Below are 222,913 nucleotides of genomic sequence, written 5' to 3'. Positions count from 1 at the left end.
TCCTGATCCTTTCTCTCCAGGGCAAGGAAAGGGGGCTTTACAACGATTTAGCTCCTTTTCTGCCTGCCCCAACCTTCAGAGCGATGTTTTCCAACATTGTATTGTGGGCCAGTTTACGTGGAGTACTAGATACACCTCCTCGTTGTTGTATTTGCTCCCCACCCCCAACCTTCTGCTCTCAGACTCTCCTCCTGGGTCCATATTCCTGCTCTTGAAGAAAATGTCTTACAGCTTCCTTTATAGGATGGAATCGTCTGCAGGTGACACCCTCATTTTTGTTCCTGTTTTTTTAAATGTTGCCCAATTCTTTATTCTTAATAATCTTGAGATATAATTTATATCCCCAAAACTTCACCCCTTCGAGTGTGCAATTCACTGACTTCTAGTGAATCTATAGAGTTGTGCCAACAGCACCACTAATTCCAGAACATCTTCATCCTCTCCAGAAGAATCCGCATTTGCAGTATCAGTCACTCCCTACCTCCCCTCCCCCAGCCCAGGCCACCGCTCATCTGCTCTCCGTCTCTATGGATTTGCCCGTTTCGGACGTTTCATATAAATAGAACCACACAGTATGTGGGCTATTGGGTCTGGCTTCTCTCATTCAGCACGTGTTCAAGGTTCATCCACCTTGTAGCCTGTGTCAGTGCTTCCTTCCTTTTACGGCTGAGTTACAAGGCTGCTGTGTTGGTGGACCCCATTTTGTTGGCTGTTCCCAGTCTCCGGCTACCGTGAAAAGTGCCGCTATGAATGTTCGTGTGCACATTTACGTGTGGACATACGGTTTCAATTCTCCTGGGTGTACACCTCAGAGCAGAGCTCTGGGACAGATGCCAACTGTCACCGGCGTTCTTGAGCAGCTGCTCTACTAAAGACCCGATTCCGTGCAGAGCATTTTTCCCTCAACACCTCTGCTTCTGATGCCCCCCCCCCATGAGGGTGGTCCGTCCTTCCCTCTGGCTGCTTCTGGATTATGCTTGCCTTCGACGTTCTGCGTGTGTCCAGGCATGGCTTCCTCCGTATTTCTACGTGAGCTCTGTTCTGCTTCCCCAGTCCTTTACGTGTCATCTTCCTTCTATTCTCTCCTTCTGGGATTCCAGACACACGTTAATTAGACCGTCAATATGGCATGCTCCTTCGGACACGACTTTCTCTAAGGAGCCCCCAGAGCTGGGACTTTCTGGGGCTGGAAGAGGCCATGCCATTCAACAGCGCAGCTTACTTGTGGGAGCGCCCCAATTCTGAAGGCTCACGCTGCCTCGAGGGACACGGCGCCTGGAGACACTCCATCGTGCAGCCCCCTGCACCCCAGGCCCCATCACGGGACTGCCAGGACAGCCACGCCCCTTCCTCTGGAAGGGCCCACACAGCTACATCAGGGCCGCCACAGGCCCAGGGGCCATCTCCTAAGAGGAAACAACGTGACAGCTGCTGTGGTCATAAATACATTTTATTCCATTAGAAATGCACAATCACAGTGCTGACAACATCCCCCTAGAAAAGTAGGTAAGCAACGTTTCCATCAAAATTGTTAGTCTTCTTTTGCAAATACCTATTCTCATTACGCTGAACAGAGCACACAGCAAAAGGCTTCTGCTACTCCACTTTTTTTTCAATTTTGTTTTTTGTTATAAACACCATAGCAAATTAAAAAAGCTGTTTGAACAGAGAAAAATATCGTAGTTCTTGATTTCCCGCGTGTACTTAACGCAACCGCGCTGTGCTTCCTGCTCCTTCCCCGGACACGGCGGGGTGATCAAAAGAAACAGGGTCTTCGGGCGGGGGCGGCAGGGGCTACCGTCGTCTTTATTTACCGGCGCGCTCTCCCCGAGGATGAGGCACTCGGCTGCACTCGAGCAGAACGTGTGCGGCCCCCTCCCGTGCGAAGCCGAGGGACGGGTGCGGGTGACGGCAACCAGCGCTGAGCGGTGGCTCTGGCTCGGGCCCTGTCTGGTCGGCGGCCGTCCCCTCACTGGATCTGGATGGCCCCATGCTCCAGCTGCATCTCGGACTGCAGGGTGGGCTGCAGGGCGTCAGCCGCCTGCAAGAGGGGAGAGGGGGCTTTCTATCAGAGGGCCCAGTGTGCGCGTCCAGGCCACTCCCTGCTCACGGACACCAGCGGTTTTCAGGCACAGAGTAAACACACACCCGAGCTGGAGGGTGGGGCTGGGGGCCCGAGCGTCGCCCCTGCTCTGGGAGACGATGCTCCCGGCAGCTGTGACAGATCCGGGGCCACGGTCCGTCTCTGCGGGGCCCTGTCTTGGCCCCTGCTCCCCCCCACCTACCCACCGCCTCCCACACGTGCCCCTCAGCTCCCGCCACCAGCACTGCGTTCCCATTCCCACTGGGCGTGCACTCCAAGCGGTCAGCATATTCACGGTTTCAAAGTAGTTTAAAGGAAAAAAACGCAGTCTTGGAATAAGTCCCTGACCACCCACCTCAGCCACCAAGCATGGGCTCCCAGGTGGCGACCACTGGGGGGTTTCAGACTCCCCTAAGCCGCTGGGCAAAGGCACATCAGACTCTCGGAGGTGGGCTCCGCGGCTCCCCGGAGGACCTGTAGCTGGAGGGGCCCGGGGCGGTGCGGGGGGGCGCGGTGCGTGGAGGAGGAGGTGGAGAAAGCCACACAGCGGAGGCAGAGTCCCGGGCGGGGCCGGCGCTCCGCCTGCGACTGCGGCTCAAGGGGCCGTGTGCGGAGGCAACACGGCATTTTCGTAGCGGGGGGGGGGGTGGGGGGGGTGGGAGCGGCTCCCCACCCATCTGAGGACTCAGCACGGCCTCCTCCGCGCCGTCCCGAGGCCACGAGAGGGGCTGGGCTGGAGGGACGACACAGACATGGACCTTCTGGAAAAGGGAATGGACTGGCGCGCGCCGGCAGCTGCAGAGGGGGGCGCTCCAGCCCTGCCACAGGCTGCGGGGGCCCCTCCCCTTGAAGATCTGGAAGAGGCGGCTCTGAGCCCAGGCACCCGGGATGGTGGGGCAAGGGCGGGGGGTGGGGCTGGGCTGGGCACTCGGGAGGCCCACACTCTGATGGGAAGCCCTGCCCTTCCCCCTCGTCCTCAAAACGCGGCAGGAGACCGGGGCCCCAGGCAGGAGCGGAACACAGCGCAGCGGCGCCAGCACAGACGGGGCGCCCTCTCCCCTGCCCATGGCTGCTCCGGGGAACGGGCCCACCCCTCACGCAGCCTCTGGGGCTCGGGGGGCTCGGGGGCCTCGGGAGCCAGACCCGTCCTTCCCCAGGCACCAGGTGAGGAGTACAACCCCGTTCTGAGCAGCAAACTCTGGAAGGAAACCCACAGGAGGGCGGGAGGCCTCCTGCTAATGAAGAGACCATCGGGAGACCCGTCCCCGTGCATGAGGCGGGCGGGGGCCCAGGGAGGAGGCTGGGCCCCGGGGACCGAGCCCTTCTGCGGGGAAGACACCCCGGGAAGTGCACATGTCCCCCTCCGATCTACTGCTCTGTGTCCTACGTGGTCCCCAAGACCTGCCGGGTGTGACTGGAGACCGAGACACTGGCGGAAAGTCAGGCGCCAGGAGCTCAGTGGACATGGCTCCCCTCGACAGTGACACCCACACAAAGACCACAGACCTGGGCCAGGAAGACCCGCCACACGACACGCACCCCAGATTCAAGGCACACATTCTGAGTACCCCCGTGCGTGTGAAGCAGCAATGACATGGGCGTCAGACCCGCCCAGCTCGGACGGAGCCCCGGGGTCCTTCTTTAGGACAGATGTCCCTCGCACCACATCAGTAAGCTCGTCCACCCCCCCACCCCAAGTTCTGTGGGCTCTCTGTCGGCCTCATGCCCTCTCGGTCACTCTCCAGAGTGGCACATGCCTCTCTGATCACCGCTGCACAAAAGCACAAGTGTCCAGGCCACGGCTGCTGCCCACGTGGCACAGTGGACAGGTGTGGGGAGAGCAGGGGGCTGCGCCTTCTCCAGGACACACGTTCCAAAACTCTGGGCCAGGTAGGGACTTGTTGTGAACCAGGGTTAAGTCCCCGCAGGACCGCTGATCACCCAGCCAGACACCTGGTCACCAGGGCCACCTTGGGCCACCTGCCTGGCCCTGCTGAGCCGCGTTCCTCAGCAACTACCAGCGGGGACAGGACACGACACCTAGCACGGCGACCAGTGGAGGCCGGGAGGGGAGGGGGACCGCGTGGAAACTCGGGGCTTTAATTCTAAGCGTCAAGGCCGACGGCATGATACGCGCACCTCATCAGTGCTAGGCAGAGGAGGGGGTCCAGAGAGGAGGCAGAGAGGGTCCAACAGGCTGAGGTCACAGCGATGAGAGCCCCCTGCCCAGAGGCGCTCAGCAGTGAGTCAGTGAGTCAAGCCCACAGCCTGAGGTTTGAGGGCACCGTGTCACCCTGGCCCCAGCAGCCTGAGCTGCTCCAAGGGCACCCTCTCCGGACCGCGCCCTGACAGACCTTGATCACACCGCCCCCAAACAGGCTCAAGCACGAGCACGGGAGCCCACGCCTGGCTCCCCCATACCCAGGGGAGGCCACAGTGGTCGCCTGACCAAGCACACTCACTAGGGCCGAAGGTGCGAACGCTTCGAACATCTCGAGCAGCAGCCCCCACGCCAACCTGACGGCTCAGAAACTGTCCAGATGGAGCCCAAGCGCTGCTTTTCTGGGGCTCCCGGGAGAGCGCCAACCACGAGCAGCGCGGGAAGAGGACCGCAGCCCAGCGCGGCACAGCTCGGCCCACCAGAGGCTGCCACGGGGGAAAAGGGCAGAGGCCACAGGCAAGGGTTGCAAACTGACCGCCCGTGGCCGGCAAGCGCGCAGACCCTGGGCCGGCCCTGCCCCAGCCCCGAGGAACGAAGAGGTCTCAGGTACACTTAATTTGGCCTCTAAATGTATAGGTAAACATTTGCATGAGACAAGAGTATCTCAAGAAATGGTTTAAGGCTGGTATCTGGGCCAAGAAGTAACCTCTCACCTTTACACTTTCAGGCACTTACGAGACACGGAGTCCCACGCGAGCGCCTACGTCCACACCACGCACCTCTCATGGATCACTTACCTTCCTCGCGGGAGAAGGCCCAAGGCAGAAATGCCCCAGCGTGTTCACTACCTGCGGGGGCCCGGGCCCCGCCCACGCCCCAAAGGGAGGACCCACCTGGGCTGCAGCGGTGTGGTCGCTCACCGGCGCCAGCTGCACGTACTGGACCTGGATGTCGCTGCCCTGGAGCGGCGAGCCGTCCACCCCCGTGGCAGCAGGGTCCGAAGAAGCCACGGCTATCAGCTGGGCCCCCTGCAGCACCTGCAGACACAGAGCAGAACCGCGTCAGCACAGCCGGCGCCGGGGGAGGCCGCCCCGTCCTACCTGGACCGCGGGGCGGGGCACCTGCTGACAAGGGTGCGGCGTGCGGGTGTGCCGTGTGGACGTGCACGGCAGGACCAGGCCGCTCCCCTGCATCTGCAAGTCGCCTCCCTCAAACATCCAAGTGCTGGACACAGAGAGGGGCGTTTAGGCCTTACAGGAAAAAATACCCAAAGAGCGAACTGCACGCAGGGACGTGGCCAAGCGCGGGTCTGAGATGGAACAGGAGCTAGAGCACCTGGAGACCTTCCCAGAGTCACCGCTTTCTCAGGTTCATGGAAAGGGGAGCCTGAGGGCAGCCAGGAGGCCAGGCAGACGGCGGCAGGGCCTCGACCCTGGGGCAAGCTAGACACATTCACTTGAGCGTCGGGGAGGAGCGGCCCCCAGACAGTGGGCCACTGATCGAGTCTGAGAAACAAGCAGAAATGTGCATGTCAGTCACAAGACCCCAGGCTCCAGAGGGAGTCGAGAAGGGCTCTGGGTGTGAAGAGGAGACACAAGCTGGAGGGTGAGGCCCAGATCCCAGGGGAGGATCCGACTTGCCTCCAAGGAGACAAATCACGGATCACGGACCCCCGTCCTGTGCACCAGGAACCCCACTTGGACTGTGCCTGGAGGGAGGGACAGATGAGGCCCCCGTGACGGGCTCTGGGTGACGCCATCACTCACGAGCGCCCACCCCAGGCCCACCGCGCCCTCCAATAGGCAGGCAGGCGGACTGGTGCCTCGAGGCCCCACAGGGAGGATGGCGAGCGGCCGGGGGGCTCCGAGGCTCTGCATTCACGGGGGTGAGCTGCCATGAGCTGTGGGGCTTTTGACTTGGGGCTGCACTCCCACCCCCTCAAATTACACGCCCATGGGACCACCTCCTGGGGGCGCTCGTCAGCTGCCCTCGGCGGGGCAGCTGTAGTCACGCTTCCTGACCAGCCCACGGCCTCCCACACGGGGTCAGAGCTGAGGATGCTGAAAATACAGTCTGCGGTTTCAAACACGATTCTAGTTTTTGATGAGCTAAAGTTCTATTTCTTTAATAATGAATCCATCAGTGGAAAAAAACAGGAAAATTCGATTTTCAGGATAAAAGACGGAAATCCTAACTGGTTTTCCTTTTGTGTCTTCAGAAGCCATCTGCAAACACAGTTTCACACCTCGCAGCGGCCAGCTCTGCTGGGCAGAGTGACGGCCAGAGACGGGTATGTCCCAATCCCGGACCCCGGGCCGTGTGCCCTGACAGCAAGGGCACTTTACAGATGGGACTGAGCCGGTGATCAAGGTGGGGACGGCGTCCTGAAGCATCTGGTGGCCCCGTGTCACACAGGCGGCTCAGAAAGCAGAGAATCTTCCCACATAACAAAGCGTGGACACCACGCTGATCTGGAAGATGGAGCAGGGGCCACCAGCCAAGGAATGCAGCACCTCTGTCTCCCCGGGATTCTCCACAGGGAACCAGCCCTGTGACCCCTAAACTTCAGCCAGCAAGGCCCGTGCTGGACTCATGGCCTCCAGACTGTGAGAGGACACACTTGTGCATACTCCACCACGCGTGGTCACGTGTCCCCGCAGCCACAGCCCACGCAGACGGCCACGCTCATCTCCTTGGCTTCCTCCTTCTGGGCGGGAACCGGCTTCTAGGTCCCCAAAGAGCTGACCTGACAACAACGGCTCTCTGTAAAACACCACTCTGTCCTGTATTAACTGTTTGTACTAATGAGTTCACGAGAGGTTTTTAAAAATTGGAGAAAACTGACGTCCCCTCTATTATTCATTTTCTCTTCCCCAGAACTTATCCACCACCAGATCATTCGTGGTCAGAAGTAAGACATGGGCCTGCCCAGTTCTGCAGCTCTGCCACCCCGTCGCCAGGGAGCAGCCATGCCCTGGACCCCGTGGGGACGAGCCGCCTCGGCAGCAGCCGGTGTGGCCCCAGCAGAGCAGAGGGCAGCGGGGCTCAGGGGCCACCCACACTCAAAGCCCAGCACCCCCTCCCCAGGAGGCCAGGAGCGCCTCCGCTGGGGTTCAGTCACCCTCGTGGCTTTTTACGGAAGCACAGCACGTCCCAGGAGGGCCTCCGGCCCACACACTCCCAGCAGGGACAGAAAGTCAAAGGGTCCAAGCTGGGAAGCCAGCGGGACCTGAAGACAGGGGGACGGGAAGCTGAGTCTAGCCATTTTCCCACAAAGAGCAAAAAGTCAAAAGCCCACCCAAATCACACAGCCACAACACGTTTCCTTATTCTGAGCAAACCGAACAGACGGGCCTGTTCCGACTCTCACAAGCTACGTGTCAGGACGAGGGCCCCCGGGGGTGACCTCCATGGGGGCGGCTCCACCAGCCGGGCCGGCAGTCCCCCACCCCCAGGCGCACCTGCTCCCCACTGGCCTGCGCCCCAGCCGCCTGCTCGGCCGTCCAGCCTGCTGGACCACCGCCCCCTCTCCACCGCTGGCCTCCCCTCCCCTGAGGACGGGGCCGGCAGCGGGGACCAGGGACTCCCACGCCCTTGGGCCCCTCTGAGCCCTGGCTGCCTCGGCCACCGTGCACCTGACTCCAGACTCAGCCATCCCATGCAACGGGAACATGAGCTCCATGATGACACGGGTGGGAGGGGTCTCTTCTGTTCACTGCCAGATCCCCAGCGTCCAGCAGTGTACCTGACGCTCAGTAACTATTTCTGAAATAAGTGAAGATCACGCTGATGTTGATGAGGAAAGAGGACGAGGAACAGGAGGGGAGTGGAGCGGAGCTGGTCCCGTAGCGCAACATTCAGAAGCGTGTCCGCACGCCCTTCGCCCTGGCTCTCTTGTGGTCCACTCCGCCCCGAGCCTGGCAGTTCTGGGGGAACTTAAGAGACTCAAATGAAAAGCTTTCAGAAGAAAACAGGAGGAAGGAGGGGTTAAGCGTTAAGGAGAGACCTTGTCAGCTGGAGGATACGGGCTGGTTAGGATGCCTTTCTCGCCAAGAGTGACAGCTCTGGAGCTGTGAGCGGGGGAGAGGCAGGAAGAAACACACAAGCCAGGCTCACGGCCCGCCTGCTCCGTCCACCCACCCGGGGCCTTGGGACCAGACGCAAGGCCAAGCCCCTGGCACCCTGTGAAGAGACGCATGCACATCCCCAGCCGGGCCCTGGAAAGGCAAGGTCAGGCTAGGGCATCTGGATCCCCAGGCTGGTCCTGCATCAAAGCCGGACACCGAGAACCCAAGGAGCGGGTACACACACGTGCTCTGCAACCTCAAAGCACCAGCCGAAGCCCGGCCCGGCACAGCACGGAGGGCTCAGGCAGTCATCCGCTCATGGTGGGGTGGGTTGGGGGGCGGGGCGGGGCAGGGTGCAGACACGTTACACTGCGAGACGTTGGCTTTTTCTCTGAGTCTGAATCTAGCCATGTAAATCATCTCGAGTTAACTAAAATGTCTCTAATGACCAAACCCCAGCGAGCGACTGGCCTTCGCCGGACACTCCCCAGCACCCGCTGCCCACACGCGCAGAGACCCCCACGCTGCTCCCTCAGTTAAGTACCCACTGCGTGCAAGGCACCGTGGGCAGGACGCGACCCCAAGGAGCCTAGATTCTGGAACAATCCCCGGGCTGTGAAGGGAAGTGACTGCTTCTCAGGACGAGCAGATGAGAACTGGCTGGCGTCCAGATGCTCAGCTGGGGGGACCTGGGCCCGTGAGAAGGGGGACAGGAATGCCCGGGGACGGCAAGGGAGAGAGCCGGGGGAGGTGCCAGAGGAGAGCGCCACTGAGGGCTGAGGCCGGGGACACAAGCTGCGAGGCTGTAACCAGTGCTCCCCCGTGCCAACCCCACCCCCGCCTGCAGGTCCTGGACTCGACTACAAATGTTAACTATTACAACGTCGTCACAGTTTTGTCACTGCTGTACACGGTGAATTTAAAGTCAAATCTAAGACTATCTTTTGATGAAACTTACGAAATCATGGAACTTCTTTCCGAGCTCTGCCTGCCCTCTGGTTTTGGGGATGAGCCACCCCTCCCTACAAATGGAAGGTGTGCTGTGGTACCTACGAGTGATCTTCTTCCTCTCCGCATTCTCAGTAAAGTGACTTTTCACGTGATCTGCACAGCTGATTAAATCTTAAGAATTACAGTGTCAGAAACCCCGGAATCTAAACGTGCAGCGTTTATAATAAGGAAGGTAGGCCCATTACCAGCCTGGCGGATAAAAGAAACATAGGAAAATATTCTCAACCGGGAATTCTTTCAAAATGCCATGCCCTTTAAACGTTTCCACCCTGGTTTGGTCTTGACAAGCGATTCAGGAATGAGTTGAACACCTAGCGCTGAGCGAGCACGAGCACGGACAGGAGGGAAAGACCTTCCGGGCCTTTCGATATCACCCCCGCCCTCCAGGCGCCGCCCTCCCCCGCTCCCCCCAGAAAAGTGCAGGGAGGGGGTCTGCTCTTCAGTTGGGGTGGCAAGGACAGCCAAGGGGGACAAGCGTCTCCATGGAAAACGGGGCTCTGACTCCAGTGGGCAGGAAGGGGCCCGCTTCTCACGTGGCACTCGCACGAGGGCACCGCCAGGCTGGGAGAGGCTGGCGGTGACACGGCCTCCAGGGCTGCTCCGCCCACCAAAGCCACCTCGCTCATCCGCGGTTTCAGTTACCCGCGGTCAACCGCGTCTGAAAATATTAAATGGGAAATTCCAGAAATAAACAAGTCCTAAGGTTTGGCTCGCGCGCTGTTCTGGGCACTGTGATGAAATCCCGTCCTGACCTTTGTCCTGCGTGTCCCGCCCGTTAGCCACTTAGCAGCATCTAGCTTATCGGCTCCACTGTCTTGGGATCACAGGGCTTGTGCTCAAGACACCCTTCTGTTACTTCGCAATGGCCCCGAAGCACAAGAACAGTGATTCTGGCCATCTGGATGTTCTCTTACTGTGCCTAATTTGTAGAATAAACTTCATCACAGATGTGTACGTACAGGAAAACCCTAGTACAGGTCTGGTGTCACCCGTGGTTTCAGGCGTCCTCTGGGGGTCCTGGAACACATCCCCCGCAGACAAGGAGGCACGACTGCGGCGCCTTCCTGCAGCCTTGGGAAGGCACCACCGGGGCCTCGCCTGGCTTCCCTCCACAGCGGCACACGGGCCCCGGGGGCCTCCGCACTCGGGTGGGAGGGTCACACGGGCCCCCGCTGTGGGCCCCTGCGCCAGGCGCCTGTCCCGAGTGACCGGCGGGTACCCGGATGGGACAAACAGCTTGCTCGGTGAAGCCGTCCTGGACACGGACTCAGAGCAAAGCCCTGTTGGGCTTTGGTGGACGGGGAGAACGGCCCCCACGACGAGGCCCGGCTGCCCCATCCGCCTCCAACTCCGGCTTAAGAATATGTCTTCTCAAAACCGGACGAAGCTTGGATGAGAGAACGGCCATGAGAAGGAGTCAGAAGGCCGGCTCTGCAGTGCCCCGCCCCGCCCCCCCACCGGCCCCCGCTGCTCCGGGCAGGAGCGACCCCCCCAGCACCCGGAGCTGGGACATCGCAGGGCAGCCAGCAGCACACCCGGCAGGGACAACCCCACAAAGGACAACCCAAAGGGCCTCTCCCGAAGTGGGGGCAGGAGCAGACGCTCTGGAGGCAGGACGCTTCTCCTGAGGGTAAAACGAGCGAGCGAAGCCAGGACAAATAAAAAGTGCTCCGCGGGCCAACCACACGGGCGCCCTCGGCGGGGCCACCGCGCAGCTCTTGACACACACAGTCAGGATGACCTGGATCTTAGCCGGTGACAAGGACTCCCGCTGCGCAGAGCAGCAGGACCCCTGCGGCACTCGAGGCCGCTGGACGCCCGCCGGGGGTCCTCGCTCTGGCGGGGGGACGGGGGCGGCCCCAGAACGAGCACAGAGTCAGCTTGCGGCCAGAGGTCCTGCCGGACAGCGAGGGCCTGGCTCACCTGGCTCCCCCTTCTCCCGACCACGAGCCGCGGCACCTTCCTGCTTCCTGCTCGTTTCTGTCTGCAGCCTTTTCCCAACAGGCGGTGGGGGGCAGAAACAACTATCTAACTGGAAAGCAGCGAGCTCCCAGGACAGTAGCCAGAAGCAGCGCCTCCGGGCTTCCCAGGGCAGCTGCCCGCGGCTGGACCGGGCGAGGGAGCCGGCGGGGCCACGCTGCCTCAGAGAGACACGCATGCGCGGACGCGGGTGCAGCTCGCGCCACCTGGCCAGCCTCGGTCACAGGCTTCCCTGGCGTGTTTCTGAAGCAGAGCCCATTATTTTCAGACCAAAGAAAAATGGCACAGTGTCCGAATCTGAAGCAGTCGACTAAGGGAATCCTGGATCTACAAGCGCTGTTTCTCTGGAGTGCACACATCTGGTTTTTCTCTGTATTCTGCCAGTTCTGAAACGCTGTCTGATACCCAACTGAGATAATGCAAAACTGGTGCAAAGCCTAAAATAAATGCAAGGAGCCCAAGGAGTTTCCAGTAATACTTAGAAACAAAACTCTCAATCCAACCAAGAATCCACCCAGACACACACACACACACACACACACACACACACACACACACACACACACACACACAAAACACCAAGCAAAAACCCTCATGCACCCACAAGACAGGCATTGAGCACAGCTTAATTAAGCGTGTGGCCAGGAGAAGGACGAGACCCTCACACCTGAGGCCTCCGGGAGAGGCCAAGGTCACTGACCTGTGTCTGCATTTCCGCTTGAACCCAGCTGGTTACGGTAATGCACTCAACCAGTGGACTTTTCCAAACCTGGATGTTAATTCAAAGAGCAGCTTCCCCCACGACAGAAAGATGAGGAGGTGAGAGGAAGATGCCGCAAACCGCCAACCGGCCAGGAGACCCCGCGGCACAAAATCTATTTTGTACATTTGTACAGCAAACGCCAGAAACAAACAACCATTCTTAAGCCTCTAAACCCAGGGACAGGAACGCTAATCTGCTTCCTTGGATCCCACTTGGAGTTCCTGCCCACGAGGGGGACGGCCAGACACAAGCACAACTGGCAAGGAACCCCAGAACACAACAGAACCGGACCGCACAGCGCTCCCCGGGTGTTCCTGGAGCCCTCAGCGCGCGGCCTGGCCTGGAGACTCCTCACAGGACTCAGGGCTCCAGCCAATGGAGGCAACGTTTTAGAAAAGCATGCTACGGCCAGGCCAGCAAGCTGGCGCTTCCAGAGCTGACAGGCCAGCAGTCAGGAGCCAGATTTACAGCTCGGGGCGGTGGCTCCCGGCAACACAAGCAGCTTCTGCCCTCTGCTCTGTTCCTCCTTCCAGCATCGGGCATGAGCCTCAATCACAATCCGGAAGAAAGGAAAACAAAGCCTAAAAATATGATAAAGCAAAAGCGGAAGTCTGGAGATGCGTGGTATTCAGCTCATCATTCCAGAGAGGGCGGCGCTCCTGGGAACAGATCTTAGCCATGTGTCTTTAAGACTTCCAGTCGAGTGAGGTGGGGGTGAGGGAGAGTGGAATAACTCAGCCAGAGTCAAATCCAGGGCCTCCACTTGCCCGTGGGCTCCAGGCCTCTGGCTTCTAGAAGGGTCAGGTGGGGGTGGGTAGGGAGCGGGTAAGACAGCACTGGAAGAACAAAAAAGGTGTTAATTATGCATGTAAGTGACCTGTCCTGTCCCGGGGAAGGAATAGGGTGCCCAGCCATCACCCTCACGGCGGCAAGGAGCTGAAACGCCAAAACGTGGACACAGACGCTGCAGCTGCCGCGACCAGGAAGCAGAGCGCAGGCCGGGGTCGGGCTCAGGCCGGCCTCCCTCCCTGCTCCCCACCCCCGACTGTGTGCTCGACTCCCACTGTTTCTTTATTTAATTTGGAAAACTCACCCCACAGAACCACAAAAATTATCGTCGTGTTCACTGTGATGGGATGAAAGAAAGAACTTCCAAAAAGAGATGACGCAATTTTCCTACTGAGCTCCAGTCAGCAGGGAGCATTTAACAAAGGACCCACCATGCAGATGGCCGCTGGGACCCAACTCCACCCCGGGGGCCGTGTCCTCCCCAGGAGCCTGCCCGCCTGAGGCCGCGTCTCAGGACAATCCATGCTGATGTGAGGCACATGAGAGTACTGTGTGGTCAAGAAGGTATATGGGGACCAAACAGCCCAAATCCCCTTTCTGCATCCACAGCAGAGCTGCCACAGGTCCCAAATCCTTCCTGGGAACAGACAGGGTGCTCTGGACTGAGTGTCGAAGCCCTGATTCCCTGAGTGATGGGGCGCGGGTGCGGAGGTGGGGCCTTCAGGAGGTATTAGGGTTGGATGAGGCCACGAGTGTGAGGCCCCTACGAGGGGTCAGTGCCCTTCTAGGAGGGGGAGAGACACAGGACCCCGCCCACAGGCACACCAAGGAAACCACGTGGGGACATAACCAGCAAGAGGGTCCTCGCCAGAACCCGACCGCAAGGCACCGTGGTGTCGGGCTTCCGGCCTCCAGAACCGTGGGGCACACATCTGCCATTTCTGCCCCGTCCATGGTACCCGATTACAGCCGCCCAACCCAGACAGGGGGAGACAGGAGACAAACATCCCGGCCCCTCCCTGCGCCCTGCACAGGGGAGCTTGGGGCTGCACTCTGAGGCAGGTGTGCCATCCGCAAACACGCCCGGGCTCACAAAGAGAAGCTCCGTTCGTGTGTGACAAGTGCTTGTCTACACCGCACGCCGTGCTCAAGGGTCAACTGACGGACACCAAGAGTCAGAAACGGTGCAAACGTTTAACTTCGGGTGTAAAGAATGCCTTCCAACTTCCTGTAAGTGAAAAGACACCTGAAAGCAACCCTCCACGCTCAGCCAATAGGAGCCTGCCTCGGGGGAGGGCACGTCCACACTTCACTTTACAGTGCATTCCGCAGCGTAGCCAGTAGCCAGTGCGGGGCTGTGTTGATGACACTGTCCCGCATGCACTGGAAACGAGACACCACCACCACGTGTGACCGCTAACGAGAGGGGGCTGGATGGCTGGACGGCGGGGAATCTCACAGATCCCGTCCCGCAGCTGCGGGCTCCAGCTGCACCCCCGGAGAGGAAGCATCCAGCCACTGGGCTCCCTCCGCCACGCTCCCTCACTGGGTAAGCCCATGGAAGCCAGTGGGCGAGGGGGCCTGGGGAGGACGGAGCCAGGAGAGCCCAGCTCCCACAAGAGAGCGGCCGACACCAGGGATATGTGTCTGCACCTGCCTGGCCGCACACGGGGGAAAGAGGGCATTGAGGGCTGCCGGCGTCAGGGTCACATGACCGCCAGGGCCAGTGGGTTTGCGTGGGAGCAGCAGGACAGGCCGGGGTCCTGGGGCCTCAGCCCAAGAGCTGCAGTGCTGGGCACTGGGCACAGATGGCCTCTTGTCTGTTATCGCGAGTGGCCAGGGAGGAAGCTGAGACTCAGAGACTAACTTACGTGCCCAGGACCGCGAGCCAGAAAGAAAACCACCAAACAGAAGAGGCTCTGGAGGCGGCTGTTCCGACTCCCTCCAGGCTGCCCCAGTGCAGCGCGAGGCCAGATCCGGTCACGTGGGACGGGGGCGCATTAGAAAGAGTCAAAGAAGGGCCACACAGCAAATCAGACAAGAAGAAACCTCAAAAGCGTCATTTGACTTTAGAAATCAATTCCCTCTAAAATATAAGGAAGAGCCGCACTCTCAACCTCTCCCCATCAGCCTCCGTGATGAAAAGGCTTTGAGCCCTTCATCCCATCTCCTTGCCAAACACCTGCCCATCTGGCATCATCCGCCTGGGGGGATCCATCTTCCGGCTCTGGGGGCTCCGGGGAGCTCAACTCAGGTGCTGGGGGGAGCGCCGCCCTAAATGGAAGATAATTCTCTCAAAAAGACCCACCTGGCAGTTACATCACAAAGACCTACTTTTAAGGAGCCCCGCTTTCCCTCCTGTTCGCCGTGCCCGGTTTACCCGAGTGCCCCCCGTCCCCTCAGAGCCTGGTCTAGACGGCTGACGGCCGCGGCCGCGCGTGTGGCCTGGGAGGCACCTGTCTCCCCCTCCGCGCCCACCCTCTCTAGGTAAAGCATCTACTAGCAGGCGGGGCGGCTGTTACTGGGCTGGTGGCCCATGCCGCCCCCTTTCTAAAGGGCTCCGCTCCAAAGTTGGCCGCCCACACCAATGTACATCTTTCGCCGCAGGAAGGCCACCGTCAGAGTCTGGGCCGACCTTCACCGGTCAGCACGGGGGGCGTGTCTATAGAGCAAGGGGACAACATGGGAACGTTACGTGGGCACGGGGCTGAAAGCAGCAGCTCAGCGGGCAGCTCTGAAGCCGGGTTGGGGCCACCTGAGGAGCTGTCTGCTCGTTTTACTTTGGCGTCAGCAAGAAACATTGCCCGGATTCTTGAAATCAGTGACTGTATTTGCCTACACACGAAAATAATTCTAGATTAGTTTTCTACCCTGAATGCCTGTCACGCTCAGCATGCCTATCGGTTCAAGGGTCCTTCAGTCCCTCCCTCCCTCTTCCTCTCTCACACACCTGACAGGGGTGCCAGGTGCTACCCTCTCTCTCCAGTCCAAGCCCAGTGGCATGTCACACGGATTTCATTTCATTAGGGGGTTGTAAGTCCTCAGAAGAGATGTAAAGAAAGACGGGAGTGGAGTTTGCCAGTACACCTGCAAATGTCCCCCTGAGTCCCTGTGTGAGAGGAAACTCAGCATGAGGGGAAGCCGTCCCGATTCCTCGGAATCTTCTTGACCACAAATCGACCTCTGCTCTGGAGCTGCATGGAGCCCGAACGTGAGCGTGGCGCCGGTCCTGCCTCGCGGGGGGTCAAATGTCTGAACACAACGCCCACGGGGCCCAGGCTGGGGGCCCGACCGCGTCCTCCAACTCTGCCAGGCATTCCAGCCCCGCCGGAGCAGCGGCCTGAGCCCACACCCGGGCGCCCTGATCAGACCGGGCCTGTGATTTCTAGACGAAAGATTCCTCACGAACACACAACGAAGCCAACGGTCACCCTGAAGTGCACCCTCACAGGCAGTAAAAGTGGGAGATGACATTGTGCTTGAAAGGTCTGTCTTCTGCAGTAACTCTGCTGAGTGGCTCAAGGGCTCACTCGTGTCCCAGCCCCGTGAGAGCTCTCACACCACAGGCCCGTCTGGTGGCCCCGGCCCCCCGGCTCAGCTTCCTGCAACTTCCACCACGTCCTCCTGAGACCTCCAAGCCCTGGAGACCCGTGGCGCCGGGAGAGCCCAGCGCCAACTCCGGCACCCCACCCGCCCAGATCCACTGTCTAAACTCAGACGCCTCACCCGGTGCAGCGACTCCCCTCTGGGCTGCAACCACCAGAGTCCACACATGACTCCACCTAGAGCACGCAGAGCGAGCCTCCAGTCTCTACAACATGGACGGCCAGAGCTCCTGGGGCTTGCTCGGGGAAAAGCCGGGGCTGGGCAGAACAGGAGGGAAACGTCCCCAAGGGTACTTTCCATCCCCTATTTCTCTGACTGTAAGGGAGTGAACCATCTGGAAAAATGGCCAGCACTTCACGGGGCAGCCCCATTACAGGGCTGGCCTTCCACCCACCCTCCTCCACAGCTAGAAATTCAGAAAGTAAATTCCTGGTGCAGGAGTGGTAACTCGGTTCCTTCCAACAGACAGCAGCTGCCCTGACGGCGTCTGGAGTACAGTTGCTGGGGTACTTAGCTGCTCTGCACCATCACCCAAACGGCAGGGACACTGGTCCAGCACCAGGCATGGGCTCCACTGCCTGCTGCACGCACGCCCTTCACGGAAAACACAGACAGTGACAGAAAAGCTTCAGGAGAGCCCAGAGCAATCACCAAACCTTCCTTATGCAGAAAAAGTTCTACAACTTAGGCCTCACTAAAAAGAAATTTGGAATTAGTCAGAGTCACAATTTTTCAGCCTACTGAGCTGTAAGGTTTAAGTAAGTACTCCTCTGGACATTTCCAAGTTATTACTCATGACTAAAATCATCAGTGAACATATGCTACATTTTAAAAGGCTTAAAAATAAAAGTGTATCAAAATGCTTTCAACTCACATGCATATCTTACAGTTAACTAATGCTAATCTGAAATAATTACTATTGTATTCATTCATCAACAAGGAATCACTGAGTACTGACAACTGATACTACACTGGGTACTGTGAAGAACGGAAATGAACAAAATTTGGATCTAATAGCATTAAAGCTATTTAACTTAACATTTTAAACATATATTTGAAAATGATGAAATTGATCAAAAACGATTCTCGAATTTTAAAGCCTGTCACTCCTCCCTTGACCGTCTGGAGTCAAAGCCTTTGAGGTGGGGCTTGACCAAAGGGGCTCAGGGCCGTGGGCGATGCATCCAAACAATCGTAAGGGCCTTTGGGGTTTTCTTGCAAAGCTACTCAGCCTCAACTGACATGAGCCTCCAAAGACATCGTGACTCCAATGACCTACAATACTGGAACCGTACACGTAAGTAACCACGTGGTGCAACTTCTTCTAAAAACACCATTACAATATCCTTCCCAGCCCAAACCTCTGTCAACCTCCTCCTGGCCTTGTCCGACAGGAAACCGTCTTGTTTGTCACCAGCTCCAGGGACAAATGACAGGCCTGGACTGCCATGCCAGCGTCACTAACTGGTCATCCTCAGCCACACCTCCCATGGGCCCAGGAGGTGGCAAACAGTGAGTCCTGGGAGTCGGGTGCCCCCCCGGCAGCCCCACCCCCGCTGGGGACCAGGATTCCCGAGGAACGGAGCCGGCAGCAGGAGACGCCGCCGGGTCCCGACGGGGCCAGCTGCCCCGGGCAGGGCGACAGCCTGCAGCGCCACACTCGGCTCCCACGGCCGGGCGGCAGGAGACGCGCCATTGTTTCTGAGACTCTTCTAGGGTATTTTGGGGAACCACTCAACACCAAACTCCCTCCACATCCGGCCTTTTCTCATTTAAACGATATTTTCCACCATTTCTGGTAGAGAAGGCTTTTCCATGAGGGGTTAATTCCCTGAGCTACCTAGGTTCTCCAAGATGTGCGTCTGTGTTTTGGAAGGAACGTATTTTCTTGAAGGGAACATTTTTATTAGAAGTGAAGTGACAGTGTGAGGGCTTCCCTGGTGGCGCAGTGGTTAAGAATCCGCCTGCCAATGCAGGGGACACGGGTTCGAGCCCTGGTCTGGGAAGATCCCACATGCTGCGGAGCAACTAAGCCTGTGCGCCACAACTACTGAGCCTGCGCTCTAGAACCCGCGAGCCACAACTACTGAGCCCACGTGCCACAACTACTGAAGCCTGCGTACTTAGAGCCCGTACTCTGCAACAAGAGAAGCCACCGCAATGAGAAGCCTGCGCACAGCAACGAAGAGTAGCCCCTGCTCGCCGCAACTAGAGAAAGCCCGCGCGCAGCAACGAAGACCCAACGCAGCCAAAAATAAAAATATAAATAAATAAATAAATAAATAAATATTAAAAAAAAAAAAAAAGAAGTGAAGTGACAGTGTGTACCATCTGCAAGGCTGAGACTGCTCTCCTGGCGTGCAGACCACTAAAAGTGGACTAGAGCCCCTGGGAATGGCAGACACTGTTTCACTGCTACAGATAAAGGCACCCTACACACACACCACACACACACACACACACACACACACACACACACACACACACACACACACACAGCCCTTCTTCTCATCCACCCCAAAAAAGGCCTACACTCCAAAAACGTCCTACACATAAAATGTTGGATACTTCCCATCTCTTCTAATCTTTTTCCCAGCTGGGTTTATAATGCCTCATTTTATGGAAAAAGTTCCGAGAGCTACTGAAATTTACTTTTAAGCAAAGTATCAGGATGGACACAAATGCCAAAGAACTCGAGAGAGGTTTAAGAGTCTCGAGAATGCCAGGGCTGTTTAGTTAGATACTGGTGAAGTTATCTCACAGATGCAGGATGAGAGTAACCTGGACACATCACCGTGTTGCCTTTTTTTAACACGTGACCCATGCATGTGTGTGTTTCTGTGTGTGTGTGTGCGGCATATTCATTATTGCAGAGACGGGCTTTGCCAGAACACACACAACTCCCAGGTTTCCAAGTGTCCTGATGTCGTTCAGCCTACAGACAGACAGACAACTTTTTTCATACACATCTTAGATGACGTTAACCACAACTGTAAAAAAATAAAAATAAAAATCTACCAAAATCTAATTGAAACAGTACTAAACCATTTTGTGATTCACAATGTAAGCAACATGACTAAAGCTCCAGTCTTTAAAGATTCCCCATATGGCTGAAAATCTCCCAACTATGGAGAAAAAACTGACCCAGATTCAGATGTTCCAACAGATACAATATTGCCTGGCAATGGCGCTGGGACCAAGTGAGCGTTCACATCTCACTAGATCTGAATCGCCTGGATCCACATGCCCTCCGGAAGCAGCTCTGTGAATCTTCACGGCTCTGCTCCACACCTGAGTGCCTACTGAATGAACGATGCGACAGGCAAGGAACAGCACGTGGATCTGCCCCTTACCTTTCTCACACACTCCTAGCTTAAGTTACCTCCCCCCAATAAAACTCCTAAGGGCCAGGCAGAGGGAGCTCTGTCACTTTGGTCTCCACAGAACGAGGCAGAGAAGACAGATCACAGCTCACAATCATCAAAACTCGTTTGATCCCTTGATGGTGGTGATGGTGGTGTAGGGGGAGGTGACGGTGGTGGAGGTGACAGTGGCTGTGCAGTCCTGGTGGTGGAGGTGACAACAGTAGTGATGACAGTGGAGGTGGAGGTGACAGTGGCTGTGCAGTCATGGTGGTGGCGGTGACAACAGTAGTGATGACAGTGGAGGGGGAGGTGACAGTGGCTGTGCAGTCCTGGTGGTGGAGGTGACAACAGTAGTGATGACAGTGGAGGTGGAGGTGACAGTGGCTGTGCAGTCCTGGTGGTGGCGGTGACAACAGTAGTGATGACAGTGGAGGTGGAGGTGACAGTGGCTGTGCAGTCCTGGTGGTGGAGGTGACAACAGCAGTGATGACAATGGAGGGGGAGGTGACAGTGGCTGTGCAGTCCTGGTGGTGGAGGTGACAACAGCAGTGATGACAGTGGAGGGGGAGGTGACAGTGGCTGTGCAGTCCTGGTGGTGGCGGTGACAACAGTAGTGATGACAATGGAGGTGGAGGTGACAGTGGCTGTGCAGTCCTGGTGGTGGCGGTGACAACAGTAGTGATGACAGTGGAGGGGGAGGTGACAGTGGCTGTGCAGTCCTGGTGGTGGCGGTGACAACAGTAGTGATGACAGTGGAGGGGGAGGTGACAGCGGCTGTGATGTCCTGGTGGTGGAGGCGACAACAGCAGTGATGACAGTGGAGGGGGAGGTGACAGTGGCTGTGCAGTCCTGGTGGTGGAGGTGACAACAGTAGTGAGGACAGTGGAGGTGGAGGTGACAGTGGCTGTGCAGTCCTGGTGGTGGAGGCGACAACAGTAGTGATGACAGTGGAGGTGGAGGTGACAGTGGCTGTGCAGTCCTGGTGGTGGAGGCGACAACAGTAGTGAGGACAATGGAGGGGGAGGTGACAGTGGCTGTGCAGTCCTGGTGGTGGAGGTGACAACAGTAGTGATGACAGTGGAGGGGGAGGTGACAGTGGCTGTGCAGTCCTGGTGGTGGAGGTGACAACAGTAGTGATGACAATGGAGGGGGAGGTGACAGTGGCTGTGCAGTCCTGGTGGTGGAGGTGACAACAGTAGTGAGGACAATGGAGGGGGAGGTGACAGTGGCTGTGCAGTCCTGGTGGTGGAGGCGACAACAGTATTGAGGACAGTGGAGGTGGAGGTGACAGTGGCTGTGCAGTCCTGGTGGTGGAGGTGACAACAGTAGTGATGACAATGGAGGGGGAGGTGACAGTGGCTGTGCAGTCCTGGTGGTGGAGGTGACAACAGTAGTGATGACAGTGGAGGTGGAGGTGACAGTGGCTGTGATGTCCTGGTGGTGGAGGTGACAACAGTAGTGATGACAATGGAGGGGGAGGTGACAGTGGCTGTGCAGTCCTGGTGGTGGAGGTGACAACAGTAGTGATGACAGTGCAGGTGGAGGTGACAGTGGCTGTGCAGTCCTGGTGGTGGAGGCGACAACAGTATTGAGGACAGTGGAGGTGGAGGTGACAGTGGCTGTGCAGTCCTGGTGGTGGAGGTGACAACAGTAGTGATGACAGTGGAGGGGGAGGTGACAGTGGCTGTGCAGTCCTGGTGGTGGCGGCGACAACAGTATTGATGACAGTGGAGGGGGAGGTGACAGTGGCTGTGATGTCCTGGTGGTGGCGGTGACAACAGTAGTGATGACAGTGGAGGTGGAGGTGACAGTGGCTGTGCAGTCCTGGTGGTGGAGGTGACAACAGTAGTGATGACAGTGGAGGTGGAGGTGACAGTGGCTGTGCAGTCCTGGTGGTGGCGGTGACAACAGTAGTGATGACAGTGGAGGTGGAGGTGACAGTGGCTGTGCAGTCCTGGTGGTGGCGGTGACAACAGTAGTGATGACAGTGGAGGGGGAGGTGACAGTGGCTGTGATGTCCTGGTGGTGGAGGTGACAACAGTAGTGATGACAGTGGAGGGGGAGGTGACAGTGGCTGTGCAGTCCTGGTGGTGGAGGTGACAACAGTAGTGATGACAATGGAGGGGGAGGTGACAGTGGCTGTGATGTCCTGGTGGTGGAGGTGACAACAGTAGTGATGACAGTGGAGGGGGAGGTGACAGTGGCTGTGCAGTCCTGGTGGTGGAGGTGACAACAGTAGTGAGGACAATGGAGGGGGAGGTGACAGTGGCTGTGCAGTCCTGGTGGTGGCGGTGACAACAGTAGTGATGACAGTGGAGGTGGAGGTGACAGTGGCTGTGCAGTCCTGGTGGTGGCGGTGACAACAGCAGTGATGACAATGGAGGGGGAGGTGACAGTGGCTGTGATGTCCTGGTGGTGGAGGCGACAACAGCAGTGATGACAGTGGAGGGGGAGGTGACAGTGGCTGTGCAGTCCTGGTGGTGGCGGTGACAACAGCAGTGATGACAGTGGAGGGGGAGGTGACAGTGGCTGTGCAGTCCTGGTGGTGGCGGTGACAACAGTAGTGATGACAGTGGAGGGGGAGGTGACAGTGGCTGTGATGTCCTGGTGGTGGAGGTGACAACAGTAGTGATGACAGTGGAGGTGGAGGTGACAGTGGCTGTGCAGTCCTGGTGGTGGAGGTGACAACAGTAGTGATGACAATGGAGGGGGAGGTGACAGTGGCTGTGATGTCCTGGTGGTGGAGGTGACAACAGTAGTGATGACAGTGGAGGGGGAGGTGACAGTGGCTGTGCAGTCCTGGTGGTGGAGGTGACAACAGTAGTGAGGACAATGGAGGGGGAGGTGACAGTGGCTGTGCAGTCCTGGTGGTGGCGGTGACAACAGTAGTGATGACAGTGGAGGTGGAGGTGACAGTGGCTGTGCAGTCCTGGTGGTGGCGGTGACAACAGCAGTGATGACAATGGAGGGGGAGGTGACAGTGGCTGTGATGTCCTGGTGGTGGAGGCGACAACAGCAGTGATGACAGTGGAGGGGGAGGTGACAGTGGCTGTGCAGTCCTGGTGGTGGCGGTGACAACAGCAGTGATGACAGTGGAGGTGGAGGTGACAGTGGCTGTGCAGTCCTGGTGGTGGCGGTGACAACAGTAGTGATGACAGTGGAGGGGGAGGTGACAGTGGCTGTGATGTCCTGGTGGTGGAGGTGACAACAGTAGTGATGACAGTGGAGGTGGAGGTGACAGTGGCTGTGCAGTCCTGGTGGTGGAGGTGACAACAGTAGTGATGACAATGGAGGGGGAGGTGACAGTGGCTGTGATGTCCTGGTGGTGGAGGTGACAACAGTAGTGATGACAGTGGAGGGGGAGGTGACAGTGGCTGTGCAGTCCTGGTGGTGGAGGTGACAACAGTAGTGAGGACAATGGAGGGGGAGGTGACAGTGGCTGTGCAGTCCTGGTGGTGGCGGTGACAACAGTAGTGATGACAGTGGAGGTGGAGGTGACAGTGGCTGTGCAGTCCTGGTGGTGGCGGTGACAACAGCAGTGATGACAATGGAGGGGGAGGTGACAGTGGCTGTGATGTCCTGGTGGTGGAGGCGACAACAGCAGTGATGACAGTGGAGGGGGAGGTGACAGTGGCTGTGCAGTCCTGGTGGTGGAGGTGACAACAGCAGTGATGACAGTGGAGGGGGAGGTGACAGTGGCTGTGCAGTCCTGGTGGTGGAGGTGACAACAGCAGTGATGACAATGGAGGGGGAGGTGACAGTGGCTGTGATGTCCTGGTGGTGGAGGCGACAACAGCAGTGATGACAATGGAGGGGGAGGTGACAGTGGCTGTGCAGTCCTGGTGGTGGCGGTGACAACAGCAGTGATGACAGTGGAGGGGGAGGTGACAGTGGCTGTGCAGTCCTGGTGGTGGAGGTGACAACAGCAGTGATGACAATGGAGGGGGAGGTGACAGTGGCTGTGATGTCCTGGTGGTGGAGGCGACAACAGCAGTGATGACAATGGAGGGGGAGGTGACAGTGGCTGTGCAGTCCTGGTGGTGGCGGTGACAACAGCAGTGATGACAGTGGAGGGGGAGGTAACAGTGGCTGTGATGTCCTGGTGGTGGAGGTGACAACAGTAGTGATGACAGTGGAGGGGGAGGTGACAGTGGCTGTGCAGTCCTGGTGGTGGAGGTGACAACAGTAGTGATGACAGTGGAGGGGGAGGTGACAGTGGCTGTGCAGTCCTGGTGGTGGCGGTGACAACAGTAGTGATGACAGTGGAGGTGGAGGTGACAGTGGCTGTGCAGTCCTGGTGGTGGAGGTGACAACAGTAGTGATGACAGTGGAGGGGGAGGTGACAGTGGCTGTGCAGTCCTGGTGGTGGAGGTGACAACAGTATTGATGACAGTGGAGGGGGAGGTGACAGTGGCTGTGATGTCCTGGTGGTGGAGGTGACAACAGTAGTGATGACAGTGGAGGGGGAGGTGACAGTGGCTGTGCAGTCCTGGTGGTGGCGGTGACAACAGTAGTGATGACAGTGGAGGTGGAGGTGACAGTGGCTGTGCAGTCCTGGTGGTGGCGGTGACAACAGCAGTGATGACAATGGAGGGGGAGGTGACAGTGGCTGTGATGTCCTGGTGGTGGAGGCGACAACAGCAGTGATGACAGTGGAGGGGGAGGTGACAGTGGCTGTGCAGTCCTGGTGGTGGAGGTGACAACAGCAGTGATGACAGTGGAGGGGGAGGTGACAGTGGCTGTGCAGTCCTGGTGGTGGAGGTGACAACAGCAGTGATGACAATGGAGGGGGAGGTGACAGTGGCTGTGATGTCCTGGTGGTGGAGGCGACAACAGCAGTGATGACAATGGAGGGGGAGGTGACAGTGGCTGTGCAGTCCTGGTGGTGGCGGTGACAACAGCAGTGATGACAGTGGAGGGGGAGGTGACAGTGGCTGTGCAGTCCTGGTGGTGGAGGTGACAACAGCAGTGATGACAATGGAGGGGGAGGTGACAGTGGCTGTGATGTCCTGGTGGTGGAGGCGACAACAGCAGTGATGACAATGGAGGGGGAGGTGACAGTGGCTGTGCAGTCCTGGTGGTGGCGGTGACAACAGCAGTGATGACAGTGGAGGGGGAGGTAACAGTGGCTGTGATGTCCTGGTGGTGGAGGTGACAACAGTAGTGATGACAGTGGAGGGGGAGGTGACAGTGGCTGTGCAGTCCTGGTGGTGGAGGTGACAACAGTAGTGATGACAGTGGAGGGGGAGGTGACAGTGGCTGTGCAGTCCTGGTGGTGGCGGTGACAACAGTAGTGATGACAGTGGAGGTGGAGGTGACAGTGGCTGTGCAGTCCTGGTGGTGGAGGTGACAACAGTAGTGATGACAGTGGAGGGGGAGGTGACAGTGGCTGTGCAGTCCTGGTGGTGGAGGTGACAACAGTATTGATGACAGTGGAGGGGGAGGTGACAGTGGCTGTGATGTCCTGGTGGTGGAGGTGACAACAGTAGTGATGACAGTGGAGGGGGAGGTGACAGTGGCTGTGCAGTCCTGGTGGTGGAGGTGACAACAGTAGTGATGACAATGGAGGGGGAGGTGACAGTGGCTGTGATGTCCTGGTGGTGGAGGTGACAACAGTAGTGAGGACAGTGGAGGTGGAGGTGACAGTGGCTGTGCAGTCCTGGTGGTGGAGGTGACAACAGTAGTGATGACAGTGGAGGTGGAGGTGACAGTGGCTGTGCAGTCCTGGTGGTGGCGGTGACAACAGCAGTGATGACAATGGAGGGGGAGGTGACAGTGGCTGTGATGTCCTGGTGGTGGCGGTGACAACAGCAGTGATGACAATGGAGGGGGAGGTGACAGTGGCTGTGATGTCCTGGTGGTGGAGGTGACAACAGTAGTGATGACAGTGGAGGGGGAGGTGACAGTGGCTGTGCAGTCCTGGTGGTGGCAGTGACAACAGCAGTGATGACAATGGAGGGGGAGGTGACAGTGGCTGTGATGTCCTGGTGGTGGAGGCGACAACAGCAGTGATGACAGTGGAGGGGGAGGTGACAGTGGCTGTGCAGTCCTGGTGGTGGCGGTGACAACAGCAGTGATGACAATGGAGGGGGAGGTGACAGTGGCTGTGATGTCCTGGTGGTGGAGGTGACAACAGTAGTGATGACAGTGGAGGGGGAGGTGACAGTGGCTGTGCAGTCCTGGTGGTGGAGGTGACAACAGTAGTGATGACAGTGGAGGTGGAGGTGACAGTGGCTGTGCAGTCCTGGTGGTGGAGGTGACAACAGTAGTGATGACAATGGAGGTGGAGGTGACAGTGGCTGTGCAGTCCTGGTGGTGGCAGTGACAACAGTATTGATGACAGTGGAGGTGGAGGTGACAGTGGCTGTGCAGTCCTGGTGGTGGAGGTGACAACAGTAGTGATGACAGTGGAGGGGGAGGTGACAGTGGCTGTGCAGTCCTGGTGGTGGCGGTGACAACAGTAGTGAGGACAATGGAGGTGGAGGTGACAGTGGCTGTGCAGTCCTGGTGGTGGAGGTGACAACAGCAGTGATGACAATGGAGGGGGAGGTGACAGTGGCTGTGCAGTCCTGGTGGTGGCGGTGACAACAGCAGTGATGACAATGGAGGGGGAGGTGACAGTGGCTGTGCAGTCCTGGTGGTGGCAGTGACAACAGTAGTGATGACAGTGGAGGGGGAGGTGACAGTGGCTGTGCAGTCCTGGTGGTGGCGGTGACAACAGCAGTGATGACCGTGTTCTAGAGACCTGGAGCCAAGGCGGGGGCTTGAGGACTCATATGAGAGTTGGGGGCTGCATCCATCCTGGACTTGACCTCCCCGCACAACCCTGGAAGAGTCACTGCCTACTGTCCCCACGTGTAACGGGGAATAACATCCCCTAGTTCACATCATCAACAGCAACACAAGAGGGGCTGGGATGTCGGAGGGGGCACACGTCCAGCTCCAGAAAGGGACACCGGCCCCGTGGACAGCGGGCTGGCTCCTCCCATGGCTGTGGCACCAGGGGTGGCCATGCCGCCCATGGGTCACCCGCACATGGTGGGGAGGCCGGAGCATGACACTGGAGGTGCAGGGGGGCCCAGCTTCCTCCTCCTGGGTTGTGTTCTGACCTTTAGTGACAACTCAGTATTAACTAAAACAAAGGTGCCAGCGCCCTCCCAGGAACGGGCCTGCCCTCGGGTGCTGACGAGCCCTGGAAACAGAGGCGCTGCAGACACGGTGGCCAGGGGACCTCGCGGTCAGCAAGCAGCAGCTGCTGCTTATCCCAAGACAGCCTGCTCGGGAGCACTGCTTCTTAGTCACACGAATAAATGTTGCGGTCTTTGCTTTGTTTTCTTAAACTCCCCCAAAACCAAGATGAACAGAATGCAAAACTTAGAAATCGTATAAATCTAGATTTTAAAAATCTCAATTCTTTAAATGCAGAAAAAGACATTTTAAGACTGCTCTAACAGTTCAACAAAAATTTAACAATACACAATAATCATAAAAAATGCACCCAACTTTTACCATCAGCCAAGCTGACCCAACAAAGCACACAGTTAATAAGTGTCAAGTTTCTCGATGCAGATTTTATGCCACTCGGGTGGGTGGGCTGAGATCTCGATGCCAGCACTGACAGACTAACCTCCAGCCCACCAGCCTGAGCGGGGAGGCTCATTTCCGGGGCTCGTGGTGCGTGATTCACCCAGTAACCGTCTCCATGGAAATCCACTGGGCTGCTCCAGGCACTCAGGCAGGCCCCTGCCTCCCCGTGAAGGACACGGGCCCTGCCCTTCAGGAGCTCACGGTCAAGCCACGCCGGGCTCAGAATGGATGCCGAGAGATGTCACATCCCTCTTCCCCAGCAACATCCTCTGGATTCAGACCAGGGCGTGGACATCCCACACCGCCCTCAGGAGCGTGGTCACCATGGGGCCTGCACGTCTGCACCCCAGCTCTCAAAAGCTGGTGACATCCGCCCCACGGACCCTGCCACCGTGCTGTGAGGCCCTGGGCCACCGGGGGAGCCTTCATGGAGAACCGAGGGGCTGGGGGGACAGCCCAGCTCCAGGCCCGGGAGGGATCCCCTGGACAGGGCAGCCCCGAGCCTCCAGACGACCCGGTGACATGACGTGGAGCAGAACTACCTCCCTCCCGCTGGGCCCAACGAACCCCGAATGGTGAAGGGTAATAATTTTTATTTATTTTTTATTTATTTGTTTTTGGCTGTGTTGGGTCTTCGTTGCTGTGCACAGGCTTTCTCTAGTTGTGGCGAGCAGGGGCTACTCTTCGTTGCGGTGCGCGGGCTTCTCATTGCGGTGTATTGTCTTGTTGTGGAGCACGGGCTCTAGGCGCGCAGGCTTCAGTAGTTGTGGCATGCGGGCTCAGTAGTTGTGGCTCGAGGGCTCTAGAGCACAGGTTCAGTAGTTGTGGCGTGCGGGATTCAGTAGTTGTGGCACACGGGCTCAGTAGTTGTGGCGCACGGGCTTAGTTGCTCCGCGGCATGTGGGATCTTCCCGGACCAGGGCTCGAACCCGTGTCCCCTGCATTGGCAGGTGGATTCTTAACCACTGCGCCACCAGGGAAGCCCCAAGGATAATAACTGATTGTCTTCTCTGGTCCCAAATTCGGCGGTGGGGGCGGGGGTCGTCCAGCAAGAGACGGCTGCAACCAGATGCCGATTAGCCCAGCAGCGCAGGGACGCGCCCCAGTGCTCACTGTCCCACAACAAAGCGCGTGGTTCCCGGCATGCGTTCGTCTACACAGCTGAAGGGTGACTGGTTCGGGACTGGCTCTAACCGGGGCAGATTCAGAGCCAGGTGCCTCTGTGCCACAAGGCCAGCGCCAACGCGGGTCCCCAATCCTACGGTCTCACTGCCGTCTGCTGCCCCCCGAACACGACCGAGCCGAGATGAGCCACTCACCCGGCTTCCCTTGAACTCACGCACGCTGAGCAGCTCAGACGCTCAAAGCAGAACAGTCAGGAGATGGAGCAGAGGCAGCGCCTCGTCTGTGTCACTGCATGTGTCCCCTCGGAATCTTCCTGAATTACCCAGATGAACCCAACGCGGGGATCACACTCGTGGATGTGACGGACACGCTCGGCCCCATACCCGCTCCCTCCTCAGCAGTGGTCTCCACTTGAGGGGCCAGACGTGAAGCTCTAAGTGAAACAACACACTTCGACGCCTCAGGCAACCCGACCCCCAAGAAAACAGTGACCTTTAGAGAAGTGAGAGGGAAAGAATAAAGCACACACACACGTCCCAGGAGACGTGTGGCTTTGACATGAAGCGCCTGTGACCCCACAGAGCCCCGCCACAGAGCAGGGCCTGCCCGGACCCACACCCGCCTCCTGCCAGGAGGATGCCCTCCGCTTCCCCACCACGATCTGCCTCCTGGAAGCCAATGTGACACGGAGAGCATTTCCAGAACAAACATCTTCTTTCAGCCACTTCTTTCCTCCAATTCTCAGAGCTCACCTCCCGTGTAACATCTATACTTCCAGATTTAGTTCTACAACTGCACTGCCACCTCCGAAACTGAGTAAGATTATTTTGCTTTTCCTCCAACTGATTAGAGAAATCAGAAAGATTATTTTGAGTTGGCTAAATCTTCAACCACATCAAATTCATCAGAACCAAAGCCTGTACCTCTTGCTGTCTAAACTGAATACCCAGATATTCCCTATAAAGCCATGGCCACGTTTTTACCCAAACTTCACCATGCAAATTCAGAGAGCCCACTGTTTGAGTCGCAGGTGATTTCTGAGAAGCCAGGAGGCGCTGTGGTTCCATGGGAGCCAGCCCCCGGTCTGAGACCATCACCCTCAGCCTTCCCCGCCCTTCCTAAGGGTCGGATCCCTGAAGGCCCAGCACCTGCTGCGGCCAGCACCCGGGGACCCCGCTGACTGGGGTCAAATTCAGACAGTTATCGACAGTACACAGTCCTGCGGTGTGAAGAGAAAGCACTCGAAACTGTCATGCATTACTGCAAAGTCACCCAGCCCCGGACGTGAGCGGCTGAAGCAGGGCAGAACCCGTCGCGGTGCTTTAAGGGCCTGGGAGTGAGCAGAAACCCTCTGTGGATAAGACAGCACAGCGGTGGGAAAGGCGGGTGTCTGGGACGGGCAGGGAGGCCCTGCCACGCGCCCAGGCACAACATCAGATGGGAACGCCCCCTGCACGTGGTGGGGCTGTCCCACACCCCACCCTGCTGCCCACGCACGGCCAGGAGGAGTCGGGAGGGAAACGGTGAGGCCGCCTCTCGAGGCCCGAAGGCAGACTCACACCCGCAGTGCACCTCCGAGCTCTAAGGAGGGCGGACAGACCTGGAGCCAGAGCCGGGTTTACCTGGCCCACCGGTGAGCTGGGACGAGTGAAAGCCGGCCGGGGAGCAGTGGCCCCAGCTCGGGGTGTCCCCTCTCTGCCCCAGACGGGAACCCCTCCTCACCTGGAAAAGCTCCTCCGGCAACCACAGTGTGGGGAGAGCAGCTCAGCAAGCCCCCACTGGGGTCCAAGGCCCAGTGTGTGCTGGCTGGACTCACAGAGGCCCCACTTTGGAGGCTCAAATTCAAGCCTTGATGGTTGAAAGCGGCCCCATGACCTGATTCCCCAGCGACGAGCCCGACTGAAGCGACCGCTCCGCCCACAAGCTCTGGGGCCTGCCTGCCAGCCAACAGCGCAGGAGGCTCACGGCACCGTGCCCGCAGCCAGGCCCCCGCTGCCCACACGCTCACGACGGCGGGCGGACGTGTCCGCTCCTCTCAAAGAGCAGCACCTTTCTGCTTGAACACAGACCCTCACTGTCCCCCCAAGACAGCCTGCATTTCGAGGGGCAGAACATCAGGCCAGCACAGCCCCGGAGGCAACCAGACTCCAGGCGAGAAAGGCAAACTGTTACGTGACTGAAGTCGAGGATTTACGGACAATGCGAGGAAAGGTCTCAGCAGAAGGACAGACGCTGTGCTAAAGGGACACAAGGCACAATTTACTGCTCCCTAAACATGTTTTTAATCACATCAATCTTAATTAATGCACCAAACCAGGTCAACTTCTAATCCCGTATAATTCATTTAAAAATTTTTAAATATCTTGCTAAGGTTAAAAATGTCCACATAACCTCACAAACATCTCTAACGTATAAAACGGCAAAGCCAAGAAAGCACGTGTTGCCAGAGTGAACCCGACATGAACCTCGCGTGCGGCCTTGCTGACCGATGGAACCCTCTGGGGACTGTTCTGTCTGCACTCGGCCAACTCGATGTCCGGGTCAGGGAGAGGCATCTCAGCATCCGACCATGACTGTCACCCCACTGGCAGGGACAGGGTGAGAAGTGCGACTGGGACATTTTTCCAGTGACCGGAACCCGTGCTCTCAGCCCAACTGGAGCTTCACCTCTAACCCCCATGCTCTCCTCTCCGCCACCCTCACCCCTCCACCCCGGGTTTGAGTGCCTAGCCTCACAGGGCCTACCTGGGGCTTGGGGGGCCCCTCAACCCTTAATCTGCTCCAACAGACGCCAAGCGGCAGATCGCGGTATGTGAGGCCCAACGTGGGCGGCGGGGCCCACGATGCAGTGTGGAGAAGGCCGCCCTCCCGCTGGCAGAGGCTGGCTCGACGCCCCTGCGCTGCTCCCCGCTGTAAGCGACCCTCCAGGACAGGGCTCCTCTCCCTACACCTTCCCCGAAAGCACAACGGAAAGGCAGGCAAACACAGCGGCCCGGAAGCGCCACCCCTCCCCAGGGTCACCTTGGGCCGCCTCAGCAGCAGCAGCAGCAGAGACAACCAGAAGCACAACTCTGGGAAGTCAGAGGTTTTGTTTCAATGCTCAGGTGACCAAGGGTCTCCAGCTTTCCTGACCTGGAGTAGAAGCCCTGAGAAGGATGCTAAAGAAGAGGTTTAACTGAGGTCAGAACTCAGTGCAGCTTTTAAAATTCTGCAATTCTTTGGCTTTATGGCTCTTTGCCAAGGCAGCTATTTTTATATATTAATACTGCCTTAGGACTTTGATTAAAACCTCATGACTGCGTTCAAGATGACACTTTAAACAAAGAAACTCCAACTTGGACGTCGCACTCGTCCCAAGGCGCTCCGAGGGCTCAACGGGAAACCCTCGGGGCGTGATGGCCTTTGGTTTCGAGTCCAGCAACGCACACCCTGCGTGACCGTTTGTGGCAGACACGAGGCCCGCGCCGAGGACGTGGGAAGTGCACACAGTGTGCCAGAGGGGAGCGTGCACTCGGCTCTGAGAATAACGTCTGTGATTATCTCGATAGTGACTGAGCTCCATGTTCATGATTCCTAAGTTACGTTTTATAAAAAGGGAAGATCCTCCAGACTCTCTTTCATAATTATTCAGGTTATAAACATCTCTTTAACAGAAACTCTTCATGAGGACATGAAAATGTCAATCCTCGAATTCACCAGCAATTTCACTCCATCTTAGAAGCAAATTGCCCCTAGAACGCCTCAGCCGGGCGCTTCACTCTGTAGACAGTTCACATCAGGTGAGCTCAATGAGGGTTTCAGGGTCTTTTTCTCAGGACCAGAAAAAAAGGCAGTGGTTGGAGTTTGACAGCAATGAACGGGAACGAAACCTGCCTTATTCTAACAGACAGCTGCTGCACAACAGCCCAGCGCCCCGCCGTCCACATGCCCCATCCCCGTGTGTCTCCGTGTGTCCCCGGGGCCAACGCTCCCGCTCCTGCCACGCTGGGATCCACCGCAGGTGAGCACTTACCTGCCCATCTTGTCCCACGTGGTGTATCTGTAGATTGCCCTGCAAAATGGATGAATAAGAGTGTGATCAAGGACAACAGCTTCAAGATGCACGAGACAGAGGCAGGAACATCCCCAGGCCATTAGTGAAAACCAGCAAAACCATTAACATCAATTCCAACATCGGTCCCTTGTAGCCATAAAAATCCCAAACTATCAATACTTAAGCTGAGTTTACAGGTGCTATTTTTTCTTAAAAAAACAAACAAAACAAACCAGTTAAAAAAACATTGTACCCATCCCCCAACCCTGACCCCCAAATGGAAATGTTTTTCTTCTAACTCTTCACTTTGAAACAATCTCAGACTCACAAGAAGAACCAAAAGTAGTACAGAGAGGTCCTGCGTCCCATCACCCAGCTTCCCCTCTGGGACACCTGACACATCATGGGGCATCATGGCAACCACGAAATCAATGGGATGTAATGCAATTAACCAGACTACAGGCCTACTGAGATCTCACCAGCGGGAAATTCATTTTCATTTGTTTAAAAAAAATAATAGTTGTTTTAAGTCTGGCAGGCGCTGCTAAATGTCTCTTTATAGATACCCTCATTTTGACAAAATAACTACCTAATTTTCAAGTGAACAAAGTAAGGTTTCATTGTGATGAGAAGACTAATTGCGTATTGTAACTTTTTACAAAGTAATCATTACACTATCAGCAATTTTTTCTAATTCAGTGCATTCAATTCCTAATGGAAGCAAAACAAAAAAAAAACCCACTGGATTATACAGAGGAGGGATTCAGTTAAGAAAACTAAAAAAAAAAAAAAAGGGCAAAATTGATACCAAAAATTGAAATTCAAGAAGTATTCTAATGAATTTTTAGCAGAAACAATATAAAAGCGGATGTGCATTGATTTCTCCTTTTCCAACCCTAACCATTTTCCTTCCTTGCAAGGGCCCCCAGCAAGGCAGGCAGCAAGGCAGGCGTGCTGGTTGACGGGCGGCCCTCTGTGGGCGTGGCCTCCCCCTCACCTGTGCCTGGAGAAGGGAAGCTCCCCGGCCCCCAAGGGGGCGTCTGCGCTTAGCTTGCTGCCCACTCCCCCCCGCCGACATGCTGCTCTGTGTGAGCTCACAGACACCCACCCCCGCCCGCTGGCCCCGCAGGAGGCAGGGGGAAGCCCCCTCCTTAGCTGCGGCCAGGCCTCCCGGGACCTGCCCCCCACCCCCGTGCGCTGCTCCCCTTCACCGCTCCCCCGCCCCCGCTAGCCTCCCCACCCCCGGGCACCCACCCGGCCGTGCGCCCCACCTTCCCATGGACACACCTGTCCCGTCATCTGACGACTCACAGGGATTTGTCCAGCTCGGAGCCGTCCCCTCAGAACCCGCCCGCCTCTTCCCTCCGACTGTGGGGCTGGGACTGAGAGGTCGGGGGCACTGACGTCACCCACTTAAGGAAAGCAGCCCGGTGCGCGGCCGGAACACGAGGAGCCAGCAGGCACCCCTAAACGAGTCCCAGGCTTCCGGGAGGACTCTCCTGAGACCCGGGGGCCAACAGCCCCTGGCGCTGGCAGATGCCCGAGGCTGGAAGCAAGCCCGGCCCTCAGCTCCGCCCACATGGCACACGGGGTGGGGGTGGGGGGCGTGGTATCCAGGGCGCACTGCTCCCAGGCGGGGCCAAGGTGCAGGAAGCCACGCCCCAATCTGCAGGCTGCAGCCCTGCGCCCCAGGCCCCGACCCGCCTTCGGAGGGTCAAGCTGACCTTCACACACCAAGCCCCCTGGGCAGGTACGAGTGCAGCCAGGAAGGCCTCCTGCCTCTGTCCTTACCGTGGAGTAACAGTAAAAGGACACCAGTGGGAAGAGGCCGGGATGGCGGGGCGGCAGGTGGTCGAGGCTGAGTCAGAAAAAGCTGCGCCGAAGGCTCACAGGACCTTCACGGGCTCTCTCACCAGAGTCCCACCTCCCTCAAGTCCCGCACTGGCCCCACGAGGACAAGTGAGGCCACAGTCTCAAGGGCGGCCCCCTCGTGCTCCTCCCACCCCTGGGGCTGCAGAGGGCACTTCAGCCAGGAGCAAAAGCCTCCATATAGCAAGTGTTCACCAAGAAACCCAGATGGGGCCACGGTGCAGCAAGGGCAGGAAGGTGTGGAGGGCAGGCAGGGCCTCGGGTTGATGCCCCAGGAAGCGGGAAGCAGGCGGTCTCTGCTGGACACCTGTGTCATCTGGGGATGCCCAGTTGTCCACCGCACTGGACAAAGGTCAGAGTGCAGAGGGCCCGTGGGCACAGAGCGGGCCCTGGGCTGGCAGCCAGACTCACCTCGCTGTCCTGCGTGATCTGCACCTGCTCCCCTTGAGGCACCTGGGCGATGTGGAGGTGGCCCTGTGGGATCCGCAGAAGAGAAGACACCAAGAAGCATCAGAGGAAACAAGAAACGCTCTCCGAAACGTTTGTTCCTGATTCTCCACTCGCCGTTCAAGGAAAGACAGCTAAGGCCTGAGTGGCCAGTATCACACAGGCATGGTGCGAGCTTACTAAACACCCTCTTGAAGTTCTACTTTAAGGACATAACGCAGAATACTTTGCAGTAATTCTTAAAGGGGCAATGAGGCCTAGGAAAAATCTGTTAAATCTTTAAATGTTACTAAACAGGCAAATTTAAGAATGTGAAGGTCATACAGGAAAAAGGAGAAACCACAATTTTCCAGAAAACTAAACTGACAAGTTTTTTGTTTTTTTTTTTAAAATTGTACTATCAACTCAGAGGGACCAGGAACCTCATGGATTTTCAGACAGGGTCCCCAGTGACCTGGGGGTGCTGGACGCTACACAGCAGCATGACTAGGAGGGTGGGGGGCAGCTGTACACGTGTCTACACGGAAAACACATCAGCCAACGCTTTTTAAAGCAAAGAAACACGTGACGATTTAAACAGCTGAAGTAAACAGTAAACGTGTTTCCAAAGTATCAGACTCCAACTAAAATGCATTTGTGTTTGTAGATACAGGCAGACAAATAATTCCTGTAAATCTTAACTTAGCTCAATGAAATGAATATCCATTATCTTATTTAAAATTCTACCTTAATCAAATGGACCTGAAAATAAACTACTGTTGAATTTTCTATTGCTTTCATTTGACTACATCTATGTAAACCCTGTATCACAGTTATCTATTCTGGAATTCTTTCAAAGAGCTTCCTTACTAACGAGATCAGAGTAACTGCTTTTGTGACTGTCAGCTAAACAAAGAATCACTGTTTATAACTGCTCCGTCTCCCCTGGAAGAAGAAGGACTCTTCACAATCCTCCTCAGTGCTCTCGGGAAGCCCTCCCTTTCCAGACGGCGTGCTGAGTGCAGCAGCAAACCAAGGCCGCCTGGGTCAGAACCAGGTCTCCAGGAGGCAGCCCTGCAACGAGGCCCACGGTGAGGAGGCTGGGTGACTAAAGCATCCCCAGGATCCCCTGAAAGTTCCTGCCCCGCTCTCCCACGAAGGGTCGGGAGGAACGTCCACCTGGGCCAGCAGCGCACAAGGGCGACTCGTCACACAATCGAAGGAAACTACACAATGACTAAGGCCACCAGCTCTCTCCGCTGGCCCCAGAACGAAGTTATTCTTCTCCCCTCAGTAAAGGGTGCCCATGCCTCTGAATGGAGAAAATATCTATGATACATCTCGATGTCTCCCAGGAGGACAGGCAGAGTGCACAGGCAGGGGAGCCGCGAGGGGCCGGCAGAGAGGTCTACGAGACGTAGGAGGCCTACCCTAACTATTTCTACTTGGACCCCATCCCAAGGTGTCAGCGGGATCCAGAAGTGCAGGGAAAGCTGGTCGTGGCGCCCCTCCCCCCGCTTCCCAGCCGTGCCCTCCCCTTCCACTCGCAAAGGCAAACTGGCGAGAAGTACATACTACTTGGACCTGTCCGTCCTCCCCGATCTGGTGGATCTGGACCTGCTGCGCGTTGGCCAGGGCGTAGTGCAGGGCCTGAGGCGGGGGCTGCTGCAGCTCACTGGCGGGCGGCGGCGTGCTCATCATGGTCTCTGCGGGGAGATGCACACGAGCCTGAGCTGCCAGCCTGGGGCCGAGCCCACCTATGCCTCCCTCTCCGCCCAGCCACACTGCCCCCGGAGATGAAGGGAGAGCCTTCGTTCCTGGACTTCCAGTGTGCAGCATCGTGAGCCACAGCTGTTAGACAGCGGGGCTTTCTCACCTGTAGTCAGTATCTAAAGACCCGATGACCCGCAGACACAGACGGTTCCCACCCACTACGTAACTGAAGCTCCTCAGATGTAGCGACAAAAATGGAGAACGAAAAACAGGAACAAAGTGCATACTAAACTCTGTGTCAGACCAGCGCAAGGTAAGTCCATGGATAATTAAACTAACTTGGGGGGGGGAGGGACTTCCCTGGTGGCGCAATGGTTAAGAATCCGCCTGCCAATGCAGGGGACACGGGTTCGAGCCCTGGCCCAGGAAGATCCCACATGCCGCGGAGCAACTAAGCCCTTGAGCCACAACTACTGAGCCTGTGCTCTAGAGCCCAGGAGCCATAGCTACGGAGCCCATGTGCCACCACTACTGAAGCCCACGTGCCTAGAGCCCGTGCTCCGCAACAAAGAGAAGCCACCACAATGAGAAGCCCGCGCATCGCAACGAAGAGTAGCCCCCACTAGTCACAACTAGAGAAAGCCTGCGCGCAGCAACGAAGACCCAACGCGGCCAAAAGTAAATAAACAGACAAACAAACAAAAAACTAACTTGGGAGAAAAGCTCCATCCACTCAATTAAAGGAACACTTCCAATAAAAGTTTACTTTCCATGTTTAACCCAGAATGAGATAGGTTTGTTTTCATGTGTTCTGTATTACTTTTAACTGTAATACTATCTCAATCAGAAGAATTTTCTTATACACTTAGAATGTTAGGACTCAGAAAAAAAAATTTTTTTTAATTTTCAATGTATATACATATTTTTGTTCTAAAGAATGGATTACTCAAAAAGACTTCTAAAGATAAAAACATATTACATTAGAATGAAATTCTGTGAGAAGTAGAATGCTGATATGAATGGAAAGAGGAAAAAGATATAAAATGTCTGATTCTTGAAGAAAAGAATTTTCATGCATTTTTTAATAGCTTAATGGTGGGTAACAAATTGACATGGTATAGATTCCACTGGCTGCCTTTTAAAAAGTTACAATAAAACAGTGTTAAGATGTTAATCCTTACAAAATTCAAGTTATTGAATTTACCACGTCATCAATAGCTCCCTCTAATTACGCAACGTGAAGACCAATTTAAATCTATGTTTTACAATCAATACCGATATCAAAGTGCAGTGCAAAAAAGTGCATCTGTTACTTGCTTGTGGTCAAGAATAATCCAAGAGATACGGCAAGTGACCCCAGGCAAGGACTCACGCCGAGGGAGGACCACGGCCCCCGGCAGTGACACGGAAAGGGCAGCCCCTCGAAGGCCTCGCCCCACTGGCCGCGCTCCCCCATGTCCAGAGAGACGCACAGTCAGGAGCTGGTTCTCTGCGACCCTAACGTTCTGGGCCCTACCCGGGTGCTTCCCAGTGAGAGCTGTGGGGAAAAGCGCTGGGGCGGAGGTTCACACAGTAAAACGCAGCCACCTTAAACTCAAGCACATATGAAAGTTCACGTGGTGTGGCCAGACAGCAGTGTGAGACACAAACGTTTTAATAAACTGATATTTTAAAAATCCCTTGAAAACCAGTGATGTTGTGGTCTGTGTTCAAATTGGCAGTACTAATTCAGCTTTAAATACACCAGCCTCGGCTCAGAATCTCCCTTGTAGCATTTGTCTGCTGATACCTCAAAAGAGAACACGACAACTCCAGCTGGAATTACTACCAATTCCAAATTAACGGAATCCTGGCTAAATTACATGTTCCTGGATTATGTCTGTCACCAGAATAGTCTTAAGGACCAGATTCGCTGGGTCAGGCCACGAGTCCGCAGGAAGAACAAGGACGACATCCCAGAGGCCCTTTAACCAAGCACCCTGTGCTGTATCGAGTTTGGGCCAAGTAGGCAATACGTTAAAGTAGAAGAATATCCAGTCAACAGAAAGTTACAGAACAACGTACTTCCAAAAGAGTTTGATAAAAGAAGAACATGGTCCGTGTTTCCCTCAAAACTCCCAGGGCTCCAGCGCCCGAGGAGGGGCCGCCCTCTGGCTTCCAGCAGACGGCCCGATAGCAGTCCAGACCGGTCCCAGAGCCCGGAACTCACCCCACGTGCTTCCCAGACACGCAGCACCTGAGGCAAAGCGGGTGCGACAGTGTCAGTCTCCCTCAAGTGCTCCTTAAAAAGGCGCACCTTGACCCCCGCCCCGACGCGGTGCCCCCTGCTGCACAACCCAGGCACAGAGACCGGATGGGCGGAGGCAGCAAGGTGCCGGGTGGCACCACGGCGTCCGTCCTCCGAGGCCCAGAAGGCAGCTGGCCCATCAGGACGACACAGAGGGCCCCCTGCTCCTGAGAAAGCACCCATCACTCTGGCCATGGACGGTGCTGCTGGAGCCTGCGGACCTTCCCAAGCCACTGGGGCCGGCCAGAGTCCATTCTGAGCCACACGTCCTGAGGCTCAGCACCTGCCCGCCCACGGCACTGAAGAGCCCCTCATGGTGGCCATTCGCCACCCGCAAGAGGCCACGGGACCAACAGCAGCACTGAGAGTTGCTCAGACCCACAGCCTGGGGACCTCCCTGGTGGTTCAGTGGTTAAGAATCCGCCTGCCAACTAAACCCGTGCGCCACAACTACTGAGCCCGTGTGCCACAACTACTGAAGCCCGCGCGCCTAGAGTCCGTGCTCTGCAGCAAGAGAAGCCACCGCAATGAGAAGCCCATGCACCGCAACGAAGAGTAGCCCCCGCTCGCCTCAACTAGAGAAAGCCCACGCACAGCAACGAAGACCCAACGCGGCCAAAAAGAAAAAGAAAACCAAAACCAAAACCAAACCCACAGCCTCTTAGAAGGAACCCTGATGTGTTTATGGACAGAAAAACAGAGGAACTGAAGACACATGACTACCATTAAACTGAATTACTGTCATTCAACTGAAAGAAACACTAATAACTGGAAGAAAAACAAACAACAAGTGAGCGAGGGTAAAGACAAAGCATGACATCACCAGCCCGTGATGGAGATCAGACCTGAGGGGCAAAGGCCACCTGAGTCCCCAACCACAAGGTCAGAAGCGGATGCAAGGTGGCCGGCCCAGCAGCCCAAGCACAGCTTCAGGACCCAGCACCCTCCTGCTCCAACGTGGTCCGGACAGGCTCGGGGCCTCACGCAGGTGCTGGCTGGCAACGCTGAGCCTCAGACCACCGCCCAGAGGCAGGATCTGAACTGAACACGATCCCGAGCGGCCCACCTGCAAGTCAGCTCGTCACGTGTCCCGGGCACCTCCAGAGGTGGGGACGCGGGTTCCACAGCCCACCTCATCTGATGGGGACCGGCACTGAGCACGGCCGTGCTGGCCAGGCGGCCCCGGGGTAAGACGGCAGATCCCCGGCCACGATGAAACCTGCATCCCTGGAGCCACAGCCCCCACGCCTACCCTCTTAGGACCACAGAGCCAGTCCGGTTCAGCAAGGAGCCACCCCCAGCGGGCCCCCAACTGCTACCTAAGTTCCCATGACAGAATCCTGGTGGTGACAGAAAGGCCAGACTCCTCACTGAGAGACTCTTCAATGCAGGCCCCGCACAGAAGCTCTGCTCGGGGCATGACCTGTCTGGCCCACGAGAGTCGGCCACCCCCAGCTTGCATGATTCACATGGCAAGTTAAGGCCAAGTGTCCGATAACCACCAAACCACCGAGGAAAACCGCTTCCTGCGGTCTGGCTCAGACAGATTCATAACCCTGCGAGGACTCCAGGTGACCTGGTTTGTCACCGCAGCGTTTCCAGAACGAGAGTTCCGCCCACCCTGCCCACTGTTGACCCTGAATCCCGGTCCCGACCCCGGTCAGGGCTCAGGTCCTGAGAGCCACTGGCAAGGGAGCGTCCGCAGGAGTTAAAAAACCATTTCCGTTACAACGTTTTGAGACATCTTCGGTGACAAGCGATGCTGGTCTCCTTGTCACTCCTGGCGAACTTTCCCAGCTGTCCTTTCAATGCCTGAAAAGAAAGCCTAAGAGCTTCCCGTGATCTTGAGGATGAGTATAACCGAGGCTGCGTCCTCCCCACGGCAGTAACGAGCACGACTTAGGCTTCACCCCAGCCTTCACCTGCAGGCGCCACGCAGATGGTGACAGTGACAGCGAGCCAGCGACGTGCTGACCCCCCAGGCAGAGGGAGCAGCGCGCAGGGCGGCGTCCGAGGTGGTCCTGGCCCGGCTCCTGCCGCTGCAGCTGAGCCCAGGATGCCCTCCACCTAGACAACTGCCACGCAAGCCTCTCGGGGTCCGGCCGAGGCTCCCCGCCTCTCACAGGGCACGTGCGGGCACAGAACCACGGTTCTCGCACTGACCGCCCCCGGGGCCACCTGCCTGGGCCGCCCCGCGTCGTACCTGAGGCGCCGTACGAGGACGAGGACGGGGTTCTCCTGGAGAAGCTCTTGACGGCCAGGCTCTGGCCTCGCTGTTTTCGCCGCCAGGCCGTCCGACACTTGGAGTCGATGCTCTGTTTGATTCGATACCAGTCGGATTCTGTGATCCCAAATTTATAGAAGAGGTGACCTGCAAGAACACACCCGAGGGGAGGCTCTGTGAGGCGCGGGCCTTCCGCGCGGCCGGCGGTCAGGGCGCAGCGCCAACAGGAAGCGTGACGGGCGAGAGCCGCCTCAGGCCTACCTGTCGGGTGCGATGATCGCTTTTCATTTATTCAGCTTTAACCTGTCTGATGTGATCCACCCCCACCAGATGGAGTCGGGCAACAAGCTGGAGGTGAGGGTTCCCACAAGCGTCCTGGAGGCCCTGCGCCCCAACTGTCCACCCTGGTTTCACGCGCGGCCGCTCAGGTCCTGAGGCCGAGACGGGACGCCAGCTCGTTCCTCCTTGCTCAGGCCTGCCTGGCTGCCTCCTTCCCGCCTCTCAAGTCTCGGCTCCAGCGTGAGCGCAGGAATCCTCCCCTCAACCGGCCCACTTCACCCCAGGGTCCTCCCACCGCCACCCCTGTCCCGGCGCTCTAACACTTCGGAGAACTTAGATACTGATGGCGTTTACTCCGCCTCCCCCACAAACACAGGGATCTTTGCTCTCCTCATCCACGCCTGCCGAGAGCCCAGAATGTCCAGGCGCATGACAGATGCTTACGCATTTGTTGCCTAAATGCTGGTTACAACTCTTCTGAAGACTTTCTTCCACTGCTACTTGAGTCTGAGGCTTGCGGAACTTCCCTTGCCTCTCCATCTGCCTCCCTCCATCAGAATGAAACTCCCTAAGGGCGGACATAATCCACTCCCTGGGGCCCCCACCGCATACCCAGTCCAGCCGAGTGGGCATCACCTCCACTGAACCGCTGGCCGCAGAGGGCGGCGCAGCCCTCTGGCACCCACGCTGTCCGCCCCTGCGTTACGGCGAGCTCTCAGTGCGTGATGTGGGCAGCTGAGACCCCTTACCAGCAAGGAGGAAACCGCGTGGCAAATGGAGACCCCTCCCTGCCAGCCCGCCCACCTCTCACTGGACCACTTCACCTCTTCCTTGTGCTGAATCAACAGGGAGTAATGGTCAGGAACACAGGAACCACAAAAAATGCTTTTCAACAGGGTGACCTCCTTTCTAGCTGGTCATGAAGCTTCGCAGATTAACGGGAAAATAAATGGATGAAATTCAAAAATTTAATAATAAAAAGATTCAGCTGGAAAACTTGCTGTTTTGGTTACGAAGAGCATCCAGTTTGGAGCGTCTGCTGAGAGATCATTTGAGACCCAATCCCTAAACTCTGCTCTGTGGAGAGCACAGACCCTAGGAATAATCAAAACAAAGGAAGTCTTTGTTTTCTTAACTACTGTATTAAGTTTCTTTTGTCTTGGAAAGACACTTAACTTTTTTGTGAACCTAAGCCTAAGGCATTTTTGACTCCAAACAGAATGACAACCAAAATGTCTGTCACCTTGATAAAAAGAAACTGAGTTAAGGAGGGGCAGGGTTTACAGGATCAGAGAGAAGATGAACTGCAAGGTGACGTCTCAGCCCCACTTTGTCCTCCTGCAGAAAAGGAAGCACATAAGGAGGTGGCACCTCTTTGCTGGTTTTCAGGTCATCTCTAAACTAACTGGAGTCATCGCAATATTTACTGAGACGGCTCCATGCCGGGTACGGCTCTAGATGCAGGCTGGGGCTCACAAAGTTCCGGCCAGTTACCCACTTGAGTGACAAGAGAACCCAACTACCAACTGTAGTTACCACAGAACTCAAATACTGACTGAGCCCAACTATGAGAACAAGAACCGTATAGTCACAAGGGGACCCGACCACTAAGTACAGCTGTACAGTCACAGGAGGAGCCAACTACCCACTACAGCTACAGAGGAGCCCAAATACAGGCAAAGAAGTGGTGACCACACGTATCCAACCACCTCATTAGGTACCTGCTCCAATAAAGAAGGGCGCCCTGCAGACCACCCTCAGATCCCCTCTTGCCTTCCCACACAAGAAAAACACCTTCCGAATGCCTCTAGGGATTAATGAGATCATGCAAAATTCCAAAGCTTGTTAGTAATAGAAGAGAATATATACAACACACACGTGGGCACACAAACATAAGAAATGAGCGAAAACATTAATACTTAAATTCAACTTTGTAAAAACCAATCTGCCAGTTCAAAACCTGGCTTACATCCTTCGAAGAAAAAACGTACATTCGTAGAGTTCTGCATTAGCCATTTTAAAATTCTTCTAAGACATCTTATTACATAGTTCCTTCCAACAGTGACTCAAGACTCCAGCTCGATGGCCAATGCCCCCGTGAAGGCTGCCAGGAAACACTAAGGAAGGCGCCAGCAGCACCAATGCCTCCCCCACCGAGAGCGTGGTGCAGGAGGGCACAGGGGGCTCGGCTCCGCCCCAGGAGCCTCATGGGTGGGCTTCCTCTGACTTTGCTAAAGGCGTTCAACTTTTCTGCCAGCCCTGAGCAACCTCAGCTGAGTGAAAGGAGGAGGAACCTCTTACAATGAGTGATAAAAAGATTACTTTGAATTAACTGGTATTTCACACTTGTTGAAGCATTTTATCTCCAGTCATTTGATGCTCCTAAGAAAACCTCATGAAGTAAGAAGTCAATCTCCTCACTTCAGCTCTAAGAAGTCAATCTCCTCACTTCAGCTCCAAACCGAGTTATCAGTGAGGAGTGAGAACCAGCCTTAAAATTCAGGCCTCCGGCGCCCACCCAAGTGGTGAAGAAACGGCCACAGAAAGCCCAGCAGCGCCTCCCTCTGCCCGGAGAGCAGCGGGCGCCCGGCCGGGACGCTCGGGAGCCGGGGAGGAGGTGGCGGCACCCCCCCGGCGGCCTGGACACAGTCTCCTCCGCAGACGAGCCACGTAGCCCCCCAGCAGCCCGGGGAGACGAAGCAGCGGGCAGGCCCTGTGCTGCTCCCAAGTGCTGCCTGGGCGCCCCCCGAAGATCTGAGCGGCGTCCCGTCCCTGCTGGCCACCTCCCCCTTTACAGAACGCCCATCGCTGACACTGGTGGTTCCCGGCTCTCATGTGAGCCCCACGAGGGGCTGAGATGCACCACAGGAAGGACAGACAAGATAAAAGGCACAGGGCTTGTAATCCTGTGTCCTTGGGGAGGGGCGTGGGGTGGGCTTATCGGTCACAAAGGAATGAAAACCAGGGCACTGCTAACATAGCCTCAAGTTCCAGGGAGAGGGAAGCAGAAACCTGAGCGCTGGCAACTGACTTCTTCAAGTGACGGTCTCAGCTCCCGTGTGGGTACCGCGGGGTCCAGCGTCCCGGCCACAGAGCCAGGCTGGCCCCCTCTCCCCACACAGGGGAGCCCCAGGCGCTGGGCACGGCACCGTGAGTGACGCCGCTCCTCGGTGCATGAGGAGAGCCCGGGGGCCGCGGTCGGCCGCTCCAAGGTGACTGTGAGCCGGGGCGCCCACTCGCCTCCGTTCTCACAGGCTCCGCCCCGCCACCAGCCCACAATGACCATGACTTCCTCCCAGCTCCCAGAGACACATGCTGGGCCCAGAGGACCCTGATCGCCCAGGTTCCAAAGAACCCAGGCCCTGCGTACTGTGCTGAAGTGTCCCCCAGAATTCATGTCCGTTCCAGGACCTGGGAGCGTGACCTCCCTTGGACACAGGGTCCCTGCAGACAGGATTAAGTAACTGCAGATGCAGTCACACTGGAGTGCAGTGCGCTCTAAGTGCAGGATGACTGCTGCCCTCAGGAGGAGAGGAGACACAGACGCACACAGGAGCAGATGGCCGCGTGACGACGGCCACAGAGACTGGAGCTACGCTGCTACAGCCCACGAAGGCCACAAGCTGTGGGCCTCCGCCAGAGGCAAGACACACTCCTCCGCAGCCCTCCGAGGCAGCGTGGCCCTGCCGGCGCCGTGGCCTCAGCCTCGTGGCCCCAGACCCGGACAGGGCACCGTGTTGTCGGCGGAGCTCGGTACGGCAGCCCCGGGCCACTCAGGCAGCCCGCCGCACGCGAGTGAAGCCCCGGCAGCAACACCGTCTGCCCCGGGGGACTGACCCGACGACACTCCTCCGTGGACACGTGACTCCTCCATCTGTGCCCAAGCTGCTGGGGGGCTCGTGGGATCTCACCACGTCGGCGCCCCGCTCACAGACGTCTTCAAGGACCTGTCGACGCTGGGGAGCGCGTCCACCTCACCTCTGGTCTCATCAGATCAGCCAGGCGTGTCCCGCAGCCTAAGCAGACGCCTATGTGACCCACCGGTAAAAACCCTAAGGACTAAGGCTATAACATTCTCAATTCGAGGGGGAAAAAGGCAACTGCTACATTCTTAGGTCATATGCCTTATGAAAGCATGGCCAATTTTTTTAAAGTTACAATAATGATCTACTTTTACACAGAGCACACAAGCTACACGGCTGCTTATCCAAATTTCTGGGAGGCCCGTCAACCCTTGGGAACCCTGAAGAAGGTGGCATACCGCACGACTTCTCTCTCCCTCAGTAACCTTGTTCCCTTGCTAGAAGAAGTGCCTATGTGTTTCAAAATGCTGATTTTTTTCCCTTAAAAAAGAAAGGGAGGAAAATACTTCTGACAATCAGAAAAGAGAAATGTTAAGTCCAGCCTTGTCCACAGCAAGGTGGGCGTGGCTGGTGGTGGCAAACGTACATTCTCTGGGTCAGGAATTCCTCTATTTTAAGGACACCCACAGGCTTCCCCTGCCTGAAAAAGAAACTGTAGGGACTTCCCTGGCGGTCCAGTGGTTAAGACTCCGCGCTTCCAATGCAGAAGGCACGGGTTCGATCACTGGCTGGGGACCTAAGGTCCCACATGCTGCATGGCGAGACCAAAAAATTAGAAGAAAAAAAAAAAAAAGAAAAAACTGTACGCTAAATGTACAGGGCGATTTGGGCTGCTTACACACAGCAGCTGTCCGCACGGCTCCCAGCCAGCCCCCAGACACCCCCCACCCTTCTCCCAGGCACAGGAGCCTCCGAGAGAACGCAGGCAGGCCGGCCTCGCACCAAAACACTCTCCAGCCCACCGCTGGCTCCACTGTAAGCACGACCACCCGGCTTGTAACTCAGAAGCTCGGGGCAGTAAACCTACCACCCGCTGCCTAGAGAACCGGTGACCCTGCAACACGCAGCAGCCATGGCGGCCCCCAGGTGACCCTCAGGCCAAGCCTGACATTCCGGCTCACGCTTCCAGAAGCCCTGGCATCAGCCAGCGCGCTGTGAGGGTCCCGGCTGGCACCGTGCCCTAGAGCGGGGACGCTGCCTGCCACGAAAGCAACATTCTTTTGGAACACGGTCACGCCCATCGGTCCGCGTTGTGAGAACGGCTGCTTTCAGAGCCAGGTAGGCACGACCCAGGCCTCACAAAGCCTAGAACACGGACGGCAAAGTCCTTACGCATCTGTCAGTTGGCCCGGGCTCTGCCCACCGTGCCCGGCTTTCTTCCCCTCCGAGGGCTGACCTCAGCGTGTCCCACGGGTGGGTTCTCAGGAGCCACCCCACATGATTCCCAGGCTCCGAGACACACACGGGGACTCGGAATGGCCGGGGCCATGAGCTGGGGACCAGGAGGATGAGCCCCCTGGGGTGAGGCAGGGACCAGACGCCCTGCTGAGTACCTGTCAGGAAAACCTGCAGCCAGACCACACCCCAGCTTCCACCAAGGTCGGCGTGCAGACGCAGGAAAGACCTCTCCGCCCTGTGCGTGAAGGCTCCTGGAGAGCTCCTCTCCCTGCTTCTCACCGCCCCTCACCCAAAGGCCCGGGGATCGCCGTCAGAGCTCTGTGTGAGGAACGAGCTCCCCCGGGCAGGATGGCACCCCTTCTCTATTGTGAGATGGTGAACTCTGGGTAATCTGTTTTCCATTCTGTCTTGCTAACTTAGATTTAAATTTCACGCCAGCCGCAGCGGCTCTCCAGCACCAGGTTTTTCAGACGTGGCCACCTAACCCTTCTGCTGGAAGCCTACTTGCTTCTTTTGTGTCTTTGTCGTAAGCCGTGTCGAACACCTTCTGGGTCGGGCGGGCTCTCAGGTGAGATCAGGCCAGCAGGTGCTGGCGAGAAGGAAGCGGGCAGGCCGCACCCCTTCCAGATGTCACCCAGACGATGCCGTCACGACAGACTCCAGCCTGCGCCACCCTCACAGCACGCGGGGGATCCAGCTCAGCATGACGAGGTCCCCGGCCACCACCAGCGAGGGCAGCCCAGAACCCCAGCCCTCTGGGACAGGGATGAGGCAGGTGGCCTGCCTGTGCCCCTGGGAAGCCCAGGAGAGGCCGCTGTCAACGGAGGGTAGGGAAGGCTCGGCTCTACCCCTCCTCCCTCCTCGAGGGCGGCCCCAGGTCAGGGGAGGCCAGGGTCTGAAAGGCCCCCACTCCCCGGTGTCTTTGCCGCAGGCCAGGCCCTGGGCAGCCCTTCCTAAAGGAAACGTTCAATCCACAAACTCCTCTCCTGGCTCCGTGACCAGATCCGACCCAGAGCCCCCTCCCCCTGACAGCATGGGTCCCGCCCCGATGCACCCACCGCCAGCGGAGCCTTCCCACGACCGGGACGGGGGTGGCGGCAGACACAGGCGGCCGCACTTACAGCGGATGCCGTAGATGGTCAGGGGGTCGAGCTGCTTCTTGCCGTGCTTGCCCTGGCCCGAGAGGTTGGAGACGGCCTGCACCTCGCGGTGGAAGAGGTAGTCCAGCAGCGTGAGCGCCATCTTCTCGGCGGTGCGGCAGTTGGTGCTGATGTGCAGCATGTCGGAGGGGATGATGGCACAGCGCACCCGCATCTCGGGGTTGTTCTCGTCCCCCAGCCACGTCCCGTTCGGGTAGTCCTCTGCAAGAGAGAGGGGTCTCGGTGAGCTCCAGCGACTCCCCCCGCTCTCTCTACCTCCAGCGAGGCAGCCCGGGGCGTTCACAGGACAGGCAGGGGGCCCACAGAGAGAAAGAGGGCAGCTGGCGCTCCTCCCGCCCAGGCGGAGAGGCGGGAGACCCCGTCTGCAAGCCCACCGGCACCCCGCCGGCTCCGTCTGGGATGAGGGACGATTTCGGAGGCACAGAGTGGGCACTGGGCTTCCCGGCTACACCCTGACCAAGTGGGCCAGCGCCCCCCACCCAGCCTCCCTCTCTGTCACAGCCTGCCAGGAGTTGCAGGATTGACCGTGTGTGTGAAAGGGCTTGACGGTTGTCAAACAAACATCAACTTTAAAAAGCCTTATCCTTTGGCAAAAGGAAACTCCACTTATGATCACAAATCAAGAGAACTCTTGACTCTGCTTGGACACCTGGCCGCTTTCCAAACGCTCCCTTCTGATCCTAACGTGGAGGCAAGTTAAGGTGTGAGAGGCGGCCCCTGAAAGCACCAGCGCTGGGGCAGGGGTGGGGGGTGGCGGCGATAAGGGGGAGAGTTAGAACCTCTAAGAGGGACCCAGCTTCCTGCAGAGGCCAGCGGGCCTTTAAGTCGTGCCCCAGCCAGGGTCATCACTGTTTTAAGATTTCTCAGGCGATTTGTTTTGAAATGTCCTGATATTTACATTCTGGCCTCTATGCGCAAAGAAGGCCCCACAGAGGGCAGCCAGCCCCGCCTGCCTTTGCCGCAGGCCTGGAGCAGAGCGCGAGGCCCAGAGGCCAGCCGGTCTGTGACTCGCACCCCCTGCCCTGCCACGCCACAGGCAGCCGCTCCCGGCCGGGCTCCTGAGTCACACGACGTCCTCCGATGCCAGGCGAGGCTCTGCAACCCCGTCAGGACGACCGCGTCACCACTGGGCCGGGGCGGCCGCTGGAAGGGCCGGGGAGGCTGAGCTCCTGACTTTAGCTAAGGACAGAGAACAAATCACAAACCTGATTTTTGGAACTCGGAATAAGAGATAGGTCAGAAGAATCATTTCTAAGGAACACGGATGGTTTAGAAGTGAAGAGGGAGAGCTACGAGCACAGGCTCGGATACGTGCAGTTTTCTCGCCGGCAGCCACCTGTTACGTTTACCTGCCTACAGGAAAGCTAGTGGGCACGTGATCTAAACGTGGATAGGAAGCGACTTCTAGAGGCGCTCTCAGTCATCCCTGGAATGCCAAGAAGGCTCCAACTCCTGGGGAGTTCATTAGTTTACCTACAGATACTGGGCAACTCTATGCCTGGCACTGGGTCTAGTGCTCAGGATCTAAACCCTCAGCGAGTGTAGAATCACAGGCTTAATTACACCAAACAGAGTGGAAGGACCACCCTCCCTCCACCTGCGGCCATCAAGCCACGAAGCCAGTAGAGGGAGGGACAGGGAGGGGAGTGGGAGGGGAGGGGAGGGGCAGGCCGCTGCGGGAGGGGCGCCGCATGGGGCACAAGGACAGTGGGCTGCGGGCTCCACCCCAACCGCCACGGGGCCAGAGAGCCTTGCGCTTTTCTCAGGAACAAGTATCATGAATTCTACAAGGCCGGCTCCCGCGTTTACATAATATCTTTAAAGCAAAGTAAACGCTGGGCAGGAGCTCAGCATCCTTTTCCAAACCGTGAGTCAACGTCTCATCAAAGTGACGCTGAGCGTGCGTGGAGGTGGCGGGATGGCCGTTCCGTCCAAGAGGGAGGCTGGCTCGGCTTCTCCACCACTGACTCCAACGGAGAGCCGGCTTCCCCAGGGGCTGCCTGCACACGCGCCCCCTCCTCGGCTCCCCAACCCCGGAAGCACCCTGTTCGCCAGAGCCCTCGCACATGCACCACGACAGAACCAGAGGCTGCGGGGCTGGGGGTTGGGGGGCAGGGACAGAGTCCTGCCAGCCCCCAGCAAGGGGCCTCGTCTCTCCGGCCGGGGCAAGGAGCGCCCCACCTGTCCAAGCCCCAGACCTGGCCCTACTGCTCCAACAGCGATGCACCAGAGAAAGGGCCACCCTCCTTGCAGACGCCACCCCGGACAGCCTCAGCCTCCCAGCTCCAGCGACAACCGAGAAAGGTGGGGCCACGCCACGCCATCCCACGCACACAGCGGGGGGCACACATGGGTAAAGGCAGACACTGTCAAACTGATCCAGGAGGAAGGAACGAAAAAGCGACCTCATCTATTAAACTTAATTCTTAGGAAGGCAAAACACCACGTTAAATGAATGAAAAAGTTCACAAAGGAAAGCCAAGCCTCATTTTTACGTAAAGAATAATCATCCTCAGACTGATCAGAAGCTCCCCAGTCTTCATGGATGATCTCTGCGAGCCGTGCTGCAGACGAGAACATGGAAAGGGCCCGACGGGCTCAGTGAGGAAGCGGCCGGCTGGCCACCGTGAGCGGGAGGGGGCGCGTAGCCACTGGGACAGGCTCCGCGGGCCCGCGAGGGCTGTTTCCTCGCCCAGCTCCCCGCTGACACGTGGCCACGAACGAACGCCCAGCCCCAGAGCTGGCAGACGGGCCTCCAGGAGTATTACCAGGACATTCTGGAGGAGGAAAGATGGCATTTTAAATTCCTACAGGAGTTATTATTTCAGGGAATACTGCTCCCCCCAAAAAATAAATTAGTCTAAAAATTAACTATTTTCCCTCCCTATCACTCCAGAAAATAATGGCTTAAACATCTCTGGTAACATAGGGAACTGTCCAGAAAGTTTCTTTCTCACCTCAAAATTTTGGAAGGCATTTTATAACCTGTCTACAACCTAACTTCCTTAATGCTGGAGTCTCAGGTGTGTGGTCATCTGACCAGCAAGAAGCCCGAGCTAGGCAGACAAGAAACACAGCCTGCAGCACGTCTGACCGACACAGCCACTGCCGTGGGAACAGGGGGCCCCTCCGGGGGCAGGGAGGACCAGGGCTGCACGGTCACCATCGAGGCACTCCCGGGAGACGGCAGCACCTCCGCGCTCCCTGGCCCAGACGCTCGGGCGCACAATGCTCACCCAGGTGCGCGGGCCACACCTGCTGACTCAGCCCCAAGGCACCTCTGACCGGACCGAGCCCAGCCTGGGCCCAGCTTCCCACCAGTGACAATGAATCATGTCTTTTAAATACAAAACAAGACGGAGCACCTGCCCACATAAATATTTGAGAAATTTGAGAAATTCACCTTTTGACAATTCAGAAAGGATATATTTATTTTACTGAAATAGCTTGGTCCAGTTTTGGCATCTGAAACAATAGATTCTAGTGGCTTTATTTAAAAACTACCAGTTGGGTTATAAGAAAAATAAACTTGCTTTCTATTCCAATCATTTAAATCTTTAATTAAATTAACTGACATTTCTAAAAAACCTATTCAAAGAAAAACCTTCAGCAGTAGCTTGAACTTTCGTACCAAACAGTTCAGAATACAAATATTTCTTTTGAGGGTCTATTTTAGTTCTAGGAAAATGAAACGAACAGGAGAAAGCCCCAAGATGAAAAGGACGACCACAGTCTCAGGGTCGCCAACTTGACAAAGAGAAAAAGCAGCTGCCTGTGTCATGCCTCCCCTGCTCCCCACCCGCTGACACGCAAGCATACATACCTGTGTATATACGGAATACACACGTGCGTACATGCACGCACACACACGCACAGGCACACGTCCCGAGGTAGCTGATGCACACACCAGCACGCCCACTGACACCAGGGAGCCTTGGTTCCGAGCCACTCGGCCGGGCCCGGGCCTAGGCGTGGGCGTCCCTCTCTCCCAAGTATGGAGCTAATCGCGTGGGGCAAAGACAAGACAGTATCTACTCCGCGCCTCCTACGTGCCAGGACTTCACATGCCTTACCGCAACTCAGGGACTCTGAGAAAACGCGACACAAGGCGTCACCACTCCTCCAAAGCAAAGGGCACACTGCGAGCCCTCCGACAGCAGCCTGCGTGCCCTGCACACGTCTCGTGCAGGCTGGGAGGTCACCAGGCACTCCAAATGCCACCCCGGAACCAAGCCCAACCCAGCGGCCGGGCTCTCTCCAAAGACGCCGCTGTTCCGTCCAGGGGGCCCCAGAAGCCTCTAAGTCCTATGCGGGCAGCTGTGATGGAGGGAAGGGCCCCCAGGATGGGCCACTCGGACACTTGCTGCCTCGGCTCCCAGACGCCCCGGGCGCCGGTCCCCCTCAGCGGTCACTCACAACAGGCTCGGTCTCTGCAGCCAGGAGAGGGGACCACCAGGGAGGCGTTTCAGTCTCCACCCAAGGGATGGTGATGACGCAGGCTCTGGGGTGAACGGGGTGTCCACACACAGCCCAGGGGTCACATGAGGTCAGGTCCTCGAGGCCGGCTCCAGCACCTCCGGGCCAGCCTCCGAGGACACCTCGTGCCCCCGAGCAGGGATCAGGCTGAGTTTCCATCGGGCTTTTCTAAAGGCTGCCCAAGCTGGTTACAAACTTCTCCACGTGTGAGGTGCGGGCTGGGGGCCGGGGGGACCAAGTGGCCCCGGGAAGGGGCTCGAGGAGGCCTTCCAGAGCAGGCCCTGTGGGCCGCCTCCCAGCACGGATTACACTCCGTCCTTAGAAGCTGTCGCCTGTCTCTGAGCCCTTCTGAATTAAGGTGTTTACACCCTGACTGGGAGCCTCGTTCAAGGGTGACACCTGCAGTGAATCGCTAACACTCCAACCAACCACAGAACCTGACAGCTTGCCTTCCTGGCTTTAGACACAGTAAACTGTGTGCCTGTAGCCCAAGCACCTCTGCTTCTTTGGGACTGACGTGACATCTTTAAGCTATGGACAGACTGACAATTTGGGGTTTTTAAACTGGGAATTCGGAAGGGTTAGGTTACATACAGGATAATGCTGCAGGGAAAGGGAAAACACAACGTCTCCGGCACTGCAGCCGATTCCGTCCCCCGAGGCTGGGCCCATCCCACAGAACCCCGTGGCCACACCTGGGACGGAGCCCAGCCTCTCCCGGGGAATCCCGCCCGCTAAGCACAGTCATCATGAGCTCAACTGCGACGACAGCGGGTGTCCAAGGAATTTGGCGGGAAGAGCGGGCACGCTGGGCAGAGACTGGGTGTCCCTATGCTGGGTCCCACGTGCCGACCCGAGGCTCGGCGAGGGACGCTGTGACGCCACCCCCCAGCCACTCTTCTCTGATCTGGGATCAGTGACCATTCACTACGGGGTCCTGCACAGAGACGACCCACTGACGCTGTTACACTAATCCTCTTCCGTAACCCTGCTCTTGTCAGCAGCCAACTTATGACGGCTGCTGAAATGCGTTTTAGTGTTGCCAAATACACAAAGAATTTATGCAGCGACTTCCCTGGCTGTCCAGTCGTTAAGACTTTGCCTTCCAATGCAGGGGGTGCAGGTACGATCTCTGGTCGGGGAGCTAAGATCCCACATGCCTCGCGGCCAAAAATCCAGAACATAAAACAAAACCAATATTGTAACAAATTCAATAAAGACTTTAAAAATGGTCCACATCAAAACAAAGCTTTAAAAAAAAAAAGGATTTGTGTTAAGAAAAGTTCATGTAAAATAAATTATGTGAACAAATTCTCAAGAAATGTTTCTGGCTAAATTTCCTCCTCAGCACACGTACAGCTGCAGTTTCGTGAACACAGCTATTTGTACTGATCTTGTTTCGTAGCCCACAGCCCAGCAACACCCCGGAGAAGATGCCCCGGGGTGCCCCCTGCTGTGCCTGACAACCCTCCCGAATCACCTGCTCCTCCCAGACTTTATCTCCCTGCCCTGCCGCCCCCCACCCCAGCACATCACAAATATGTGCGTATAAATCATTTCACTGACTCGGGGCTTTGCAACATACACAAGGCTGATTTCTGACAATAATTCAATTATAACAGAAGTACTTCCCTATTAAAGGCAAGTACCAAACATTTTACATGCAGGATTAGTCAAGTTCTGTAAGAATTATCAAATGCATAAACAGCAGGAATTTAAACTCTTTATTAAGAATCTAACTAAATCCCTTCATTAATGAACAGATCCCATTTTTGGTCCATTTTGGCTTATTTGTTTCTCTGACTCAGTTCACCAGCTTAATCTTTGAACGATGAACCCCCACACACTTTCAGTACTTACCAAAGGTCGGGGTAAACGAAGACCTTGTGCCAGGGAAGAGAAGGGCAAGAGCTAAGAAAGAAGCCTACGGCTCACTGCTTCCCACAGTCAGCGTTTCTCTGATCCAAATGGAGGTGGTGCCGTGACAGCCAGAACTGCCGATTAACGCACGGGTAAATCCCCTGGCACCTCTGCAGTATAATAAAGATCTGCTAGGGGACGGCATGCCAATTCGTGCAGACAATGCGGACTTCTTAAGAAATAGCCATTCTGAAACTCTGTGGTTCTCTGCAATCAGGCACAGAAATACTTTTATAAGAAGAGAAGAACATCTGTCTATGTGCAGCCCTGGGCTCTTATCAGGAAGTAAGACGACTCCACCTAAGGCCGAGCCTCCAGCCCTTCAGCGCCTATATCTTATCCCCATTTCTCTGATAGGAACTAGCTGACTGGACGCTCCCCAGTCGAGCAAGCTATTCTGGTCCCAGGAGGACGCAGGAGGGAAGCAGCGAATCCGACTCTCAGTGCTGCATAAATGTCACAGGATGTTGGCCACATGACGCCACTACAGGCCAGTGCGAGACGTTTGCAGATTAGCTCTTTTGCCCACATTTACGTGCACACACCGGCGGTCTCTGTTCCATCTTCCCAAACCCCGTGCCAACCGAGGTAGCTCAACCTGACATTCTCAGGACATAGAACTGCGGGGTGGGGGTGGGGGGTGGGGAGGGACACCTTCCCGAGGACAGTGGCAGCAAGCTTGCACTCAGACACACAGAAAACCTGTACTTTTTCCCTACAGATCTTAATACTAATAAGCTCAAATTCTGACCCCTTTTTGTAAGCTCACATTAGAGTCAGTCTGCAGTCCCCCCTGAAATATATTTCACATTAATCAGATCACATTAGGGAAGACAAACTTAAAAGATGACATTTTTTTGTTCTTATGATAACCCCAGACTCCCCCCAAATTATCCAATGTCATGTTTCAGAGCTGAGGCCGTTTAAACCAAACAAACTAGGCCTAAAGTACACAGCCAGACCTACAGGAGTATTCACCCAAAATCCACATGGAAAAAGAATAAGAACAATTAGCTTTCTCTGCAATTGTTGCAGATGTAATTTTCATTCGATATCCACTAAGATGAAGTCAGAAGCACCCCTCTTCTCCTCAAGTCTAATGAGTAAAGAGACGAGCTGCCCTGACCCGGCAATTCCACTCCCAGGTATCAGCCCAAGAAAAATGAAAACACACACAAAAACCCACCCATAAACGTTCAGAGCAGCGCTGTTTGTGACAGTCAGAAAGTGGGAACAACGCCAGCGTCCATCGATGGGTGACGGATAAACAAAGTGTGGCCTATCTACACACTTAGACGGGCCGCCATCTGGCCATAAAGAGGAATGAAGGACTGGTGCCCGTACAAAGGGAGGGCACCACGTGCTTCCACTCGTATGAAACGTCCACAACAGGCAACCCCACAGACAGGAAGCAGATCAGAGGTGGCAGGGCTGGAGGCTGGAGCATGGGGGTCCTGCTGTGGCGTCTCTTTGGGGTGGTAAAAATACCCTGCAATTAGATAGGGGTGACATGCACGCTCTGTGAATGGACTAAAGCCCACCGGCACGTCTGCTTTAAAATGGTCAGTTTTATGGAACGGAAATTAGACCTCAATTTTTTTTCTAAGTTGCCCAATTTGCTTTTTCTCTGTGCCCTGCTGTGCCATCTCAACCCTAGCAACTTTTGTTAGAGGTGAATGACGTTTTAAGGAAAATGTTTTCAATGCTTCAGATGTGGTAACAAGTCTAACGGGAAAATCTTCGTAGAAAAATCTATACTGTGCTCTTAGGAAAAATCAATGACTCAGACGGAGAAGCAGAAACACCTCTCCGCCCTTCCTAGTTAACAAATTATAGGCTTGAGGACTCGGTGACACGATGGTACATCTGCCCGAGTTCCCTCCTCTCTCTCCGCGCTGTTTTGGGAAACATCGACTCGGCCCTCGAGAGAAGGACAAAGCTGCCAGGCGGCAGGAACCCTCTGGAGGGCATGCCAGGCCGCCACCTGGACCCAGAGCCAGGTGAGAGTGGCCCCCAGACCCAGCAGGAGAGAGGACGCTCCCCCTATATCACAGTGGGCAGGGGCAGCGTGGACTCAACCTGGACGTGCAGCCCCTCTGAGTGTGCGTGAGGCCCTCGTCAGAGACAGAGGACAGAGCTGTGGTCAGACAGGTGAGCCGACCGATAGCTCTCAAGTTACAGCTGTCCATCATCACAAAGCCTCCAGAACCAGATTCAATAAGCAAAACTGACTGAAAACGATTATGTAAATCTGTATTAACGTGGAGAGATTTCTACTATGCAATGGGGAAAAGCGAGTTACAAAATCGTAAACCTAGCGTGTATGTTAACGTAGAAAAAGCCCAGAAGATTTCTAGAGATCGCTGGATGACGAATGTCTCCGGTTATTTGTACTGTCTTTGTCATTTTCATATCTTATCATCTTTCAAAAACAACATATATTACTTTTCTAAAAAGCAGGGAAAAAAATTACAGCTGACCCCAGAACAATGTGGGGGGTTTCGACCCTCCATGTGGTCAGGGATCCACACGTAACTGCTAGTGGGCCCCCCGTGAACGCAGCGCCCCCATATTCACGGCCCCCCGTGTGCAGACCGTACAACGCTGTCACATCCACTAGTGAACAGGCCACGTGTCACGGACCCGCGCAGTCTCAGCCCGAGTTGCTCAGGAGCCGCGGCACACCCGTTACCGTCCACGCGGAGGAGAGGAGCAGCGTCGAGGACGCACCTTCCGAGTTCAGGGTGATGAGGGTGACGTTGCTGCCGATGCTCTGACTTCCTGACTGCCCACAGTTGGAGACGGAGTCGCTGGCCTCGGACCCGCTCTCCCCGTCCTCATTGTGGCTGTCCTCCTGACCGGGCACCTTCACCACGATGGTGTTCTGCCGACGCCCGGGCACCGCGCTGCGCGGGAAACAGAGACACCAGCGGTGTGGTGAGAGCAGCACAGCAACACGCAGAGACGGTTCTGTACCCCGACGTTCTCCCCTTCGCGTCTCAGAGAAGCTACCTCTGCACGCGCGCTGGGCCACCAGCCTTCCCTCAGCTCTTTCTACTCAGATTAATAGCAGGAAACAGTCTGTGGCTCCAAGAAACTGTATGAAACTTGAAACGTTTAAAAAAATGTTTACATCACAAAAGAAGTGAAATCACAACTCGCTGTGACCCAAGGCCTAGAACGCTGCCTTCTCATCATGGAGGTGACCCTACAAAATGCTGACGTCTGAATCAGGGTGAGATTGAGGCCGTGTCAAAGGAAAGGCCGAGTGAGAGAAAGTACGCCTGCAGACCCAGACTGACTGCACCGATCTACTCCGTCCCGAGAGATGTCCTGGAAATGACCCGGCCTGTGAAGACGCAGCTCTCACTCCCAGCTAGCCCACCGACAGAAACCACTCGAGTGGGTGAAAAAAGCCAGTTGAGGATCTCCTGGGGGATAGTCTTACCACCACAGGGGACCCTGACACAGAACAGTAAGACGCTGCCAGGAAACCAGGACTCCCGCCAGCTCGAAAAAGTGCTCCATTACCTGGAGACACGCTACCGCCTTCTGAATGACCTTTTCGACTTCCTTCGAGACGCTGCCGCGCACGGGGAAGGGGAAGTAGCGCGAGGTCCCTGCTTGCCGAGGCAAACCCTGGGGGGCTCCATCCTGGGGGCTGGACCTGGCTAAACGCTCCAGACCTGGCCACGACTCCGCCCTCGTGGGCACGAGGCACACGGACCCTCTGCTGCTCTGCCGGCCCACGGCCTCGGCCCGGAGCGTCCACGGCCGGGCTCCTGGGGGTCTGGGGCCCTGGGGAACCCGGGCTACAGCCAGGAAGAAGCGGGACCGGCTGCAGGAGGGCCTGTGAGACTCGCCGGGAAGCAGCGCGGTGAGGCCGACGCCGGCGGGGCGCCAGCACATGAGAGGTGACGGTGCCCTCCACGCACTCCCGCCTCTGACCCAGGATACAGGCAAAGCGTCTCCAAAGAAAAAGGAGTGGAAAAGGCACCACCTCGAAACACCTCCACCACTTCGCCAACCAGAGGGGGCGTCGCCGACCCGACATGCTCGGACAGACAGACAGACAGACAGATGGGAGTGAGGTGAGAGGACGGGATCCGCGGACCGTGGTGAGCACACAGGGCACCTCCCGCCAGCACACGCGGCAGTGGACACAGGCCGGGCCGTCCTCCCCAGACCCTGGCCGCGGAGAACCCCGGGCCCAACGACACGGGCGCCCCAGGACGCCGCCCTGTCCCCGGGGCCCCGGCGGTGGCGGTGAGAGGTGGGGTGTCGTGCTACTGACTTGCTAATGATATTTTCCAGGGGATCCGGCGCCCTGCCGCTCAGGGGGTCTTCCATCTTGGCTACAACGGCGTTCTGCCGATCACTGTTGAGAATTACTGTAGTCTGGGGGACGACGCTAGGGAACAAAAGAATCACAGAAAAAAGAAGACCTTAACACGACAGCGTTCATTGTCAGAGCACAGAGTCATCAAAAGTCAGCGCCCACGCCCCGAGCTCCAGAGGGGAGGCCCCGGCAGGGCTGCGCAACGTGCACAAGGGACACCGGGCAAAGGCGAGCCGGGGGTGGGCTTCTTAATGGAGAGTGTCTAGCTCTGCTCCTTGCTGGCATTGTCAGGAGAGTCGGGTTAGGAATATTTACATCTTTACAGAGACGAGACGGAGGTGTCACAGCTGTCACTGTGCAAGGTTTCTGAAGGAGCAGGTCTGCATGAAAAACAGCTTGAGACTTACTCACTGCATCCGAGCGAATTCCTATCTGAAATCTAGGCTTTCGTGACCACTGTGCTTATCAGTTCCGTCCCAGGATGTGAGTGTCATGCACAGAAAGGGGCGAACACCCGCGGAGGGGCTGCGGGGCAACCGCCGGGCACTGACCTCTGGGTTCTGCTGGGCCAGTGCAGGAACCACAGCCAAGGGTCCAGGGACTTTGCTTCGAAGGAAAAGATGCTACAAAAGAATTGTGCCCCACCGGGGGCTCTTCCCGGAGGGAGACGTGTGTTTATTTATTTATTTATTTTTTGAGACACGTGTTTAAACACACAGGAGCCAACGGCTCGTCTCTAGGCACAACAGTCGTCGAGATTTTTTGCTCATTAACCTTCCAGCCCTCAGCGCTTCCCGCCGTGCTTTGTGCAGAAAGAACAGGCACTCGAGATGTACAGCAGTGTTACCTGAGAGCAGTGTCATGCCTGGATCTCACTCTCCAAAAACCAACTCGGGGAAACCCTGATTTTACAGGAGGAAAGCTCATGATCCCAAAAGCACCCATGAGAACCCAGCCCCCCGTCCCAGCCACACCCTGTTAAATGTCCCCAAAATCAGAGGCACAAATGGCACCGTTTCATGCTGAAGTGAATGGCAGGACCACAGGGTATTTTCCTAAAATAGAAGCATAATCACCTGCATTCCACTCAAAGGCATTATCATTTTCTCGGCCATGCTACTTAATCATCAGTGACACCTGAAATAACCCACCAAATCCTGACCACCTACCCACAGGTCAGGCACCACAAGTGACCAGGTGGCCTCTGACTTGGTACCGAGGTCACACACAGGGTACCCACACAAAGGCGTTCCCTCTCACCCCGACAGGACATCACGATGGACGTGAGCACATTCAAGGTCTGAGATGTCTGCCGGAAATAAACAGGTTAAAATGGATTCACGCCAACATCCGGCAAAGTCGTTAGACTGAACATACCCTCTGTTTCCTAAAGGACCTTAAGATCAAGGAAATGCTGGTCTGAGACAACCAGCTTCAAGCTGGAGCACAGGGAGCCTCGGGACGCCCGACCGTCGGGGGTCCCTGGGTGTACAGACCCCGCAGGGCCTCAATTCCCAGGTGCCCTCCTTCCAGAACGTTCTATGTCCTAAAGATGATGCCCCAGGAGAGCACCTCTGGCCAATGTGGTTGTTCCCTTTCACAAAGCCTCCCCGCAATCATATTCAGGCACGCCGTCCATCCAGACATAAGACAGCAGGCGCTCTGCTGGGGTCACTCCTTACCACTCGCCTCTAACGAAGCACACGGAGGACCTACTTAGTGTTTCAGCTCACAGATAATCAAAGTAATCTGTGATGACAGACCACTAAGATTGCTGGCACACACCTGCAAGAAATGAGGACCTCCTTCATCTCCCACATATTTATCTATGTAAACAAAGTTTCTCAGAACTTCAAACTATAAAAACTGAAAACAGAAATGGAACCAACATTGAACCCTGCATCATTTTAAGCGATAGATTACTCATAACCCTCCAGAGATTCAGGAATTAACTAACACTAAAGCCCCATCCATCTCAAGGGGAAATTCACAATACTGCATTGTTAAGAGTTAACTATAAACTGGTAATAATTTACCCTGTTTTGTTCAACTGTGTACTAAGAACCGTAATGAGACCTCAATCCAGAAGAGCTTTTTTTTTTAACCCTCCAGGCCTCACGGTTACAGGAAATACATTTTTCAGCTTCAATTTCTATCCGTATTTCTGTTGCAAAGGAGTGTACCAGCCTGGTTGACAGGATAAAATTTTGTGAAGGAAATGAAATGGGAATGAAAGTTCAAAAAGCAAAAGGGACAGTGTAAAATTGGGCTGTCCAAAGCTTATTCATCAGGGGATTTTTTTTAATGGATGACGGTATTTAGATTATAACGGAAACATTTAAGTGGGCAATGAATCTGTTTTTAAATACCAATATTAATATTACAGAAAATACACCTTTCCACTAATGCAATTACGTCAACCTCAAATTGTACAACTTAATGTTTCGTTTTTCAGAAATTATGGAACACCCACATCACATTAAGAAGACAGCAGTAGTCACCCTGAGCGTCCGTGCGGAGCAACTGTCACAGCACGTCAGGGTCCTGCCGAGGCCGAATCACAGCCCCAGGTACCCAGTCAGACGCGACTCTGAGTGCTGCTGGGAAGGGGCCCTGCAGATGTGATAGAAAGTCCCAGTTGGTTGATGTTAAATTACTCGAGAGGCAGATCACCCTGGGTGGGCCTGGCCTGATCGGGTGAGAGCTTTAAAAGGCAGTTTAGGGGCTTCCCTGGCGGTCCAGTGGTTAGGACTCTGCGCTTCCACTGCAGCGGGCACAGGATCGACCCCGGGTTGGGGAACTAAGATCTCACATGCTGTGTGACACGGCCAAACTAAATAAATAAATTAAATATTTAAAAAAGTAATAATAAAAGGCAGTTTAGGCTTCCCCTGATCCTGGAGACTCCAAACAGCTCTTGCCCATGGGGTGCCACCTGGTGACGATGCCCCCTGCCTGTCCACCTGCCACACAGCCTGCGCACGTGCTTGGCTGCCTCCATAGCCGTGTGAGCCAATTCCGCGTGGGAAGCCCCTTAGAGTAGGAACTGGCTGTCCCCACACACACCCCTCCCACCGGTTCTGCTCCCCTGGGAATCCCGTGTAAGCTGCAGCGTGACACCGAGGGCGGGAAAGCGACACTGGGACCCTGCTGGCACCGACCCCAGGCCTCGTTCAGATCGCACCAGTCTCCGCGTGTGCCTGTCGTGCTGCCCCCCAGACACGCCCACCCTCCCTCCCCGGCGCGTCCCCGCACCCACTAACCTGCTCCCCGTCTACTGCTCGGACGCTCGGAGGATGTCACAGAGATGGGAGCATAGGGCGTGTGACCTCGGAGACGCCTCTGCTGACACCTCCCAGGCGGCCAGGCCCGAGCATGTGCCTAGGGGCACACTCGCATGTTTAACCTTTCACCCAGACAGGGGCTTTCGGGGTGTTTGCAGGTTTGGTTATTACAAACAAAGCTGCCATGGACATTCGTGTGGAGGTTCTGTGTGAACATGAGTTTCCATTTCTCTGGGATAAGTGCCCAGGAATGTGCTTCCTGCGCCACATGGTGAGGACATTTTAACTTCGAGAAATCCTTCCGATCTGTTTCCAGAGCTGCTGCCCCGTCTTACACGCCTACCAGCAGCGGCGAGAGGCCCGGGGTCTCCGCGCCCTGCTGGCATCTGGAGGGGTCCCTGTTGTGTCTAGCTGTCTCCTAGCCTCGTTTCCCTTGCTGAGCGTCTTTTCACGTGCTTACTCACCATCCACGTCTCCTCTCTGGTAAAATAGCTGTTTCTGTTTTCTGCCAACTTTCGAATTGGATTGTTTGACTTTTCACTGTTGAGTTTTGAGAGGTCTTTATTCTAGACATTCCACTAGTCCTTTATCAGATATGGGGTTTGCAAACAGTTTCTCCTGGTCGGTAGCTTGTCTTTTCAGCTCCTAACAGGTCTTTAAAGGAAAGTAAGTTTTTAATCTTGATTGAGTCCACTTTCTCTTTTATTTTTCGTGGAGAGTGCTTTGGTGTGACTGTCTCAGAAGCCTCTGCGTAGCCCCAGGTCCCAAAGGTTTTCTCCTGTGTCTTCATCCCAAAGTTTTACAGTTTTACATTTTATGTTGCAATCTGTGATCCATTTTAAATCAATTGCTGTTCAAGGTGTGAGGTTTCCACCGAGGTTCATTTCTTTCATTTTGCCTGTGGAAACTGCTCCCGCACCATTTGTTCAAAAAGCTGTCCTTCCTCCATCAAACTGCTTTTGCACCTTTGTCAAAATCTAGCCGGCATATTTGTGTGGGTCTATTTCTGGGCTCTCTATTCAGTTCCACTCATCAATTTATCTATTCCTCGGTCATTCTGGTTTTTAAAACTTTATGTGCTCAGTTCATTCTTTCACAATCTTAAACCATTATCTATACCTTTACTTAGAACTGAATGTCAGTTTTCAAAGTTCCTGTTAAATAAAAACTTAACCAAAAGGGAAAAGGGCAATGCCTAGACCTACAGACCATCCTGACTGTTTTAATTCTAAGATGAGGCTAATGTGCGAGCTGAACACTCCTGCCTAATTCTAAGATTATGCTAGTTACACACAGCTGAACACTCCTGCCTAAGTCCATTATCATTCACAAGGAAAGCACGCCCTACAGCTTGTGACCTGTGACCCCGTGCCGAGGGCTGCCCGCCCCGGCAGACAGTGACCGCGAGCGCAGGGCCCCCACCACCTCCGCGGGGCAGTCACGCGGGGGCCGCCCCCCTCAGGCAGGACTGCCCCAGGGCCCCGCGTGCAACAAAGCCTCAAAGCTGGAGCGGGCACCGTGGTACCTTCCCCGCGCAGACAGCCAACAGCCCGTGCAAGATCACACAGCTACTCAGTGGCAAAGGCAGGTTTGAGCCCAAAGTTCTCAAGCGGCAGAGCCAAAGTTCTTTACCAAAGTCAGTGAAGCCGGACCTGCACCCCACGACTCCCTGAGCATCAGAATCTCCTGGGGAAGCGAGGGCCCGCCCGGAGAGCCTGGACTTCTCTTTTTTTAACAATTCCCCCAGGTGATCCTGATGGGTGCCCCTGGTTTAAAACAACACCAAGCACAAAATCCCCGCCCACTGCTCCCAGTAGCACCAGCTTCCCCCAGAGCCCACCCGGTCCAGCCCACTGTGCGATGTGACCTTCCGTCTGCTTTGTTCAGTGACGCATCCCGGCTGCCCAGATGACCGCCCAGGACACCGGCAAGCCTGTGTGTTCAAGGAGCAGCCTCAGATCTGAGGGGCAACCTCGGGCTCACTCGGCTGGTCCATACGGTGAAAAAAAAGAACAGAGCAGGCGCCCATAGGCGCGAGGCCCAGAGCACAGCCCAGGATGCCGTCTACACTCAGGGCAACCTGCGTCCTGAGGGCTGACTGGGTGCGCCCAGCAGGCACCACGAGGCTGGCTGATGTCGGACGCTCGGTGAATGATGAGGGTTAGTGTTAGTGATTTCTCACCCTCCCGGGGTCGCTGAAGATCAAGGAACACTAAGCACTCACACGCGTCATCCCCTCACAGCAACCCTCGCTTACGATTTTTATTCTCCTTTGACTGATGAAGAAACTGATGCTTAGAAAGGGTAGAATCTGCCCAAGGTCTCATCACGTACAGGTGACGCAGCCTGGATTCAAAACCAAGAATCTCTCATGCCCTTTGCCACTTGTTGGTGGAGAACAGGAATAATCCTATTTCAACTACTGCTACCACTTACCCTTTCAGTGCTGGGGATTTTAATGGTTTTATTTTGATGGATTTACAACCAAATATCTTCAGCTTTCAGAGCTGTCCTGGGAAACATTTTCCAAGTTCACTTACAAAGTGGCCTTCAACTTCCCCTCAGTTTCAGGAAACTGCTTTGTGAGTAGGTCAGAACGCCCTGTGCTGCTGTCCTAAAACACCGACTCTTCTGCCCCTTGCTCATCAGTCCCACCATGTGACCATGGTTTGAATGCACACCGAGGCTGCCATCAGTGAACCAGCGGCCACGGGCGTGGCTCAGGGCGGGCGGGGGCAGGTCAGGCATGGGGTCAAACCCCACCAGCACTCCTTAGGCTCCCCGGCGGAACGGGGTCCCCTGGGAAACATCAGGTCTGTCCAAGCAGCACGGTCACGCCTTATTTCCAGTTTCCAAGGAGCAAGAAGAACGTCCACAAGCGCTGACTGTGAGTTCTCTGAGCAAAAGCTCATCCGGGAGAGGAGACCCGCCGCCACCCACAGCAACGCGCCATGGACACCAAGATGCTCTAGGCCTGGGGCCGGGCTGGCGCGTCCCGAGCGTCCACAAGTGGGCGTCCACACAGGCTGGGGGCACTGCCGTCTTAGGAGAAACTTCTAACCTTCCCAAGACAAGCCTAGGCAACTTAAAATGCCCAAAGGCGAGGCTGCGCGGCGGGGGGGCGGGGCCACGGTGTCTGCACCAACTCCCAGCCGGCAAAGCCAGCCTCCAGTGTGACCTGCGACCGCAACTGCGCACAGCACCGCGGTTCACAAGGAGCTGCCGCCTGCAGCCTGTGGTGAAAGGGACGCTCACGTACTGAGGTGTGGGCATCACTCTGGCCCACACCTGCGTCAGCTTGACTTTGCGGCCTAGCGGACACTCACTGTACATCTGCTTTAACCACTAAAGAAAAGGCCACAGTGCTCAGAAGCAGAGAGTGTCCATGCGAAAATACCACGAAATGCCCCCTCCCCGGGAGGCCGGTGCTGCTCCTCCTTCCACGGTAAGCGCCCCTTCCCAGGGGCCAAGGCCACGCCGGCTCGCTGTGCGCAGGCTGGTCTGTCCCACGGGAACCCTGAAGGAGTGCGTGTGTCCCTGACCTGTCTGATGCTCCCTGTTCTGACAAGATATGAAACTGTGCTGAAAACCCTGCTTCTCTGGAGCAGTCTTCTGTGCTATAGTCCTTAGTTTCACTCACGTAAAACTCTTCTCTGTTCATATTATAGATTGTTTATTGATTATTTCCGTCAACACGTGAGTGAGGCAGTCAAGTCGGACATTATTTCTGCTCACACAGTGATGCCCAGTTTTGTTTTCTGTGGTGGGGGAGGAGTTCCAGCCGAATATTAAAAAGTGTGTGGGGCTTCCCTGGTGGCGCAGTGGTTGAGAATCTGCCTGCCAATGCAGGGGACACGGGTTTGAGCCCTGGTCCGGGAAGATCCCACATGCCGTGGAGCAACTACGCCCGTGTGCCACAACTACTGAGCCTGCGCTCTAGAGCCCGCGAGCCACAACTACTGAGCCTGCGCGCCACAACTACTGAGCCCGCGTGCCACAACTACTGAGCCTGCGAGCCACAACTACTGAGCCCACATGCCACAACTACTGAAGCCCACGCACCTACAGCCCGTGCTCCGCAACGAGAGAAGCCACCGCAGTGAGAAGCCTGCACACTGCAATGAAGAGGAGCCCCCGCTCGCCACAACTAGAGAAAGTCCACGTGCAGCAATGAAGACACAACGCAGCCAAAAATAAATAAATAAAATAAATCTTAAACAATAAATAAATACAAAAATAAAAATAAAAAGTGTGTGAAAGTGTTTGCCTTCCTCTCTCCTACCACTGAGCCTCACTACAGTATATCTGCTGACACTGATCCTTCTGCAATTCAAAATTGTCACTCATCCAGCTCAGTTTGGGAAGTGTATATAATATTAATTTTCTGAGTTTCATGTAACCCTCTACTGACAGAAGCAAGCTCGCAAGAATCTCAAGTAATCCTCTTTTCTGCTTATGAGAATATGCCAGCAGGAGGGTAAGGCACATATCCTTGGCTTTTCACTTATAGTCCTGCCTCACATACAAGAACCGGGGTCCTAGTAAAATACGAAATTGTGTCCCACGTATTGTACTTACAAAAAGAAAATTTTTTACTTTTTTACCAGGATCCTAGAGTTTCAATAAGAGCAAAAAAAGAGGGGTCGGGGGGACACTCCTCAGTTAAACAATAAAACCAGATGCCCCGAGGTCTTCACACCTGAGAGGCAGATAGGCTGGGGTCCACCATGACCCCCTGCCCCCTTTCATAGGTGCACCTGTTCTGGGAGACGCCGCACAGCCAGGCTCCATTTCCAGGTGCCTTCCACGCAAAGGTAGCCCCGGGACAAGTGCTCACGCACCCCAGAGGCCTTAGGGAGTAGGATGGAGGGCATGGGGCCTCAGATCCCTGCGGGCAGAGCAGTGGGAGGACCAGAAATGCGACTCGGCACCAAGAACATGAGCAGGAGGCACAAGTCTCAGGGGTCCTGGGTTGTGGCAGTTCACGTAATCCAGCCAACACCCGAGCATCTAAACAGTCACTAACACTTGTCTTAAAGGGTTTATTTCTCTAGCTTGCAGGTTAAAGATTAAAAAGTCATAAAAACCAGGATCCAAAAAAATACTCTTAGGGATAAGAATAAATTAGCATTAAAACTTTGTTTCCAATATCAAAGGGGATGAGCAAAATACAGTGTAAAACCAATTCCCCCAAAATAACCAACTGCACCAGAGAAATGGGGTAACCTGCTGCCACGAACGTCAAACCCCAGCTGCCTGGAGCCAACAGGGCCCAGAAGGCGTGGGATCCAACCCGCCCGCCCCCCACAGAAGCCACAGCGCCCAGGACAGGACTCTGCAGGTGCAAAGCCACAGCCCCGAGCCAGCAAAAGAGCCGTGCGTCCCTTCTTCTCCTTCCCGAGGAGCTGCAGAGACGCCTGCTCACAGAAATGCAGGCCTGGGACTGGCGGACACCCCGGGCAGCCAGACCCTGGCGCCCACAGCTCCGACCCCAACGAAAGGAGAGAGGGCGCCTCTAGGACTGGGCAAGGGACGTCTTGCACAGCCCGAAAGGAAGCACTCGAACCAAACAAAAGACCCACAAGGTGGGGGGGGTGTCAAAGGCCACGGGAGCCCCCGAAGAGCACTCCCGCCGGCCACAGCTGGAGCAGCGCGAGCCCCAGTGCCCGCCCTGAGCCCAGTGCCTGAGGGGCGGACGCTCCCGGGGAGGCAGAGCTCGACCGCGGCTCCCTGGGCGGGGCTGGCGCAGGCCCCGGGGAGGACAGCGCCTGCGCAGAGGCCAGGCCTGCCGCCGCTCCGCCCCGGGACCCGCCTCCACACCGCACAGGCCACGCCGCGCTGCACCCCAGCGGAGGCGGTGGGAGGCCTTCACCTCTGCGACCGCCCTCCCCAAGCCACCAGGGGCACCCCACGAGACACCTGACCAGCGCACCCCAAAAAGCCATACACACAAGGGGCTGAGTAAGTGCCACAGGCCAGGAGCCCGCGGAGACTCAGCAACTGAATGTCACGTGGACCTACAGTGAAGAGAGAATATTATACAAATAAACTCCAGAGTTTCAACAAACAGGAAATCTCCTGAGGGACACAAAGCAAACAACACCGCCTCAAGAAGTTCCACGTTTATTAAAGTTCTGTATTTATTAAGGAGACTGAATTCATAATTAAAACCTAGGCCAGATGTCTTCACTGGCAAACTCTACCAGATAGTTAAGGAAGAAATGAAACTAATCCTATAGAAACACTTTCAGAGAACAGACGATGGGGCTTCCCTGATGGCACAGTGGTTAAGAATCCACCTGCCAATGCAGGGGACACGGGTTTGAGCCCTGGTCCTGGAAGATCCCACATGCCTCAGAGCAACTAAGCCTGTGTGCCGAAACTACTGAGCCTGCGCTCTAGGGCCTGTGAGCCACAACTACTGAGCCCACGTGCCACAACTACTGAAGCCTGCGCGCCTAGAGCCCATGCTCCGCAACAGGAGAAGCCACCGCAATGAGAAGCCCGTGCACCACAACGAAGAGTAGCCCCCGCTCGCCACAACTAGAGAAAGCCCAGGCGCAGCAACGAAGACCCAACACAGCCAAAAATAAATAAATAAATAAATAAATAAATTACTTTTTTAAAAAAAGCGGACAATGAGCTCACCTTCTGAGGCGAGCATTATCCTGATAACAAAACAGATAAAGAAACGTCAAGAAAGAAAACTACAGACTAATACAGTCCATGAACAGAGATGCAAAAATCCTCAACCAGATATTAGCCATCACTCCAAAAACATAAAAAGGTACTACCCTATGATCAAGTCAGGTTTTATTACGACAGAAATGCAAGGCTGGGCTTCCCTGGTGGTGCAGTGGTTGAGAATCCGCCTGCCAATGCAGGGGACACGGGTTCGAGCCCTGGTCCGGGAAGATCCCACATGCCACAGAGCAACTAGGCCCGTGAGCCACAACTACTGAGCCTGCGCGTCTGGAGCCTGTGCTCCGCAACAAGAGAGGCCGCGATAGTGAGAGGTCCGCGCACCGCGATGAAGAGTGGCCCCCATTTGCCGCAACTAGAGAAAGCCCTCGCACAGAAACGAAGACCCAACACAGCCAAAAATAAATAAATAAATAATAAAAATAAAGGAATACCTTTAAAAAAAAAAAAAAGAAAAGAAATGCAAGGCTGCTTTAGTATCCAAAATCAATCAGTATAATTCACCGTAGCAACAGAATCAAGAAGAAAAACCAGGGCCTCCCTGGTGGCGCAGTGGTTGATAATCTGCCTGCCAATGCAGGGGACACGGGTTCGAGCCCTGGTCTGGGAAGATCCCACATGCCGCGGAGCAACTAGGCCTGTGAGCCACAACTACTGAGCCTGTGCGTCTGGAGCCTGTGCTCCGCAACAAGAGAGGCCGCGATAGTGAGAGGCCCGCGCACCGCAATGAAGAGTGGCCCCCGCTTGCCACAACTAGAGAAAGCCCTAGCACAGAAACGAAGACCCAACACAGCCATAAATTAATTAATTAATTAATTAAAAAAAAAAAAAAAGAAGAAAAACCAAATGGCATCTCAAGTAGGTACATAAAAAGCATGTAAAAATTCAATGCCTGCTCAGGACAAAAACTCTCACAAAATAAGGAATCTAAGGGAAATTCTTCAACCAGATAAAGAGCAGCTATGAAAAATTTACAGCTAACGTCACACTTAAGGGTGAAAGGTTGGATGCTTTCACTCAAAGACCAGAAATAAGGTAAAAATATTTTTTAAAAAGTATACACTGAAATGGAGATCCTAGCCAGTGCAGCAAAGTAAGAAAAGGTACAGAACTTTGAGAGGAAGTAAAACTTTTTTAAAACCCTACTGAAAAGCTACTAAAACAAGTGAATTTAGAAATAATTCAGGATAAAGGTCAGCAGAGAAAAGTCTACTGTATTTCTATATACTACCAATGAACACACAGAAGTTAAAATTTAAAACACAATACCATGTATCAGAGCATCTAAAAGTGTGAAGTACTTAGAGATAAATTTAACAAATGCATGTAAGAGATTTACAATGAAAACTGTAAGACACTGCTGAGAGGGACTGAAGACCTACGAATATGGAGAGCTGTACCTTGCGCACGGGTCAGAAGACTCAGAGGTGTCAGGATGGCAGTTCTCTCCAATAAGACACTGCTGAGAGGGACTGAAGACCTACGAATACGGAGAGCTGTACCTTGCGCACGGGTCAGAAGACTCAGAGGTGTTAGGATGGCAGTTCTCTCCAAGTGGGTCTTCAGAGTCAACACAACCCCAGTCATGAGGCATGAGTTCTCCTAAAACTAGAGCAGTACTCCAAATTATGAGCATGTGCATGATCTATTAAAACTTTTGACTACATCTGCTTCGGTGATTAGACTGTATCTCTAATCTGTAGTCATGAGGTTAACAATCCCCTAAATGGTATGTATGTAAACTGTATGTTTTCTTTGATCGGTAGCCCTGACATGTACAGGGTATCAGGATTAGGCCACCAGAAGTGTGCAGCTGTGAAAGGTAACCAACACCAGTCAGGAAAAGAAGTCATATGTACACAAAATTAAACGGAAATCGCAAAATTCAAAATTCGATAAGGAAAGGATGAAACAAATCCCTCATGGCTAAAACCAAACCATTTCTTCACAATTCAAACAACCCTATCCTGTCACAGTCCAAAGCCTATGAAATGCTGTACTTTTGACCTTAAACTCTGAACGATATGACCACCCGGAGACCCTGGGGCTGCACTGCCAGAACCGAGACGCCCAGGAGGAGGCCCCTCTCTACCCAGGAGCCATGAGGGCTCAAAAAAACCAGAACAGCCTTTCCACAAACATCCATCAACATTCTTTTTTTTTAAAGACCCTCTGGGAAATAAAACAAAGAATCAGCAATCAGCATATTAGAGGGAATTTAAATAATTTAATAACTTAAATAATTTTTTGATCAAATAGTTCAATTCTCTGTGGGTGAATAACCAGCTTAGAGGAAAAGAAAGAAGAAAACTTTCTCCTTACATGTAAACTTTCATCTTACATGACACATCTCTCTGAAAGAAAAACTTTAAAAGAAATCACTTTTTTTTTTTTTTTCAGTTTTAAGTATTAAAAGAAGCCTCTCGGGACTTTGCTGGTGGTCCAATGGGTAAGACTCCGCGCTCCCAATGCAGGGGGCCTGGGTTTGATCCCTGGTCGGGGAACTAGATCCCACGTGCATGCCACAACTAAGAGTCCACATGCCGCAACGAAGAAGCCCGCATGCCACGACTAAGAAGCCCACATGCTGCAACTAAGAGCCCTCGTGCCGCAACTAAAAGATCCCACATGCCTCAACGAAGACCCGTGTGCTGCAACTAAGACCCGGCGCAGCCAAAATAAATAAATAAATAAATAAATATTAAGGGGGGAAAAAAAGAAGCCTCTGATTCATTACAATTGTTTTAAAATTATAGGAACACACTGAAGCTTTAAAAGAAATGTTTAAGCTTTTAAATCTAAAAATTTGTTATATGTCAATAATATCTCAATAAATAAACCATTTGTACATTAAAAAATAAAGAAAAGAGGGACTTCCCTGGTGGTCCAGTGGTTAAGAATCTGCCTTCCAATGTAGGGGACGTGGGTTTGATCCCTGGTTGGGGAACTAAGATCCCACATGCTGCAGGGCAACTACTGAGCCCGCATGCTCTGGAGCCCATGCGCCACAATTAGAGAGCCCACGCACCACAACTACTGAGCCCACGCGCTCTGGAGCCTGTGTGCCACAACTAGAGAGAAGCCCCCGCATGCCGCAATGAAGAGCCTGCACGCCACAACTAAGACTAGAAAAATAAATAAATATTAAAAAAAAAAAAAAAAAATATATATATATATATATATATATAAAAAACAAAAAAAGAATAAAAATCAATTGATTTTAAAAGAAACACAGGGTTTCCCTGGTGGCGCAGTGCTTAAGAGTCTGCCTGCCAATGCAGGGGACACGGGTTCGAGCCCTGGTCTGGGAAGATCCCACATGCCGCGGAGCGACTAAGCCCGTGCGCCACAACTACTGAGCCTGCGCTCAAGAGCCCGCGAGCCACAACGACTGAAGCCCGCATGCCTAGAGCCGGTGCTCTGCAACGGGAGAGGCCGCCGCAATGAGAGGCCCGCGCACCGCAACAAAGAGTAGACCCTGCTCGCTGCAACCGGAGAAAGCCCGCGCCCTGCAACGAAGACCCAACTCAGCCAAAAATAAAAATAAATAAATAAAAGAAACACAAGCATTTTTCTAGTTAATCAGTATGTTCAGTTCATGAAAACGAACAAACCTGAACCAGCTGGCTTTGAATCACTCTCAGTAATCTGGCTCCACAGGACCCCGCTGGGCAGCAGGGACAGCTCCCTGGGTCCCCACCCTGCACATGGGCACTCGCACTGGCCTCCCAGAGGGCATCTACCAGGACAGCAACCCAGGTGGACCTGCACCCCAGGCTCAGCTTGGTCCTACCTACTGCCCGTCCTTCAAGTGGCTGTGCCTGGCCTCAAAGAAGCTCAGAAAACAGGGTTTTACATTAATCATATAAACGTCCCTGTCCACACACTTGATCCCGTCATGCCACACAATTCAATGGAGGCCGTTCCTGAAATGCTCACGAGGGCACGTAAAGGGTGAGCTGCCAGGTACTGAGTTGTGCAGCTCGTCACAGAAAGCTTCGGCGCCTGCCCCTTCCAATGCCAGCGCGACACAGCTTTAGGGTTGAAACCTCACGTCGCTACACCTAGGATCACAATGAGGCAAAATCCCAATTTACGGCACACTTACAAGGAGGAAAAAAAGCACCCACCTAAAAGAATTCAAGTCCATTTTTCTTTTTCCCAAGTAGAACACCATTGCTGAATGAAACCCCATCCAAGTAACCTTACAAACATGTTTATTACAATGATTAAGCTTTAGCATCAAAGAAAAAGGTTTTCTTTCTTTCTTTCTCTTCTTTTTTCTTGAATTTATTTAAAGGATCTCATTCAGGCGTAGAATCTGAAAAATCTGGATCCAAAATGCCAAATAGGGTTGGCAGCAGTCCACTGCCTCCTGTGCTCTGGGAATTCAAGAGAATAAATAAATAATTCTCAGAGCTGATAGCAAAGTCTAGTCCAGGCCAGTTTTAATTAGAAATAACCCACAGGCGAGTGGATTTTGGTGCGTCCCACAGCTGCAGGGCTGCTCTGGGCCAGGTGCGGCCTCTCCGAGTGGAGGGGTCAGGGACGCTGCAGTGGACGACAGCTCACCCACCATCCAGGGTCCTCGTCACAGCCGACAAGCCCCTCAGGGTCGTCCTCGTTTGTCCTGGGAGATGACAGACTTCCCAACAACACTCACAGCCAGTGCCAAGTGGCCTAAGGAATCTTAAGTTATTTTTTAAAGCACATGATCCGGATATAAAATAATCTGGGGTTTATATGCTTCTAACTGTTATTTTAAGTATCTGAGGTACAAAGTACTTGTAGAAGTACTTTATTACTCAGAATGTTAACCAATTTTTCATTGTTTTTTGGAGACTTCCTTTTCTGTGTTCTACAACCCACACTTAAGACACACATTTCTCATTTACTTATGTGTTTATAAATTAGTCATTTTCTAATTTAAATATACACTTTTTTCATTGATATACTAGGATTGAATTCTTGACCTTTACTTCTCCCCAAATTTTCTTGTTAACAGCTTACAATTACTGGCAATTTTTATTTCTCATTTTTAGAACATTCATGGAGGGAAATGCCAGATTTAGTATCCTCTTTGAAAATCATTCATAAACAACCTATTCTAAACTATATCTAAGAAAGCGAAGGAATGACCTTTCCTTCTATTAATCTAACATTAACTTGTATAAGTAATGGTTTTATTAACGATAGTAATAAATCTGCTGCCAACATACAATAAGTGTATTCTATAATGGGTTGATTTTATGTCACAATACGACCCTTTAAAACCAGAAAAGCTAACTGAGTTGGATTAACTAGATTATACATCTGAGTGTGTATTAGGAAACTTTACTCTGATCTCACCATTTGTCAATGCACACGGAGGTCTCTCCACGATGACAGCTTCTCCCCAGCGGAGGAAAGCACTCTGGGGTTCCTGACCGGGAGAGTCGCTAACACGCCCCCACGAGCCCCGCCCTCACCGGAATGCTGGAGAGAGAAGGGGCCTCCCTTCAGTCTGGAAGTGCCTTCCCCCAGGCGGCCAGCAGCGCCATCGTCAGGCGGGACATGGCCCGCGAGTCAGGCCGCGCTCAGCAGCAGGCCGGGCGTGGCCATGGCAGGTCCGTCACGGGCGTGCAGGAGAGGCCAGGGCTGGTGGCCCCTGCAGACCTGCCCTTCTCCCCCATCCTCCTTCTGAAGACGGGCAGACTGGAAACAGTACAACTCTGTGACTCAGCCCCATCACCCCATGGTGTCAAACGAGGGCAACCTGCCCGCCGAGGCCCTGACACCCAGGGAAGCCCCAAACGAGCGGCCTCGGGGTCCAAGCACAGCTGCAGAGCCACCTGCAGCCCCGAGGACTCGTCCTCGTCGCCCGACCTCATGGAACGGCCACAAACCACCGACGGTGGAGTTTGAGCGGCACGCCCCTGGGTCCTGGCCTCTTCCCGACAAAGTGACACACCTCCAGGAGAGCCGTCCTTACTCAGGGCAGGAAGCCTGTCTCACTCTCGCCTCACCTCTCAGAGCAACGGTCCTCGAGGGCGGGGGCCGGGGGCGCACTTGGTTATACCTGAGACCCCACGGGTTTAGCGGGCAGAGCCAAGGAGGCTGACAGCCTTCCAGGCATGAGACAGCCTCCCCGACAGAAACCTTTCCCACACAGATCTCAAAGGCCCCGTTCACGTGAGTGAACAACATGCTTCTCACTCTCTGAGCCCGGAATCTTACTCCATTCTACACTCATACACAAAGTATTTTTGGATAGTTTCAATATAAGGTGAATTTTCCCGGAATTTCACTATTGTTTGAGTCTAGAAAAAACTACACTTTGATTTATGTGAAACTTCATCAAGAACTGCTCATTTTGCAATATTCTACCACCAACTGGTATCTGAGTCCCAGGGTGACAGCCCTCCCAGTTGCCAGCTCTAACATGGGAGGTTGGGTCCTATTCACTAACTCCTTATGTAGTTCCCCCAGCCTTTTCCATATCAAAATATATGTTATTTTATTACACATGACCATCCTTTTATTTCTCCTTACATTAATTAAGACATTACATTAGGTTTTTAATTATATTTTCTAAACATTGCATTTTAGGGTATGAGGGCATTACAAAAAATTTATTCTTTAAAAAAAGCACTGGCTGGGACTTCCCTGGTGGCGCAGTGGTTAATACTCTGCGCTCCCAATGCAGGGGGCCAGGGCTCGATCCCTGGTCAGGGAACTAGATCCCACATGCATGCCGCAACTAAGAGTTTGCATGCCGCAACTAAGAGTTTGCATGCCACAACTAAGGAGCCCGCCTGCTGCAACTAAGACCCAGCACAACCAAATAAATAAATAAATAAATAAATGGACAACCAGCTTCTTTTTAAAAAAAAAAAAAAAGGTACTGGTCCTGGTAGGTCTGAGCCTCACTGCCTGCAGACAGGACACGCTCCACAAATGTTCCCTGGGAGAAAAGATACGGCTGACCCGTCAGGACAAGGTATAAACACAGGGTGAATCACCACGGACCAACAGGCCTTCCCTTTGGGGACAGAGACCCCTGGGGTCCCCCACCCCGGCTGGAGAGCAGCTTTCGGGGCCACGCAGGGTCTCCAACAGCCCAGGACACTTCTGAGAGTAACGGAGGCCCACGCTGCAGGCGTCATCCGCGGCTGTCCAGGCAGACCAGGACAGGCAGCCACCTTGACACGAGGCACGTACTCAAGCACCCTCCTCAAGCCCACGGGCCCCGGGGCACACGCGGGCGGACCTGCAGACGGGCAGCAGCCTGGCCGTGGCTCCCCTCCTCTGAGCCCCACCGCCCTCCTCCGCAGACACACGGGAGAGAGGCAGCAGTCGGCCCAGAGAGCCGCGACAAGACCCTCGGTAAAAGCCCCGCGCTCTCGTCAAGCGCAAAGACAAGTGTTGCCACCGTCACAGTGAGACTTCCTCGTAGCCCGCCGTGGGCAAGGATAAAAACCCCAACGGGGCTGATGGAAGGAGCCGCCCACGACCTGAGCTTCCGCTCATCTCAGCAGAGCCCCTGACGGTGCCCCGGACCAAGGACAGGCAAACAGGGCAGAGACAGACACACCCTTCCCATCGGCCCACACTCTCCAGAAGCTTCGATTCAAACGGCACCTGAACTACTACACGTCACTACAGCTAGGCTCTAGATAGAAAAACAAAATACAGGCACAATAAAAACTACAGACATGAATGCAAAGTTTGATATACTCAAGTGAAATGTATAAAAAGCTACCTATGAAGAAAAAAATCTCTCAAGACTAGCCAGATGGAACAGAAAAAAAAGAGAAGAAACGAACGTACAGCTTCAAAGCTCCAGTGGGCCAGTTCCAAAGAAGAGAGGCACCAGCCTGGCTTATGTCAAAAAGAAACGGTGAGGACGACCCCAGCCGCCCCGCAGAGGCCCCGTGTTTCTGTCCAGTCTGACTAGGCTCCCGCCCTGAAAGCGCCGAGGGGCCCGGGCCCGGGAAGGAGGTTCTTACCATCGCACTTTGTTGCAGGTCTGGGTGGCGCCGAGAGGAGAGCCCGCCACCATGGGCACCTGGATGGGGCTGTGCTGCTTGTTGGTGACCAGATCCAGTTTCTCTTCCAGTGATTTACATGTGGCCTCCAGAGCCTGCAGCTTCGCTTCAATGCTATCCAATCGCAAGCAGATTGTCTGGTTAATGGAATACAGGAATGACTGCAAGTGAAAAAAAAGAAAGCTTCAGGAAGGGCATCCTGAACTCCAAGGAGACAATTCCAAGGAACATCAAGCAGCTATTTCCCAGACTCAGCTGTATCTATTCCCACAGAACAATCCCCGCACTTCAGCTCTTTAGTTATAAGCCAGAAGCATTTCACTAAACAAGCTCGACCTTGTGCACTCACAATGTGACTACTTAATCGGGCCCTTACTTCTGTGTAGTTGCGATTCTTAGTTACACTTAAGTCCGTATGACACAAGATGTAAGTGGACGTTACGACGCAAGTTTCTATTAATCAGTAAACTTACACATAAAACTAGTCAAATTCTACAATGAAAACAGATTACATCCAACATCAAAGCGGCCCGGAAACCCGCCTGCTCATGTTACGCTCCCCCCGAGCCCCACCCCCTAGGTGAAATGTGGCAATGACGCTCCCGCGCGTGGGAGCAGCACGCCTGCCACCTAGTGGCCACAGAAAGAGCAGCCTCGCCTTCCACTGCTGCCACCCAAGTCCCGCCGACCACAGGGACGTGCGTGGCTCCAAAGGCAAGGAACGGCTCAGACAAACACCGGACAGGAAGCTCGCCCCCTCCCACGGCGGCCATTCCTGCCCTGAGTCGGCAGGGACACAGAGGGAAGCAGGCTGCTCCCCCCGCTGGCCTCGCCAGCTGATACTGGGACACGGGCGCCAGCCAGGAGCAAGCCCCTGGAGCATCCAGCCGCCCAGTTCAGCAGTGAGGGGGCAGGGGAGGCAGCAGCCGAAAAGAGTCAAGAGTTCGTATTTCACCTTTTCTCTCTCCTTTTCTGCCCTTGACTTCAAAGGGAAAAATGCCCAGAGTGCCAGTCACATCAGCAGGAAGGGGACAGACCGCGGAGAGCAGATGGGCACAGGGGCCATTCAGAGCAGACCGGGACCCCAGCGCACGGCGGCACGGAGGCCGGCCCCTCTGCCCACTAGCTGCGGCTGACCCACTCCGGCGGCCGCTCCCCTTCCTCATGGGAGGTGACCCCACAGCTAAAGCCACGTGGTCCATCACACCGTGCGGCTGGAATCAAGGCCCGGGAGGCGAGGAAAATGGATACTCTTATTCAGTGCTTTTAACAGACTGAGCTGATCTTTTGAAGAGTTTAAACACATCTAACTGCCTGGTCTGTACGGCAGTAAGGGCAGCAATGGGGTAAATAAAACCCACACACTGTCCCAACAACCTGCTGTGTCTCAAGCAATCACCCCCCTGACAAGTCCCATCGCGGGAGAGCTAACACATATGCAAGAGGGTGAAATCCCACATCCTCCGCTGACTCCCCGCAGGAGGACGGGCCGTGGAGGCACGGCAGACCGTGAGAGGGTCATGTGGGGACATAGCACTGACGGCCCATCCCCTGAGAGTGACATCGAGGCAGCGCCCGAGGCCCACCCTGACCTAAGACGTCGTGACAACCACTAGCCGCTGGCTGAAGTCTTGAGATACAATCACCGATGACCCCATTATTTTTTATAATTTGAACACATCAACCATGTGGCTCCCAAATTCCCTAAACACAGTGAAACCTCATTGTCTTAATTCTGAATTAGAAGTCATTCTGCCTGGAGTTTGGACGAACATCACTGTTATACACTAATAACACAACTTCACAAATTAATAAAACAAAGAAAGGCAGAGAATAGTACTGTTAAATAAGTCTTCTATATACAAGGGATATTAACCAAAAATCATCCAAATCTATTCCTTTTAAAGAGCTCTGAGCAACTTAAATGTCCATCGACAGATGAATGGATAAAGAAGATGTGGCACATATATACAATGGAATATTACTCAGCCATAAAAGGAAATGAAATTGAGTTATCTGTAGTGAGGTGGATGGACCTAGAGTCTGGCATACAGAGTGAAGTCAGTCAGAAAGAGAAAAACAAATACCGTATGCTAACACATATATATGGAATCTAAAAAAAAAAACTGGTTCTGATGAACCTAGTGGCAGGGCAGGAATAAAGACACAGACATAGAGAATGGACTTGAGGACACAGGGAGGGGGAAGCTGGGGCGAATTCCGAGAGTGGCATGGACATGTATACACTACCGAATGTAAAATGGATAGCTAGTGGGAAGCAGCTGCATAGCACAGGGAGATCAGCTCAGTGCTTTGTGACCACCTAGAGGGGTGGGGTAGGGAGGTGGGAGGGAGGGAGACGCAAGAGGGAAGAGATATGGGGATATATGTATATGTATAGCTGATTCACTTTGTTATAAAGCAGAAACTAACACAGCATTGTGAAGCAATTATACTCCAATAAAGATGTATTAAAAAATAAAATTAAGTTAAATTAACCAATTTAAAGTGAAAAAAAATAAAATAAAGAGCTCTGGTAATCTGGTGAGCACACAGGTGCCGGGTTCAAGCCGGGGCCCAAGGCCCTGCTCACCGACCAGGGGACGGGGCTGAGGCGGGGCCGCTTTCACTGCACCTTATCCACATCTGACTGCTGTGCTGTTTACCACACATGCCTCTTTTGTGATAAAATTATAACTGCATTTTATTTTAAGACATAATGTGGGGTTACTGAAGCAGCGGCCCTCTATCCATTAGTATGAGACAGAAATTTAACTGAATGTGTCTTTATACCACCCCACGTATCTTTACGCTCACGCTGCTTCTCCTTGTTAAAAAGGTGAGCCGGATGTTTCTAACCACAGCCCTATAGAAGCAGAGGGTACAGGAGAAGTTGCTTAGGTTCTCTGCACTGCTGTCCTAACTTCTCACAGGTGCTGGTGTTTATCTCTGTGGCTCTGCAAACTGCAGACCAAACAAGCAAACCCAAGAACCAGCCATCACCCACGACTGACTCAGTGGTTTCCCAGAACCCATACAGCAAACTTTAAAATTGAGGTGACATAAACGATAGGCACAAAAGTGCTTCATCACTAGTAGAAAATATTCGCCACAGGAATTGTGCACTTTCCCTCCGTGCACAATAGGTCCACGGGTCTAAGGAGGAAGGGCCTCATGTGGCAGCGATCCCAATTAAACAATGTGATTCTTCGAGGGAAAACGTCATGACTTTATGCATTTGTGGGGGGTTGAACAGTGACTCCCAGAAATGATACGTCTACATCCTCACCCCCAGAACTTACAAATGTGGCCTTTCTTGGAAACAGGATCTTTCCAAATGTAATCAAGTTAAGATGAGGTCATCCTAGGTTAGGGTGGCCCTAAATCCAATGAGACTGCCCTTATAAGAGACAGAAAAGGAGAGACACAGACACGGAGGAGAGGCCATGTGAAGACGGAGGCAGATACTAGAGGGACGCGGCCACAAGGCAAGGGACGCCTGGGGCCCCCAGGAACTGAAAGAGGCAGGAGGGACCCTCCCCCAGAGCCTCTGCAGGGAACATCCTGATTTCAGACTTCTGGCCTCCAGGACTGTGACACAGTAAATTTCTGTTTACGCTCCCCGCTCCACCCCGCATTGTGATAATTTGTTATGGCAGCCCCACATAAGATACAAACAAAAACATACATTAATATTTTTACCTTTATAGAAGGGTCCTGGCAATTGATCTCTAGTCGCTGGCGTTTCAAAGCTGGTTCATCTTCGTCTGTCACTACATGATTCTCCAGTACAACTGAAAATTAAAGGCAGAGACAAAAAAACTTTAAATCAAAAGGTTTTACAGAGCTGTTTAATATTAAGATAGTAAACAGTTCTGACACCTTAAGTATAAAGGTGTCACCTTAAGGTTAAATGAGAAATGGCACAACCTGCTTCATATTTTACATTTACAGATTTAACTTAAAATTCTCAGTCAGGCAGAAAATAGGATCTCTCCCTAATCTCAAGAAAAACTGAGATACCGGATAAATTTTTTCGCTAATGCGCCACTGAGTTGACCCCAACACCAAGACTGCAGGCTCCTCACTCAATGCTCTATCCAGCTACCCTTTTCTGATAGAATCCAATCGCTAATAATGATTTCTTCCCGACTTTAAAATAAAGTCTTGTCAGCCCGCCACCTCATTCCAAAATCAAAGCCACTCTCTGAATATTACATTTTCTGAGGTGCTGGTCATCAAACTCGTCTCAAACGTAACACGCTAAGTTACAGGGAAAGCTGTTCCCCCCGGCCAGTGTGGCTGAAATCAAGGCCTCCCACCAGCACCTTCCAAGGGGTCTTCAGGGCTTCTCCACGGATGAGCAACTCGGCCCAAGTTCAAGGCCGGCACAACATGGTCCCAAGCCCAGTGCCTTTACACCTGTATGTGCCAGGTGATTCGTCTCAAAACTCTAACATGTAAAGACGCTGAACAGACCTGCGACTCTAACGAGAACCTGTCAGGGGTCCCAGGCGAGACCAGTAAGCTGGTTTCCAGAGGTAAGTTGTCACCCAAAGCTCTACCTTGCAGAAACCAGCCACGGGCCAACGATGCCAGAAGCATCCTGCTTACCAGAGGGCTCTGCATCGTACACTGTGTCTCCACACCTCAAACACCTCCATAAAATGTGTGGGAATGAGTTCTCATTAAGGTAAAAAAGGAAAACTCCATGGCTACAAGTGCAAAACACAGGTTCTCAGAACCTTCATCGAAGCCTACCTACTCCCACTGGACGCTGGTAATTAAGAAAGGACTGGGAGAACGGGGGGACTCCGGCAACCGCTAGTCTAATCCCTTTAACTTGCTGAAATCCAGTCCAGAGAGGTTAAGCGACTTGACCAGGGTCACACAGCTGGCTTCCTGTAACTACAGAAGAAGACTCCAAGCCCTTGGCAGAGCGAAGCACCTCAAGGCTGTAAGCAAAGGGCAGTGGAGCAGATGAGGGAAAGGAGACACAGCCCGTGGCGGTGACAGGGGCACACACCTGGGTTCCGGCGCTCACTTTCTACGGGCCGCGGGGCTGCTAGTTTACTTTCTTCTTGGTCCTTTTTTACTTTGTTTTTTATCGCTCTGCACGCATTACTTTTAAAATTAGACAAAAGAACTCAATGTTCATTTTAAAGCCATCACGATCACCTGGAATGACAGGCCCGATGAAATTTACAATCGTATGTGTGTGCAGATGGGCAAAGAGACTGCAGCCGTGTGGTGAGTGCGTGCAAAGTCACAAGAACCTAAGCATTTTGATTTTAAATGGAAATCAGAAAAAAAATGGAAGGACATACATGCCAACAATTTAGAAGCAGTTCTATCACTAGGATTATGGGAAACTTTTATTTCTTCTACTTGCTTGACTATACGTTTAAGTTTTACAAAGTTCACGTTTTAGAAATGAGGAAAAAATCATCTCCATCTTAAACCCACTCAGGACAAATGTGTGGGACGCAGCACAGTGCTTGCCGGTGCTGGGGGAGTCCTCTGGGGCCAGGGATGGCAGGCCTCCTGTCTACGAAGGTCTCAGGGAGCCCCGCGCACAGTAGGTGTTCATTACACAGCCACAGCTATACTTCCCAGTTAGTTAAGGAACCCACACGGAACACCACCAGGATCAGAAGTGACTCCTCTAATCCTTCTTTGGACTGTAATCTACAGAGAGAGAATTTAATTGGGAAGTAAACTGTCAGAATTTTAATAGTTCTAAAAATGCTTAAAATTTATATAACTGGAACATTTTTCTTTTACAGCATTGCAGTGTGAGTGTTTTCTAAAGAAACTGTCATCCACCCACCAAAATATGAACAGTTGTTTTTAAAATTGTGATGTACAGTGACAGTGTTGCTTTTTTTTTTAGTTCACTGGTTTCTGAGGTGCGGTGCTAAATGAGGTCAAGCCTTCACATTCTCGCCCTAAACAAACTGGTTCACTTTTACAGAGAAAACTGGGGTTAAACAGCTACATTCAGATGCCCTGACTTGGCTCAAGGATCTGGCAGGTCTTGATCTTGCCAGTTACCAGGTGATAGTGCTTCTTATAAACAAATCAGAGGCAAAATGACAAAAACTGACTAAAGAATAGCATTCGTGAAAGGGCGCCCCAATCTCTTTGTGACTGCTTGTTCAATCCCAAAATCATGCGCTACCCACCCTTCCATACATAACTAATTTCCCAGTGAAGCTTTTTCAAGTAACACAGCAAAGAGATCATACAAGATAGACATCGTCACACTTTCTTATGAGATTTCTAAAAATTCTCTTTTCTGTGGGGAAAAAAGTTAGCATTTCAACTCTACTATTCCAGAAAGAATAACCAGACAACCAAAACACTATGTGATTTAATTGTGTACGCTTGTTATTTCAAACTTAACAGAAATATAAAACACATTAAACTTTATATAAAAAAAAAGGAGGACCCTTACTAAGAAATCCTTTTATAAAATAAAGTGCTAACAAAGTATTTCATAGGTGAAGTAGCTCAAGATGAAGTTCTTGAAATTTAGGGTTTCCCTTATAAAGTGTCTAATATCTAGTTAAAGTTCCAAAGTAGATGGGTGCCTTTAAAGTCACTAAGGAAAATTACCAGCCCTGGCAAAAGGGCAGGAAAGTCACCTCACAGAATAATCGGATAAAGCCTGTCTTACCAAAACTTGAACATACACAGCGGTTCTGCTTCTGGGAACTTACCCTACAAAACTATCTGCTGCAATACGCAGCAAGGACCTTTGTAGCAGGATGTACTTAAAAGAAAAACAGTGCAAACGATGTGAACAGCGTCCCCGGGGAAGAGGTGGATGAAGGAGGGAGCACCTCGCAGGTGTCCACGCACAGGGCAGCCTGTGCACAGCAGCGGAAGAGGCCCAGACGTGACCACAGGGGGCTTTAAGGGGGAGTCAGGGGAGCGGGGGGTGGGGCAGAAAGAGGGGCCAGGGCTGGACAGCCACGTGCGGTGCAGAGGTGGGCCGAGGGGAGGCGGAGGGACCACCGGGATGGGCACGGGGCTGACAGAGCTCACGCGCTCTGGTCCGGGTTTTTCATACAGGGCACGCACCGCTTTTTCTCTTGCTTTACTGAAGGGAGCGGAAACTTGTGGAAGCGCTTCGGGCTTTTCCAGACTCGGGGCAGCGCCGGCTCCCTACCGCCCGCGCTCTGTACCTGGGTGGTCGGGACTCAGCTCCTCCACGGCGATCTGCACCACGTCCGCCAGGTCCTGTTCTGACATCATCCAGGACGAGAGGAGAGGGGCCGGTCAACGGGCAGGAACCAGACTCACGAAGCACGGGGTTTCTGTCACCTAAAAACAAAAGCCAGGACAGCGGAGAGGGAGATGAGCGATCGTGACCTTGAAATGCTGGGAAGTGCTAGCCACGATCTGTATCCAAGAGGACACCAGAAGCCTGGGGGTTTTTTAAATATAGGGTTCCTCTTGCCCCAAACCACCAAAAGGTTAGTGCCCTTTGAGAACTGAGAAATGGCCCCCAAACATTTCTCACTGCCTCTGTCCTTCAGCACAAGACTAGTCCCCACCTCGTCAGTCCACTCCCACACCCCGTCCTAAGTCACCTTCCTAAGACAGCTAGGACACATCACCCCAAGCCAGATGTCCCGGGTCCCCTTCTTGCACACGGAACACGTCCTGTCCCTCGCCTGCCCCTGCCAGCTCTCAGATCCACTAGACACACCACACCCCGGAAACCATCGAAAACATACCTCCCGAATTTTACCCAAACGGACCCTTCCGCCAAGGCTGTCCCCCCGCCCCATTCCCACTCCTTGCAGCGCCCTCCCCTCAGGCAGGCAGAGAGCGGCGGCTCCTGGGAGGACTGAGCCCAGCACCAGCCCCCTGCCCCAGCCCGGGGCCTGCCCGCCACCACCCTGCCGCCGCCAAGATGGCACCACATCTGCAACGCAGTGCGTTCCTTTCTTCCTGATCCTCAAACACTCTGATTAGACCTAGACACGCCGTCTCCAAAACAGAAATGAGGCCACGTCTCTCCAAATACGACCTATCAACACAGTGGTCTAAATGCAGTACTTGCAAACAGGGTGCCTGGAGATCAGGAATCAATGCCACCGTAATACTTTTATCATTCTACACTTTATATTTTAATTACCTATAAACAAATATTTATGAAAGAAGTAATCTATCTTCCCCAACTGGACTGCACGTTCCCTGAGGGCAGACAGTGGGCACCCAACTCTACAGCACAGCGCCTGCCTCGTATGTGCCCACCATCCTGAGGCACACCCCACCCCCACTGTGCCCACGCAGGGCAGCTGAATTAAGAGGTTCAGATCACCTAGTCTCAACCAGGAGTCTACTGACTGCTCCTTTAAATGGCTAAGTTCCAAAGGCATAAAATTAAATTTGCAGGTTCCACACATGTTCTTAAATCCTATAAATCCAGATTTAAATTCTACAGCTTAAACGGTAGCAGCTCCAGAATTTCTTGGGGACAACCATTTGCAGGAGAAGAAGCCAAGCTCCTGCCTTAAATTTCCCTTCACCGAACGAATGCAACACTTTCATGTAGGTGCAATCCATCAAATGGCCAAGGTGTGTTACCGCCATTTAGACACCTCACGTGAGACTGAGGAAAGCACGAAAGCACCAAATGTCCCTTCCAGAGCAGACGCCGATGACAAACAACTGGGGGGTTGGGGGGGGGGGCAAGGGACCGCAGAGGTACTGCCGCCGAACCCTTTAGAAGTCCAACTAGGGAGGGATGGCAGGGACAGAGATTTTTAATCTCTCAAATGAGGACAGCGAGCCCAGGTCAAGGTCGGTAACAAGCTGAGAGATCGGGTGTTTCCTAAAGAACCCCAAAGCATGAGCAAGTGGGCAAACCGCTGACAGCACGAGGTCCTCAAGGGAGCAGCAAGGAGGAAGCAGCGGTCAGAGAGAAGGAAAAAACGGGTCTGCTTGGGAACAGTGGCTGAACCCAGGAGGTGAGCACCATTGGGGGCAGACAAACACCAGGGCAACATTCTGGACCACAGACTCACAAAGACTACTCATCCAAAGCTCCCTCCTGCGCTAAATACACTGGAAAGAAATGACTAGAATAGAATACGAAGCGTACAGGACAGGGAGAATGAGAGTCTAATTACAGGGGGGAGAGGAAAACAGCCAGGAGAGCGCAAGAAAACAGCTACCACATTTTTTACAACTTTCTAAAAAAAACAGAAAATAGAGCTCTAGGACACGGAAATTAGAAAAACTATTCTAAATCTAGCCTTCCTTCCATATATCCAGGAAAATCAATTCCATAGAAAATTAACAACAGAAAATATTGAGGTCAAATCTCATGCCAAGGTGATACCTATTAAAAGCGAATAGGAGCAAAGTAGCATCACTACAGACAGTGAAAGCATGCTAGAAAGACATGTCCCTAAGAGATGAAAACTCTCTCCTAATATTTCAAAACAAACTAATATTCATGAAGGAAATTATATAAGGTATCACTAACCATAAACCAGCATTAGAAAAACTCAGAAATGAGGGGGGGAAACTCAGAAAAGATTACAAATAAAAGGAAAATAATTTTGGAAATGAAGGCTAAACTAGAAGGAATCCAAGAGCAAGTAAATACAATAAATTACACCGTAAGAAAAACAAAATGGGGCTTCCCTGGTGGCACAGTGGTTAGGAATCCGCCTGCCAATTCAGGGGACGCGGGTTCGAGCTCTGGTCCGGGAAGATCCCACATGCCGCGGAGCAACTAAGCCCATGCACCATAACTACTGAGCTTGCGCTCTAGAGCCTGCGAGCCACAACTACTGAAGCCCGCATGCCTAGAGCCCGTGCTCCGCAACAAGAGAAGCCACCGCAATGAGAAGCCCGCGCACCGCAACAAAGAGCAGCCCCCACTCGCCGCAACTAGAGAAAGCCCACGTGCAGCAACGAAGGCCCAATGCAGCCAAAAATAAATAAAATAAAATAAATAAATTTATTTTTAAAAAAATGAAATGAAAGAAAAAAGTTGAAGAAAAAGTAGCAAAGAGGATACAACATATGTTTAATAGGGGATTCTACAAAGAAAACCAAAGGAAAGCAATGAAATGGAATACTACAAGCAAATCCGAAAAAACTATTCAGAAATGAGGAGAAAACATTTGAAACTACGTACGAAAAAGACACACCATAAACTTGGGGCAGGGCAGGCAGAACAACCAATACCAAGACACATTCTAGTAAAATTATTTGAAGAAAAAAAGAAAAATTATTTTAGACATCTAGACAAAAATACTGGACACCTTAAAATGGTGGGGGGCGGGGCAGATTATCAAACTACAGCAGAAGGACGGAGACTCACACACACAAGACACTGGAGGAAAGTAACGGGAGCCTTTACATCCAGACAAAGTGAGCTTCAGGTACACAGGTAGCCACTTGTGCCCACATACAGCACTCAGACAACAGCGCTCCCACAAACCCTTCCTGAAGAAACTGCTGGAAAACAAGATTCAGAAAACCAAGACCACTTGGAGACGCAACATGTGAACTGGTCAGTGGTGAGCAGTCTACATTTACGGGGAGGACGGAGACTAAAGGAGAAAGCACAGTATGCAGCGGCTCTGTGCTCTGACAACGGAGATACAATTTACCCGCTTAAAAATGGGGAGAGAACTTGGGAGAACACACACACAACAAATTTTAACAATTTTAACAATCACACTGAGTGGTGGTGTTGGAATTCCCTCTGAGAATTTTCCATGCGCAAATGAGGATCTACAGGATATTCCAATTCTGTCACTCCCGATGTCCTGACAAGCAGGTCCAGAGGTCGGGCAGAAGAGGTCTCGGGGCTGCGGATTTGACTCAGGGCACGTACTGGAATTGGAGGTATGAACTCAGGCGTGCGTGCAGAATCCAGTAGCTGAATCCAGTAGCAGCGTGCCTCCCTACAGCCTACACTGTGAAATACCGCCTCTCACCAAGAGATGAGGGCTTCTTGGAGAAATGGCTAATTCCACGTCTGAGGCAAGGAATATGCAAGATAACATCTTGTCATCCCAGATGTAGGGAAGCGATCAAAGACATCAGGGCTGTATCAAAAGGACTCAGAAACCAACTCAAAGATGCTCCTCCTAGCCGAAGGTGGGAAAAAATGACCCTCAACAAGGATAACGTCAATGGGCTGAAAGAGAAATATTTTTAAATTCATTAAACGGGGCCGGGGGGGGGGGCGTCAAAAAGGCCCCTATAAATTAAAGGAGACTTCAATGACAAAAACAAACAGGCAAAACTATGATTTTCTCTATTTGTATTATATTTAATGAAAAGGTTTTTCTTAAGGCAAAATTCAAACAAAGTGGAAAATACTTGTTACACATGCACCAAAGAGCTAATTTCCTTTCACAGCAACAGAAAAAAGACCAATAAACCTAATCAAAAGGAGCATAAGAATGAGGGTAAATTCTCAGGGAAAAAAAGTCACAAAGCTTTTAAACATGAGAAGACACAACCTCTCTCGTATTTTTTAAAATGCAAATTTCAACCAGACGCTCAGTGTGACAGGCGTGCTGGAGGCCTGTCAGGACGTGGGCGCTCTTTTGCACGTTTGATGGGAGCTTAGCTCTGAAGACCAATAGGGAACAGGCATCAAAGTGCTGCTGCCCGGCCCTGACCTTCCCACCAAGGAATCCGCCCAGCACAGGGAGTCACATGTGTGTGCAAATATCTACCCACCAGAGAAACAAAACAATCAAGGCGTTGCTTTTAGCAGCAAAAGAATGGATGATGCAACCTGAATGCTGTTTTAAAAAAACAAGTCTGGCACGGCTGAACAATGAGAGACCAGGCAACGGTCTAGAACAGGGGTCCCCAACCCCCGGGCCACGGACCGGTACCGGTCTGTGGCCTGTCAGGAACCGGGCCGCACAGCAGGAGGTGAGCGGCGGGCGAGCGAGTGAAGCTTCATCTGCTGCCCCCCATCGCTCCCCATCACTCACATCACCGCCTGAGCCATTCCCCCCACCATCTGTGGAAAAACTTGTCTTCCATGAAACCGGTCCCTGGTGCCAAAAAGGTTGGGGACTGCTGGTCTAGAAGAACCAGTCAGAGCCCTCTAAGGAACGACTCCCGAGATGCGGTATTACACGAACATAAATGGGGCAGAATGTGTACAGCACACTTTATTTTAAAAAAATATGCTAGGCATGCACAGACTATCCCTGGGGCACAAAGATGAAAGGAAATTATATTTGCCTTTTTTTAATCATGTACATTTATCAGCTTTTCAAAAGTAAAAATACTTTTTAAAAATGGTCAGACAACTAAATATTGAGGCGTCCACCGTGAGGAAATCCTCACTCCCGACCTCCCTCATATGCAGTACGACTCTCAGCCCTGGCAGCCGTTCAGCCTCACCCGCAGCCCCAGGACTCAGAGGCAGGCGGGACCTACAGCTGGGAGGGCCCACCAGGCCTACCGGGGTTTATTCTAAACCTGGGTCCTCTGAAGGTGACCTCTGAGCAGATTAACTGTGGTTGGTATAAACACCAAAGTCACTCATGCCATAACTCGGTCTTTTTTCCCAACTAAGAACCAAAGCAAGGATTATTAAAGGGGCACAGTGAACGCCTTCATGAAGGCAGTGGTCCTCAGTTAGATAATACCACCCTACCCACCTTTGAATTGATGGATTTAAAACGTTTTAGGGTCACACACTGCTTTCAGGATCTACTTTTTAAAAAATTACAGCTCCTTTTCCAGGAAAAAAGCACAGACACAGCCCTGCCAAGTTTCAGAGCCTCATAATTACCAGAGACTGCTGGCTGCCTACCCCAGTACCTGCTCTCCCTGATGCTCAGTGTTACAAGAATCCGAATTCACAGGGCACGGGGCCACCAGAGAGCACAGCCTCTCCTGCAGCGCGCTGTGGCCACGTGACCCACTCTGGCCAATGGGGTGTGAGCAGCGCGGGGCAGCTCCTGGACCCTTCCTCCTTCTTGCCCTCCTGCTGCTGGCCTCCCGGACTGCCTGCCTCGGACTTCCTTATACCAAAGGAAAATCACCAACCACCTGCTCTAAAAACAACACATTTTGGAATCTGCAGCATGCAGCCAGGCTTAACCTCCGTGACTCACCTTGAAGCCCATTCATGATGGCCCTGGGGCCACACGTCCCAGGTTAAATACCTGTCTCTCACAAATGGCTGGTGGAAAGTTCTCAGGTGCCCAACTCAAGCTTTTCCTGATTTCTAGAAGCTCCGTGAGTGACTTAAGAAAATACTCCGAGCTCACCATAAAACCCTGAATCCTACCCTCTTCCAAATGAGGACACCACACAATTATCCAAGCTGTTTACTCAAAATGATTCTACGGCCAGGAGAAAGAGTCATTTAAAATTCTGCTAACAGTGAACGTTTGAACAGAAAAAATTAGGGCAACAAGCCCAAGGAAACTGGAACAGAACGATGCATGCGGTTGCCAGTTTGGCAAATGAAATCTGCCATTTCTCAGAAGTCCTGGAGATAGTCCAGTCTTAATATCACAAAGCAGCGGGACTGCAATTACTGCTCAATAACGTCTCTGAACAGCAACGACTGCAAGCTTGTGAAGAGAGCATCTTCCAGGGTGCGGGGGGAAAAGAGCCCACCAACCAAAATCAACAACCCAAGTGCTCAGTCTCAGGGGACTGGTAAAGTAAATGACATGAGACACCACAGTCATTCACGTGAATGGAAAGGTCTCCAGAACACAATACTAACAGAAAGGAGTGTAAGAGGAAAACTGCATGTATGTGTAGTCACGTGTCCGTGTGTAGTCACGTGTCCGTGTATGCAAATGCACACGAGATGCTCTGGAATGATACACACTGAACCAAGGTGACACAGGAGGGAAAAGGTACAGATAAAACAAGCTGACCTTCATCCTTTATCCTTCTGGACTGTTGAGCTTTCTTTTTTTTTTTTTTTTATTTTCGGCGCCGTTGCGTCTTCATTGCTGTGCGCGGGCTTCCTCTAGTTGTGGCAAGCAGGGGCTACTCTTCGTTGTGGTGTGTGGGCTTCTCACTGCGATGGCTTCTCTTGTTGCGGAGCACAGGCTCTAGGCGCGCGGGCTTCAGTAGATGTGGCACACAGGCTCAGTAGTTGTGGCTCGCGGGCTCTAGAGCACAGGCTCAGTAGTTGTGGTGCATGGGCTTGGTTGCCCCGCGGCATGTGGGATCTTCCCGGACCAGGGCTCGAAACTGTGTCCCCTGTATTGGCAGGCAGATTCTTAACCATTGCACCACCAGGAAAGCCCCCGGACTGTTGAGCTTTCTATAAGTACATATTACTTACTGTGCTTATTATTATTGAGATTGTTTTTCTAAAACAGAGCAATAAGTACACAGATGAGGCCAAGCACGTCAAATCTGGATAAAAATTAGGGAGCCTTCTTCAACCCTGCCTTAAATCCACCTCCCAGCCTACGGCGTGTGGGCATCCACAGCCGTGACCACTCGCGCAGGTGCGCCCTGCCGAGCCCTGCCCTGCGATGCCCCTTCTGCTGGACCACGGGTCAGACTATCCCCTCGCCCTGCGGCTCAGCGCTGGACCTCTTCTCGTCCACACTGAAATACCATCTATCTGCTGAGGCTCTCAATCCACTTCACCTCTGACATCTCCCAGGAACTCCAGATCTACGCGACAACCGGCCTCCAGGCCACCTCCCCTGAGTGTCTAGTCTCAACGTGAAGGAACCCAAACTGGACCCGTCCCTCTCCACAACCAGCCGACACCTCCAGACTTCCCACCCCAGGTGCTCAGGCCAGAACCTTTGGGCCTTGGTTCTCCTCTCTCATCCGACCTGTAGGCAGAATCTCCCGCTGTCTTCACTCTGGCCTTGTCATCGCACATCTGGACCCACGCACTGGCCCCCACCTGGGTCTCCCTGCTCTGCCTTTGCCCCAGAATTACTGCCGATGTTTAAAAACGGGATCATGTTAAAGCCCATCTCAGCATCACTGTCTGCTCAAAGCCCACTGAAGGTCCCCCAGTCATTCAAGGTGCGTGCCTGGCGCCCAGCACCAGCCAGCCTCTCTCCGCGCCCCTCAGGCTCCCCTTGCGACTCCTCAGTCCGCCGTCTAAGGAGGCCGCCCCAGCTGGGCAGGCACACGCCAGCTCAGCCCTCACCCTCCGAAGTCCACCTGCCCCTCGGCCAGCCACTCTTCACCCGTCACACCCACCACCAGCACCCACGTCCCTGCTGCCCTTTCCTGCTTTATCACAGGCTAAATCCCCATCTTGTTCAGCATCTGTCTCCCCTGCTGGAAGACGAGCTCCACGGAGCCGGAACGCTCACCATCTTGCTCACTGCCCGGCTTGGGGCCTGGCACACCATGCACGTCCGTGCCGCGGGTCTAGTGCGAGAGCCCAAGGGAGAGTCACCCCCCAGCGCAGAACTATGAAGGGCCGCACATCTGCTGACAAACCGTGCAGGAAGGGCGGCAGAGTTCTCTACGTCTGTGTTTTGATTTCAATAAGGACTGTACCATAATTAAGTCACATATCTGTTTAGCTTACAACTGTGAACTTCATGCAAATGACATGTTAGGTTTAACAGTGAAAATACAAGCTGCTCAGGGGTTGTCAGCAACAGACACGAGCAGCTGTTCATCAGCAGAAACACAGAACTATGTAAATATGTTATTTTTCTGTATTAAAAAGAAGTGTTGAAATAAAAAAAAACACAGAACTGCACATTTAGTTTTAATTTTGCTAATTTTTAAATATTTCGGACACCCATAAAATAAAACCAAAAGGCCACTGAAACAGGAAAAAAAGAAAAGCTACTGTAATCGAGCACACGACTGAACTTCAGCAGACGTCACCAGGCAAAGCCCCCTGTGCCCACCCTGGGATTTTCTCAGTCACCACCAGAACGACATCACACAGATCATCTCATTGGGGATGTCACAACATATGGGGTTTTTAGGGCAGACACTCTGCACAGAGCTGTTTCTCCCATCAGCCCTTGAACAAGCGCCCCACTGAACCTGTCTGCAGGAGGCTGTCCCTGGGAGGCGCACACTACAGCCACTGTGTGACCTCCGACTCTGCTCTACCAGAACTACTTCCCAGCCGTCAGATCCCTGCAGGCGACCCGTGTGAAGAGACGCGGCCCAGGTGCCGTGACGTCATGGGTGGAAGCGGGGGCGCGCCTAGCTCACCGTGGAGGGGCCTCGGGAGTAGGCCATGCCAGGCTGACCTCCCTTTACAGATGCCAAATACACGGACTGAAGACAGTCCTCGGAGGGGCAGGGGCGGCCCCGATGAGTACAAGAGACAGAAGACCCTGAAGACAAGTCTCGGAGAGCAATCCCTCAGGAGACAGTGGGAACCGCCAGCACCCAGGCCCAACGGCAGCCCCGCCCCCCAGGCCCCGGTGCCCCAGCCACCGCCCCGCCTCTGGCACCGGCTTCACGTCCACCTGAGCAGCAAGGCCAAGTCCACACACCGTGAAGACCAGAGCGGTAACCTCCACCCCCAGCAGGAAGTGGCCCAGTGGTGCCCAGTTAAAAAGCTCAACTTCCAGAAACAGGGCACCTCCAAGAAAATAAAGATCATTCCATTCAGTCAGATCCATCTGGATATAGATGTAGTAATAAAATTAATTAAACGCCAGTATGAAGTAAGCAAAGAAATCAACTTTTATTAAACTGAGACATGGGAACAAGACTCAGCTTACTGATTTTCCCCAAGTCAGTGTGGGGTGGCAGGGGGATACTCAAAGGACAAATAGGGAAGAAAGAGAAAACGTGACTATAAATGACCAGCCAGGTACTAGATCATCGGGAAGCAGTGATTCTTAGGAAAATCCAGGCCACACTGTTTCTTCTTCAAAACAGCCCCCCTAAAAATGTTTAAGTTTGAAATTAGGAGAAGAAGGTCAAACTAGCCTCAGATGGCAGGTCCTTCCCCTCTATAGTTAACACGTTTGATTAAACTGGCCACTTTTATTCACCTTTTCCAAAATATATAAACCTCCTCAAATACAAACCACCAATGCAGGAAAGAGAACTGGCTGACTTTAAACTGATCCCACAGCACCACTGTCTTACTTCAAGACACACTGGTCTCAGGACCCCCTTCCCCATCTGAAAGTTAGTGAGCTTGTACTCGTGGACGTGTATCTATCAATGTCACCATCTCTGATATTAGAACAGAAAATGTGTGAATACTTTATTCATTTAAAAATCACAAAAACCCATACATTACAATATTAACATACAAAACTTTTTTTTACTAAAAATAACTACTAGAGGGGCTTCCCTGGTGGTGCAGTGGTTAAGAATCTGCCTGCCAGTGGAGGGGACACGGGTTCGATCCCTGGCCCGGGAAGATCCCACATGCCGTGGATTAACTAAGCCCGTGCGCCACAACTACTGAGCCTGTGCTCTAGAGCCCGTGAGCCACGACTACTGAAGCCCGCGCGCCTAGAGCTCACAAGCCACAACTATGGAGCCTCTGCTCTACAGCCCGCGAGCCACAGCTACTGAGCCCGCGTGCCGCAACTACTGAAGCCCGTGGCACGTGCTCCACAACAAGAGAAGCCACGATAATGAGAAGCCCGCACACCGCAAGGAAGAGTAGCCCCAGCTTGCCACAACTAGAGAAAGCCCGCGTGCAGCAACGAAGACCCAACACGGCCAAAAATAAAAACAAATTAATTAATTAGTTAATTAATTAAAAAAAAATAACTACTAGAGTTTCCAAAACAACAGCAGCAAAATCTTAGCAAGAAGAGAGACATCGTTTTGCATTTTTACAAATCTCTTTAATGTCAGACTTACTGGAAAACAACTGGGTTCTCATATCTATTACTGCATGAAAAAGAGGGCAGTGCATCTGAACAGCCCGTTCAGATAACTGTGGATATTCCTCTGTAATACAACACCAAACCTCAACAAGGGCTTTATTTCTCCCCAAAGGTGAGCTGCAATGTGGAATCTAAAACTGTACTGCTGAACTTTTTGTTACTTTATCACTTTAAAATCTGTCTTTAAATGGACATTTACCCGGGTCTGATTTGGTCATTTGGAAAATACTGGTTCAGTGAGTTATGCAGACCTTTCCGAATGTTGTTCATTACAGATTATCTAAAGCATCACATTCCTTAACATCAGCACTGATCTCATCAGAAAAGTCCTGGGGACTTCCCTGGCGGTACAGTAGTTAAGACTCAGTGCTTCCACTGCGGGGGCACGGGTTCGATCCCTGCTCAGGGAACTAGGATCCCGCATGCCGTGCGGCGCAGCCAAAAAAGTAAATTAATTAATTAATTTTAAAAAAAGAAAAAGAAAAGTCTTGAAGTATTAGGAAGCTGCCAGGTTCACAGTGGCAGATACAAGCTTTCTGAAATTCCAATTCCACTTGGAAGTACAAATTTTACCACTGGCAATAGTGTTAGCTGCTTTCCTTGCAGTGACAGGCTAACTCTGTCCGTTTAGTAAGAAATGCTGGTAACGTGTCAATTATTCCGTTATGGTGGTCCATGAGAAAAAGCGGCCAGTTCAGCTAGCAACCCAAGTAACTGCAGAGGGGCCCGTCTTCCAGGCAACCTCCCAACTCCAAAACGCAGAAGTGCTTTCCACACACTTCCTGTTTTGTTACACAGAGTATTAAAAAGGGGTGTACTCAGGGCTGAGATTTAACAAAATGAATGATTTTTACTGCTGCATCAAGGACATTCTTAGATGAGAATGGCTTTTCTGAATTGCACGGCAGTAAAGAATCCAGCAACAATGGTAGCTCGGGGACTCGGTCCAAATGTCAACAGGCAAAAAGAGGCAAATGACCTCTTGACAATCATGAGAACTATTCTGACCTCAAATACCCACTGGGAATGTCTCCAGGACATCCCTGGGGTCTGTGGACCACGATGGCAACCACTGCCTTCAGGAATTATATCTCTAGAAAGAAAGCATAAGAACCACATGCACATTAAAACGAATTTCAGGTAATGTCTGCTATAAAATAGAAACCATACAAGCAATTAAAAGCAACTTTTACTTGATTTACCAACTGCCAACGATAAATGTAAATACATTGCAGAGGCCTGCATATATCTCGCAATAAAAGTTCTAGTTTCTACATAGATAATGCCCATATTTTAATTCTTCTCTGGTAGCTCCTAAATTGCTTACACTGTGAAGTATTATTCTGATAACATAAAATACTAAATCTGCCAAAGATGCAGGACTATAATAATGTACGGGGACTGTGGGCTTGAACACCTTAACCTTATTTCCTAGTTCTGTGACAAGCCTTTATGAGTGTCTGTGGACTACTTATACAATTAATATCAATGATCTTATTGCATTTATTCATACATTCTTCAAAAAACAACCCCCGGGTTCTGTACTAGACACACGCTGAAGGGAGCAGAGTTAGCCCTGCCCACAAGACACTTACTAAGGCAGTAAGTCGGAGAAATGACACTGGGGGTATCCTGGGATCGACTGCCCGCCAGGGCCGAGGGTGGACACCGGTGGGGGGCTGCAGCAGCCGCCTGGCCAGGAGGATCAGGGCACGCTGCCCAGAACCGGCGGAGAGCTGAGCAGTCGGAGGAGGAAGGAAGGGGTCAGAGATGCTGGTCTCCCGGCCAGACTCTTGAAAAGTCCACGGCATGAAACAAACTGGCAGAGGCTGCGGAGACCAGCCGATGTAGGGAGGTCCAGGGGCGGCACAGGGTAGAGGCAGCCACAAAGAATCCCAGGGGAAACTTGAGTATGGACCGTACCTTCAGTGACACGGAATCACTGCTCCTGTTTGTAGGTGCAGTTATGTAAAACAATGCCCTTGCTCCCAGGACACGAGTGCTCAAGCACTTCGGGGTGAAATGAGGTGACCTCTGCAACTTACTATCAAATGCAGGAAAAAACAGAAACAACGCAATGTGCCAGAACGTCGCCCCGTCGCGCACCCAGATGCAGGGTGTATACCTGTGTGTCCATCGGGCCCCTCTAGGAAGTGCCCCCTAGATTCCAGCGAGGAGGCAGCCAGGATCACGGATTCAGTCAACAAGCTCAGGTGAGCTCGGAGAGCCAGCGCCCTGGAGGAGGACACCGTCCCGGGCACGGCCACGTACGACATAATGGTGGAAAAACAGCCTGTACCATCTCTGCTACGTACCTGCAAATCTCAGGCGATCGCAAAATAACTGTTTTAGAAAAAACAAAAATAATAAAACCCTCCAATCCACTCTGCCGCCCGCCAGCTGCCATCACGTCCCTCCAGAGCCAAACTCCTAGAGCACATTCTGGAACCCTCACCCACACCCGTCCGCAAACACCATCCCTTCCCACACCCTTCAGGACCCCAAACAAAACACTGGTTTCCAAACTCACCGTCGGACTGGACAAGAGCCCTGTGAACGATTCCCACCGGCCTCCCCGCTCAGCACTTCTCCTCGCTCAGAGCACCCTGGGGTCCTCCTCCTCCCCGGGGTTCACCCCTGGCCCCACCTACGCTGGGCCCTCCAGCGGCACCGGGTCTGAGCCTCACGCCGCGGCACCCGGAGCCCCTTCGGGGAACCAGAGCCCAGAAGCACGTGTCCCGGGGGCGCACGGCAGGCCCTTACAGGGAGTGACACCCACGCCCCCAAATCACCACTGCCGCCCGGACCCCTCACCAGTGCTTTCCCTGGTCCAGTATGTCAAACCACACTATGGCCATTTGACAATAAAATCCGCTCCCACACTTCCAAAGCCGAACTCTGCCCCCATCCCTACTCTTGCCCGAGAGCACCGCTCAAGGAGATCCCACCAACGCCCCCAGAAAGAACCCTGCAACTCCTCTTTTAACTCTCTCTGCTGTCACCCCCAGTATCCGACCATCACCAGGCCCGGGGGCCTGCTCCTTCCCACCCGACTCCTCTCTTCCTCCTCCCCCACTGCACCTGTGCCGCTGGGCTCTGCTTCCTTGAACCCGTGAACCGGCTTCCCTGTCCCTGCCTCCAGTCCCTGGCGATTAGGCGTCATCTCTCTGTAACCCACCCTAAGGTGGAATCCACGGATCTGTCCCTTCGTCCCTCCCAAAGCCACACATGGTGAGGCGGGAAGCCAATTCCCTCCCATCCATCCTGCAGATGAGTTCCAGGCTCATACCTCCCAAAGGGCTGTCGTCACAGCGCCCGGCTTGGCATCACATCTAAACTCTATCCGCATTTCAGGCCTCTCCCAATCCGGCTCCTGCCTACCTAGATACGACCTCATTTTACTCACTCACTCAACAAATGCCTTCTAGACCAAGGGTTGGCCCCGTGGACCATTTCCAACCCTCCACCTGTACAGCCCATGAACCAAATCAAAAGAAGAACAGTACTTCCTGACATGAAATTACATTAAACTCAAACGTCAGTGTTCACAAATAAAGTTTTATTGGAACACAGCCGCAACCAGCTGTCTGCACACTGGCTGGGGCTGCTCGGGGGCTGTCACGGCTTGTCCAGTGACTGACAGCCTCACTGTAATGTAAAAACCTCTGCTCTGTGCGCTGGATCATCACGCCGCAAACACCCTGCTGGGCACATGGGAGCGACCCGTAAATCCTGGGCGAGTGAATAAAGAAACGACCTTGAGGTTCACGTGCTCCGTAAGCACAGATTCTCCTGAACTAATCACTGGTCTGGCAGCTCCCTCAATCCTTCAGCTACAGGGACAGAAGAGATCTTGGTTCTAATCATCTTCCCGTTAAAAAAAAAAAAGGTAAAACATGAAACATTTGGAGACTACAGGCAATGCTCTCTCCTACACTTCACTTGTTGCTGTGTTTTTTACAGTTAACATGGAAAACACTCAGACGTGAGGACAAATTAGATGACAGGTCAATTTTTTTACCTCTACAGAAGAATGTTATGTCACAAAGAGCCACAACACATCATGCTGAATTCAGGGTGAAATTTAAAATTTTTAAAGTCATTTTCCCACTGACATGTGCCCATATAAGAAATACTGGCCCTAAAATTATAAGAATTCAAACTCAACATTGCAAACTGTCTAAAACCATCTGATAGAATTTAAAATTGTCAATAAAATATCACTGAATATCAAATAATCTGCCAAACTTACAACACTCTATAGCAACAGAATCTACCACAATTTACTTTCTGAGAAGCGCAGGAGAAAAGTCACCTCCCTGGAGAGAACAAGAGGCTGTCTGAAGCCTGATGACTGCCAAGGGCGGCTGCCGGGCCAGCTGTGTGGAGTTCACACTGGAGGATTCTTCACAGTAGAAACACACGTTTATCAAGGGTCCCTGCGTTTCTAACAAGTGTATACTTCACAACCATGCCCAAGCTGTTAACTAGCAAGTTGTACTATTTAAATCACCTCTAAGCTCCTGTCCAGTTCTCAAATTCTAAGAGTCTGTGACGTAAGTTTATCACAGACAAAACTCTGACTACATGCAAATTTCTATCAATTAAATCTGCCCCACATAAATTGGTAAGCATAAAAAGATACAGGGCCTGGTGGGTGAAGCTGATGATAATAACAGTAATTACAGGAGCTACCATTCATTGGGTCCTAAACACATACTAGCATTATTTCACTGAGTCTTCACAACCTTGGGTGTAGGCGCATCCCCGTTTTACAGAGATAGGCCCATCCCCTCACCATGAATATTTATTAAGGCAATATGAGACCGGAGAGCAGGTGGGCTGGCAGTGGTGGTGGGGGGGGGCTAGGCATGGGGAGCAGGGCCCGGTCACTCGGTAACTCACTTTGTGTGGGCTAACTAACCCCACTGTCATCCATCACCACATGTTCCCTTTGCCTCCCCTGAGAGCAGGGCTGTGCACCCACCCATCCTTCAGCTCCCTCCAGAAACTGAAATCCGTTTATCACTCACCTGCCCCTCCTGTTTATTCCCATGAACTGCAAAGCTTGGGGAGGAGGGTGGTCAGCCGTCTAGGGTAAGGACGCCAGTGTCCTAATCTTTTTCCACCTCGAAATTTCACAGAAACCAAATAATACTAACAACCATGTGCCAAAATGTTAAGGAAAGCTGTAATCCTAGCCAGGAACATAAAAAAAGACGATGAACACCCAGCTTGAGCAGTCATTAAAACAAGTAACAAGGACAGGTGACAGATGCAGGGACCACTCCAGAGGTTTCTGACGCACAACTGACATCAGGCAAACACAGCCCCTCAGAGGCAGGGCCCATAACCAAGGAGAACAAAGTAATCTGATCTACAACAGAAAATGGACAAAAGTGTAGGGAGCCCGTGAAGGACGAGTCGCAGATGCCGGCTGACCCACGCACGGTGCTGGCATGGCTCGGTGGTGGCAGACACAGCCCACGCCACTGTCACCTCGGGGGCCAAGGAGCCAGGTTCACAGTCTCCATTTTACTCAAGATCATAATTCTCAATGTGTAATTAAAACTTAGTCATGGGGACGTCCCTGGTGGCACAGTGGTTAAGAAACCACCTGCCAGTGCAGGGGACACAGGTTCAAGCCCTGGTCCGGGAAGATCCCACATGCCGTGGAGCAACTAAGCCCATGCGCCACAACTACTGAGCCTGCGCTCTAGAGCCCGTGAGCCACAACTACTGAGCCTGCACACCACAACTACTGAGCCCACGTGCCACAACTACTGAAGCCCGCGCTCCTAGAGCCCATGCTCCACAACAAGAGAAGCCACCGCAGTGAGAAGCCCGCACACCGCAACGAAGAGTAGCCCCCGCTCGCCACAGCTAGAGAAAGCCGGCGCGCAGCAACGAAGACCCAACGCAGCCAAAAATAAAGAAATTAATTAATTAATTAATTTTTTAAAAAACAAAAAAAAGTCATGGAAAACAACACCCTAAAGATTAGAAACTGCACTTAGAACCCCAAAATTACTGGGCCTGATCTAAGACTGATGAAAAGTTCATGCCATTAAAATGTCCATGTAAAGCATGTATTTATAAAGATACTTTAACCTTTTCAAAGCCGCATGCATAGTCAAATGCCTTAATCAGACCAGAATGCCTCCCTCGTACTGCTCCAGAAGCCCAGGAAGCCGGTCTGAAACGTGACAAGGACCCTGAACTTCAGGCTGCTGATGGGCGAGGAGGCCCAAGCACCAAGAGCGCCGTGTGCCAAGGGTCTCACACATGCTCAGATGTGCGCCCCACACCACCGCGGCAGGGAAGCCGTGCGTGGCTGCCCTGCACGCAGAGCAGACGCTGCCAAGCCTGCCCCAAAGCCAAGCAGCCACAACACTGGCTTGAGCTGCACAGGTCCACCGATATGCCGATTTTTTTTCAATAGTAAATATTTCGGTACTGCACGAGCTGCAGCTGGTTGAACCGAGGATGCAGAACCACGGATACAGAGGGCTGACTACAAGTTCTATTCAGATCTTCCACTATGTGCAGGGTTGGTGCCCCTACCCCCCACATTGTTTAAGGGTCAACTGTACTTTGGTAAATAAATGGGTCCAGCACTGAACAGTAGAAGCCCTTAGAAAATAACCCTTACCCAGCCCAACAGGACTATGTAGATTGGAGAGTGACCTTAAAGAACTTTTTATAAATTTAGCAAATGACACCATGTAAGGTCATACTCATTTCTGACCCACAGCTCTAGCACATCATAATCCCACCGCATCCACACGTGCAACCAATGATCTGGGCAGACTTTAAAAACAGCCCGGCATTCTGCCTCTTACCTCTACTGCCAATCTTTCCCTTCCCTCTCCCAAACAGAATAGCAGAAGGAAATGATTATGCAAAGTGATTGCTGTCAACAATAAATATGCAGACTTTTGATGTCACTAAACTTGTAATTTGTAAGGAGTATGGTGTCTAATTTATGATCATGTCGGTAAGGGCAAATGTTCTTAGGGAAAAATACATCCAAAGTTAATAAAGGAGTCCCTTTTTGTTTTGCTAAAAATGGACGTTATTTAGATAATTAATAAAATCTGAACTAGATCTGATGCTTAGATAACACAGCTGCATCAATGATAGATTTCTAATTTTGAAAACTGTACTGTGGTTATATAAGAGAAGGTCCTTGTTAATAGGAAACAGCCATTTAAGTGTTTAAGGTTAAAGGGACTTCAAACTGTTCAGGAAAAAATAATAGAAAAATATACACACACACAAACACAGAGAGTTGCAGAGAAGAGAAAGGATAAAGCAAATATAAAATATTAGCATCTGAGACTCTAGGACAAGCCTACACCATAATTCTTTGTACTATTCTTGCAACTTCAAAGCCTGAAAAAACCCAAATCCAATTCCTATGAAGAGATGTTGAGGCTATTCTTCCAAAGAACAGCAGTGAGGACGGACAGACGCATTCTCATCTGAAGGTGCTTCGCTGATGCCAATTATACTTCGTGCACATTTTCCCAAAATACACCCTGCAGGTCACCCCAGGCTCCCCAAGTCAGCAGTGAGGAGCACGGCTGCTGGAGGTGGCGCGGCCTGTGGGAAAGGGGCCCAGCGGGAGCGCTCCTCACCACCGGCTCACTCTCGCTGAATTCCCCTGCTTGACTTCTTTCCCCAGCTCGCATGAGCACTTGCAGTCTCAAGTCACACACTACAGTCTGAGGGGCAGGTCCAGCCAGCGGTTAGTTTTTGTAGATAAGTTTTATTGGAAAACAGCCACGTCTATTCTGGCTTCTCCAAGGGCAGAGTTGAGTGGTTGGGACAGACCCCCAAAGCCAAAAATGCCTACTCATATAGCCCTTGACACAAAGTTTGTTGACTTCCGCCCTACAGCCGAGCGTTTAACCACATCAGTGGCATCTCCAGACTCTAGAAACGGCCTGGAGACTGAGACAGGGGAAAAAGAAACAGGAACTTTTGTTGAAGGGCAGTGATCGTGGCCTCCTGAGAGGTGCTCCAGGATGGGCTGGCTCTGCCTGCTCCACCTCCTGTTGGCCGGAAAGAGTGATTTCTGCTTCAGATTATAGTGGATTCACAGAAATCCCAAAGAGGCAAAGCAGGCTTCCTGAGCTCTTGAATGATCCCTGGAGAACTCGTGAAGCAAGATGAATTGAGTGTTTTTTGTTTGTTTTGGCTGCACTGGGTATTCGTTGCTGCGCGTGGGCTTTCTCTAGTTGCGGCGAGCGGGGGCTACTCTTCATTGCGGTGCGCGGGCTTCTCATTGTGGTGGCTTCTCTTGTCGTGGAGCATGGGCTCTAGGTGCGTGGGCTTCAGTAGTTGTGGCATGCAGGCTCAGTTGTTGTGGCTCGCGGGCTTTAGCATGCAGGCTCAGTAGTTGTGTCACACAGGCTTAGTTGCTCCACGGCATGTGGGATCTTCCTGGACCAGGGCTTGAACCCGTGTCCCCTGCATTGGCAGGCAGATTCTTACCAGGGAAGCCCTGAGTGTTTTATTAACAGCTACGCACAGAGGGAACCCCAGGCAGTACACATCTGTTTTCATCTTACTGCACCCCTTCAGCTTTCTTTCTCCCAACACAGTAGGACTGCATTTTATACAAATCTGAATTATGCAAATTTGTTATACAAATGTAAAATAATGTAATAAATATTAAACTGTCACTTCACAAAAATCGTGAAATTAGTTGAATCCTGCAAATCTTAAAAATCCAAAAAATGTTTAATTTCAAAACTAGAAAGCCAGTTAACTGCAAACTATGTTTGCCCACTGACAGCTGCAGCAATTCTTCACTGGTAAACAGGATGCCCCGCGTTCTTTGTCAGATTCAGTCAAAATCATGGGTGGAGTGAATGACTTGGCGTCTCCAGGGAAGCTCCCAGCATAAAAGGCAGCTTAACGCAGCACCCTGCTCCTGAGGCCCACCCCTGGCTCCAGCCCACCAGTTCACAGGACAGGTCCCGTCCTGCCATCCACCTGCCCACGCAAGTGCAGGGCCACTCTTGGTGGTGACAGCTGGAACCGCAGCCTGAGTCATCCCGCCCCCCGACCCAGGAAGATCAAGGTGCCCGGGGGCTCTCACCACACTCAAGGGACACACAGTTCACACTAACAAGGAAATGCCAGCAGCACACGCACCAAGTTTTCACTGCCAGCTTTATCCAAACCCATTGCTACTTTAGAAAGGTTTAACTTTGCTTCAAGTCATTTGATGACTTTCCACCTTGAAGAAAAAGGAAAAATCACTAGAGACCAGAAGCAGCATTCTTTGCAGCACAGAACGTAAATCTTTATTACAAAAGGTTTGTCAGTACAGGGCTGTGCCCAAAGCCGCTCAGCGCAGTCCCGGCTTCCTGACACCACTCCGCCCGCCCCATCCCTACCTGGGCCCTCCCTGCCAACTCACTTTCTCCTTCAGAGCATTACCTGGGCTCATTTACTCTAAATGCTAACACAGAAGGACTTAGGGCAAGGAAAGGGTAGTCAGCTTCCACAGACACTCCATCCCACCTATCTACCTTTTCAGTGATGTAATAAAACTTATTCTCATCTCTTCACCTTCTCTGGACTTTTCTGGTGGATTTTATTCTTCCATCACTTGTGCATTGTCAGCAATCTGACCTTATGGGTCACCAGTCATCACCACCACCATCCCCCCTCCCCAGCATGAGGGTCCTTATAAAGACAAAGCAAATCTTACTGTCCACCCCACCACAGAGGCAGATGATCCAAAACATTTAATCAAATTGGACAGTTCTTGGCTATGGGTAGATGTGAAAGATGCAGAGAATTTAATTCAAAACAGGAATCAATTTCACGTGACTTCCACAATGCTTCGGGTGTACTCTCTGCTAGTGGCTTAGGAAGTTAAGGTTTCCATCACGTTTTAATTCAAGAATACCCACAGGCTTCAAGCAACGGCAGGCTCTGGGTGGTCATCCCAAGCTCAGCGTCCTCTTAGACTTAGTCTGTAGCATTACGATGAGGGCGTGCACTGGGGGGGTGGCAAGGGGTCAAGAGCGATCCCCCTGCTCCCTGCCCTCTAGAACTGAAGACAGCCCCCTCTCTTCCCAGGAGGCAGGCTGGGCACATCCCCGGGTAGTGGACAGACAGAGTCAAAGGCAAGGCAGATGGCATAAAATGAGATCATTAGCTAAAGCTCTCGTTTTTAACTGGTTTCACAACCTACACAAAAGTGAGAAACCTAATGGTTAAGTATTTTTAAAACTACTCAGAAAGGCAGGGATGATGCTAGGATTCTAAATCTTCTGTGATGAGTTAAATGAGCTCCAGGTACTATCCTGGAACAACAAAACAAGTGTAACTTTTTAAGAGCAAATTTCAACCATGTGATGCCGCCCCCCACCCCCCCAGCGGCTCTCAAATTTGCCAAAAATGAACATTTCAGAATGGTTCAGGGCAATTCCAGTGAACAATTCATTATGCGATTGTTTTTATGACCATCATATATGTGAAGTCAGGGAACACAATAACGACCTTTATTTCCCTCTCGTAAAGGGAGGACTTTTTACAGCTTTTTCTAAGACATTCTCGTTGAGAACTTTAATACATTATTTTCCCCCAGAAGTCTTTTCTTCAAAATGAGAAAATGCTTATTTTTTCCAGGTTTAAATAGCTTAAGTGGTAAAGTTACATGGACATTTTAAAGTCAGTCTGGCATTGTCATGCAATATGTATACTTAACTGCACAGCTAAAGTTTTCAGAATTTATAGCGTAGATGAAGGTCATAAGGAAAAACTAAGGCTAGTAAGCTGTAAGTGGTGTTATCAATAAGCCATTTATGCAAACTCACCTAGACCCTGTGCCAGGGATACCCATTTACCAATCCACCAAACAAGGCTTGTGGTTCTTTATCTCTTTTCGCCTTGTCAACCATCTAGCACAGGAAGTATTTCTTCAGCAAAGTGCGTATGCTACACCTGGCAGTCCTTTAAAGTGCAAATTCTGAATCTTCCCCTATCTTTCAACACCTGGGGTACTTCTGAGGCACACTAGTCAAGATTTTGGCACATGTGCCTCAACTTGGGTTTCGTCATGGTTAGACTTGGGGTATGCATTTCTGTCTCAGTGCTTATCAAGAAACATGATATCATTATGTCTTATTACTGGTGATGCTGAGATGCTATCTGCCAGGTTTTTCCACTGTGAAGTTACTATTTTTCCTTTGTAATTTATAAACATCTTGGGAGAGATACTTTGGGGCTGTGTAAATATCACAGATTGGAAGAGACTTAAGGAGACATGACAACTAAATGCAGAGAGGGATCCTGGATTAGCTCCTGAAACAGAAAAAAGACATTAGTGGAAAACTGATGAAGTTCAGCAAGGTCTGCAGTTCAATTAACAGTACTGTGACGATGTTAATTTTCTGATTTTTATAAGAATATTTGATAATCTAAGACGTCAGCATTAAAGGAACTGGGTGACGGGCAGAGGGAAGCTCTCTAAACTATTTTTGCAATTTTTCTTTAAGTCTAAAGTTCCTTCAAAAGGAAAAGTTTACTGGAACCTCCCTGGTGGCACAGTGGTTAAGAATCCACCTGCCAAAGCAGGGGACACAGGTTCGATCCCTGGTCCGGGAAAATCCCACATGCCACGGAGCAACTAAGCCCATGCACCACAACCACTGAGCCTGTGCACCACAACTACTGAGCCTGTGCGTCACAACTACTGAGCCCGTGCACCACAACTACTGAGCCCGTGCGCCTAGAGCCCGTGATCCGCCAAAAGAGAAGCCACCGCAATGAGAAGCCCACGCACTGCAACGAAGAGCAGCCCCCACTCGCCGCAACTAGAGAAAGCCCGCGCACAGCAATGAAGACCCAAAGCAGCCAAAAATAAACAAATAAAAAATAAATAAATTTTTTTAAAAAGGAAAAGTTTACAAAGCTCCAGATTCGGATTCCGTATGTTGGACAGGGCCTGAGAGTCTGCTTTTCTCTCAAAAGCCCAGTGATGGGGACGCTTGTGGTCCTTGCTGTGGACCACTCCACTAGCAAAGCCCTGGAAAACACAACTGATGTATTTCACTACTCACAACTTTCAAAGGACAATCAAGTAAAATGCATGAAGATTACACTTTGAGCACTGTAATCACTGCTTACCTAGAGGTGATCCTTAAACTTTGGCCCAGTGACACAGCGAGCAGCTCACTGCAGAGTCTAAAATCACACTCTTTGCTCTAACACTGTCTGTGCCTGGCCTTCCCCAGACGAGCCTGGCACCCTGCAAGGCTGCGGAGCCAGAACGGCCAGCAGGAACGCACACCACCCGCCCACAACTGCAACGCGGAGGCGGCCATGGGGGCCGTGATCTGGCCATCCATCCCACTGCTGGTGGGCAACCATCACCAAGGCCACTGGGAGGCAGGAGAGCAGAGCAATGAGAACAGACTCCGGACTACCTACTCACACAAAGCGACTGGCCCCACAGGTGAGCTCTGCTCATCCCATTAAAATGACTTTTAATATCGTATAATAAACCCACAAGAAAGAATATAAGACAATAGGCAAGAGATTTTGCAAATTTCTGGCAGACCAAGAGGATTTAACGGGGGGAAAAGGAAATAGCAATCTGGAGCACACAGGAGTGGATACAACCAAAGGAGGGCTCTAAGCCTGTGGAAGGCGAGGACCGCATACCCCGGCTCCTCAGTCGAGGGTGAGGGCTGTGGCCGCCCACAGAAGTCAGACCCCTACACAGAAGAGCTGCACTACGGCCCTCCCTACACCACGTGGAGCAGCCCCAAATCAAAGGGGTCTTCCTTACGCTGAAAGGCCCAGAGAAAATCTGCCTTCTGGCATTTGAGGTCCCAGCACAATAAAAAGTTCCCAAACACCCGAAGGGAAACCCGCACATTTGCAAAATCAGCCCCACAGGGGACTTCCCTGGCGTTCCAGTGGTTAGGACCCCACGCTTTTACTACAGTGGGCCCAGGGTTCAGTCCCTGGTTGGGGAACTAAGATCCCTCAGGCGGTGCGAATGTGGCCAAAAAAAAAAAAAAAAAAATCAGCCCCACAGACTCAGATTTCTCTGCCTGCTTCCTCTTGCCTTAGACGACAATTACCAATATTTGAAGAGTATTTGCCATACAAAGTAAGAAGCCAATCTTTTTAAAAAGAAGAAAACAACAAGTGGCACTTGAGGAAACAAGAAATCAGAGAACAAGGGAAGTGAAAAAAATCCTTAACAGTATCCCCAAAGTCAAGGAGATAATGCATTCATCAGACGATACGTTATGACGAAAAAAAGAACAAGTAAGCCCTTAGAACTTAAAACGTTGTAGAAATAAAAAATTTTAAATAGGACTGGAAGATAAATGGAAGCCTTATCCCAGCAACAAGAATAAAACGACACAGGAAGAGGATAAAGACAGGAGATTCAGAGAGTTAATCCAAGATGTCCATCATCAAACTAGCAGGAACTCCTAAAACAGAAGAGTAAAAGCAGAGCAGAAGAAATTCTCAAATGACACAAGAGAATTTCAAGTTCCAGAGCTGAAGGACACGTCCCCAAAGTCAAAGAGCATTCATGGTGGGACTCGACGTTGTTTTGGCGTTCTAGAAACGGCTGAACACCACAGAGGATCCTCACGAGTTACCCAAAAGGAACAAGGCTCCTTGGCGCAAAGTTTCCATTGAAATAAAGCAAGCCAAGGTTAAAACATGAGACCTGAACAAACGCAGATGTAGAGTAAAAGAAAACATCAGGATGATACCTGGGCTGGTCTAAAGAGTCATCAGTCCAGATGAGAAAAAGGACAGAGGGCTGGGGAAGGGGAAGGTCGGAGAGATCCAACACCATCCTTGAGAATTTAAAACGAGGTAAAGAATCAATGGGAACAGAAAGTGCAAAGAAAAAGAAAGGCCATCACAAACAATAGGAAAAAAAAAAAAAAGCTGTATAGAGGGGAAATGGATTAGCTGGCTGTGAAGCAATATTTGCTCAGCAGGGATAGAAGAGGTGAGATAAGATATGAAAAGCTAACTCATCCTATCATACCAGCAAGTCAAGAATGTATAAAACCAATACAATGCCAGCTTATTATTTAGAGCTACGGAGAACTTCCTCAAGAAACAACAAAAAGATATCAAAGAATTTGAGGAGTGGAACTGAGAAGTGGGGCAGGGGGCTGTTGCTTCTCACCTTAAGTTTTCCACTGACGTTTTACTGGGTACAATTCTTTATTAAAATATCAAGTATGTGTGCAGCTTTTTAAGAACACGGACTTCAGACAGATCGCGTTCAAACCTGGCTGTGTGTCCCGGGGAAGCCCCTTACCCTCCGTGAGCCTCGGTCACCTCCCTGTCCACCTGACTGGACCGCCGTGATGAGAAACGCTGCAAACGCTCGGCAGGCCCGGCCGCAGCACAGGACCCACACATGGCAGCCGTTTGCTAAAAATCAACGCCAGTGGTGACAGAATCCCACGTCCCACAAACACACACTTATTTTAATTGCCAGACAAAGGAGAACGGGAGCTGAATCCACGGAGTTAAGGTTACGGGCGGTTCAGGCGTTCCGAGCACCGAGTAGTGGTCCCCACGGCCGTCCCCCTCACTCGGGCCCGCCCCGCGTGAACCTGCCGCCTCCCGCACTTCCGCTCCGCAGCCGCTGTCCCCGCGCCCGCAGCCTCCGGCTTCCCGGGGCCTCTCGGCCCGGAGGGGCTGCACCGCAGCAACAGCAGCGCGACCCCGCCCCGCCCGCCCCGCGGCCGGACGCCGCTTGTGAGGGGCAGGTCCCGGAGGGGAGGCCCGCGCCGGCGGGGCGGGGGGAGGGGCGGCCGGAGCCGGGCGCTGAGGTGCGGCTGGCCGGCGGCTGACAGGGCTGACGCGGGAGCGCCCAGGGCGGCGGGCCGTCGGGGCCGGTCCCCGCGTCGGGGGGGCGGGGGCGGCGGCGCGGGCGCGGCGGCCGGAGGAGGGCGCAGGGAGGAGGGAGGAGGGGAGATCTCGCTCTCGCTCTCGCTCTCGCCCCGCGGGAAGGGGGAGGTGGAGACGCGACCGGCTGCGGGAGCTGCAATTACCGTGTGGGCTGCGGAATTCTCGTGGTGTTTGTCGAGGAGATGCGATAATGGCGTCCGTCCTCGCGAGAGAAGCCGCCGCTCTGCGCAGGCGCTGCGAATCCCTCCCCGCGGCCCTCCGCCTTGCACCGTCTGCGCAGGCTCCCTGGGCGGGCGCGCCGGCCGAGGGGCGGGGCACAGGGGAGGGGCCTGCCGCTCGGGGCCGCCCGCGCGCCCTTCGCTGGCGCTGGTGACCGCCGGGCATGCGCACGCGTCCTGCTCCCGCGCCACAGTTTAGGCCCCTAGGCTTCTTTCTTCCCGCGTCGCGCGCTCGGGCTCCTCGCTAGCCCCTGAGAAGTCGCATCGCTGGACCGTTGGAGGAATTTGCATTTTCTTTGAGGCCTAATGAATACGAATTAGCTCCCCGACGACTACATATCCCGGAGGGCCCTGCGCGAGCTTCGAGCAGTGCATTCTGGGACTCGTGGTTCCTGCGTCTGCACCAAGCCTGCCGGTACTTGTGGTCCCTCCGCCCTCCGGTCGCCCGACTGCGCCCTTGCATGGAATAGTGGGACTTGTAGTTCAGATGCCGCGGTCGGCTGCTCCCGGCGAGGCTCCAGCTACTGCTCTGGCCGTGTTCCCCCGAGTTAACAGCGGGTGCTCAGGGGTCCCTAGGGCCGTCACAGGCTCGGGGGCACAGTCCTGGAAAAATATATATTAATTACACGTGATGTATATTTTATATGTAATTGATGTTAGTTATGTATCGTGTATAATATAGGGACTATTATATATGAAAAACATAGTATGAATTTGGCTGTATTTATAGAGCATAAAAGTGCGTTTGTGGGTACTCGTAGGAAAAAAATTCCCAAACTATAGCCAGTTCCCAGAAATGTTATTCCTGCTTACTGGTATTGCTGGGATTACCACTGCTTTTTCATTTTTCTTCTTTATACTCGCCTCTGTTTTCTGAGTTGTTTACAACGAGCTAAAATTCATTTGATCCTCCAAACACGAAACGGTGGAGCTATTTTCATTCGGAAGGGAAAACGCTGTACCATTAGTTTCCTGCCCACTTCTCTTTCGCCAATAATAACACCGTACTCAGGGCAGTAACCAGCTGTGCGGCCTTGGGCAACCTTGTTGCGTTAGGGGCTCTTCAAGAAATAGCCCTCGGGGGTCACCTGAGACTGGTCACTGGATTCCTCTGCAGGAAAAGTGCCCTAAAGAAATTCCAAAGAACCACAAAAGGTCAGCGCTGGGAATATCCTGATAATGAAATGAGATCTGTCCTGTTCAGAGGTGAGGAAGAGTTCAAAGAGATGGAAACATTGCTCAGCAAGGTTACATAGCTGGGAAGAGATGAAAGCGGGGTCTGGAAGCCAAAGCACCTGGATCTGGAGTCCAGAGTCCGTTTGCAGTGGGAAAAGGGTTTCTGAAGCCAGCCACAAAAGTCCCGGGAGAGCCGTGCTTTCTAGCCCCACCTCTGTCTCAATTACAACCAGTCTGAACACATAACTCTACAATTCTTGACAAGGGTTCATGAATATCTGACTAGAAAGCAGATGAACGTAGGGTGATATTTTTCATACTATTTCAGAATATCACCAAGTCCTCATCTGCAGCTCCCTTCCAGGCATGGGTTTGCCTGCTCCTTCCTTTCCAGGCCACTGCTAAGTCATCCGAAGTCATTTTTAAGCTGATCAAAATGACAGTTGTGCTTAGGCTGGAGTGCTTGACTTCTCTTTTCTGTTTTTGATGTTTCAGGTTTATTTACTTTTCACTTTGCTGCCCAGGAAGCTCAAATAGACGAAGGTGTGCAGTATTGACAGCTGATTAACCATGGTTTAAAAAAAATTAAATAGCTAGAAATTAGCGAAGACAACTGCCTACCAATGAAAGTTGACTTCCCTACCACGGGGGACTCTTCTCCTTGCCATCAGTCCTTACAAGAATCCAATCCAGGGAATTCCCCGGTGGTCCAGTGGTTAGGACTCCACACTTTCACTGCTGAGGGCCAGGGTTCAATCCCTGGTCGGGGAACTAAGATCCCATGAGCCACACAGCGCAGCCAAAAATATATATATATAAAGAATCCAATCCAAGTTCCTGGAGTTAACTAGGCTGAAGTCACATCACTGGGGGCTTTATGGAAAGAGAGGGAGGTGCACCCTGGCCTGGATGGCACCAGACATGGGGGACCACGTGGACGTGCGTGCTCCAGGCGTTTGCAAAGATCTCCAAGGTCCCTTCTTCAAAATCGTGCAGAGCCCACTTCAGGCACACCCTGGAATCCTTAGAAGGTCCTGTTCCTGAAGATGCACCAACATGGAGAACAGTGAGTTATTTGTGAAGCCCTCAGTTGCCCAGGAAAAGCCTAGAAAACAGTATAACTCCATAGAGCAGGGCTGTGAGAGCAGGCCTGACGTGGGCTTGGAGTCCAAGCTCCCTGTGGCAAGTTGGCCATCTCCTCTGGGAACTGGCGTTTCAGACTCAGAGCTCATGAGGTTATTGGGAGAATTCGATGAAGCAGAGTTTGTAAAGGATTTAGCGGAGGGTCTAACTCAGGAAATGATCATATTACCGTGTGTTGAATTACCTTGCCTTGGCCAGGCACATCTTATAATCCCTTTTCATTGTGAAGAACATGAATTTCAGAGAGGTTAAGCAACGCAGCCAGGGTCACACAGCCATGGCAGTGCTAGAGCTTTGAGGAGGAAGGTCGTGAGCTATGGTGGGAAAGGTACTTAGGATGTGGGATATGCGGGTCCTTGTTGGCCAGGGGACAAGTTTTCTTTCCATCCTAAAATAACGGGAAGCTTTTACAAGGTGTGGGGCAAGGGTGGATATGATGAGATTTGCATTTTCAAAACTCACTCTGGCGGGAGTGTTGGAAAATGAGTTGGGGATGGGGAGGAGGGGTCCTGAGTGGACTGGGGGAGAGCAGTTGAGGCTGTGGTAGGGGTTCAGGCAAGAGACGGTGGAGACCTGAACCAGGGTGGTCACAGTGGAGATGGAGAGGCGGGGGGACCGAATCAGGAGATTCCAAGGGGTGACGTCAACGGCACAGGAGCACGAATCCGATCCTGGGACAGGGGTGAGGGAGGGGGACCTCCGGATGCCTCCTGGGCCTGCAGATGTGAGACTGGGTGGACGGATATGCTGTTCCCTGAGCCTGCACTGAACAGTGCCTCTTTGTGCCTGGTCCCCCCAGGGGACCTCTCATGTAGCTCCTCCCCCATCCCAGACACCTGGAAGAGACCTGGTTTGGGGGTGAACCGGAGTCCTGGGGACAGAGCTCAGAGGAGGATTCAGGGGGAGTGGGAAGGCGCAGGAGCCAGCACCCCCTGTAGCCCCACCGCTGCTGGCGGGGATTCCACCCAGGCCAGGACAGACCACTGCCACGCGTTTTGGGCCATCGAGAATTTTAAGGAAGTGCCATCAGTAAAAATTCACCTAGTGTAGAATTAACCATTAACCATTTTAAGGTGCACAATTCAGTGGCACCAGGTGCATTCACGATGTTGTGCAACCAGCACTACCTCGTTCCCAAACGTTTTCATCACCCTTTACCCGTCATTGCCCTTCCTTCCTCCCCCCTCCCCCCAGCTCCTGGCAACTGTCTGTCTGCATATGTGCCTGTTCTGAACATTTCATTTCGCATCCATGACCTCACACGATATGTGGCCTTTTGTGACTGGCTTCCTCCCCTTAGTGTGATGTGTTTTCAAGGTTTATCCATGTTGTAGCGTGTGTCAGCATTTTGCTCCTTTTTTTTTTTTTAATTACTAAATTTTATTTTTTAGACAAGTTTTCAGTTCACAGCAAAATTGAGCAAAAAAGTATAGATTTCCCACATACCCTCTGGCACCTCCCCAGCTTACCCTGCATCAACATCACCTCTCGACCCAGAGTGGTGCATTTGTTACAGCTGATGACCCTGCACTGACACGCCACCATCACCCCTGTCCAAAGTCTACATTAGGACTCACTCTTGGTGTTGAACATTCTGTGGGTTTGGACAAATGTGTAATGACGTGTATGCACCTTTATAGTCTCCTGCAGAGTAGTTTCATGCCCTAAAAATCCTGCGCTCCACCTGGCCACCCCTCCCTCCCCCCAACCTCTGGCCACCACTGATCCTTTCACTGTCTCCATAGTTTTGCCTTTTCCAGAATGTCACAGACTTGGAATCATACAGTCTGTAGCCTTTTCAGATTGGCTTCTGTCACTTAGCCATATGCATTTAAGATTCCTCCGTGTCTTTTCATGGCTCAATGGATCATTTCTTTTAAACACTGAATAATATTCCACTGCCTGGATGTTTATTTCACAGTTTATTCATCCCTTCACCTACTGAAGGGCATCTTGGTTGCTTCCAAGTTTCAGCAGTTATGAATAAAGCTGCTGTAAACACCCATGTGCAGGTTAGTATGTGGACATAAGTTTTCAACCCCTTTGAGTAAATACCAAGGGGCCCAAGTGCTAGCTCATATAAGAGGATGGTTAGTTTTGTAAGAAACTGCCCAACCGTCTTCCAACGTGGCTGCACCACTTTGCATTCTGACCAGCAATGAATGAGAGTTCCTGTTTCCTCACGCCCTCGCCAGCGTTTGGTGTCGTCAGTTTCTGGATTTGGGCCATTCTAATAGGTGTGTAGTGGTATCGCATTGTTGTTTTATCATTCCCTGATGACACAGGAAGTGGAGCATCTTTGCAGACGCTTGTTTGCCGTCTGTCTGTCTTCTTTGGTGAGGGGTCTGTTCAGGTCTTTGGCCCGTTTTTAAATCATGTTGTTTGTTTTCTTAGTGTTGAGTTTAAGGGTTGTTTGTATATTTTGGATAACAGTTATTTATCCAGTGCGTCTTTTGCAAATATTTTCTCCGTCTATGACTTGTCTTCTCCTTTTCTTGACAGTGTTTTTCACAGAGTAAAAGTTTTAAATTTTATTGAAGTCCTGTTTATCAATTATTTCTTTCATGGATCATGTCTTTGATGTTGTATCTAAAAAGTCATTGGCAAGCCAAAGGTCATCTAGGTTTTCTCCTATGTTGTCTTCTAGGAATTTTACGGTTTTGAATTTGCATTTAGGTCTGTGGTCCATTTTTAGTTAATTTTTTTTTTTTTTAAAGCTACTGTTACCTACTTTATTTATTTATTTATTTATGGCTGTGTTGGGTCTTCGTTTCTGTGCGAGGGCTTTCTCTAGTTGTGGCCAGCGGGGGCCACTCTTCATTGCGGTGCGCGGGCCTCTCACTGTCGCAGCCTCTCCCGTTGCGGAGCACAGGCTCCAGACGCGCAGGCTCAGTAGTTGTGGCTCACGGGCCTAGTTGCTCCGCGGCATGTGGGATCTTCCCAGACCAGGGCTCGAACCCAGGTCCCCTGCATTAGCAGGCAGATTCTCAACCACTGCGCCACCAGGGAAGCCCCTTGAGTTAATTTTTATGACAGGTATAAGGTCTGTGTCTAGACTGACATTTTTTTCATGTAGACATCCAGTTGTTCCATCACCATTTGAGCACTGCCTCTGCCACTTCCTAGCAAGGGGACTTAGTCATGTCACTGCTCTCAGCTTTGGTTACGTCATCTGTAAGATGGAAACTAAGGTAGGACCCTTTGGAATACAGAAAAAAAAAATTAAATGAACTTAATAAAAGGAACTTACTGATTCACATAAGTGAAAAGTTTGGAAGTGGACTTCAGGGTATAGGAACAGGAATTGCTTGGCTGAAGCAGTGTCACTTTCTCTGCATGTGTCTGTGTCTGTGTCTGTCTCTTTCTGTCTCTGTCTCTCCCTCCCCACCCTTCCCAGCTCTGGGCTCAATTTTCTCTCCATTCTTGGGCAGGATCTCAAAAAGTGTTCCCAGCAACTGCAAATAGTGCATATGTGAGCAGTTTCATAATCCCCAGGGAGAGTCAGTGCTTCTCTCCCCGTAACCGCAGCAATTCCCAGGGCTAACACTGGCCAGCTCAGGTTCCCTGTGAACCACTTTCCCTCCAATTGGCCAAGCCTCAGGTACATGGTGGGGGAGAGCGGGGGGGCGGTCGGCTGGTTGGGGAGAGGGAGTGTCCCAGGGAAAACTCAGGTGCCGTTACCAAAGGAGAGGGACCAGGCGTGGGGCAGACATCACAGCATTTGCCCCAACACAAGCCTCCCTGGGGTCTTGTGAGACCCAGAGGAGCATCAGAGCGTGAGCTGTGACGTTGACACTGGCGTCTGTCTAGCGGAGCAGAGGCTCTTTTCTCCCAGCAGCTGTTGAGTCACACTTCCCAGAAAAAGAGGCTGAGTGCGTCTCAGGGCAGGAGGAGGAACCGATTCCCTTGGGCTCCCAGGCAGCCCTGATTCATTGCTTTTCATTTGTCCCAGGACGCAGTGCAGTGAAGCCAGGCAGGTGATGACCGTCAGGACAGCACTGCTGGTTTGACGTCCATGTAAAGACAAAATTTCAGCTACAAAGCATCCCCTCAGGCTCTTCACATCGGGAATCAGCAGATCCATAAAATCAATAAAAGTGTATGCCGAAAATCATGGTATAAAAAATCCAGTGGAGGAGCCAAAGAAATTACTGTGAATAACACATGTAGAAACTTCCGTGCGTTTTCAAGATTTTTGCCCAATGTGAGTTTTTCTTTCTTTCTTTCTTTCCTTCTTTCCTCCTTTCTTTCTTTTTCTTTATTTTTTTTTTCTTACTAGAATAGAATTTTTTTATGAATAGCGTATGTATCTTTTGGGATCTTAAAGTACTTTGGAGAGCATTTGGTTGCATTTAGGAGTGAATTTGAATTTCTATCATATAAGAATAAAGCACTGGGAGTTCCCTGGTGGTCCAGTGGTTAAGACTCCGCACTCCCACTGCAGGGGGCATGGGTTCGATCGATCCCTGGTCTGGAGACTAAGATCCCACATGCTGTGTGGTGCAGCCAAAAAGAAAATAGAAAGAAAAAAAGAAGAAGAAAGCATTATTTGAAAAGAGTAATGCCAAGAAATTTGAAGGGTCTTATAGAAAGGTGGGCTCCAAACTTTTTTGATCACACACTCATTTCAGCAAAAAGATTTTGAGTCTGCCCGTCCGATGCATGTGTATTTATGTATGAATTAGATCCGTGTATCAGATACTAATGTACTGTGTACTCTATGAAACATGTGAAAAATAGAAATTATAAAAGGTGAGAGAGGAAATAAAAATAGAAATTCCAGTCTTTTCTTCCTGCCCTTTGACGGATGTGACTGGGGAGGCCTAGCAAGTCCAAAATCTGATGGGGTGGGTCAGCGAGCTGGGGACCCAGGAGAGTGGTTCGGGGCCCAAAGGCAGAATGCCTGCTTGCCCAGGGGGAATCAGTCTTTGTTCTGTTAAAGCTTTCAACTGATTGGACGAGGACCATGCATTACGGCAGGTAATCTACTTTACTCAAAGTCCACCGATTTCTGTGTTAATCACATCCAAAAAAAAGCACCTATCCTGAAACATCCAGAATAACGTTTGACCCAGTATCTGGGCACCACGGCGCAGCCAAGTTGACACAAAATTCACCTTCACAAATCCACATGAGGAACTTGCAATTCCCGAAGAGAATTGCAGGTCATGTGAAGCTCACTAATTACTGAGTGTTGTATGGGCAAAAGGAGACAGTCAAAAATTAGAAGATATTGAGTTGGATGAAATGAGGCTCTGTGGCTCACAATATAAGGTGAGTGGGTGAGAGCAGGACTTAGCACAATCTCTTGGGCAAGCAGCAACGCATGCATCGGCAGTGGCAGTGCATTTCTCCTTCGACCCACAGACATCCAGCCCAGGAATTCAATGCAGAGATGTTCAGTGCAGTGTTATTTATAAGACAAAAAAAAGTCCATCTGTAGGGGGAGTGATTTGATAAATTATGGTATATCTTTTAATGAAATACTGTGTTAAAAAAAAAAGCTATATACACTGATGGAGAAAATTATTCGTGACCATTATTGATAACCATATATATGTGTATTTTCTACAAGAAACTGCTATCAGCAGTTCACTCTAGGAAAGACAGAATTTTCACTTTTGAAGCCCTTGAAATGTTTTCCATAACACGCATGTATACGGCTTTTATATGTTTTTTTTGTTTGTTTGTTTTTTAATTTTATTTATTTATTTTTGGCTGCGTTGCGTCTTTGTTGCTGCGCATGGGCTTTCTCTAGTTGCTGCGAGCGGGGGCTACTCTTCCTTGTGGTGCGCGGGCTTCTCATTGCGGTGGCTTCTCTTGTTGCGGAGCACGGGCTCTAGGCACGTGGGCTTCAGTAGTTGTGGCACGTGGGCTCAGTAGTTGTGGCTCACGGGCTCTAGAGCGCAGGCTCAGTAGTTGTGGCGCACGGGCTTAGTTGCTCCGCGGCATGTGGGATCTTCCCGGACCAGGGCTCGAACCCGTGTACCCTGCGTTGGCAGGCAGATTTTTAACCACTGTGCCACCAGGGAAGCCCTTATATTTTTTTTAATGGCAGAGAGTTCAGCTCCTACTGTAACAGCAATTGAATTGATGTCTGAGCCAGCCATGAGGATGTCTGGGACGAGCTGGGTTGGTGGCACTTTCTAAGTGAAGCAGGGCCCTGCCATGTGGCTGCAGGGAGCAGGGAGACCCCAGACCCACAGAGACAGCCAGTGAGGTGGTCTACCTAAAGTAAGGAAGCTGAAGGCAGCAGGGCAGCCAGCCGACAGTGCTGAGGACACACCCCTAAGAGCCAAGGGGGTCCTTGGGGTGTCAGCTGATGGACTTGTGATGCCAGGACATTCTCCTTCAGGGCTCAGCCAGCACCTGCAACTTGGCGCTCTGCAGGGGTTAATGGAAGTGGTACCATCTAAGGGCTTTCTTTGCATCAGTTCATTAAAACTGATAATGAACACGACAACATAACAGAGTACGTGCTAGTAGTTCCCTACTTTACAGATGAGGAAACCGAGGCAAAAGTCAATGAATGAAAGAAAGAATGAATGAATGAATGAAGCCACCCAAGGGCTGGTACATTTCTAAAATGACTCCATGGGAAGAAAAGCGTATATATTCCAGAGTTGGTTTTTGTGGCTTGCAACCCAGGCAATCAAACTCACAGGCCCATCAGAGAATTGGAAGGAAGCTGCAGACCAAACTGTGCGTCCGACCAGCGGGATTCTCAGGCCCTCGAGAGCCCACAAGTAGGCTCAGTGTTCAGGACCCCTGTCCTGTGGGGTTTCCAGATCTAAGAATCCAGGATTCCAGGATCAATTATGCTACCCCTACTCCCTTGATGCTTATACTTCCAACCTCCCCGCCCCCAAATTTACACACCTTTCCATTTGAACACTGATGTCTCCATTTCACAGGTAGAAAGTCTCTGGGGGAATAAACTTCTGTATAGTCCAAAGTAGGGGTTTTGTTATCTGGCATCTGCAAATATTACAAGCTGTGTAGCTAAGGTGACCATCTAATTTAATGTCCAAATGTGGATATTTTGCACACGAAAGGGGCACATTCATATTTATGCTGAGGCAGGAGGCAAAGCCTAGGAGTATCCCGGGCCAACCAGGACACCCTACTTTGGGCAGAACAAATTCCTATCAGATGGTGTCTGTTTTGTGGAGAGGTGACGGCTGCTTCCCAGGAGCCCTTGGCAGAAGGGCCACTTGCTCCCCTGTAGGTACACACAGTGTGGCTCCGTGCCTGGTCTTGAGTGCCCCAAGGCTGGAGGGCTGCGCAGCCCTGAGCCAGGGTCACGCCCAAGATCAGGGACTTTGCTCTGGTCTGTTTGCTCCTGTCTGCTCCCTGGCCTGGCAGCAAGCTCTCTGCAAGCTCCCCTCACTCCCTGGTACCCTCCCTCACTCTGCTGTTTACCGGGTCAAAGCACAGTGACCCGAGGGACTGGCCACAGCGAGGGCCCTTGTCCCAGTGCACCCACCCCTAAGCCAAACCCCATGTCATCCAAGAAGCCGGGTTGAAATTTAACCATCAGGGCTTTGGATGAGTTTTTACAGAAGAGGTGTGTCCACCCCACTCCTCGGTTGTCTAGATTGAAGTGAGGGCAGATAGTGGGGAAAACCTCCCTCTGGTTATTGGGTCCCCGGGGAACAGAAGCAAATGCTCAGGCTCCTGGGGTCAGGCAGGAGTCATCCGAAATCCTCAGGTCTCTCCGTCCTGGTCAAGCAGATGTGGGGGACCCTCCGCAGTCACCCACTGAGGCTGGAGCGATGGTGCTCTCAGGGTCCCTGTGTACAGAGAAAGAGGAATGATGCTTGTAAGTAGAGCCTCCAGTTTCCCCAGATGCAATTTGATGTTTGTCTCATTTTATGGTGTCTTTCAAAATGGGAGACGGTCTGGAGCCAGACAGCTTGGCTTCAGATTTCCACATTGTCTTTCCCATGGGAGACGTGGGCCAGTCCTTAACCTCAGATTCACAGGGCCATCAGGAAGGCGAGATGCTTGGAGCAAGGCAGGTAGCAAGGGCCCCCCCAGGATGAGCTGTTATTACAGCCCCCATGGAACAAGCCATGCTGCCAGTCATTAGGGCTCCAAACACCAGCAGAGAGCATCTCAGCAAACATGGTAACTAGGTCGGCAGCCAGCTCCGTCCAGAGACTGCCCTGTGTCAGCCTTGTCCCGGTGGTGGTGTCCTTTGTGCTCTGTGCCCTTGGACTCATCTCGCCCTCTCTCTGGGCCTCAGATTCTTCCTCTGTCAGATACAGGGGCTGCATGGACAGCTAAGTTCACCTCTGACGTCAGTATTCCACACTTGCCAGGTTTCGGTGGTTGGAAGAGCCTGGGCTTCGGAGCCAGTCTCCGGGGGGGTGTACACTGGTGACTTTTGTCAGAGGTGAGAGCTGGTGGGTTGCTTCACCTCCCCAAGCCTCAGTCTCCTCGTCTGTAAAACGGGGTGATGAAATGCCACACAGGGGCACCTGAAGATGAAACGACGTGAGCACAAAGCCTGGCACACACCGGCCTCTCGGCAAACACTCTTATCTCTTCCCAATTAATCCGTTGGTCCACACCTGAGGCTGATGCCAAAATCTCCGTCTTTCCGCTGTTCTAAGCCTCTCGTTTCATGCTCCCACCAGCGCTGTGTGATAAGTACCATTGTGATCCGCCTTTTACAGGTGATGTAACTGAGGCTCAGAGAGGTTAAGAAACTTGCCGAGGGGCACACAGCCACAGAGTGGTGGGGCCAGGACTCCGGTCCACATGGCCTGATGCTCTTCATGGTCACGGAGTATAAGGGAGGGGACAGGTGCTGAGAGACAGTTGTGAAGACGTCCACAGTTAAGTGAAGAAAACCGAGGTGAAGACCCACTTTGTACTGAGCAGTACTTTTGCTTTTTTTGAAAACTCTGTGTATGTTTCTGTGAGCTTGGAGGAAAGCGCCAGAAGGCTGTGCTCTAAACCAGCCAGAGGCAGCTGCCTCTGGGAATCGGGGTGCGCGGGTCTTTCTACATGAGTGCAGACCCTTCTCTATGGTTTGAAACTTGCAAGGGGTCTGGGTGGGGCCTGAGGTTCTGCATTTCTAGCAGGCCCCCGGGGGGCTGCTGGTCCGTGGACCCCACCTTGAGTGCTGGGTAACTGAAAGATCGGGGGTTGGGAGTGACAAGGCTTCTATTCCAGACCCTTCCAGGCAGGGTCTGCTGTGGATCCTGGGACTTTGGTTTCCTCCTCTCTGAGACCTGTAGCAGCCCCCCAGTCCACAGTCCTCCACCGCCTGCCTCCCCGGGGCTGGGCTGGACCCCCAGGCATGACTCCCTGTGACCATGCTGTGACAATGACCACAGATCAGAACCAACTCGGCGCAGCGCAAGGCCAAAGCGAGCGGAGCTGCGTTCCAGGCGGGAAGGAATCGGTTCCTGGGCGTGGTCCGCGGAGGAGGTGGCGCGAGGGCCCCGCCCACCGGGGGCGGCGTTAAGAGGCCGAGGGTCTGGTGGCCCCAGGCTCCAGGTTGGGCCAGGCTCCCCAGTGCTGGCTCCTCTGGGACCGCGTTTGCAGGTTTCTGCCTCCCCCTCTGAGGCTGCAACGGCGCCCACGCACCATCAGGGTCTCCTCTTCCCTGTCTCTGCCCCCAGTGCACGCCTTCTGGAAGGGCCCGGCCTCCGTGCTAGGGGGCGCCCGGCAGTCCCCCATCAACATCCGCTGGAAGGACAGCGTCTACGACCCCCGGCTGAAGCCCCTCAGGGTCTCCTACGACTCGGCCGCCTGCCTCTACGTCTGGAACACCGGCTACCTCTTCCAGGTGGAATTCGACGACTCCGCCGAGGGGTCAGGTGAGCCTGAGCTGGGGTCGGGGCCCTTTCCTCCTGTCACTCCCGAGAGTGGGTCACGGGGTCAGCAGAGAAGCGGACGAGGCACGGGGAACGGCCGAGGCTGGCGGTGGGGACGGGCAGAGTGATGTTCACCTTAAAGCTGGTGATGCCGACCAGCTACGTCACACGTCACTGGGAACAAAACTCTGAACGGTGAGGGCCTCCCTGGGGGGTTACATTCCAGGGGCTGGAAGGCAGAAACAGTGAGCTAAGAAAACGTACACTGCACTCAGAGGGGAAAAGCAGAGTGGGGTAGAGGAGAGAGTCTCCGAGGTGAGGAGGCCTGGAAGGAACGGAGGAAGGATGGTGGCCGGGCGTCTGGAGCCCGGGAGCCTCGCTGGTCCTCGCTCAGAGTGAGACGGGGCAGTGACCTGGCTGATGTCCAGCTGCTACAGGAGGAGGAGGGGAGGGGAAAGTGGGGAGTAGGGACGAGCAGGAGGCTGTCTGGGGGTGTTGCCAGTGGTGGAGGGCTGCAGGGCAGGTGGGCAGGGAGGCGGGTCCCAGCGTCCTGCCAAGGGCTGTCCACATACCATCTCATTAAAGCCTCACTGGTGGGAACCCTCACCAGTGCTGGGTGGATACTCTACAGGTTTGGGAAGTTTCCTTCCACTTCTATTTTACTTGTGGGGGCTGGCTGCCGGATTCCATCTGGTGTTTTTTCAACTTTTTCTGTTCTGCCTCTGAGAGTCGGGAATTTGCAACGGGCGGAGGGTGCCTGCGTGACCAGCCCCCACTGAGAAGCTTGGGCACCGAGTCTCCTATGGGCAACCCTGGTGGGCTGCACTCCACGCGTGTTGTCACAGCTCGTTGCTGGGTTTCAGGGCGTCCCTTATGATGCCACCAGAGAGGACTCTGGAAACCTGGTCTCCTCCAGACACTACCTCTGCCTCTGCTGACGTTGCTTGCATCCTTTCGCCGTGATAGGTCTTAGCCGTGCATATGACTATATGCTGAGTCCTGGGAGTTGTCCTAGAGAACCACAGAACCTGGGGACGCCAGACACAGCCCCAAACCCAGGTCCTCTCCAGGCCGGCCCTCGGTCCACTTCCTCCCATACGCCCAGTCGTCTTGTTCACTAACCCATCCCCCCAGTGAGGATGTAAACTGCACGAGGGCGGGATCACTCCTACTGGACGCCGCAGGTGCTCGGTAAACTGGTGGATGAATAATGAATGTAAAGTTAAAGGTGTAAACGAGTCAGGCAGAGGGACTGGACAGCAACTGAGGCCCAGCCTGACCCGCCCCAACTCTGACGGACCAATGGCTGCAGCACGGCATGGAGAGCCCTTTTTCCCTGTGCCAGGCCCTGTGAGGTGCTTCACGCACACCGTGGCTCAGAGTTTCCAGGGGTCTCTTTCCTCATCTCACAGGTGGGAAGGAGCCCGTGTTTCCTGAGCACAGCCTACGTGCCTGGAATGGCTCTCACAGTATCCCTCAGGGTTGCTTCCCATGTAGGGCTTGCCAAAGGCAAGTGGACAGGAACCCCACCTCTGGCCGATGCAAACCAAAGCATCTTCTTGGAAGGATAAGATTACCTCAAAGAAGAGAAGGGAAAGTTGGGTGTTAACCAGACGTTTATTTTTTTTTTTAAGATTTATTATTTATTTATTTATTTGTTTTTTGGCTGCGTCGGGTCTAAGTTGTGGCACGTGGGATCGTTTGGCGCGCGGGCTTCTCTCTAGTTGTGGCGTGCGGGTTTTCCTCTCTGTAGTTGTGGCGCGCAGGCTCCAGGGTGCGTGGGCTCTGTAGTTTGCAGCACGTGGGCTGTAGCTGAGGCTCGTGAGCTCAGTAGTTGTGGCGAGTGGGCTTAGTTGCCCCTCAACATGTGGGATCTTAGTTCCCTGACCAGGGATCAAACCCACGTCCCCTGCATTGTAAGGTGGACTCTTTACCACTGGGCCACCAGGGAAGCCCCTAACCACATCTTTAAAAGCACAGGGACCAGGCCAGCTCAGGGATCTGGGGAGCAGAGGTTTATGCATTTATTTACTTAGCGTGCCAACTATTTTTCTGCCTTTGTTGGTCTGTTCCAAGCCCAAATTCCCAAGGAGCAACTAAAATTGTCCTTTCAGGTTTAATACGGTTTGTATTAATTTTTTTAAAATTTTACGCAGCAACTTTAAAAGATTGAATAAAGAATAATAGTTCCTGAACTTTTGATTGTTTGGCTAATAGTTGTGTGAATATACTAGTCATTTTGAGAAAAACAGATTTGGACGTAGATGAGTTCCTATCGAATCTATACTCTTCCTATATAATTTTTATGTGTAGTCATGGGTCTTACGGACATTGTTACCGAATGCAAGTTCATGTGCCCGACGGACAATGAGGCCAAACGGTACCAAAATGTCGGAGTTTGGAGCAGAAAAAGGTTTATTGCAGGGCCAGGCAAGGAGACAGGTGGCCCGTGCCCCTCAAAAAACCCCAAACTCCCTGAAGAGTTTCAGCACAGCATGTTTAAAGGTCAGGTAAGGGAGGGGCGTCCCAGGGGATGTGATCTGCTTGTGCGCAATTTTCTGATTGGTTGATGGCTCCGGGAGGTCCCTGGCCTATGTGCTCAGGATCATCAATTAGTTAATTTCTTCCTCATTTAGTGGTGGTTTTTAGCATCTGAAAAACTCAGGAAATATGCATGAGATACTATTATCTGGGTACTTCAGAGAGGAGGTATAGCAGAGGATCTAGGGGAGGGGTCTGTCCCGGTAAGGCCCCATAGGGTCCTTCTCGGTTACAGTATCTCTATAACAAGTTCGTTTTCCTTTAAGTCATAAAATGTGAAAAACTTCGAAGGTTACTTTGGACTTTTGTATGTGTATGGTTAAGATACGTTTGACAAACGAATTCAGAGTCCCAGGGGAAGAGGACTGGTGGCTGAGCTTGGAGTCACCCTGCCCCTCGTCGGCGGAACACCCAGCACCCTGACCAAGATCCTCACCAAGATCACACGCCCAGGGACGTGTTGGTCCAGGGGAAATCGTGGCGCTGTTTCTAGAAGGGGGAAGGTATGCTGGACAGACAGACATGCAAACACCCCCTTTCAAAAGAGCCCCCGGCTGGATGAACAACAGCACGGCACAGACAGATGCCGCTCTGGAGGGTATGAGCAGCCTCATTCTTTTCTTTTTTTTTAAAGATTTATTTTATTATTTATTTATTTATTTATTTTTTGCCTGCGTCGGGTCTTAGTTGTGGCACGTGGGATCTTTCGTTGCGGCGCGTGGGCTTCTCTCTAGTGGTGACGTGTGGGGTTTCTCTTCTCTAGTTGAGGTGCGCAGGCTCCAGGGCACGTGGGCTCTGTAGTTTGCGGCACACAGGCTCTCTAGTTGAGGCGCTCGGGCTCAGTAGTTGAGGCGAGTGGGCTTGGTTGCCCCAAGGCATGTGGGATCTTAGTTCCCTGACCAGGGATTGAACCCGCGTCCCCTGCATTGGAAGGCAGCTGCTTTACCACTGGACACCAGGGAAGTCCCCATCCTCATTCTATGTAAGGAGGAACGGAGGCTGCAGGTGGGGCAGGGGGAGTGACGGTGGGGGGTGGGCAGGGGGGTGTCTGGTTCAGGCCCAACTCCTGCTGATTCTAAAGCCCACGTCGCATCAGTGGGTCAACTGTGTACTGACACGTCCAGGCACAGCTGGGTCAGAATCCTCCCTCTTGCGGCTCTGCCTCCTTCTGGGGGGATTTGTTCCAGGCGGGGGATTCCCAAATGGGGCGACAAGGGCGGGCTGCAGCACGGGCCCGCTTCCCAGTAGGGCGGCACTAAGGGCAGCGCCTCTGTCCCCACGATCGCCGCATTGGCCCCAGGCTGATGGTCGTCGCCCAGCTTCAGTCACTCGTGTGGGGTGAGGCCATCACAGTGACTGTGAGGGATGAGCCCACCTGGAGCAGGAGAGGACCGAGAGGGGAGGACTCCAGGGGTACGGTCCCCAGAAGAGAAGCACACTCCCTGTGCTCTCCTGGGAGCTCCCACCTGGCGGTTGAACCTGAACTGACCCCGGCATCCCCCCATCCCGGTCGTTTTCAAATTCAAGGCCTTTGCGCCCTGTTGCAGCCAGGCCTCTGTGCTGACCAGGTCCTGACCCCCGCTTTTTGGCTCCTCCAGCACGTTCTCAATCGGGTTCCAAGGGCCCCTCTCCGCCCTGCCACAGATCCGACGAATTCTCTGGGTGTCTCTCCCTGGCCATATAAATTATTTGGATAATCCCCCTGCGGCTCACGTCCACACAGGCCAATCTGGTTTTACTTGTCATTTTCCGCAAAGCCCAGTTTCCTCTTTCTTTCTCTCCTGCTCAGTTTCACATGCTCCGCCCCCACCCACGCCCATCTCCAGCCTCTAGCCCCCTCTGTTCAGATTCTCTGTCTTCTTTGTTCACCTCCAATGGAAATTGGAAGGTGCCGGGAGCAAAGGAAATGGAAAATGCAGCTGAAAGATGGGAAGAACTAAGAAAAAGTTTTGCAGTAAGAAAATGAGACTCATGAGACACTCCCATAATTTTTTTTTTTTTAATTCTTCGACAGAAACGGAAAGCCTCGGCAGCAGGAGGGGAAGTGAGAGGAGAAGGTGCACGGTGCAGAAGTAACTTTGCACAGTATGTGATCACTTTGGTCAGGTCACACCAATAGGTGAGCGCAGGAACGCCGAGCAAACCAGATCAGGGGCTGAGGACATTAGGGTTCCAGCGGGTGAGGGATAGGAGAGCTCAGAGATCAAGGCCGGTCAGCAAGAACGACAGCGGCTCTTTCCAAGGAATGTGAGACTGAAGGCCAGGGAAGGAAGGGCTGGCAGAGGGGACGAAGCAAGAAGGAACATAGCGCCGGCTCCAAACGGACCCCGTGGTCACACCCCGCAAACCCCTCACAGGCGAGGCCCCCTTGTTCCAGCGCCCGAGCGATCCTTTTCCTAAGGAGTGACAATGCCGCTTCCACCCGATGGGCAGTGTAGGTGCAGAAAGTGGGGTGGAAGGTCAAGGGCCAAAGGCCACAGATAGATGCCGCTGCTCCTTTTCGCTGAACCAGGTCCTAGGTTACCACTAGCAGTGATATCATTACTGCTTCCAGGTGCTATTGAGTGCCCATTACGCGACAAACCAATGTGCAAATCAGGGTACACTTTTTTTTTTTTTAATTTTTATTTATTTGTTTATTTATGGCTGTGTTGGGTCTTCGTTTCTGTGCTAGGGCTTTCTCCAGTTGTGGCAAGCGGGGGCCACTCTTCATCGTGGTGCGTGGGCCTCTCACTATCGCGGCCTCTCTTGTTGCGGAGCACAGGCTCCAGACGCGCAGGCTCAGTAATTGTGGCTCACAGGCCCAGTCGCTCCGTGGCATGTGGGATCTTCCCAGACCAGGGCTCGAACCCGTGTGCCCTGCATTGGCAGGCAGATTCTCAACCACTGCGCCACCAGGGAAGCCCCCAGGGTACACTTTTGAAGGCATTTCATTCTCACAGTAACCCCAAGAGACGGGTAAATATGCCCATACATGGGAAGAGGACATCCGTGTCCAACATTCAAATCAGGGCTGTTTCCAAATCCCACTCCCTCCCCGCCATCCACAGAAAAGAAAAGAAGCCGGGAGTCCGTGTCTTGCTGGCACTTAGGGCCTGAGTCCCAGGAGCTCAGATGCCCAGCTGTTGCTCCTCCCGCCCACTTAGCCGCATGGCCTGAGTGAGCCGCCTTCCCTGCTAGACCCTCCTCCTCTGGGGGCAGCTCATCTTCCTCCTGAAGGGCTCAGGGGGCGGGGAGGACGGCATGCTGGTCAGGGCCCAGCTCTGCAGCAGAAGGAGCTTATCAGCCAGGTAGTATAAGCTCGTTCCCTAACCTCTCTGACCCTCAGTCTCCTCCTCTGTACACTGAGGTCGGACACCCGCCCGGAGGGAGGATTAGAAGAGGCCCGTGGGAAGCACTAACCTCCGAGCCAGGAGAAGTGAGCGTTTCACCCGCGATAGCTTAGCTTCACCTGCTGGGGCTCCGCCCAAATAAGACCAGAACAAGGCACAGCTGCGCCCCTCTCGGGCCTCCCACTGGAGGGAACAGAGCGCCGGCCGGGCCCGGCCCGGCTGCCTCTGACTACGGGGGACTCTGTGGTTGGTGACCCCATCCATCGGCCGAAGGAGGAAACATGGAAACTCCAAGCCTGGAGCTGTGAGCAGCCTTCCCGAAGGGTCACTCACTCTCAAGGACCAAGTGGGCACAGAGGTCACGGGCCTGCTAAGGCTCCTTCCAACACCAAAGTGGATTTTAAGCCGTTTGTAAAGGGGCGCCAATAATGGCCTTTCATCCTGTAAATGACAACTAATAAGGATGCCCAGCGCCACCGGGGCAGGGTCCTGAGCCTGAGCTTCACGGAGTCGGCAGCGGGTGTACACAGCAGGGCCCGGTGAGCGGCCTTTGCTTCTGGAGTGAATGCGTAACTGCAGGTCAGTACGATTTTAAAGTTCACAGACTTCACGTCCATCAGTTGGGGAATCTTCACCCAAGAAAACTGACTCCAGCACGAAAGCCAAAAGGGAGACGCCAGAAGAGTTTGGGGGTCCCTGCTGGAAAGGCGGGCTGGAGATGGGGCCGGGAGGTGGGTCGTGAATGTGGCAGCAGAACTGCTTTGCCATCTTCCAGGACCCTGCATCATCCCACGCAGGGCCCAGGGCCCAGGGTACTCTCCCCCCACGGGTCAGGCGGGGGGCCTGCAGTGGGCGTGAGCTGGTGCCTCCCAGACAATGCAAGGGGGTGGCAGGGGGGGATGCATTCCGGGAGGGAGTCCTGTGCTGTCAGGAAGGTGACTGTGGCCACTCGGTCCACACTTGTTTCCTGGGACAGTTATTTTTCACTGCAAATTCGTTCCTTGGCATTCTGGTTCCTAAAACCGTATACTTTCCATCTTCATTCCTTGTATATCCGCTGTTTCTTCCCTCAGGTTCTGGGCGTGGGTATCTTGGGGGACAAAGGTGTGATTGTGGAGGTTGGGTGGAGTGGTTCCCCTCACCCAATCTGTGGAAATGATAATCCCCACCCAGGAAAACACTCCTCCCCCGACGGCCCCTGAATCCATGTCAATCCCTCCCGACCGCACACACCAGCCAGGCCAAGGTCACCAGTGCATCCCGTCCGTCTCTTCCTCCTCCCCCACTGCTCTCCCCGCCCCCCATCTTTCCCTCTTCCCTTCTTTGTTCCCAGGGCCCCCAGCCCCACTCCCATCGCACCTTCCCTCCCCCGGCCTGGCCTCGATTGCTGCTACCTTAGGGACACAGGGTCCTCGTGACTAGCCCGGCAGCCTCCCTCTCCTCCTCCCTCTCTGCATCTCCCTAAACCACCAGCTCCTCTGCCTCGGAAAGGGGGCTCCCAGTCTTGCGGGGCAAGCCTGAGGCCCGTCTGGTGCCAACACACCCCTACCACTCCTGGGGGCTCATCAGCGTCGTGGGCAGCTGTCTGAAGAAACACCCCACTTACCGGCATCGGTTGGGAGGTGGAAGGTGGACACTTGTAGGACCGTGTGACATCCCTACCCGCTGTCACACCCAGTGTGGTGACCCCGTTCTCCCTCCGTCCATTGCCAGGAGTGCCCCTCACCACTGCTTCTGCAAAACCACCCAGGAATTAGCCGTTCCTGCTCCATGCAAGGAGCTAGGCTTGTAAATCTGCAATACAGCCGCGCAGTAAGCACTCGCTGTGCCTGGTGGCGCGTTAGGTCCCAGGACCTCCCCAGACACAGTCTCTGCTCGCAAGGAGATCTCAAGTCAGGAAATGCGGGAAAAGGTGCGTTGAAGGATAAACTACGTCAAGGACGGGGTTGCAAGTGTCGCCCCCAGACCCCACCTCTCTAGGCAGACATCCATTTCTAAAGACTGGAACATTCAAAGTCTGCTGACGAAGGCTCCCCTGCCTGGCCACTGCCGGCACCTACCCCTTTGCCCTCCGACCCGTCTCCCTGCCGACCTTACGCTCCCGCCACTGGGAGCCTTCGCAGGTCCGTCACAGTGGCCCGCTCTGTCCCTCCAGCCCTCTCTGCCTGTTGTCCCTTCCCGCCTACAGCCGGCCCTCCTCTTCGCTCTTACAGCTCAGCTGAACCCCGACTTCCTCAGGGAGGCCCTCTCTGATGCCCCGCACCTCTCAGATCCCCCTGGAGCACCCCGTCCTTGCCCACATGTCCACGACTCACTGCCTGCCTGCCCCTGGGCAGTCCATACTCCAGGAGGGGCAGGGCTGCTCTGTGTCACCCTCTCCACGCTCAACACTTAGCCGAGGCTGTGGCACATCGTAGGAACTCAGTGAATATTTGTTGAATGGGTGCATGATTTTTCCTTTTTACACTTTGTGGCTGGCCGAGCCCCTTCTAAAGGACACTCTCTTAAGGTACATTTATCCCTCAAAGTCTTTACGTGCAGGTCCTATCTTGGGAGTAATAGTGGCTATTTCCGGTGACTGCAGATCTCTGCTTGGATGATGAGATGGTGATCGTGATGTAATATCCACCAGAATACGGTCATAATAACAGAAGGTTTTACCACCGGTTGAGCTCCTCCAGGGTGCCAGGGGCCGTGCTAGGGAGCGTTTGGTAAGCGCTACTGTATCTGATGCTCGCCACGTTCTGACAGGGGTGGGGACATCATTATCATTTTACAGACGTCAGGTCTGAGGTCCAGAGAGATAGGACCACTGTGTGGGACCCGCTGCCTGAAACCAGGGGCTGTGCTCACGTTTGCTTGGCTTCAAACCCAGAGCCGATGTGTGGTGGTCCCAGAGGTTAGGTCCCCAAGAGCAATCTGACCTCCCTCATTTCTGGATTTTGGGGTACTGGGGGCGGGGTCGTGCCCCTCAGGCACCACCAGTGCGCTGGCCGCCAGCTGTGGCTCCCACTTTCCTGGAGAGAATGGCAAAGACCTCCCTAATCCAGAGAACGCACGGAGAGCCTTTGCCCTTGTGCGTAGAGTGTCGGAGGGAACGTTAGTTAAATCCTGGAGGGGCACCGAGAACAGGCTGCTCCTCCGCACCATCGAGTTATTTGCAGTTTTGATTAATTAGAACATGTCAAACTGCTCTTGGACTTATTTTAAGCCTTAAAACAACCATACCTGCCAACAACCTGCTTATCCTGGTCAAAGCACCAAACTACAAATTGACGGCTGTTATCAGCGGCTGTTGTGAGAACAGAGACGGTAGGATCTGGGCTTGGAGTAGCCTCCAACATCTTTGTCCTCAGGGATGCAATTCCCCAGTTACGTCTTGACACACCTGCTCCCGGAGACTGCCAGGGGGATGCATGGCCTCTGGTCTGTGAACAGCCCTGCAGACGGCAGAGTCTGGGGGCTGGCGAGCTAAAGGCCCCCTTGTCACAAATTGGGCTCGCCTGTTTGCTTTTTCTTTCTTTTTTTTAAACATTAATTAATTAATTAATATATTTTTTTCTTTTTGGCTGCATTGGGTCTTCGTTGCTGTGCATGGGCTTTCTCTAGTTGCAGTGAGCGGGGGCTACTCTTCGTTGTGGTGCGTGGGCTTCTCACTGCGGTGGCTTCTCTTGTTGGGGAGCACGGGCTCTAGGCGTGCAGGCTTCAGTAGTTGTGGCAGGCGGGCTCAGTAGTTGTGGCTCGCGGGCTATAGAGTGCGGGCCCAGTAGTTGTGGCGCACGGGCTTAGTTGCTCTGCGGCATGTGGGATCTTCCCGGACCAGGGCTTGAACCCGTGTCCCCTGCATTGGCAGGTGAATTCTTAACCACTGCACCACCAGGGAAGCCCCACGCCTGTTTTCTTGAAGGGAATTACTTGAAGGGAATTACTCTGATTATTTTATTACTGAATTACTGAGATTATTTTATCCAGGGCAGCTGCCTTCAACTGGGTTCCTAACTTTCCTGGCAGGAAAAGAGGAGCGTTTGGCTTGAACCCTGCCACGAAAGTCGAGGGGCTGGACCCAAGCAGGCCTGGGGTGGAGTCGCTGGGGGACCTGGGGCAGGTGATTGACTCCTCTGAGCCTCAGTTTCCTCATCTCAAGATTGGGCCAGTAGTAGCTGCTTGCAGGGTCACTGTGAGGAGAGGTCACTGGGGAAGGTAGGGTGCTTTGCACGATGCCCAGCGTGTAGTGGGAGCTGGGTGAATGCTGGCTTGTCAGTTAGTACACTCAGAGCTCATACTGACTGTCCACCAGGCGCTGGCGATCACGGGCGCTGACAGATGTGGGTGCACAGCGCCCAGGACGCAGGAGATGCTGACCCATGAGGACGGATGAGACCCTTTACTCATCCCATCGCAGAGATGTGCCATGGCTGCCGGCTTTCGTCCTTTGGGTGCTTCCAGAATACCGGGCATTCTGCTGAGAACTTTGCATTTAATCCTGGCAACGTCCCATGGAGTAGGTGCTAGGACCCTCCCCATTTTACAGGTGGGGAAACTGAGGCTGGGAACAGTTTAGTAACCGGACAGAGATCGCCGCGTTTGGAGGCAATGGCGCCAGCACCGACCCAGAGCGCACCCCCGACCACCTGCAGAAACGGGGCACTGTTCTCCGGTTTTCAGCAGAGACGCTGACACTCGGCTAGTGGCTGTCTTTGCCCATCCATCTAATTTTAGACACGTCATTCCAGAGAGTCTTCCATCCCTGACTTGAAAGATGCTCGAGATGTACAAGTCTGACACCCGAGCTTGTACTCAAGCAGCTCCTGTACAGTTGATGCTGTTTGTCTCCTGAAGTGCATTTGAAGGAGGGAGGCTGAGGGCATCACAGTGCCCGGTTCCAGGTGCACCGCCGACCGGCCGCAGGGCGCCCCTGCAGCCCAGCCCGTGGCACCAGGGCTCCTCTGGCCATGCCTCCCCTCCCTCTTCGCTTCCCTCCTGTGATGCTCGTGCCGTGCTTTCCTCCTTATCTGCATCTGCAGGTCACAGAGCTGGCGAGGGGCAGCAGCCTGCGGGGTTTGCTGTGAGTTTGCTTGGTCCCAGCTTGGGGTGGCCCCCGCCCGCTTACAGACGACCAGGTGTCAGCAGTCGGGAAGGAGAGGCCCCACCGAGAGGAACGTTCCTCCCGCCAGGCCCGATTCCAAAGCTGACCTCCGTCCACATTCTCTTCCTTAGACAGGCAGCCCTCTTTGGGAAGCAGGCAGGAGGGAGTCCCCCTGCGAGAGGCTGCTTCTTGGAGAATTCTGGGGGCAGCTGGATGCGGGGAGAGCGTGGGGCCCTGGTCCCTGGGCTCCAGGCCTGCCCTGAGGGTGACCCTGGGAAAGTCTTCACCTGCCGGAGGCGGGGTCGATGCTCGTGCCCGGCCCGCTCCCCTCCCCTGCTCTCTGTTGGTGGCCACAGTTGGGAGTGGTTTTTCTACGAGGTTATTTTTGGCGGGGTCTGCCCGACACCCAGCTCGTGGTGGGTTTTTGCCTCGTGCACTTGGTGTCGCTCTTTCTAGAGACCTTATGTGGTGTCTACACAGAGTCCTCAGATGCTTGAGCTGGGAGGGACCACCAGGACCACCTAGCTAGGAATCCTTTCTTCGTTATTACGTGAAGGAGCCGAGTCCCTGAAGGGTTACATGGCGTGTGGTCACCACCAGCATTGTCTTCACCGTCTGACTGCACTTTATGAGGCCCTCCTGCCAGCACTGCTCATTTCACAGGTGGGACAGCTGAGGCTCTGAGAGGCTGATCCACTTGCTCGAGGTCACACAGCAAACGCACTAGTCAGTGCATTTGGGCGGTTCCAGGTGTCTGCTGGCCAGGGCTCCCCACTCCCCTTCCACCATGATGCAAAGTGCCAGACAGAAGTGGCACAAAGATCACACTGCTGGTGCTTCAAGCTTTTGTAATTTCCTCAGATGATGTTTTGTACTCAAGGCACGGGTTTGGGCGTCAGACCTGGCTTCGAATCCTAGCTCCTGTGCCCGGGATTACCGACAACCTCTTTAACCTCTCTAATAAATTAAAAAACAGCACAAAACTACAGAGGTCAGTAGGCTCATGTATCCTCACCCCTCAAAGGAAAACAATCACCCCCTTGTATTTTCAGCCACAGAAAATCCAGTAAAGTCTTGTAATTTGAACCCAACAGGGAGGTTTTCTATCCACCTCAGCCTCTTCCCTGCAGAATGGCTCCTCCACACCCGTGGACTCAGGCTTCGTGATTCACTCTGTTTTTTTATACTTGCGGGGGGATGAGATACTTCTGTGTATGTTTTTAAAGTGAGACATAATTGGTGGGTGTTCAGGAGAATAAAGCCATAGAGCCTCATGACGAGATGCCCGTAACGACGTTCTAGACCAACGCTTTCAAGTGAAGACAGACAGCGAGAAGCTTCATGACTCGATCGAGGGCAGAATAATGGACTGAATCTGTTTTTCCAGTTTATAGGTCAGTACTTTCTGCTACCAGGACCTTCAATGGCAAAAACAAAGCAGAAGCACCCCTACCAGTCATATTTGACACTTTCAGCAGCATCCATCACGTCACTAAATGTTGTCCCCGCTTTTGCCGCATGGAGGAGCTGATGCAGGCAACGCCCGCCCCTCCCCCCACCCCGGGAACTCACGCCATCGCCGTGCCCGTGTCCTCCAGACCTGTCCGAGGATCCCAGCGTCACACTACGCTCACCTCAAGTACAGGCGGATGTCCAACCGTTACCATTACGTGTGTAGCACTTGGTGGTGGAAATCTGTTAGCAAAGTGCAGCTGAAGCCCGGAAGACCGGCTAAACCCTGTGCATCAGAGCCCCCCGGGAGCTCATTCAAATGCAGGCTCCCAGCCGTGGCCCTGGACCTCTTGGGACAGCACCCATGATCCCACAGTTCAGAGCAGATGCCGCCATGACAGATGCTCAGGGGTGATGAACTTGTGTGCATCACGCTAACAGCTCTTGGGGATGCCTCACCAGGAATTCAGGGTGACTTAGAAAGTGGTCATATAGTGAGGCTAGGCCGAGCAGGGGCTGCCTGCAGATCAGCCCTGGTGGAAAAGGTTACACCTTATTTTTTTTTTTAATATTTATATATATTTTTAATTTGGTTGCACCAGGTCTTTTCTGCAGCAGGCGGACTCCTTAGTTGCAGCACACGGGCTCCTTAGTTGCGGCATGTGAACTCTTAGTTGCAGCATGCGTGTGGGATCTAGTTCCCTGACCAGGGATTGAACCCGGGCCCCCTGCATTGGGAGTGCGAAGTCTTAACCACTGCGCCACCAGGGAAGTCCCCAAAATGTAGCACCTCATATCTCAGAATTTGTTTATTTAAACATCTTGCTCATTACATATTAGCTCATGAAATTATTTGGTGATAGAATTTTATCTGCTCTTCTTTCATTTGAAAGACATCTCTTTTTTCTTTTCTTTCTTTTTTTTTTTTTTAATTAAAGGAAAGTCTGGAAATCTTATAGGACTGGCATGGCACGCATCTCCAAAATGGTTTTTCTTCGCCTTTTTGCTGCCTGCGATTGGCTGAGGCCCCTACTGCCACCAGGTGGCAGCACTGGCATCTGCATCACTCAGGTGTTTCCTGTGAGCTGCTGGGGGCCCGCCGGGACCAGGTGATGGGGCCAGGTGACAGGACAGACAAGGTCCCATGTTTCAGTTTGTGGTTTCAGCAGAACATCAGTCTCTTGAGAGCAAAATCGAGTAACCCCAATGTAGTCAATGTCACAGCAACCCCACAGTCTAGCAACTAGACTAACATACCATTTCCACTGCTTCACCTTCCAGGAATTAGTGGTGGCCCCTTGGAAAACCACTACAGACTAAAGCAGTTCCACTTCCACTGGGGAGCAGTGAACGAGTGGGGCTCAGAGCACACGGTGGACGATCACGTGTACCCGGCGGAGGTTCGTAGCAGCCCATGTGTGGGGACTTCCCATGTGCCAGGTTCGATGTCGGGTGATCAAGCATCCTGGTTGCTCAGAATGGATTTCCTGGGACACGGGACTTCTGGTGCTCAAACCAGAACCGTTGGCCACCCCACGCCTTCAACCTCACGACTATCCTAAGGGGAGGGTACTGTTAGCCCTTTCAGTGAACGGGAGAAGAGACAGGTTCTGAGTGGTATTGTAACTTGCCGAAGTCCGACAGCTGGGGTTTAGGAGCACAGTCTGTGCCCTTAGCTCTCGCTCAGCCATGCGCTTGCTGCTGGTCGACGAGAGGCGAGAAGCTTCCTGCCCTTCGAGGCGTTCAAGACCTTATACTGAGAATGGAAAATCTTCACAATAGAAATTAGCTTCTTAAAACAAAGTGATATTTGCAACATTCCAAAACGGGAGTCAGTAAAGGAAGGGAGTAGAGATAAAGGTCAGGAATTGGGTGTTGGTGGTTATGGGGTGGTAAGTGGTGCCTTACTGGTGTCCCAATATTTTATTGTGAAACGTTTCCAACTTACCAAAAAAATGAAAGAACTGTATAGTGAGAACCCGTGAGGTTACCACCCAGATCCTGTGATTGACATGTGCCAAATTCACTCTATTGCACCTCTGTCCACCCACCAGCCACCTGGATTTTAGATGTATTTCAAGTTCTGGACTGTTCTCGTCACCGTTGTTACGGAAGTAATACTAAGGTTAAAATAGACCCGGAGTCCAGTCAAACCAGAAAGTGAAAATCACTGCGATCACACAGCCGGAGGTGGCCTCTGGGGACAGCTGATAATTAGGGAGTTCCACTGATTGTTATAATTACACACATTTTTACAAATATGACAAAAATTAAGGAACAGCGGCTTGCTTTCGGTAAACCTCACTCCTCTGAGTAACTGTACCTCGGTTTCTAGTGAGCAGCTCTTTCAGTAAAGGAGTCTGTTGCAGTTCGCTCGTTTAGCAGCGGGAGCAGAGCTTGGGACCCACCAGCGGCTGTCCGTGAGCCAGGTGGCCGGGGGCTGCCGGGCCGTCCCGGCCGTGCCTCCGGCCCATGTTGGGGCGGGCCTTTTCCTGTGGGGTTGGGGAGGCCGGGCCAGCCCCACAGGTGGGGTCCATGAAGGAGGAAGGCTGTGGGCGGGACCTCAGGCCCAGCTGTCCCTATTTCTGGAAGACCACGCGTGACAGTGGGTGGGGGGTTGAGGTGAGCTACGGGAGGGCAGGGGGAGGCCATGCCACCCTCACGGTCCCTGGTGTGCATGGCCAGGAACATTGGGACTTGTTGGCAGTGAGGTGCCACCTGGAGCCACGTGGACCCCGCACCCCTGGCAGGGCCGCCCGGGCCCTGGAGTCCAGCAGCCGTGTGGGGGAGGGTCTTGTTGACCACGAGAGGCTGCAGCACTTTCTGGGCCAAGTCCTTGTGGACTCAGGGCCTGGGCCACCGTTCAGAAAGGCCTCCACCGCCACGCATGCTGGAGCAGGAAATGCGGACAGACACCCAGGCCCCTTCCTGGTTCTGAGCCGCACGCAGCATCGGCCCACGTGCCCTCACACAGAACCCAGGGGTCCTGCTTCTGCCTCTTACTCACCGGGGCCCAGGAAAGCCCGTTCCCCCAGCCTGTTTCCCCGCCGTTGTGATGCTGACTTGGGACTTAGGAAAACCAACGGACGGTGTGCGAAGAAAGGACATAGGTGAAGTGCAGAGGAGGGTGACAGATGTAGAAAAATGCCATTTGGGGGGCGTACTTACATTCAAAATGATCCATTGTCTATCTGAAACTCAGATTTAACTGAGAGTCCTATATCTGATCTGGCAACCCTCATTCAAGGCTATCTGAGCAGTAGCGAACAATCCAACCACCCATTTCTGTTTGACAAAGTTAAAGCGAGCCTCCCTTCTCTCCCCCTGGCAATGCCGAGGCCCTGCTTTCTGGGCTTTGAGCGAGCTTTGGCTGGGGGAACCGGCCTGCAGCCGTGGATTCATTGAAAGCCTAAATCGGGCACATGTCAGCCGCACAGAGGGAGGAGGGGCGGGCTAACCTCTCTCGGCTACGCGGTGATGGAGGGAATTCTCTTCTTCTGGGTTCCAGCTGCATCTAGTTCACTGGAACGCTGTGAAATACCAAAACTACACAGAAGCCGTGATGGGAGAGGACGGCTTGGCGGTGGTGGGCGTGTTTTTAAAGGTAAGCTTGCTGGGGTGCAGCTCTCCTAGTCAGATCTCCTCTCTGAACAAGGTCCGCTTAGAGTGACCTGTGCTTGTCACCCTGTTCCCTGCCCTGTCACGTGACCGCTCGGCGTGCTGCGCTGTGCAGCTGGGGGCCCACCACGAGGCGCTGCAGAAGCTGGTGGCAGTCTTGCCGGACATAAAGCACAAGGTAAGCTACGTATTTTGAAATCAACATAATTAGAAAAGCGACATTGCTTAGAGTAATGACTACTTTGCCAAAAAAATAACCAAAAAAAGGAACCAGTTGGGTGGAGAGAGCGTTGCAGAGAGGGTCTGAGTCCAGTTCTGGAACTGGGACTCACTGGAGCTGATTCCAGCTGTGTCTCGAGTTGGCTCACCGACTTGGAGGTGTTCCTGCTATTCTCGGGCCCTCCCTCCTCAGTGTAATGGGGTTTCCCAACATTCAGCCATTCAGGCAGCATCTTGAAGGTTTTTGCCTGTCTACCCACCTGTGGTACTATTAGTTACTTAGTATTTTTTATGAAATTGATCCACTTTTTAAAAATCTTTAGCCTTGTCCCAGGCAACAACATCCATTAGCGATAATGTTTGTTTTAAAACCAATTGAAATGTGGACTTCCCTGGTGGCACAATGGTTAAGAATCCACCCGGCAATGCAGGGGACACGGGCTCGAGCCCCGGTCCGGGAAGATCCCACATGCCGCGGAGCAACTAAGCCCGTGTGCCACAACTACTGAGCCTGTGCTCTGGAGCCCGCGAGCCACAGCTACTGAGCCCGTGTGCTGCAACTACTGAAGCCCACGTGCCTACAGCCCGTGCTCCACAACAAGAGAAGCCACCGCAATGAGAAGCCCACGCACCGCAACGAAGAGTAGCCCCCACTCGCCACAACTAGAGAAAGCCCGCGTGCAGCAACGAAGACCCAATGCAGCCAAAAATAAATAAATTAAAAAAAAAAAAACCAATTGAAATAAATTCTCAACTATCGACATTTAAGAATGTCCACCTGCAAGCCACCTGGCATCCTTAGGGTCAGCCCCATCCTGGGAGAACAGGGAGGCGGGGCAAGGGGTCCTGCAGACGCACCCATCCTGCCCAGCTCCCCTGCACACCTGGCTGCACTCAGCATAGCTCCGAAAGACAGCGAGGCCAGCAAGGTAGCTTTTCTCCAGTATCAGCTGAGAGAGGGCTTTGATGGAGAAATGGAAATTCCTGAAAACTGCAGTTTATTTGTTCAGCACCAAACAAAAGAATTCCGAGGGAAGGAGTCACCCGTGGTCCTTGGACGTGGGGACGGGTGGGTCTCCGACCTGTGTTAACAATGGCGAGAGCGGCTCCAGATGGGAGATGGGGGCCAGCCCTTCCTCGGCATTTTCACAGGGGCTGTTTGATCTGTGTGGCGCCCTCCCCTTGATGGTGACCTCCTGGGACCAGACCAGATCACCCCCCGCTGCCCCGTCTGCCAGCTCAGGAACTCAGCAAGGTCGAGGCGCTGAGAGCATCCATCTCCTCCCTGGTCCGCAGCCAGAGTAAACCTGGACGTTTCCCCGGCGGCATCCACCCCCTCAGGGCATGGTCTCCACCGCTGGGTGGGAAGGAAAGAGCTGCTATGAGGTGCTGTGTGCTAAGGGGTCTGTTTGCTTCCCCGAAGGCTCTGGGCAGACGTGCAGGAGAAACGGTGTTGGCAGGGGTTGGAGGAAGCCGCTGGGCCCAGTTCTGGTCCTGGGCTCCTCCCTGGGCCTCAGTTTCCTCACCTGAAAGATAAGAGTTAGAATCTTAAGCGAGAAAGGCCCCGCCTCGGAGGGCAGGGGTCTGTGTCTCGTGTGTCGGGAGGGTGATTGGCTCAAGCCATTTGTCACAGTCTGTGCTCCTTCCTGGGTTCCCCCAATGTCTGGGTTGATTTTTTAAGTTTTCAGCCTTAGGAGGCACCTCTGTGGTGTCCAGCTCTGTGAGATGGGACAGACATCCCGTAGCATCTGGGTTTGCCGCCATCTATAATCACGTGGCTTTCGGAAGTTCTTATCTTTCTTTCTTTATCATGAAACAGACATAAAGGCTGGTTCTGAAAATCCAAGGTAAGAGCCTCAGAGGGCGTCTGGCACGTCAGTGCCTATGGGGCTGGGGTCTGGGGGGACGAGGGGGATTTATCTGTCACCGCACACCCGCAGGTACTTTCTGCATCTTGTCCCATGTGCATATGTGACCTGTGTCCTTCAAGAATTGACTAGACCACATGGTGGAATAGTACTCAGCTATATAAAGGAATGAAGCTCTGACACCTGCTACAACAGAGATGGCTTTTGAAGACATCATTCTGAGTGAAAGAAGCCAGATGCAAAATTCTCCGTATTACATGATTCCATTTCTAGGAAATGTCCAGAATGGGCAGATCAGTGGGGCCTGTGGCGGGGTGAGGGCAGGTGGGCAGGTTAGGGGGAATGACAGCTAAAGAGTGTTTGCTGGGGCTCTTTTCTTCTGGAGTTCTGTTTTGAGGTAACGAACATGTTCTAGAGTTGACTGTGCTGAGGGTTCGCGTGTCCGTCTGTGAATATACGAACAGCCATAGAATCGTGCGCTTTAGGTGGCTGGGCGCTACACTTTGGGAATCGTGTTTCAGTCATGCCGTCGTAAGCCGTCAACTAGACATCGGTTACAGGGTGGAGCCCGGCACAAGGTGCTTGGCGACCATCTGTCAGAGCGAGTCAGTTTACCCCTTCCAGCTGCCAGAAGCTTAAACACCACCTCCCCATGGCTGAGCGGTGAGTCGGCACCCGGGGACAAGCCGTCAGTGGCTCCTTGCTTTTGCCTTTGAGGGCCGGGGGGAGGGACACCCACCCGCAGGGAGCCTCGTTCCTCGGGGCCCCGAGGACAGGCGCCACGTGCTGGCTGTCCTCCCAGCCTGCCCAGCACGCGGCCGGGCCCCCGGTTCAGGCTCCGCTCCGGCTGGGCACTGGTTGCTGTCCCACTCTTCCCAGGGCCGCCCCCTCAGCCTTCCACCTCACTCACTTCACGGGGGGCGGGGGGCGGCCACCGTCCTGGGCCTGCCAACCCGAGGGACCCCGAGGAGCCTTTCCCCTCCGAGCAGAGGCTGCCCCGGAGCTTTGCTTCCGACGAGGCAGAGAGCAGCCAAGAGGCCCTGCTTTCTCTCCACAGCGTCCAGAGAGCAGCCCCCTAGCCCCTGCCTCTGCCGCTGGATTTCTTCAGGGGCCCCCAGCCCCGGGCACAAGCAGGGTGTCCCCGTCTCCCCCCTCCCATCTCTCTCTCTTTTTTTTTAATAAATTTATTTATTTATTATTTATTTTTTGGCTGTGTTGGGTCTTTGTTGCTGTGCCTGGGTTTTCTCTAGTTGTGGCGAGAGGGGGCTACTCTTCATTGCGGTGCGCGGGCTTCTCATTGCGGTGGCTTCTCTTGTTGTGGAGCACGGGCTCTAGGTGTGTGGGCTTCAGTAGCTGTGGCACGCAGGCTCAGTAGTTGTGGCTCACGGGCTCTAGAGCGCAGGCTCAGTAGTTGTGGCGCACGGGCTTAGTTGCTCCGCGGCATGTGGGATCTTCCCGGACCGGGGCTCGAACCCGTGTCCCCTGCATTGGCAGGCGGATTCTTAACCACTGCGCCACCAGGGAACCACCCCCTCCCATCTCTTTTAATCACTTCCGCGTCTCATGTGCTCATTCCAGCCCTGCAGCCTCTCTACTGATCCCCCAGCCCATCAGGCCAGACCCTGCCTCAGGGCCTTTGCACTGGCCACTGCTTCGGAGAAATCTCCTCCCCTTCACCCTCTCCATGTCTTTGTTCAGACGTCACCTTCTCAGGGAGGCCTTCAGGGCCACCCCTCCTAAAACACCAGCCTATACTCCCCACGTCTCTTATTTCACTGCCCTACCGTATTTTTCCCCATCACATTATCGCTACGTAAACTACTAGATATTTTACTTACTTGTTCTGTGTGCCGTCTGCTCTCCTCCGATAAAAGTGAGTTCCACGAAAGCGGGTAGTTTGTCTCTCCTGTAGCCCCAGCACCTAAGATAGAGTCGGGTTTGCTGTGGGTGCTCAAGAATAGCTCTGAGTGAGTGAGTGATGGTGGGACCCCATCAGGGTCATTAGGAACTCAGAGGCAGGTTTCTCCCTATGCTTTTCTAGAGCGTGGAAACCAAGCAAACATGGGTTCTGAACGTGGGGCTCCCAAGCAGGACACGTGCTGATGGAGCAGCCTGGAGAGCTGGGCTGACCCAGTCCATCGATCCCGCCCCTCGCTGATGAGAAGGAAAATTCTGGCACGAGTCAGGCACTTCGGCCAGTGCAGGGCGTCCCCCTGCGCGTTTGTAATTGCCATGGCTCTCACGTTGGGGAGGTCTGCCAAAGAGAGGATCAGCTGTCTTAAAAGTGTAACGTTTTCTGGTGCAGCCGCTATGGAAAACAGTCTGGTGGTCCCTCAAAAAATTAAACATAGAATTACCATGGGATCCAGCGTTTCTACTTCTGGGTATATCCCCCAAATCATTAAAAGCAGGGTCTCGAAGAGATGTTTGTACACCCATGTTCATAGCAGCTTTATTCACAACAGCCAAGAGGTGGAAGCCGCCCAAGTGTCCATCGATGGATGATGGATAAACTAAATGTGGTCCATCCACACAGTGGAATATTACTCAGTCTTAAAAAGGGGGGAAATTCTGACATAGGCTACAACATGGATGGACCTTGAGGTTATTGTGCTGAGTGAGATAAGCCAGTCACAAAAGGACAAATCCTGTATTATTCCATTTATACGAGGTCTCTAGAGGAGTTAGATTCATACAGACAGAAAGTAGAAGGGTGGGTGCTGGGGGCTGGTTGGGGAGGAGACGGGGAGCTGGTGTTTAATGGGGACAGAGTCTCAGTTTGGGAAGATGAGAAAATTCTGGAGACGGATGTGGTGATGGTTGCACAACAATGTGAAGGTACTTAACACCACTGAACTGTACATTTAAAAATGGTTAAAATGGTAAATTTTATGCTGTGTATGTTACTTGACGTCAGCTTTTAAAAGTGTGATATTTTCACAGCCAACGTATACAAAAATGAGTAGCCTTAAAAGAAAAACTACAAGCCTGTGGTGGGCATCTCTGCTCAGCGTGGAAGGGCCGCGTTCTCTTGTTACGGTTTCCAAATGTGACAACCGCGACCACAGCCTTTATCTCGGAGACATGCTCCCCTCCAGGCCACATCGCTGAGATAAAGCCGAGCGTGGTGCCCCCCTCCCCGGCCTCCTCCACCCACCTGAGAGCCTGCGGTCTCCTCCCCCAGGACGCGCGGGCGGCCCTGGGCCCCTTCCAGCCCTCCTGCCTGCTGCCCGCCTGCCGGGACTACTGGACGTACCCGGGCTCCCTGACCACGCCTCCGCTCTCCGAGTCGGTCACCTGGATCATCTACAAGAAGCCCACTGAGGTGGCTCAGGACCAGGTGAGTGGCGCCTGTATCCAACGCACAGAACTGCATGGGAATCCCTCCGGTTTGGTGGTTTCTCTAAGATAGTGTGAGCAAGCATCCTAGAGTTTCGTGCTTTGGTGCGTTTTAGATGTTCCTGCACAAGAAGAATCTTCCAGTTGAAACAGGAGCTCTTGGGGAGTGAACAGAAGTTCCCCATATCACAGGTCTTCTTCTGACCTTGAGATATTGGTGGTGAGAGGGAGACAGAGACAGAGAGAAACAGGGAGACAGACAGAGAGACAGAGAGAATCAGAGAGACAGAGATAGAAAGAGACAGAGACACAGAGAGACAGGGAGGGAAGGCGGGCTGAGGGGAGGGAACTGAGGGGGGACAGTTATATTTAGCACCTTCTAATCTTAGTGGTCAGCCTCAGGCCTGGAGAGTCTCCCCGATGAAAAATGCTTGGACGAGGCCAGTACTTGCTCTTTGGTCTTCGTTGGGGTAAAGCAACTTTAAAGAACAGAAGTGACATTATAATTGGGACGTGGGTCCTTGCCCATATTGGGACCTCCGTGGGTGTTTTAGATGAATAAATTAACTAAGAAAGGGATGTCATAGATGAATGCTGGAGAGCTGTGAAAGAAGTGGGGTCACTGAGGGAGAAGAAAAGCTTTTAGAGTCTGTTCCACTTCTTTGGCTGATAGAACAGTAGGAAATCAAGACCGTAGAGGGTTTTCTCTCATGCTGTGCTAAGAAGTTATGGAACTATAAGTGCCCAGAGAAAATTCCAGAAGGATTGTATTAGTCAGCTATTGCTACAAAATGCTACATAACAAACCACCCCAAAGCTCAATGACTAATAATAAGCATTTATTTTCCTGCTCAAGGGTCTCTGGGAGCTGGGAGAATCTGTTTTAGGCCATGGTTAGGGGTTGGGTTGGGTCCAGTGTCTCTCATGCTTCTTGGACCAGTGGCCACCCAGGGCTGGATCTCATGGCACGTGACAGAAATGCAAAAGACAAGCCAAACCACACATGCACATTTACAGCGTCTGCTTGCATCACGCCCGCTCATATCCTGTTGGCCAAAGTAAGTTATGATGGCCAGGCCAATGCCAGTGGGGCAGGGAGGAGATGAGTGTCTATTTGCTGAGCAATGCCCTAAGCTGTCACACAGATGGGCACCTAAAAGTTAACCCTGGTTGTCCCATGGTCACAGGTCTGCAGTGGTTCTTATTTTCTTTCTCATCCTTATTTAAATATTCTATTTTTTCTAAAATAAGTAGATATTACTTATATACTTTTTAAAAAGTTAAAGTATCTTTTTCTCTGGAAATCTCCAGAATCTGGAGAAAGTCTGTCTAGGGCACAGTTTGGGGATGACAGATATGCAGCAAGCATGCTCCACTCTCCCATCCTCTGCCCAGGACAGACATTTCTAATCGATCACAGCAGCATTCATCACCTCGCCTTCAGCTCTATGTTTTCTGAGGGCTCTTGATGAGTCCTTGGAAGTCCTTCCAGCCTTTCGATTCTGTGAAACAGCCTCTAATTTTATTTTATTTTATTTTTTTAAATAAATTTCTTTGTTTTATTTATTTATTTTTGGCTGCATTGGGTCCTTGTTGCTGCATGCGGGCTTTCTCTAGTTGCGGCGAGTGGGGCTACTCTTCGTTGCAGTGCACGGGCTTCTCATTACAGTGGCTTCTCTTGTTGCAGAGCATGGGCTGTAGGCGCGTGGGCCTCAGTAGTTATGGCACGCAGGCTCAGTAGTTGTGACGCACGGGCCTAGCTGCTCCACGGCATGTGGGATCCTCCCAGATCAGGGCTCAAACCTGTGTCCCCTGAATTGACAGGCGGATTTCCAACCACTGCGCCACCAGGGAAGTCCCCAGCCTCTAATTTTAAAGTCATGGGATGGGGCTTCCCTGGTGGCGCAGTGGTTAAGAATCCTCCTTCCAATTCAGGGGACATGGGTTAGAGCCCTGGTCTGGGACGATACCACATGCCGCGGAGCAGCTAGGCCCGTGCGCCACAGCTCCTGAGTCTGCACTCTAGAGCCTGCGAGCCACAACTACTGAAGCCCGTGTGCCTAGAGCCTGTGCTCCGCAACAAGAGAAGCCACCGCAATGAGACGCCCGCGCACCGCAACTAGAGAAAGCCCACCCACAGCAACGAAGACCCAATGCCGCCAAAAATAAATAAAATAAATAAATTTTAAAAATAAAGTCATGGGATGACGCTATTTGTTTTGGAAGGCTGAAGGTGGAACGTGGGTGCACGTCACCCACCCTTCCCCCAAACCAGAATTGTTACAGAAGTGGTTGAAAATAGCCCTTGCCGGGACTTCCCTGGTGGCGCAGTGGTTAAGAATCCGCCTGCCAATGCAGCGGACACGGGTTCGAGCCCTGCTCCGGGAAGATCCCACATGCCGTGGAGCAACTAAGCCCATGCACAACTACTGAGCCTGCGCTCTAAAGCCCGCAAGCCACAACTACTGAGCCCGTGTGCCACAACTACTGAAGCCCACACGCCTAGAGCCCGTGCTCCACCACAAGAGAAGCCACCGCCACGAGAAGCCTGCGCACCGCAAGGAAGAGTAGCCACCACGTACCGCAACTAGAGAAAGCCCGTGTGCAACAACGAAGACCCAATGCAGCCAAAAATGAAAATTAATTAATTTTTTTAAAAGACTTAAAAAAACCCATTAATTTAATTAAAAAAAAAGAAAAGAAAATGGCTCTTGTCACCAAGACCCCTCTGTCACTCAACAAACGCATAATAAACACTCATTAGATGTCAGATGTTGCAGCAGGAGAGGGTGGGCGAGCAGGAGGGATGGAGGGGTGACACAGAGCAGTGACCATAGTCTCTGCGCACTGCTACCCGGCAGGAAAATAGAAACGTAAGTCAATAGTTTTAAGGCAGAGTGGTGAGTGAGTATTACACAAAAATACAGAGCAGAGCCCCCACCCCTCCCAGGGGGCTGGGGAGGTAGTGTGTGCACCCCCTGGACGGCAGGGACAGGCTTGCCAAGCAGGCTTTTCTGGGAGTCAAGAAGTGGCGAAAACAGGTGCACACGAGTGGGCACACCATGCCTGAGTGCCTGGAAGAGCATGCACCACACCCTACACAACTCTGGGGGCTCTCCCTCAGCCATGCGGACCTGACTTGCTCAATAGGTGGTCACCATGCAGATATAATCCCAGTTCCGTGTTTAATTAAGTGTGGGAGCTCTTCTCACAGAGCACATAGTATATTCCGAGAACAGATGTGATGATACTGGTCTCTTAGTTCCTGGAGTGCAAAGTGAATCAAATGTTACATTAGCATTTATAGTGTATAAACTAGTTATCTATTGCTGTATAACAAATAGCTGCAAAATTTAGTGGCTTAATAAAACAATAATCATTTATTATCTCTCAGGGTTGCTGTGGGTCAGAATTCAGGTGGTTCTGGCTGAGGATCTATCTCTTGTGGAGCTGCAGTCAGATGTCAGCTGCAGTTATGTGAAAGCTGGGGCTGGAGGATTCATTCCCAATGTGGCTGACAAGTTGTGCTGGCTGTTGGCTGGGAACCTCAGTTGCTCTCCATGTGGGCCTTTCCAGAGGGCTGCTTGTGAGTCATTGCAGCATGGCAGCTGCCTTCCCCAGAGCAGGTGGTCCAGGAGGCCAAGGTGGAAGCTGCCATGCCTTTTCTGACCCAGATTGGGGTCACCTCCACCATGTTGCATTGGTCATACAGGGCCATCCCTGATTCAGGGATGGGAGGGCACCACACACGACACGAGGGACACGGGAGCTGGTTCGCGCCCTAGCTGCACCCAGATTACTCTGCTTGCTCTCCGTTCCAGCTGGCTGCGTTTCGCTCGCTCATGTTTTCTGCACTTGGTGAAGAAGAGAAGACGATGGTGAACAACTACCGCCCACTTCAGCCCCTGATGAAGCGGGAGGTCCGTTCATCCTTCCAGCCACTGAAGATGGTGCAGGATCCTAAATTCACTGCATCCAAGCTAACGGGTAGAACTGACTTTAACAAGAGAAAGTGTTGTTTCCCAGGCTTCGTGTTCTGATCGTATGTAACCTCTGAAATTAAAAATAGAGAAAGAGGTCACGATTTTAGTCAATGTACTTTGCAGTTGCAAGGAAAAGAATCACTTCAAAGAAGCTTAAGCAGGAATCCCCCTGTGGTCCAGTGGGTAAGACTCTGCGCTCCCAATACGGGGGGCCTGGGTTCGATCCCTGGTGGGGGAACTAGATCCCACATGCATGCTGCACTAAGAGTCTGTCTGCATGCCGCAACTAAAGATCCCACATGCCACAGCGAAGATCCTGAGTGCCGCAACTAAGACCTGGTGCAGCCAAAATAAATAAACAAATAAATAAATATTAAAAAGAAGAAGAAGAAGCTTAAGCACAATAGGGAATGGAAATCTGGGACACGGAATATCTCAAGGGACCCACAGCAGTGCACAGACCTTAGGGGCCGAGTGAACTCCACTGACCGGGGTCATCCACCCAGGCCTCTCTCAGGTCCCTGGTGTCCTCTCTCCAGACAGCCACGCCCTGGCAACACAGAGACTGGGACTAACGTCTTTTCTTCCCAATTACAAATTCCTGGTGTATCAGTGTCCTGGGGCTGCTGTAAAATGACCACAAACTGGGGGTGGGGGGGAAACAGCAGAATGTATCTTCCTTCCCACAGTTCTGAGACTGGAAGTCTGAGACCAGGTGCCAGCACGGCTGGGTTCTGGGAGGGTCTCTCTTGGCTCTTTGCTGTGTCCTCGAGTGGCCTTTTTTTGGTGCATGCACACAGAGAGAGTTCTCTCCCTTCCCCTTCTTATAAGGCCACCAATCCTATTGGATTAGGACCCCACCCTTATGACCTCACTTAACCTTAATTACTTCCTAAAAACCCCATCTCCAAAGACAGCCACAGTGGGGTCTTCGAGCTTCAACATGTGAATTGGGGAGGGGGACACAATTCAGCCCATAACAGCCACAAACTGGGGAGCTTAAAACAACAGAAATTTATTGAATCACAGTCTGGAGGCCAGAAATCCAAATTCGAGGTGTCAGCAGGGCTGTTTCCTTCCGGAGTCATTCTCCAGGGGAGAATCTGATTCCTTGCCTTTTCCAGCTTCCAGAGGCATCTGATTTCTTGGCTGGTGGGCCCTCCCTCCATCTTCAAGGCCAAGGAGTTTTCCAAAGTGGTTGCTCAGGACATGCTACCATTTAACTATGGTCATTCTAGGGGGTGTGTAATGGTTTCTCATTGCGGGCTCTTTTTAATTGTGGTAAAATACACATAACATAAAATTACCATCTTAACCACAGCTCAGTGGTATAAAGTGCATTCACACTGTGTTGATACCATCCCCACCATCCGCCTCCAGAACCTTCTCACCTTAAACTGTCCCCATTAAACACTAACACTCCATTTCCTCCCCCCTGCCCCCAGTCCTTGGCATCTGCCATCCTACTTTCTGTCTCTAAGATTTTGACTGCTCTAGGAAGCAAACATAAATGGAACCAGGCAGTACTTGCCTTTTTGTGACGGGCTTATTTCACTGAGCATAATGTCCTCAAGTTTCATCCATGTGGTAGCAGGTGTCAGAATTTCCTCCCCTTTTAAGGCTGAATAATATCCTAATTGATGATGGTATTTTTATTTTCATAGCATTAAACACATTCCCCTCTGGTAGAGATGCAGCTCTGCAAACAATCACGTCATCTTCCAACATTAACTGACTGTCAGATAAACACGGAAAAAACAGCCCAGAAAAGAAAGTAAATACTCATCTGCCTACCAAGGTACAGTGATAAACTCCATTTCTTTTGGGGAGATAAAGAATAAACAGACTTATTGTAGTCCACAAAAAACATCTAAGACCAAAGGGACCCTATATTACGGATGTGGTTTATTTTGACAGAGGTTTATAGGGTTTTTTTTTCCAATCACAGGACTTCCTGTGGTATCAACAATTTACTGTCCGGCTTTGGGCTTTTCAATGTTCTGGCACCTACTACAGAGAAAGCAATCCTAAACTTCCTTATACACGTTTTTCCTGAAAAAGTACAACTGCTCACCAGTGCCCATCAAATGATAATGCTGACCAAACTCAGCACAACAAGCTTTAATGTCGGCTTACACGGGACACAGAGTCAAACAGGAGCGTTTGGGAGCATTGGTGACTGGTTTGAGCACAGCTGCCCCAGCTGGAGCAGAGCACTGGGTGGGTGGGTGACTGCAGCCACTGCAGACCCGTGGGATCCAGGAGGGAAGGAGACACTTTAAAGTTTGGTTTGGAGCCCAAATTGTTTCTTGTCGTTTGGGAAAACGTAGCCAGTCTTGAGTCTCAAGTGAGGTGGGCTTTAGCCCATAGGGAGTTTCCTGCAGCCACCAGAACAAATGGCCACAAATTAGGGCCCTCTTGCCTCCCTCTCATAAGGACCCTGTGAGGATACTGGGCACCCCCCAGATCCCCGCAGGATCATTTCCCATCTCGAGATGCTTAACTTAATCATACCTGCAAAGTCCCTTTGCCGTGTGAGGCCACACATCCACAGGTCACGGGATCAGGATGTGGACACTCTCTCTGATGGTTCTAGAACTCCACCGTCCCCCAGGGCAGCCCTTGGACACACGTGGCCATCGCGCACTTGAACTGTGTTCAGTGCAATGGAGGGACTGAATTTTCTTTCTTTTTTCTTTTTCTTGAATTTTATTTTACTTATTTTATTTTTTTTATACAGCAGGTTCTTATTAGTCCTCTATTTTATACATATTAGTGTATACATGTCAAGCCCAATCTCCCAATTCATCACACCACCACCACCCTCCCCCACTTTCCCCACTTGGTGTCCATACATTTGTTCTCTACATCTGTGTCTCTATTTCTGCCTTGCAAACTGATTCATCTGTACCATTTTTGTAGATTCCACATATATGCGTTAATATACGATATTTGTTTTTCTCTTTCTTCACTCTGTATGACAGTCTCTAGGTCCATCCATGTCTCTACAAATGACCCAATTTCGTTCCTTTTTATGGCTGAGTAATATTCCATTGTATATATGTACCACATCTTCTTTATCCTTTCATCTGTCGATGGGCATTTAGGTTGCTTACATGACCTGGCTATTGTAAATAGTGCTGAAATGAACATTGGGGTGCATGTGTCTTTTTGAATTATGGTTTTCTCTAGGTATATGCCCAGTAGTGGGATTGCTGGGTAATATGGTAATTCTACTTTTCATTTTTTAAGGAACCTCCATACTGTTCTCCATAGTGGCTATATCAGTTTACATTCCCACCAACAGTGCAAGAGGGTTCCCTTTTCTCCACACCCTCTCCAGCATTTGTTGTTTGTAGATTTTCTGATGATGCCCATTCTAACCGGTGTGAGGTGATACCTCATTGTAGTTTTGATTTGCATTTATCTAATAATTAGTGATGTTGAGCAGCTTTTCATGTGCCTCTTGGCCATCCGTATGTTTCCTTTGGAGAAATGTCTATTTAGGTCTTCTGCCCATTTTTTAAAATTAATTAATTGATTGATGGATTGATGGATTGATTTTTGGCTGCATTGGGTCTTTGTTGCTGTGCACAGGCTTTTTCTAGTTGCGGCGAGTGGGGGCTACTCTTCGTTGCGGCGCGTGGGCTTCTCATTGCGGTGGCTTCTCTTGTTGCGGAGCATGGGCTCTAGGCACGTGGGCTCCAGTAGTTGTGGCTCGCGGGCTCTAGAGCGCAGGCTCGGTAGTTGTGGCACACGGGCTTACTTGCTCCGTGGCATGTGGGATCCTCCCGGACCAGAGCTCAAACCCGTGTCCCCTGCATTGGCAGGCAGACTCCCAACAACTGTGCCACCAGGGAAGTCCCTTCTGCCCATTTTTTGATGGGGTTGTTCGTTTTTTTAATTCTGAGCTGCGTAAGCTATTTATATATTTTGGAGATTAATCCTTTGTCCATTGATTTGTTTGCAAATATTTTCTCCCATTCTGAGGGTTGTCTTTTTGTCTTGTTTTTAATTTTCTTTGCTGTGCAAAAGCTTTTAAGTTTCATTAGGTCCCATTTGTTTATTTTTATTTCCATTACTCTAGGGGGTGGGTCAAAAAAGATCTTGCTGTGATTTATGTCAAAGGGTGTTCTTCCTATGTTTTATAGTGTCCAGTCTTACATTTAGGTCTTTAATCCATTTTGAGTTTATTTTTGTGTATGGTGCTAGGGAGTGATCTAATTTCATTCTTTTACATGTAGCTGTCCAGTTTTCCCAGCACCACTTATTGAAGTGACTGTCTTTTTTCCATTGTGTATCCTTGTCTCCCTTATGAAAGATAAGGTGACCATATGTGTGTGGGTTTATCTCTGGGCTTTCTATCCTGTTCCACTGATCTATATTTCTGTTTTTGTACCAGTACCATATTGTCTTGATTACTGTAGCTTTGTAGTATAGTCTGAAGTCAGGGAGTCTGATTTCTCCAGCTCCGTTTTTTCCCTCAAGATTGCTTTGGCTATTTGGGGTCTTTTGAGTCTCCATACAAATTTTAAGATTTTTTTGTTCTAGTTCTGTAAAAAATGCCATTGGTAATTTGATAGGGATTGCATTGAATCTGTAGATTGCTTTGGGTAGTATAGACATTTTCACAATATTGATTCTTCCAATCCAAGAACATGGTATATCTCTCCATCTGTTTGTGTCATCTTTGATTTCTTTCATCAGTGTCTTATAGTTTTCTGAGTACGGGTCTTTTACCGCCTTAAGTAGGTTTATTCCTAGGTATTTTATTCTTTTTTTTTTTGCAATGGTGAATGGGATTGTTTCCTTAATTTCTCTTTCTGATCTTCCATTGTTAGTATATAGGAATGCAAGAGATTTCTGTGCATTAATTTTGTATCCTGGAACTTTTCTGAATTCACTGATGAGCTCTAGTAGTTTTCTGGTGGCATCTTTAGGATTCTCTATGTATAGTATCATGTCATCTGCAAACAGTGACCGTTTTACTTCTTCTTTTCCAATTTGTATTCCTTTTATTTCTTTTTCTTCTCTGATTGCCGTGGCTAGGACTTCCAAAACTATGTTGAATAAGAGTGGCGAAAGGGGGCGTCCTTGTCTTGTTCCTGATCTTAGAGGAAATGGTTTCAGTTTTTCACCATTGAGAATGATGTTAGCTGTGGGTTTGTCATCTATGACCTATGGCCTTTATTATGTTTAGGTAGTTTCCCTCTATGCCCACTTTCTGGAGAGTTTTTATCATTAATGGGTGTTGAATTTTGTCAAAAGCTTTTTCTGCATCTATTGAGATGATCATATGGTTTTTATTCTTCAATTTGTTAATATGGTGTATCACATTGATTGATTTGCGTATATTGAAGAATCCTTGCATCCCTGGGATAATTTCCACTTGATCATGGTATATGATACATTTAATGTCTTGTTGGATTATGTTTGGTAGTATTTTGTTGAGGATTTTTGCATCTATATTCATCAGTGATATTGGTCGGTAATTTTCTTTTTTTGTGACATCTTTGTCTGGTTTTGGTATCAGGTGGCCTCACGGAATGAGTTTGGGAGTGTTCTTTCCTGTGCAATTTTTTGGAAGAGTTTGACAAGGATGGGTGTTAGCTCTTCTCTAAATGTTTGATAGAATTCAACTGTGAACCCATCTGGTCCTGGACTTTTGTTTGTTGGAAGATTTTTTTTTAAATTAATTAATTTATTTATTTATTTTTGGCTGTGTTGGGTCTTCGTTTCTGTGCGAGGGTTTTCTCCAGTTGCGGCAAGTGGGGGCCACTCTTCATCGCGGTGCGCGGGCCTCTCACTATCATGGCCTCCCTTGTTGCGGAGCACAGGCTCCAGACGCGCAGGCTCAGTAGTTGTGGCTCACGGGCCCAGTCACTCCGCGGCATGTGGGATCTTCCCAGACCAGGGCTCGAACCCGTGTCCCCTGCACTGGCAGGCAGATTCTCAACCACTGCACCACCAGGGAAGCCCTGTTGGAAGATTTTTAATCACAGTTTCAATTTCATTACTTGCGATTGGTTTGTTCATATTTTCTATTTTTTCCTGGTTCAGTCTTGGAAGGTTATACCTTTCTAAGAATTTGTCCATTTCTTCCAGGTTGGAGGGACTGAATTTTCATTGCATGTAAGTTTAACTAAAGTTGAAACGTCACATGTGGCAGGCCAGCGGCCAGCAAGCTGGATGCGTAGGTCTCTGTCTTGACCTGGTGTGAATGGGTTTGTGCGTTTGTAAACGCATTGAGTGAACTCAATACTAATGCACTTTACACACTCTCGGGGTGTACATTGCACCCCAATTTACAGAAAACACATTGCTGTCCCCTTGGGAGCTGAGGTTTCCAAGGCTCTTCTGGGAGGAGGTGGTGCACGGCAGGGAAGTGCCAGGACGCGCTGCCGGGCTGCAGGGGCCGCAGAAGGATGGATCAGGGACTTCGGGTCACTGAGTGGCAGCCCGGCAGGCAGCCCTCCGCTCACATCCTTCCTCAGCTACCCAGGGCATCACGGAGTCACTGCCGCCAGCTAACCGGCGCCACCAGGAAAGGCGGACTCTGTTTACTGAGGCGGGATACAGGTGATCCGTTCTCAGCCAAGATGGTTTAAAACAAACGTGTTTCATCTCTTACAAGGATCAAGTTCAGTGGTGATGCTGCTGAAATCGGATTGACTTGAAGGAGTCAAAACAGATGCTGAAAAAGGAACAAAAGCGTAAAGGACATGTTTCTGTCCATCTTCTGAGCTGACGTCCCTGCTCAGTTATAACCGATAACTCGGAGGTGTTTACCCAGCAACAGGGCTACTGCCACCGGTATCAGTGACACGGTGAGGCCGCGTTCCCGGGCCGGGCCTGGGCTGAGTTTTCTCATGGACATTCAGCCGTCCTCAACCCCACTGCGGCTGGAGCCACACAGGGGCCTGGCCCTGCCTGCCCAAAGCCTGTGGTTCCCAGGGTCTGAGGAACGGTGTTTTTAAAAAGCTCCCCGGCGACTGGATTGTGTGGGTGGGGATGAGGCCCCAGGCACCCCATTTACATTTGTTGTAACAAGCTCTGTGAAAGTTCTGTGGGGTCACCCCCAGGTTTTAATGGGGAAACCGGGCTCGCTGGAGAGGTGGGAGCAGGAAAGGCAGAGCCAGCAAGAAGCCCACCTGGACTGCAGGCCATCCTCCAGGGCCCATGCAGCCTTTGCTCCTTCCTCTGTGATGTGTGCAGTTGAAGACAAGTTGTAGCCTCAGGGCGAAAACCCAAAGTCCTGAACTTTACACTTGAGTGAGAAATCTTACGGTATAAGGACCTGCAGTTGTACTTTGATGAAAACTCCGCCCCAAAGGCACCTGCTCAGACGTCCTGCAGCTTGTGAGGGTGGTGTTCCCAGCTATGGAAGGAAGGACAGTATTGATAATTGGAGGGGGGTCTCCGGGTTGGGACTTGGGGGAGGGGGAGAAAGCAGCCACGTGTCAACTGTGCACAGGCCGTCCATTTCCACAGGGACTTCGGGACAGAGAAAGGCCAGTGTCCGGAGGGGCCTTGCAGGAGGAGAAAGGACCGCAGGGCCCTGAGCCGGACCCCACCCGCCCCACAGTGACATCCTGTCCCAACAACAGCCCCAATAGCAAGCGGGTGATTCCATCTCCTCTTTCATGTCGATGGAGGGCCTTCCTCTGTGTGCACAGAAGTCTTTGTCTCGCGGTAGATGTTCTGCTTTGTAGGTTATTTTTGATATCTGGCGTTAGCCCTGGGACACCGAGATTCTCCCGGGAACCACACGGAGCCCGGGCAGAGAAACCACAAACACACGGAGAGGAAAGACGTTGATCTCGGCCCTCAAAGCCACGGTACAGAAAACAAACACAGGCGCTGCCACTCCCCATCCTGAGGGCCGTTGAGTCTGCGGGACCTGTCCCTGTGACTGCAGTTTAGGAGTGTGCTGTGGAATTCCTGGCCAGCCTTTAAACTTCAAAGCTTCTCCCTTTGCTTTTATGTTATTTTCTCGTTTTGCAGAAGTACAAATGTGGGCGCCTGCCCATACCCTCTCCGTTGTCTGTTCTGTGCCAACCAGGAATCCGGCCCCTTCCCACCCCGGCATTCCCCACGGCCATCCCTGGAGGCCTGGACACCCCACTCTCCCACCTGCCTGACATCTGTTTCTTCTCCTCTCCCGGGACACCCGCTCCCTGGGAGCCCCCAGACTGCGCCTGGTGCACAGCTGTACCCCAGCAATAGCAGAGTTCCTCGTTCTACAGGGTTTGTCCCTCCTGCCAAGAGGCCTCCTCAGAGCTAAGGCCAGCCTCAGGGAGTCCCCCGGTGCTCCCTGCCCCTTACTCCCGCGTGCAAGGGGTCAGTGGGTCCCGTTGGTGGCACCCCTCCGTGCCACACGTCCATCTTCCATTCTCCACGTTCTCACTGCCCCCAGCTCGCCCCATCTCCAGCCAGAATGATATCACCAGCCCTCTGGTTTCACCACTTCCTTCCAGCATCTCCCCGTCCCCACCTAATGCATTCTTCTCTTAGCAGTGCAGAGATTTGGGTGGGGAATGTCTACTTGACCATTCTGCTTCCCTGTGCAAAACCGAGCTTTCCACTAAACTTGGAATTAAGCACCAGCTTCTTCCTGTGCGATCTGGACCCCCAAGCTCCCTTCCCGTGGAACTCTGCACTCAGGTCCCCACCCCAGCTTGGGTTGCTGTGCCCTGTCTATCGGCACGGGCACCACCCATGACCACCCCCCCCCCCCGCGACGGCCTCTGCTGGGGGGCACAGCCTCTGACCCCACCGGGTCTGGGTCTGGGCACCCATTGCTGTCATCATGCTGTTACCTCGTTCACCACTGGTTTCCCCCCAAGGGTGGTGTCCTCACCTATTTGCTTGCTCACAGCACTGAATAAATATCCTTTCGGTGGAAACTGCCCGAGGTGCTCTAGCTCCTGAAGCCGGGTGCTACTGGCCGTCCCCCGTCAGCTATGTGCGCTGCCTCCGTACCCTTGACGTGCTGACCCCTCCTGGGGATGCCCTTCCCCCTCCAGCTCTGCTCCTAAACTTCTTTCCATCATCCAGGCTCAGCCCAAAGCCTCCTCTCCTGTGACACTTTCCTCCCATCACCCAGCCCTCTGCGCTGTGCCCCTCCTGCCTATGCGTGTTTTCAGACGTATCCCATGTTCTCAGGTGCTTACAGGTCACCCACAGGCCATGGGTCCTCAGACGTTTTGTTCTTCCAAAGTTAGCGATCATGACATGTTAGCTGAGTAGATGGAAGAAAGCTAAGGTGTGAGATGCTTCAGGTAACATAATCAGAAATTCACCTCCAATCAGAGAATCTGATGCCTATAATTTGAGAAGTCCAGAGAAAGAAGCAAAGTGCAGCAGGTGTGGATCTGCATGGGGCAGGCGTGGGGCAGGTGTGGAGCGGGCATGGTTCACCATGGAGAAGCAGGGGGCAGCCACAGTGTACGGCCCTCACGACAGGAGGTTGTTAATAAAGAGTTAACAATATCCTCCCAGACACTTCTTTTATTTGTTTGTTTATTTATTTATTTACTTACTTACTTACTTGGCTGCGTTGGGTCTTAGTTGCGGCACGTGGGATCTTTGTTGTGGCACGTGGGATCTTTCATTGTGGCTTGGGACTTCCCTAGTGGCATAGTGGTTAAGAATCCACCTGCCAATGCAGGGGACACGGGTTTGAGCCCTGGTCCAGGAAGATCCCACATGCCGAGGAGCAGCTAAGCCTGTGCACCACAACTACTGAGCCTGTGCTCTAGAGCCCACAAGCCACAACTACTGAGCCCACATGCCCAGAGCCCGTGCTCCACAACAAGAGAAGCCACCGCAGTGAGAAGCCCGTGCACCACAACAGAGTGGCCCCCGCTCACCTCAACTAGAGAAAGCCCGCGCGCAGCAACGAAGACCCAAGGCAGCCAAAAATAATAAATAAATAAATAAATAAATTTTTAAAAATAATAAAACAAAATAAAATACTTTCACTGTGGCTCGCGGGCTCTTTGTTGCAGTGTGTGGGCTTCTCTCTAGTGGAGGTGTGTGGGCTCAGTAGCTGCGGTGCGCAGGCTTAGTTGCTCCACGACATGTGGGATCTTAATTCCCTGACCAGGGATCAAACCCGTGTCTCTTGCATTGGAAGGCAGACTCTTAACCACTGGACCACCAGCGAAGTCCCCTCCCAGACATTTCTGAAATACACAATTGAACTCTCAGCTCCCAAAATGTGCCTCTGCAGCTCTGACCTCCCATCCCTACCCTGGTGTATGTGGTGTCTTCCCATCAGCCTCTGTGCCAGGAGCTGGGAGGAAGGACAAAGTAGCCCAGGTGAGCAGCTCTGAAAACTCTGGCGGCAAAGAGCACAGGTCCCTCCAGACTCGACAGAATTATAAGAGCTGCTTCGACTTCGGCACTGCTTAGCGTGGCATGTGGGATGCAGGCTCAGCTCTCCTCGCTGTCAGGGGCAAGTCCAACGTGAGAGGCAGCTCGTCCCCAAGTTTCCTAACACACAGGTTGGGTCACACCTTGGAGGCTCAGCAGTAGGAATGCCTGCCTCCCATGTCTGTGGAAATGTTAAAATGTATGTCAACAGGAAAGAAAGATCCTCTGATTCCGCCATCCTTAAGATATGTTCACTAACTGCTGCATTGAAGATAAAAGCTGTATATTTTTTCAGTGTCGAGATTATTCTCTGTCAGAATTTCCTGTGTCAGTTTGCGAGTTTTTGTGTTTGTTTTGTTTTGTTTCTTTACTGGCATTGAAATAGGGAAATTATTTTTAAGCAAAGTGAAATCTTCTGATCCTTTTTACTGAATTCTGGAAATTCAGAGGGGGCCACCCTACGGGTGTGCTAGGTCCCTGAACACATAAACACAAATCAAAGGTGTGGACATCAAAAACAGGCATGACACTCAGCCTCCACTTGCTATAGTCTTTGGTTTGTTTCATAATTTCATAATGAAACACACAGCTTCACTCCAATTTGACATCACTGTTTATCGAACACCTCCTGCCGGCGTGTACCGGTTAGTGTGCAAGACAACTGGGGCAAATCAGTGACCGAAACAACAAAGCAGCTCAGGCCCTGGGCCCCGTGGTGTCCACATCAGCAGGGGAGATGGTCCAGAGACGGCAGGTGTAGCAAGCAAGTGGGAGATAAGCTACAGGTGAGCGGGGCTCCAGAAAAAGCAATGTGTGGGCAGGGAGCCAAGTGACCGGTCAAGATGGGCCTCACTGAGGAGTTGACCTCTGAGCAAAGACTTGCAGGAGGTGAGGGGGTGGGCCGTGCAGACAGTGAGGATGGTTCTGGAAGGTTCAGGAGCGGCAGAGAGACCCGCGTGGTTGGGATGAAGTGCTCGAGGGGCAAAGTGGCAGGAGAAGAGGTCAGAGACCTGCTCAGAGGAGCCACATCCAGAGTGGGCCTGTGGGTCACATGCAGGTGGGAGCTTTGCTCCGAGGGGTGTGAGGACAGCTGCAGGGCAGGGGTATGTCTCAGTCAGATTCTCAAACTGGGGAGACGCGGGGTGACGGGCAAACCCTAGGCAGAACCCAGCCGGCAGCGGTGGTGAGAAGTGTTGGATGTGGGACACAGTTGCATTGTGATTTCCAGCCATACTGGCTGGGGGTGCGAGAGAAAGTGGGGTGTCAGGATAAGGCCAAGGGGTTTGGTGCAAACAGCTTGGAGGACAGAGTTGCCCTCGGCTGACCTGGAAGGCCGGGGGCAGAGAAGCTCTCAGGAACGCATGGAGAAAGCTGATCAAGGCTAAAGACCTCCCACTACCTGCAGTTCTGACTTTCTTTGGTCATTTTAAGTTGTGAGAGCTACATTTTTAGCCTTAGCCTTTTTGTTTTTCCATTTCCCACTCATTTCTGGAAACTAAAGGGGCAAAATGTGGTAAAGCAGAGGCGTATGCTGAGTGGGGGAAGATTCTCAGACCCTCGGCCAGCAGGGCAGCCCCATGGGCTGCACGGGAGCCCAGGCTGCTTCGGGGTGACACGTGTAATGCCCCCAAAATGGACTGCTCGGCGGTCGGGCGCAGGGAGCAGGGTCTCATCCCGGGGCCTGAGGGAGCTGTCCAGCCGCATGGGCATGGGGGGCAGAGACAGCTGAGACCTTCCCATCACTGTGTCCACTCGGGATGGAACTAGGGACGGGGTCAGAACAGATCATGCCGGAGCCCCTCACCCAGTCCTCGCCCGCCCGAGCTGGTCACCAGGAGCTGGCTGAGCGCTCTAAGCCACCTCATCCCCCCACCCTTCACTCCAAATCTCCCTCCTGGAGGTGGCCATTCTGAGGAGGGAGGAACCCTGGGTCCTGAGGACCTGCAGGCTCACATCAGCATCTGCGGGACCCCCGTGGGGCTCCTGGCAGGACAGCATCCCACCTGCTCTCCCTCCTCCCAGACACAAGCTGGTTCTCCAGGGCAGTTTCCCCAGCTGCTGCTGGCTCTGCGTCCCCCTCACCTCACCTCACTCGGGAAAGGCTGGGTTCTCCACGGAGCTGGCGGCGCAGGGATGCAGGGGTTAAGGGAGAGACTCGGGGGGGTGCTGTGTACTGGCCAGGCGGGCCCTCCCCGCACCTGGCACGGAGTCACGGAACAGTGAGGTCCAAGGCGGGGCCCACACGTGGCAAGATTTCCACCTTTTGTAACACCTCACAGAGCGGGTTGGGGCCACCAAGACAACGTTCCACAAACTGGGGGCTTTAAACATCTGAAGTCTATCCTCCCAGGGTCTGGAGGCCTGAAGTCCGGCGTCAGGACCGAGCTCCCCCTGCAGCCTGCAGGGGAGGGTCCTTCCTGCCTCTTCCAGCTCTGGTGTCATCGGTGGCCTTGGCTTTTGGCCGCATCTGCCCAACCTCTGCCCTCCACCGGGCCTGGGTGTCTGTCTTCCTATGGCCGTTGGTTATGGGGGCACCAGCCATCCTGGGTTGGGGGCCATCCCGCTCCACGATGACCCCATCTCAACTCATTGCGTCTGCAGCAGCCCTATTTCCAAAGGAGGTCACATTCTGAGGCTCTGGGGTTAGGACTTCAGCATCCTGCTTTGGGGGGACACACTTTAACCGGTAACAGTGGGATAGGGCAGCAGTGCTTCCCAAACGAGCCCACGCAGGGAGGTGCACGACGAGAACAGAGGTGCTGATTGCATTTTATCCGCGTGGAGAAATCGGACTCAGACCAAAGTCCAGCAAGCAGTCCTCTGGCTGGTCAACCCAGGTGTCTGGAGTAAAGCCCAGGAGGACCCTGAGTCCCACACCCATACCTAAGGGGGTAGGACCTGCACGAGTGACCAGGCCCTAACAAGGGACGGCCGCTCGTCACGGGATGGTTACGGCCGGGCCGCTGGAACCACCGTTCTCTCCATGTCTCCTCTGACACGTGGTCCAGCTCAGCCTCTGCTGGGAGTGTTGAGGGTGGGATCTGGGCACTCAGCTGGCCAGTCCGCCGGCCCACTTTCTGGCTGCACCCTCACACCAGCCCACCAGCTGCAGCTCTGTCAGGAACGGGGGCTTCACCCTGCTCCTCGCACGGAGTCTCCGGAAGCTGAGTGGTGTCCCTCCCCGGAGCCCCATTAGCCACAGAGGCAGAGGCGGGATTTGAACCCAGGGCCTCTGACTGTAGGCCTGCATGCTTTTTTTAGGTAAAAATTCACATAATATAAAATTAACCATCAACCATTCTAAAGTGGACAATTCGGTGGCATTTAGGGCATTCACATTGCTGTGCAACCCTCACCATTGTCTAGTTCCAAGACATTTCATCACCCCAAACGTGGTCCCTACTACCACCCACTCCCCATCCCTCTCCCCCAGCCCCGGCAACCACTAATGTGCTTTCTGTCTCTCCAGGTTCACCTTTCCTGGATGTTTCGTATAAATGGAACCAGACGCTACCATGCATCCAGCCCTTTCACGGAGCATAGGGTTTTCACAGTTCATCCGTGTCGTGGTGTGTGTCGGTGCCCCCTCTTTATGGCTGAATGACAGTCCCTTGCGTGCATGGGCCACATGTGTTTATCCATCTATCCGCTGACGGGCGGGCCTGAACTCTCAAGCCCCGCTTCCTACTACAGTATCGCTCCTCCGGAATCGTCAGCGAGCAGGGCCCGCTTTCTGAGCACACGGACGAGGCCAAGCCCGCGGAAGGCGGAACCCTCACAGCGGCCTGTCACGAGCCCGGAGTCCGAAACCCAGGCAAACTCTTATTTTTCTTGTTTTTACTTAACGGAGCCCTCCGTGGAAAATCTAGCCCTAAGATCTCTAGTTTTGCTTCTACCATTTCTCAGAAATCCCCAGGCGTTGGTTCTACCCAGAGTTACAGAGTCAATCACCATGTCCACCATAGGCACTTCAGAAAATCGGGCGACCTCGCTGAGCATCTGAAGGGAGCTGAAAAGCCTGTGCAGGGAAGTCACGTGTCCTGCCGTCCACAAGGATGGGGGGTTTCCAATGAGGGAAGTGAAACTGCCAGGAGCCACAAAGCGAGCTAAGGCAGGTGGCCTGGTTGGCTGAGAGAGAGGCCATAGCATCGCAGCTGCAATTAAAGGCCCACCGTGGGTCTGAGCCCGGGCTGACCACTCACTGAACTCACTGCCTGTCTTATCCCTCCAGCCACAGTCGGGGTCTAGCCATGGCTGATGCAGTAATTAAATGACATAAAACATCTTCGAGTCCTGGTCCGGGCTCAGCAGTCAACGTGATGGCGATGCACACACCTGCTCGGAAAACAGAACTGAACTTTGGGGATTTGCTACGGGCGGGCCCACCTTTTCACTCACGCAGACAGGAAAAGAAGTAACAGCCGGGCACCATGAAAGCACGGCCTTTAAAAACAAATGTCCAGAAGAAGAAAAGACACTTGCTGTGTGAAAAGAACACAAACGTATGTTCCATACGACTGAGAACAAACACAGCAGCACAGCCACCTGAAGCGGGGGAAGCTTCCACATCAGTGAAGGTTTTACCGGGTACATTTCTTTTTTCCGGGAAAAAGAATGAGTTCAAAAGGAGAGCCAGGGGGCTTCCCTGGTGGCGCAGTGGTTAAGAATCCGCCTGCCAATGCAGGGGACACGGATTCGAGCCCTGGTCCGGGAAGATCCCACGTGCCGCGGAGCAACTAAGCCCGTGCGCCACAACTACTGAGCCTGCGCTCTAGAGCCAGCGGGCCACAGCTACTGAGCCCGCACGCCTAGAGCCCGTGCTCCACAACAAGAGGAGCCACCGCAATGAGAAGCCCGCGCACCGCAACGAAGACACAACGCAGCCAAAACTAAATAAATTAATTAAAAAAAAAAAAAAAAAAAAAGGAGAGCCAGGACCTAATAGGACTAGACGTACTTCAGGCCATCACCCTTGGAGCCTTTGGAGGGATCAAAACCACAGACCTTGCGCGGTAAGAAGGCCGAGATTGCAACAGCATGCAAAGAACTGTCTTACTCACCCACTTCCCAACTTTCTGCCCTTCACCAGCGAGACAGAAGGATGACACAGGTCAACCTAGGCGTGTACAACTGCACCCTGTCGCGGAGGACAGGGTACTCACTCTCTGCCCTGCCGCTGCCTGAGAGGCTGTACACGCCTTGTCTCACTCAGACCTCAAACAACGTAAGAAAGAAGTACTATTACTTCCCCCTGTGTTGCAGATGTGGAAGCCAAGGCTTGGGTTGACCCCACCAGAGCTTCCTTCTGGAGCCTGGGCCACCAGCCCCTCTGCGTGATGCGAGTCAGTGCAGTTCTGCACTGGCCGCTGTTACCATTTTGGTGTAAATTTCTTCCATTTTCCAGCCATTTTATAGACACTATTACTACTACTAGGGGCTGCTATTTATCAAGTTGTTTTTTTGGGGGGTAGACACTGATCTGAGTGCTTTACGTATATTAGTTCATTTGTAGTAGGTACTATTATTCCCATTGTATAGAAAGTGAAACTGAGGCCCAGAGCGGGGTAGGGTTTGCCCAAGTTCCTTCAGCTGGTATGCAGCGGGGCCCAGGTGGGAACTCAGGCAGTCTGACTCTCAAGCCCGTGGTTTATACTGCTGCCATGAAATTCCCCTCCCATCTCCTTTTCCCCAGTTTTACTGACATATAACCTTGCGTTAGTTTCAGATGTATGACATAATGATTTGATATTTGTTTATTTTTTATTTTTTATTTTTTCTCAATAAGATATTTTTCGTAAATTTATTCAACGTATATTTATTGAGAACCTACCAAGTGCTAGGTGTGTTCCAAGTGTTTACAAAATTTCAGGGATCTTAACAAGAAACAAAAAAGCCCTTTGCCTCCAAAAAGACACCCTTTAGTGGAGAGATATGGACAATAAATTATATTTTGTACTGCATTGCAAAATATTAAATGCTACGGAGAAAAATTAATATAATAAAAGGGGAAAACGCGTTCCAATGATGGAAAATTTGCAGTGTTAAATAGGGGATCATTGAAGATGTGTCATCTGAGCAAAGACTTGAAGGATAGAAGAGACCAGACTCTGCAAATATTTGGGGTAAGGACATTCCAGGTAGGAAGAACAACAACAAGAGCAAATATCATGGGGCCAAGGAGGCAAATAGAGAGGAAGGGGACATTGGTTGAAATGAGATAAGAAAGACAACAGAGGAATATACTTAAATGGAAGGAAACGTGGCATTTATTGTAAAATAACCTTTTTGCCAGTCTTCTCTTAATTGACCTAAGATGAATATTTAATCATAGTTTACCAAAAACTGCAGCTCTAGAAACCATAGCTAAATAAAACTATATATATATATGTATGTACATATGCTTCTAACTCTTATTACTATTCTATGTCAGAAGAAAGATACATTTTAACTATTTATTTACCAAAAAATTAGCCTGCAGGCATTCATCACTTCATATCGGCATGCTGAATAGCAGAGACCAATATATTTATAGAAATAGCACACTTAAGAATATCCTAGTCGTTTTTCTGTCACAAGCTTATAACAAATTTGGTGTGAATATCATTTTGTAGAAAAGTAAGATGTTTCAAAGAAGGTGGTACAAATGACATCTCTAGGTGTTAGCTTGTTACTTGTGGTACAGTGACACTGACCTTAAGCAATTCTCTTAAAATAAAATAGGTAAAAATATCTTAAATAAGTATAAATAAATGATAGGTACAAATAAATAGGTGTAAAATAAGTATAAATAAATAGGTATAAATCTCTTAAATGGGTATAAATCTACTTACACCATGGGAAGCATGGTCAGAGGAGAGCTACCTTTCCTCTGCCCATCCATTTTGAGTATGCTATAGACGTAATATTTATCCTCATGGAATCAAATCTTGAATAAAGATTTCTCTTCCTCTTACTTTGCATCCATGTTAGTCATCCCATCAGGTCTTACTTAAAAATTGTTTTAACAAGAAAGCCTTATTTTCAGGGTAATTAGCTGAGAGCCCATATCTATGGGAAGTTGTGGTTGGTCGAGAAAGGCCTCCCGCAGCCCGAAAGCTATCTAGGGCAAATCCTTGGAATCCATGAATGCCTTCTTAGTTGGAAAAGGAATCTTTTGCAGCTGTGGTTTATTTGAAGATCCTGAGATGTGTTAATCCTGGATTATCCAGGGGAACCCTAAATCCAATGACAAGTGTCCTTACAGCAGAAAGGCAGAAGGAGGGTTGAGACAGACAGGAGAGGAGAATACACAAAAGAGGTAGAGGCAATTTGACCATGGAGGCAGATTCAAGTGATGTAGCCATGGGCCAGGGTGACTGGAGCCCCCAGAAGCTGGAAGAGGCAAGGAATGGAAAGTGCTCTATTGTCACCAGAGGAGGGGCTGCCCTACCAACACCCTAATTTCAGACTTCTGACCTCCAAAACTGTGAGGCAACAAACTTATGTTCTTTTTTCACCAAATTCATGGTATTTTGTTACAGCACTCCAAGGAAACTAATATGGAAGTTATAGTAATAGAAACATTATATAGATTTTTTTTATTTTCAAGTTTACTTGAAATTTTGAAGGAAATGTAACTAACATGGGATATTAGGAATTAAAATTTCTTTTCATAATTTTAGAATTACTGAAGAGACTTCGGAAAATGTTTACACCTATAGCAAGTGCCCACATATCTGTGTAGGTATATTTTTCCTTTCTTTCACATTAAGGATGCTTTGGCAGAAACATTTGAGAAGTAGGATATTAAAAGATTAAAAGTCCATAATTAAAATCAAGAAGGGAAATATTTTACCTGGTTGCATTTATTTAACCAATTTTTGTAAGTTAAAATTATTGAAGGAGAATAATGGATACTCCTTAGAATACAAACAAAATTGGGGAGAAATAGAATAAGGTTTGATAAATAACCACTGAACCCCAGGAACTCTGCTAACCTCACTCATATATTATATGTCATCTCATTTAATCATCATCATAAGCCTAAATGTAAGCAAGTGTTGGTGTAAGACTAAAAATTAAATATATATATATATTTTTATCTGAGTTAGTAGTTTTTGATTCAGCAGTTCCAGTGAAAAAAAGCCCACTATTACTACCCTGTTTGAAGTTCCTCTATTAAAGTTCTGTTCAAAATTGTGATATAAGGCAGAAACATTTTAATTGGGTTTAGATATTTGTTTATATTGCTATATGATTGCCACAAAACGTTCGGTTCTCATCCATGACCTCACATACCTACAATTTTTTTTCTTGTCATAAGAACTTTTAAGATCTAATCTCTTAGCAAAATATACAGTACAGTGTTATTAACTATGGTTCCCATGCTGCGTATTAGACCCCCCAGGTCTTACTCACCTTATAACTGAGAGTTTGTACCTTTTGTCCACCTTCACCCATTTCCCCACCCCCCCTCCCCGTTTTCTGCAGCCCACATTTTTCCATCAGGAATCTGAAAAAATCACTGAAGGTTTGGAGGTAACAGAACAGAGTTCAGAGAGCATGCAGAAAAAGCTTCAAGGCAGCTCCTACATTGGCCCAGCGTCCAGCCTACCTTCCTGTGATGGGCTTCTCTCTCTCAAGATTGGAACCAGAGCCGCTGAGCCTCCAAACAGGAGAAAGAGGCTTCCCCAAAGGGGTCATAAATGACACAACTTTTAAGAAATTACTGGTTAGCACTGGAAGGAGTGCCGCAGAGTGAGCGGATTGAACCTGCCTCGGACAAAAAGCTCCTTTGTCATTCTACCACTAGATGGTGCTCTTAGCTAAGATTTTAGAGAGATTTCCAGTAAGGCGTTTTACTGCTTTATTTAACTTGCATCAGGGAATTCTGAGATACACACATACGTGTACGTATACATATACACACATGTATAAGTATGTATATATACATATATATATATATATTTCAAAGCAAGTTTGCCCTTGGAAATCTAGTACGGTATCATATGAAAACCAAGCAGAAACTGACAGTGGTGGTGTCTCTGCTGTGGGATGGTGGAGACACCCCTGCGGTGTTATCACCTTCCAGCTATTAAGTCTCCTGCAGCTTCCCAGGAGCCCCCACGGGAGGCACCAACAGTCCACGTGCATGTTCCGTTCCTTCCGCCTCCCTTGTTAATTCTCACTCTAGGAAAGCTGGATTGGAGTGTCCTGGTTCCTTCCGACCAGCTCTCTGGCCCCTTAGGGCCCTTGGCTTATCACGGTTGTTAATTTTACACTCTTGTGTGCAATTATTGATTGCTTCTCTGTGTCTGGAGGAGGTACTCACTGCCACTTTCCTGGAGCCCGGTGCAGTGGCTGGCACCTGCAGGTGTCAGCTGTGGGAATACAGGGTGGAGGTGTTTGGGACCTCTCCTTAGAGCATTGCCAAATAACTGCCATCCTCGTGAAAGCAAAATACATCCTGAGATGTACTTAGTGGTAAATAAACCACAAGAAGAGGGGTGGCAGAACGACCAGAAGTATACCATGGAGGTTCAGGGTACTGGTCAGACAAGTTCCATTGCTCTGCTAAGCCTCAGTTTCCTCGTGCATAGAAACAACCGCACCTCCTCTATTAGATAAGGCTTTGCACGCGGAGGGCTCAGCACAGCGCCTGATAAAGGCTCAGGAAGTTTGCTCAGCCCTTGGTCATCTGGTCTCTGCCAAGCAGCACCCTCGGAAAGGACAGTGGGAAGAACAAGAGCAGAGAGATTATTTCTGATTCCCCCTAAGCCACCAACTTAGACATCTTGCAAGCTAATATTTGTGTTGTGTGACCTTCCAGCTGCCAAGATTTCATTTGGTTGGAACACTGCAGATGAAGAGCTGGCCTCTTAAGGGGGGGTTGATTGGGGGGGATGTGGAAGGTCCAAATGACATGCCTTGGCTAAACTTGCCTGTGATGGGATTCTAAATTCTGTGCACATGTCAGTTTAATCAGGTAGTATTTCAGATTCTTTCCTGCTTCCAGGCCTGGGGTGACTGGTCATCCTGCATTCCCCATTCTGACCCCTAGTTACTTGGCCGCCCCTCCTATCCAGGAGCCCCTGGAGTTCTTTAAGTCTAAAGCCCCTTCACCCTGCAGCCTGCCTTTGGATTTTCCAGGTAGATTGGGGGGAGGGGGTTCTCACGGTGCTCCTTCAGGGAACCCCCATTTTGTCAATTTAACGGAGCTTCTGCAGATTCCTGGTTTCCCAGAGTCTGTGTTGCTACCTCTCAAATCTGTGAGCCCCTGAATGCTGCTCTTTGGCAAGGAGGTTCCCCTTGGGATAAAATGAGAATTTCTGAGCCCAGGAATGAGTTCCGATGTGGCCTCAGCGCTTCCCTCTTCCCTCCTACCACCCCGGGGCTGGGCGCCTGCCAGCGGAACAAGTGTGCCTTCTGTGAGCCCCAAAGGCGCCCCAAATCCCATCCATCCTGTGCTGTGGCCCCAGGTCGGCCCTGCTGCACCGCCCGCTCCCACACGAGCAGCGGGGCCCCCAGTGCGCGCTCAGGGCCGCCGCGGGAGGGGGGCGGGGGCGACGAGGGAGCTAGCTAGGAGAGCAAGGAGCCCAGCGTTCCACGTGCGCGGGGCGGAGCTGGGATCCCCCGGAACCACGTGGGGTCCGGACCGCCCGCCATGCTCCGCGGGACACCGCGCGCTCCACGTGCGCGTGGCGGGGCCGGCCGGTGCTTCTCAACAGAGGCGGGGACCGAACCCCAGCCAGGCGAGTAAACGGCGGCGAGCAGGGCAGGGCAGGCGGCGCGGGCAGGGGGCGGGGCCTGGCGGGCGGGGCCGCCAGCGTCCTATAAAAGGCGCAGCGCGGAGCCGGCTAACGTAGCGGCCACACCGGCAAAGCGGCTTCTGGCCGTTGGGAGTCGAGCGCCCCGTGACCGGCCCTGTCCGGCTCTGCCCTGCGCGGCCGGCGCGGCAGCATGGCGGGCTCGGGCCCGAAGCGGCGCGGGGCTGCGGCCCCCGCGGCGGCCGAGGAGGAGGAGCGGCAGGCGCGGGAGCGGATGCTGGCGGCGCGGCGCGCGGACTGCGCGGAGGGCGAGGGTGTGACCCTGAAGCGCAGCATCACGCTGCTCAATGGCGTGGCCATCATCGTGGGCACCATCATCGGCTCGGGCATCTTCGTGACGCCCACCGGCGTGCTCAAGGAGGCGGGCTCGCCAGGGCTGGCGCTGGTGGTTTGGGCCGTGTGCGGCGTGTTCTCCATCGTGGGCGCGCTTTGCTACGCAGAGCTCGGCACCACCATCACCAAGTCGGGCGGCGACTACGCCTACATGCTCGAGGTCTACGGCTCGCTGCCCGCCTTTCTCAAGCTCTGGATCGAGCTGCTCATCATCCGGCCCTCCTCGCAGTACATCGTGGCGCTCGTCTTCGCCACCTACTTGCTCAAGCCGCTCTTCCCCACCTGCCCGGTGCCCGAGGAGGCCGCCAAGCTCGTGGCCTGCCTCTGTGTGCGTGAGTATCGGCCCCGGGACCCCGGCGGGCGGACGGGTGGGGGGCGCCGAGCCGAGGTCGCCGCGCGCCCGCGTCCCGGGCCCGTCCCCGCACTCCTGGACCATCCCCACATCCCGCGGCCCCGGGCCGACCCCGCAGTTTTAGACTGAGGGCACTAGCCCCAGAACCCACGTGCGTTTCATTCATTCGCTTCCTCACCGCCTTGGGAATTCTGCAGGCAGCAGCGTCCCCGCCCAGAGCCTCTGGCCGGAACTAACCTTCCCACTTAGTCCATCCAGAGCCCTTGGAGCTGAAGCAATCTCCTTACTTTCTTGCGAGGCACCCACGTGGAGTGCCTGAAAAGCCAACTTCCTGTTTATTTGAGTTCCCAAAGGGTTACTCTTTATCAAGAGAGAAATTGTAGTTTAAAAAGGAAAATACCATAAAAAACCCACACCTCATTCAAACCAGCTAATCAGGAAAGGCTGACTCATACAAAAGCAATAGTAAGAAGATTCTGTGTGGGCAGTGAGTGAGCTGCTCGTGTAGGCAGCAGTGTTGAGTCCCCTGAAGGTTGCCTAGTGAGTTGTAAAAGAGAGGTGCTTGGCTGAGGCTTCAATGTGTGCCGGGTGGCTTTGGGGTCCCAAGTTGTGCTGAAATACAGCCATTGGGTACAGTCCAAATGTTGGTGGATAAGGTCCCAGTATGTTGGTGGAGGAGGTCCTGGTACGTTTGGTGGGCTGTTTTCCGGTGGGATTTCAGGAAAAAAATAAAATCATTTGTACCAAAAGCCACGTAATTTTCTTTGCTTTTTGGCTGCTGCAATTTTACTCCTACCCCTTGGCAAACATCTAAGGAGGCTGGCAAGACGGAAGTGTCCTGCTTTCAGAGCTGCCACCTGATTTGAGGCTCTGTCTGCATCTTGACAGGGCACAGAAGTGCAGAGCCAACAGGGCTGGTTTGTGGTTTCTGTCCGGGCCCCAAGACTCAGGGGACTGTGCCCATCATCCCTTGGAGTGGCTCTGACCAGCAGTCCATGCTGATTGCTCTTGGGATTCTGGAGCGTGGGGACCAGCTTCCTGCATAAGCTCACTGCGTGGTGGTGGTAGTGTTGAGGGGCTTTCAGAACTCTGAGGCACGCTCTGGGAAGTGGTGACCCCAGGAGACCTGAGATCCTGACAGAGCAACTACTTTGGGGGGAGGGGGGCATTTTGCCTTTGGGGGGAGTCTCAGCGATGAGGATCTCAGCTTATAAAAACCTTTGGTCCAAACGTAGGAATAGCCACAGCAACAGTCGATCTGCCTGAGGACGGGGGAACCTGTGGCTTCTGGTGGGCTTCTCAGACGATGCTTTGGGCTGAGTAAGGAAAAGCCTCAATTAAAGAATTTTAATTGTGCGATTTTCATCATTGCTAGATTTTATTTAATGTTTCGGCCTAGGACGTAATGACATAATACTGCCTTTAAAGGGCCCACTTTCTAGTCTTGGAAAATGGATCCCTTACTTTCTTAAACTTTTGGGTTTAAGCAGGTAAAGGCTCGGGATGGATTCTGGAGGGGCTGTGGTGGGTACACCCTCACCAGGACTCCAGTCACCAGCGTGGAGGGTCACGTGAACAGCACCTCTTTTGGTGTGAGGTAGCGTGACGTTGTTCACGTGTCCATCAGCCATTCTCAGCTCTTTTCCTCTGAACCACCCATGTGAGTGTGTTGTGTGTGTGCGTGTGTGTGTGTGTGTGTGTTGCTTTTTCTGATGGAAAGGAGGTTTTTCAGTAACAAAAAGGGATACGTTGTCTGCAGGAGTGAGCACTAGTCTAGAGCCTGCTGTGTCTAGAGGGGGACGTGGGCCTGTCCGAGGCTGGCGGAACTCGGAGCCGCTGGCACGGGCTGCTCTCATGGGCACGGAGAAAGGTTATGGCCATCCAGGGAGGGGGCCTGCTCTTCGGGTTGTCTGAGAAGGCAGCAAAAAGCCACAGAAAGTTTCTGAGTGTTGTTCGATTATTGCACACAGGCTGGGTTCTAGAACCTCTCCTCGAGAGGAGAAAGGGCCTTCTGCATCGCGTGCTTCCTGAGCCCCTCCCCGCAGGGGGCACGTGCACCCCTGGCCCAGCAGCCCGCGCTGGTGCTTCATGAACGGCCCCAGGGCCTGCTCTTTGGACACTGTATCATGGGTTCTGGAGCCACGTTCTTCTCGGTTTTGCTAGTTGATCTTTCCTGTCCCCTGGTCTCGCCCCAGGACAGCTCCTTTCTGCTTATTGTGACTCAGGTTGGCTTTGTTGCTTAGAATGATCCCACCGACAGTATAAATGGGGGGAGGGGAGGAGTCCCTTTTCTGTTAGGTCTGACAAAATGGGGCCCTTTCATGGTGTGGCCCTGGTGTTTCCATGTGTTTAATGAGTCATGAAGGTGAGAGAGAGACACGAGCTCCGTAACTCTTTGCCGATGGCCCCGGGAGTTTGGCGTGAGTCTAGGTTTGCACGGGTTATTTATCACTTAGCGAAAACTTGGTAGAAAACTTGGTAGCGTTTGTTTGAGATTCCGGGGACACTGGGTTTTATCTTTGCGGCAGAAGTCACTCGGGAGAGGTGAGGTTCTCGCCTGGCCGGGTTTTCATCTGCAGTTTCTCTAGCCTTCCTGGCCGCCTCTGTCTGTGATGGGTCCAGTGGGATCTGGAGAGGCTGGACGAGGCATACGCAGAGAGGAGCTGCCCAGGGCAGGTACCTGGGAGCCACTGTGGTTCAGAAACAGCTGCGACCGAACTGAGTCCTTTACCTCGTGGGGAAGCTCCTAGGAGAAGGGGTCTGAACAGGCCCCCATCTCCCTCTGCTGGATCGGGGCCTGCCTCAGTTGTTGTGGTCACTCCTGCCCAGGACACGTAGGTGTCAGGGAAGTGGCCGCAGACCTGGTCGCCCGCCCTTCTCGCTCCCTCTCCCACTGGGGAGGACGGCCACCTGGACCCCCTAGTTGTCATGCACATCATCCATCCATCTTGTAGAACCTGGCAGGTCTGCTGGTGGCCAAGAGTGGACGCTGCGTCCCCTTCCAGCTTGGTGGCCCTTGGTGCGGCCTGGAAAGCACTTCCTTCCTGCCTTCTCACAGGGGACAGACCGGGTTGCCCAGGCTCCCCTAGAGTGAGCTGCCCCCGCCCCCCACTGTCACCCTTACTCGGGCAAACCTGTGTGGAGTGGGGGCAGGGGGTCCTCAGCTGTTGTTCCTCTGGGGACCCATGACCTGAGATGTTTTCCGCTGGTGTCAGGTAAAGAGCCTGCGTTCTGCACGTGGACAGACCCGGGTTCTGATTTGAGAAATTCGCAGGACCTCCCAGCCTCAGTTTCCGCGTCTGTGACATGGGGGTTCATGGTGGGTGTTTGTGAGGACCCTCGGCCACTGCATGTCTAACGAGCATGGCACCCAGGGACCCCAGTCACACAGTGGCTGTGACTGTTCTCAGCCGTGTCCTCCTTCTGGCGTTCGCCCTTGACCTTCTGAGCCACCCTGCAAACTGCTCTCCTCCCCTCTATTAGTGGAAAGAAGGAAGGAGAGCGTTAGAGAGGAGGAGGGAAGGCCAGCGTCTCCCCGTCCGGGGCCGAGCTGAGCTGCCCATCGCACAGGTGGCACCGCGGCCCTGCCTGGGGGGCGGTCCCGCCCAGGGCTGGGGCACAGCTGTCCCCCGCAGGGGAGGGTGCAGATGAGGCAGGGGTTTGGTGGCTGGGGTGAGCCGTGGCCAGCTGGCCCCAGGCTAAGTTGGTCGGTTGGGGTCATGAGCCGAAGGGGGTGGGGTGTGGCAGCACACCCTCTCCCCCAGGCTTCCCGGCGTGGCCCCCCTCCTGGCATGTCCACCGCTGTGTCCCCGGGCCTCACAGGCCTGTCACAGCGAGACCGGCACACAGCCCGAGACCGGCACACAGCCCGAGACCGGCACACAGCCCGAGCCCGGCTCAGGGTGTCTGGACGCCTGCCAGCCGCCCGGCCTGAGCCCCTCGCCACGTGAAGCAGAGGCTTCTGGGTGTTTCCAAGGAGCTGGCAACCCCAGAATCGCGAGCTGTGAGCTGAGTGTAGACGACAGCACGGTAATTAGCCCTGAAATCCGACTTCCTGGGCCAGACATGAAAGCGCTCCCGCCCGGGTCACGGGGCGTGGCGGGTGCTTCACAGAGCGCATGACTGAGGGAGGGCATTGCTGACCCTTTTCCCCTGGGTCACGGACCCCTTTGATGATCCCGTGGAACGTGCAGACCCTGCTCAGAGGTGTCCACCCTGCTGGTTCACCCCAGACTCACGGTGAGAGCTTCCCAGAGCCCCGGGGCCCCGTCCGGGTTGGGAGCCTCCCCCGCCCCCCGAGAGCGGTGCCCCCGTCACGGCATAAACGGCCCAGCCTTGGAAATCAGTGTCATCACCCCCACTTTACAGCCAGCGGGGCTGTGGCGCCCTTCTCCTCCGGAGCCGCCTCTGTCATCCGGCGTGGGGACACGGCCGTGTCCGTGCTGAGGGTATCAGGCGTCCGGGACAGTGTCGGTCGCCACGTCCAGGCGCCCGGTCGTCAGGGGCGCACGCTAGTGGATCTGAGGTGTGTGTGTGCCCTGGGCTCTCCGGGAGGCACTGCCCCCGCGCTGTGGGGAGTCAGACCCCTTATAGGGAGCCATCTAGAAAAACCTCCCTCTTCCTCTCAGAACTTTGCAGACGGGCTTCCAGGGCAGGGTAGCTGACAGCTGCGCCAGGGGCCATGGGCCCTGTCCTGTGCCCACGCTGGCCTCCAGTTCCGGTCCCCTCCTTCGGCGACTCACAGCAGGTGCCGGGGGCCGGGGGGCACGTGATTCCACACCCGCAGTCAGTCAGGGTGACCTTCCGGGGCCCTGGTCTGGGTGAGTGGCTGGGGGAGCTGCCCAGAGCACGCCTGTCCCCCCAGCGGGCTTTGCACTGTCCTCTCCCCCCAGCAGGACCACTGCCCAGTCCAGCAGCTTCTTGGCTCCATGGCTGGGGGCCCATGTACATCCTGGCAGGAGTTCCCCACCCGGCTCTTTCCTCAGTGCTGGCAGGATCCTGAATTCTTGCTTGGGAGGGTGGGCTGACCGGGCAGCCTGAGGGAGGGGTGTGGCTTTACCCCCAGGCCTGTCCGTCCAGACCTGCCTTCAGGCAGGGGCGTTCTCTGGGCGGCGCCACCCTCCCCCGGGGGATGTGCCTGCTCCTGAAGCCTCCAGCACCAATCTGGAGAACACAGGGAACCCAATCTGCCCTCTGAGTCACCCTGACCTTGGCTGCTGGCTGGCAGCCTGATGTCTGTGAGTCGCCCCGAGCGGAGCCAGTACAGAACCGAGGCCTCTGCCCAGAGACGTGGGCCCGTGGCCCACTGTAACCCCGTGGCCACCCAGCGATTTGTCCCTGTCCACGTGGGCTGCCCAAGGCCGGTTCGGCACTCAGCCCTCGGCATGGACGCTGGCCGCAGGGCCGTGTCCTCACCTGGTCCCCTTCTAGGGCGCCCTGTCAGCCTGAGTCAGCTGGAGGGCCTGCGAGGGCCCTGGCTCCGTCTCTCCGGCTGCGTGACCCGGGGCCTGGGTGCTGGGCCTCTCGGGGCCCGTGTTTCAGAGCCTGGAGGAGGGCGGGGCGGTCACGTTGTGCCTGCAGAGGGTGTGTGATTTGCCGGCCCATCACGGCAAGGGTCTGGTGTTGGAGGGACTGTCCAGGAACGCAGCACGACAGAGCAGGTGAGCCTGGCACGGCAGCAGGTGGCGGGACCCTGGCTGGGCACCCCACAGAGCAGCAACCCCGTGCTACCGGCCGTCGTGTCAGAGCCCTGCAGAGCTGAGGGGAAGGACAGGGCGGGCGTGGGGTGAGGGCGGCCGGGAGGGGCGTGGGGAGAGAAGATTCCCCAGGCGGCCTGTTCCACGAGGGGCTGACAGCTCGGGCTGAGGAGCCGAGTTCAGGGGTCTGGGCGGGGAGGGAAGGTCACCAGAGTCCGGTCATGAGCACTTATTCCTGGGTCGGGGGGTTGGGGGGCCGGCTCACCTGCCGAGGCACAGAGGGTCGTCGAGGGTCCACGTCTGGCCTCATCCCAGGTGACCAGGGCTTGCCCTCTGGCCGTGTGGGGAGGGACTCTCAGCCCGGGCTGTTGTCCAGGGTCGTAGGGTTCTGAAGTCAGCCCTGCCAGGCCCCCCCACCACCGAGACAGCCTGCTTCTGTGCCCCGCACCCAGCCGTCCCCTCCCCTCCAAGGGTGTCAGTAGACATGTGTTCGTGGTGGGTGGGGCCCTGTGGGACTTGCCCTGGTTGGTGGGTCTCTTCCCTGGCTGCACCTTGGACCACGTGGTCGGGAGGACTGCCGCCCAGGCCCTCCCAGGCAGAGCCAGGTCTGTAATAGTGCACACAGTGTGTGCTGGGGGAGCGGGGGGTGGAGCCTGTCACGGGCAGCCAGGGTTGAAGACCCCAGTCGAGTGGCCAAAACATGGGAGTGGGACTTAGGAGGCCTGGGCGTCCTCACCCTACTCCCCTGGCTACTACTGTGTGATTTCCGGCAAGTCAGACAACCTCTCTGAGCTCCATTGACCCCAACTAGCAAATGAGGGGGCTGGGTGGATGCTGCATTGTCCTCTCACCCTCAGGTGCTGCAGCAGGTTTGGTGGGGGGAGATTCCAGACCACAGAGGTGCGATCCAGGGATGGAGACTAACCGCGGAGTCCCCTGCACACACAGCCTCGGCCATCCTCAGCTTGTTTTCACTCGGCAGGCGTGCCAGTCGGCGTGTCTGTATGTTAAAATGCACCCGTGGGGCCAGCAGCATTATTCCTGTTTAGCTGATGAGGAAACAGAGGCTCAGACCCGCTGAGTAACCTGCCTAAGGTCACGCAGCATGTTAGAAATCAGGGCCAACTTGGAGGGGGGCTCCCTCCTATGGGTCCTGGCTGTCCTTGGGGCCGGGGTTGGAGGCGGGGGGACTTTTGGGAATCTCTGTATTCTGCAGGGCTCTGCTTCAGAAGAACCCCAAAAAGTGAGACTTGCGGGGTTTCTGCTAACCTCAGGGCTTGGGTGTCAGCAGATCTCAGAGTGGACTGAATCTGCTTTTTTCTGGTGTGTTTTGTTTATTATTATTATTTTTAATTTATTTTTGTTTTGGATGTGTTGCTGTGCAGGAGCTACTCTTCGTTGCGGTGCACGGGCTTCTCATTGCGGTGGCTTCTCTTGTTGAGGAGCACGGGCTCTAGGCATGTGGGCTCCCAGGAGTTGTGGCACGTGAGCTCAGTAGTTGTGGCTCACGGGCTCTAGAGCGCAGGCTCAGTAGTCGTGGCTCACGGGCTTAGTTGCTCCGTGGCATGTGGGATCTTCCCAGGCTAGGGATTGAACCCGTGTCCCCTGCCTTGGCAGGCAGACTCCCAACCACTGCGCCACCAGGGAAGTCCTGGTGTGTTTTGAAATGAAGTGTCAGCCCTGTTCCTGATATGTGCTGAGACCCCACCACCAAGCAGGGGGAGCTCTGTGGCCAGGCGTCACCCAGCCCCAGTTAAAAATGGAAAACGTGAAACACGTTCCAGGGCTGGTCGCATTTGAAAATGTGACTCCGCCTGTTAGCAATTCTTTCTGCAGGAAATCAGTGGCTCGACAAGGGCGGGGGTGTTTGAGGGGCATCGTCCCAGCTGGACTGAGGTTTCGTGTCCGTTTGCTCCTGCGGCCGCTGCCTCTCTCTGCGGAGATCAGACACTGGAATTGGAGCCCTTGGTCCCACCTGAGCAGCCCCTGCCCCTGAGAATTCCTTCATTTTCTTTCAGTTTTCCAGACTCTCTGGAGGCTCCGATCTGGAGTGGCCGGTGGTGGGGTCCTGGGTGGGTCAGGAGCCGGACTGTCACCCTGAGTGGGCTCTGTTTTTGAGCACGCCTGGAAGCGAGGTCGCCTTCTCAGATGTTTGGGGTACAGTTGGGTCCTGTGCGTGCACTCTCTTTGAGCCAGTAAAGGTGAATTACACGTCGTGAAGTCACCCACTGGTTCTCCCTGAACCGTCAGAAATGCAGGTTCTCGGGCCTGCCCAGTCAGGTGCTCTGGGTTGCGGGGACCTGTTTTACGAGGTCCTCAGGGACTCTGATACGCTCCGGGGTGGGAGACCTATCTGTTATTAGGAGGCAGCAGAGTTAGGGCAGGAAGGGAAGATGCTGGGTGGGGGAGGCACAGGCCTTCCTGGGGGCCAGGCCTGGGATGGAGGGGGCTCTCCTCAAGCCCAGTGGATATCTGGGTGTCCAGGACCAGAGCAGAGGGCCCGATGCACCGAGCACCCACTGTGAGCCCTGGGTCCCCGTGTGCTGGGCGGATTTGGACAGTAGAGTAAAGGCAGGACAAGAACGCCAGAGCGGCTGGATGCTTTGTCGGTGGTCACCCCCGCTGCTGGCCACTCTCCCAGCCACCTGGGTCACGCAAGCCCAGGGTTTCACTGGCCACAGTCGAGGAGCCTCGGCCCACCTGCAGCCAGGGCTCCGGGTCCAGGTGCCCAGCGAGTGCTGCTATTTGGCGGGTAGAGGCTCCGGGCGGCGGGTGGGCTGGCTGCCTGGGCCCAGGGCTCGTCCGGCCTCAGTCACAGGGGTCAGCTGCTACCCCAAGAGACCGGGCTGGCCCGGCTTCCTGCAACACGCCCAGCCTGCCAGCCACATCCTCTCCTGTCTCGGGGGCCGCCGGGGACCTGCCAGCAGAGCTGTGGGTAAAACGGTGCTCCTCTGCCTGGCATCTTGGCCCCTCTCACCTGTGTGGGGTGGCAGTTACTGCTGGGCCTCAGACTGTCTTTGCCTTGAGTATTGGCCGTTTTTATTAAGCGTCCTAAAGCCACGTGCAGAAAGCACCTTTTTCAGAGACTCATTTGAGGACGCCACTGGCGGTTTAGTAGGACTCACTTGGTAGTGAGGTTCTAGGCTCTGGGGCTCTGACCCGTGGACGCTGCATGAAACCCAAGTGATACCTGCACTCCCCTTTCCATCCTGGGGGGACGGTCCCTACAGACACTGGGCCGGGGACGAGGGAGGGTCCACGGCTGCGACCCCATCAGAGACGTGGGGACAGTAGATGGGTTTTCTGACGAGTGGGGGGCCAGCCATTCCCCAGATGCTTTGGTTTCAGATGGTTCTGTTGGCCTCGGTCATGACCTTGTCTGGTGTGTTTGTCCTCGAGTCAGCGGAGGGGGTGAGGGTGAGGGGACCCCCGGGAGTGCCAAAGGCACTGAGTGATGGAGAGCATGCGGCAGGTGCTCATACTTTGCCCTTGTTGCCAGGATTGTTGAAGATTTTGTTACCGGCATGCACAAAATCCAGGGACAGCCCTGGTCACTGGGCCTGATAAATCCCATCAGGGTGTTACCCTCTGTCAGAGAGGGAAATGGATTTGGGTGTGTGTTTTTTTTTGTTTTTTTTTTTAACTTTAAAAATTTTTTATTTTATTTTCGAGTACAGTTGATTAACAATGTTTTGTTAGTTTCAGGTGTACAGCAAAGTGATTCAGTTATACATATACACGTATCTATCCTTTTTCAAATGCTTTTCCCGTTTAGGTTGTTACAGAATATTGAGCAGAGGGGCTTCCCTGGTGGTCCAGTGGTTAAGACTCCATGCTTCCAATGCGGGGGGTGCAGGTTCGGGGAACTAAGATTTGGGTGTGTTTTTTGTATTCTGTTTTGTTTTGTTTTGGTGTTTTTAAATGAAAACAGGCCCCCTTGCATTTCAAGCCCTCCCTTGCGAGTGAGGCAGCCAGCCGGCTGCGCAGCGTGTACCGGGGGCTGGGAGGCTGGCCCGCAGCGGCTGACAGCTGACAGCAGCCTATGTGTGAAGAGTTGTCATTGGGACGTGGACCCTGGGGCCTGGAGAGTGAGATAACCAGTCGGTCAGGCCGGGGTGAGAGGTCACGCCAGGCGAGGCTGGGCGGGAGCCTTTGGGAGCTGCTCAGATAAGCGCCCTCCTGGAGGAGGCTGGTGGCACCCGTATGCTGGTGGGCGGAGCAGTGCCAGCTTTCCCGCCGGCCACCCTGTGCTCAGGGTCTGGGAGGGTCCCGGAGGCGCTACCCAAGGGGGTCCTGAGAAATAACAGATGGGGGAGCTGCCGTGCGTCCCCGAGCCCGTGGGCCAGCCCCTGTCCTCGGCCCGGGTGGCCCCCTGGGCACGTGTGGCCCTTGTGGTCTGCAGACAGGACTCTGAACTCAAGCCACCTGGTCGGCCAGGCCGCAGCTGGAGTTGGCGCTCATGGCCCGGCTCTAAGTGTGACCAGCTGTCCCCAGGGCCACGGGGTGAGAGCAGCCCAGGAGGCCAGCCAAGGGGTTCTCCCTCCCCCACTGGGCAGCACTTCCTGCTGTCTCGGACACGAGGGTGGGGTACAGGTGGAGCCCCTGGGGTGGGGGGGGGGGGGGTGGACCAGGGTGTGAGTGCGAGTTCGTGGGTCCGTTGGCAGAGGGACGGTGACTTTGCAGAGGGTGGCGGGCCCTCCAGCACAGCCCCGGGGCCCCTGGCTCACTTGCGAGGTTGAGCTGGGGCGCCCCTGCAGGCCAGCCGGGTGGCCATGTCACAGCAGGACGAGGGCAGGACAGGCACAGCCCTGAAGGGCGGGCTTCCCGCTTGGCCTGTGGGACCAGCCGCCAGGCCCCGCCTGTGCCCGCCTTCTGCCCACAGCCCGCTGCCACTCCTCTCCGGAGGCCACCGGGCTCTATCTCCCTGGCCCCAGCTGTTGCGGGGTGCTTATCTGGGGGGTGCTGGCACGGGGAACCCCGACGGGGCCGGCTGCCAGCGGGGTGACCTCCCGCCAGTGTGCTGGCCTCACCCAGCAGCCCGCCTGCGGGTGCCCTGGGGTAGACTGCCCTCCCCCTGCCACGCAGCAGACCCTTGTGTGACACCCGGAGCGTCTCGTGTCCCTGTCACCTCCCTCCATCCCGCGGGTGTGGAAGCTGAGGCTCTGAAGAGTCAGGCACCTTGTCCGGGTGATGGGGCCTAAAACCAGTGTAGCCGACAGGCGAATCCAGCCTCCCAGCACTGCTTTCCTTAAGGCTAAGAGACACGGGTCCTAGTGAATCCCCTTATTTACTTCAGATTCTACTTCATTTCAGAGTTTTTTAGAAAGGACGCTAGGGAGGTTAATAAAGCGTTTGTTTACTCATCAGCTGAAGTCAGTGGACATGAAAGTTTCATCCTATGTTTCAGTTCTTCCTTCTATAAAAGAAGTGAATATTACAAAGTCCGCTTTGTTCTGGGATCCAGCCCGTTCCCCTCCCTGCTGCAGACGGCCAGCCCGGCCTCGCCTGTCCACTCTCTGACACGGAGCTGAGCTCGTTGAGCAACACCCTCTGTCCACAGGGGCTCGGACGCCTGCCGGGGGGCTCCGCTCCGCACAGGCAGGGTGGCACCCTGTGTTCCTGAAGGGGAGGCCCTTGGGGCGGTAGAGGAGGGGCCCTGGGCCTCGGTCCGTCCCGCCCCCAGTGACCACCGCCGTGGGACGGCCCTGGGGCCGGGGCTCTGGGCCAGCCACACCCCCTTCCTGGATCCTCCGAGCCCTTATCTGTGAGGTGGGGAGAGGTGCCCCTGCTCCCCTGGGAGTGCAGACCCCAAATGGGGTGAGTCAAACCAGGTGAGTCGTGCAGCGGTGGCAGTGAGGGCAGCTGGGCGGGGCTGGCGGCGGGAAGAGCCACCTCCCCGTGTGTGGCTTGGCCACGGCTCTCCCCACTTCCTGCCCGGTATGAATGGAGGGGTGTGATGCAATCTGTCAGCCTCTTGGCACATCCGGAAGGGAAGGCCTCAGGGCTGTCACATTCCCCATAATGTGCGACTGTCCCGGAAAAGCCCCCTCCCCGCCTTACTGTGCACAGGCTCCCTGGGGCCGGTGGTGGGAAAAAACCTGGGTTGCCCTCCAAGGCCCCCTCACCCTGGGTCCCAGCCACATGGCAGGTCGCACCAGCCTGGATGCCCAGGAGAAGGGAATTCCGCTGTTCAACCTCCTCCCCCGCCCCCGCCCCCGACCTGGCGGTGGGAGATCAGACGGGCCTCGGAGATCTGGGTCTGCCCCTAGCACCATGTACAGGGGTCCTCTCTGAGCCTCTGTTTCCTCTTCTGTGCTGGGAATGGCAGTGCTGATGTACTTAATACGGGACAGCTGTCTCCGCATTGGTCCCGAGGGCCTGGACTGAGAGTGTGTCCACCCCAGGGCCACACGGTGAAGGTCACTGGTGCTGTTTGTCCCTTGCACACGTCGGCCCCCCGCATCTGAGCCCGGGCTCAGCTCCTGCTGCTGGAGATGGCTTCAGTGCTGTGACATGGATACTTTGTCCACACGTTCTCACAGCCTCGTGTTAAGTCCCACCACCCTGAGGCAGCTCATTTTACCACGAGCCTCTGACAGGCTCGGACTCGGCCAGGGTCCCCACGAGTGAGGGCCACTCCAGGTCCAGGTCCATTTGTGACAGCTCTTTGCCTTCATGTCTGGTCTGGGAACATCTGAGGGTTTCAGTTTAGGAGTAGCAGCCAAAAGCAACGGGCTTTGAAGCAGTTTTCAACCTGAACTTTCTGAGGGCATAGCAAACAGTCTTGGTCAGCCGCTGCATCAGCCAGGCTTAGAGCAGCAAAGAGAAAGTGACGGGGGAGGGTGGGATTTGGGTATCAGTTAATTTCCGGAAGAGATAAGCGTGGGCGGGGTGCAGTGTGGGCCCGCGGTCCTAACCAGAGCTCAGGGGGCCATTTCCTGTTTTTCTTACACCTGAACTGTCAGGTCTCATGTAGTTAATTAGCCTGGATTTATTTCTTTGCGGCCTTCTCTCACATTGTAAAAGTACATGTAATTGATTTAGCTGGGAAGAAGCCACGTGGCATCTGTCAGCCCGGGGTTGGTTCTGTCTGGAGCAGAAGCCGGGTGCAGACTTTCTCACCCACCGCAGCCCTTGGGAAAAGCCGGTGTGTGCGGGGCATGGTGGACAGACGCCCTTCCCTTGGGTGCAGGCTGTGCTGGTTAATGTTTGACCGCCAGCCTGCCGAGAATAAAAGGCCCCACTTGTGCCCCGACCATCTCCCTGGGTAGCTGGCGTCAGCAGTGGCGTGGGCACCGGAGCGCTGGCCTCACGGCGTGCGTGTTTCCACGTGGGACTCGGCGGAGAGGTAGGACTCGGAGTAGGAAGGCACGGGTGTGGAGTGTTAGTTTGTTGCCTTTGTTTTAATCTAATTTTGTTTTGTGGTGAGTTTGCAGAGTGGCTGCTCGCGAGGTCCCTGAACACTAAGCGCTGCCTCCACCTCTGCTCAGGACGTGGAGGGGTCTCCCTGGGGTCCCAGGCGGGGCCTGCGTGTGTCGGTGCATTTGGGGAGCCTGGCTTAGCTGCCCCCCTGTGTCCCCTCCCCCTCCCCGTGGTGGTGACTGGCGTGGAGTTTGGGTCTTTAGTATCTGCTGTGACACCAGCCGCAGAGCTGGTGCTTGTTTGCTCTTCTCACCACTGGGACCCTGGGCTGTGCATCTCCTTCAGCCCCCGTGGACCCCCCCCGCCGAGCTTGTCAGGCTGACGCTGCGCCCCCTGTGTCCCTGTGGGAGCCTACGAGGACCCTCTGAAGAGAGGGTTCCCACCTTGAGAAGTTCGGGTGCCTGTGGGAGAGCCTGACACTTGTGCTGAAGTGTCAGGTGGGAGCAGCAAGGTGACTGAGCCCCCCCCGCCCGGGATGGCAGCTTGTGCGTTCAACCTGCTCTGAGCGCAGCGCCCTCCTCGAGGGCTGCTGCGGGAGGGACTCAGGTGGCGGTGGGGTGTTGAAATTCATTCATTAGGACAAAAAGGCCTTTTTGGCAGCCTGGGGGGCACCTGGGCTCACAGCTCTCTCTCAGCCTGTGACTTCGGGGCTGGGGTTCTCCCCGCCGGCCCCTCTGCCCGCGTTTCCGCGGGACTCACTCGCTGCCCCTGTCTCCACAGTACTGCTCACGACCGTCAACTGTTACAGCGTGAAGGCCGCCACCCGCGTCCAGGACGCCTTTGCCGCGGCCAAACTCCTGGCGCTGGCCTTGATCATCCTACTCGGCTTCATCCAGATCGGGAAGGGTGAGTGCAGCCCCTGGGGTCTCCCGGCTGTCCCGGGAGGCCCTGCTGAGCCTGGGGGGGGTGTGCGGGGAGGGGGAGGGGTCCCCATCTCTGAGCGCCTGGCCCCAGATCCACCGCCTTAGCTAACGGGTGTCGCTGGAGTCGGCGCGTCACGTGGTCCCAGGAGAAGCACTGACGCTGAGTTAGGCGGGCGGAACGTCACCCGGCGGGTCGTCCGTCCCAGAGCAGCGGGAGAAATGGGTCCGCCACGCAGAGGCCGCTGTCCTGCCCGCACGGGGCGGGCATGGTGGTGACCGGGGTGGGCGGTGGTTCGTGGGGAGAGCTTGGCGACGTGCCTGCTGCATTAGGAGCGCGGCCGAGAGGTGCTGTTGCCAGTGCGCCAGATCTTCCACACGGGAACGTGCCCCCCCGCCCCCAGCAGGGTCCCCATGCCCTGTGGATGGCTGCCCGCCAGGCCGACCCCTCCCATGATGGGCGCCGACGCAGCGGCGTTTGGTGGCAGTGTGTCTTCCTGCTGGGCCGCATTCTCGTGAGTGTGCCGCCAAGTTTATGCTGTGGGCGGGTGGAGTCTCCCCGTTTCTGGCTACTGAGAGGGATGCTGTCGGGAACATTCTCGGGGGTGTCTTTTGGTGAACGGAGGTACTGGCTTCTCCAGGACGGCTGGATGGCAGGCCACGGTAGCCCTCTGCGTGGCTGCCACAGATCTGTGGTCTCGTAGGGACTGAGGTCACCGTAAGGACACAGAGTAACACCACCCCCACCCCCGTAGCCCCGTGTGTCGGGGAGCGGGGAGACCAGCCTCTGTGTCGCCTGGCTTCCTGGGATCTCAGGTTCCAGCATCTTCCTAAAGACAAGACTTTGTCTGGGGGACGCTGGCCGGGCTGGGTTCCGGGTACCAGGAGTGCTGACGGGAGCACTACGGGAGCTGAGGGACCCCCTGCCGTGGAGAGCTTATCGGTGGAAACCAGTGGGTAGGAGGAAAAATCCATCCCGCCCACCAGATGGTCTAGCTGGGAAGCACGTCAATGTCGTTTGAAGAGGACTTGCTGGTGAAGGTTTTGCTTGGCTGGTGTGATTAGATACAGGCTGATGAAGAATGTAAGGGGACCGGAGTTTTGTAAAAACAAATTTTAGCAAGGATAGCAAAGAGCCTTTGTTCAGCTTGAATACATAACGTGTTTATAATTCTATTGCCACCGAAAACGTCCTCCCCCGAAGCCATTCCTTTCTGAACCTGGGAGGCACTGCAGTGTCTGCAAAATTCCTGTCCGCTGGTTTCCCTCTCAGATGGATGCCCTCCCTTGTAGAGGACACTTTGTGAAAACAACCCTTTCCCCACGAGAGTCGCCTGACTTGCCCCTTGGGCGGCTGCCCCAAGGATCCCATGCTGAATGTTGGCAGAAGGGCCGGGACCCCTCGGGCAGGGGCTCAGCGTGATGGTGCCCAGATTGGCCACGAGCCACGATGCATCTGGGGGACATGACCCGCATCTCACAGACCGCCCCACGCGCCGTCTCTGTCCTTTACCAGTGCCTGGCCCCGCCTGGCCTGCCTGGCGCCCAGAGGGGCCTGGGGGCTGCAGAAGGGGCTGGGGCGTGGGGCCCGGCAGGTCCAGGTTCCAGGCCTCTGTGGCCTCGTCCTCGTCGCCAGTGAGACTCGTGGGCAGGCCTGCCCTCCTTCCTGTCCTCCTTCACCAGAACTTTCTGAGGCCCCGGGTGTGGCTCTGGGCTGAGACCCAGTTGAGGACTCGGCCCTGCCGTCTAGGGCTCGCGCTGTGTCTGGTGCGCGGACATGAGACACGTGCGCAGGAGACTCGCGGGTGGGCAGGCAGGGCTCGTCCCTGAGCAGGAGGGCCCTTCTGAGGGCCAGAGGGCCGGCTGGGTGGAGGCTCAGAGTTGGTGTGACCGGGGCTGGCTCTGCAGGGCCCGGGAGGGGCTCAGGTGGCCCCGAGGCCGGGGGAGTCTTGCATGCGGGGCCTGGCACCACGCGAGGCCTCTGGATTTTCCCCCAGCCTTCTCAGGAGGGGGGGCACTGAAATCAGGCCGGCCTTTCAGATCCCAGTGGCCACGAAGTGTGGGTGGGGGAGGCTTGGCCACGGGCGGCCACAGAGAAGCAGGCCCAGCGCGTGGTGTGGAGGGGAGCCCCAAGGACCAGGGCTGATTGACAATGGTGGGCAGAGGGCACTTCGTGCCCGCTTTTGTCCTTTTACTTCTGTCTGTCGGCCCTTTACCTACAACACCCAGCAGGCCCACGGCCCAAGGTCAGGCCGTTCCAAGACTGGAGGGTGGGAGTGGGGAAGGCTCGTCCCTTGTGCCCCGGCCCCTCCTGGAGGACACACAATGGGACCGTTGTGGTCTTGCTCGGCTGTGTCCTCCGGTGGGCGGGCCCCCGGCGTCTTCTGGAACGTTTGGAGCAGCTGGCGTCACCCTGCAGATAAAGGGTGCCCCCTGGGGGAGCTCACGGGAGGGGGAAACTGCAGGCCCGGCCCTGGGCCCTGGCCTCCGTGGCAGCTCCTGAGAGATTACCTGGCGCTGAGACATGGGCCCCCGTGTCCAGGAGACCTGGGCGTGGAGGTTCCTGGACCCTGTGCTGATCATCTGTGTCCGGGCACTGCCATGGAGTGACCTAGGGCAGCGGTGGCAGGGGTCCACCTGGGCCGAAGGGGGTCCTGGCAGTGGGGAGGCCCCGGTGAAGCTGTGAAGGCCAGCGTGCCCCCAGGGCTGGGACTCGGCTGGGAGTCACTTGACAGTGAGTGTTTAGTTCTTAGGTTAGTGGGTCCCCAGGGCACAGAGCAGTGGTGGCCCGACCCTGCCCGGCTTGTAGCAGGGTCGGGGTCCAATCAAGACCCCACCAGGCCTGTGACGATGAGCACTGTGTGTGGGGACGAGAGCTCCCTCGAGGGACGGCCCACCCTGCGACCCGTCCCAGGGTGGTGTCCGGAGCTGGTGGGGAAGGCCCTGGGCAGCCCAGCCAGGTGGCCAGAGCACTGGGGGGCAGGGAGGAGACCCTCATCCTGGGAGGGTCTGGGTCTCAGCAGGGCCCTTCGCCTGCTGGAGCCTGGGTGTCCTCATGTGTGAAGTGGCCACAGCAGCCGCAGCAGCCCCAGGCCTTGGTGGCCGCCTGAAACTGCCTTCAGGGTGTGGCCAGGCAGCTCGGGCGGCCTGTGAACAGGGCTGCTGTCCTCACAGGGAGGGGAGACATTTGGGGGGCTCCCGGGCTCGGCCTCCCCTAGTGCAGGACTTAGGGTACCTGTGATGGAGGCCGTCTCAGAGGGGCTCAGGGTCATGCCGGGACCGCAGGATGCTGTAATGGGGCCACGTGGCTGGGGTTCAGTTCTCCCCATGGTCACCTGTGCCCCAGGAGACAGGGGCGGGGCCAAGGGGGAGGGCGGGCCGGTCCGCTCCTCACCGAATGCCCGGAGCAGCAGGTCACGCGGCAGACACGGGCACCCCTCGGCCACCGTGGGGGGACTTTGACGCGGGTGGCTCTTTCCTCTGGGTGCTCTTTGTTCTTAATTGAGACCTTTCCGTCGGCCTGCGTGGCTCTGTGCAGATTCCGAGTCCAGAGTCATCACAGGCCGGAAGTCACATGCTTTGCTTGTGCCACCCTCGGGGATGAAATCAAAGGCCTGGAAGTTGGCTCTCTCCCCCTGCCGACCTTGCTCACCCGTGCCCTGGGTGGTCAGCTGCTCGGACGGGGCCGCAGCAGGACGGGGGCGGCAGCCACACAGCCCTGTGCTGGACACACTTAGTGCCCAGGGGTCTCTGCAGCCTGTGCAGCGCAGAGAGGGTCCTTTGAGGCCTGAAGCTGATCTTGAGGTCCCGGGGCAGCTCCTCCAGTTTAAAAGACGGGCGACACTGGAGACAGATGCTGGCCACGGTGAATGGGCACCATCACCACCCCCTGCCGAGGCAGAGCGGAGAATAGGCACCAGACACCGTGTGCTCAGCCCGGGGTGGGGAGACGGGAGAGAGGGACCCGTGGCAAGCCAGCTGTGGGATGCAGCCTCCCAAGGGTGCCTGGTCTCTGGGTGGAACAGGAGACCCGCTAAGGGCAGGGGTCATACAGAGCTGATCTCAGATGGGGCTCAGTCCCACGGCCAAGCCACCTGCTCGCTTGGCCCGTGATGGTGAGGCGGGATCCAAGGCCACGGCTGTTGCATGTCCTGATCATGACTTCATCACTGTGAAGGCACAGTGGAGACAGGGAGTGTCCTGGGGCAGCCGCAGCGCAGGACACAGGCCAGGGGCTTAGAACAACAGCAGTTACCCCCTCACAGTCTTGGGGCTGGCAGTCCAGAATCAGGGCCGAGCTCCCTCTGAAACCTGGAGGGAGCAGCCTCCCTGCCTCTTCCAGCTCCAGTGGTTCCCGGGCTCGTGGCTGCATCACTCTGCCTCTGTCCTCATGTGGCCCCCGTGTCTCTGTGTCTTATAAGGACGCCCTTGGGGAATTAGGGCCCACCCTAGTCCACGGTCTCAGCCTTGAGATCCTTGCCTTGATTACATCTGCAAAGATCCTTTTCCAGAGCAGGTCACCTTCTGAGGTTCCAGGGGGACATGAACATTGGGGGGACCCTGTTCAGTGTGCTCCATCACATACACGACCATTATGTGGAACCCCAGAGGGTTAAGGAGGGACCAGGTGGAAGGTTCCTGCACAGTGGACAACCCCCCACCCTGGTTTGGGAAATGACTTTCTCACAGTCGTCGTCACCGTCCTGGGAGGAGTGCCCGTGGGCAGTGGCAGGAGGGAAAGCACTGGGCAGGGCGCGGCCTGGTCACCCTGAGGCTCTGGGATTTTTCCAGCTTGCCCCCAGCTGCCATCTCCAGACTGGGCATTGACAGACTGCGGGTTCCCATGTCCGGGCCCAGGCCAAGCCCTGGTGAGTGTGACATAAGCCCAGCGGGATCTTGGGGGGGACGCAGACACCATGAGGAGCCCTTGTCCTCTGATTCAGAGAGGCTGGCACATCCCCCGGGGCTCCTGGTCCTGTCCCCACGTGCACAGCTCCTCTGAGAGTGGGGTGCCCTGCGCCCCCGGGTCGAGGGTTGCCATGGCTCTGTCTGCATGATGCAGGGGTCTGGGCTGCTTTCCCTGAAATCGGCTCCCTGGGGCCTTGTGAACACTCCCACCCCGGTCACCCTGGTTCCCGAGGCTGCCAGAGGGCCCAGGATGTGGCTCTGCTCTAGCTTTCACCTTCCCGTGGCCCTCTGATACGGGCAGACCCTATGAAGCGGCCTCGGGGCCTGCCTGCACCGCGGGTGAGCCCAGGGGCGGGACCCACCCCAGGTGGCACCACCTTCTGGGTGAGCAGCAAGTTAGAGGCGGCTTTGGGGCCTGCCGAGAAGCCCCAGAGACGGGGTGGCCCAGGGGACTCCGTTAAACTGTGGGTCCTGGGGTTCCCACACCCCCGGCCCCTGCGGGAGGGCCTGCGCTCCCCCATCTGTCCATCGTGATGACTTTCCTGCCTGCCTGCTTTCTGTGGGCCTGGGGGCCCCATGAGGACAGAGCCGGAGTGGGGAGCTCGGCGGTTGTGGGCGGGGGCGGGGTGTTAATGAGGTCATCCATCCCATGTCTGGCCGGCACCTGGAGCTCTGTGCTTTTAACAAAGATGGCATCCCGGTTTGGGGTCCGTGGGGGGACGGCCGAGCACACGAGCCAGGCACCTGCCAGCACCGTCTACAGCGGGACCCCGCCCGGCACTGTCTGTTGTGGTGGCCGTCTCGTGTGTTGCCGGGTGTTCACGTCACCCAGACTCCACCCACCGGATGACGCCCCCAGCCGTGACAACCCCAAGCGTCTCCCATCACCGCATGTCCCCAGGTTGCTGGGGCCGCTGGGTGGCTGAGACCACCACGCGGGGTCTGGGATCTGGCCTGATCTGCCCTCCCAGGGGGGTTTCCTTGTGTGTCCCCTGCAGTGGCCGCCAGGCACTGAGCGGCTGCGGACACACATCATTCCATGAGGGTGTGGCTGCCTCCCTTGCTTCTTGCTGCTCTGGAGACTGCCAGGCGGGTGCCGCGCACGCCCCCCCAGCTCTCCAGACCTCTGCAGGCCCACCTGCTGTGAGGGCTCCAGCCCCAACAGGATGCCCGGGTGGCGTGGGCAGGCGGAGCCGCTGTCCCCGGGCGGGCTCCGCTGAGCCGTGCCTGTCCTGGGGGTCCCGGGCCAAGTGCCGCGCAGAGCCAGCAGGCCCGGCGCCCGTGGAGAGGAGGGCAGAGCTCGGCCAGCGTTTGGTCGGGTGCCCGGCCAGGCTGCGGGTCTGATCCAGGTGGCCCTCCAGCTCAGACGGAGGCTGGACAGACCCAGGAGTTCTGCCGAGGGGGCCCACGTGTGCACCCAGTTCGGGCGGCTGGCTGTCGGCAGGAGGGAGGTGACAGGGAGGGGGCTGCACAGAGGGACTTGCAGTGGCGGATCAGGGCCCAAAGCAGCCAAATTCCTGGCGGAGCTCCCCCTCAACCTCCCCCCCACCGTGCCAGGAGAGAAGCAGGGGGTGTGCTGGCCTCTGTGCACCTGGATGCCCACTTTCCTCCAGGGGATTCGGGCGCTTTGTAGACAGGGAATGAGGCCCCGGATAGCCAAGAGAGCTCCCAGCAAGATGGCCCAGCCACACCTGTCCTACCGAGGCCCCCAGTGGAGCCCATGAGAGTCTTCAGTCTGCGTTTGGGCCAGAGCAGCTAGTATTTTCTTGGGGTTTCAGAGACTGCAAAGTCACTCTGTAAATCCAGGAAGTAACCGTTCTGCAGCAGGAATTCCATCCACTGTCTCAGGGCGATGACGCGTTTACGTCAGGACTCCGAGCTGTTAGCCCAGAGCCCCTTGATGAAAACATAGAGGCTTCCCAGGCCTCAGGGCTGAAAACGGTGGTTCTGTAACCCCAGCCTGTATTTCAAGCCTTGAATTTTATTCTCAGCAAGAACATAGGCCGTACTCCTGCATAGCCGTGTCTCTAGCCCACACGTGCACGTGCGTGTATCCATGGTGCATGCACATGCACCCACGTGTGTACAGTGTCACTAATTCAGGATCGTGCTTGAGGTGGGAGCCAGGTTTTTTTTTATAAATTTATTTATTTATCTTTGGCTGCGTTGGGTCTTCATTGCTGTGCGCGGGCTTTCTTTTAGCTGTGGCGAGCGGGGGCTACTCTTCGTTGCGGTGCGCGGGCTTCTCATTGTGGTGGCTCCTCTTGTTGCGGAGCACGGGCTCTAGGCGTGCAGGCTTCAGTAGTTGTGGCTCCCGGCCTCTAGAGCTCAGGCTCAGTACTTGTGGCGCACGGGCTTAGTTGCTGCACGGCATGTGGGATCTTCCCAGACCAGGGCTCGAACCCGTGTCCCCTGCATTGGCAGGCGGATTCTTAACCACTGAACCACCAGGGAAGTCCTGGGAGCCAGTTTTAATGGCTGCACCAAGATCTATCTTCCAGCGTATGCGAAAAGCAGTTCCCCTTGAAGCATAAGCAGGAGATCGAAGTATGTCCTGATGGGGAAATGGTGCAGACTGAGGAGAAAATCACAAGTGCATTACTTGTAAGGAGCCCTTGCTGTGAAAGGCCTTGAGTGTTACAGAAGTAGCTTTAAGACCCTGACTGGCAGCAGCAGCACCCTGTCGGGGTGCGGGGTCTTCTGGAGACCTGGGGTAGCGGGAGCAGTCTGGGGGGCTCCCCCAGGCTCTCGGGAGCAGCCGCAGCGTCCGCGAGCGGCGGGGTGCTCGGGATGCCCGACCCAGGTCCGTGGGCAGGTGGCCTGAGCCTCAGCTTCCCCGACTTGTGGGACAGATGCCCCTCCCCCTCCTCACAGATGTAAAGGAAGGCACATTCCAGAACATTCCATGGGGAGCAGCCAGGCTCTGGGTGCTGTGCTGAGGTGCCCTGTCCTGAGCCGGCTCTCTGCACTGCCCCCGCCCACCAGCCTGCTGACCACCCTGTGACCAGGCGGTCTCAGGACCCGGGCCTCCAACACAGATCCACGTGTGGGTGGCAGGCTGGGTGCGGTGCCAGCCTCCCTGGAGCCTTTTCTCATCACGAGACCGTGGCCTCATCTGGGGAGCGGAAGGGACCTCCTGCGTCCCAAGTCCTTCTCCCAGCTCAGGCCTGAGCACAGCTGCAGGGCGGAGTGCAGACATCCAGAGCATCGGGACCCAGAAGGGAGCCTGGGGTCCCTCCCCTCCCCCCGCCGTGTTTGCCAGGGGAAATCGGTGCTGCCTTGAAGTGCAGGCTTTGACTGGGTAGAACGACGGGGTTTTATGGGAGCCTCCCTGCCGTGGGTCCGCTTTTCGCCCTCCTCATACCATCACCCTGTTGTGTTCCTGGGGTGACCAAGGCCATCGCCCTTGTGGAAGGCGTGGCGTCCTCCTTCCCCCCATCCCCCGAGGGACCTGCAGATCCTCCAGCCATGGGCGGCAGTGACCCATGTAGCAGCCCCGGGGTCACATCTCAGCCTGGCCCCTCGGGTCCTGGACCACGTGCTTCTCAGCAGGACGGGGCACAGACCCTCACATCCAGAGCCATGGGGCCTGTGTCACGGCCGCACCCAGAGCCGGGGAGCCAGGAACTAAAACCCTGTGGAGTCTGGCCGACCCCCTGCCTGTGTCTGTCGACACCTGGCTGTCAGGCTGGTCCTTCCTTATGGAGCGAGTCTTTCTGGGCCTGGGTGTTATGGGCCATTTCACAGATGGTGTAACAGCCTCAGAAAGGGCCAGACACTGTCCTAGTAGCCAGGGACCCTTCTAAGGCCCCCATGTGTCACGCCTACCATACTGGGTTGAGTGGTGGCCCCCAAAACATGTCCAGTGGAATCGGTGGATGTGGCCTTATTTAGGAAAAGGGTCTCTATAGGTGTAATTAAGGAAAGAATGGAGCTGAGATCATCCTGGGTTGGGGGGCCCTAAGTCCAATGACAGGTGTCCTTTTGGGACACACAAGAGGAGCCACAGCAGAGGTGCCAGTGAAGGCAGGGGCAGAGGTTGGAGCGATATGGCCACAAGCCCAGGACGCCTGCGGCCGTTCAGGGTGGAAACGGTCAGCAGAGAAGCTGACCCCCTCGTGTCCAAGAGCCCAGTACGTCCATCTGGGTTAGGGAACAGAGCTGAGCCCACCGTCCCTCACCAGCTGCAGCCCCTCGGGTGCAGCCGCGTCCTGGGGCAGGTCCAGGTTGTCTTCGGGAGCTCGTGTGCCCAGACGAGAAGTCTGGCTTACACTTAGCAGCTCTGGGCTCCCCGCGCTAAGGGGGAGAGTGGAGAACGCAGCCCAGGTGCCCTGACTGGACCGCATCTCGGGGTCTGCAGGGAGCGTCCTCTGAGGCACCCAGCGCCCTGCAGCCCAGGCAAGGCAGACCCACCCCGGTGCCCGCCCGTCCCAGGCATCCTGTCCCTCAGGCACAGATGGGCGCTGGGTGTCCACCCGGCCGGGGGTCTGCAGAGCTGCCCTCTTCCTCTTGAGTGGGCGGGGCCAGGGGCCACAGACCTAGCAGAACCGAGTTCACCCTACCTGCCTGCCCCGGCCCCTGGGAGTCTGGTGGCTCACAGGTGCATTTAATCTGTTGCATTTTTGTCTATTACTGTATTTTGATCCAGGAACATTTCGGAACTTGCGGCTTGGCCTCCGTGCCGCGATCCCTAACCCAGAATCTCTATCTGTCTGTTTGGCCCCTGCCAGGTAACGTGTCCAATCTGGACCCCAAGTCCTCGTTTGAAGGCACCAAAGTGGACGTGGGGAACATTGTGCTGGCGCTGTACAGTGGCCTCTTTGCCTACGGGGGATGGTAGGTTCTAGAACATCTGGGCCCTGGGGCACACGTGCTGGGCCCCAAAGTGTCCAGAAATCCATACCTCTCGGCCATCCACGGGTGATTCTACGGGGCAGGGGCAGGAAACCCCGTGCTTCCCAAGGAAGCACAGAGGGGCCCTCATAGCAGTGCTGTTCTCGGCTCGTGTCCTGCCCCCGAGAACGGGGCCCCGAGATAAACCTCTGCTGACACCTCAGGACCGGTGCTGCTTCCCAGGGGGGACGGCGCTGGGGAGGGGCAGGACCATCGCCATCTCAGGAGGCGCCCCCATGCCCCCAGCTGCTCACCAGGAGGGACCTGGGGGTATGGGCATCCCCTCTCCACTGGCCCAGGGCAACCAGGACGGACTCCCCATGGAACCTGCATTCTTTCTTTCCGATGACTGCGGGAGGAACGTATAATAAAAGTTTGCTCTCTCAATTCTAGGAATTACTTGAATTTTGTCACAGAGGAGATGATTAATCCCTACAGGTATGTATGTGAACAGAGACGCGTGTTTTTATCATTTTCACATGAGAGAAGGAAGAAGCCTGGTTCTGTCCAAGAGCCCATCCTTGGGCTCAGCCCAGCCCCCGACAAAAGCAGTGCACGGCCTTCCGGGAGGGCCCCTGGGGTCAGGATCATGGGGGCCGTGTGATCTGGAAGAAGATTCGTCCTCAGAATGGGCAGGAAACCCATTTCACAGATGGGGGCGTGCAGGCCGGCAGGGTTGAGTCGCTGGCCCAGGTTTGCACAGCTGCCCTGCCCCAAGCGCCACCTTCCAGCCACTTGCTGGTCACGTGCCGCTTCCCCCACAGCGAGGGACGGGCCCGGCCCCGTCCTGGGCTTCATTTTGGTGATGTGCCCACCCGGTCCTTGCAGAAACCTGCCCCTGGCCATCATCATCTCCCTCCCCATCGTCACCCTGGTGTACGTGCTGACGAACCTGGCCTACTTCACCACGCTGTCCCCTGAGCAGATGCTCACGTCGGAGGCCGTGGCCGTGGTAAGATGCCACCTGCCGCTCAGAGCCGGCCGCGGCCCTCCGAGCCCACGATGAGGAGCGGGCCGGGCCCCTCGTCTGCACACGGCGCTCCTACTCAGAGGGGTTGAGCTCGTGCTTTACGGAGCCTGCCAGCGGGTGCAGGGCGCTGGCTGTATGTGGGGACCACGGGGGGCTTTAGCAGCGCTGGTGCCCAGGCCGCCCTGGACAGTTTTAAGTCCGCACGTCTGTGGTGGTCCCGGTGACGGTCGCTCTTAGAGCCCAGGGGCTGAGTCCATTACGGACCTCCAGCCCCACCTCAGAGGCCTGTCCCGCCTTCCGAATAAATACTGAGCCCTCGGGGAGGGGACTGTGTGGGGGCCGGCCCGGGGGTGGGGGGCGGCGAGGAGCATGCGGGGGGGCACGCGGACGGCCAGGTGGGGCAGTCGGGGCGTCACGGGGCAGGGCTCACGCTCAGCGTCCGTCTAGGACTTCGGGAACCACCACCTGGGCGTCATGTCCTGGATCATCCCCGTCTTCGTGGGTCTGTCCTGCTTTGGCTCCGTCAACGGGTCCCTCTTCACGTCTTCCAGGTGAGCCCGGCCAGGGCCGCCCTCGGTCCCTCAGGCTCTGGCGGCAGAGCGGTGGAGCGGGCGGGGCTGCCGCGTGGGGAGCCGCTACACGTGGCTTTCTCATGTGCGCTCGGAGAGTTCTGTTTTTTGTTACTTTGAGTAATAACATAGCTGTCAAAACATTCAAGTGACACAGAAATAACCCACGTTCCTGCCCAGAGGTGACACAACTGCTGTGTCCATCCAGGCGCTCTCGTGGGTTCATGTCAACCCCGTGGGGGGCTGGAGGTGACAGGGCCTCTTGCCAGCTGGGTCCGTGAGGGACACCGAGGCCCACGGCAGGGAGCCCAGCCCTCAGCAGAGGCCCCCTCCGCGCCCCACCTGCCTGGGTCCCTCGGCCGAGGCCGACCGCCTTCCCCTCTGTCCGCAGGCTGTTCTTCGTGGGGGCCAGGGAGGGCCACCTGCCCTCCATCCTCTCCATGATCCACCCGCGGCTGCTGACGCCCGTGCCCTCGCTCGTGTTCACGGTGAGTCCCCGCCCTCCGTGGGGCGGGGGTCACTGGCAGGGCGAGGTGGAGGGTGGGCGTGTCCCTCGGGGATCCGTGTCCCTCGGGGATTGTCGGGGGCTCTGCAGAGGGAGTCCGGGGAGCGGCCACACCGTCCCGGCTCTGCCTAGTGTCACCAGGCTGCGGACCGGAGGCCGGCGGGGAGATGCAGACGGGCTGTATCGCAAAGTGTTTCTCCACATCCTGCTCTTCGCCACACGCTCCCCTGAACTCTAAAGGGCGCTGGATAGTTTTTTGTTTCTCGTTCCAAAATTAATACGTGGTGGTTATAAAAAAAAAAGAGAGAAACAAGAAGCAAAAACAACCTGGAGGCATGTGAAGCCAAACCTCCCCCTCCAGGGTAGCGTGTGGCCTCTGACCCCTCCTTGAAATCCGTCAGCGCTTTCCTTTGCCGTGAGGGTCTGCGTGTCCCACAGACCACACGTTCCTTTAAGACGGGAGTGGGCGCGTGCGGGCAGCCTGCCCGCCGGATGTGTCCCGTCGCCGGCAGTGGCTCACGGCCCGCCCTGTGCTTGCAGTGCCTCATGACCCTGCTGTACGCCTTCTCCAAAGACATATTCTCCGTCATCAACTTCTTCAGCTTCTTCAACTGGCTCTGTGTGGCCCTGGCCATCATTGGGATGATCTGGCTCCGCTACCAGAAGCCAGATCTGGAGCGGCCCATCAAGGTGAGGGTCCGCGCGGTCCCCACGCGTGCCCGGGCAGCCAGCGTCCCTGGGTGGGCCTCCGTCCCCTCTGCACACCGGGGCTCAGGGCGCCCTTCTCCAAGGGCCCTGGGGAGAACCAAGCAGATCAGTGCGTGAACAGCTTCTGATCTAGGCTGGGGCCTTGAGTTCTGTTGATGACTGTTTGATTCTAGGTGCTGGGGTTCATCAAAGGACACGATAGACACCCCCCCCCCCAGCCCCTAATCCTCCTAGAGCTTATCTCCTAGCGAAAGGACAGGAGCAGAAGTAAGAAGCTTGCAGCACGGGGCGGCCGGGGTGGCCATGCGCAGACTGCACGTGGGCGGAGGGGAGGGGCCCCACCTTGTCTGGGGAGGGGCGTGTGTCCTGACTTTGCCCCTGAGTGAATGGAGGCTTCTCGGGACCAGGCTGCCCACCGCGCCCCCGGCCTGAGGTCGGCTGTCTGTGTCCTCATAAACTCAGTACTGGGCGCAGCTGCCCGAGGGCGACCTCGTTTCTCCAAAAAGGGGGTCACAGCCCTGCTGGGGAGGCCTGGTGAGCACGTCAGCTGTGCCCCCGGCAGTCGTGTCGGAGTGAGAGGGCAGAGCCCGTGGCGTGGCGGCTGGCGACCGGCAGCTCCTGCCCCTCCTTCAGTCCTGGTGGCGTGTGGCCAGCAGCTGGCACCTGTCCACGGGCCCCTTGCCCACCTTGCCCACCGAGCAGTCCTGCAGTGCCAGCCAGGACGGACCCTCGCTCAGCCCGGGGTCTCTTGCCAAGGTGTAGGCAGAGGGCGGGTTCCGGGTGTGGGCAGGCCGCCTGGCAGGAGGCACGGTGGATGCAGACGGGACAAGTGTCCCTGGGGCCTTGGCTGCGCTGTGGGTGCCTCTGTGGCGCCTCTTCCGGGCCCTGTGTGGGCGGGGCTGTCTGCCAGGCAGCCATGCAGCCTGTGGTCCAGTCCATCCGCAAGGACTCTGAGGAGGTGGGCGCCCCTTGCCTATTAGCGGGTGGCCGCGGCCTTCCCAGAGGCATTGCCCCAACCCCGGGAGACCGTGGTGAGGGGCGGGGCCAGGGTCCCGCCCCGTGATGTGGGAAGCCTGGCTGGTCCAGCTCACCCGCCAGCACCAGCTGGGCTTTGGGTAGTTACCGCCCAGCGCCGGCTGCTGAGGTGGGTGAACGGAGAACAAGGTGGGGTCCCGGTTCTCAAGAGGCCAGCACGACTCGGGAACCTCGGGGCCTAGTAAAGCCTAGAGACGCTGCACGGCAAGGGTGGCAGCCGGGGGGTCGGGCCCTTTTGGATCCGGAAGGATCAGCTGGGCGCAGGTCTGTCCGGGGGGGGTCCGTGGGAGGGGCTGGGTGGGCCCAAGGGCGAGGCCGGCTCTGGCGGGGGCACAGGGAGGACGCCGTGCTCCCAGGGGTGGCCAGGACACGACAGGTGTAGGACAGGAGGAGACGTCCAGCGCCCGGTGTCAGCTGCGTCCCCTCCCCAGGTTCACCTGGCCCTCCCGGTGCTGTTCATCCTGGCCTGCCTGTTCCTGATCGCCGTCTCCTTTTGGAAGACCCCCGTGGAGTGCGGCATCGGCTTCACCATCATCCTCAGTGGCCTGCCTGTCTACTTCCTCGGGGTCTGGTGGAGAAACAAGCCCAAGTGGCTGCTCCAGGGCATCTGTGAGTACCTCGCCCCGGCCGGACCTCCTCCACCCGCCCTGGGGTCTGCCCCGCCCACCTGGCCGTGCTGCCCTGACCTTACCGCACTGGCCCGGAGCGACGCGTGCGGCAGGCTGGGGGTCGGGGTCGGGACGTGTGAGGCCCTGGCCGAGCAGACCGAGCTGGGCGTGTCTGGTGGTGACCTAGCCTGCATATTTCAGGGTAAGGCGCTCAGCTGCACACCAGCTAATCTCAGAACAAGGGATTCCAGAAAACCAGGCTGCTCTTGCCAAGTAACGAAATCCCCGTCTGCCGCCAGCTTAAACCCAGCCGGCTGAGGAGAGAAAACAGGATCTGCGCTGTGGCCACAGGGCTCATTTACAAGCCTGGTTCAGCACCCTGTGCTGAGACCGCTGTTAGTGTGACAGGCTCCTGCATGGGCTTCAAAATCCCCAGGGTAGCCGTCCCAGAATTCTGATGGGCACCTGCCCGGGGCCCAGGACGCTGTCCGTCATTTTGCTGGAACTTTGCCTCCAGCCCGGACTGTAGTCCCTGTTAAAGAGCTGTCAGAACACACCAAGGGCCTAGAGCAGGGCCCCTCCATTCTGAAATCGCCCCCTAGTGATGCCCGCGAAGGCTCTGTGGGTGATGGGCTCACCTGGGCGCCAGCACACCCGCCTGCTCCAGCCCCTCTGAGGACCGCGGTGGGCGTGCTGGCTGCCGGTCCTGGAAGTCTGCCAGGCGGTGGCCCAGGTGTGGTGTCACAGCCCTCCAGCAGCGGGGCCACCATCTAGTTAACGTCTCTCCATGGTCCTGGGGTCTGAACCGGGATGAGGGGTGGAGCCAGCACCCGCCTGTTGCCATGATCCTTGGCGTCACCTCCCTGAGTAAAGTAACTCTCAGGAGGCCTGCAGGTGCGGTGTGCGCACGGGCACACACACAAATTGGGAGGTTCCACATAAATTTCTGGCTTTCTGGCTTCTCTTACACCCTTGGGACGCATCACGACGGGGCGGGGTGAGCCCACGTCCCTCGCTGCCCTGACCCCCCAGGCACGGGACCACAGGACCCCCGAGTAACTCCGCTCTTCTCCTGGCAGTTTCCACGACGGTCCTTTGCCAGAAGCTCATGCATGTGGTTCCCCAGGAGACGTAAGCGACAAGATCTGAGAAGCTGCCGGAAAGAAAACGCAGAGATTGTTTTAAACCACCCACCCCTTAGAAAGCGACTCCGGTCCCATCATCCAGGCAGCTCAGCTGGGGGCCCCCACTGTCCCTCCCCCGGGGTGGCGGCCGGGCCACTGTGAACCCTGGTACGAATTCAGTCCCAGAAGACGGATGTCTGTGGATACCTCTCAAGCGTGGAGGCGGGAACGTTGGACCGAGGAGGCTGCGGGCTTCCTGCCGAATCGGGCCTTCTCCCTTCTCACCTTTGTGTATTTGTACTTTTTTTTAACTTTATTTTATTTTTTTTGGCCGCACTGTGCGCCATGTCGGATCTTAGTTCCCCAAGCAGGGATCGAACCTGTGCCCCCTCCATTGGGAGCACCGAGTCTTAACCACTGGACCGCCAGGGAAGTCCCTTTATTATTTTTGTTTTAACTTAATCTTGGGTCGCGTCGACGCCACCAAGATGATTATTTTTTAAAGAAACGTGAGGGGGTCTTTTCTCCCCTAATGCCACCCGTAGCACGATGTGCCTCAGAGGGACCAGATCCTGTCGCCAGAGTCTGGCACGTCTCCGAGAATGGAGGGGTTCTGAGAACCCCCTGGCAGAGTTCCGGGCTCGGCCTCGCCCTCTGGACGGTGGCCTGGACACATGCGCTTCGGCTTTGCCGTTTCTCTGTTATTGTAGACGTAGTGACTTTTGTGAAACTAACCCACGTGCTCACGTCTCGTTGCCTTAAAGACCTGCGCTAGCTCCCTTCCCAACCCCCAAAAAGAAAGAACATCTCAATGAAAGGCTTGTAGAAGGAAACGCCTTGGGCTGATCAACAGTGGTGCCCTGGTGCCTGCCACGGGCAGGGGGATCCGAGCGGAAGTCAGGGGCAGCTGGGAGACCCCGGACCTCCCACCAGGACGTGCAGATCGGGGCCAGTTTTGGGGCTAGACCCTGTCACTCAGGACAGCTTTGGGCTCCTGACTGTACATCCTTCCCTGGACGCCAGCCTGAGCAAAGGCCAGAGGATTCCGGCAGCTCCTATGGTGGGCAAGTGGGCAGTGCTGTTTCAGGTCTGTTCTGCATCGGTTTTGGAGCCAAGCTCTAGCCCTTTCAAAGCTTCACAGTTGAAATCTGGAAGCAGACACCGTGACCCCTCATGGGCTTCTCCTCTGTGTTCCCGCAAGGCAGCTCTCCCGGGCCTCGAGGGCTGGACAGCAGCCCTGCCAGCTCTCTGGGGCTGGCTCTCCGCTCCTGGCCGAGGCACTGCTGTCCCCTCCCCTGTCGCCTGTCCCAGGCTCGGGGAGCTGGCGTCCAGCCCTCAGCACTCCGACTGCACCTGCTCCGGAGGCCACCTGACTCTCAGGCGGCCTGGCTCCCGCTGAGACCAGCATGGCACACCCACCCTCCCCTCCAGAGAGGCTGTGCGCGCAGGCTTTTGTTTTTGTGGTTCCCATAGCATTTTCCCCAGGGGAGGCAGCCGAGGCCCAGAAGCTCCTCTGGCCTGGCCACCGGCTGGCTTTGCTGTGCTGTCACCGTCCACAGAGTCAGCTTGGGGAGCGGCGTCATCCAAGGTCAGATCGGCTCCCTCCAGGCCCTTCTGAGGCGCTGGCGGCTCTGCCTTGGCCTCTGCCCCCTGACCTTCCCACCACGGGGAGGGTGAGCCTAGCCCTCGGGCACTGAGCCTCACTGCTCAGCCGTAGCCATTCCCCAGGGGCCACGTGAGCGCCGAGTGGCCAGTCCATCCACTGCCACCCACCTGGGCTCCGGGGCCCCGCGTGGTCCGACGGGCTCAGAGAGACCTGACAAGCAGCTTGTTGCGGGGGGCCAGGCTGGGCATTGAGGCTGAAACAGAGGTGGCCACGTGTCCACCCCTCCCTCTTCGTGCTGGTCAGGAGACCCCTGCCCACCTGTAGCTCCTGACATGTGCGGACCGACGTCCACAGAAGTCTCCTCACCAACTCAATTGTCCCGGGGCTGTATTCCACGCATCTAGGGGCCCAGCTCAACGTCTGAAGGCAGAATGTCACCCAGGAAGTCAGAGGCCTGATTTTAGACTTTCTGTCTTGGGGCCTCAGTTTTCTCACCTGTAGATGGGGGCCACAGCTGCTGTACCACCTGCCTGGTGGGATTGTGCCCCTTCAGGAGGAGACCGTGGCCATCGTAGCCACCGCAGCCCCTCGCACAGGTGGCGGGCAGGATGGTGCCTGGGGTGCGCTGCCCACTGCCTTTCCGCGGTGGTCCAGCAACCTCTGAGCAGATTTTGACCTCTTCCCTCCAGGGTGTCGGGATGACACTTAGGACGCATCGTGGTCAGAGCACTGGCTCTAGATGCGACCTGGCAGAGTGCAGGGAGCCAGGGGTCCCTGTCCAGACTGCAGTGGCCTTCCCACCATGTGCATCTTGGGGAAGTGGGGTGGTGCCACCCCTGCAGGAGTGACGGGGTCCCTTTATGCACTGCAAGGTCAGAGGTAGTTCTGAAGCGTGGCTCTCCCCAGCATATGTGGGAAGGCAGGTTGGGGGGCCCAGGCTGTGATTCTTGGGGCTGTGGGGTCCCGTGCAGCCCAGGGCCCCGCCCCTGCCCGCCCCTTAGAAGGCAGGCGTGTCTGTGTTCTGGGGCAGAGATTCCGCTCCATCTGACCACACTACTGACAAGTGTCCTGAGCGTTCACCTTTGTGGGTTATTTTTTTTTTTTTTAAGCCGAATTTTGGCGTAACGTGTGCAGCCGTTGTGCTTTGTTCCATCCTCATGTCTCGCTAGTGTAAGGGGTGCTGTCGGCACAGTGTTTATTTATTGTGGGAGCGGCGTCCAGCCCTGCTCTGCGGGTCCCCGCCACGCCAGCCGCCCGCCACGATGTCTCGCAGTGACGTGTGTGTGACTTCACGCCTCTCTCTCCTGCTAACCGCTAACCTGTTACACGCTTGGCTGGTTCGACATGGGGAGTTCTGTGTTTTGTGAGCGGTTTTTGTTTTTAAAGAAGAATTATAAGCACTGCTGATGGTTTTCTGTCTTGTATTCAGTGCCAGATTCTGGGTGTAGGGAGGTTCCTGGAGGTGCCTCCCCGGGGTTAGGGTGGGGGGAGGGGTTGATCATACACCTCCTTGCCCAGTTCGTTTGTTCATTCATTCATTCATTCATTCATTCGCCAGCAGCCTCCTCGAGGCCACAGGTGGGTGATCAGGGCCAGGGAGGAGGCAAGGGGGTGAGCGGGAATTTGGATCCACCTCTCAGGAAGGACATTGAAGTTGGGACCGAGGAGAACAGGCCTGGCCTTGGGGCGACAGCCGGGCCAGGACCAGCGCCGGGTGGGGAGGAGGCACGGGCCGTCTTGGGGTCGGTGGGAAGGGACCAGCCTCCACAACAGCCCTGAGGGTTAGTCATCACAGCCTCGGGGTGGAGCAGGGCCCAGAGCCCTGCCAGCCCTCACCCGATGCCGGCAAACTCCATTCCTCACGGGGCCTTGCGTGGCGGGACGTGGGTATGCCGGGATGGGACGGGCGTCGCGGGGCGGCTGCCGCCTGAACCTCAGCAAGGGCAGGAGGCTCATCCGCGGCAGCTGCCGAGCGAGCCCAGGCTGCCGGGACCAGGGGCCTTGAGTGCCACTGGGGAGGTTTCCACTCCAACCCGCGGGCTTGGGGCAAGGGAGTACCAGCCACGGGCCAGGTCCTGGTGCTGCCCCCAGCGGGTTGGGTGCCCAGGGTCCCTGAGCATCATGTAGCTTCGCTTTCTGCTGGAGAAAACCTATTACTCCAGGGAGACCAGCTGAACAAAGTCCCAGGGGCAGCTCCATGAGATGCACAGACTGTGATGCATCGACTAGTGCGTTGAAAGTCCTACTTCCGTCTCCATGGGAGCAGGTGGGACACGTGAAAGGCCACTGGCATCCCGATCGTTCCTTGGCCCTCAACGAGTGTGCCTTTCACGGTCACTGATGGAAAAGGGTCTGGACACGAAAGGACAGGTCTCAAACCAACCGGAACAAACTGCCCCACACGTGTGGTCTGAGCGGAGCTGGCTGGTCAAGGTCCTCTGGGGCAGGAGCGGGGGCAGGAGGGGGCAAGAGAGAGAAATGTCTCCGGGTGGGGGGACCAGGGCACATTCGCCCAACAACCTACATCACTCAACCCTGTGCACGGAGAGAGCAGTTTGTTTGGAGAAGGTGGGATGCTGGCTGCTGGGGGAGCCCTCTTCTCGTACGTAGTCCCCGAATTCTTGGGAAATTGCCTGGGGAAGTGGCTGGTGGGGTCAGGCTGTCGGCAGCGAGGCAGAGACCTCGGACATCGCTGAGCCAGCCCTGCCTGTGGGGTTAGCCAGAACCACCATGAGGGCGTGGGATCTCGGCAGACTGGGGATGGGAGCCAGGCAAGCGGAACTGGATTCCAGGCAGAGTGGGAGGGGGCGGGGGTGACATCTGGGCCCAGTGGGAGAGCTCAGACACCCCGCGATGTCACGAGGACCCCGGGGAGGAAGCAGCGCCCCGTGGCGTTCCTGCCTCTGGACAGGACCCTTTTGTGCGTCGTATGCATGTGACCCTTCCCTGGCCTCCAAGGTGGCGAAGGGGGTGGCCCAAGGCCCAGGAGAGCAGCACATCCTCACCCCCAAAGGCGCCCTCTGCACTCGTGGGGCTGCCCCAGGCTAGCAACATCCCTTGGGGCCCCAGGACCCTTCACCCTCCTGCCAGAAACTGCTCCTCGATTTCTTCACGTGCCTGGCCACGTCACACAGGCCCCGAGCTGCACTCGTTACTTCTTGGGGTCCAGTCTGGCAAGACCCAGATCTTTGTCCTCCAGCCAAAGGGTGACTTAATCCTGCAAGTAGGAACTCAACGGTGATTAAACTTAAATGCCTAAATCACACCAACACCCCGGGTGATCAGATCTTCACAGAGCTTGTCTCTACCCGTTTCACCGGAGAACACTCTCTGGGTCAAAGAGGGGCACAGAAGTTTCCAGAAGCCCCTCTCTCTAATTGACCTCTGCACAGGCTGGTTGAAGGATGGCATGTGGCCCCCAGCCGGGCTCTTACCCTCGCCCCCTCCCCGAAGGAGGGCTCTGGGGCCCAAAGTCGACGTGGGTCTGGCCCTGCCCACCTCGTGGTCCCAACCTTTCCAAGCCCGGACAGGTAGTGGCCACCCACGCTCTCTGGACCAGCCAGGCCCCTGAACTTGGGCATGGGGCAAGTCCAGGGAAAGGAGCCCTCAGGGCCGGCTGGGTCTCCCCCCACCAGAGACTGCAGGCTGGGCCGCTCTTCGTCTCGACGGGGTTCCACCTCATCATCCCTCCTGCGCAGCCGGAGACTCTGGTTCCTCCAGGGAGCGAACGTTTTCCCATTGCCAAGGGCCGCTGTGTCCCATGGGAGCGGGAGGGTGCCCCTGGGCGTGACTGCTCTCCCCGCCCGTCCCTCTGGCTACCGTGACGGTCTCCAGGCTCTGATGGTGGTCCAGCCCTGCCTGGTTCTCGAGGAGCCACGGGGGGCGGGGTGCTGAGTCCCCACTTGTTCCAGTAAAGCTGCTCCTGTTTTATTTCTGGGCTCGGTTCCTTGACTCGGGCTGCGAATCCCCCAGGGAAAGAATGTCACATAGAAGCCAGATCTGGCCTGAGTAAGGAGGGATGTTGGAAAGGTCACTGCAGAGGGTCCCTGACCACAGGACGGGCAGTCGTCTCGGGGGAGCTGGGGGAGGGTTAGGGTCTCCTCCGCAGGGAGGGAAGGGGGCTGGAAAGGGCCGGGGCGGGGGTGGGGTGAGGGCGGCCGGGAGGGGCGTGGGGAGAGAAGATCCCCCAGGCGGCCTGTTCCAGGAGGGGCTGTCACCTCTGGCTGAGGGGCTGAGTTCGGGGGTCTGGGCGGGGAGGGAAGGTCACCAGACTCCGGTTACGAACACTTATTCCTGGGTCGGGGGGGAAGAGTGGGTCCTTCGTGGGTCCGAGTCCGGCCTCGTCACAGGGAGCCAGGCAGTGTCCTCTGGTCTTCGGGGCGGGGGCGCTTGGCCTGGGCCCTTTTCCAGGATGGCGGCTTGGTGAAGTTCAACCCCGTCTACATGAAGTCGGGGGTGTTTTCTCCTGTTGTACCTGGCATGCCGCCCCCCACCCCGGCCACCTCCCGCTGCCTCCTGCTGCCCGACACCCTTCAGGGGCTGTGGGCAGGAGAGCCTGGCCTTGCCCTCCTCTGCTCACCACGAGCCCCCGGGTTATGGGAGCTGCCTGTCCAGTCGGGGAGACAGAACCTCACCCGATAAGCCCGGGGCATGCAGGTTCCCAGGGCGATGGGTGTGCGGTGTTGAAGTCAGACTTGCGCGCCCACCGCAGGGAAGCAGGAAACAGGCGTTGAGGCCGCCTGATCTCTTAGAAACGTTGGCAAAACAATAGGAAGCTGCTTAAAGAAACTGGCTCAAGCCCACAATGGAGTCCAAGGCAGCCGTGAAGACCGACAGGGTGGTGAGAAGGTTCTGTGGTGCGGCTGCGCAACGCTGGCGGAGGTACTAGAACCCGTTGGATGGTATGCTTTACCTGGGTGAATCGTTCAGTATGTGATTTATGTCTCCATAAAGCTGTTACCTCCAAAAAAGGAAGACAAAGACGGAAGCCTCGCCTTATAAACAGCGTGTACCACTAAGCAGGTATGGAATGGTGGACGTGGTATGCTACCATTTTTACAAAAAAGGGAAAAAAAGAATATACAAGTGTATTTTCCTGAGTATGGAAGGTCTCTGGAAGGGTTCTGCAGAAGTCGGTAACTCCGGCTGTCTCCAGGGTGGGAGCTGGAGTACCCAGTGAAGGGGCAGGAAACATATTTTCATCTTGCACCCTTTATACCTTTTGAATTTTGAATCCCATGGGTGATTTACACATTCACAGAAACGGTACTTTTAAATTAGCTTTTTAAAAAATCAGCGGGCTCTCTGGGGCGCTGGCACTGTTCTGTACTTAGATCTAGTCGGGTGGAAATTTATCCTGCTGCGCATGAAAGAGTCACATGCTTTTCTACACGCGTTTTTAAATGTGCACTGGACGCTTGGCTGCCTGGCCGTCACCTGGATCTTGCTGTGCACTTTTGATGTGCCCAGCGGACCCCAGGACCCCACCCATCTGACAGCCATAATGCAACACCTACTGCATTTGAGACAAAGAGCCACCTCCATAGGACCTTGCACGTCTGCCCCTGGCTGCTCTTCCAAACTTTGTTGACCCACCCACGCCCTCCCTCTGCACCCCACCATGACGGCCGCCTCTCAGCGGCTGGGACACTCCCAGGGCCTTTGCACGTGCTGCTTCCTCGTGGAGCAGCTCACCTGCTGACTTCTCTGGACCCCTCACCCTCTGCGGGCAGAGCCCCTCCCTCTCTGGGCACTGGGATCCTGGGACCTCTCTCAGGTCCCAGGAGGTTTATTGGAATGTCCTGAGTTGCCTTTTGGCTTTTCCCTCGCTCACCTCTGAGAACATGTGGGCTGCTGGGGACTCCCAGGGACACTCAGATGGAAGCCAGAGAAGGGGGACGAGCTGCCCTGAGTCCTCCCGGACGTGAGCGTGCCGTGGGCCGTGAAGAGTCCCGGCCCGAAGCTCTCCAGCTATGAGAGTTTGAGCAACCTCCACCCCCGCCGAAGCCTCAGTTTTCCCACCTGTGAGGTGGGTGTAGGAGGTGGGGAGAGTTAAGGGAAGCAGCCTCACCCTCCCCGCCCCCAAGGCACACCCATGCCTGCCCAGGACCCTCCTTCCCTTCCTGGGACTCTGAGCCCACCACCGCTCCAGGGACAGTTGGGCCCACGGGCAAGCGCACGCCCGTCCAGCACGTGCTCCAGGAGCAGCCAGTGGCTCAGAGAGGCCCGAGGCCTGAGGGAGACGTGCTGGGCCTTCTGGGGAAAGTGCCAGGAAGAGGTGGTTTTCCTCCTCGGGTCATGGCTGAGCGCAGCGTGAGTTCTGGAGCCGCTACTTCTCTGGCCGGGGCCTGAGAAAGAGGCCGAGGAGTGGGGGAGAGGCTGCCAGAGGCACCCCTCCCCCAGATGGCGCTCCTCACGGCTTGCCCAACTGGAGGCCCCCGACGGCAGGTGGCTGCCTGCCTGGGTCGGGCAGCTGGGACGGACGCTGTGGGGATTGGGCCCACCCTGCCAGGGTGGCCGCTGACCACCCTCAGCTGGGCCTCCCCGAGTTGCCCTTGGCCGGAGGGGGCCTCCTCACCCAGAGCTAACCCTGCCTCTGCGGGCGGCCAGCATCCAGTGACAGCTGGACACGTCCCCGGGTGTCCCCAGTTTGGGACTGCAAGCGAAAGCTCAGCCTCTCTGTACACGGGTACCAACTCAAATCTCAGGGACAGAGCTTTGGGTGAAGTAGGAAGGGACGGCTTTATTGCTTTGCCAGGCAAAGGGGGACGCAGCAGGCTCCTGCCTCGAAAAACTATGCGTCCCAACCCGGGAGGATCTGATGAGGGTTTATAAGAAGGGTTCAGAGTGGGCTGCTGAAAAGAAGAGGGGGTGCGCAGGGTCTCAGGTGGTCCATCTCCTAATCCTGATGAGCTTCTCTGGTCCCTTTAATCTCGCCTCAGGTGGTTTCCTGGCTGCTCCTCCCTTGATTGCCAACTGTTCACATCTGCCCTTCGGAACTCAGGGAAGGTCATGGAGGCTGGAGTCTTGCCTACAAGAAACGGGGCCAAAAGGGCCTGCATGCCCGGGATTCCCTCAGGGCCCCACTCGGTTTCAGGACAAGCCCGGGGCCTCCCCGCCCCTGAGCTCCCGTGGGGTCGGCTGGGGCCTCGGCCGTGACCCCGTGCAGCTCAGCGGGACATGGAGCACTGCGGTAAGCCTGCCTCGGAGGTGCTGCTGGGAGCCCACCCAAGAGGGGCCGAGCCGGGCGGGGGCGGGGTCTCTTCCACCGGTACGTTCCTCCCTGTGCCGTCGAGCACTGGAGGAGACCTAGGGGACGCGGGGGCTGGTACCCCGGCTCACGGCCCGTCTCCGCCCCACAGTCACAGTGTCCTGGCATCTCTGCCCATTTCTGGAGCTCTGCAACAAGAGAGGCCACGGCAATGAGAAGCCCGCAACGAAGAGTAGCCTCCGCTCGCCTGTCCGTGCCTGCTTCTTTCTTTGGCTCCTTCCAAAGGGAAATCTGCATCTCTCGTCAAAAGTGAGGTGCCGGGGACCACACTGGAGACCTGGCCCGCGACAGCGTGTTTCTGCCGATGTCCTGACAGAGAGCACCGGGAGGCCCGCAGGCCAGGGCGCGGCGGGGAATCATTAATTCTGCCAAAAGGAACTAAACGTCTTGATCTCAATGATCTGGACCAGTTTAGTCCAGCTCTGTACACATTTTTCAGGACTCTGCAGGCGGCACAAATTCCATTCAGATAAATCTCCCTGGGGGCGGGTGTAAGTGAGTTCAACCCTTTTGGAAACGGTAAGGCAGCTTTTGCTAGAACCCATGACTCACTAATTTGCTTCTGGGTGTGCACCCAGCACACACTTCCAAGGTGTGTGCAAGGCCCAGGGCAAGTCTGAGAATGTTCCAGTCACCACAGCCCAGGCTGGGAACTGCCTGGGACTCCGTGAACCATCAAGGGAGAGATTGTGGTGAGGTCACATGTTGGGTAATAAACTGTGATGACGATGATGGGCCAGCCATGCCCGACCTCGGCCACGTGGAGAAGGTCCACGAACCTCACGTTGGGTGAGAGAAGCCTGGACCGCGTGCCATCCCCATGTGACCCCATCCCAGAAAGTCTGAACTGGGGACACTTCGTGGAGATGCATGGCAAGCAGCTCTTTGTACCAGTGTCCCTGGGGTGCTGTCACAACTTAACACAACCCAGGGGCTTAAACAACAGGAATTTATCCCCTCGCAGTGCAGAGCCCTGAAGTTTACAATCAAGGTGTGGGCAGGGCTGTGATCCCTCCTGGGACGATGGAAGAGGGTCCTTCCTGCCTCTTCATCGAGGCTTCTGTTCTCACATGGCCTCTCCGTGTGTCTCTGAGTCTGTGTGTGTTTTCCCTTCTCTTACAAGGACACTCTCAGGGATTTAGGGCCCATCCTAATCCAGGATGAGCTCATCTTGAGATCCTTGCCTTAATTACATCTGCAGTGTCCCTATTTCCAAGTAGGGTCCCATCCTGAGGCTCTGGGTGGACATGAATTGGGGGTGTGTGTGTCACCATCTAACCCACTAGAGATTCCGTGGGACTCTCTGCCCACGTAGGACTCTCCCTGTCTCCTGACGTGAAGATCTGCAATCTTGGTCCGTGTAGAAGTCCCTGGTGTCTGGTAACATGTCCACTGGTGGGACAGCGGGGCCCACCCACAGACTCGACCCAGATGGTAGTGTGCGTGGGTGACGGGGCAGGGGTGAAGCTGGGATCTCGGGAAACTTGACAACCACCCCATCTAGACCAGAGTCTTTACACTGTGGAGGAAACGACCCTCCCTGCAAAGCACAGTTAACGGGGAGCCAGGGGTGAAGCAGACAGACCAGTGGGGCCTCCCACCTCTGCTCTCCGCCCTCACCCTGCAGGGTAACTGCCCCGGACAGTGAGGGCGAGGAGGCTGGGGGGCCTGGAGCTGGGCCACCACGGCCTCCTGGCTGAGATGGCAGCCTCTCAGCCTCCATGTGTCCCGAACACAAGGGCCAACTCCCAGGGCCGCTGTGAGGATCGGCTGAGTCAGATCAACGTGGCTGACAGGTGTTGATGCCTGGGGACACCTGCTGGGTTTTGCGGTGCTGACCCTGCTCCCCATGATATTCCAGCAGCTTCCATTTCTGGATTGGCATTGCTTACGTTAATAAGCATGAATTCAGGACCACAGACCCAGACAGAAACAGCCAGAGGCTGTCGGACCTCACAGCTGAGAGCACCTTTCCATGCTCTGCTCTTAGGACCAGGGCATCCATCGTAACGTGCTGCTTCCTGCCACGCTCAGTAGACCCCCTGGTAAACAAGGCCAACCTGCTGCCCAGCCTGGGAGCTCCCAGCAGGGGCTGGAAGAGGGGACTCAGCTGGGGGCTTCGCTCGGCCCCAGACCTCCCTCACCTGTTACCACTCGGGTCGGTCACATGCCACATGCTCAGCCGGGCCTTTCCATACTGACTTTTTTTTTTTTTTGGCTGCACCTCGTGGCATGTGGGATCTTAGTTCCCCGAACAGGGATTGAACCGGCGCCCCCTACATCCAGACTGAGTTCTTTTTTTTTTTTTTTTAATATATATATTTATTTATTTGGCTGCGTTGGGTCTTTGTTGCTGCACGCAGGCTTTCTCTAGTTGTGGCGAGCGGGGGCTACTCTTTGTTGCGATGCGCGGGCTTCTCATTGCGGTGGCTTCTCTTGCTGTGGAGCACGGGTTCTAGGCGCGTGGGCTCAGTCGTTGTGGCGCACGGGCATACTTGCTCCGCGGCACATGGGATCCTCCCAGGCCAGGGCTCGAACCCGTGTCCCCTGCATTGGCAGGCGGACTCTTAACCACTGCGCCACCAGGGAAGCCCCACCCTCACCTTTTTATCCCAGAGCCCAGCGCTCTTGTCCAGGTATGTTCCTAGTTTTGTCTCTGGAATAAGCACCTGAATGCAGAGTTCCACAAAAGGAGGACTCTCTCTGCTGTTTCCTAATTTGCAACCCAGCGCTGGAACTGTGCCCGCGGATGCTGAACCGAGTGACCCAGCTCTCTCCAGCCAGAGCTCCGTGGTGACCGGAAGTCAAACCCCGGTCTGAGGCTGGGGATTGGCCCCTGAGGAGGAGGAGCCCATCAGGTCACGCCCACCACCCCGTCCTGGTCTGTCCTGGTTTGTCGGGCCCAGGTGCCCCTCATCTGGGGAGAATCCCCACCTCCTTCAGGCAGCTTCCTCTCGAAGGGCTCAGACGGTCAGGGAATTCTGAGCCTTTGCCCTGGCCAGGCCAGGCGGAGCTGCGGGCTCCGGCTCGGAGAGTAAGACCCTCCGGGGACCCTCCAGGCAGCCGAACCGCAGCGGGCATCGCCGGCGTCCCCGCTGCTTCGAGGACCCGGCGCTAGAGGAGAGAGTTGGCCCCTCCAGCTCCAGCAGGAGGTTAGTGAGAGCGGGTGTGGCCACCGCCTTCCCTCCACGGCCACCGGGCTCCCAGCCTGTGGCTCTGCTTGCCCATTCAGCTCCCCCTCGGCTGCCGCTGCACCTGGGTTGGAGGGCGCCACGCAGGGACGGGCACCCTTGCTCTCCTGTGGGGTGCTGCTCTCCGGAGGGGCCTGCCCTCGGCACCCCCAGGCTCTGAGCGGTCGTCACGGCTGCGTGGATGCGGCTGCCTCCGTGGCACCAAAAGGGTGAGGCTGTGTCTCTCAGAGGCAGCAGCGCCGTGAGTCACCACGTGGTGGAGGCACGTGGGCGCCGGGCCGTGGCCCCGGGGAGAGGGGCACAGCAGCGCTGCTCCCGTGGGGACGTGAGAGGCTGGAGCAGCTCTCAGCATCAACCTGGAGGCCTGTGGGGGACACAGGCCCTGAGACCACGCACCCACCAGGCCAGCAGCGGGGGTGGGCGGTGCCGCCTCGGTGTCCTGGGGCTCAGATGACCAGGAGCCGGGGGCTCAGACAACAGAAATCTATTCCCTCCAGGCCTGGAGGCCAGGAGTCTGAAATCAAGGGGTCGCAGGGCTGGGCGCCCTCCAGAGGCTCCGAGGAAGCGTCCCTCCTGCCTCTTCCAGCCCCTGGGGGCTCCAGGCGTCCCTGGCTTGTGGCCTCATCCCTCCAATCTCGGCTCCGTCTTCACGCGGCCTCCCCTCTGTGTGCACCTCAAATATAAGGACGCTACTCCTTGGATATAGGGCCACCCTAATCTCAGTTCACACCCCATCTAAACTTAGCGAATTATATCTGCAAGGACCCTATTTCCAAATCCGGTCACATCCGTGTTTCCAGGTGGAGGTGAATTTTGGGGGGTCACTGTTCCACCCACAATGGGGTGGGTGTGTGTTAGCAGCTCCTGGCATGTCTGGCGTAGGTGGTCCCGACCGCTCCCTGGGGAGCCCCGGGTCAGTCCGAGCCCTGCAGGCCCTGGTGGAATCCAGCCCCCCACCGGCACCCCAGCCTCGTTGCTTCCGTGTGGGTGGGTTTTTCCAACGGGGACAGTTCTCCCGTCTGGCAGGAGGACTATGTGGGCGCCTGCATTCGGAGGAGCCTGCAGACGGCTGTCACCTCACTGGTGTCAGGCGCCTTTGCGGGTGTCCGTGAGTCTCCGGAGAGAGAGGGTGACCTCAGGACATCTCTGTCAGGCTGGACACTGGCTGCCCTTTATATCTCCACTGTGGAGCCACATCGCCGGGCGAGGAGCTGGTCAGGGGAGGGCAGGGGGGATGTGACAAAGATGTCCGGGGCCTGGGGGATGGGCCTGCTGCAAGTGGGAGGGAGGAGAGGGTCTCCAGCAAGCGCAGGGCCGGGGGCTCAGGTCCCTTCCTTCCTAGTTGAGTCTACTCCCTGTCCCCCTGGGGCCAGCACACTTGGCCGAGCACAGACGGCCCTCACCCTGGGGGGGAGGGGGGCGTGCCCGCTGTGCAGAGGTCCAGCATCGGCCTCAGGCCATCTCTCCCAGAGTGTCTTCCTTTTTAAAAAAGTTATTTTTAAAAGACTTGTAAACTGAGGTATAGGGAGTTCCCTGGTGGCCTAGTGGTTAGGATTCCAGGCTTTCACTGCCGTGGCCCAAGTTCCTGCAAGCTGCACGGCGCAGCCAAAAAAAAAAAATTGAGGTGTAATTCACATAACATAAAGTCAATCATTTTAAAGTCTACAGTTCATTGGCATTTAGTACATGCACAATGTTGTACAACCGGTACCTCTATCCAGTCCCAGAATATTTTTGGCACCCCAAAAGGAACCACCGTAGCCATTGGTAGTCATGCCCCGTCCCCCTCTCCTCCAATCCCTGCAACCACTGATGTGCTCTCTGTCTCTATGAATTTGCTGCTTCTGGACTTTTCATACACATGGAATCATAGAATATGTGGTCTTTTGTGATGGGCTTCCTTCACTCAGCATGACGCTGTCAAGGTTCACCCATGTTGTAGCTGTGTCAGTGTTCATTCCCATTTATGGCCGAGTGATATTCCATTGTTTGGCTGGAGTACTATTGTTTGTCTTCCATCCATCAGCGGATGGATGTCTGGGTGGTTTCCACTTTGCCACGGTGAACAATGCTCATTCGGAAGCCCGTTTTCATTTCTTTGGGGCACACACCTGTGGGTGCAGGTTCTGGTCACCTGACTTTGCTCTGACCAGTGGTTTGGGGCCGGCTCTCATCCCTACCTCCCCAAGGCTCCCAGCTGCCCAGCCTGGAGGGGAAGGGGGCCTTGTTCCCACGCTTTGCTAGCCAGCTGCGCCAGGGAGTGAGGTGCAAGGCAGCCCTCCCAAAACGTGACGGGTGCCTCTGCCCTCACCCGCCCCTTTGCAGCCCCTCCGGTGGCACTGAGAATGTCCCAGTTAGAACGCCTTTCAACTCTTGTGAGTTTCCTTTTTGGCCCACCTGCAGTTCCCATCCTTTGGCAAAACAGCCAAACCTGCTAGAATCGGTGGTGGGGGAAGAAATTTCTAGGTTCTTTTGGCTGGTCTAAGAATTAAATCGACATGACCTGCAAATCTAAGGTGGTGTTTTGTTTACGTTGGTTTTTTACAGTTACCTTCTGTTTACGGCTGGTTTTCCCTTTAAGTAAATAAAGTGAGTCAATTTAAAGAAACATAGTGAGAGGACAAGCGGCTGGGGAGAAAGTGAGATGGTTGGTTGAGTCGTGGGATGACCCGGGTCTGGGAAACCCCAGGAAATCAGTCCTATTGGACCAGGAGGTGGGAGACCGGCCCACTTGTGTTCAAATGTTCTCCCTCTCTCTCTCTCCCTCTCTCCCCACCCCAACTCCCTCTCTCCCTCTCGCTCTTCCTCTCTCTCCCGCTCTCTCTCCTAGGGGAACAAAATTTGCCATCCCAAACGTCTCTGGCCTGCGAATTATTTCCAGCTGAGAACAACTAAGGCCCAAAAGACTCAGGAAGAGGCATTGATCTTCCGTCTTAGCTTGCTGAATTAGAATTTAGACAGAGAGCCTGTTTCAGGAATAGCATGGTCACCAGAGATTTCCACAAGGAATGAGGCCAGGTGTGGTGGGGAAACTCAGACTACAGTCCACTCTGTGTCCCGTTGTCTCTGCAGGCTCAGCAAACATTTGTTTACCAGACACGTGCTTTTCCATCTCCATGTGAATTCCCTCCCTCCCCTTTGAGGTCCCAAACCACGACCCCAACATCCTCATTTGTCTTTACCTGAAGGTGGTGTTTAAGGTGAGGGCTTCAGCCATTTTGGCAAGTTACTCAGTTTTTCTGGGTGATGTTATGAAATTCTGTCTGATTTTTTCCTCTTAATCTGTCTCATGTCAATTTAGACCAGCCAGAAGAACCTAGAAGGTGTTACCGAACTGAAATTGGGTCCCCTCACCCGCTGTACAGCAAAGCCAATCTACTGACACCGGGTTGTGGTGAAGCAAAGTGTAGTGTTTATTGATTGATTGATTTTTCATAATTTTTATTGAAATATAGTTGATTTACCATATTGTGTTAGTTTCAGGTGGAAAGTACAGTGTTTATTTGCAGAGTATCAAGCAAGGAGTACAGGCAGCTCGTGCTCAAAAGACCCAAACCCCTGATGGCTTTCAGGGAAGGGTTTTTAAAGGCAATATTTGGGGTGAGGGTTGCATCTTGTGGACTTGCCTCTGATGGGTTAGTGGTGAGGTGACAGGGTGGTGTCCCAGGAATCCCAGTCATCGGCCTTCTGGTTCCAACGGGGCTGGGGGTCTCAGCATATAGTCACCATCTTCCACCTGGGCGGGGGGTTCTTAGTTTCTGCAGGACTTGAGGATATGCATCATATTATTATGTACATCCCTTGAGGAGGAGCTAGGGTTCTGTTTATTGTTTAGGCTCTCATTACTTTTCTTGCTTAACTGCTTTTCCTTTGTTCCTGTGTCCCCCCCACTTCCCTAATTAGTAACTGTTTGAGTCCGCTCTCTGGAACTCAGGGAAAGCCCAGGAGACTAAAGTCTTTTTTACAAATAAGAAATGGGGGACACAGAGAGGCTTTTGTACCCAGAGGGCCCCACAGGGCCCTGCTCGTTTTCACAGGGTAGAGGAACATTTCTTCTTCCTTGACACTCCCTCCTCTCTTCCTTCTGTTCCTTCTTTTTATTTATTTATTATTTGGCCGCCCCGCGAGGCTTGCTGAACCCTCACCCTCGGTAGTGAAAGCGCAGAGTCCTAACCACTGGTCCGCCAGGGAATTCCCTGTTCCTTCTTCTTTTTGTAAAATTACACATCACAAAGTACACCGTCTTCAGCACATCACAGGATGAGTTGGGACAAACACATACACTGAGTAACCCAACTCCACATAAAGATACTGAACATCACTAAAAAGCCTTTTGAAAAACAGATTCTGGCTCAGCAGATCTTGGGTGCAGCGCAGAGGTCCTTAGTATAAAGGGTCCCTGGAGGGTGCTGTGGGGATCCAGTTGGGAGGTGCTGGTCTGGGGTCAGGATCCACAAGCCCAACCGTGGACTAGCCCCTGGGTCTCACCGTCTCCCACCCTCTGCTCACGTGCACACCGTGCTCTCAGCCCCGAGCCCCGGAGTGCGAATCCTCCAGCTGGTGGTGATACAATCCATCACAGCCTGTTGGCCTGGACCACGTGGGGACTGCTGTCATTTGAGCAGGTGCAGTCACGGTCACTTAGGGCGCTGGGACCTGCCTCAGCAGCACAGGGGCAGCTGATGGGGACCCACCGACTCCTTTCCCCCCACACACACTATTTTCAAATAATATGCATTAATATTCAAAAATCGGGAAACTTCACTTTAAAAAATAACCAAATTTCTAATTTTTTGGTCTCAAAAAAACCCTCAAAAAACCCAAGGATCTAGCAATGTCAGGCTGTCCGTCCCCAGGGACTGAAGTGGCTGGAGCACCCAGCAGCTGCCCTGGTATCTAACCATCACCTCTACCTGCCCACTCAACTCATTTCTCTTCCAGGTCTGGCCCCTGGAGACATGTGAGATTTCAACTCCTGGACCATATAAAAACCATCCCTGAGAAAGCAGTAGCCCACATAAGGCCACCACATCACAGGACCCCTGGAATAGGGTGACATGTGCCCTGGTCCAAACACCTCTCCTCCCTGGGGCCTGCCTGCAGCTGGCGGTGCAAAGGGGCCATAGGTGTAAAGGCCCCAGAGAGAAACGGGGGAAGGTGGAATGTATTGATTGCTTTCACCCAGGATCATCTGCCAGGTGAGACTGGGATGGAGACTAAACTGTGTGAGCATCACCACCTCCCTTTTCTGTGCCAGTGACAGACATAAGCAGTGGATTACAGCTCTCTTTCTCTTGGAGCCAGGGTTTCCCAGTCTTGGCTATCGACATTTGGGGCTGAATCACTTTGTGGCTGGTGGCGGGGGAGGAGGGTGACCTATGCATTCATTGTAGGACATTGAGGAGCATGCCTGACCTGGACCCGCTAGAGGCCAGGAGCACCAGCGCGCCCCCCGCACCCCCTGCCGCGACAACCAAAAATATCTCCAGGCACTGCCAAGCGCCCCGCAGATGCCATTCAGGGATGGAGACAGGACCAGTTGTTTAGAGCTGGCCCAGGTGAAGGCTCTTTGCCGTCCTGGGGGGTGCGCGTGTCCTGGTTTGCATATCCGTGCTCTAGCACCGTGACTCCCTCCAGAACCTCTCTGCATCAGACCAACATGCAGATCCCACACTTGGCTCTGCAGCCCTGCCCTCCAGTGTGGAGCAGTGACTCAGAGACAGGTAAGGGCGGGCGCCTGTCAGAGCAGCTCCAAGGAGCGCTGGCCCCGTTACAGCCACTCTGCAGTTCCATGGGGGCCGGCCTGGGCAGAGACGACGGAGGTGCTCTGTGGAGAAAGAAGCCCCCAGGGACACGTTCATCTCCTCGCATCACTGAACCCGGGAGCCAGGTTAAGCCTCCGGCGGCCTCCCCGTCCCCTCCCCCTCGCGCAGAGGCTGGCTGCCGGCTGATGCAAGAGGCTCCGGGATTGCGCGGCTTCCTTCCCCAGAGCGGCAGTTCACGTGGGAAGTGCGAGTGAACGGGCTGCTGCCGCGGTCGCGCGCACACGGAAAGCACAGGCGGGGGTGGCGCTGCCGGCGCTCTGCTCGGCGGGGAGCTGGAGGGGCCCGGCTGGAATCCTGCAAGAGGGGGACCACGGAGGGACCCTGCGTCCTCCCGGAGCCCTTACAAACGCTGTGGGCATAGAAGGGAGAAGGGGAAGTCAGAGCGACCGTGTGTGCGTCTCCCCAGGCACACCGTCAGAGATGGGGTGGCGGGGAGGGGCGATGTCCTCAAGAGGGACAGAAACGCCGGCTTCAGCAGCACTGGGGACTCTGGGCGAGGCTCAGATCCTGGACGCAGAGGGGCTTTCTAGACGTGGGAGCATCGTGGCTGCAGAGAGAGGGGCCGGTGGCCTTGACGCTGCCTCTGCACGGCAGGCACGCGCCTTTGCTTAGCTGTGTGTTGGGCGGGGAGCTCTGACGCCCGTTAGCTGTCCTCCGTGTCACCATTGCCCGAATGGAGAGAACCAGGCAATGGCAGGAGTTCGGGGGCTGTGCCCTTTGTCACAGGGGTTCACGGCCACCACACGAACTTTTGGGCCTGGATGCATCTGGGGGACGGGGACGCGTCCTGTGCACCGTACGCTGTCGAGCAGCACCCCGGTCTCCACCCCTAGATGCCACGGCACTGCCCATCCCCCCCCAGTACTGACAATCAAAAATGCCCAGTGTCCTGGGGGTGCCAGCCTGGAGGCCCCGAGCACAGCCCAGGGAGCTGTCCTTTCCTCCTCTGCCCAGCGGCATGTCCCATCCCGTCCCTCAGCCCGCCACGTCCACATCGCCCTGTCCCGTGAGCTTCTTGGCCCTGGCCTCTCTGGAGCCTGGCCGCCCTCTGCCTGGGCTCTGCTGCCCTCCTCGGGGCTGGGCTGCTGGGGGGAGGCTCCTGCCAGACGTCCACGGGAGGGGAAGCTGGCCCCCACCGCCTGATGTGAATACAGGCTCTTGGGCCCGCTGGGCTCATCTCGGTCCTCTCGGAGGTCTCCTGAGAGGCCCCCAGCACCTGCTCGGGTGTCTGGAACATGGACATCTCCCTCTCAAAAGTCAGATTTCCCTAGAAAGCGGAGAAGAGACGCTACGGCCTCTGTCCCGCGGCAGGCGTGGTGCTGGGGGCTCCGGGCGCCCCTTCCCTTCCTTCCCACCCGAGTGAACCACGGGTGTTAAAGAAAACATGACTCATCACACGTGCTAAAGATGGTGAGGCCGACTCAGGGCCGTCGCATCGCGGTGGGTGTAGGGCCCCTGCAGTGGGGTTTGCAGGAGGGGAGAGCGCTTAACTCTGAATACAGCGTCAGCAAGCGGGGCATTACAGCCAGGGAGCAGGTGGGGGTCACTGGCTGGAAAAATTAATAGTAGGAAGCATCAGGGATGGATGAGGGAGACTCTGGCTACCCAGACCCAACAGGATTCTTGCTGAAGGCAGCCCAGGGGGTCCGACATCACCAGGGAGGGTGGGGATGAGGAGCTCGGGTGGTCAGAAATCAAAGGTGGGCGATTCTGGCTAAACCGACTTAGCAGGCTTCTTGCTGAAATTGGGCTCTTGAGGACATGCCCGAGGATGACGCCTCGTTGAAAAAGTGCTCAGAGGCGCCTGACTAGAGTCTGGTCCAGGGAGAGCCCCTGTCGCGGTGCGGTGGGCGTTTGTTACCTCTGTTATCATCACTGCGCGGGAAGAAGTGGGACAAGGGGAGGCCGGGTCACTGGCTGCAGGCCCCCAGCGCCGGAGCTGGGCAGGCATATGAGGCCGGCAAGGCCACGCTGGGCCCAGACGTGTCCCCGTGAATTGTTGGCGTCCGGTGAGGGAGGGCCGGGGGGCCGGGTTTCCTCTCTCTGCCCCGCACGCCCCCGCCATCAGGCCCCAAGATATGGAACACAGTGGACGACCCTTTTCCGGGCGGAGGCCCGTTACTCGACCCCTTTAAGGGTTTCTCGGGGAGGCAGGTGAGGCTGAGGCCTTTCTCACCCTGGAGCGCTCCAAGCTGCTGCTCTCCCTTCAGTCCCACACCCGCAGGGCCCTGGCGGGACAGGCGGCCTCCAAGGAGGGCAGCCTAGGGACCGCCTTTGGAGATGAGGGCCCTGGGGGCGGGCAAGGGCAGGAGCAAGGACACCCCGAGGTGCCTGCAGTGGGTGGGGGAGCGGGGAGACGCAGCACCCAGCCTTTCAGGTCCAGGCAGAGCAGGCTGCATCACGACGCCAGGTGGCTCCGGGAAGCTGGGGTCGCCTGGGAAGAGGGCAGGGAGAGGCACACCCGCTTGCAGCAGATGCAGCCAAAGATTAGCGGGGCGGGGCGGCTACTGGGCTCCGGGTCGGGGCTCTTGTGCATCGTCCCCAGCAGCAAACTTCAAAAGGGCTCCCCTGGGGCTGGATGAGGCCGGGACAAGCAGAGACTACAGACCTGTGCCCGGGAGGTCGGGTCAAGTCCTGGCCCGTGGGCCGCAGGGCCTGGCCGACAGCCTCCCTGGCGCCCTCCTCCACGCTCTCCTGGCACCCGGGCCTGCCTCTGCCGGCACGTTCCTCCCGCTCCCTGTTCGGCTGAGCTCCCTGGCAGCCGGGATGGGCCAGGAGGAGAAAGGGGCCCCGTGATGACTGAGGCACAGACGCAGTGGAGGTGTGATGGGGACAGTGGTGGAGCGCTCATCCGAAATGGACACTTCCCACCTCCTTCTTTTTTTTTTTTTTTTTTTTTTAAGATTATTATTTTTTTCATGTGGACCATTTTTAAAGTCTTTATTGAATTTGTTGTTACAATATTGCTTCTGTTTTATGTTTTGGCTTTTTGGCCACAAGGCATGTGAGATCTCAGCTCCCCGACCAGGGATCGAACCCGCACCCCCTGCATTGGAAGGTGTAGTCTTAACCATTGGACCGCCAGGCAAGTCCCTTCCCACCTCCTTCTGTCTGTAGTGAGGCTTCTACTCCGGGCTGCCATGTACAGTGGCACAGACTGTACACTGCACAAAGGCACCCTGGCCTGGACTTCCTTCATCAGAGGACGGGGCACCTGCGTCTTTGTACAGAGATGCTGTCCACTTCCTAAGCCTCCTGTGGGACTGTGCCCACCCAGAGGGGGTCTTTTTAACAACACATCTCCCCAGGGGGAAGACTTTTTTAGTTCTCACCAAGCCACCTTCTCCAGCTGTGGCCATGTAAAAAATCAGCCCCAAGGTTACTGGCTTAAGACAATTTATTATGAGGGCTCCTGGCTCTGCGCAGTTGGGCTCAGTGGGTGGTTCCTGCTCAGGGTCTCACACAGCTGCAACCATGGGGCAGGTGGATCTAGTGTCCTCTCCCAGCTTCTTGGTCCTGGGCTGGCATGGCGGGACTTGCGGGGGCTGGGCGGGCATCTCTCTCTCCATGCAGCCTCTCCATGGGGCCTTCCAGAGGCTGGCAGTCTCACGGTGGTCGGACTTCTTACAGATCACTTCCTCCAGATTCTATTCGTCCAGCAGCCGCGGAGCGCACCCACATTCAAGGAGAGGAGTTGTAGGCCCTACAGACTTTGTATGCCTATCTTAATCCACACTGTGCCACGTGGGGGTGGCAGCCCAAAGCAGGACCCGATACTAGGACCTGAAGGGACCTCAGAATGAGCAAAATCCCACCCCTTTCACAAGCCTCTAGCCTCGTCAGGCGGAGGAGCGTTCCTGGAGGGGCGGCCCGGATCACACGGGGATGTCGCTGTGCCAGGACAGGGTGTCCCGTGCAGCGGCTGGTGGCCCATGGCGGGGGTGGGAGGGTGGGGTCTTGAAACGTGAGGGGAGTTCTGTCCTGTCTTTAGATTCCACCTCTGTTCCATCAGCTGGGATGCACCAAGCCTCACATCTTCCCAGGTGTTAAGGGCAGGGCTAGGAGCTGCTGCCGTGTGAACGGTGGGAAAGGGGGCTTCCTGGCAGAGGTGGTCGGAGCCTCGGGAACCCACGGAACTCAACTTGTGACGGTGGGAGCAGGGAGGGGCGCAAGGGAGAAAGAGGGAGGCTGGGAAGAAGGACCAACACTGGCCAAAGCAGGGAGGCCGGAGCCCTGGGGTCCAGGGCGCAAGCAGTTCCCTGGCTGGGGACGGACCCCCGCTTGTGACCTTGTTGTCCATCACTCCCACCAGATTGTGCTGGAACTTGTCAGATTGAGAGGAAACGGCCGAGAGGACGTAGACTCTGTCCTGTCAGATGTTCGGCCCTCCTGGAGGGCGCCCCGGGCCGCCCCGAGGTGTCGGGGTGTGGAGGCACTGGCCCCTTGGATGGGGATAGCCCTGGTCCACGGCTGGTCTAGGGGACTTTCCGACAGGGCCATGCGGAGCCTGGGGGAGGGAGGTCCACACCCCGACAACCTGCTGAGGGGTGAACGCCCGAGTCACACCTGTGGAATCAGCAGAAGTCCACCTGCCTTCTCCGGGCTTCTCTTGCAGGTGACCTGCAGCAGGCGGCCGTGCTTGCTACGGCTATTTCCTGACCAGGCACCTCTAATGGGGGCTCCTGCGGCTCCTCGGCCTCCCCTCCAACCGCTGGTCACAGGAGCCACGGAGTTGGAAAGGCAGCCTGGGAGGTCTTCTTAGTCAAATGCTCTCTATTAGAAAGAAGAGGAGACAGAGGCCCAGAGAGGGGAAGGGTTCGTCTAAAAGCTACGGTTATAGCTCCTCTCGTGTTAACTTTAAGTTTGTTATAAACACAGACACTACAGAAACCCAAAGTCCTCGGTGGTGACGTTCCCTCCCTCCCTCTCCATCCCCCTCCCCGTCGGGTCCTCAGAGGTAAACCTGGCTTCTCTCCCGGTAACATCTCCTCTGAGGGCTGGGGACGACAGCAGTCTGGCTCTTCTGCTGGGGAAGCTGTGAAATTAAAGCGTCCTCCAAGCTCAGAATCATGCGTGCGCATGGGTAATTGTGCCTTTCAGAACAAGAGTGAGGCTTCTAGGGACAAGTTCCCTAAATAGCTGACTATTGCCTCTCTTTCAAGTTTGGTTTGGTTTGGGTTTTTGAGAGCTGCTGTAACAAATTACCATAAACCGTGTGGTTTAAAACAATAGGAATGGATTCTCTCACAGTCCTGGGGGCCAGAAGTCTGAAGTCCAGGTGTCAGCAGGTCTGAGCTCCCTCCAAATGCTCCAGAGTAGAGCCTTCTGTACTGGTCAGGTTTCTCCAGAGAAACAACCAACAGGATGGCTCCATGTACAGAAAGAGATTTATTCCAAGGAATTGCTCATGTGATTGTGGAGGCTGACAGGTCCCAAGATCGGCAGCCTGGACACCCAGGAGAGCTGTCATGTGGTCCCAGTCCAAAAGCCAGCACGCTTTAGACGCAGGAAGAACTGATGCTTCAGGTTCCAAAGGCAAGAGAAAACCGTTGTCCCAGTTCAAAGGCCATCAGGCAGGAAGAATTCTCTCTTACTCAGTGGAGGGTTGGCCTTTTTGTTCTATTTAGGCCTTCAACTGATTGGACGAGGCCCACCCACATTATGGAGGGCAATCTGCTTACTCAGTCCACCAATCTACATGTTTTTTTTTTAATTTATTTTTGGCTGTGTTGGGTCTTCGTTGCTGTGCGCGGGCTTTCTCTAGTTGCGGTGAACGGGGGCTACTCTTCATTGCAGTGCGCAGGTTTCTCATTGCGGTGGCTTCTCTTGTTGCGGAGCACAGGCTCTAGGCATGCGGGCTTCAGTAGCTGTGGCTCACGGGCTCTTGAGCGCAGGCTCAGTAGTTGTGGCGCACGGGCTTAGTTGCTCCGCGGCATGTGGGATCTTCCCGGACCAGGGCTCAAACCCGTGTCCCCTGCATTGGCAGGCAGGTTCTTAACCACTGCGCCACCAGGGAAGCCTCCACCAATCTACCTATTAATTTCATCCAAAACACCCTCAGAGAAACACTCAGGATAATGGTTGACCAAATTGCTGTGGCCCAGTCAAGGTGACACTTAAAATTAATCTTCACACCTTTCCTGCCTCTTCCAGCTCGTGGGGGCTCCTGGTGTTCCTTGGCTTGTAGCTGCATCTCTCCAATGTCTGCCTCTGTCCTCACGTGACCATTGGAAGATCCAGTGTCTCTGCATCTCAAACTTCCCTCTTCTGCCTCTTTAAGGACACCAGTCACTGGAGTTTGTAACTTGATCACATCTGCAAAGACCCTGTTTGCAAATAAGGTCACATCCCCAAGTACCAGGGGTTAAGACTATGGACATGCCTTTTGGGGGACACTAAATCCAGTGAGGGTGGGCCCTAGAGCCAGTCACTGGTGACCTTATATAAAGACACGTGAAGACACAGAGAGGAGGAGGCCTTGTGAAGAAGGACGGAGATTGGAGGGATGCAGGTATAAGCCCAGATGCCGAGGACCATCGGCCACCAGAGCTGGAAGGGTTAAGAACGGACCCTCTCCTAGAGCTTTTAGAGGGAGCACGGCCCCAATGACACCTTGATTCTGGGCTTCTGGCCTCCAGGACGGGGAGAGAATCAGCTTCTGTTGTTTCAAGCCCCCCAGTTTGTGGCAATTTGTTCTGGCGGCCCCAGGACACTGAGACACCCTGTTCGTTCCTATTTCTAAT

At 54.5% G+C, this 222,913-nt stretch overlaps 3 protein-coding genes across 17 annotated transcripts; 2 read left to right on the top strand and 1 right to left on the bottom strand.

The window, feature by feature from the left end:
• Nucleotides 1-1,432: 1,432 nt before the first annotated feature.
• Nucleotides 1,433-109,619, bottom strand: BANP (BTG3 associated nuclear protein). 10 transcript variants are annotated; one of them, XM_082436917.1, is made up of 14 exons: nt 109,452-109,619; nt 90,445-90,775; nt 83,728-83,866; nt 80,240-80,331; nt 76,499-76,698; nt 58,480-58,596; nt 56,916-57,091; nt 47,751-47,990; nt 41,069-41,236; nt 36,441-36,571; nt 34,851-34,913; nt 32,550-32,588; nt 5,138-5,281; nt 1,433-2,041 (listed from the first exon to the last, which is right to left on the bottom strand). In XM_082436917.1, exons 3-14 carry the CDS (start codon nt 83,795-83,797, stop codon nt 1,970-1,972), a joined length of 1,512 nt encoding a protein of 503 aa, XP_082293043.1. In that variant the 5' UTR covers nt 83,798-83,866; nt 90,445-90,775; nt 109,452-109,619; the 3' UTR covers nt 1,433-1,969. The 10 variants fall into 10 exon arrangements, with proteins under 10 accessions (XP_082293043.1, XP_082293041.1, XP_082293047.1 ...); XM_082436915.1 differs by lacking the exon at nt 90,445-90,775; XM_082436921.1 differs by lacking the exons at nt 90,445-90,775; nt 109,452-109,619 and adding an exon at nt 108,710-108,868.
• An 11-nt stretch (nt 109,620-109,630) lies between these two features.
• On the top strand, nt 109,631-150,255 carry CA5A (carbonic anhydrase 5A). Of its 6 annotated transcripts, XM_082436938.1 has the most exons (8): nt 109,631-110,732; nt 111,198-111,768; nt 121,481-121,678; nt 135,368-135,486; nt 137,595-137,690; nt 137,820-137,882; nt 142,976-143,131; nt 146,952-150,255. In XM_082436938.1, exons 2-8 carry the CDS (start codon nt 111,759-111,761, stop codon nt 147,168-147,170), a joined length of 861 nt encoding a protein of 286 aa, XP_082293064.1. In that variant the 5' UTR covers nt 109,631-110,732; nt 111,198-111,758; the 3' UTR covers nt 147,171-150,255. The 6 variants fall into 6 exon arrangements, with proteins under 6 accessions (XP_082293064.1, XP_082293063.1, XP_082293065.1 ...); XM_082436937.1 differs by having other exon boundaries at nt 109,631-111,768; XM_082436939.1 differs by lacking the exons at nt 109,631-110,732; nt 111,198-111,768 and adding an exon at nt 117,343-119,667 and having other exon boundaries at nt 148,778-150,255.
• An 18,055-nt stretch (nt 150,256-168,310) lies between these two features.
• On the top strand, nt 168,311-201,289 carry SLC7A5 (solute carrier family 7 member 5). Its single transcript, XM_082436914.1, has 10 exons — nt 168,311-168,960; nt 182,819-182,944; nt 192,597-192,702; nt 193,153-193,197; nt 193,588-193,711; nt 194,177-194,280; nt 194,690-194,786; nt 195,344-195,493; nt 196,978-197,155; nt 198,234-201,289. Exons 1-10 carry the CDS (start codon nt 168,429-168,431, stop codon nt 198,287-198,289), a joined length of 1,518 nt encoding a protein of 505 aa, XP_082293040.1. The 5' UTR covers nt 168,311-168,428; the 3' UTR covers nt 198,290-201,289.
• Nucleotides 201,290-222,913: the final 21,624 nt, after the last annotated feature.

The sequence above is a fragment of the Balaenoptera physalus genome (assembly GCF_965194825.1).
Source record: "Balaenoptera physalus genome assembly, chromosome: 19".
Taxonomy (NCBI): domain Eukaryota; kingdom Metazoa; phylum Chordata; class Mammalia; order Artiodactyla; family Balaenopteridae; genus Balaenoptera; species Balaenoptera physalus.
This window is presented reverse-complemented; position numbering and strand designations above follow the sequence as displayed.

Bases quoted from the DNA above. Each gene is read 5' to 3' on its own strand.
- BANP (XM_082436917.1), bottom strand. From the start codon at position 83,797: ATGATGTCAGAACAGGACCTGGCGGACGTGGTGCAGATCGCCGTGGAG. The intron at 76,699-80,239 runs GTAAAAATATTA...TTTCACTTGCAG, and splicing joins GCCAGGACCCTTCTATAAAG to TCATTCCTGTATTCCATTAA. The intron at 32,589-34,850 runs GTGAGTCTGGCT...TCCATTTTGCAG, and splicing joins AGATCACGCAGGACAGCGAG to GGCAATCTACAGATACACCA.
- CA5A (XM_082436935.1), top strand. From the start codon at position 119,511: ATGCTCAGGCTCCTGGGGTCAGGCAGGAGTCATCCGAAATCCTCAGGT. The intron at 119,668-121,480 runs GTAAGTAGAGCC...CTCTGCCCCCAG, and splicing joins GAGAAAGAGGAATGATGCTT to TGCACGCCTTCTGGAAGGGC. The intron at 135,487-137,594 runs GTTCGTAGCAGC...TCTGGGTTCCAG, and splicing joins ATCACGTGTACCCGGCGGAG to CTGCATCTAGTTCACTGGAA.
- SLC7A5 (XM_082436914.1), top strand. From the start codon at position 168,429: ATGGCGGGCTCGGGCCCGAAGCGGCGCGGGGCTGCGGCCCCCGCGGCG. The intron at 182,945-192,596 runs GTGAGTGCAGCC...GGCCCCTGCCAG, and splicing joins CTTCATCCAGATCGGGAAGG to GTAACGTGTCCAATCTGGAC. The intron at 193,712-194,176 runs GTAAGATGCCAC...GCGTCCGTCTAG, and splicing joins CGTCGGAGGCCGTGGCCGTG to GACTTCGGGAACCACCACCT.